This window comes from Nyctereutes procyonoides, unplaced genomic scaffold, assembly GCF_905146905.1.
Source record: "Nyctereutes procyonoides isolate TBG_1078 unplaced genomic scaffold, NYPRO_anot_genome, whole genome shotgun sequence".
NCBI lineage: Eukaryota > Metazoa > Chordata > Mammalia > Carnivora > Canidae > Nyctereutes > Nyctereutes procyonoides.
In genome coordinates this window covers 39,384,991-39,673,348 of record NW_026575125.1, presented here as the reverse complement: position 1 = coordinate 39,673,348, position 288,358 = coordinate 39,384,991, and the positions used below count along the sequence as shown (strand labels likewise).

Below are 288,358 nucleotides of genomic sequence, written 5' to 3'. Positions count from 1 at the left end.
ACAAGTATTACTCTTCTTCCTAAGTCTTACAGACCTATTTGCCTCTTAAACTGTACACATTCCCCCACTACTTTTAGAAAACTATAATTAAGCTATAAATAAGAAAAATAGCTAAAACCTAATAAGAAATTGAATTTAAATTAAGATAATGGAAGAAAAAAGTAAACAATTTATAAAACTTAAGAATTCATAAGACTATCTCAGCAAATGATTTAAAATATTTCCAATTCCCTTCTATAAAATGAACTCACTTATTCAAATCTGGATCTTCTGAACTGTTCCTTTACTTATCCTTTTTATTCTATTTTTAATTGTATACTTTTACTCTGTTTTTTGAGAGTTTTTCTCAACTTATCTTCCTAATCTTTTATTGAATTTTTATTTCCAATAGTTCTTCCACTCTTTGTGTATTCTAAATGTTCTTTTTTCATATCAACTTGTTCTTGTTTCGTGGATGTAATGTTCTGTCTCTCTGAGGATATAAATAATTTTAAAAACAGTTTTTTTTTCTCTCTGAAAAGTTTGTTTCTTCCTATTTTCTGTTTGGTTGGTTTTTTTTCAGTTTGTTTCATTTTTTTCTAATATCTGGTGACCCTTGAACATCTGAGTGATTATAAACCTTTGGACACATGAGTAGATTTTTCAATTGTGGGAAGCACTATAAGGTGGTCCGCCTCACCTATTTCATTAGGAAATGCCCAGTGTTAATATGTTTTTCTTCTGAACCAGTCAGATTCCCAAGAGAGGACCCTTACTGTCTTTGGCCAGCATTGGAAAAGCTGATTGGGAAAAGAAAGCTGGCCGAGTCAACATTTAGTACATAAAACTTCCCTTATTCTCCTTATGTTTATTTTATTTTTTTATTTTTTTTGACAGAGAGAGAGAGAGAGTACAAGCAGGGGGAGCAGCAGAGGGGGAGGGAGAAGCAGATTCCCTACAGAGTAGGGACCCCGGTGTGGGGCTTGATCCCAGGACCCCGGGATCATGACTTGAACTGAAGACAGATGCTGAACCAACTGAGCCACCCAGGGCTCCCTCCTTAAGTTTATTTTAGTATTTCTACCATCTGCTGTACCTGGTGTCTCCTAGTCAGGAGACTTGCTGTCCTTCTTATTCACTACAATGAATAAAACTTCAGTCTTCTGCTAAAATGAGGTAGAGTCTGTCTCTTGGCTGTCTGGAATAAAGGAGACACTTTAGGACCTAACTTCTTATACATATTTTCAATGAAACCTCCTGTTTTTAGCCTTACCTTAACTGCCATTTCTACAGCTGCTGCCACCAGTCCCTGAACTCTTAGCGGATTCTGAGGTACAAAATGGGTTGTTTCTTGGCTTTTCCACTGCTGGCTTAGAATTCAGCTGACTCGAGCCTCTTAACTCAGTTACCACTTAACCATCTGTTTTCCAGCTTCCAAAATTTTATTGCTGTTGTCTTCTCTCTCTTGTCTTTGTTCTTGTGGCTCTATGGCAGATGTAATGTGTGTGTTCCATTGATCATTATTATCCAGAGTAGTGCCCTCCTTTTAACTTGAATTCATGATAATATTCTTGTGCTTTTCTCATACATTCATTTCTACCCATTGCTCCCACCATCCCTCTCTTCCTTCAATTTAGCCATATGTTCAAATGTTAAATCTCATTTATGATACACACATAAGGATCTGAATGACAGTTGCAGATTTGAGTGCAACTGTTGTAAGAAACCATATGGTGTGAGTGTGCATGAATGTGTACAGACACACACTACACACACTATGATTAGATTAAATGCCTAGTTTATTTAGGGAAGAATATAGAATCATCTTGGAAGCAAGGTGGCCAAACAGAGCAAGGGCAGGTTCAGCAAATCTTGTGAAGTTATCTTTCCAGCCTCCAGCCCAGCATCCCTTGGAAGCTGCAAGTGATACTGAACATGCAAAGTTGGGGTGTTTTGTTTGTTCTCTTTTTTGATCTGGGAAATATTTTTTAACTACACCGCAGTATCACTGAAGAAGAATTTACACAAATAATGTATGTCATCAGAGGGAAATATTTGGAGGTAGCCTAGAACATTAGAGGCAAGCTGGAGAATAGACAGGCAAGTGATTCTTGGCTAAACTTAGCATCAGTAAGACTCCATGCTCATTTAAGGAAAACATAGAGTAAGTGTGCACAGATCCCTGGACATTCTCGGCATCCATCTTCTCAGTGCCCTGGAAAGCCAGTTTCCCTGTGGTCTGTCCATAGTCTTCAATAGAATATCCCTTTTGCTGGAATGGTTCTGATCCTATGTTTGGTCAAAAGATCATATGGTGTTAAATTCTAAAACAATCTCCCAAATGTTTGACTTTAGTGTTGATGGAATATGGCAATGTTGATGTTCAGTCTTTAAAGGTTTTTTTTAAAGATTTTATTTATTTATTCATGAGAATACACAGAGAGGAGAGAGAGAAGCAGAGACACAGGCAGAGGGAGAAGCAGGCTCCATGCAGGGAGCCTGATGCGGGACTCAATCCCAGGTCTCCAGGATCACACCCTGGGCTGCCCGATGTCCAGAGTCTTATGATAGAAGCCACTTATTACTCTTGCAACCACTAATATTATTTTTGACATCATACTTTTTTAGTTCTAAGTAATTACTGACATATGCAAGTGATACAGAAGGCTTGCAAATTTAAAAATAAATTTTTATTTCACCTCACTTTGCATGTGGTCTCTCACCCAGTAATACTTTTTTTTTTTGTAATGGAACACAGTAGGACTCTGTTTAGTATGGATTGGTTTAGTTATAGAAGCTTCAAAGAGTGGTATAAGGTGCTCAAGACCTTCATATGGCCTTATGGTGGGTGCTACAAGGAATATAGTGTTTGGTGGTGCAAGTCTATTCGCAGAGAGTACTTCTCTAGATAATAGCAAACATAAATGAGTTCAAAAAAGACCAATAATTGGAAACAGAGTGAGAGTGTGTCACCAAGGTATAAATAGCTAAATAATTCACTGTCATTCATAAAAGAAAAGAACATAACATATGACCAAAAGAAGTAAGTTGAATATTCTCCATTTTGAAAAAAATTGCCACTCCAATTGTTGTTTAAACAAAGACTTCTTTTTGGTACAGAGATGATAAGACTAGAAACTTTAACCCCAGCAGAGCTTGGTGAGGTGTAGCCATTGAGAAAGCAGCCACCGAGGAGGATTTCACCCATAGGCCAAGGAAGGCTGAGCTCACATGCCCCAAATTTTGTTCCTTGCCCTGATATTTCCTTTAGCAAGTTTAAGTGTCCTGCGTGTCTGGTGGTTTAGTCAAAGTTAATAATCAGCAGTGTTATGAGTTCTTGAGGTATTTAATCCTTCTGGCAAATTGGGTTTTTCTCATTTGAATTCAGCTCAGATGCAAGCAGTGTTCCGTCTAAGATCGAGCTTTCATACTGAGGAATAAGCAAAGTTTATTCCCATTTTGTCCTTTCCTACAGGACGGCTGTTTTTAAGTTAATACAATTCGCTAGCAACTAGTATTATATGTTTTAGAACTCTGAATCAGAAATGTAAGAAAATACCCTTAAGTCCACAGTTTTCAGGTTTTTAAAAGAGAATGCAGACTCAAATTGCAAGATTTGACATTTTTGGAAAAAACTGCACAAACTACATTTTCTGTTACTTTGCAGTGTAAGAGGATTTTTAGGGGCAACTTCTTATGTCTGTTTTGTGGCTTAAATGGACTCTGGTAAAAATGGAATGGACTTACCATTCCGGTTTACATTTGATCTCTTTTGTAGAACTGTCCTTCTCTCCTTTTTCAGGGACTGGATCTACACACAGCCCATGGTTCATCAGTATTCACATTTTAATGAGTTCCAAGACTAAACATAGAATTGAAGAAAATTTTTCACCTGTAATATATATATATCTCAGTTGATGGTATGCATTTCCAAAGTTGTACATCACATTAAGGAAAACATTTGAATGAAAGGGCAAATATGGATTATTTCTGAATCCAAATCCTGATGCCATTTGCTGGAAGATTAAAAAAATTCCCTCTACAGAAATTTGACTATCAGCTTGCCCTCTGTTTTGCATTGTGTATGCTTAAGATATGTTTAAAGTCTTTGGGCTACTTTCTTTTTTTTTTTTTGTATATTTTTTATTGGAGTTCGATTTGCCACCATATAGTATAACACCCAGTGCTCATCCCATCAAGTGCCCCCCTCAGTGCCCATCACCCAGTCACCGCATCCCCCCACCGACCTCCCCTTCCTCTACCCCTTGTTCGTTTCCCAGAGTTAGGAGTCTCTCATGTTTTGTTACCCTCACTGATATTTCCCACTCATTTTCTCTCCTTTTCCCTTTAACCCCTTTCACTATTTTTTATATTCCCAATATGAGTGAGACCATATAACGTTTGTCCTCCTCTTATCGACTTACTTCACTCAGCATAATACCCTCCAGTTCCATCGACGTCAAAGCAAATGGTGGGTATTTGTCGTTTCTAATGGCTGAGTAATATTCCATTGTGTACATAGACCACAGCTCCTTAATCCATTCATCTGTCGATGGACAACAAGGCTCCTTCCACAGTTTGGCTATTGTGGACATTGCTGCTATAAACATTGGGGTGCAGGTGTCTTGGTTTTTCACTGCATCCATATCTTTGGGGTAAATCCCCAGCAGTGCAATTGCTGGGTCATATGGTAGCTCTATTTTTAACTCTTTGAGGAACCTCCACACAGTTTTCCAGAGTGGCTGCACCAGTTCACATTCCCACCAACAGGGCAAGAGGGTTCCCCTTTCTCCACATCCTCTCCAACATTTGTTATTTCCCGTCTTGTTAATGTTCCCCATTCTCACTGGTGTGAGGTGGTATCTCACTGTGGTTTTGATTTGTATTTCCCTGATGGCCAGTGATGCGGAGCATTTTCTCCTGTGCTTGTTGGCCATGTCTATGTCTTCGTCTGTGAGATTTCTGTTCATGTCTTTTGCCCATTTCATGATTGGATTGTTTGTTTCTTGGGTGTTGAGTTTAATAAGTTCTTTATAGATCTTGGATACTGGTCCTTTATCTGATATGTCATTTGCAAATATCTTCTCCCATTCTGTAGTTTGTCTTTTAGTTTTGTTGACTGTTTTTTTTGCTGTGTAGAAGTTTTTTATCTTGATTAAGCCCCAATAGTTCATTTTTGTTTTTGTTTCCCTTGCCTTCATAGATGTATCTTGTAAGAAGTTGCTGTGGCCAAGTTCAAAAAAGGTGTTGCTGTGTTCTCCTTTAGGATTTTGATGGATTCTTGTCTCACATTTAGATCTTTCATCATTTTGAGTTTATCTTTGTGTATGGTGCAAGAGAGTGGTCTAGTTTCATTCTTTTGCACGTGGCTGTCCAATTATCCCAGCACTATTTATTGAAGAGATTTGTCCTTTTTTCAGTGGATAGTCTTTCCTGCTTTGTTGAATATTAGTTGACTATAGAGTTGAGGGGCCATTTCTAGGTTCTCTATTCTGTTCCATTGATCTATGTGTCTGTTTTTGTGACAGTAGACCAATATCCCTGATGAACACAGATGCAAAAATTCTCAACAAGATCCTAGCTAATAGGATCCAACAGTACATTAAGAAGATTATTCACCATGACCAAGTGGGATTTATCCCCGGGATGCAAGGTTGGTTTAACACGCGTAAAACAATCAATGTGATAGATCACATCAACAAGAGAAAAAAACAAGAACTATATGATCCTCTCAATAGATGCAGAGAAAGCATTTGACAAAATTCAGCATCCATTCCTGATCAAAACTCTTCGGAGTGTAGGGATAGAGGAAATATTCCTCAGCATCTTAAAAGCCATCTATGAAAAGCCCACAGCAAATATCATTCTCAATGGGGAAACACTGAGAGCCTTTCCCCTAAGATCAGGAACACGACAGGGATGTCCACTCTCATGACTGCTATTCAACATAGTACTAGAAGTCCTAGCCTCAGCAATCAGACAACAAAAAGAAATAAAAGGCATTCAAATGGGCAAAGAAGAAGTCAAACTCTCCCTCTTCGCAGATGACATGATCCTGTACATAGAAAACCCAAAAGACTCCACCCCAGGATTGCTAGAACTCATACAGCAATTTGGCAGTGTGGCAGGATACAAAATCAATGCCCAGACATCAGTGGCATTTCTATACACTAACAATGAGGCTGAAGAAAGAGAAATTAAGGAGTTAATCCCATTTACAATTGCACCACAAAGCATCAGATACCTAAGAATAAACCTAACCAAAGATGTAAAGGATCTATACCCTAAAAACTACAGAACACTTCTGAAAGAAATTGAGGAAGACACAAAGAGATGGAAAAATATTCCATGCTCCTGGATTGGAAGAATTAATATTGTGAAAATGTCAATGTTACCCAGGGCAATTTACACATTTAATGCAATCCCTATCAAAATACCATGGACTTTCTTCAGAGAGTGGGAACAAATAGTCTTAAGATTTGTGTGGAATTAGAAAAGACCCCGAATAGCCAGGGGAATATTGAAAAAGAAAACCAGAGCCGGGGGCATCACAATGCCAGATTTCAAGTTGTACTACAAAGCTGTGGTCATCAAGACAGTGTGACGGGCACAAAAACAGACACATAGATCCATGGAACAGAATAGAGAATCCAGAAATAGGTCCTCAACTCTATGATCAACTAATATTCGAGACAGCAAATACTTGGCAGTGGAGGGTAGCAAAGGAAGTGACACCTTAAGACAATAGAAGGCTGAGCAAATTTGGGGAAAGGGGGTGCAGGAAGACCTGGATTTAGCCAGACAAGCTTTGCTTGTTTAACTGGATTATGTGAATAAGCTTTGTTCATGTGATGTTGAGTTTTACCCATTCTAGTAATCAAAACAAGTCCAAGATCAGTCCATATTCAAGAGGAAGGGAAAGAAGTATCATCTCTTGAAGGGAAAAATGGCAAAGTCACAATGTAAAGAGGATGGTCACAGGTAGGCATGATTTTTTAATAACACCCTACCAGCAGGATCCCAGCAACCCAGCCCACTCTCTGTTCTGGAAGCCGTTTTGTGACTCTGGCTCTCTGGCTGGCAGCCCTAGGGTGCACTTTAATAAATTTGCCTGGTGCCTGCAAGACATGGGGAGAACCCAAAATTCTCCAGCTTATATCTGCCACCCCAGTCTAGGTCTCTGCTTAAACTTTGTTTTGTGTTCCAGCCACTTGTCTACCGGTCATTTCATCTTCAGTAGGCTACTGACTTCTCGAAAGCAAGGTCTAGGACTTCCCCTTCTGTCTATCTCCAACAGTGCCAAGCACAACTTTGCACATACCAGGCTTCAATAAGTGTTGATTCAAAGCGACCATCCCAATTTTGATCAACCTTTTTTGAATGATCTGCCTTGATAGGGAATTATTTCTGATTATCATTCTAATCAGCTTTCAAGCAAAGAAAGCAAGTTAAACAATACTGAGGTCTCCTAGAGAATTTCTAAAAAATGTTTCTAGCCACACTGTTTCTCCCAAGCAAATATTTGGGAGAAATACTTCATGTGGTATTTATGCCTGTGAGCAGCCTTCCAGGAGCATCCCAAGGAAAGGTAAATACTTAGTGGATATTGGATGGTACAACAGGAAAAAAGAGAATCCAAATGTTCCACAACTGGTTTCTCAAAGAACACAAAGGAATGGAACCTCAATATCATAAAGGCTATGAGCCCTGTGTGGGAAAACATACAAAAACAATGAAAGAAAAAATAACTTGCATAGCATTGCCCAACTACACACATACCCCTGTCCCCCTACCCAGCCTGAAGTGACTGTAGATTATGGTGAAGCCATTAGGAAAATGGTATAATTCCAATTATGCCCTTCTTGATTCCAGGGCTGCTTCATGACACTGTCAGCCTAAAGACGTGTGTGAATATACTCACTGCTAATTCTGCTGCGGTCTTGTCCTTTCAATGTGTTCGTAAATACTCTCTCCACTCTGGCAAGCACCTGCTATTCCAAGACACAGCAGTTTCAAATGGGTTGAAGTACTTCACCTAGCAAATTAAGTTGAATATTCATGGATGCCTCAGTGGCTCAGTGGTTGAGCATTTGCCTTTGGCTCAGGTCGTGATCTTGGAGTCCTGGGATCGAGTCCCACATGGGGCTCCCCCACAGGGAACCTACTTGTCCCTCTGCCTATGTGTCTGTGTCTCTCATGAATAAATACATAAAATTTTTCTTAAGAAATGAATATTCAGAAAGGGAGACAGAACATGAGAGACTCCTAACTCTGGGAAATGAACTAGGGGTGGTGGAAGGGGAGGTGGCCAGGGGGTGGGGGTGACTGGGTGACGGGCACTGAGGGGGGCACTTGATGGGATGAGCACTGGGTGTTATTCTATATGTTGGCAAATTGAACACCAATAAAAAATAAATTTATAAAAAAAAATAAATGGTGATGAGTTAAGGAGGGCACTTGTAGTGATGACCCCTGGGTGCCATATGTAAGTGATAAATTACTAAATTTTACACCTGAAACTAATATTAAATTGTATGTTAGCTAATTTGAATTTAAATAAAAACGTAACAAAAAATGAATATTCATTTGGTTTGAAATTCTCCTTTTTTTCAACCCTACTTGTGAGTTGGGGAATTAGGCTTCTCAATGTGCTTGTCAATAAAGTGGGGCTATCCATTTATATGAAGCCCCTATGAAATGGGCTAATCCATTCAGAGATTACCCAGCTTGAGTCAGATTTGGGGCCTTGCCCACTCCTGTGAGCTGAGAGATACTCATGGAGGGGTCACTCCCTCTATCCCAAGGTTCCCTCTGGGACAGAAGCAGCTCACTTTCTATCCTCCTCCCAGCTTATTTTTGTCTCACTGCCTATGTTTTACCTTGCATGTAATTTTCTTTTTTCTTCCTAGCAGTTGGTTGTTTAGGGTTTTTTTTTTTAATGTAGTGATTTAATTAAGTTAAAAACCTTTAAAATCAAGGACTGCATGGCCATTTATGTGAACTTTTTATCATATATCATTGATTCAAAGAAGAACAAAAAGAATTATCTTTAGAAACTCCATACATCTATCATATAATTGCTATATTTTTAATAGCTTTATTGAGGTATAATTCACATTAAATATGCTGCACATATTTAAAGTATACAATCTGATATGTTTCTCCAGTGTATATACATGTGAAACCATCTTCACAATGAAGATAATGCACATATCCATCACCTCCAAAAGTTTCCTCATGACCTTTTATAATCTGTCCCTTCCATTTCTTAGAGCCCTGCCTCCCCACATCCATCTCCAGACTGTTAGGAACAGGCGCTATTCACTATTCCTGGCTCTGTGTGAACACTGGACACTGTTTTTTTTCTAACTCTTTCAGGCAATTTTTTCCTCAGCTGAGTTTCATGTAGTTTCCTCAAATGCATGTGCTGAATACTCACTGGGGACACTCTGGAGCCCTGATGAATTTTTTCGCTATACAGCTTTCTTTTCTATACACTGTAAACTCCAGTTGCCTTGATGTCCCCAGATTCTCAACTCCTTTACTTCAATGCAAAGAGTCTTCTTTCCCCCTCCCTGAACTCCTCCTTCTTGCGATGTGACCTGGCCACCTTCTTCAGGTGGTAAGCAGGGGCAGTCATAGGACTCACCTTCTTGTTTCTTGTCCTTTAGGGATTATTATCTTTATTTGTCTGCTATCCAATGCCTCTATAGCCATTGTTTTAAAAATTGTGTCCAATTCCTTAGTTGTTTAAGATAGGAGGATAAATCTTCTACCTGTTATTCCATCTTGACTAGAAGAAGAAGTTGCTCATAGTACCTTTGTTTGCTGCGAAATTTTTCCAGATCAATAAAATTTCTACTAATAAACTGTAGAAAAATGTTTTTCATGGATTTAGTAAGCAGGGTTGGAAAGTAAATTTAATCTCCCAACTTCTTAAATTGTATTTGAGGACATGGGACTATTAAGAAGATTGATATTCCTTATAACTGTGTTTGGAGGAAAAAGGATGAGTTGAATAAAAGATTAGAAGTGTATGAATGAGGAGGCATGATTTCTAATTTCCTTTCCCTCTTCTCCATTTTCTTACTGTACCTTCTCTCCAATGTCTGCCCACACGCCGACGTTCAAACTTTCTTAAGTCAACTCATCCATATACCCACTAATCCATTTATCAGATGCTACTGAGTACCAAAGATAAAATGGATTACAAGACAGGGAACCTCTTGAAAGGCACTCACATATAGTGGGTGAGAGTTCAATTATTGTTAAGTAAATAAAATGCTGGGAGAGTGGGGTCATTAACTTTGGGTGGGCCTGGGGAACAGATCAAGGAAGGCCTCTCCTGGGAGGATACATTTGAAATGGGTACTGAAGAATGAGTAGCATTTGGCTAGGCCAAGATGGGAGGGAGGTAGCATTTGAGAGAGAGGGAATCAGCCAAGCCAAGGTAAGGGTGGAAAATGGGTTAGTCCTATTTTTAGAGTGGTAAAAAGCTGATCGTGGCTAAAGTCTAGGGGATGGTGGGGTGTGTGTGTGACTTGGCAGGAAATTAGGCTGCAGAGGTGGTTGGGGCCAGGCTAAGAAGAACTGTGAGTACTAAGCCAAAGAGCCTGAATTTTAATCTTCCAACAGCCTGAAGTTTCAGAGCAAGGAAGTGACACAATGAGATGTGGGTCCTGGACTCTAGGAGAGAAGGTAGCAAAAGGGCTCTGCAGGAAGCTGTCCAAGAAAGGATATGAGTCTCTGAACACAGACAGGGAGGATGTAGACTAATCCGAGAGACATTCCTGCAAGAGAATCTGCAGTGTACAGTGACCAATTGCACACTAAGAATGAATAAGAGGGAGACATGAGGATAAATGCCTTTCCAATTTAAGAGAATTGACAGTTATTGTGTCATTAACTAAGATGGAGACAGAAGGCAGAATAGGTTTGAATTATCTTTTAGTCTCATTGAGTGTGGGGTTTCTATGAATCATTCAAGTAGAAAATTATAGCAGCCAATTTTGGACCTTAAGAGAGGCTCAAGACTCAATGGCATAATGTTATAGCTAGAATGATCAAAATTGGTTTGCTCATAGTACATAAAGTGACTAGAAAATAATATGACATTCTTGTCTGAAAAACTTTAATGAAGAGTTTTGTACTTCAAATATCAATCAAAAATATTCATGCAGGCCAATTTCTAAGTATTTCAGTGCAGGAGTATTTGGTATAGTCACATGATACAAAGTTAACATACAGAAAACAATTGCATTCCTATACACTAAAAACAGGCTATCAGAGAGATTAAGAAAACAATCCCATTTACAATTACATTGAAAAGAATAAAATACCTAGGAATAAATTTAATCAAATGGGTGAAAGATTTGTACTCTGAAAATGGTAAGACATTGATGAAAGAAATTGAGGACAACACAAATAAATGGAAACATATACTGTGCAAATAATGGGTTGGAAGAATTAATATTGTTAAAATGTTCATACTAAAGCAATCTACAGATTCATTACAATCCCCATCAAAATACCAACAGAATTCTTCACAGAACTCGAACAAAGCATCCTAAAATCTGTGTGGATCCACAAAGACCCTAAATAGCCAAACCAATCCTGAGAAAGAAGAACAGAGCTAGCTTAAAACTGTACTACAAAGTTATAGTAATCAAAGCAGTATGGAACTGGTATAAAAACAGATACACAGATCAATGGAATAGAATAGAGAGCCTAGAAATAAACCTACATATTTATGGCCAATTAATCTAAAAGGAGGCAATGGGGAAAAGAACCTCTTCAATAAATGGTCAAGAAAACTGGAAAGCTACATGCAAAAGAATGAAACTGGACCTCTATCTTAAACCATATACAAAACTTAATTCAAAATGGGCTAAAGACTTGAATCTAAGACATGAAACCATAATACTCCTAGAAAAAAAACATGGGCAATAAGCCCTTTGACATAAGCAATGTTTTTTTGGACCAGTCTCCTCAGGCAAGGACAACAGAAGCTAAAATAAATAAATTGGATTAACGCCAAGCTCAAAATCTTTTGCACGGTGAAGGAAACCATCAACAAAACAAAAAGGCAACCTACTGAATGGGAGAAGATACTTGTAAATCACACATCTGATAAGGGGTTAATATCCAAAATTTATAAAGGGCTTACACAAACTTAATATAAAAAATAAACAATCTGATTAAAAAATGGGCAGAGGACTTGAATATACATTTTTCCAAAGAAGACACAGATGACCAACAGGTACATGAAAAGATGCTCAACATCACTAATCATCAGGGAAATGCAAATCAAACCGCAGTGAAATACCACTTACGAATCTGTCAGATTGGCTAATATAAAAAAAGACAAAAAAAACCCCACAAACCCCTCACCCCAGGTATTGGTGAGGGTGTGGAGAAAAGGGAATCCTTGTACGCTGTTGGTAAGAATATAAATTTGTGCAACCATAATGGAAAACAGCATACAGGTTCCTCAAAAAATTAAAAGTAGAACTAACATATGATCTAGCAGTTCCACCTCTGGGTATTTAACTCAAGAAAATAAAAACGCCAATTCAAAAAGATATATTCCCCACTATGTTCATTGCATCATTATTTACAATAGCCAAGACATGGAAACAACCTAAGTGTCCATCAATAGATGAATGGATAAAGAAAATGTGATATATGTGTGTGTGTGTGTATATATATATATATATATATATATATATATATATATATATAATGAAATCTTGCCATTTGCTACAACATGGATGGACCTAGAGAATATTATGCTAAGTGGAATAAATCAGAGAGAGACAAACACCATATGATTTCACTTACATGTGGAATCTAAAAAATACAATCAATGAACAAACAAAACAGAAACAGACTCATAGATACAGGAAACAAACTGTTAGTTACCAGAGGAGGAAGGGGTTAGAGGATGGGCAAAATAGGTAAAAGGCATTGAGGTACAAACTTCCACTTACAAAGTAAATAAGACATGGGGATACACAGCATAAGAAATATATCAACAATATTGTAATAACTTTGTATGATGACAGATGGTAACTAGGCTTATCATGGAAGTAATTTTGTAATGCATAAAAATATGAAATCACCATGATGTATAGCTAGAACTAATAGGACATTGTATATCAATTATACCTCAATAAAATATTTTTTCTTTCCTTTTTTTTTTTAAAGTAAGCTCTATACCCAATATGGGGCTTGAACTCATGATGGTGAGATCAAGAGTCCCATGCTCTGAAATACAAATAAAAACCACAATGAGATACCACGTCACACCAGTGAGAGTGGCGAAAATTAACAAGACAGGAAACAATAAATGTTGGAGAAGATGTGGAGAAAGGGGAACCCTCTTGCACTGTTGGTGGGAATACAAACTGGTGCAGCCACTCTGGAAAACAGTGTGGAGATTCCTCAAAAAATTAAAAATAGAGCTACCCTATGACCCAGCAATTTAAGTACTGGGTATTTACCCCAAAGATACAGATGTAGGGAAACTCTGGGACACTTGCACCCCAATATTCATAGCAGCAATGTCCACAATAGCCAAACTGTAGAAGGAGCCATGATGTCCTTCGACTGATGAATGGATAAAAAAGATGTAGTCTCTGTATATAATGGAGTATTAGCCATCAGAAAGGACGAAGTCTCACCATTTGCTTCGACATGGATGGAACTGGAGGGTATCATGCTGAGTGAAGTAAGTCAATCGGAGAAGGACAATCATCATATGGTTTCACTCATATGGGGAACATAAGAAATAGTAAAAGGGATTATAAAGGAAAGGAGGGGAACTGAGTGGGAAAAATTTATGAGAGAGGGAGAGAAACCATGAGAGACTTCTAACTCTGGGAAAGGAATAAAGGGTTGCAGAAGAGGAGATGGGTGGGGGGTTGGGGTAACTGGGTGATGGGCAACGAGGAGGGCACTTGATGGGATGAGGACTGGGTGTTATATGTTGGCAAATCAAACTTCAATAAAAACAAATGAAAAAAAAAAGAGTCCCATGCTCTATTGACTGAGCCAACCAGGTGAGCCTCAATAAAATAATTTTTTAAAAATAAAATACTTCAACTGAGATAAAAAGTCTGCCATAATATTGTCTCAGTGAGCAAAAGGACTTAAAGTATTCTCATTAGCCCTCTTGAATTTTAGAATTTTATGTGGCATAATGAGGCTCATCAGTGAAAATGAAAATATCAGACACAAGGGATATATCATCATAGGCTTTCTAAGTAGTGATCACTGGAATAGAAAAGTAAGAGGGGAGGCTACAGGAGGTTCTCAGGAGTCAGTACTGAACTCTTTTTCAAAGAGTTGCTATTTTAAGGTCAGCTCTGATTTAAATATTTCTGGTACTGAATAAACAGGGGAACTTGGGTAAGCCTGAGTCAGCTTCACACCCTCAACTGACTTCATCAACCAAGACACACTCTAACTCGGCCATTTTATGAGGCTGTGAAAGTGAGATCTATTTGAGGAAGAAGTGATTTGGTTTGACCTTCAAGCAGTGGAAAAGAAAACACTTGTCGCTTCAGGAGCACTTCCTCAGAGGAAGCTCTGCCTCAGACAGTCAAAAGCCACTGGCATTTCCCAGGCTCCTGAAATGTCAGAAATATTGGCTCTAGTATATGTATTCATGAGGACTACATGTTTGAGCATTATTGGTGGGCAACTTTGTTAGTGCCAGTTAGTCTGAAGCTTTTACCAAATTCTTTGTTTCCTTAGCTCCCATGGTCCAAGATGAGCAGTCAGTGTCATGTATTGTGAGAAGGCTTCTGGAAACTCCCTTCTCCAAAGCTACAAGATATGGGTGGAGGGAATGAAGAACCACGTTCTTCATTCTCATTCAGGTTCTCCAGTTCTTAGGAACCAGAATTCCTAAATTTCAATCCAGTCCCCTAGACGTGGTGTGGTCTTATTACTCTATTTCAGAGGCAGATATCCCATAGCATGATCACTCAGTTTTCAAGCTGAGACAAGATTTGGTGTTTTTTGTGTCTTTCAGGGAAGTAGACAACATCAAGAAACTTCTTGTTCTAGTGCTACCTGGTAGGAAGATTCTTAAATACACCATGAATTACAAAATGGTCAAGATTTGCAAAAACACATTGTAAAATGAGTTTTCTTCTTTATATTACTGGAAGTAATGTCAGCAGATATAAAATATGCAATAGTAAAGTCCCTTCAGGAAACTCTAGGCTTGCAAACACAATCCTGAAAAGAGATAGTGTTGTCACCCATTCCAGAATAATTGGAAGAGATTTGATACAGTAGAAGTTGATCTTCAAAGAGCTTAAAAATCTTTGGTAAGTGAAACTTGTTCTGGAATCCATGGCTTTCTGGATTCAGGGAAGAGTGCTTAAAAACATGATGGATAGGCAGCTGTAAGCTACACCTATAGATGTCCAGCGCACACCTTCCACAGTGAACTCTTTGGTTGAAATGTGCAAAATGTCCAATGGAGTAAAAGCCCTGAGTCATTTATCCGAAGAATAAAAAATCCTTTACCCAAAATAAACTCTGGGTAATGACAAGTCACCTTAAGGTCATGATGTGAAAGGTTAGGGACAAGGAGTTTAGACTCAAGAGATCATCACCCTTGTCCCAAACTGCTACTGATCCTGAATCTTCTACCACCAGTTACTTCTCGTCTCCCCTTCTGTTGGGGTTTATGGAGGAAAAACAGGTGCTACCACCCCACCAGGATGTGAATTAATTAACTAAACTTGTTTCCTACTTAGTATCAGGGCCACTGGTCTCCTCTATGGTTTTGCTTACTTATTATTTTGTTATTTTAGGGATCCATGAGGAGTGATTACCCTAGAAGCGAGAATTATTTTTATTTTTTAAAGATTTTATTTATTCATGAGAGACACAAAGGGAGAGACACAGGCAGAGAGAGAATCAGGCTCCCTGTAGAATCAATCCCAGGTCCCTGGGACCTCAATCTCAGGACCTGAGCCAAAGGCAGACACTCAACCACTGAGCCACCCAGGTGCCCTGAGAATACCTTTTAATACACTACCTTTTGTGGTCATTTTCTTAGGTATTTACTATGTGCCAGGTTTTGTGCTAAGCATTTAATCATCCTGAGAAGTGGTTGTGCCTACTTTACAGATAAAGAAACTAAGAGTCCCTGAGGTTAAGGAACTTAACCAAGGTTACCCACTCAAACCTAGGTCTGTGTAACTCCACTGTCCTCTTCTGCCTACACTTCATTATATCTTTAGTTATAATAATGTTTTTCTCCATACTTAAGGATAAAACTATGACTCCTCCTCAAGTAACTTTTAAGTGGTTTTCCACTAGTGTTTAGGGATTCACACTCATTCATTCATCACTGTTGAAGTCAGTTTCTGTTGGGGCCAACTTTTGCCCTTGTTCACCTGGACATGCCTTTTGCTCCAGCCAAACTATAATATTTCATGTTCTCACATACTGCCCCCCCACTTTCCAGTGTGCATTCTTTCCTAAGAGCGGAAAGATGGGGATGGTGGGTAGAAAGAGCTGCATGGTGTCCATCTTCTGCCCAGTGTTGGGACACATAGAAGCTAAAGGCGTTGTTTTAAGGATGCTGTGTCAGACATGAGACATGTGATATAACTTCATGTCTATGTATGACCCTGGAGGGCAAAGGCCATTCTCCCCATTTCTCCATTGAATTAATAAATCTTCAATCCCAGGAGTCAGAAGGGCCATGATGGCATCATCATGGTCTCCACCGTAGTGGCTTTGGGTGCGCTGGAAATGAAAACCTGAGCAGATACACCATACTCACAGAGGGGGTAGTGGCTCCGCAGAGGGAGAATGCCTGGGGTGCTTTCTCTTTCAAAACACTAGATAAAGAACAGAATGGAAGAAGAGAGGACAGTACATTAGCACATGTAAAACATCCCTTAAGGTCCTAGAAGTGGCTACAATGACTTGGAAGGGAGACAGTTCTGGGGCTGAGGCCCAACATTTTTCAGAGTTATAAAAAAAATATAGGTGATCACCATTCCGTGATCTCAACCTGATTTGTACCATCCAGCTGGTGGGATTTGGACAAGGTTGAAGTATAGTTCATTCATTTGGGAAACATGTATCAAATACCTAATATGTGCCAGACATTGTACAAAGCTCTGAGGATCCAAAACAAATAAGACCCAGTCCCTGCCCTCTGAAGACTTACATCGTGATAGCAAGTCTACTCCTTATCTCCACGAGAGGTTTTGTACTGGATATGTCTTAGATTTTTGACCTAGGGTTGCCACCCTGGCCATACAGATTGTGTTCTGCACAGAGAATATGATGTTAATGTCAGCTCCCTGAGTTGTGTATTGCACAGTCTCACATGGCAGCCGTGTTTGCCCCACATATTCTTCATCTAAAATACCTTCCCTTGCAACTTTGCCTTCCAACTCCTTCCAGATGCATCTCTGATCTGAATTCTCTCCATCCTTACATCCTCTCTTGACCGCAACCCCCAAGGCGCAACCCCCAAGGCGTTCCTCAGTCCTTGGGCCTCCTTTGCATATTCTTTCAGCAGTGGAACCTGAAAATTAAAGAGGACCTCCCTGGTCCCTTTCTCATTCAATATTTTCTTATACTATTATTTTAGCCCTGTGTTCTTATTTAGTTTTTGGCGAGCCTGCATCTTATCTCTTTGCTTGTTTTTCAGCTGTAAGGGTAGGAAATGTGTCATGTCCATCTTTGTGTCTCCCTACAGGACTTGCACATAATTGAAATTCAATAGGAGAAAAGAAGAAAGTGCTATTTAAAATGAGAGACCTTTTAAAGAGTGAAAGATGCCAGCTGAAATGAAGTGTCTGTGACAAAAATCTTCAGTCAATACGTTTTTCAAATTCTTTCAGTTGTTGACTCTCAAATATTTATGCTAATGACAACCAGGAAAAGCACAGATTTTGGAAACATACCAAACCCAAGATTAATTCTAGCCAACTAATTCTTTTCACTAAACTTTCTGCAAGAACATCTAACCAGAAGAGGCTCAGGTACCACTGACCCCTTGCAATTCTCCCTTGAGGAGTCAAGCTTGGTTTTTCTCAGGTTCAGACCATTAGTGGGAGGTCCAAGGTATGGTGACCCAAGGGTACAGGAGATGGAAAGGAAAAAAAAAAAAACAAAGGATCTGAAAATTAAAGAAAGCATACTTAATTGTTGATGTAGAGTTTGGATTTGGAAATTTATATAAGATCAGCTAAGTTTATTTCCAATTGATTAATTTGATTCTTATAAAGAACAGCTGTTTTATCAACAGAAGAAAGGAAGGGAGAGAGGGGGAAGGAAAGGAGAAGGAGAAGGGGAGAGAGAGAGAGAGAGAAGAGGGAGAGCAAGAGTGAGAGAGCAGGAGAGAGCACGAAGCAGTAAGGAGAAAGGAAGAATCTCCAAACAGCACTGTTTGCCTTCTGGTATTTTATTGAAGCACAATATGCTTTAATTGACAGAAGAGTCTGGAATGCTCTGAAACTCTGACTAAGGGGCTGGCCTCCCTGGGTAATTTAAACTTCCTTTCCCATTCATAACCTCAACCACAAGGTTAAACTGGCACCCTGCTCTTTTTTCATTTCATGAGTAAAAAATGCACCAAAAACCATTGCCCTGGCCAGAATGAGTGATATTTCCTCCAGATCTACTTTCTGACAAATAGTACATCCTAAACCAGGTAGCTGACTAAGTCCTTAGTCACAGAAACAGAAGTTTTTCATCTGAAGTCGGCCTCTCACTCTCTGAGTCGGCCAGGCTGCCCCATCTGCTCTGGGACACTGGAACCCCATGAGTAAATTAGAAACCTAACTTCAGGGGAGTGGGATACTCAGAGAAAAACCCCAGCATCCTGTACACTCTGAATGTAGCATCACACCAGGACATTTAAGAAAGAAAATGCAAATAGTTTGACATAAACTAAGAACAAGTAGCCTCTGTGGTCTGATATGAGGGAGTCTGGGAAGACCCTAATGTCACCTTCTCCCACAGGGCTGTGGCCTTCTGAGGTAAGGCTCTAATCCTTCCTCAAAGGTCAAGTGATTAAGGCCCCTACGATGTTGTTAGTCACATCTTCGTGTGAATGTATGGCCTAAAAGAAGGCTTGGAGAGACAGGGAGGGAGAGAACAGTAAGACCAGTGGATACATGGAATATCCTACAGCAGAATCTTGGAGAGCTGGGTGCCTTTGGGAAAGTTGTTTTGCTTCTCCAAGTACCAAATATATGCACATGGCTGTTGATCCTACTCAGTGATTTTACCTCCCTCTGCCCTTCCCATCTCCCTTTCTTCCATTCTCTTTTCTTCTTCTTCTTTTTAAAAAAGATCTATTTATTTATTTGAGAGAGAGAGGGAGAGGGAGAGAGGGAGAGGGAGAGAGAGAGAGAGTAGGGGACAGGGAGGAGCAGAGGGAGGAGAGAGAGAATCCCAAGCAGGCTCCATGCCTGGCTCAGAGCTGACATGGGGTTTTGTCTCATGACCCTGAGATCCTGACCTGAGCCAAAATCAAGAGTCAAATGCTTAACTGACTGAACCACCCAGGCACCCCTCCTTTCCTTCTTTTCTACAAACATTTGTTGAGCCCCTACTATGGCTTTGTTCTAGGCATTGGGACTATAACCGTGAACAAAATAGGCGAAGTCTCCATTCTGTGTAAGTTACATTTTAGTGGGGGAAAACTAGCAAGTAAATAAATGCATACATATACAGACAGTCCTCACTTTGCATTGTTCTAAGATACATGAATTTTAGTCACCACCGTTTGGTTAACAGCAGTCCCCCCAACAACGCAGTTCAGATTTCAGTCACCACCATATATTAATTATGAGTAATTTCATAAAGTAAAAATTTCACTCTAGCTCTCTCGTCCACCAATTGGTATGATCCACAAATGACAAGTGCATGTTATGGTCAGTGACCAATCACATCTTTTGTTTTCAGAGACAAAGGTGACTGTTGTTCAGATCCCACAAGGACAGTAAAGCAAGTAGTTGTGCTGGCTTCTCATTTAACAGTGGTAGAAAGATACTACAGGCAAAGTAATTTAACTTTTTTTTTAAATTTAACTTTTAAAGCACTACTGCTGAGGTCCCTGGGTGGCTCAGTTAGTTAAGCATTCGACTTTTGATTTTGGCTCAGGTCATGATCTGGAAGTCCTGGGAGTGAGCCCCATGATAGGCTCTATGCTCAGTAGGGAGTCTGCTTGAAGATTCTTTCACTCTCTGCCCCTCCCCCTGCTCACTCTCTCACTCACTCTAAAACAAATAAAAGATTTTTTTAAAGTACTAATACAGTTGGATAATGCTCTAGGTCACCCTGATTCTCTTGAATGAAAATGTGAGAATTTGCTTTTTTTAAAAAAATATTTTATTTATTATTATTTATGAGAGAGAGAGAGAGAGAGAGAGAGAGAGAGGCAGAGACACAGGCAGAGGGAGAAGCAGGCTCCAGCAGGAAGCCTGATGTAGAACTCGATCCCGGGTCTCCAGGATCAGGCCCTGGGCCAAAAGCTGAACCACTGAGCCACCCGGGGAGCCCAGAATTTGCTTTTTATCACCAAACAAAACTTCATTAATCCATTCAGTGGATTGTGGAGTTATTTCAACTTTTAAACCATATTAGATGGTCTTTTAGACAGGTTATTGATACTACAGCTGGGGGGAGAGAGCCAGCCATTTGCAAAGGCCAATTTATGAGCATAAATAAATCAAGTGATTGTAACTTGTGATGAAAAACAGGAGACCAGTGTGGGTTAGTGGATATGTGGAAGATCCTGAAGCAGAATCTTGGAGGGCTGGGTGTCTTTGGGAAAGTTGTTTTGCTTCACCAAGCACCAAATATATACACATGGCAGTTGATCCAGCTCAATGATTTTACCTCCCTCTGCCCTACCCATCTCCCTTTCTTCCATTCTCTCTTTTCTTCTTCGTCTTCTTTTTTAAAAAATATTTATTTATTTATTTATTTATTTATTTATTTATTTATTTGAGAGAGAGAGAGACAGAGAGAGACAGAGAGAGACAGAGAGTAGGGGACAGGGAGGAGCAGAGGGGAGAGGGAGAGAGAGCGAATCCCAAGCAGGCTCCATGCCCGGCTCAGAGCCAGAGGAAGGCACACCAGCAAAAAAAGTTCACATTAAAGGAAATTTTAATGATTTTTCATGATATTGAAAATGCAAAGGGCAAAATGTCAGAAGCTGGTCCAGACTTAGAAAGGAGTATGACTGTTCACCAAGGAATATTAATAAGGTTGCCTCTATGTCCTAAGTTTTACCATGGGAAGAAGGCAAGCACAGCTCAAACTACTTTTTATAAGTTTTTAAATTGTGGTAAAACCTAAATACCATGAGATTTATCATTTTAATCATTTTAAGTGTACAGTTACATGGCATTAAGTATATTCACATTGTTGTGTACCATCAGCACTCTCTATCGCAGGAACTTTTTCATCATCCCAAACTGAAACTATGTACCCATTAAACACTAACTTCCCATTTCTTCCTCCCCATCCTGCCCCTGGTAGCCTCTATTCTTTCTTTTGTCTCTATGAATTTGACTATTCTAGGTAATTCATGTAAATGGGATTATACAGTATTTGTCCTCTTGCATCTGACTTATTTCACATGGCATAATGTCTTTAAGATTCATGTGTGGTAAGTATGCATCAGAACTTCTGTTTTAAGGCTGAATAATATTCCATTGTGTGTATACACTGCATTTTGTTTATCCCATTTGGGTTGTTTCCACCTTTTGGCTAGTAAGAATAATGGTATTATGAATATTGGTGTGCAAATACCTGTTCAGGTCTCTGCTTTTAATTCTCTTTGGTATATGCATAGAAGTGGAGGTGGAATTGTTGGATTATAGGATAATTCTATGTTTAATTTTTGGAGGAACTACTATACTGTCCTCCACAGCGACTGTACCATTTTACATCTCACCAGCAATGCATGAGAGTTCCAATTTCTCCACATCCTCTCCAACACTTGTTATTTTCAATTTGTTTTCTTTTTTTTCCTTTGACAACAGCCATCCCAATGGATTGAGGTGGTATCTCATTATAGTTTGATTTGTATTTCCACAATAGTTAGTGATATTAGGCATCTTTTCATGTGACTTTTGACAATCTGTATATCTTCTTATGAGAAATAGCCATTCGACTGATTAGGTTTTCTACAAAGCAATATATCATTTTAAAAACAGATATTATTTATTTATTCATGAGAGGCACAGAGAGAAGCAGAGACATAGGCAGAGGGAGGAAAAGCAGGCTCCATGCAGGAACCCGATGCCGGACTCTATCCTGGAACTCCAGGATCATGACCTGATCCAAAGGCAGACGCTCAACAGCTTGAGCTACCCAGGTGTCCCAACCATATATCATTTTTAAAATGTATTTTAAAAGAGTCACAGAGAGTGAGATCAGGGGGAGGGGTAGAGCTAGAGGGAGAGAATCTCAAGCAGACTGCACTGAACGCAGCAGAGCCCAATGTGGGGCTTGATATCACAACCCGGAGATCACAACCTGAGTTGAAACCAAGAGTCAGATGCTCAACTGACTGAGCTAGCCAGGCACTCCAAGAATAAAACATGTTAATTCTCAATATTCTTAATGTCTTAAATTACAGTGTAATGAATAAATATTTATCTTACAAGTTTTTTTAAAAAAATTTCCTGTATGTTTATAACCAACAATAGGAGAGTTTTCAATGTTCTTTTTTTTTTTTAAGAAGATTTTATTTATTTATTCCTGAGAGACACACAGAGAGAGGCAGAGACATAGGCAGAGAGAGAAGCAGGCTCCCTGCAGGGAGCCCGACGTGGGACTTGATCCTGGGACTCTAGGATCATGCCCTGAGCCGAAGGCAGACGCTCAACCACTGAGCCACCCAGGTGTCTCAAGTTTTCCATGTTCGGACAAAAAAATTTTAATGGTCACTTACGGAGCAATCATAATTTTCACCATTTATTACCAAGAATGCTTTGCATGATTTCAGCTTATGCAGCTACTTTTGTGGTCCCCCACTATTATGCAAAGTGAGGATTTCCTTTAGAGTGTTAGATTAGTGATAAGAAATATGAAAATGAAGCAGGATGAGGGGCTAGAGAGAGATGCACTGTGATGGGAGAATGAGCTGTTTATGCTGGTCATCAGGAAATGCCTCTCTGGGAAAGTGAAGTATGAGTAGAGTCCTAAATAGAAGGAGGAAACCCACCATATCCCCTGCCTATGTGAGGAGCTTTCCAGGCTTGGGGAATGACAGGGCTGAAGGCCCTCAGATGGGAGCCTGTTTGGACTGATTGAGAAATAGTGTCAGTGTGGCTAGAGCACAGTGATGGAGAGGGAGAGTGGTAGCAGATAAAGATAAAAAAAGGTAGACAGGGGCCAGATCATGTAGGGCCTTGCTGGCCATGGTATGGACTTTGGATTTTACTCTAAAGACCTGAGAAGCCATGGGAGGGGCTGAGCACAGGTCATGTTAGTGCACAGGGCATCTGATTGGTTAGGGCTGAGTTCCTCTCAGGGGAGAAAAAGCGATTGAGGATATTAGAGATTCACTTCACCTGCTTCATAATTTGTCTAATGGCCAGTCTTGGCTTGAAAATGAAGAGCAATAAAAGACTTCTGGAGATTAGGACCTTCTCATAGTTTTATTGAGCATTCCCTATGTACCGAGGAGGTCTCTCAACTCCTCCAGTCTCACTAAGAGCCTCCTTCAATTTTCCCAAGAGGTTTTCAGGACAAGACACATCTCACCCAGGATGTGGAAGGCAGAGGGATCCTAGTAAGCAGAACCATCATGGACATGAGTGTTCCCCAATTTCCAGAGAAGCATTAGTCAGACTTCTCCACACACCAAGCTGGTTTCACAACCCCACAAGTCCATGGGTCAGGCAGGTAGTACAAATCAGTGAAGCTAGCCCAGGGAGACTGGTAAGATGGTGAGCGCATGCTCTGCTTGAGGCCACCGGAAGTGGGAAGCCAGAAGCAGTTCCCACTAACTACCATGAGGAAATGTCCTTCGGGACCAGATCTACAAGAGGAGCTTGTAGAGGAGTACAAGAGGAGTTATAATCCAGATTATAACTGTTTTTTGAGTAGTGGCAGGTAATTTTAAACGTATAACACACCATGTAGGCTATATATAAGCATGCCTCTGGCCCTTATGCTGTTATTTCAGATCTTGAAGGGCCTTGTCATTTACCTTCCACCATTCCCTAAGAATATTCATGCGAAGAATCAAACTTTTCTCTTTCTCCCACCCACATGTCTTCCAGAAGGGAATTACACTTACACGAAAATCTCAGTGTCTTGGAAACTTTTAGTGACCTTTCAATTTCATGTTTAATCTATCTCGACCAATTAAAAAAAAACTTAAAAAAACAGTTTCCTGGATTTCACAGAATACTCTGGATTGGGCAGACATTGCTATTTAGCATGTGGGTATCCATTGTTTTCTCAATACACCACAAACTCTTGAAATTAGGGTATCTAAAAAAATACATAAAAATTTGAAAAGATAGAGTAGCTTTATTAAGCAACTTGATACAAAAAGTATCACTATGAAATATCATTTTTGTCATTGGTTTACAAGGCAGGACTTCCTTAAAAAAAACCTCATGTTTGCTGCATTCTGATTGTAGAGAACCCAGAAGAGCAAAGCGAATAGAGAGTGCACTTTGATTAAGGGTTAATGTAGATTTTCTTTGGGTCAAACTTTCCAGATCTACTGAAATACTTGTAATACTTAGAAATTGTACACAGACAGGCTTTCTTGCACTCCTAGAAAAGCTCCATATTTATAGCAGTGTTTTAGTTTCACTTTCCTGCTTCTCATTTGTTTCAAAGAAAAGAGAAGTTTCAATGGGATTTTGTAATTCGAGGTTATGTTATGAGAGAAGGGAAAATTATGTCAATCTTCCAGGGTCGTCCTTTTAAAGGATTTTGTTTTTTTTAACTTAGGAAGGCAATTTAGTCCATTATCTTACATGAAAACAAAGTTTCCTATCTTAAAAATTCCCCATGTTTGTTGCTCTACTGAACTCAAAAAAACCTGAAGAAGCACTTATAAAATCTCAAACCACAGTGTCTGTTATGCAGTGTTTGGTTAGAAGAAAATTTGCCACGTGTATTTCTCCCAGAATCTTCATTTGATACAGATAATAACTCTCAAATTATTTAATTATCTCTTCTAAGAATATGAACATCTCATCTACTTGGTTGGCTTCTGTGGTAACAGTAGCTTTGGAGCTTCAATAAATGTTGGCATAGCTCAAGCTAATGGGAAATGGAACACATGCCCAGCTTCAGAAGTTGGACAACCCAGCCTCTCTTACAGAAATAGACCAAGAGGCCTATTGCTCACTTCTTCGGAGTAGTACCAAGAAAAGACCTATGTTTATTTTAGGGACATGTGAGAATTTACAGGGACTCAGACAGGATTCAATTTAATTTAGCCAAGGGATGATCCCCACCATAGCCCATTTCTGAGATGTCTGCTCTAATGATAGGTGGAATGAAGTGATCTTTAAGATCGCTTTCAAAGCTCGGAGGCTACAACGTTATCTTTGGAGCTCTCACAGCTCTCGTGGTATGTAGTCAATGAAAGAGTGCTGTGAGATCTGTCAGTACACATGGCACATAGCTTGGGAATCCAAAGAATATTTTGTGCTTTCACAGAATTCCATTCATCGGGTAAAGAGAAAAGTGGCCATCTTGTGCCACACCCCTCCCAAAAGAGATATGGTGCTAGTACATTTCTTTAAAAGAAAACTCAAATACCTTTGCATACAGTTGGCTTTGGTTTTTGATTTTGTTATTTTTTAAAAAAGATTTTGCTTATTTATTCATGAGAGACCGCAGAGAGAGAGGCAGATGGAGAAGCAGGCTCCCTTCAGGGAGCCTGATGCGGGACTTGATCCCAGAACCCCGGGATCACGCCCTGAGCCCAAGGCAGAAACTCAACGACTGAGCCACCCAGGTGTCCCGATTTTGTTATGTTTTTTCCTTTGCAGAACAGTGTCCTATGAAATAAGGGACAAATACCAACCTGATATTGTAGAAGAAATCAAAATAAGAGGAGTGAGTAGGAGAAAAAGATTCTCTTACAATGTCTGAATGAATTGATGCAGAACACTGCTCACAAATTTAAGGAACCAGGTCATGAGGCACAAACTGGAAATTCTCCTTAGAATTTTTGCTATGAGACCTAAGGATGAAGAGTTAGCACTAGGATGTGTTGTCAAAGGTCAGGCAAAGTATATGAATTTCCTATTGCCACAAATTACCACAAACTTAGTGGCTCCAAACAATATTAATTTATTGGGGCATCTGGGTGGTGCAGTCTGTTGAGTGACCTACTCTTGGTTTCAGCTCAGGTCATGACCTCGGGGTCTTGAGATCAAGCCCCACCTAGGGCTCCGTGCTCAGTGCGGAGTCTGCTTAAGATTCTCTCTGCCCTCTCCTCGCTGTGCTCTCTCTGTCTCTCTCTTTCAAGTGAAATAAACAAACAAACAAACAAATAAATAAATAAATCTCTAAAAAAATACTAATTTATTATCTTACAGTTCTGGAGGTCAAAAGTCCAAAATCAGTCTAACTGGACTAAAGTGGAGGTGTCGGTAGGGATAGTTCTTTTTGGAGGCTCTGAAGGCAAAATTCATTCCCTTGCCATTTCTGGTGATTCTAGAGGGTGCCTGAATTCCTAGGCTCATGGCCCCTTCCTCCATCTTCAGACCCAGCAATGGTGGGTTGAGTCCTATTCATATCAAATCACTTGGGCACTAACTCTCCTGCTTCTGTCTTATAAGGATGCTTGTGACTACATTGGACCCACCTGGAAAATCCAGAATAATCTCCCCATATCAAGATATTTAATTTAATAGCATCTGCAGAGCCTCTTTTGCCATGTAAGATACCATACTCATGGGTTCCCAGGATCAGGATATGGACATCTTGGGGGCCATTACACTGCCTACCAAACCAACCACACTACAAATTTCAATGGGCTCTAGGGGATGACAGTTTAGCAAGTAAATATGATTTCTTTTAAGGTATCAAGTTTAGGGGTGCCTGCCTGGCTCAGTTGGTGGAGCATGCAACTCTTGATCTCTGGGTTGTGAGTTCGAGCCCCACATTGGGTATAGAGGTTGCTTAAAAAATAAAATATTAAAAAAATAAAGTATTAAGTTTATGGCACCTTCTGGGGACTCCTGAGTCACCTCTGCCTACTTTTATGTTTCCCCATGTAGGGCCAATCTTGTTTTACATACAAGGAAACAGAAGCCCAAAGAGTGAAATGATTATCTTCAACAACCCTCCGGTGTGAGCAAGGCAGGGATAGGTTTGGAACATGGGCTCTTGATGCTCTGCTAGCATATTTCTCACCTTTCTCCAGTGCCTCTCTCAGAAAATATGTCCTAAAAAAGATATTGGAGTGAGTTCGGCACCATACTGTGTGGCATTGGGCAGGGTGGGAGTTGAGGGTATATAAAGGAAGGGAAATGACATTCTTTTCCATAGGAAGTGGACAAAGCAGCCACACAGCAACTGTATTCCCAGGCTCTGTTCTCCACTCTTACTTAGACAGTTATTATTTATTTATTTTAAAAATATTTAATTTATTTATTAGAGAGAGAGAGAGAGCATAAGCGGTGGGTGAGGGGCAGAGGGAGAGGGAGAAGCAGACTCCCTGCTAAGCAGGGGGCCCAACTCGGGGCTCGACCTGGGGCTCGAACCCTGGACCCTGAGATCATGAACTGGGCCGAAAGCAGCCCCTTAACCAAAAGCCACCCAGGAACCCCTCTTACTTAGACTTTTAAAGAGTGTCCCTTTCATAGTGACTTCTCGACTTTAAGTTGGATGGTGATACTTGGCTGCTTCACTTTATCTGTGTATAACAAAGTATTGGAGGCCACCTATTTCCTTGGTATAGCAATGGAGTAAAACTGGAACCAGTTTGGGGGGTCAGACCCTGGGAAACTCATGGCCCAGCTCTAGCACAAAGCATTGGCTATGTGACCACTGGAAATAGCACCAACCTCATGAACTAGATGTGATAAGAAGCTAATCCACAGAAAATTGTTAGTATGGTGCAAGGGTGCAATAAATACTTACAGAATAATAATAATATATTATTATTATATAATAGTTGTATCTAGTTATAACTACATTAACTATATCCTAGCCATTATTATAGTTAATATATATAGTTATAACTATAGTTATAACTATAACAGTTATTATATAACTGTTATTATTTCAGGACGGCAGTTGGTCCTGCATGAGCTGGCCCCTGCCACCTCCCCAGCCTCATCTACCATTGTCTCCCCTTGTCCACCGTGTTCTGATCACACCAGCTTTTCTTCTGACCTTTCAGCTGACTGTGAGAGTCTTTGCATTTGTTGTTCTTTTAACTTGGAACTCTTTCCCTAAATAATTACAAAGCTACATGTATCTCATCATTCAGGACTTAGCTCAAATACTGCATCCTAGAAAATTCTTCTCGGACGACCCCAATGACAGTAGCCACTTCCACCCCCCCACCCCAGTCACACCCTGTACTACCATTTTCTCTTATTCCCTTCCTTCTTGGTCATCATTAAGCTCTGAAATTACCTTCCTTTTCCCTTCCCGCCTTTCTCGTTCTCCAGAGATTTTAAGCTCCTTTCATTCTGCAGTGTAATCATGTTCATTGATATATCTCCAGCACCTAGAATAGTGCTTGGGACATGACAGGGATTCAGTGTTAGTCAGCTAGCCTACCAACTGAGAACAGACTACAATCAGAATACAGATTTAGTTTAATGAATTAATTTGAAATTTTTGCTTTCTATAAGCATTGATCTCTTAGGATCCATGCCCCTGCCCCTTGTTAATTACACCTGTCTCTCTCTAATGTTTCTTTGTTCCTTCTCAGCTCTTCCGCTTCTTTATCTCATTCCTTCAGGGCCATAAGTAAGCTTCTCCCTTCTTCCAAGTACTTTAAAAAATTATAATAGACCACTCTCAAAGTCCAAGAAACTAGTAAAACAAAAACTGAAACATTACAAGTGAAACTTCAGAGGCCATTGGTGGTTGATAAGGAACTATTTTTGAACGAAAGCACAATTGCACAGTTGCTCATAGGCTCATGTAGGTCAGGGGCTTGCCCAAGTCTCTCTTATTCCCAGTGTTTGACACAGTGATTTAAGCATACAAAAAGCACTCACTAATGTATGTGTGACATGAATGGGATTTTCTCCTATCCCTATTCATAAAATCATTTGGAAGAAATGCAAATCAATAATGATCAGGAAAGAATATAATAATGTTGTCTTAGAAACATGAGAGACACCTAACTCTGGGAAATAAACAAGGGGTAGTGGAAGGGGAGGTGGGCGGGGGTTGGGGTGACTGGGTGATGGGGATTGAGGGGGGCACTTGGCGGGATGAGCACTGGGTGTTATGCTATATGTTCGCAAATTGAACTCCAATAAAAAAAAATAAAATAAAAAAGAATCTTGTCTTAGGTCCTGGCAGACCTCTTCATCCCTCTCAGAATCTGGCCAGCGACCAGCTGATCTGCAAGTGGAGAGGGGGTCCAGAATGGGTGGGGTGGGTGAGTGCCCTATTCTTAAGCTCTATCTCCTAGGCTTTGGGGCTTGGTAGAGCTATTGGGGTCTCCGGGTCACAGTGAAGAACTGTCAATAAGGACAGGCAATACATCTTGGTGTCTCCTCTGAAAAGATGAAGAGGAATCCCATAGCTGGAGTAAAAAAAAACTTGGGACTATAGAATTTCAAAATTGGAAGGGTCTTCAGAAGTCATCTAATCCATTCTCCCATTTTCAATTAAAGTACTAGCTTACAAAAACCCAGTAGTGGAGCTAGGAATATAACTCAGGATTGACACCCATTATCTTATTGTGAGGAATGAAAAAAGAGGTGGAATGTGTAGGGCAATTTTCTCTTTCTCCATAATGCATGAAAAATCTCAGATAACTAATATAAGGCTATGTAAATAGATCTACATGCCATTCTTTATTTCATACACTATATATGTCTTTATTTCATATATTATATATACATTCTTTATTTCATACACTATATATATGCACATATATATGCCTCTAAAGCATTCATAAAAATTTCAGCTTAACACAGCTAGAAAATAGAAAAATATGTTTACCTTTCAGATCTCAAAATTCTTACCCTCAAAATAAATCCTTATTGACCATATGGTAAATGTTGTTTTTTAAAGTTTAAATTCAATTAGCCAACATATAGTACATCACTAGTTTCAGATGTAGAGTTCAATAATTCAGTTGTGTATGACACCCAGTGCTCATCACATCATGGGCCTCCTGAATGCCCATTACCCAGTTATACCATTCCCCCACCCACCTCCTCTCCAGCAACCGTGAGTTTGTTTCCTATTTTTAAGAGTCTCTCAGGGGGTCCCTGGGTGGCTTGGCGGTTTAGCGCCTGCCTTTGGCCCAGGGCGCAGTCCTGGAGTCCCGGCATCGAGTCCCGCGTCGGGCTCCGGCATGGAGCCTGCTTCTCCCTCTGCCTGTTTCTCTCTCTCTCTCTCTCTCTCTCTCTCTCTCTCTGTCTCTCTCTCTCTCTATCATAAATAAATAAAAATACATCTTAAAAAAAAGAGTCTCTCAAGGTTTGTCTCCCTCTTTGATGACTTACCATTCAGTTTATACCAAGTTAATATTCTGGGTGCCTTTTCATTTTAGTAAACAGTATTCTTTAATGAGTGCTGGGTTATACATTGTAGTATGCAAATTGGTACAATTTATACTTGGGGCTGCTATGGGACAGCCTAGAGCACCTTTCAGAAAGACAAAATATTATTGGCAATTATATCCTTTCTTCCTCTTCCTCCTTCCCTCTCCTCTCTTCTTTTCTGCCCTCAATTTTCTCTTCCTACAAGCATCTCTCTAGAGACACAGGGAATGCAGTCTCCCTGGGCAATATATCAATGCTGCTCAGCACTAATTTTTAGCTACCTACAACAAAATCTAAGCTCTTTAAGACCCCCTTGAGTAATAGAACGTTAATAGATTTGCAACGTTGAAATAAGTTTCCTTCCTTAGAAAACCGAACATTTAAAAAAAGGTTTTGAGACATAAATGTTTAAAAAGTCAGTCCCTTCTTCTTAAATCATATCTTTATTTTCCAGGGGTATGGAGGGTGGGGGTGGGATGGTATGGATTCTCTGGCTGGTATTAATTTTCAGAATTTTTCAGTGTGTCATTCTGTGTGTGTGTGTGTGTGTGTGTGTGTATTTGTGTTTCTCCCGTTGGAAAAACAAAAGATGGGTTTCCTTGCCCATCATGGAAAAAATGTAACATACAACTAAATCCCTTCCTGAGAGTACAGACAACCAAAAGCAGGCAGCTTAGATCAGGGTGGTGAGGAAGTTTTGTCATTTCCAGAAGGAAGCATGAGTCATAGTGTACGACATTTGGGGAGGCCTGAATCAGAGCTGTCGAGGAAGTCAGTTCTCAGTTTAACTTAGAACCACAATGTAATTTAATATAACATCTTCAATATCTTGTCTACAGCCAAGATGGCTGTAGACATAGATGTTCTGATTATTTCTCTTCAGAAACGTGAGTAATTTAACAGCTGAAGAATAACACTAATCTACTTCTGTGGCAACAAGGTCTGAAAATTATAATAAATATATACTTTTTAGAAAGGAGAAAAGAGAGTAGGTAAGAGAGGGAGAGAGGACACTGCTCTAACATCTATTACTAAATGAAGAATGGTCAAGTTTAAATGATATTGTTGGAAAAAAATAAATTATTATGAGTAACTAGGCATTTTAACAAACATCCTTTTCCTCTTTGAGGCCAAAATGTACTTGAGAAAAAAAAAATCGTTCCACATATTCAAATTTCACATGCTATAAGATTCTGACCTATTTCGCAAAGGCTTAATACTCAGAAAGGTTCCAGAATTCTGAGGAACACCCTATATAACCATTCAGAAGATGATCATGAGTTGGGTTTAGGATGAGAAGAGATGCTGCTCTTTGGGGCTGGGAGAAGAATGGTCCTGTGTTAAGGGTGGGAGCAAGCAGGGGGAGAAATGCAGGGAGAGAAAAATGGGATGCCTCTCCAAGATTGGTTTGGAGCCATTAGTAAGAGGTTTGGGGGTAAGATAAACAGAAATGTTTTAAATTAGAGGTGAGAGCACAGAGAAATCTTGTTATGTTAGGGTTTCAGAGTCCTGATGATTCAGAGGCCCAATAATATTAACTATAACATGCTTTGATAATCAACATAGATTTGGAATGAATTCAGATAGATAATTTTAGGTTGTGCCCTGCTCCCAATCTCCACCATTATCTCCTTGAGGCCTGAGAGCTGAGAAGGGTGTAACTTTAGTATGATCATTTCCTGTGGTTGGTTTCACTCTCAGCTAACCACTTAGGGGGAGCCAGCTGCTGTTAGGCCTGGGAAAATTTGCTTGGGGGCAGTTATGGCTTTTAGCAACCCTAGGAACATGTGTATAGATAGGAAAAGAAGAAAGAGGAATATATGTTGCACAATCTAGTAATTTAGAAGATAAACACACACACACACACACACACAACACACACACACACTCCTACATACACAACATAAAGCACGAGGCCCTGAGATCCATTTGGGATATCAAAGGATGGCAAGAACTCAGCTTGATAGTAGAAGAAACCCCATCCTCCTTATATTCTATATGTAGGTTGTAAAGAGATATTATTAACATCAGGACTTAAAAGACCTTTATAAAAGTTTCCCTCTGAGTCAGGCTTAAACTGGGTTAGAGGACCTGCCCTCAGGGTTTGGGGGATGGCCTTTGCCCCATCAACTTCCTAGAATTCAGCAGGTCATCTGATTTTTGCCTCTTTCAGGATAATTTGGTACTGTCACAGAAAGAATGGTGGGATGGGGGCACAATGGAAAATCACAGGATATATGGTCAGAAGGCCTAGTTTCAACTTGCCAGTTTGTCCTTGCAAGCTGGGAACCTCTAAGTGTGGGCTTCAAGGTCCTGATTCCTAGAAGTGAGGATCTGGACACTTGGACCCTGGATAGGGTTGCAATAAGGACCCAATAAGTCCTGAGCAGTGGTAAAGCCATAGACCTTGAGCATTGCCACATAATGGTGTGGTAGCTGTGCACAGTGAGGGAACCCTTCTCCTTCTAGACCATTCTTCTTTTCTTCTTCCTGGTCCATAAAATAAGTATTTCTCAAGTCTGTCCCCTACCCTCCCACCCTCCCACTACTGCCATGGTTCAGACATTTTTTTCCTTTGCACCTGAACTATTTTCAGGAGGCTTCTCCTTGACAACTCCCACCTTGATCCTTTGCTCTTGCTGTTTCCATTTCTTGGCATACTCTTCTCCCAGATACCCACATGGCTTGCTGCTCCCCCAAGTACATTTTGGCTAGCATCTCCTGATTTCCTCCACATCCTGGTCCCTAGTAGCCACAATTCTTTCTGTTTCTATGAGTTTGCTGTTTTTCTCCCCACATATAAATGATACCACACAGTATTTGTCTATCTCTGTCTGGCTTATTTCACTTAACATAATATCCTCTAAGTCCATCCATATTGTCACAAATGGCAGGATTTCCTTTTTTCTCATGACTGAATAATATTCATGTGTGTGTGTGTGTGTGTGTGTGTGTGTGTGTGTGTGTCTTCTTTATCCATTCATCCACCAATGGATACAATTTGACTTCTTCCTTTTTGATTTGGATGCCATTTATTTCTTTTTCTTGCCTATTTGCTCTGGCTAGGATATCCAGTACCATGTTGAATAGCAATGTTGAGAGTGGACATGTCTTGTCTTGTTCCCAATCTTAGAGGAAAAGCTTTAAGCTTTTCATTAGTGAGTATGATGTTAACTCTGCACAGTCCTGTCATATATGGCTTTTATTATATTGAGGTACATCATTCCTTCTATAACTAATTTGTCAAGACCTTTTATTATGGAAGGATGTTGAATTGGGTCAAATGTTTTTTCTGCATCTATTGAGATAATCATAAGATTTTTATCCTTCATTCTATTAATGTGGCATATCACATTGAATGATTTACATATGTTGAAATGTTAAAACTTTTTTGCATCCCAGGGATAAATTTCACTTGATTATAGTGTATGATCCTTTTAATGTGCTATTGAATTCACTTTGCTAATATTTTTGCTGAGGATTTTTGCACCTATACTCATCAAGAATATTGGCCTGTAGCTTTCTTTTCTTGTAGTGTCCTTATTTGGTTTGCCTATCAGGGTAATGCTGGCCTAAAAAATGACTTTGGGAATGCTCCTTACTTTTCAATTTTTTGGGGAAGACTTTGAGAAGGATTCATATTAATTCTTCCTTAAATGTTTGGTAAAATTTACCAGTAAATCTACCTAGTGTGGGCTTTACCTTTTTAGGAGGTTTTGATTCCTGACTTAATCTCCTTACTCATTATTGGTCTGTTTTTCATGATTCAGTCTTGGTAAATTGTATGTTTCTAGGAATTTTTCTATTTCTTTTAGATTATCCAATTAGCTGACATACATAGCATGATGTAGTCTTTCATGATACTTTGTATTTATGGGGTATCAGTTAAGTGTCACCATTTTCATTTTTTTTCTAAAGAGTTTGTTTGTTTGAAAGAGAGAGAGAGAAAGAGAAAGAGAGTGAGCTCATGAGGAGAAGGTGGAAGAGCTGAGGGAGAAGGAGAGGGAAAGAATCTCAAGCAGACTCCATGATGAATGTGGAGCCCAATGTGGGGCTTGATCTCATGATCCTGAGATCATGACCTGAGCTGAAACCAAGAGTCAAATGCTTAGCTGACTGAGCCGCCCAGATGCCCCACCTTTTTCATTTCTGATTTTATGTGTTTGACTCTTCTTTTATTTTTTTTTAAGTCTGACTGAACCAGAGCTAGTAACTTTGCTGATATCTTCCATGACAATCTTTACCAGGCAAAATGGCCAGAATCAGGACCAGTAGCTGACCCTAAAGATTCTGAGAGTGTGTGCTCCTTCAGTGAGCCAAGGACTTATAAGCACACTTTGTCTTCACTACCTTCCTCTTGTATCACTCTTAGGCATAGATAACTTGTACCCTGTTTCATAGAAAGATTTGCTTTGGCCTTTCTCTAGCCCAGCCTCTCCCTATGTGATGATGATTCCATGAATCCAAGGAGATGTGCCCATCCCGAGGCTGAGATCCTTCTTTTAGACAATGCTCTGGGTAGCTGGGACCCTGAGATTCCCTGCTCAGATGACCCCCAAGCTGGCTTCTAGAACTATAGTCCTCTTCCCTTGGTCTTTCTTCCCAAGGACAAGAGTGATTCTCCTGACAGTAGTGCTATGGATGAAGATAGGACATGAAATTTGGGATGTCTTGTGCCTACATAGGTGTGTGTATGGTCCCTCACAGTGTATAGTTGCCTTAGACATGAGAAGAGAGGGACTGGCCACAGGCCTAATACCTCACTGGTCCTTTTGTCCCCAACTCCACAAAAGTTAGAGATGGATCTACTTTTTTCCATCTAAAGCTAAAAGTTGGGTTCATTGGAATTTCAGTTCATTCATAAGAATCTGATCTAAATATCTGGTTTTGCTTCTTTCTGATCATAAATCAACAGGTAAGGTCATAGGGTTGTTCACTGCCCATGGCTGGGCCAAGATACTAGGAAGGGTGCATGAGCTCTTGACCAAGAGGGATATGGCCCTATCAAGAGACCTCAGGAAGGCCAAATGCAATTTTGAGCTACATTGACTGAAGTAAGCCATAGCCAAGTCACCTTGGTGGAAATTGCTTTTGTGAGCATAAGGATGCTCTCAAACACCTTTCTTCTAAGTTCTCAAGGGCAAAGGCTGTGTCTTAGTCTATATGGGATCCCTATCCTTTAGCATCAGGTCTGGTTCTCAGTAAATACACAATAAATGCTCATTGAACCCTACTGACTCTGCCTAGAGACTACTAAGTAGGACATTATCATGCTCACCTTAGCAGAAAAGAGCAAGTTTCCCAGCTCTTCAGTAAAATAAAACAGAAGCTGTGGCCCCATTAAAAGAACCAGAGATGTTATTCCTAGAGCAATTGTCAAACACAAGAGGAATTTGACAGACTATAGGGAGGGAAAAATCAATCTTTAGTCCAACATTAACAGATTTTTGTGATGGCTAGAACTATAGCAATACATTTAAGGAAGATTGTACGAAGTTTGTTCATTAAGCCATGGTTCTCAAATTTTAGGGCTCATCAGAATAACCTGGAGGGCTTTTTAAAAATGTATATTCCTGGACCTCTCTCCTAAAGTATCTAATTCGGTACCCTAGTGTGGGATCTGAAAATTTACATTTCTAACAAGTTCCCAGGTGATGCTGATGGTGCTGATCTGGACATCACACTTTGGGAACCATTCCTTTAAAGACCTTAACAAAAACCAATGTGAGCTATAGAATAGTTCGATAGATGACCCAAACAAGGATCATGAAAGTGAAAGAGAATCTAGGTTTGAACAAATATGAGACTTAAACAAGGCTCAGGAGCCAACTTTAAAGAGGCTCCCACTGGCAAAAGACTGGACAATTTGAGCTTCAAGAGGGATAATAATTGGGGATGCCTGGGTGGCTCAGTGGTTTAGCGCCTGCCTTCGGCCCAGGGCCTGATCCTGGAGTCCCAGTATTGAGTCCCACATCAGGCTCCCTGCGTGGAGCCTGCTTCTGCCTCTGCCTGTGTCTCTGCCTCTCTCTCTCTCTCTCTCTCTCTCTCTGTGTGTCTCTCATGAATAAATAAATAAAATCTTTTAACAAAGAAGGGATAATAATTGCAATTGCAATCCATTAAATACATTTAAATCCATTTGTTCTTAATATTTAAAAAAGTTAATTGGTCACCACCAGGGGATAATAAAGAGAAAATAAGCAATCACTTACCCTGCTTTTCCTACATGGACTCTTCTCACAGAGTAACAATTACAAATGACAGGTAATGTCTCCTTATAAGCTATTATGTGAAAGTAACAAAAATAAGAAATAATGGAATTAGAAAATCACCATTTTACAGCCTCCAGTGAATTAGTGGATTCGGGCATTGAACGTTGACAAATGCTAATATCATAATAAGAGAGACCATCAGATGTTATGTAATCTTACCAAGGAAAGAACAGCACAACACCTATATATATTGTCTTGCCAAAGAGATTAAATATGATTCTGATTAAGCCTCTGGATTCAAATGCCAATTTGCAGGAAGTCCTGAGGACAGAGGAATATGCTGATATACTACAACTGCACATGCAACCAACAAAATCCAAACTGTGGGAAATGCTATAGGTCAAGTGCTCCCAGTTCCTTAATAGGTAACTAAGAAAAAGAAAAAGATGGAGAAGGAAATTGTTAATTCAGACTTCAATTTTTTTTAATGGGCAAGATTAAACTAAAGTAAGTATAAATGTACCCTTGGGTGACAAAACTCTAAAGAAAGACAAATCAAAATAGTGATTGTTTTTTGGGGAGGAAGGGGTTGGGATTGAGGGTAGTGAATTGAGAAGCTTCTAGGATGGCTGGCAAAGTTTTCTTTCTTGACCTGAGTGGTGATTACAAAGGTCTAACTCCACTGTGTGGTGGGATTTTTTTTTTTGTATCCCTGTTTTGTTTTACAATAAAAAGTATTTTTTAAAAGTCAATCACCCATTATTGTAGACAAAATAAAAGAGTGAACTATTCACATGTTCCATGTGAAAATGCTTACTTTATAGAGATGAAGATACCTAAGTATATATTTTTGCAGGCCTAGATCTGCCTTGTCCTATGAGGTAGGTGGGAGAAAATAACCTTGCAAGTGGTGGAGAGGGTAAATCGTAACCATCAGGCCAAGCAGAAGCTTTCCTTCAGTTTAGTGGACTGTGGAATCTACTGACAACATTACAGTGAAATATCCAAACTTAATCTTTTATACTTACAAGAAAATAAGAAATAAATAAGACTTCAGAGGACCCAATATACAGAATTATAAAGGCAAAACAAACTCTCTCGGAGAAGGACAAACAGTGTATGTTCTCATTCATTTGGGGAATATGAATAATAGTGAAAGGGAATATAAGGGAAGGGAGAAGAAATGAGTGGGAAATATCAGAAAGGGAGACAGAACATAAAGACTCCTAACTCTGGGAAATGAACTAGGGGTGGTGGAGGGGGAGGAGTGCGGGGGGTGGGGGTGAATGGGTGACGGGCACTGAGGGGGACACTTGACGGGATGAGCACTGGGTGTTATTCTGTATGTTGGTAAATTGAACACCAATAAAAATTAATTTATTAAAAAAAGGAAAAAAATAAATAAACGGAAGATAACCCATGGGGAAAAAAAAAAGAAAACAAACTCTCAGGCTTGTTTTCCCAATTTGAGAAGGATGATGTTGAATATTGGTTCTACTTGCCATATTGTTAGCTAGGGATATATAGTCTTTGTTAAGCCCCACTCAACACCTGCTTTGGGACCACTGATTTGCCTCCATGGCATTGAAGTTCTGGAAGTTTATCTGACTTTTTGTGCTGCCCAACAAGTTCAAGACAAAGGGATCAGTCACTTGGTCTGATGGCAAATTTGTGATTTTCAAGGAAAGGGAGAGACCCTTCCACCTTGCTATACCCACAGTGCTTAGTGTAGTCCAGATACATCACAGAAGCTAAGAGTCTGTCAGAAATAATTGTGCTTCACACTGGCCTCGTTTCTACTTTTCTTTTCTTTTTTTTTTAAAGATTTTATTTATTTATTCATGAGAATACACAGAGAGGAGAGAGAGAGAGGCAGAGACACAGGCAGAGGGAGAAGCAGGCTCCATGCAGGGAGCCTGACGTGGGACTCGATCCCGGGTCTCCAGGATCACGCCCTGAGCTGTAGGCGGCGCTAAACCGCTGAGCCACCGGGGCTGCCCATCGTTTCTACTTTTCATAGAAGTTGACTCTTTTGGAAATATCATCAAAACTAAGCTTACAGAATTATACTGCATAATTCATGTCCTAAAATCATCTTGGTTTATAACAAAAGGGTAAAAACTCAGTATTTAACAGTATAAATTAAAGAAAAACTTAAATCCCCAGCATAAAATATCATGCACACTCCTAAGTCTTCTTTTCTGAAAGTGTAAGCATAAATGCCCTAATAATTATAGCTAATACTTATTAGAGGGCCAATATGTGGCCAGGTAATTCCTAGGATATTTTACATATATTAACCCATTTAACCCTCATCACAACCCTATGAGGAAGGGACTATTAATTATCACATTTTGTAGGTGAGGAAACAGACACAGAGAGGATGCCTACGCTGTCTGACATCACACATACTCCCTTGGCCTCTTCAGGCTCTTCACCCTTTGGCAGCCAGAGTGATTTTTCTAAAAATAGAACACAGATTATTGATGCCTTCCCACTACTTTTTTTATTAACTCATTTTATTTAAATTCAATTAGTTAACATATAGCGTGTCACTAGTTTCAGATGTAGAGGTCAGTAATTCATCACTTGCATATAACATCCAGTGCTCGTTGCATCACGTGCCCTCCTTAATGCCCATCACCCATTTACTCCATCCCCCCACCACCTCCCAGCCAGTAACCCTCAGTTTGTTTCTTACAGTTAAGTCTTATATGGTTTGTCTCCCTCTCCGATTTCATTTTGTTTTATTTTTCCCTCTCTTCCCCTATGATCCTCTGTTTTGTTTCTTAAATTTCACATATGAGTGAAACCCTATAATTGTATTTCTCTGATTGACTTATTTTGTTCAGCATAATACCCTCTAGTTCTATCCATGTTGATGTGAATGACAAGATTTCATCCTTTTTTGATGGCTGAGTAATATTCCATTGTGTGTGTGTGTATGTGTGTGTGTATATACTACATCTTCTTTATCCATTCATCTGTTGATCAACATCTGGGCTCTTTCCATAGTTTGGCTATTGTGGACATTGCTGCTATGAACATTGGGGTGCAGGTGCCCCTTTGGATCACTACATTTGCATCCTTTAGGTAAATACCTAGTAGTGCAATTGCTGGGTCGTAGCGTAGTTCTATTTTTAACTTCTTGTGGAACTTCCATACTGTTTTCCAGAGTGGCTGCACCAGCTTGTATTCCCACCAACAGTGTAAGAGGGTTCCCCTTTCTCTGCATCCTCACCAATATTTGTTTCTTCCCATTACTTTTAAGGGCAAAGTCTAAACCAAAGCCATAAAATAGCTGCAAACATATCACTGAAGGTAGACTTCTGCCTATCTCTCAGCTGCATTTTTCAGCCATCCCTGCCTCATCACTCTCTTTCCTTGAGCAACTTCATTCACTTCCTTCAATGTGTCAATCCCTCCTGCATCTCCATGTTTTCTCACTTGCTGATCCCTTTCCCTGAAATCCTTTTTCTCCATTTCTTCACCTAATATTTACTTTTTGTGGATATTTTCACTGCCTCACTGCAAATACAAAGTAGGTTAGGACCCTGTAGTGTGAACTCCCCTTACATATACGATGGCCCTCAGTTCGTGTGGCTTTCTTGGTTCTTTATGTGTGTTTCCTGCTAGATTGTAAATTCTGTGAGGTCAGGGATCTGGATTAACTTATTTATTGCTGTCCCTCCAATAAAGACCCCCATGTTCTGGTAAGTAGCAGGCACTTAACAAATATCTGTTGGATTCTTCTTATTGTTATCAATGGGTTTTTGAGACCTAGGCCAGAAATATTAAGTTTGTAACACAACCCTATTAACACGAGTTTAATGTCAAGCATACACTGCATATTTGTTTCTGTCCAGATTCTACATTTAAGGTCAGGATAGACTAGCTTGGGAATCGTGGGAAGTGGTGGTAAGAGCTACGGTAGGGTTATAAATAAGAAAATACAGCATAAGACAGAATAAAATAATCACTATAATTTTCTTCTGTGTGTGTATGGAGGGACTGGGAAATCATGTACATCAGAAGATTGACATAAAAACTAATTCAATTTCTTTGTTGGTTATCAGTATATTAAAGTTATCTATTTCTTCCTGTTTCAGTTTTGGTAGTTTACGTTTCTAGGAATTTATTCATTTCTTCTAAATTGTCCAATTTGTTGTCATATAGTTTTTCATAATATTCTTTTATAATTGTTTGTAAAATAGTGACATAAAAACTGAGCACAAGGGGATCCCTGGGTGGCTCAGCAGTTTGGCGCCTGCCTTTGGCCCAGGGCATGATCCTGGAGTCCTGAGATTGAGTCCCGCATCGGGCTTCCCACATGGAGCCTGCTTCTCCCTCTGCCTGTGTCTCTACCTTTCTCTCTCTCTCTCTCTCTCTCTCTCTCTCTCTCCTCTCTCTCTGTGTGTCTCTCATGAATAAATAAATAAAATCTTAAAAAAAACTGAGCACAAAAGAATGGGGAAGATTTTGATAAGAAGATGGAAATAGCAATCTGAAAGAAGGAATAGCATAAATTAAGGCTTGTTCAGGGATGAACATTTTACTTAGCATCTCAGCACAAGACAATGATCAAAGATGCAGATGAAGTGTTGATTAATGTGGAGATGTATTTGTAGATGCCAACTCTAGATGACCTGTATCAAGTGGATTCTGGTGTTCTCAAAAACCAGTCCTGATTTCACCAGGAAAAAGCTTGTATCAGCATTTCTAGTGTCCATCACCATAAGAGAGACAACCTGATTAAAGGCACTTGAGCAATCAGTTTGGTGGAGCAGATTTCTTTAGTCTGAGGGATGCATGAACTTCAGACAACCTTAGCCCAATACCATGCAACCCTGGACTCGTGTCGTGGCTAGGAATGCTAACCCTAGGGCTAGTAGCCCGGCTCCACCATTATGGTAGTAACTTCCCCATGTCTCAGTTTTCTCATCCATAAAATGGGGATAATGACAGAACCTACTACATAGGATTGTTATGGGGTTAAATAAGTTACTAAAAATAAAACCCTTAAAAGAGTGTCTGGCACACAGGAAGTGTTCAATAGTGTAAGATATCTGTATTGCTCAGTCAGCAGAAAGACAGTCCAATTAATAACATCTTCTGTAATTCCCAGAGCCATTCTTTAAGGTATATGGTATATGACTATGAATATCTGTGTTACTCATGAAGTTTTCTCAACCCAAGATATACAAAACCAAGGCTCACAGCAAGCAAAGAACAGTTATCACCCAATTGTCCCAGAGGATAATTTCACTTAAAGATTTAAGGCAAAAATAAACACTTTGATATTAATAGAAATATATATTGCATATGGAGTGAAATGCAAATTTTGCATAAATGTTTACCATAAAACATAAAACTTTTAAGAAATTTCTTGTTTGTAGCATACCAATTCTAGGACTTCCTTCCAGAGTCGTGGGGCTGTGAATTTGGTTTCCTCTCCCATTGAGAGAATTTGGTTCTGAGAAGGCAATTTTATTTTTAAGCCTTTTGGAACTGTCTCACTGTAGTCCCCATGTCAGATAAGACAAGATAATTAAATATGAACCTGTTGCTTGCTCAGGAAATACTTCTGTACATTAACAAAATTAAAATGGCATTAATGAAAATAGGAAGATGGCTAGCTTGCTGAAAAGTTCATAGTGGCCCCATCTATATAGTATTATTAGCTGTTAGGATAAATACTTTAAACAGTCAGGCCCTTGCCTTTTTGGAATTAACAAGGTAAAATAGGAGGACATCTACACATAAGCATAATTATTGGAGTCAAGAAAGATGGGGGGCGAGGAAAGACATATAACTACCGGGCAGAAATAGGAGTCATCTAGCTCAAAACAACATGTGTAGAATTGATCCATGTTCTTTCTCTGAATGATGCCATCTGCTTTGAGTGTCAAGGATGGAGGAGGTGAGTAAGACTGGAATAACTAAGTGATGGCAACAGGAAGCCTGGCCACCCCCAGCATCTTATTTGTGTTCTATCCATTTTTTTCCCTCAGTGGCCTTTCTTTTTCCTCCTGGACAATCAGTGTCCTCAAGCCTTCTCTCCCCTGCTCAGTTTACCAGAACTCTTTCTCAGTGGTGGAACTTAAAACCGCATCCACATTAAAGAATATATAGCTAATAAGCCTCCCATGGCAGCTTTGACAAAAAGCTTGTCTTTAAAAAAGTAATAATTTGTTTTTGTATTTTGATAATTTCCAATTTGCAGAAAAGTTGCAACAATATATCCTTTACTTGGATTCACCAGTTGTTTACATTTTTCCATCTTCGTCGTTGTCGTCTTCTTCTTCTTCTTTTCCCCGCCCCCATTTGAGCATAAGTTGGTGACATTAAGCTCCTTTTCCAAATACTTGAGTGTGCATTTCTTAAGAACACAGACATTTTCTCACATATCTACAACATAGCAATCAGAATCAGGGAATTTCACACTGATACCATGCTATTATCTAATCCACACTCCACATTCAACTCTCACAATTGTCCCAATGTGCTTTATAGCTATTTTTTTTTCCTAACCCAGAATTTGATTCAGGATCATGTATTGCATTTGGTTGTCATGTAACCTTAATCTCTCTTAAACTGGAACACTCTGTCAGCATTTCCTTGTCTTTTTTGGCTTTAATATTTTTGCAGAGTACAGACTAGTTATTTTGTAGAATGTCCTTCAATTTGGATCTGTTTGATGTTTCCACATAATCAGATCCCCTGATAGGACCACCACAGAAGTGCGGTTGTGCTTTCCCAGTGCATCATATCAGAAGGCACGTAACATCAGTTTGTCACAATATTGGTGCTGTTAAATTTGATCCCTTTGTTTAAAAGGGTGTCTGCTGGGTTTCTCCATTGTACAATTATTATTTTCCCATGATAATTAATAAGTGATGTGGGGAGAGTCTTTGAAACTATGTAAATATGTTCTTCATCCAATTTCTACTCATGAGATCTAGCATCTGTTGATGATTTTCTAACTCCATTTTTTCTTCTACATTTATTAGTTGACATTCTACTCTAAGGAAAGCTTTCCCCTTTCTCCCATTTATTCATATCAGTATAGACTAATAGGTTTTTATTATACTCATTGGGATATAATCTATTATTGTAATTACTTATTCCAAATCTCAAATTATCCAAGATTTCACCAGTGGAAGTGCCTCCATGCTAGGTTCTGTGTCCTTTTGATAGGTCCCTAAATTCTTTGAGCACTTCCTTATTTTTTGGCACAAGATGTTTCAGAATCATATACTTTCTATGCCCCAGCCCTGGAATCACACATTTCCCCAAGGAACCCTGGTTTCTTTTAATGGAGAATAGTGTTTAGAAAACAAGATATGTGGGACACCTGGATGGCTCAGGGGTTGAGCATTTGCGTTTGGCCCAGGGTGTGAACCCGGGATCTGGGATCGAGTCCCACATCAGGATCCTTGTGGGGAGCCTGCTTCTCCCTCGGCCTGTGTCTCTGCCTCTCTCTGTGTGTCTCTCATGAATAAATAAATAAAATCTTTAAAAAAAGGAAATAAGATATGGCACTAGACATTCATTGTTACTTATGTGTCAGTGTTTCTAGGTACTCTCAGGGATTAGAGCTAGGAAATATAAGCATGTACATGGACACACACATTGAGAGGCACGTATGTACACATATATACATGTACATAAAAGGTTGCATTTTTAGCTTAAGCCAAAAGAATTAAGCATTAACTCAAATTTTGTTCTCTAACAAAGTGAATGGAAGATGGCATTTTAAAGAGCAAGATATATGTCTCTTGGTGACTCTGCAATCTCATTATGGTGATGAAGTTCTATGCCTGTGAATTGACCTGGGAGTGAACTTTAAAGCTTTGTTCCCAGTCACTTGTTTTTGTTGTTGTTCTTGTTGTTCATGTGGTTTCTTTGTTTTTATTCCTAGTTTTTTATTTAAATTCTAGTTAGTTAACATTATTGGTAAAATTGATTTCAGGTGGTGTCGCCTAGATGGCTCCAGTCAGCTGAGTGTCCCACTCTTGATTTTGACTGGGGTCATGATCTCAGGGTCATGGGATCGAGCCCCACCCTCATCGGGCTCTATGCTCAGTGTGGAGTCTTCTTGTCCTTCTCCCTCTGCTTCTTCCCCCACTTCTTCCCCTGCTCTCTAGCTCTCTCTAGCTCCCTCTCTCTCTCAAAAATAAATAAAATCAATGAAATCTTTAAAAAATTGATTTCAGGAGTAGAATTTAGTGATTCATCACTTACATACAATACCCAGTGCTCATTACAACAAATGCCTTCTTTGGTACCTATAACCCATTTAGTTCATCTCCTGCTCACCTCCCTCCACTAGGAGGGAGGTTTGTTTTCTATAATTAAGTTTGTTCTCTATAATTAAGAGTCTCTTATGGTTTGCTTCCTTTTCTCTCTTTTCCCCCCACCCCTATGTTCATCTGTTTTGTTTCTTAAATTCCACATATGAGTGAAATTGCATGGTATTTGTTTTTTTCTGACTGACTTATTTCATTTAGCATAATACACTCTAGCTCCATCTACGTTGTTGCCAGTGACAAGATTTTTTTTAAATTTTTTTAATTTTTTTTTATTTATTCATGATAGTCACAGAGAGAGAGGGAGAGGCAGAGACACAGGCAGAGGGAGAAGCAGGCTCCATGCACCGGGAGCCCGATGTGGGATTCGATCCTGGGTCTCCAGGATCGCGCCCTGGGCCAAAGGCAGGCGCCACCCAGGGATCCCCAGTGACAAGATTTTATTCTTTTTGAGGGCTAAGTAATATTCCATGGTGTATATGTGTGCACGCACGTGTGTGCATGTGCGCACACAGACGCACACCCCATATCTTCTTTATCCATTCATCAGTTGATGGACATTTGGGCTCTTCCCATAGTTTGGCTATTGTGGACATTGCTGCTATAAACATTGGGGTGCAGGTGCTCCTTCAGATCACTATGTTTGTATCCTTTGGGTAAATACCTAGTAGTGAAATTGTTGGGTTGTAGGGTGCTACTGTTTTTAACTTTTTGAGGAACCTCCATACTGTTTTCCAGAATGGCTGCACCAGTTTGCAGATGACATGATACTCTATGTAGAAAACCTGAAAGACTTCACAAAAAAAAAAATTTTACTAGACCTGATACATGAATTCAGCAAAGTCACAGGGTATAAAATAAATGTACAGAAATCCATTGCCTTTCTATGTTCCTATTCTCTTATACTCAATCATCAAAACACTCTGCCAAAGGAGAGAGGGTGGTCAGAGGGTTTGAAGGAGAGAGGAGTTACCCATGAAGCAGGATAGGTCTTTTGCACTTGGGAACAAGTTGTAGGTGAGCCTGAAAAATGGAGTTTCTCTTGGGAAGTAGAAAGAAGAGAAGGTTGGGAGCCTATAAAACTCACAAAGTCTAAAGTTAGAAATATGATCTCAAAAGACAAAGAAAATGGTGAGATACAGCATGGGAATGTTTTAGAAATAAGGCTGTACCTATATTAGAGCAAAACTGCTCATGTGTTTAGGAAGCCACCTGTTATTTCAGGTGAATGATCCATCCGGCTTCACTCTGCACAAGTGAGATCACATATCTCATGAGATGTGAAATCACATATCTTAGTATGTGTTTATTATTAGTTACTTTGACTACCTGAGGACAAGCTATGTCTTACTCAACCCTGTGCCACTACAGCACTTATTACCTTATAGTTGTTCAAGAAATGTCTGCTAGAAGTTTCTTTCTTTGATTTTTTGGAATGTTTAAAATGTCCTTAACTGGCGCTCATCACTCTTGAGGCAATAATTGTAATTTAATTTTATTATAAACCTTTAGTTTGGTTAATGACAATATATTTAGCAAAAAGAATGAGTGTTTATCACATCTTAGACAAATGAGCTGCCTTTGGAGAAAGAAATGCACTGAGTGAGATAAATATTAAGTTCTATGCTCAAAACACCTTCCCACTTAAAAATAGTCCAGCTGCAGAGGGAAGCTGCCATGCTATGATAGTGACAGCTGCACAGTGAAAGCTGGTGTCCTCTGCCCAGTAGCTCATAACTGCATGATCTTAAATAGATTCCGCAACCTCTGTAACTCATTTTCCTTTTTTGTAAAATGGGAGTAATAATATCTGACTACTATAGCCTGAATGTGGTCTCCCTAAAATTCATATACTAAGATCCTAATGCCCTAATTGATGGTATAGGAGGTGGGATCTTTGGAAGATGTATAGACCATGAAAGTGGGGCTCTCATGAATGAGACTAGTGCCTTGTAAAGATTTTATTTTTAAGTAATCTCTACACTCAATATGGGGCTCAAACTTACAACCCTGAGATCAACAGTCACATGCTCTACTGATTGAGCCAGCCAGGTGCCCTGAGAGTAGTGCCTTATGGAAGAGACTCCAAAGAGATCCCTAGCCCCTTCCATGTAAAGACACAGCAAAAAGGAGTTTGCTGTGAAATAGGAAGAAAGATCTCATCAGAATGTGACTGTGCTAGAGGCTTGAATTTGGACTTCCCAGTCTCTAGAACTGTGAGGAATAAATCTCCATTGTTTATTTTTTAAAAGATTTTATTTATTTATTTATTCCCGAGAGATACACACACACACACACACACACACACACACACACACACACACACCTGATACATGAATTCAGCAAAGTCACAGGGAGAGAGAGAGAGAGGCAGAGACACGGGCAGAGGGAGAAGCAGGCTCCATGCAGGGAGCCTGATGTGGAACTCGATCCCGGGTCTCCAGGATCACGCCCTGGGCCGAAGGCACTAAACCGCTGAGTCACCCAGGAATCTTCAATCTTCATTGTTTATAAGCTACTCAGTCAGTACTGTTTTGTCATAGCAACTTGGCAGATTATAGTCACTGAATAATAGAATAGTTATGGAAATTAAGTGGGCTAATATGTGCTGAAGGTACTGCATGTCTCTTTTAAGTCTCCCAGGTTCAGTTGGAAAGGATGCTGAAGGCTACAGAAGAAAAAGGTAGGGGATAGATTCTTAGGATGGGTTTGGCCATTGCAAAGGAAACTTTCCTGACTATATAGATGTCCCTAAAAATGTTGTAGTCTGCATTTTTCATGTTAAGAGGGCATGAGTTTTCTAGTGCTGCCATTATAAAGTACCACCAACTAGGTTGCTCAGAATAAAACAAATTTATTGTCTCACAGTTTTGGAATCCAGAAGTCCAAAATCAAGTTATTGGCAGGGCGATGATCCCTCTAAATGCTCTAGAGAAGGATCTGTTCTAAGTTTTTCTCCTAGCTTTTGGTCATCTCAGGCATTCCTTGGCTTGTAGAATGGCTATCTGCTCCCTTTGTCTCTTCACATTGTCTTTCTTCTGTGCATGTTTGTCCTGTTTATAAGGAAACTAGTCATATTGGATTAGGATCCACCCTTGACTTAACATCTGCAAAGACCCAATCTTCAAATAAGGTTATATTCTGAGGTACTAGGGGCTAGAACTTCAACAAATCTTTATTGGAGGCCACAATTCAACCCATAACAGAGTGGAAATGGTGAAGTCAGATCTGATCTAGGTGGCTGGATATCGCAGACATTTGGAGGTCTGCTCTACATAAGACAAAGGGTGAATGAAAGGAGGCACACACAGCAATTAGAAGCTTTCTACCGAGAAGATTCCTGCTGTCAATCAAATGTGCTGGATTAAAAATGGCCACAAATTCGTTGACAGTTTTTTTCATTGAAAGGTGAGAGCTGGGCAGCCCGGGTGGCTCAGTGGTTTAGCACCACCTTCAGCCCAGGGTGTGATCCTGGAGACCTGGGATCGAGTCCCATGTCAGGCTCCCTGCATGGAACCTGTTTCTCCCTCTGCCTGTGTCTCTGCCTCTCTCTCTCTCTCTCTCTCTCTCTCTCTCTCTCTCTGTGTCTCTCATGAATAAATAAATAAAACTAAAATAAAGAAAGGTGAGGTCTACGGTCCCTCTGCTGAATTGTGGCTGAATTGTGATGGCTTCGACTAATAGAATATGGCAGAAGTGATTCTCTGTCACTTCAAGATCTAGCCTTTAAGAGGCATTTTTTTATTCCCTCAAGGGTGCCATGCTGTGAGGAAGCCCAAGCTAGCCCCATGGAGACTCCATGTGAGAGGGAGACAGAGACAGGGAGGAGACAGGGAGAGAGGGATAGAGAAGGAGAGAGAGAGAGAGAGAGAGAGAGAGAGAGAGAGAGAGACCCAGATAGTCTCTGGCCATTTTGCCCACCAGATGTATAGTTTATCCAAATTGAGGGTCCAGACTTTGTAGAGCAATAATGAGCTTCCCCTCTGTGTGCCCTGTCTGGATACTTGACCCAGTATGAGATATCATAATAAAGACACATTTTGTTTTTGTTTGTTTATTTTATTTTATTTTTTTAAAAAAGACACATTTATTCAGCGTCATGATCAGACTATTACATTTAGCAATCAACAGCATGGGTGCAAAAAAAATCTACATTAAAACCCTTTGTTGGAATGCTTTACACTTTCCACAGAACAGAAACTAAAATAACGTGTTATAAAATTAGTCACAAATACAGTCCTCGAGTTTTTTGCCCATACACATGAGTATTGTCTAAAACATGTCTCCTTTGTAGCAGCTAGGCCCTGCCACCACTGTGCTTGGCTGAGTTCACAAATCTGTTGTAACCTGTAGCTTCCCTGTCACTTCTCTGGCTCTCCTCTCCTGCTAAGCTTTGTTTCCTGGCAGTAATTAAAACCTTCTGTCACTGCCATAGCTGCTGCTGCTGCTGCTGCTGGAACCGCCATAGCCACCTTGGTTTTGTGGTTTGGCAAAGTATTGGCCTCCACCACCATAGGGGTCAGAGCTTCTGCCCCCAAAATTTCCTCCTTTCATGGGTCCAAAATTTGAGGATTGATTGTTGTAATTGCCAAAATCGTTATAGCTTCCACCACCTCCAAAGTTGCTTCCGTCATTACCAAATCCGTTAGAGCCATCCCCACTGCCACTGTATCCACCACCACCTGGACTGCCACCGAAGCCACCTCGACCACTGAAGTTCCCTCCACGACCAAAGTTGTCATTCCCACCAAAACCACCTCCACGACCACCACCAAAGTTTCCAGAACCACTTCGGCCTCTTTGGCTGGATGAAGCACTAGCCATCTCTTGCTTCGATAGGGCTTTCCTTACTTCACAGTTGTGGCCATTCACAGTATGGTATTTTTGAATGACAATCTTGTCTACAGAGTCGTGGTCATCAAAGGTCACAAAAGCAAAACCTCTCTTTTTGCCACTGCCTCGGTCAGTCATGATCTCAATCACTTCAATTATCCCATAGTTTTCAAAAATAATCTCTTAGATGATGTTCTTCTGTGTCTTCTTTAATGCCACCGACAAAAATCTTTTTCACAGTTAAGTGGCACCGGGTCTTTGAGAATCTTCTCAGCAGACAGACCTCTTTGGTTCCACGACTCTTCCGTCCACCTTGTGCCGCCGAGCGTTCATGGCTGTGTCCACCTCCTCCACGGTGGCACCTGACGAACCCAAAGCCTCTGGAGCGCTTGGTGTTGGGGTCTCTCATTACCACACAGTCCGGAAGCGTCCCCCATTGCTCAAAATGGCTCCTCAGACTCTCATCGGTTGTTTCGAAGCTCAAACCTCTGATGAAGAGCTTCCGCAGCTGCTCGGGCTCTTTGGGAGACTCTGACTTAGACATGACAGCGGTGGCAGGGGAGACTTTAACGATGCTTACTCTAAATGGTTGTTTAAAGCCACTTAGTCTGGAGTAGTTTTTTAAGTTGCAGTAGATACCTGGATCTCAGAAATGGAGATGGTCAATGGATGTGAAGGTAGAGATAGACGGTCTGGATGTTGTTTTTTGAGGAAAGGATCCTTGCCTTGTGAGCAAGTGGGTGGGGTTTGCAGTTGGTTTCAGTACTAGCAGAGACTCAGAAAGCACACCAGCAGAAGCCAGATCACAAAGGCCAAGCAACTACACTGTGGAGTTGAGGGGAAGTCTGCTGACTTTGGGAATGGAGGTGGAGGATGGAGTTGGGGGTGACATGGACATCCATAGGCTCTCCCTGGTCCTGCTGGGGAGTTTACTGGTAGCAATAACAGATTCCAGCTACTAGTGGCAGGCTTGTTTCTCAATGGCTCATGGACTGGAAGGCAAGTCTTCGCTGCCCAAACCTGGAAGCATGTGCGTAGATGGATGGAGGGATGTCTACTAGGGTGGGAAACAGAAGGGATGTGGTTTTCTGGGACAGGTGAGGACTGCAGACATTACTCTTGAACTTAAGGGAGAATAGAAGAAAGGAGTCACCGTCAGATCTAATGGTGCCCAGGACAGCATTGCAGAGGAATGGTTCTGTCGCCTGTCATTCAAGCTGTCTTTAATCTGCCACGCATCTACTTTTCCTACATTGTTCTCCAGGGCTTGTCTTCATGCATGCCCTGTTCTTTGTCTCTGATACCCACTTCCTTACTTTGATGCTTTTACTCAAAATGGAATGTTTTTTCCCCCCAGCATCACATATCTGGACCCTGGATTCTACAAGAGGCCCTTGGAATGTCACATGAAGATTGTCTCTGATCCCTTAGTGTGGAGGTAAGCCTATACTCTCTGAACTCCTAAGATGTGTTGTCCATACACTGCACAGCTATGAAAGTCTTACCTTGTCCTTCGTTATAGTTCAAGGACTTGCAAACAGACCCCATTTTACTTCTGAGACTGCCCAAATGCTATGACCCCAAAGCAGTTCAATGTCAAATAAACCTTCAACATATTTTATTGAGTTGGTGGTTGGAAGTAAATCCTAATATTTACAAAGGCCCTGATATTTTAAAAATGGAAATATTTTAGAACTCCAACAACTCACCCATTGTCCATACAGCTAGAGAGAATAATTCTAGGATCCAAATCCAGGGAATGGGGCTCCTGAGCCAGGACTCTGAAACTCTACCTCGTGCTATACAGTGAAAGCTTAATGACTATATAGAAAATATCTTATTTTGATTGCAGATGATTAAATTAGTTGAGCAAATTAAAAGCAATCATGCCAATTATAAGCTATATCCAGTTAAACTTAACTTTCATTTAGTTGTAAACTATGTACAAGATGGGTGAAATGTCTCTGCCCTCAAAGATACTATACTTATATGTGCTTGTAGAGTCTCATGCTGAATTGTAATTCTAATTTCTGGCGTGAAAAAAACTTCATCTGATTCAACCTGTCTTACTGCAGCTGTTAACAACTTGTCAGTCTCCGAAAATAGGCTGTGTCAGTTTTTCCTCTTTGGAGACCCTCTCTACTAACAGGTTTGAGATGCTTGGATCTATCTCGAGTCTCTCTGCGTTATTACTGAGGAGTATATATGGCTGGAAGCAAACAAGAGACCAGGTAGTGGCTTTCATCTTGCCACAATATCCACCTAGGATAGGAGCTCCAAGTCCAGGAGGAAAAGAGGAAGGGGAAATAGAGGTAGACAGGAACAAGTGCAGGTGAGAAGGCCAAAAAATAGCAGCAAAGGGTGTAAAAAATGATTGAAGAAGGGAACTAAAAGTAAGAGAAGGATTAAAGATGGAGAAAAATGGAAATAGAAGAGGTGGATAAGAGAGAAAGTGATTTGGAAGCTAAATGAGATGCCCAAAAGTAAACCAACAGGCAACAACAACAACATTTAGAATCAACTGTGGTTTTACTTATAGCTGTGTTGCCCAAATGTAACTGTCAACTTATTCACTATCTTGACTTCATTAGATAATGTGCTTGCATTATCCCAAAATATTTCCTTTCGAATGAAAAGATCCATATTTCCATGTCTCTGGATTTGACTACTCTAGATACTTCCTATAGGTGGAATCATATAGTATTTGTATTTTTTGTGTTTAATTTATTCATTTAGGATGATATTGTTAAGGTTCACCCATATTTTAACATGTATCACAATTTTATTCTTTTCTAAGCCTGCATGATATTTCTTTGTATGTATATACCACATTTTGTTTATCTATTCATCCGTTCATGTACATTCGAGTTGTTTCACTCTTTGGTATTGTCAGTAATGCTGCTATGAACATTGGAATACAAGATGGCGTTTTGTTCTAGTGAAGTGATAACTTTTAAACTTAGGAAAGTTATGCAAAGTGGGCTTTTAGGAAGCTTTGGTTCTAGAACATTGAAACCAATTTCACTTGGGTAAATGAGCCATCTGTGGAATCCAGCCTGTTTTCAGAGCTTCCTCCACATTTGAGTTTGGAGAAAAAAATCCTAGTTAGTAATCAAGTTTTTACTTCATTTCATTTTGCAGACATTTTGTTTCTATCTTTTGAGGTCCCTAAAAGGATGACAGACAGGTGAGTTGAGACAATATTCTTGAATCTCTAGCCCAACACCATCATAATATCATTCCTTTGTCGTATCCCATTATATCCCCAACTACAGGGTTTTTCTAGAGCAAATTACTGCCTTTCTAGAGAAAAAAAGAAGATTTTAACATCTACTGTAATATGCATACACACTCCATACATCTACCACATCTTTTAGGGCCTGCATCAATTCATTAGCACAGATTTTGTAGAAAATAATGGATCAAACCTGGGCCCACCAAATTTGAATTGTGTTTCTGCCAGATTTGACCATTGTTGTGGCAAAATGTTCTTTATTGTGTGTGGTGTGGACATCTGACTCTCATCTAATCAGAGCCATCAGGAGTGCCCAATGCTCAGGATTCTCAAACATGAGCTTGTATTAATATATTTATTGGAAAACTCTAAGCCTGTGCCTTCTTTTTAAAATTTTATTTTACTATTCTGTGTGGCAAAGTGAGACATATGCATAAAATACTTCTGCTGCACACTAACCTGTGATAGTTGTCTCAAGAAAAAGTATTTGTACAGTTGAGTTGTGAGCTGAACTAGCTGCTTTTTTCATGGAAGACCATTTTTATTTGAACAAATAACTGACAGACCAATCATGGTTATTTGGACTTGGTTATTTGGCAGATATTTTTTTGACAATGAACAAAGTGAGTCTGTTATTTCAAGGAAAACAACTGACAGTATTTGTTGCCAAAGATAAAATTCCAACTTTCAAGAGAAAATTAAAATTTTGGAAAGCGTATATCCATCACCATGTACTTGCCAGCTTCCCAATACTTACAGACGTTTTCTGGGAGATTAGTGTTGATATTAACAAATATGATTTTTAAAATTTTGTGTAATGAAGTATGTCAACATTTGGAATATTTGCAAAACTTGGTGAACCAATATTTTCTAAATGACCAATTCATAGTTTTATAAAATTATGCATGAGTAAAAAATGTATTCTAAGTGCAAGACATACCAACGAATTTTAATGTAATAGAGAATGAAAGGCTCACTGGATGGTCTCAGAGTCTGTGGTGCAACTAGCCTTTAAGGAACTACAATTTCTTGCATTTTGGTGTAGTATCAAAGAATATCCATAATGATCTAAAACAGCCTTTTCCAACTACATGTCTGTGTAAGGTGGATTTTGTTCATATATATATATATATATATATATATATATATATATATATATATATATTCTTCTATCAAAACAACATATTGCAATAGCTAGAATGCAGAAGCAAATATGAGGAGCCATCTGTCTTCTATTAAGCCAGATAATAAAGAGATTTGAAAATGCAAAATAATGTCGCTCTTCTCATTAATTTTCTTGGTTTGGGGAAAAAAGTTATTTTTCATGAAAATATTTTACTTACGTTAGATTGTAATAAGTTTATTGTTGTTATTTCAAAAGTGACTTATAAATAAATATTTAAAACCATCTAATTTTTAATATGGTGTGAGTCAATAGATTTAACTCACATAAGCCAAAGCTCATTGGGGTCCTCAATATTTTTTGACAATGTAAAGGGTTTCTGGGCTCCAAAAATGTAATGCCACCTGTTAGCAGAGGTGACACAGAGCAATCGTTCTCAAAGTAGGGTCAGGGAACTCTTTGTATCAGAACCATCTGGGTAGCTTGTAATAAAATGCAGATTCCTAGGGCTTGTCCCACACCTAATTGGGTTTTTTAAAGGGCCACCTGTATTTGTTTTCATATATTGACATTTTCACACAAAACAAAACTTGAGTTTTGTAATAAGGTTATAGGTTATTTTAGTCCCTCACTGGTGTGGCCAGTTTTTCCAAGATCCTAGACAATCAAACTGAACACAATACCTGTTCTACTAGAGATCCAAACGTCAGGAATTATGGCCACCCTTGTGCAAATGCAGTGATGAGAATTCTTTAGACAATATTTTCTGCAGAAATAACTTCGATATGGAAGGGAGTTGACATATGGCAGTGGAATGCATTTGACACATTTTCTCCAGATTGTTGTGGAGCGGAATATGTAGTCTCAAGGCTTTTCCTTCTTTCTGTTCCAATATTAAAGCCAACCACTGTGGTGGCCATTTGAGATTAGGCAGGGGAAGGGTGGGGGTGTGTGATGAGGGCTGAGTTGAGCACAGAAGAGTGGATCTTGGCAACCAAGACATACAGAAGCCAAGCTAAGGAATGTGTTTTTCTGAAAAGCCACATCTGGACCCCTGGTAACATCCTGACTAATCTTTGGCCTCAGACAAGAGGCCAACCACAAAAAACACACAGAGAGTATGGAGATTTGTCCACTTCTTTGATTTGTTAACTATAGTAACATGAATCCAAAGCACTTTGGCCATGTGCATGAATAAGTGTGTGCATGTGCACTCACATTGGTGTGTATAGAGGTGTTGGAAATTTCAATATTCAACTGGGAAACGTGTCTTCCTGTGATCTTTCTGGATAAAACCCAATCTCTTCCTTTATGATCTCTCAAAACGGGCAACCCTGCAGGCCTTTGTAGTTGGAATACTAAGCAATGGCATGGGCTAGGAACGAGGGTCTGAAAGTCTGTTTTTCGTACATGGTACAGGATTTCTCTCTTTTTTAAAAAAAATGACATTTGTGTTATTACACTGGGACAGTTTTTACAAAGCCAAGCCGCTGATATGTGATTCTGTAACACTCATTCACTTGTCGTTTTCCTTTGTCATATTGATGGAGGTTTATGTTTATCTCCCATTCCTTCCTCAACCCTACACTCCTGTCTCTACCGTACACATCTAAAGCTGGTTTCGTTCTGGTTAAAATTTCTTCTCTAAAATTTCTTCTGAGTTCTGCAGAGCATAAAACACAAGAGGTTTTGTTGTTTTTATTTTTTCCACCAAGCAAAAAAAATTGGCTGACAATGCACTTATGTGTTATAGAAGTAAGAAATGCAGGCATGGAACATTGATTTGAGCAAAGAAGTCAAAGAAACAGTATCCAGACAACTAAGTCCATAGTGGCCAAAGATATTGGAAAGATGAATTAGACTTGTGTAAGCTTAGAATACAAGTCAGTATAACAGGCTGCAGTTGTGGGTTATTATCATAGTGCCTGTTTCTCCCTTAATAGATTATCCCCTTATACTAGTGGGATTGCTGGCCAGAAAATGATATGCTCTGATTGCTTATGGCTCCCTCCTGCCTTCCCACCCTTTTTACCCCTCTTCTGAGAGGTCCTGTGTGGCTACCTCCCTACTTCAGAACTGCTCCTGAGCTCCAGAACATCTTTCCTTCTTCCCTCCAGATTAAATTTTTATTTAAGGACAGTCTGCTCTTGGCCATTTTGTATGTCTTATTCTACTTCATTCTCACCACAGTCCCATGAAGTAGCATTTATTAGCCCCCTTTCACAAACAAGGAAAAGTGAGGTTATGACAACTAGTGAGTACCAAAGCAAAGAATTCCGGGTGTTCGTTCCACTGGACTGTCCTATCCCTACCTGCCTGTACAGCTTCCCCTTTCCTTGTTCCCTAAATGGATACAGTGAACTGGCATCATCTAGTGAGTGAGCTAGTGACTGATGGGTTCTCCGTGTGCTCCCTACAAGGGTGACTTTGCATCTTGAAGGGAGGTCTTAGAACTGGGAAAGCCTCTGCTGGACTTTCAGTGGAGTGACATAGGTAAGGGACATGTTTAGGTCAGAAGGAACCTCTCCAGGAACCTGAAATCGCACCATATAGATGAGAATCCTGGTCTGGTAATACTTGAGCCATGGCTGGCAAATATTTTGTTTAACCCACATGGTGTTTTTAAAAAGTAGGAGATTCAACAAAAAAAGCTAGATTTGTAGGGCACCTGGGTGGCTCTGTGGTTGAGCATCTGCCTTCGGCTCAGGTTGTGATCCCAAGGTCCTGGGATCGAGTCCCACATCAGGCTCCCTGCAGGGAGCCTGCGTCTCCCTCTGCCTGTGTCTCTGCCTCTGTGTCTCATGAATAAATAAATAAAATCTTTTTTGAAAGCTAGATCTGTAGTTTCTTTTGAAAGATTGGAGGATCTACCATCACTGCACCCATTTCTTAGGTGAGAACAATCTCCTGGAGCTGCTGTCTGGAAAGACCCAAGCTCTTCTGTTCCTCCCAAGCCCTGCAGGGCTTCTGGCCTATTTCACTTATTTCTGGCCTGTTGTAGGCATCTGAGTCCGAGGCCTCTGAAGTACGTGAAGGTCTTTTCTGCCCACAAGAGAGGCACCATCCCTGAAGGTCGAGGCTATAAAGAGACCTGAAGGCTGAAGTTCTGTTTCTTTTTTCTTCCATTTTCCTTCAAGAAAGGAGAACAATAAGGCCATCAGCCCTCATAGTCCACGTCTGGGAAACTTCCGACAAAAATAAGTTCCCCATGAAATAAAAAGTGCCCCAGACTTGTGGGCAGGGCTCTGCAGTCTGATGAGGCTGTGTTCTCATTAAGAGTCAGACCTTTGTCTCAATCATAATTAAGGTGCTGAGGCCAAGGAGAGCTGGCAGCCAACTACATTCACTGCTACAATTTAGCCGAGAGGGTTGAAAAGTATCCAGGCCCACAAAAAATGGCAACAGGCCCATAAAACTCACAGGACCTTACCCACTTTTATAGGCATTCCCCTTCCTCTAGCTTGGTCCTCTCAGTATCCACTCGTAGGGAAACTGACTCCCTCTGCTGATCCTTAATGAATCATAATGAATTTCCAATTGGGGGGCAACATACGAAAAATCACCAAAATTAATGTTACATTGTAATAATAATAACTGCAGTCATAGCTAATACTCATTGAAACTTTATAACCAGGCATTGTGCTAAACACTTCTAATACCTATCCCATTTAATCCTTACAACAATCTGGAATTAGTTATCGTTCTCATTCCCTTTCTACAGATGAACAGACTGAGACCAAAGAGTTTAAGCACTTTGCCAAAGGTCACACAGCTCAAAAGTCTTGGAGTCAGAATTCAGGACCAGATATCAGAGATGGGTACCCTTCCCATGGGCAGGGGCACCTGGGTGTCTCAGTGGTTGAGCCTCTGCCTTTGGCTCAGGGTCTGATCCCAGGGGTCCTTGGATCGAGTCCCACATCAGGCTCCCCACAGGGAGCCTGCTTCTCCCTCTGCCTAGGTCTCTGCCTCTCTCTGTGTCCCTCATGAAAAAAATAAATAAAATCTTAAAAAATTAAACCCATAGGCAAAGAAACTCGTCATCTACACTCTATTAATTTTGAAAATCTTTAATTAAAAATCCACAGTAATTACATAAGACATGAAATCAGGCTAATTTTGTCTGTTTCCTTTTGACAGCCAGTGCATGATGCTTCTCCCCTATTTTCCTTTGCACATGGTCAGTAATAGAGCCACTAGAGTCCTAATCATATCTTGAAATTTATTTGAGTACTTTTTGACTGAAGATCTCAAATGCTGTTCTCATTCTTTTGCTTATTACCACTTGTGCTCAATTTGTCTCAGTGCTCGATCTCAGTGATCAAAGACCTCAACCCACTGCAAGTACATTTTGTTTTGTATGCACCACATTAGGAAGCCTTTTCAATCAGAGTTTGATATGTGCTGAGAATTTAGTAGTGAGTGGGAAAACTTGAGCAGATCTCCTGAAGTTCAGACAGTACCAATGATTTCCCCCTTTAATTGCAAATGACTTAAAGTTTATATCCATAGAATATGGTTCTTGCATGTGAGTGGATAATTTTTTGTCTTACAGAGACATAAATATGGTTATTATTCTAACAGCTATCATTCATCTGTTTTATTTGAGACTTCATGCAAGGGAGCACCTCTACTCCCTTGTTCTCAGAAGGTTGTTTTTTTCCCAAAAGAAAAATATGATGTGTGCTGAGTTTTGTTTAGGTGGTAGCAAAAAACAAAGATGCAAATGAAAGTTTTTAAAATTTTGAAGTTGAGTGGGTAGCTCTAAAATGTCATAGAAATCAACTCAATTAGATCTTTGGCTGGAAAACATCAAAATGGATTAACACTGCTTAGGCTGGCTTCATATAGCCTGGAACAATGTGGCACAAAAAGTGTATTCAAAGGCATTGGTTGTAGGAAAATTGCTGCCCAAAGCAGGGCTTGGGCAGGGTGAGTTGGGGGGATGGAGGAAAAAGAACCTTTTTGTATATGGGCCAGAAGTTAAAAGGGAGATAGTGATAAAACCAAGACAGTACTTTTCTGTATCAAAGCACAGACTTTACCTCTGAATTATCAAGCAGGTGCCCTGAGCAGGTGGCCTGTACATCCACTACCATTCTCTATTGAGATCTGCAAGGCATGAGGGGAGTATGAACAGTGCCAGAAGGGCCAAGTCCCAGAGTGAGTTAAGGCATGCGGAAAGCACAAAGAACACAAAAAGGACTCATTTAGTCATACACAAAAGAAGAAGTGCAAGGAAGGGGGCTGCTCACCAAATGTGAGCAGGTCACAGGATAAAAGCAAAATGCCTCAACTTTTTTTGCCTTCACAATTGACAAGAGGGATCTTCAACCTCCCAAATATATAGCCAGCAATATATGGAGAGACAAAAGCTCAAGAGAATTAGAGAGATATTAAGAGCACTTACCCAATAAAATGAATTTAAATTCTACCCTGGACACTGAAAGAGGACTTTTGAAGGGGGTGAGAGGCTCCTGAAGAATAATGGTACAGCAAGTCCAGTTTCCTGGGAAACAGACTCTGAGACAAAGCCTTACATTAGGGTATGCCTTCAGGACCAACACTGATGAAGGAATAAGGGTATCAGAACAGGACAGAGGGAGAAATTAAATAGAAATTCAGTTACAACAAAGATCTGGGTTTATCCCATGGTAGGCTCTGATGTTGGGAGGGACTTGCAGACTTGTCTTACCTTGAGGGAAGAGAACATGGTTTTTATGAATCCACTTCCACCAGTTGAAGAATGTGGGCTTATCCCCCTCAACCCCCAGGAGTGGGAGGTTTCCTTAGGAGAGGTGACTGTCTTTAGCAGAGGACAATTCCCAGAAAAGGACTTAGCTATAAGGTGTCAATAGCCTAACTCCCAGCAGTTGGAGAAATGAGTTCCTTGGTCTTAAAGGGAACTTATAGACTTATAAGACTTAAAGGGTCTCATAGTTCCAGTTGTGAACTATCATAGTATTGTAATTAACAAAAGGAAGAGAAATTTAGTTTCCAGAAACTATATACCAGTAACCTTGACACTGCACTGCAACCAAATTTTAGCATGATTATCAATTAGATGGTTTTAGAGCCTTTAGAAAAGGAAGTGGTGACTACCAAAAACCTACCTAAAGGGATCATTGGGAACCGTGTTACATGAATTTATTAGTGTCCATCATGATGACAGCCCTCCAGACTCCACTTTGCCATTTTTAACATTTTAAGTCAAATATCTGGCTGAATACATATAAGACACATTTATCAAATTTGCAGATGACCTAGAGTTTGGAGGATAGCCAAATCTAGAAAACATATAAAATGTTTTTTAAACCCTGTCCAAAAAATCAACACAATGAAATTAGTAAGAAAAAATGTAAAGTAACTCACTGAGATACAAAAGCACATGAAGCAACAGATTTGACTTAACAGTAGTTCATAATGAAAGATGATGTAGATGGATTAGTTTGCTTTAATATAATCTAAATCAGCAGTGTGACATGATTGCCAAGAAGGCTAATTCAGTATTGGGATTCACCAAGAGAAATATTGTGTCCAAAACAATTGAAATAAATCCCAATTTATCAGAAGTTTTATTAAAGAGAGTGCTCTATGAGAAATTAAGCATGTGAGGTTCTTCTTGTCTTTAGAGAGAGAACTTATAAGATCATCACAGTGTAGGCAGAGGCAAGAAACCTGCCTCAGAAGTGGTGGCCTTGGAATCTCTGAGTGAACTTTCTTATCATGGTAGAACTGAATACCTTAGAAGGGGTGTCAGATAGACTTTAAGGGGGTCCCTATGATCCCGACCTTTCAGAATTCAAATGTTTCTATAACCCCCTCTCCTTGAATGTAGACAGAACCCATGGCTTGCCTCTAACTAATAGAACATGACAAGCTGATGGAATGCAATTTCCGTGATTATATTTGATTATGTAAAATTCCATCTTGCTAGTGGACTCACTCTCTTCCTCCATTTCTGATTTTGGAGAAGCAAGTTACCATGGTGTTAGTATGCCTAGGGAGGAAGCCACGTGGCCAGAAACTGTGGGTGCCAAGGGTAGCCTTCATCTGACTGCCAGCAAGAACTGAGGCCTTCAGTTCTACAACCAAAAGGGAATGAATTCTGACAACAACTTGAGTGAGCTTGAAAGCAGATCTACTCACAGTTGAGCCCCTGGATAATAACTGAGCCCTGACCACTACCCCGATCCCAACTTGACAGAGGACTCAGCTAAGTCATGCTCAGACTCTTGACTGACCTACATAAACGGTGTTACTTTAAGCTGCTAAATTTGTGGCAATTTGTTACTCAGCAATCACTGAATAATACAGAAGGGAATGTATGGTAAGGGGAAGCCCCTACTACCTGTGAGAAAAAAGAAGTCACTTCTGGGGGATGGGTGGCCATACCCGATCCAATCACTGTGTCCACAGAAGGTGACACTCTGATCGATCTGGCCTATGTCATGTAACTACCCTGGACATGGAGTCTCAGGGGGCAAGTAGCAGACCCTGTTAATGCCTTTTCCCTCATCTCACCTCTAGTTCACTGGTAACTACAGAAGAACTTCCAGCATGCTGTTTTTCAACCTCAAATTCCTAAGCCTCTTTGCTTGTTGGCCTGAGGGCTTGTTGAGCCCTCCAGTAGGGCAAACTAGAAATGCTAGATATGTCATACCACCTGGGGTGATCTCCAACTGGTGAGGGAGGGAAATCAACAGATAAATACTTCGGCTTCCCTCACCCTTCTTGGAACAACCATGAGGCATGTTTGACATCATGCCTCCAAAGTCACAGTGGGATTGAGCAAAGTGCCCATTAAGCATACCCTTTACTGACTTTCCTCTCTTCCTATCTCATGTGTGCTTCTGGGATCCTCTCCCAAATTAACCACCTACACCCAAATCCTTGTTTCACAGCCTGTGGCTGGAGAAGCCCCAAGTAAGACAGGATCAAACCCACTTGTGTCACCTAAGTTGATGGGAGGTGGTGTTAAGTAGAAACAGAGGAAATGCATTCAGAATCAGCATGACTACCAGATTTCTTTTTTTTAAAGATTTTATTTATTTATGAGAGGGACAGAGAGAGAGAGAGAGAGAGAGAGAGAGAGAGAGAGAGAGAAAGAATGAGATGGAGCCTGATGCAGGACTCGATCCCAGGACTCCAGGATCACACCCTGGGCTGAAGGCAGGTGCTAAACCACTGAGCTACCCAGGGATCCCCATGACTAACAGATTTCAAGGCAGGATGGATTTCAGGAATTTTGCCAACTTCATTGTTCTTATTTCACAGGGAATTTCAGCATCAGTCTCCTGTACTTCTAACCCTAGCCATTGCCCTTACTATAGAAGGCCACTGACAACTAGAGAGGCCAAGCTAGAGTGTGGGGTGGATCAAAGAAAGCCCATTCCTTCCTCTAAAAGAAAAAAAAAACGTCAAAATACAAGTTTAGTAGAGAGTAGCTCAATGGCATCATTTCTTTACCCCTAAAGGTAAACTTTATAAACAGGCAGCTTTCTTTTTTTTAATAATAAATTTATTTTTTATTGGTGTTCAATTTGCCAACATACAGAATAATAGCCAGTGCTCATCCTGTCAAGTGCCCACCTCAGTGCCCGCCACCCAGTCACCCCCACCCCTAGTTCGTTTCCCAGAGTTAGGAGTCTTTATGTTCTGTCTCCCTTTCTGATATTTCCCACTTATTTTTCCTCCTTTCCCCTTTATTCCCTTTCATTATTATTTATATTCCCCAAATGAATGAGACCATATAATGTTTGTCCTTCTCCGATTGACTTACTTCACTCAGCATAATACCCTCCAGTTCCATCCACGTCAAAGCAAATGTGGGTATTTGTCGTTTCTAATGGCTGAGGAATATTCCATTGTATACATAAACCACATCTTCTTTATCCATTCATCTTTCGATGGACACCGAGGCTCCTTCCACAGTTTGGCTATTGTGGACATGGCTGCTAGAAACATCGGGGTGCAGGTGTCCTGGCGTTTCACTGCATCTGTATCTTTGGGGTAAATCCCCAACAGTGCAATTGCTGGGTCGTAGGGCAGATCTATTTTTAACTCTTTGAGGAACCTCCACACAGTTTTCCAGAGTGGCTGCACCAGTTCACATTCCCACCAACAGGGCAAGAGGGTCCCCCTTTCTCCACATCCTCTCCAACATTTGTGGTTTCCTGCCTTGTTAATTTTCCCCATTCTCACTGGGGTGAGGTGGTATCTCATTGTGGTTTTGATTTGTATTTCCCTGATGGCAAGTGATGCAGAATATTTTCTCATGTGCGTGTTGGCCACGTCTATGTCTTCCTCTGTGAGATTTCTGTTCATGTCCTTTGCCCATTTCATGATTGGATTGTTTGTTTCTTTGGTGTTGAGTTTAATAAGTTCTTTATAAATCTTGGAAACTAGCCCTTTATCTGATATGTCATTTGCAAATATCTTCTCCCATTCTGTAGGTTGTCTTTGAGTTTTGTTGACAGTATCCTTTGCTGTGCAAAAGCTTCTTATCTTGATGAAGTCTCAATAGTTAATTTTTGCTTTTGTTTCTTTTGCCTTCGTGGATGTATCTTGCAAGAAGTTGCTGTGGCCAAGTTCAAAAAGGGTGTTGCCTGTGTTCTCCTCTAGGATTTTGATGGATTCTTGTCTCACATTTAGATCTTTCATCCATTTTGAGCTTATCTTTGTGTATGGTGCAAGAGAGTGGTCTAGTTTCATTCTTCTGCACGTGGTTGTCCAGTTTTCCCAGCACCATTTATTGAAGAGACTGTCTTTCTTCCAGTGGATAGTCTTTCCTCCTTTGTCGAATATTAGTTGACCATAAAGTTGAGGGTCCACTTCTGGATTCTCTATTCTGTTCCATTGATCTATGTATCTGTTTTTGTGAAAAGGCAGCTTTCTGTTGTTGAGGGAAAATTGAACAAAATTTGTGTGAAGGGAATGCTATTTTGCATACATACAAAATATCTTATTTTTGTGCTAATAATGAAATTTAGACAACATGTTCATATTTCTTTGCTTTTATAAAATAGTCCAGTGAGATTTATAATTCAATACTCAGAAGACTGTATTATTGATTACTAAGCATATTATGGCAGAGATAATATCCATCCTTGCCTTCTTACCAATCAGAACCCTGTATTAATGGAAACACAATTGCTCAGGCTAAAATCTACCATCTCTTCCAGATAGGTGCAGCCAATAAGATGTAAGTAGAACTGTTGTGTGGTACTCTATGGAAAGCCCCATAAAAGGTGCTGATTTAATTGGGAAGTGTGTCTTTTTTCCCCCTCTTCTTCTTTCCTAACTTAAAAAAATATTTTATTTATTGATTTGACAGGGAGAGAGAGTGAGCGAACGCACATCAGGGGGAGAAGCAGGAAGAGGGAGAGGAAGAAGCAGACTCCCCACGGAGCAGGAAGCCCAGTGCAGGGAGGGGCTCCATCCCAGGACCCCGGGATAATGACCTGAGCTGAAGGCAGACACTTAACCGATTGAGCCACCCAGGCATCCCCTTTCCTAACTTTCTAATGCTTAGATTGTTGGAACTCTAGAACCATCTTAGATGGTGAGAGAATCTTAAAAAGGGGAGCCATGTGTTAGGATGGAGGAGCAGAGAGAGTAACGGGACTTCAGTCTCTGACATTTGTAGACCTATTATATCAGTACTAAAGAGCTTATCATCACACTTTTTTACCTAGTAAAGAAAGTTTTATTGTGTTTAAGACATCATTATTTGGCTCCTATGATTCATTCAACCAAACTTGATCCTAACTGATACATATACCAACATAAAATCAGAAGATAACAGTTGAGAGTCTTGCTTAAAATTATCAAGAGGGAAGATGGTTAACTAATCAGTGATGTGTATGCTTGCACAATGCAAGAATAGTTCTGTAGTAAAAATAAGTAGGATATGCACAAATATATCCATAAACATAATCAAGTTTCATAACATTGGTATTTGGTATTATGGTATAATTCAACAGCAGAATATTCAGAAAGGGAAACTGTTATGGACTGAATGTTTGTGTCCCCTCCAAATTCATATATTGAAGCCCTAATCCCCAATGTGATGGTGAGGTGAGGACTTTGGGAAGTAATTAGGTTTAATTGAGGTCCTGAGTGAGGGTGGGGCCCTCATAATGGGATTCATGCCTTTATAAGAAGAGACCAGAGAGCTAGTTCTTTCTATCTCCCCCAAGGAAGGACACAGCAACAAGGAGCTAGCAGCAAGCCAGGAAAGGGCTTTCATAGGAATCAATCTGCTAGCACCTTGGTCTTGGACTTTCCATCTTCCAGAATTGTGAGAAAATAAATGTCTGGGGTTTTTTTGGTGTTTTTTTTTTTTTAGATTTATTTATTTTATTTTAGAGAAGAGAGAGATAGCACATGAGTAGGGAGGAGTGGCAGAGGGAAAGGGAGAGGGAATGAAGCAGACTCCCTGCTGAGCGTGGAGCCCAGCAACCAAGGACTGGTTGTGTGTGGGAAGGAAGGCCCTCAATCCCACACCCTGAGATCATGATGTGATCCAAAATCAAGAGTCAGATGCTCAACCAACTGAGTCACCCAGGCAGCTCTGTTATTTAAGCACCCATTCTGTGGTCAGAGATGGCAACTTGAGTTTTAAGACAAAAGCATATTCGTTTTCAATTTTTTCCTTCCCCTTGAGCATCCTAGACTCATAGATATTATATAGTTTGAAGTAAACTTATTGCGCATCTATTTTAATTCCCTCACTTTAGAAATGAGAAAACCAAATTTGTTCCCTACGGTCACTCAGTTACCAAATTCTGCAAATCTTTCTTGAAGTACAGCAGATTTATCTTCTTTTTTTTTTTTATGTCTACTCCTAACATATCAGACCAGCTTTCATCGCTTCACTTGTGAGTTTCAATTACTTCCTCACTGAATTTCTCTGTCTACAGTCTCCCCTTCCTGCAGTTAATTCTATACCTTTCTACTGTGAGAATAATCCTCACAAATCCCTACTTTTGCCCAGCAACTTCCCTTTTAGAGCACCTCCAATGGTCTTCAATGGTCTAATCAATCAACCATAGTCAGTCATACTTTTTCTTAGCTCTAAATTTTATTCTTTCACGTTTGACTGTGCCCAGAGAAAGCATTTACATCAATTTTTACTACTTCAATGGACTCATTCATCAGTCTCAATAATGGATCCATCAGATTTAGCTGCCCTGTTGTACACTCAGGCATTGTTTTGATTTGGTAGTGCCAAACTACTAGCTAGTTCTAAAAAAGGATCACAATTGTTGGGAAGCTTTGTTTAATAGAGGGTCAGGTACTTGAGCTGGCTCTGGATGACTGGAACTGGGTGGTGGAAGAGCACAGCTGCCAGACAGAGCTTTGTTTAGCCATGAAGGGACAAACAAGCAGGGGCAGGTTGAGACAGAAAAAAAGGACAAAGAACAGAAGCAATGTATGCAAGGACTGCCAATTCCAGAGGGAAGTGAGATTCACTTGCCTTTGATCATACTTTGCCTACCGGGTACTTGTTTCTTCTCTCTGACAGTTCAAATTCTGTGACATCCATCCACTAAGATGAGTCAAGTTCCACTCTGCTCTCTATGAAAATTGCTTCGGTTCCTTAGCTCTTCTATTTCCTGCCTCTCCACAGTATCTTTTGGCTGTTGGAGGCATTTGACTCGGGATTTTATTTTATTTTTCATTTTATTATATAGCCTTGTTTGGCAGTATTATTGTTCGAGATATACAAGGTCCAGCTCTTCCAAATAATCTTTCCAAAGAATGAAGACTAGTGGTGTGTTGTCATATATATATATATATATATATATATATATATATATATATATGTTTTTTGTATCTCAACAGGGCTTGGCATATAGAAAGTACCAAAAAAGTTGACTGAGATTATCTGAATGTAGACAAGATTTATTTAACATATATATAAATATATACAGCTGAGAATATTCTCTTCAATATAACAAATATTCTCTTCAATATAATAACAATAAACTTGATGTGTAATATTTCACCAAAAATTGATTATTCTGTGGGCATTAAAAATACAAATACCCCAATTCTTTAAATAGGCAGAATTTATATTTGACATTTTTTTCACTGTTGATTGGTAAGGACTTAGAGACTTCTGATCACACAAGATTTCTCTTTCGTTTTATTTTATTTTATTTTTTATTTTATTTATTCATGAGAGACACACAGAAAGATAGAGAAGCAGAGGGAGAGCAAGAAGCAGAGGGAGAAGCAGGCCCCATGCATGGAGCCCGATGTGGGATTCAATCCTGGGACTCCAAGATCAGGCCCTGAGCCGAAGGCAGGTGCTAAACCGCTGAGCCACCCAGGGATCCCCAAGATTTCTCTTTCATGAAAATTTACCGTATATACATCAGCAGAGCAATTTCAACCTGGATGATTAATCAGATCATGAAAATAGCCTTGTTATGTAATCATGACTGTTCAGTGGTACTCATTAAAATCAGATTCTGCCTATAATATTACATTTTGTAACATCAACAATAGTACATTTTCTTTGCAGTATTTAATACAACGTCTGTGAAAGTGTATCCCATGGACTGATGTTAGTGGGTCTTATATTAAAAAAGAAGTTCCTTAGTCAAACAAGTTTGGGAAAGTTAAACAGATGCTTCAGTGCCTTTTATATATTAATGTGTATTTTGAGTCTCCAAAAAGAAGTATGTTACACAATGTTTCCCAAAATACTTCAAACCATGGTTTGTTGAACCAGAGCTTTTGAGGAACAAATATGGGGAAACACTAATTGATAGATTGCATAAAGTCTATGAGATAAAGTGGAAGGAGTTTTAAACTTGCCTGAGTCTGACAAGCCTAGATTACTATGCCGCGAGGAAGTGTAAGCTAGCCATGGGGAGAAGCTGCATGTGGATATAAACCTAGACAAATCTAGCTGTGCCAGCTATCCAAGAACAGCCACCAGATATGTAAGTAATGAAGTCATCTTAGACATTCTAGCTCTTAGCAAATGCCATGTGAAAAGAATCAAAGGACTCAACCATGACAACTTTCTCCAGCCATTCAATCTACTCTAGCTAAGACCTTAGTCATTGTGGAGCATAGATGAGACAGTCCCACTGCACCCTTTCTGAATTCCTGGCCCCAAAGTTTGTGAGATGAATACAGTTGCTGTTTTGTGACACGAACGAACGAAGGTGTAGGATAATTTGGTATGCTGCAATAGATCATTAGATAGGTTTGGTGAGGTAAATAAAAGTATGAAGTTTAGCTAGATATTTGACATAAAATGGGTACTCATTAACATTAGTTTCTTTCCTTTTTTCCCTCTCAAGGACTTCTGTCATGTGGCATACAGGCCCAGGATTGATTCTATTCTTATGTAGATACCATTGTTGAAAGAAATAAAGGTGATGACAGGAAAAAAGTCAAGATTCCAGATATCTAAAACACTGAAAATGTGTATATTTGTGGGGTGAATATCTGGGTGAAAGAAGGTCTGTTTTAAGATTGACCAACACTTATAATCCTTCTAAATAAGGATTATAAATTGTACTCCACTTTCTGGTATTTTTAAGTATGTCTGCAAATTTTTTGACTCTTACCACATTGAGAGGTGGAATCTATATCTATATACCCACCCATTTTCAAGGGATGGGATTTTGTGACTGAGTTGACCAAGAGTATGATAGAGTTAATGTTATGTGACTTTCAAGGCTAGGTCATAAAATGTGATTCAGCTTCTACCTTGTGAGTTAGAATATTTGCCCTTAAAGCTTTCAGCAACCATTCAGCAGTCTGATAGTTACAAAGAAGATGGAACTAGCCCATGTAGAAAGACTACATGGAAAGGCCCAGAGACTCCATGAAGAATGAAAGATACCTGAACAGTCACTAGCTTTAATGCCTTGCTTTTCCAAATTCAGTCATTGTCTGACTGCAACCACCTAAGAAATCCAGTCCTAAACTTTCAAGCTAGCTCTTCCCCAATCCTTCTCTAAATTCCCAGCAGGCAGGAACCATAAGCAATAATAAAACAATTTTTTTTTAAGCCACTAACTTTTTGGTGATATGTCCAAATTTTGACATTTGGAGAGAAATATACAGCCTTAAATGCTTAAGCTAAAAAAGAAGAAAAGAAAAAAATTAAAAAGATAAGCATCCAACATAATAGAGGGTTCACGAAACCAATAGTAAATTCTTTGAAAAGATGAAATAATAGCTAATTGAAACTATATTCATTCAAATACATTAGTGAAAAAACCCACAAATACATTAGTGAAGTGTTAGATAAATTATGATCACCAGGTGGTGCCCATTTTCTTTTTTGTGTATATGATTCTATTAAATTTGGTACTTTTTTAATGGGCAAATGATACATTTACTCATGAGCATAAAGCCTCCACTTGTTAAGCTAACTCAAATTGCAGAAACAGTTCTCACCTATGAAATAAAAAGTTAAAGTGCCTAATTTCTTTTTAAATTTTCAAACACTCCAACCATCATTACATCTTCTAGCGGGTGCATCCTTTCCTGGGTATTAAGACTTCTGGCCAAGCAGAATCCAGAGTTTGTGGAAACAAGAAAAAAATTAAAGATGGTGCTACTCACACTTCTTTTCCTTGATTCTAATTCAGGAGAACATGAATAAAAGTACTAATTTTACTGTTCTCTGTGCCTTCTATTATCAGTCTACTCTGTATGGCTAGTGAGACATGAATATTTTAAAGTGGAAGAAATTTCAAGGAAGGGTGAACAAGCACTTAAGGGCTAATCTAACATAGGTCTCCTCTCATACTATTACATTGAAAACTGCATAGTTTCTCCATAACACTAATCACTGTTTGGTTAATTTGGCATGAGCCCCAAGTCCACAGCCTTTTATAAGCTTGGATTTTTAATTGCTCCTGAGCTTTACTTCCAAATGTTTCTCTCTGCTTTCCACATGATTGAAAGTGAAAAGGTTGGTTTGGTTCCTCACCTGTTTTCACAGAAAATCGTCTCACAACTGATTACCAAGAGTTCAGCAACTTTGCTGTAGATCTTTTTTTTTTTAAAAAGATTTTATTTATTTATTCATGAGAGACAGAGAGAGAGAGAGAGGCAGAGACATAGGCAGAGGGAGAAATAGGCTCCCCGCAGGGAAGCCCGATGTGGGACTCGATCCCAGGACCCTGGGATCACGACCTAAGCCGAAGGCAGATGCTCAGCCACTGAGCCACTCAGGTGCTCCTTTGCTGTAGACCTTAAAGGTCATGAAGGGTTGTTAAATCATAGAGAAAAATGTCTTCTTTCACACACCTGGCCCTCACTCTCTTTCTCTTTATGTCTCTTCATATTCTTTCCTTTTCATATACTGATTTCTTACAATTCTCAGCCAAGAATTCTTTTGGATTTTAATTTTGAAGAGTACATTTTAAAAGGTATGAACTAAAAATTTTGACATTTGGAGAGAAATATACAGCCTTAAATGCTTAAGCTAAAAAAGAAGAAAAGAAAAAAATTAAAAAGATAAGCATCCAACATAATATAGGGTTCACGAAACCAATAGTAAATTCTTTGAAAAGATGAATATGTGTACAAACTTGTGGCAAGATTGATCAAGAAAAAAAGCAAAAACGCAAAAATACCAAGAATGACAAAGGATACAGATATTAAGAACTTTGTCCATACATTAAAAATTTTAGATAAATATTCAAATTCCTAGAAAAATATAAAATTGCCTTAAGAGGAAGTAAAATGCCTAAAATAGTAGTTTAAAAACTCCTTTCACAAAAGGGACACAAATACAACACAGTTTTACAGGTTATTTCTATAAACATACAAAGAACAAATGCGTTTATATAACCAATTCCAGAGGGAAATATTCCAACTCTTCATGAGACCAGTATAAGCTAGATATCAGAACCCAACTTTGACAGCATGAGAAAGGAGAATTATAGAGCTATCTCATTGATTAAAGTAGATGCAAAATCCTAACTAAACTACTATTAAATTTGGACGCCTGGGTGGCTCAGAGGTTGGGCACCTGGGTCGTGATCCTGGGATCCGGGATTGAGTTCCGCATCGGGCTCCCTGCATGGAGCCTGCTTCTCCCTCTGCCTGTGTCTCTGCCTCTCTCTCACAGTCTGTGTCTCTCATGAATGAATAAATAAATCTTTGAAAACATATTATTAAATAGAACACTGTGATGTATAATACAGGTAATAATACATCATGACAATATTGGGTTTATCCCAGCAATGGAAATTTGGATTAAATAGGGAATCTAATAAATATTTTACATTGACAGATTAAATTAAAAATGTTATAATCATCTGAATATAGTCAAAGATGGAACAAAAAAATTCTGATTAAAAGATTATCAAACTAAGAATATTAAGGAGTTCAAGATGCCTGGGTGGCTCAGTTGGCTGGGCATCTGACCCTTGATCTCAGCTCAGGTCTTCATCTCAGAGTCAGGAGTTCAAGCCCTCTATTAGGCTCCATGCTTTTTTTTTTTTTTTTTTTTAAAAAAAGGAGTATTAAGAAGCTCTGTTAGTTGAGTAAAGGGCATCTAAAAATTTTAGAGCAAAATTCATACTTAATGTAAGAATGATAAAAGCATATCCTTAAAGAGCAGGAACAAGACAATGGACTCCATTGTCAGAAGTTCTATATTTAGATTTACTATAACCAGCACAGTAAGAAAAGAAATTAAAGATATAAGGACTCAAAACCAAGAAATAGTACACTGTTATTTTTCAAAAAGGAGATTCTTGTCTCTATAGAAAACCAAATTTATTAGAATTTATAAAAAGTTTAGCAAGATGCCAGAAAAAGATTAGTATTCAAGAACAAGTTGGCCTCTACAATAATTTGTTAATGGGTAAGCAATATAAAAAGATGTGAATTGTGACATCAAAAACATAAAAGGGGGGAGAGTAAAAGAGCAGGGTGATCCAAGTCAAGTTGTTATCAGTTTCAAATAAACCGTTACCTCTATAAAATGTGTTATGTAAGCTGCACAGGAACCAAAAAGAAAAAAGCCTACAGTAGATATACAAAAGATAAAGAGAAGGGAACTAAAGTATATCACTACAAAAAATCAATTCACAAAAGAAGACACGAAGAGAGGAAGAAAAGAAAAAGGGAACTAAAGAGCAGCCAGAGAACAATTAGTAAAATGGTATTAATAAATCCTTACCTATCAATGATTACTTTAAATGAATGTAAATGGATTAAATTCTCCAAACAAAAGACAAAACCCAACTATATACCGCCTGCCAGAGATTCGCTTCAGCTTTAAGGACATATTTATTAACGTATCTGAAAGGAGAAACAGACAGTAATACAATAATAGTATAGGACTTCAATACACTGTTTTCAACAGTGGTTAGATCATCCAGAGAGAAAAGCAATACAAAAATGTAGGACTTGAACTATATTTTAAACCAAAATGGCCTAGCAGACATACAGAATGTTTCATCCAAAAGCAACAAATACACGTTCTTCTCAAGCACACAGGAAATATTCTCCAGGCTAGAGCATGTTATGCCACAAAACAAGTCTTAACAAATTTAAGAAGATTACAATCATACCAAGTGTTTTTTCTGACCACAATAATATAAAACTAGAAATAAACAGCAAGAGGGAAAACTAGACAATTCACAAAGATGTGGAAATTAAACAACACACTCCTAAACAACCAATGGATCAGAGAAGAAATCAAAAGGGGAATAAAAAAATCATCTTGAAAGAAATGAACATGGAAACAGAACATACCAAAATTTATGGGATGTAGCAAAAGCAATTCTAAGAAGGGTGACAGTGATAAACACCTACATTAAGAAAAAAAGGAAGATCTCAAATCAATAACTTAACTTTATACCTCAAGAAACTAGAAAAAGAAGAACAAACTAAGCCCAAAGTTAGCAGAAGGGAGGAAGTTACAAAGAAAAATCAAGGCAGAAATAAATGAAATAGAGGCCAGAAGGAAAATAAAAGTAACAAAATGAAGTGCTGTTTCTTAAAAAAGGTAAAAAAAAAATTGACAAAGCTTTAGCTAGGCTAAGAAATAAAGGGAGAGGACTCCAATATATAAAATCATAAATGAAAGAGGAAGCATTACAACTAAAACACTTGTGTATTTGTAATTAACCAAATCAAGTGTTTCCAGGCCATTAATTGGTTGTTATAAATTTGTATTAGATTAAGAATCATTTTTGAAATGGAGCAGAGGCAATGAAGCAAGAAGTCAGCTCTTGTCAAGTCAGTTGGGATCTCCAGATGAGCTGAGGACCAAGAAAAGGACAATCCTCCCTGTGAAAAGGAATCTTCTCATTCCTTAATCAATCCCCTAGGATATCCCCAGGACATTCCCAGAAATGGCTACCCAAACCTAGGCCTAATCCTTGCATGTCTTGTCAACAAATCTTAGATGGATCTATACCAAAACCTACAACTCTAAATCCCATTTGAGGACAACCCATTCTGTTGAACCTGCAATTGTACACCTTGGAATTCTTGCCACTGGCCACTCTCTTGATCAATAATACTACTTTTATCTCCAGCAGCAGGCCAAGCTTGCTTAAAGTTTCTACCTTGTAGATTTCCTTATTCAGGTACTTCTTTTAATTCTGACACTATTAAATTTTACCTAATTCTGGACACTCTTTCTTCCTGACATCATGTCCCCATGGTTTTTCTCTTACTTCTATGTAGGAAGTGCATTGTCCTCTATAGGCCCATTGTTAAATTTTTCTCAAGACTCAGTTTGTTTGAAGCCTCTTCCTTCTCTCTCTATAACTCATCCTATGAAGCAAACTCATCCATATCCACATATGATTATTAAAAATGGTATAACCCCATTTCAAATCTCTCCTCTGAGATTAAGACCGGCTCATACAATGTCCTACTTAACATCTTCCCTTTCAAGTTTCAGAGACACCTTAGTTTAACAGGTCCAAGTCTGACTTTATGCTTTCTCTCCAATATCAGGCCCTTTTTTGGTGTTCCTTTCTTTAGTCAGTAGCTTCACCAAACTGGACATGAGAGAAATCTAAGACTCATCTTTGGCATTTCCATCTCTCTTACTCTTTATAGCCAATCCATCAAGCAAGTTTCTGTTGATTTTCCCTCCTATACCCACCAATCCCATCCATCTCTTCTGGCAGCAACCTGGTCCAAGTTACAATCATTTCCAGCTTAGATGACTAGAATAGTCTCCTGAAAGGCCTCTTTGAACCCAGTCCATCTGCCTCCAATACATTCACCACAATCCATACAAAGTAATCACAAAATGAGAATCTGTGTAGATAGTGCCTCTCTAAATAACCTGCCTTGGCTACTCATTGTTCTGAGCCTAAAGATAGAGACATAAAAATGACATGGCTTTCAAGGGGGGATTTTAGCTGTGTTCTCAAGCGCTCTCCCACCCACTCCTTGTAGTTTAGCCACACTAACCCTATTTCTGTGCCTTGAGTGTGTCGTAATATCTTTGACAAAGGGCCTTCCCACAGCCCAGTCCGAAACCGTCTGAAACATTGTTTTCTTCTTCTGCATACTTCAAAGCTCAGGTCAAACTTCATTTCCTGAGGGAAGCCAGGTAGAAATGCCTTTCTACCCACATCAGAGTACAAGCCAAAGGAGGGCTCCAGGGCAGAAAAGGAAAGCATTTGCAGAGCCTTGTTTTCTCATTCTTCCCTCCATCTGTTTTATATATTGGCAACTTGGTAGCTCTATTTTCCAAAACCCACTGTATCCCCTCCTATCCCCACAGGTTACAACTGCATACCTGGGAAACACAGGTCTATGGTTCTGTTACATGGCCAAATTCTGGTTGACTGCTGACTCAACTTTGAGATATAAAGGACAAAAAAAAATCCATCCTTTCCTTGTCCCCATTGATGTTGAGGTCAAGGATCTGTTATTCTTATAGGCACTAAGGAGGAGAAACCAAGAAGTTTCCTTTCTCAGCCCATGTGGACACAGACCTCCAACAGTTCAAGATTGGTTCTAAATTTAGAATTGTTAAAGTTGGAGTGTTTGCTTAGTCTGACAAATACACTATTCTCCTGAGTCTCATATTTAGAGTCTACATATTTTTTCCCACTCAAGAATTGCTACAGGCTATGACTGCTATTCAGCTTGGGAATTCTAATAGTAACTCTTAACAACTCTCAAGTCATTCTGACTTTGACCCTCTTTACCCGAAGACAGAACCAATCTTTTTACTTTAGTAAGACTTACCATTTCCCCCATGCCATTCTGTCTTACATGGCTCCTGGTTTCGCCCCAGAATTTAGTAGTGAAACTGCCATTTATGGGAACACATTTTGCTAATTGTGCCCCAATTTGGATGAGTCACAGGAGCCACATTGCTAAGTCATGACTACACATTTGGCTGTTGCTGAACTGCCCCAAACAGGAAAATATAAATTGTAACAATCTACTCCAGAAATGGGAGAATGGGCTAACTCCTTAGATTTGAATAGATGTTAGCTTTTAATCATTTGGGGTCTCCCTCCAGCAATTTTTCCAACTTTATGGAGACATAATTGACATATAACATTGTGTAACTTTAAGGTGTGCAATGTAGTGATTTTATATATATACACACTGCAAAATGATTACCACGATAAGGTTAGTTAACACAGCCATCACCTCACATATTTACATTTTTTTCGCGTGTGGTGAGAACTTTTTAATTCTGCTTCATTAGCAATTTTCAGATAGTACAGTATTGTTAACTACAGTTATCATGCTCCATCATATCCCCAGAGGTTAATCACTCCTACAACTAGAAGTTTGTAACATTTGACTCCCTTCACCCATTTCCCCCACACCCCATTCCGTGCATCTGGCAACCACCAATCTGTTCTCTGGTTCCATGAGCTGGACTGTTTTTAGGTTTCACATATGTGAGATCATGCGGGATTTGTCTTTTTCTGCCTGATATATTTCACTTAGCATTATGCCCTCCAGTTTCATCCATGTTGTTGCAAATGGCGATATTTCATTATCTTTTATGACTGAATATAAATATATAAATATATTCTTTATCCATCCACTGGTGGACACTTAGGTTGTTTTCATGTCTTAGCTACTGTAAATCATGCTTCTATGAACATGAGGTTGCAGATAGCTTTTTGGTATAGTGATTTCATTTCCTTTGAATATACACCCAGAAGTGGATCATATGGTAGTTCGATTTTTAATTTTTTGAGCATCTTCCATACTGTTTTCCATAGTGATTGTATCAATGCCCATTCCCACCAACAGTGCACAAGGGTTCCCTTTTCTCTACACCCTCACAAGTGCTTGTTATGCCTTTTTGATACTAGCCATTCTAATAGGTGTGAGGTGACAACTCCTTGTGGTTTTGATTTGTATTTCCTTAATGATTAGTGATGTTAAGCACATTTTCATGTACTTGCTGCCCATTTGAATATCTTCTTGGTTGTGACAGTTTCTATTGCTTTTTTCAGTTAAGTCATTATTCCTCAGCTCTTGAATTTCTGTTTGATTTTTTGTGGTTTCTATCTCTTTGTTGAACTTCTTATTTGGTTCATGGATTGTTCTCCTAATTTTGGTGTCTGTGTATTCTTGTAGCTCCCTGAACTTCTTTAAAAGGGTTATTCTGAATACCGTGGCAGTTTATGATCTCTATTTCTCTAGGGTCAGTTATGGGAGCTTGTTAGTGTCTTTGGTGATGTCACGTTTACCTCATTTTTAATGATCCTTGATTCTTTGCATTGGTATCTATGCATCTGAATAAGCGGTCTCCTCCTCTAAACATTACAGATTCACTTGGGCAGGGACGGTTCTTCACCAGTCAGCTCAGCTTGGAGTTCTGGATGGATCAGCCAGTAACATCCTTGGGAAGGTGGAGCTTGCTTTTGAGGTCTCTATTTGGGCAAGGCCACTACCTGTATTCTGAGGGCAGGGGAGTGCTGCTGAGTGGGTTCTGCAGTTAGATGGGCTCCACATTTTAGCAGGATCACTGGGCTTCCTGATCAGGTAGGGCTGCTGGCTGTGCTGCATGGTCAGGAAATGTCACTAGGGACTCTGCAGTCACCTCTTGTCAGGTGAGATCACCTGCTGTGTTTTGGGCAAGGTGGGTCCCCTGGTTGGACTCCTTAATTGGCCGTGGCTACAGACCTCACTCCTCAATGTCTCCCTTTGGGGTGGAGTTTCAGGCTGTAATCCTCAACTATATGGTGCTGCTGGCTGGACTCTTTCGGCAGGGCCGCATGCAGGGCTTTGTAGTCAGGAAGGGACTTAGATTTTGCTCTGTGACTAGGCAGGGATGCAGGCTGTGCCGTGAAGTCAGGCTGGGCTGTAGGCTGGGCTTTGTGATCATGTGGGCCACCGGTTGTGCTCTGTTGCTGATCGAGTTCAGTGGCTGGACTTTTTGGTCAGGAGGGGCCTCTGGTTGTATCTTGCAGTTGGATGGGGGCTAGAGACTTCACTCCATGGTTAGGTGGGGTCAACTTCCAGGCTTTTGTGTCAGGAGGGGCTGCAGAGAGTGCTTCACGATTGGACTGCATCACTGGCTAAGCTGTGGTTGGGTGGTACTGTAGGCTGGGTTGTACTGTCAGCTGGGTTCTGAGGCTGTCCACAATCACTATTAAGGCTTCCTGGTCATGCAGAGCCAGCGGTTATACTTCATTGTTGGACAGGACTGCTGGGCTTAATTTCCTGCCCAGGCATGGCTATAGAATGGGCTCTATAGCCACCCAGATTCTCTGGTCAGGTGAGGCTACACTCAGCAGTTGCGCTGCCTGTGTGGGTCTGAGCCAGGCAGAACTGCCCACTGTGCTCCCTGGTCATCCAGGGCCACCAGCTCGGTTCTGTAGGTGGGCAGATTTGCTGGCTGGAATCCCTGCTCGAGCACAACTGGGAAGAGAAATATGGTCTGCCAAGATCTGAGTACTGATTCCTGTAAGCCCTGATCCCCTTCTCCATTTCTGTCTAATGATCCTCAGTGGCCAAGCCCTGCAGATTTCCCTACTTGAGCCTCCTGGGAAGCACTCCATAAAGCTGGGGGAGTTGGATGTCTGCCTTGGGCTCTTTTACCCACTACAGAAACTGTAGGCCCAGGAGGCCCTCTTGGTGTGGCACTGTGCTGGTCTGGAGGAGAGGCAATGTGGTCAGAGTGTAGCTACTTCCCTTACTCTTTTAATGCTATCCTTCTCAGTTTCTGTGGTCCAAAGTGATGCCTCAGCCTCACCCCCAGGTTCTGGAATTTTCACAAAGGTGTCCTGTCTATGGATAGTTGCCTGTTGGTTGCCTTGTGAGGGGGATAAAAGTTGGGATCAACCTATTTTGCTGCTCTGATAACATCACTCCCTTTTTCTTCTGTTTTTTTTTTAAAGATTTATTTATTTATTTTGAAAGAGACGAGAGAGAGGACAGAGAGAGAGAACGCACAGGTGGGAGGGGCAGAGGGAGAGGAAGAATCTTAAGCAGGCTCCATGCTCAGTGCAGAGCTTGCTCAGGGCTCTATCTCACAACCCTGAGATCATGACCTGAGCCAAACCCAAGAGTCCAATGCTCAATCAACTGAGCCACCCAGGTGCCCCTCCCTTTTTCCTTCTTAATGAGAATATTCTGTTAACAAGAATTTAACCATCCCAAGAATTTTGGCAAAGTTTGAATGGAATGAAAGTCTTAGTGTCCACTCAATGTAGCCTCTCATAATCTATGGATCATTCTACATGTGGTGGTACATTAGTTGCTTGGGTCACTGCTTCTGTAGTGCCTAAAGCACAATTCCAAATTAAATATATTTCTATTGTACGAGTGAAGTTATATCTTTTTGTTACATACCCCTTCATTCTCTTTCTTTTGAAGCAATTGATAGATCTAATATATATGGGTATCTATAGTACAAATACATTGTGTGAAAGATAAAATGTAGTGGTTTCAAGAAGTAAAACTTTCTGGGGACAGTTGATGATTGAGACTCATTATGACCCTTGGACTTTATTGAGGTCACGGTGCATGTGTCATCCTGTGATGGGAGGGCTAGACTGGGGTAAACTGCAGTCTATAGATGCTGAAGTACTTAGGTCAGATTTTCTCACAAGCCTACATAGGTATTCCTACAACATGGTCCTACAAAATACACTGTCTTGTGCACGAAAGGGGATTGATTATCTGCTTCTTTTGACTGATGGCAGTTATTTTAGGGAGGGACCTATAGTCTAGGGCTTGAATCCATGGGCCATACTCAAACTCCACCTGAAAAGACATTAGTGAATTGGAGAAAAGAACCTCTCCTAATTAAAATGTTAAAATCCCAAGAGCTTGGCATAAGAGAAGAAGGAATTATGGATGGCTTATTCTCAAGACTGTCTTTTCTGCTTGCCAGGTAATCATACACAGGTAAGGATAATATAAATATGTTGTTCCTGAAAGGTAAGCTACAGTTACCAATGCCAAGGTAGAAAACAAGACTGGGATTGCTGTGACAAATAAAGAAATATAGGTAATAACAGCACCACTAAAACTAGAGATCATGCCAAGCTTCAGGTTATAGGCATGACTTTACATAAGGCCGGAAAGGGTGTACTATTACTTTAGATTCAAGTTCTGAGCACAGTTTTTCAAAACTAGAAATAACATCCTTTGCAGAATTAAATTTCAACTCGGCAGCGAAGTCACTTTGTTTTCCTGCTGATTCACCCAGAACATGCCAAAGAAAGTACCAGTAAAAATGTTCATGAAATTTTTGATAAAGCAGAAGACATAGTGATTGCTCTTTGAGGTTTTTCTGCATGATTTCTCTAACTTCTTGAATTTGAAAGATGAATCTGCACTCCTTCAGGCTCTGAAGGTCAGGATGGACCAGTTACGACTTTTCCAGGAAATGAGTAATAGTAGGACCAGGGGACTCATTTCTAGAAGCCAGGAGTAACGTTTCATCCAGAACCTGTAGGTGGGGTTTTCCCTCACAAAAGTCTTCAGGGAGTTCCAGAGGCGTGTGCAAACTTGAAATGGGAATAGCTAACCTAACACAAGCTTGCCCTGGAGATACTGCCAATTCTCTTAGCTCTTGCCTTGGTTTTCCCCACCCAGCATGGCTGGTCCTTTCCTTTTCTTCTCATTCTTCTCTTCTTTTCAGCTCGTTGTCCAATGTTCCTCCTTGCAAACTCCAAATCTTAATACCCATGCAAGAACCTGAGTATTCTTGAATAAGCATCATTTAGAATTCTCTCTTCCTGGAAGACAAGAAAGGAGACTACTGCCAAGTGCTGTTTGTAAGACTCCCACCCAAGCTACAGCCATGGAGAGCTCATAGGAATCATTGCTGGGCGAGGGATGCATTCAAAATTCTTTTGAAATTTGTGTTCTGTATATAGAGAAATCACTAGTTTTAGTGTTAAAATGCAGTTAAGTGGCTTCATTTGCTTCCTTCACCAAAAATGTATCATCTGCCTACTGTACATCAGCATTGTGTTGGGAAAACTTGTGATAGAAGACACAGTCACTGCACACAAAGATTTTTATGGCGTCGTGAAGAAGGTAAGAAACACAATAATGACAATATAGTCCTGAAAAGACTATGAGAGATCTATATTCAGTCAGTGCGCCGTGAGTAGCTAGGGAGGGTTACCAGGAGCTGGAGATCCAATTCCTGGAGTCCTAATGATGACTAGTAGTGAGGAGATGGTGTGTGTGTGTGTGTGTGTGTGTGTGTGTGTGTGCATATGCCCACACATGCACCTCCATATACTATTCCTATAGCATCCTGAACTTCTTTAGAGCTCTCCTTCCAGTTGTTCAATGTTCCTCTTTCTCATTGTGTTGTGATATACAATAGTGACTACATCATTTCCAAGCAAGGTCTTGGGCTCAGGGGTCTCCATACAACTGTAGAGCAAACTGATAAATCACGCTCTCCCCAGAAAAGGGTGATGAGACAGCAGTGAGATTGCAAGGAGAGGAGTCACTGGGATTTTCAAACTTGAGGAATTGCTGGTGTTGCTTAGTTTTATAAAGGTTCAAGTTATCACCAAAAGCCTCTTTCTAAGGCTTATTACACAGCCATAGGATTCTATAGACAGAAGAATGAAGCAGGCCAAGCTTCCCTTAGCATATCCTTTCCTCTCTATGGTATCCTCAGTTTTCCTTCTCCTTTATCTGCTTTCTTCCCAATGTTCAGGAAAGAATCAGTAGGTTCAGTTCTTCTTTGTGTTATGTTTTATTGCTTACCCCTCACAGGGACATCTGCATTTCAGTATATGTCAGTATCTTCATTCAAAAGTCTAAATCTGGGGACGCCTGGGTGGCTCAGTTCGTTGAGCGTCTGACTGTTGGTTTCAGCTCAGGTCATGATCTCAGGGTTGTGAGATTGGGCCCTGTGTTGGGCTCTGTGCTGGGCATGGAGCCTGCTTAAGTTCCTCTCTCTCCCTCTCCCTGTGCCCGTCTCCCCTGCTCAGACTCTGTCTCTGCCTCTGTCTCTCTCTCTCAACAAAAAGTCTAAATCTGTAATGGAATGTATTTGGAAATTTGGGGGTAGTTGGGAGGGAACCCCCTGATATCTTAAGGCTCACCCTAGTAGGCAAGCACTTCTGCCCAACTTACCCACTTCTTGAAGGAATGATCCTGATGCTTCATGACACTATGGTATGAAGCAGAAACCTACACCATGCATCTTCAACTCTAGGTTAGATTCCATTAAGGTGAATTCCAATGGCTACCCACCTTCTTTAGCTCTATTGGAATTTAGTTGCATTTAGTGTTAGGCAAACTGGGTAAACTTAGCAGTACTTTAGTAATAGTTGATATAATGGGACAGATGACGTCAAAAGTCTCCAACTCAAAAGTGCTGTGAATTCTGTGACTTCTACCCCTATTAACCTCTACCTGTGACCTGGGGATAAGATTAATAAAATAAAATAAAAAACTTAGGTTTGTCCTTTTTCAACTAATTTTCTATGGTGAAGTAATATATGATAATGTTTTAAAGTCTACTATATAATGAATATCTAAAACGTGAACTGAATCTCCCTGCCACCTTGGTTTCTCTACCCAGAGTCAAACATCGGTAATATTCTCTTGTAGATCTGCTCAGATATTTTTTATGCCTACACAGAATCTTAATCTTTTTAAGATAAGAATTTTTCCATTTTGCAGTATTGCTAGAAACAGCCACAAAGAACAATATATTTAATATTGTGATATATTTAATTTGTTAGTCTTCACACTGTTTCTCCTGTTAAAATTCATTTTCTTAAAATACACATACATATAAGAAGCACAATACTCTTGTATCATTTACATAAAATGGAGAATTTTTGGAACATTTGATTTTTATTGGGACTTGAGTTCTTTTCACGACACACGTTAACCTGAGCTATATTACACTAAATTAAAAGTGAACAAATTCATTACAACTTGTGTCTTTACTCTCAGTTCAGAAAGGATCACACATATCAGTTGTATTCAGTGCTGATGTTTCATTAATGGATCCTTATGACTTTATAAAACATATAGTTTCGAAAATTCTATCAGTGTGCTTGGTGTGTCTTCTTGAAATTGTGAGTATTTGACATATTAGTAACTTCCTGGATGATGCTTTTTTGAAGGAACCACCCTAGCTCTATTCTATGTCTTATGAATGACATATTAGATAACATTAGGAAAACATTATAGTTAATCGCAATTATCATAAGATCTGTGTGATTTTTGTTTTGTTGATTTCTAAAGAGAGGAATCCCAGGGAAGAGATTGTTTAGCTTCCTGAAATGCCTTTTAACAAGATTTTTTTGAACTTTGTGGAAAGCCTAGACTCCAAGCTCTTTATCATTGCTAAATGCTAAACTCTACCTCAGCCAGACCTCTTGCTGCCTAAATCAATCCCATTAACCAGATAGATGCTAGGTTTCCACTTCAACCTGAAATGACTCACCCAGAGACCAGAATGGGGCATTTTGAAATGAAAAACCCAACCCTTATGTCAAGTTTTTATATCAGCAACAGGGTATGTCCCTGAAGATAGTGTGAAATAGCTTGTTCTAATGAACAGTGGTTTGTTGCTTTGCCTTTTAAAATGCATGTAGATGACAAGGGACAAAGTGGGTGCAATTGCGCCAATGCACATGGGTCTGTTGGCTAGGGAGATGGGGGTTTCCTGAACCTACACATCCTCTAGATGGCTCCAGATGGATAGAAAATTAAGAACTTCTCTTTTCAGCATAAAGAGGCAGATGATCAGCATTGCTGGAACACGTGACACAGGAACAGTACTTGAACATTATGTGAAGAGAGTTGCCTTTGTTTTGTTCCCGGTAGGATGTAGAAGGAAAGTGCCATAAAAGATCAAGATTAGACCTGTGTAAACACTGAGCAGCTAGAGCAGAAAATCTTATATAAATGTTTCTCAGGGATATACAATAGGAGAAAAGAGGTAAGGTAAGAGTGTGGACTAAGGACTAAGGAAAGGTAGTGAAATTTTTGTGGGGTGGCGAATAGTACTTAAAATTTCAAGTGATTGAAAATTTAGCATATTAAAGTATATCGGCTCCAGGAAGATTGGGCCAAGTCAACAGGAAAAACTACAACAAAAGTAAAAGTGGAAAATTTGTTTACAGCTTCTTTTTTTTTTAAAGACAAAGGAGTTCCATCTATAGTGGCTTCCATAAGCATGCCATGTGAACGAAACAGTAGTGTGTTAAGAAGCAAAATGACAAAATGGAAAAGATCATGGAAAGAAATCTAGGAAACTGGGGTATGATGATTCTGAAGAAAATCTGGAATCGTGGTGGGGTAGACTGTTCCATTGATGGCTTCCAGTGAAACACACCTCACAGAATTCATGCCCTTGTGTAGTCTTCTTCCAAACTGACTCAAGTATGGCTCTCTGTCTGGCTTTGGCCAATGGGATATCAGCAAGCAAGATGACATAGAGGCTTGATAAACTGTTTACATTGGAACTTGTCCTTTTGGAATACTCCTTCTTGGAAACATTGTTGTAAAGATACTTGGGCTATACAATGGAATGAACAGAGGACACAAAGAGAGAGACTGCAGATGGTGAGAGGCCACTTTACATGTTACCACCCCAGCCAAACTCCCAGCAGAATGCAGCTCCTTGATTGACCTCAGCTATACTACATAGAGCAAAAGAACCTTCCAGTTGCTACCAGTCGACCCACAGAACTATGAGAATAATGAATTGCTGTTTTAGGACTCTAAGTTTTGGTAGTTTATTGTGCAGCACTAGATATCTGAAACAAGTAGGCATGTAAAAGCCCTCATTTATCAAAGAGGAAGCTGAGACAGGAAATGGCCAAGGGATTTGCCCAAAGTCTTACAACTAGTTAGTGAAAGAATGGGGACTAAGACTCATTGGATCTCTTGATAACCAAACAAGTGCTTTTTCCTCCATATCACCCAAAATGCTACTATTAGTATCTAACATTTAGTGAAGAATTTCTGTATGACAGGCACTATGGAAAGCATTTCATATTCACTGAAGCAGGTACTACCATTATCTCAATTTTATAATCCAGGAAACCAAAGGTTAGAGAATAATTTGCCTGAAGTCACACAGCAGGTAAATTATAGAGCTGTGCTTCTGATCCTGGGCTCCGACTGCATGAACTTGTCTGAAGCACTGTATTATAAGAATGATGAATTATAGGTTAAGTATGAATAAAACAAACAGCCTATACAACAACTGATTTAATCCATATCTGTCTCATTCGTCACTCATTTGAATTAAAAAAGAATTGATCCCCACTGACTACCATTGTTGAGAATTACATCAGCTGGCCCTTGATCCAGTTCAGAAGGTATGCCTAGATATGGTCTGCCACTTTGGGGATTTGGAAACCAACATTAACACCTTGTCACTATTTAAATGTTTGGCAAAATTCTTTTGTTCCGTAGGTTCATATACAACTTAAACCCATGGATTTTTTTTTTGCAATAAAAGTATCCATATGGTATTTTCACAGTTACATTTGAATGATTGATATGTTATTTAGCAAGAACTGTTTGCTTCATAAGGAGCCTTAAAAATGCATATCTTTATGTCTGAAAAAAAATGTTGTTGGCAACTGAAGTAAGTCATTTAAGTATACCTCTTCTGCAAAGCCTTTCTTGGCAAATCCTGGTCCTTAATGGCTCACGCCTTTATTTATTCTCTTTATTCAATATATATTAAAGCATTCTAATGTGAATATACTAGACACAAATTAACAAAATAGAGCTCTACTTTAAGAAGTTCAGAATAATAGCAGTACAAGTTGATATGTGTTATAACAAAGGTATAGGTTAAGCCCTCTTCATTATTCATTAAGCTAATTTTGGTTAAGTGCTGACATTATGTCATATAGAGAGCTGGGTGCCAGGTGAACCAATCAACATAGCTCCATCTTCAAGATCCCACAGGCCAGGAGGGGAGGCAGTCATAATAGGGTAAGCACATTGAGAAAAGTGATGGAAACAAAATGAGGAGGCTGCTGTCATACAAGAATGGTCTGGGGTTAGAGAGCTGGGGAGGAAGTATTTGCTAAGAGAAGGAGGTCAGGGAAGATCTTTGACATGGTAACATTTAATCAGCCAGACATATGAAGGTGGGGAAGGAGAGAAGATGCATCACAGAGGCAACTGAAAGTGCAAAGGTGCTGGGGCCAGGGTAGAGCTTGATACATACTGGGAATTAACAGCAGGCTCATGTAACTGGAGCATGGTGAGCTCAGGTACTGGGCAGTGGTAGAGGATAAGGAGAGCAGGGACCAGATCATGTAGGCCTTGAAAACCATGGTAAGAATTTTACTCTCACTGGGAGGAACAACTGTTGAGAAGGGGATAGTGTAATGCTGAGATCAAGGCCTCTGGAGCCATGTTGTCTAGGTTCATTTCTCAACCCAACCACTTAGTGAATGTGTTCTCTTGGATAAGCACTTCAATCTTTCTGTGCCTCATCTTGCTCATCTATAAAATGAAAATAATAATAATACTTATTGTTGTGAAGTTGTAATGCATAAATAGACGTAAGGGCTTAGAAATGTACTTGACATTAAGCATTCAATCTGTGTTAGAAGTTGAGCAAGGAAGAGACACGATCCAATTCATATTTTTTAAAGATCATTCTTTCCACAGTGTGAGGTTAAAAAGAGGAGGCTGGGAGAGAACGAGGAGAGACCAAGCTTTGCTATTTATCTAAATTGGGGATTGTGGGCTTGTACTCTTAACTGCTATATTTTTGTGTTAGACCATATTGCCTCTCCAGCCATATGAGGTCACTTGACAGGCAGAAATGGACCTTCGTTTAAGTAGAACAAGCAAGACTCATATCCACTAGGACAGTTGATAAAAACAGAAAGATCTCTGAGGTGGTAAAGCATCTAGGTAGACAGGAATGGTATCGAGAATCAGAGTGATCCAACATGAGACTGAGTTCCCCACACACAAACTGAGGGAATTTTGTAGAAACCAATTTAATTCACCAAGAATTTCTGAATGTCTACTGTATGTATGCCACAGTTGGACAGACAGTTGGCACAATGGGGTGTGGCATTCCCCTGATGTTCAGGAGAATCATCTTCCAGGTAGGTAACAGGAGTTTATCCCTAGGGCACTGACATCTCGGGTGAGAAGTCAAGACAGAAGCTCAACTCAAAACAACCGGCAATGATAATTTTACTCATGCTGAAGTGTGACTCTCCTAAGAGTTGGGAAAAGATCATATTCATGTTTAAAAAATAGCTTTATTGAAATATAATTAATATACCACAAAGTTCAATATTTTAAAGTGTAAAAATATAGCTTTATTGAAATATAATTCATATACCACAAAGTTCAATATTATAAAGTATTTTAAATTTTAAAGTATAAAATTCAGTGTTTTTTATGATTGTATGGAATCAAACAAAATGTGTGGCATTTTGAGTCTGGCTTCTTTCACCTAGCATAACGTTTTCAGGATTCACTCATGTTGTAGCATGTATCAGCACTTTATTCTCTTCTATGGCTAAATAATATTACATTGCATGATTGTGCCACATTTTGTTGATCCATTCTTCAGTTTATGGACATTCAGGTTTTTTCCATTTTGGACTTTGTGAATAATGCTGCTATGAACATTCATATACAAGTTTTTGTGAGGACATATGCTTTCTCTTCTCTTGAGGATATACCTCAGAGTAGAATTTCTGGGTCATATGGTAACTGCACATTTAATTATTTAAAGAACAACTAAACTATTTCCCAAAGGGCTTGCATCATTTTACTTTCCCTCTACTAGTGTATAAAAATTCTAATTTCTTCACATCCTCGTCAACACTTATTCTTGTCCATCTTTTTCATTATAGCAATCCTAGTGAATGTGAGGTAGTATTTCACTGTGGTTTTTTTTCCTAAAAACCTTCACATCATTTTATTTCAACTTTTATCCGAAAATGTAAAAAGTATTAAAACTGTGTAGTCCTGAGCTTCAGATGTTGACCTCCGATCTCATAGGCAAGTGGGGGAAAGAGGGTCAGGATAGAAGTTCAGAATCCCTCCCATTCCAAGGAGATTAGGCAGGCAGGATGGGGCACAACTCAGCTTCTTCCACCTCCCTTCTTCACTCTCTTCTTTTTTTTTTAAGATTTTATTTATTTATTCATGAGAGACACAGGGAGAGGCAGAGACACAGGCAGAGGGAGAAGCAGGCTCCATGCAGGGAGCCCGACGCGGGACTCAATCCCAGGACCCCGGGATCATGACCTGAGCCAAAGGCAGATGTTCAACCACTGAGCTACCCAGGTATCTCTTCACTCTCTTCTTCCTCAGAAACATCATTGCTTATAGTAACAATCTGGTGCTGCCCAGCAATTTACATGGGGCCAGAACCTGATTTCAGACAGAAGGTTACAGGTGGTTGGAGCTGGAGGTCTTCCAAACTAAACATGAATTGGCAGGACAACTTGAGGTTGGCCACAGGGACAGCAATCTCTTGGTGATAATGGTTCCTGGCCATGACTTCTACCACATTACATTCCTCTTCAGCCCTCTTGGTGAGGCAGAGCATGGCCAAAGCCAGCAAGTGCTCCACCTCATCCTCTTCCTCTACCTTCAAGGTGAAAGAGCGGGTGTGGCTAGAGAGCTAACAGCCAAAGGAAAAACTGTCTATAGTGACCACATCCAGGACTCACAGACTAGCCCCCACCCTCCCCAGGCATGGGCTCAGCTCTCCTGATTCAGGAATGCTAAGGCAGCAGCAGCTTTGGTGGCCATGCTGCAAGCTCACTGTGTTTTTTTTTTTTTTTATGATAGTCACACACACACACACACACACACAGAGAGAGAGAGAGAGAGAGAGAGAGAGAGAGAGAGAGGCAGAGACACAGGCAGAGGGAGAAGCAGGCCCCATGCACCGGGAGCCCGATGTGGGACTCGATCCCGGGTCTCCAGGATCACGCCCTGGGCCAAAGGCAGGCGCCAAACCGCTGCGCCACCCAGGGATCCCTGCTCACTGTGGTTTTAATTTATATTTCCCTGATGACTAATGATATTAAGCATGTGCTTGTTGGCCATATGTATATCTTCTCTGGAGAAATGTCTATTCAATCCTTTGCCTCTGTTTTAATTCATTTAATTGGGTTTTTTTTTTAATTTTTAAATTGTAAGTGTTCTTTATTTACTCTGGGCACAAGTCCCTATCAGATATATGATTTGCAAATATTTTTCCCCTTATGTGAGTTGTCTTTTCATTTCCTTAATAGCAAGGGTTGCAGCACAGAGTTTTTAATTTTGACGAAGTCTAATTATTTTTTCTTTATTTTATTTTATTTTTTTAAAGATTTATATTTATTTATTTATGATAGTCAGAGAAAGAGAGAGAGAGAGAGAGAGAGAGAGAGAGAGAGAGAGAGGCAGAGACACAGGAGGAGGGAGAAGCAGGCTCCATGCCGGGAGCCCGACGCAGGACTCGATATCGGGACTCCAGGATCGCGCCCTGGGCCAAAGGCAGGCGCTAAACCGCTGAGCCACCCAGGAATCCCCTAATTATTTTTTGTTTAATTGCTTATGCTTTTGGTGTGATATATAAGAAGACTTTGCCTTACTCAATGTCATGAGGTTTTACTCCTTTGTTTTCTTCCAACAGTTTTACAGTTTTTGCTCTTACATTTAGGCCTATGATCCCTTTTGAATTAATTTTTGTATTTGGTGTGACATAGGGGTCTGACTGCGATTTTTTTTTTTTTGCATGTGGATGCCTAGTTGTCTCAGCACCATTTCTTGAGACACCATTCTGTCTCTCATTGAATTATCTTGGCACTCTTGTCAAAATTAATTAACCATAAAATCATACTCATCTGTGATTTCTACAATTTAGAGCCCTGAACTTTGAAATTTCCTAGTTTGAATTCATCATATTTAACCTGGCTTGATCTTTTAAGTCTGCCACTAGTGTCCTATCCTGATCCTTTATACCATGAAGCTCTGTGACTTCCCCACATTTACTCCTCTCCATTCTCAAAGTTCTGTGTCTCTCTCTGGTGTATATGTGGACAAAAGGAGCAGAGAGGGATGAACTCTGGTGGGGTATTAAGGTTTAACTATGGTTTTCAAGTATAGCAAATGGGTAGAGGGCTAAGCAGGAAATATTTATAGAATTAAAATAAAAATATGTACACCATGAATGATAATAGTTAAAGACTCCATTAACCCATGTTTAATAATGGCTTAAAAAATTAGAAGATCAACAAGGAAGTAGAAGATATGAACAACACTATAAACCAACTAGAAAAGACTTCTTTAGATCACTCCACGGAACAATAGAATGCACATTCTTTTGATGTGCATACGGAACACTCTCCGGTATAGACTATGTGCAGAGCCATCTAACAAGACTCAGTAAATTTAAAAGGACTGAAGTCATAGCAAATGTGTTCTCTGACCACAAAGGGATGAAATTAGAAACCAATAACAAAACTTAGTTGTGAAACTCACAAATATGTGGAAATCAAGTAACACACTTCTAAATAACAAATGGATCAAAGAAGAAATCACAACAGAAATTGGAAAATATTTTGAGATGAATGGAATTAGGATACAATATACCAAAACTTACAAGAGGTAGGGAAAGCACTGACTAAAAATAAATTCATATCTCTGAACACCTATAAAAAAAATCTCAGATGAGTAACCTATTTAGGGAACTAGAAAAAAAGGCAAACTAAACCCAAATAAAGCAGAAGGAAGGAAATAATAAAGATTAGAGACAACATTAATGAAGTAGAAAATGCAAAACAAATAGAGGAAATCAACCAGACCAAAAGTTGGTTGTTAAAAAAAAGATCAACAAAATGGACAGCTTTTAACCAGACTGACCAAGGGAAAAAGAGAGAAGACTCAAATTATTAAACCAGGTATGAAGGAGGGAATGCTACTTCCAACCTTCCAGAAATAAAAAAAATTATGAACAAATATTATGAACAACTAAATGTCAACAAATTAGATAGCATAGGTGAAATGGAAGACACAAACTACCAACTACCAACTCTGATTCAAGAAGAAATGGAAAATCTGAATAGAAGTGTCACAAGATGTTGAATTAGTAGTTTTAAAATTTCACACAAAGAAAAGCCCATTCCCAGATAATTTACTATTGTATATCACCAAACATTGAAAGAAGAGTTAATCCTATTTCTTCACAAACTCTCCCAAAAAGTAGAAGAGGATGAGAGCATTGTCCAACTTATTTTATTAGGTCAATAATAACCCAACACCAAAACCAAAGATATGACAATAAAACTAACAAGCCACTATCTCTTATGAATATAGACACAAAGTTCCTCAATAAAATACCAGCAAACTGGACCTATCAACATATAAAAAGGATTAGATACCATGATCAAGCTGGACTTATCCCAAGAACACAAGGTTGCTTTAACATCAATCAATGTAATGTAATATACTGATAGAATAATAAACAAAAACCACATGATCATTTCAATAAATGCAGAAAAACCATTTGATAAAATACACCTCTTTGTGATAACAAGTCTCAACAAACTAGAAGTAGAAAAGAATTTCTTCTTTCTGATAAAGGGCATCCACAAAAAATTCATAGCTAACATCATACTTAATACTCCCTAAGATCAGAAACAAAATAAGGATATCTACTCCACTTACTTCCTTTCAACATTGTCCTGGAGGATCTAGTCATGGCAATTAGATAAGAAAAAAAAAAGAAAAAAAAAGCATGTAGATTAGAAAGGAAGAAGTAAAACCATTTCCATTTTTACATGACTGACCTCATATATATAAAATACATACACAAAAAAACTATTAAAGAAGTTTAGTAAGGTTGCCAGGTATAAGATCAATATACATAAAATAATTGTATTTTTATATGTTAACAATGAACCAAAAGAATATCAAAAAAGACGGTGTCTGGGTGGCTAAGTCAGTTAAGTGTCTGCCTTTGGCTCAGGTCATGATCCCAGGGTCCTGGGATTGAGCCTCGTGTGGGCTCCCTGCTCAGCAAGGAGTCTGCTTCTCCTTCTCCCTCTGCCATCTTCCCTGTTTGTGCTCTTTCCCTCTCTCTCCCTCTCAAATAAATAAATAGATAAATAAATAAATAAAATCTTTAAAAAACAATATCAAAAAGAGTAAAATACTTCGGAATAAATTTTTTAAAACGTGCAAAATTTATACTCTGAAAGGTGCAAAACAGTGTTGAAAGAATGGAAAGAAAATGTAAATAAATGGAAACTCATCCTTTGTTCATGAATCAAAAGGCTTAATATTGTTTTTTTTTAATAAGTTTATTTTTTATTGGTGTTCAATCTACCGACATACAGAATAACACCCAGTGCTCATCCCGCCAAGTGCCCCCCTCAGTGCCCGTCACCCATTCATCCCCACCCCCCGCCCTCCTCCCCTTCCACCACCCCTAGTTCGTTTCCCAGAGTTAGGAGTCTTTATGTTCTGTCTCCCTTTCTGATATTTCTCACACATTTCTTCTCCCTTCCCTTATATTCCCTTTCACTATTATTTATATTCCCCAAACGAATGAAAAAATATGTTTGTCCTTCTCCGATTGACTTACTTCACTCAGCATAATACCCTCCAGTCCCATCCACGTTGAAGAAGATGGTGGGTATTTGTCGTTTCTAATGGCTGAGTAATATTCCATTGTATACATAAACCACATCTTCTTTATCCATTCATCTTTCGATGGGCACCAAGGCTCCTTCCACAGTTTGGCTACTGTGGACATTGCTGCTATAAACACTGGGGTGCAGGTGTCCCGGCATTTCATTGCATCTGTATCTTTGGGGTAAATCCCCAACAGTGCAATTGCTGGGTCGTAGGGCAGGTCTATTTTTAACTCTTTGAGGAACCTCCACACAGTTTTCCAGAGTGGCTGCACCAGTTCACATTCCCACCAATAGGGCAAGAGGGTTCCCTTTCTCTGCATCCTCTCCAACATTTTATTTCCTGCCTTGTTAATTTTCCCCATTCTCACTGGTGTGAGGTGGTATCTCATTGTGGTTTTGATTTGTATTTCCCTGATGGCAAGTGATGCAGAGCATTTTCTCATGTGCATGTTGGCCATGTCTATGTCTTCCTCTGTGAGATTTCTCTTCATGTCTTTTGCCCATTTCATGATTGGATTGTTTGTTTCTTTGGTGTTGAGTTTAATAAGTTCTTTATAGATCTTGGAAACTAGCCCTTTATGTGATACGTCATTTGCAAATATCTTCTCCCATTCTGTAGGTTGTCTTTGAGTTTTGTTGACTGTATCCTCTGCTGTGCAAAAGCTTCTTATCTTGATGAAGTTCCAACAGTTCATTTTTGCTTTTGTTTCCCTTGCCTTCCTAGATGTATCTTGCAAGAAGTTGCTGTGGCCAAGTTCGAAAAGGGTGTTGCCTGTGTTCTCCCCTAGGATTTTGATGGAATCTTGTCTCACATTTAGATCTTTCAGCCATTTTGAGTTTATCTTTGTGTATGGTGCAAGAGAGTGGTCTAGTTTCATTCTTCTGCATGTGGATGACCAATTTTCCCAGCACCATTTATTGAAGAGACTGTCTTTCTTCCAGTGGATAGTCTTTCCTCCTTTATCGAATATTAGTTGACCATAAAGTTCAGGGTCCACTTCTGGATTCTCTATTTTGTTCCATTGATCTATGTGTCTGTTTTTGTGCCAGTACCACACGGTCTTGATGAACACAGCTTTGTAGTACAACCTGAAATCTGGCATTGAGATGCCCCCTTCTATGGTTTTCTTTTTAAAAATTCCCCTGGCTATTCGGGGTCTTTTCTGATTCCACACAAATCTTAAAATAATTTGTTCTAACTCTCTGACCAAAGTCCATGGTATTTTGATAGGGATTGCATTAAACGTGTAGATTGCCCTGGGTAGCATTGACATTTTCACAATATTAATTCTGCCAATCCATGAGCATGGAATATTTTTCCATCTCTTTGTGTCTTCCTCAATTTCTTTCAGAAGTGTTCTATAGTTTTTAGGGTATAGATCTTTTACCTCTTTGGTTAGGTTTATTCCTAGGTATCTTATGCTTTTGGGTGCAATTGTAAATGGGATTGACTCCTTAATTTCTCTTTCTTCAGTCTCATTGTTAGTGTATAGAAATGCCATTGATTTCTGGGCATTGATTTTGTATCCTGCCACGCTACCAAACTGCTGTATGAGTTCTAGCAATCTTGGGGTGGAGGCTTTTGGGTTTTCTATGTACAGTATCATGTCATCTGCGAAGAGGGAGAGTTTGACTTCTTCTTTGCCAATTTGAATGCCTTTTATGTCTTTTTGTTGCCTGACTGCTGAGGCTAGGACTTCCAGTACTATGTTGAATAGCAGTGGTGAGAGTGGACATCCCTGTCTTGTTCCTGATCTTAGGGGAAAGGCTCCCAGTGCTTCCCCATTGAGAATGATATTTGCTGTGGGCTTTTCGTAGATGGCTTTTAAGATGTTGAGGAATGTTCCCTCTATTCCTACACTCTGAATTGTTTTGATCAGGAATGGATGCTGTATTTGGTCAAATGCTTTCTCTGCATCTAATGAGAGGATCATATGGTTCTTGGTTTTTCTCTTGCTGATATGATGAATCACATTGATTGTTTTACGAGTGTTGAACCAGGCTTGTGTCCCTGGGATAAATCCTACTTGGTCATGGTGAATAATTTTCTTAATGTATTGTTGGATCCTATTGGCTAGTATCTTGTTGAGAATTTTTGCATCCATTTTCATCAGGGATATTGGTCTGTAATTCTCCTTTTTGGTGGGGTCTTTGTCTGGTTTTGGAATTAAGGTGATGCTGGCCTCATAGAACGAATTTGGAAGTACTCCATCTCTTTCTATCTTTCCAAACAGCTTTAGTAGAATAGGTATGGTTTCTTCTTTAAACGTTTGATAGAATTCCCCTGGAAAGCCATCTGGCCCTGGACTCTTGTGTCTTGGGAGGTTTTTGATGACTGCTTCAATTTCCTCCCTTTCCTGGTATTGGCTTGTTCAGATTTTCTATTTCTTCCTGTTCCAGTTTTGGTAGTTTGTGGCTTTCCATGAATGCGCCCATTTCTTCTAGATTGCCTAATTTATTGGCGTATAGCTGTTCAGAATATGTTTTTAAAATCGTTTGTATTTCCTTGGTGTTGGTAGTGATCTCTCTCCTTTCTCATTCATGATTTTATTAATTTGAGTCTTCTCTCTCTTCTTTTTAATAAGGTTGGCTAATGGTTTATCTATCTTATTAATTCTTTCAAAGAACCAACTCTTGGTTCTATTGATCTGTTCCACAGTTCTTCTGGTCTCAATTTCATTGAGTTTTGCTCAAATCTTTATTAACTCTCTTCTTCTTCTGGGTGTAGGATCTATTTGCTGTTTTTTTCTCTAGCTCCTTTATGTGTAAGGTTAGCTTTTGTATTTGAGTTCTTTCCAGTTTTTGAATGGATGCTTGTATTGCGATGTATTTCCCCTTAGGACTGGTTTTGCTGCATCCCAAAGATTTTGGATGGTTGTATCTTCATTCTCATTAGTTTCCATAATCTTTTTAATTCTTCCTTAATTTCCTGGTTGACCCTTTCATCTTTTAGCAGGATGGTCCTTAACCTCCACGTGTTTGAGGTCCTTCCAAACTTCTTGTTGTGATTTAGTTCTAATTTCAAGGCATTATGGTCTGAGAATATGCAGGGGACGATCCCAATCTTTTGGTATTGGTTCAGACCTGATTTGTGACCCAGTATGTGGTCTATTCTGGAGAAAGTTCCATGTGCACTTGAGAAGAATGTGTATTCAGTTGAGTTTGGCTGTAAAGTTCTGTAGATATCTATGAAATCCATCTGGTCCAGTGTATCACTTAAAGCTCTCGTTTCTTTGGAGATGTTGTGCTTAGAAGACCTATCAAGTATAGAAAAAGCTAGATTGAGGTCACCAAGTATATTATTATCTAAGTATGTCTTAACTTTGGTTATTAATTGATTTATATATTTGGCAGCTCCCACATTCGTGGCATATATATTGAGGATTGTTAAGTCCTCTTGTTGGATAGATCCTTTAAGTATGATATAGTGTCCCTCTTCATCTCTCACTACAGTCTTCGGGGTAAATTTTAGTTTATCTGATATAAGGATGGCTACCCCTGCTTTCTTTTGAGAACCATTTGAATGGTAAATGGTTCTCCAACCTTTTATTTTCAGGTTGTAGGTGTCCTTCTGTCTAAAATGAGTCTCTTGTAGACAGCAAATAGATGGGTCCTGCTTTTTTATCCAGTCTGAAACCCTGCGCCTTTTGATGGGATCATTAAGCCCATTCACGTTCAGAGTTACTATTGGAAGGTATGAGTTTAGTGTCATCATGGTATCTATTCAGCCCTTGTTTTTGTGGATTGTTCCACTGAACTTCTTCTTAAAGGGGAATTTTAAGAGTCCCCCTTAAAATTTCTTGCAGAGCTGGTTTGGAGGTCACATATTCTTTCAGTTCCTGCCTGTCTTGGAAGCTCTTTATCTCTCCTTCCATTTTGAATGAGAGCCTTGCTGGATAAAGTATTCTTGGTTGCATGTTCTTCTCATTTAGGACCCTGAATATATCCTGCCAGCCCTTTCTGGCCTGCCAGGTCTCTGTGGAGAGGTCTGCTGTTACCCTAATATTCCTCCCCATGAAAGTCAGGGACTTCTTGTCTCTTGCTGCTTTAAGGATCTTCTCTTTATCTTCGGAATTTGCAAGCGTAACTATTAAATGTCGAGTTGTTGAACGGTTTTTATTGATTTTAGGGGGGGATCTCTCTATTTCCTGGATCTGAATGCCTGTTTCCCTTCCCAGATTAGTAAAGTTTTCAGCTAGGATTTGTTCAAATACATATTCTGGCCCTCTGTCCCTTTCGGCGCCCTCGGGAACCCCAATTAAACGTAGGTTTTTCTTCCTCAGGCTGTCGTTTATTTCCCTTAATCTATCTTCATGGTCTTTTAATTGTCTGTCTCTTTTTTCCTCAGTTTCCCTCTTTGCCATCAACTTGTCTTCTACGTCACTCACTCGTTCTTCCACCTCGTTAACCCTCGTCGTTAGGACTTCTAGTTTGGATTGCATCTCATTCAATTGATTTTTAATTTCTGCCTGATTGGATCTAAATTCTGCAGTCATGAAGTCTCGTGAGTCCTTAATGCTTTTTTCTAGAGCCACCAGTAGCTGTATAATAGTGCTTCTGAATTGGCTTTCTGACATTGAATTGTAATCCAGATTTTGTAACTTTGTGGGAGAGAGGACTGTTTCTGATTCTTTCTTTTGAGGTGAGGTTTTCCTTCTAGTCATTTTGCTCAGTGCAGAGTGGCCAAAAACAAGTTGTATTGGGAAAAGGAGAGAAAGAGAGAGAAGGAAAGAAAAGAGAAAAAGAAAAAAGAAAAAGAAGGAAAAAAGAAAAAAGAGAAGAAAAAGAGAAAGAAAAAGAAAGGTGAAAAAAAAGGGGGGTGGAGGAAGCAATCAGAAATCAAAAAGAAAAGAAAAAAGAAAAAAACAAAAAACACGGGGGAGTATCTTCTGATACTCTATACTTTAAGTCCCTTGACTTCCCCTGGAACTGGTCCGTCCAGCTGGTCTTCTGGGGGAGGGGCCTGTTGTGCTGATTTTCAGGTGTTAGCACTTGGGGGAGCTGCTCTGCCCCTGCCTGGTGCAGGGCTCAGCGGGGGTTGTTTACCCCGTGAGGCCCCAGGAGGAACAGCCGCAGTGGCTATGGCAGCTCTGGAAGCCTGGATTCAGCCTCCGCAGGAACTACGGGGCTCTCCGTCCGCAGGGCCTGGATGCTCCGGGGCGGGGCCTCTGATCTGCTCAGCTCGGGGCAGGAGCGTCCTTGCTGTCCTGGGCCCTCCCGGCCTCTGCCTGTCCCGGGGGAGGCCGGATCCTGGGCTGTGTCCCGGTGCCCGGTGCCCCGGGGCCTGCGCTGTGGGATTCGCGCTCCCGCCCCGCAGCCCCCTCCGCGGAGCCGCCGCCCGAGCCCCTCCGAGCTGCTCCGGGTCCCGCCGTGCGCGCTGCAGCCCTTAGGGAGCTCGGCGCACTCTCCGGGGCGCAGGTGTCTGTTAGTGTCCCCGGGAGCCCGAGGGCATCCCCGCCCTCCTGGGTCCTGCTCCAACTCCCTGCAGGCCCCTTTCCGCCCAGGAAGGTTGGTGCAGCTCCTGCTTCTCCGGGACGGGGCTCTCCTGTCCTGGGGACCCTCGCCCCGGCCTCAGCCCGGCTCCTCGCGGGGCCCCTACCCCTCGGAGGCCTTTTGTTTCTTTATTTCTTTTTCTCCGTCTTCCCACCTTGATAGAAGCGCGAACTCTTCTCACTGTAGCTTTCCAGCTGGTCTCTCTTTAAATCTCAGGTCGAATTCGTAGATTTTCAGGATAATTTGCATGTTATCTAGGTAATTTGGTGGGGGCAGGTGATTTGGGGACCCTACTCTTTCGCCATTTTGCCCCTCATCAAGGCTTAATATTGTTATATAGAGATATGAGATATGGAGATTTTCATATATAACATATGAAAATTCTAGCTGTCTGCAGAAATTTATAAGCTAATCCTAAAGTTCATATGGAAATTCAAGGTTCTCATAATAGTTGAAACAATATTTAAAAAGAACAAAGTTGAAGGACTCATTCTTTCTGATTTCAAAAGTTACCACAAAGATACAGTAATCAAACCAGTGTGATACTGGCATGAAGATAGACATATAGATCAATGGGATAGAATTGGAGTCCACAAACAAAGCCTCCCATTTATAGTTAATTGATTTTCAAGAAAGGTGCCAAGTTAATTCCATAGGGAAAGAATACTCTTCAACAAATGGTGCTGAAACAACTGGATATCCACCTGAAAAATAAAAAAAAGAATTAGACTACTACCTCATACCAGACACAAAAATTAATTTAAAATGTATCATTAATTTAAATATAAGAACTAAAATTATAAGACACTTAGAAGAAAATACAGGAGTAAGTTATCAGGACCTTGGGTTAGGCAAAGACTTCTTAGATATGAAACCTAAAGCATGAGAGCAACAACAAAAATGGATTAATTAGACTTCTTCAAAAGTAAAAATTTTTGTGCTTCAAAGGACATGATCAAGGAAGTGAAAAGACACCTCAGTGAATTGGAGAAAATATTTGCAAATCATATTCTGATAAGGGACTTGCACCTAGAATATATAAAGAACTCTTACAATTCAATAATAAAAAGACAACCCAGTTAAAATGTGCACAAGGATCGGAGTACATATTTCTTCAAGAAGATATTTCTGATACACATTTCTCATACATATTTCTGATACATATTTCTCCAGGAAGATATTTCATGCATAAGGATCTGAGTACACATTTCTCCAAGAATGGCCAATCAACATGAAAAATGCTTACCATCATTTGACTTCAGGGCCAGTCAAAAGCATAATGAGAAACCAATTCACATCCACCGGGTTGGCTATAATTAAACAGATGGACAAGAAGTGTTGGTGAAGATGTGGAGAAATTGGACCTCTCCTGCACTGCTGGTAGGAATGTAAAATATTTCAATGGCTTTGGAAAATGTCTTTCAGTTTCTCAAATTTTTTTTTCAAAAGGTTGAACATAGAATTACCACAGGCCCTGGCAATTCCACTCCATTTTTATGTATTTACTTTCTTTAATAAATATATAATGAATATCAGATCAATAAGTACTTTATATATATATTGCCATTTTCCACAACAATCTTTTAAGTTGGATATTATCATTATCCTTATATCACATAGGAGAAAATTGAGATTGAAGGTTAAGTAACTTGTCTAAAGTCACACAACTGGTAAGTCATGAGGCTAGAATTTGAACCAAGATGTCTAACTCCAGAGTCCATACTTTTAACCATAAACTTTATTGTATCCATATAAAAATAAATATTTGAAATATTTGTGTAATATAAAAATCCCCATATATGACACAGTCTTCTTGAAAGACTTCTTGAAAGATTGTCCCTTGTACATTCATAAACCACTGTTAAAAAACTAGTCATTTAATTGTATCTTAAAGAAAAACAAAGCTAATGTTAATATAGTGCTATGTGTCAGACACCGAAAATTTGTTTAAATTTTACATGAACACTTCGAGGTAGATTCTGTTATTGTCCCATTTTGTGGAGATCCAGAGGAGTTAAACAATTTGCCCAAGATCACACAGCTAGTGTCAGAGATGGGATATAAACAGTGTCCATTTGAAGCACTATGAAATATGTCTCTTGATAAAATATGTTGGGCTTAGAGGGGTCTCAATAATTTACCTCCTTCTCTCCCATCTGAGCTTGCAGGACTCAAACGATGAGATAAAAATATCAGGTTTGTTATTGCTAAAGCTGTTTAGAGAATGAAGCTTAGGTGGGTTATCGGCCTGTCACAGGCCTCTCCCATGGAAACTCAAACCTCTCTTGGAATACCTGGTTGGATCAGTAGGTTAAGCATTTGCCTTCAGCTCAGGTCATGATCCCGACCTTGGTATAGAGCCCTGCATTCGGCTCCTTTCTTTGCGGGGAGGCTGCTTCTCCCTCTGCCTGCTGCTACCCCTGCTTGTGCTGCTCGCTCGCTCTCTGTCAAATAAATGAAATCTTAAAAAAAAAAAAAAGAAACTCAAAGCTCTCTGCAGGTAGATACTAGGGGAAGGAAGGAACAGAGTTGCATCTTTCCAATTTTTTCTCCCAGTCTCACCCACCAGGTAAATCTGAGTATAAGCTAGACAGAGGCTAGGAGTGTGACCACAGGCAATCAAGAGAGATGGGAAATAAATATCCTGCAATCGGTCAAACTGTAGACAATTTGTTCCTATGCATGGGGGAATCCCTGGGTGGCTCAGCGGTTTAGCACCTGCCTTTGGCCCAGGAGTGATCCTGGAGTCCCGGGATTGAGTCCCACATCAGGCTCCCTGCATGGAGCCCGCTTCTCCCTCTGCCTGTGTCTCTGCCTCTCTCTCTCTCTCTCTCTCTCTCTCTCTCTCTCTCTTTCTCTCTCTCTCTCTCTCATGCATAAATAAATAATATCTTAAAAATAATAAAAATAAAAAAATAAAAATAGTGAGGCATGGCATTTGGAAATCTTTCTTTTTTTAAAAAAGATTTTATTTATTTTTTCATGAGAGATGCAGAGAGAGGCAGAGACATAAGCAGAGATATAGGCAGAGGGAGAAGCAGGTTCCCTGTGGGGAGCCTGATGCAGAACTCTATCCCAGGACCCCAGGATCACAATCTGAGCTGAAAGCAGATGCTCAACCACTGAGCCACCCAGGTGCCCCTGGAAATCTTTCTTTACTTAGAATTGAAGAAATACAGTGAAAAGAACCCTGGCTTAGGTATTAGGAGACCTGCCTGGTGGCTCAACCCAGCTATCCTATGTGACCATGGGCATTACATTTCATTCCTCTGAGCCACTAATTAATTATTCTACCAAAAATCTGCCAATAAAATCTACTTCATGACAATAGTTCAAAAACAATATAAAGCAAGTTTGCCTGGGTGGCTCAGTCAGTTGAGTGTCTGACTCTTAATTTCAGCTTAAGCCATGATCCTGCGATTGAGCCCTGCATCCCGCCCCCCACTGGGCAAGGAGTCTGCATGAGGTTCTCTCTCTTCCTCTCCCTCTGCCCCTCCTCCCAACTCGCATACACACTCTCTCTCAAATAAATAAATAAATCTTAGAACAAAACCCCCAAAAGCCAAACCAAACCAAACCAAACCAAAACTTAAACAAAACAAAAAAATTAAGAAAATTCTTCTTTAAGTGATTTCCTTCATCTGGATTTATTTATCTAGGCTTACCAATCTGTGCCATTAATTTCTATCCTCATATATTTTAAATGGAATGCATGGGGTCTTGAGTGTTTTTTCTTTCCTACTCCACTTCCTTTTTTACACTCTGTTATTCTTCTTCCCATGTTTTCTACTTGAGGAAACTGTTCATGTTGTCTCTTAGGTTTACCTCATATTTATATATTCCAACCTCCTTCAATCTATACATTCCCTAATAAAGCAACAAGGGGAGGAGGAGGGAGGAAAAAAGGAAGGAAGGAAGGAGGGAAAGAAAAAAAGGAAAAAGTTAAAACCACTTTGCTTTCCTTTTTTAAAAAAAGATTTTATTTATTTATTCATGAGAAACACACACACACACACAGAGAGAGAGAGAGAGAGAGGCAGAGACACAGGCAGAGGGAGAAACAGGCTCCATGCAGGGAACCCAACGTGGGACTCAATCCTGGATCTCCAGGATTACTAAACTGCTGAGCCACCCGGGCTGCCTTGCTTTCCTTTTTTAAAAATGCTTTTTCTTCATTTTTTGAAGTATAAAGTAAATTGCACTCATTGTATGTATTTATTTATTTGTCTAATTATTTATTCAAAGCCCCTCTCTTGTCATCTAAGCTATAAATTCCATGAGGGCAAAAATCACAATGGTTTGTTCAGTTTTGCATACCTATACATTGCCTGGTACTGTGTATAGAAGTGACTAGTTAAAAAAAGTTCAATAATCATTTTAAAGAAACCCAAATGGTATGTATTTCTCATAAAAAAGTGATGATCTTGGAGTGTCTGAGTGGCTCAGTTGGTTAAGTGACCAACTCTTGGTTTCAGCTTAGGTCATGATCTAATGAGTCATGGGATTGAGTTCCACATCAGGTTCTGCCCTTGATGGAGAGTCTGCTTGAGATTCTCTGCCTATGCCTCTCCCCCACTTGAATGCATACAAGCTTTCTCCCTCTCTCAAAGAAATAAATAGATTTTAAAAAAAGAATTGGTGTATCAAAAAAAGTGATGATTGTCATCAATTGTTAGAATATGATAATTTTTCTCACATTTTCTTCAGGTGAGCATGCAATCTCTTCCCTCTGATTTAATCAATTCAGTAAAATATCCAACCAGTTCAACTAAAAAATACAAAACCGTTGTTTAAATGCATTGATCATTAAATTGACTAGAATACTACCTCAGTTCATCAATAGTGCCATGGAATACAGCACAGGGCTTAACGAAAATGCTTTACCCAAGCCCAGTGACACAATCAGGTCTAGTTACACATTGCCAGTGAATCTGTCTATTCAGAGGCATCCATAGACATTTGAAGCAGAAGGAGCTATTTGGGTCATCTTAACCTGACAAAGATGAAAAAGATGCATCTTGCTGGTGTTCAGTTTTTTCTTTTTTTTTGTTTGTTCAGCTTTTTCAAGCCTTAGAGTTTATTCCTCTGAGATGTTCAGCATTTATTATACTTGAGAACATTACAAAAGGTAATAGAAAAGCTAAACCCTGTCATTGCCTCCTTTTTCTCTATATATGTGTGTAAACTTCCCAAGAAGCTCTTGCATCAAAGAAGGTTTGATACACATTTAGGCAATTGACAACAGGTAAGGGAAACTTCCCCTCTTAACCCTTATTTTTGCTGGGAGCAAAAGGAGTAGTTCCTTCTGGAACTTCCCCTCTGGAAGTTCCCTAAGAATGGCAATTGTTATGGTCTGGGATTTTCAGTCCTGGCAGTATTTCCACATTTGTTCTATTTATAGGGCTGTTATTTTTTTTGTTCTTGGTATTTAGGAGAGAAGTTAAGTCTCTAACAAAGAAAAATTTTCCCCCAAACTAAGCAAACCCTTTGGATCATTTCTTCCCTTGCTGATCCTTCTTTCTGAAGTGCAAACAATGCCTTACATAATACTGCAAACATTGGTTCAAGCTGAGAAACCCTTGGTTAATGTCACATTTCCGTACCTGTGAGGATATTTCATACCAAACCAATGCATCTTAAAGACTTCTGTAAGCATCAATAAACCCCTTTTCCAGTATTTCACCAACAGGGAGGAAGGAGGTGATGATAACCATGGTGGAAAGAAGAGGCAGTGTGCGTGTGTGTGTGTGTGTGTGTACATGCTTGTATAGTTGGATAGTAGGTACTCAATAGGAATCTGTTCTTTTTCTTCTTCTTACTACTATCCTCATTATTATTATTTTATTAGTCACATGGAAACAATGTCTTCTTTCTAAAAGGATGCAGTAAAGCTGAAAGCCTTGCATCATATGACCCTTGGCTAGAGTGATTGATAGGTTAACTCCTTAATCCACCTCTTTTTTTTTCCTATGTCAATAACTAAGTATCTAATATAACGAGGAAAATATGCAAGCAAAAATGATAAGTATTCCTCATGACAGCTGAGGACATCTGGGTGCTCCATCAAAATTCGACCTCAAACTCTTAGAGTTTGACCTGAAAACAGAAAAATGCAAAGTTTAGATTAGATGAATAATTGTATACTTGTTTCTAAAAAGTCCCAGGCTTAACAAACAATTGTTGCAAACATAGTCTAATCACCGGATTCTGTTTTATTTGTTCCTCATACAAGAGAAAGATGCCTTAAGCACTAGTTTTTAAAAATGTTTTCTTATCAAAAAAGAAAGCCCAGAAATGGCTTATTTATTAGTTTTCAACCTACGGTGAAGTCACAACGAGGGAAGGAAAAAAGGCTAACTTTCTCCTCCATTAAAATGAGATAAAAAATAGTTAAATGAATACTAAATTTATTTTTTACTTTTTCTCTTCTATTTTTATAACTGACTCATGCTAGTTTATTCCTATTTTAATCCCTAATTAAATGAAATAAGATAATTTTTCAGTCATAATGTAAATAGGCAAAGCAAGAAAATAGGTAATTCATCTTTCCATTATCAACTCTGTTACCAGATTAGAGTGGATTTAAAAATTAGTGTATTAACAATTGAATAATAATAATAATAGGAAATGTAATCCCTTCTATAGTGTTAATTATAATGGAGACCAAACTGGATTTCACATATTCTAGTCCTCCACATTGCACACAGCAGCTGTGGTGGTTCTTTAAAAATTTATAGTAATAAAATTCCACCCTCAAGTTAGTTGATCTTGCCCTGCATTTCATGACTGCTCTTGGATATGTAAAGAAGTGTGCTATTAAATACAGAATCCAGCATTGATATAAAAATTATATTCTCAAATTTCCATTTATTTTGAGGGCCTTGATTGTGCAGGACTGGGCTACACTAGATTACAACAAAATGTTTTCATTTAACTGTCTTCCTTCATTTACTTTTTAAAGAGGCATTATCTGCAAATATGTTGAGATTAAACAACATATGTCTAAATCACACATGGGTCAAATAAATCTCAAGAGAAATTTTAAAATATTTTGAACTAAATAAAAATGAAAACACAACTTATCAAAATTTATGGGGTGTGGCAAAAGCAGTACTTATTTTTAATATATGCATTTAATATATACGCATATATTTTTTAAAAAATCCCAATCAGTAATCTATGTTTTCCACCTTAGGAAACTAGAAAAAAGGAGAGCAAATTAAATCCAAAGTAAGCAGAAGAAAAGAAATAATAGAAATCAGAGCAGAAATTAATGAAAATGAAAACAAGAAATCAACAGAAAAAAATCAGTGAAATCCAAAATTTCTTCTTGAAAAGGTAAATAAAAATAGTAAGCCTCTAACAAGGATAACTAAAAAAAAAGGACACAATTACTAACATCAGAAATGAAAATGCAGACATCACTAGAGTCTATGGACATAATAAAGATGGTAAAGAAATGTCAGAACTACTCTATGCCCTCAAATGTGATAACCTAGAAGACATGGACCAATTCTTTGAAAGACACAATTTGCCAAAACTCACACAAGAAGAAATAAATTGTCTGAATAGGCCTATTAAAGAAATTGAATCAGTAATTAATAACCATCCAAATCAGAAAACAATAAGCTTAGATGGATTCACTGGTGAATTTTATCAAACATTTAAGGAAGAAATTATATCAATTCTCCATAATCTCTTTCAGAATATATAAGCAAAAGGATATTTCCTAATTCATTCTATGAGGCCAACATTGTCCTATACCAAAACCAGAAAAAGATATTACAAGAAAAGAAAACTACAGACCAATACCTCTCATGAACATAGATGCAAAAATCCTCAATAAAATATTAGCCAATCAAATCCAACAATGTATAAATAAAAACAATTATACACCAGGACCAAGTGGGGTTTTTGCCAGGTTTGCAAAGTTGGTTAAAAAATTTTAAATTAATTAATATAATCCATCACATGAATAGACTAAAAAAGAAAAATTAAGTGATCATATAAATAGTTGCAGAAAAATATTTGACAAAATTCAACATCCATTCATGATAAAAAAAAACTCATAGTAAACTATGACTAGAGGGTAAATTCCTCAACTTGATAAAGAATATCTACAAAAAGCCTACAGTTAGCATCATACTTAATGGTGAGAAACTAGTGGCATTCCCACTAGGATCAATTACAAAGCAAGGATGTACCCTCCTACTAGTCCTTTCCAATATTATACTGGAATTTCTACTTAATGTAATAAGACAAAAGGGAAATAAATGATATGCAGATTGGGAAGAGAAATAAAACTCTCTTTGTTCACAGATGTCATGATTGTCTATGTAGAAAATATTAATCAACAAAAAACTCTTAGAACTAATAAATGATAAAAGCAAGGTTGCAGGATAAAAAGTTAATATACAAAAGCTAGTCACTTTCTTGTATGCCAACAATGAACAAGTGAAATTTGAAATTAAAAACACAATAGCACTTATCACCCCTCAAAATTAAATATTTAGGTATAAATCTAACAAAATATGTATAAGATCTATATGATGAAAACTACAAAACTTTGATAAATGAAATCAAAGGACTAAATGAATGAAGAGATAATCCATATTGATGGATAGGAAAACTCAATATTATCAAAATGTCAGTTCTTCCCAACTTGATCTATACAGCCAACACAATCCCAATAAAATTCCCAGCAAGTTATTTTGTGACTATCAACAAACTGATTTTGAAAGTTTATATAAAGAATCAAAAGACCTAAAGCACTTAACACAATGTTGAAGAACAAAGCTGGAGGACTGACACTACTCAACTTCAAAACTTACTATAAAACTACAGTCAACAAGACAGTGTGGCATTGGTGAGAGAATATACAAACAGATCTATGGAACAGAATAGAGAGCCCAGGAATAGGTACATATAAATATGGTCAACTGATATTTGACAAAGGAGCCAAGGCAATACAATGGAGCAAAGATAGTCTTCAGCAAATGGTACTAGCACTGCACATCTACATGTAAAACAATGAATCTAGACATAGCCCTTACATAATTCACAGCAATTAACTCAAAATGCATGTAAAATGCCAAACTATAAAACTCCTAGAAGATAACATTAGAGAAGACCTAGATGACTTTGGGTATGTTGATGATTTTTTAAATATAACACTAAAGACATGATCCATGACAGAAATAGTTGATAAGATAAACTTTATTAAAAAAATTAAGCTAGGGGACCTGGGTGGCTCAGTTGGTTAAGCATCTGACTCTTGGTTTCAGCTCAGGTCGTGATCTCAGGGTAGTGAGATCAAGCTCCACATTGGGTTCTGTGCTCAGTGAGGAGTCTGCTTAAGATTCTCTCTCTCCCTCTCCTGTCCCTCTACCCTAATCACTCTCTCCCAAATAAATAAATCTTTTAAAAAATAAGCTAAACATTAAAATTAAAAATTTCTGTGTGATATCACTAAGAAGGTGACATAGGTTGTTCTTGACTTTTGTTCCTGTCATGAAAAAAGCAACTAACAACTTTTTAAAAATAAGACACCAATAGGGAATTATAGTGCATGGGGGTGAGGCTTAAGCCCCTGCCTGTATCACAGAAACCAAGACAGATTGCATTAGAAGGTAAAAGAAGTGGCTACACATTGACCACATTGCCCTTCCGTCAGACCAGTGCAGCACCATGCAGAGAAGTCCCCCTAAGCCTTCAGTTTCTGTAGGAAAAGAGAAGCCAGTGGGACAACCAGCTCTGCCCCCAGCATTGTGGGTTACTTAGCAGTAGCCCCTACTCTAATCTTTTTTTAAAAAGATTTTATCTATTTATTCATGAGAGACACACACACACAGACAGGCAGAGACACAGGCAGAGGAGGAGGCAGGCTCCATGCCGGGAACCCAACATGGGACTCAATCCCGGGTCTCCAGGGTCATGCCCTGGGCCGAAGGTGGTGCTAAACCGCTGAGCCACCTGGGCTGCCCCCCTACTCTGATCTTGCACCATAGGGATTACAAGAAAATGTATAGGGCTCAACCACTGAACATCTGACTGTGACAGAGAAGGGGGAAGGGGCTCACAGCAACCAGCACATGGATCTTGGTAGACCAGGTTCATATGTGCAGTGCCCAAAGTAGTAATCCCAACCAGTGGCATTGCTTTTCTGCAGGACCAAGTCAGAGACATGCTCTGACCAGAAACTTGGTAGGTTGCAGATCTGCCTGATTTGGATCTTGAAATGAAGAGTTTTTGCCAACTCTAGAGCTTGATTCACCCAAATACAAGAAAGAAGCTGAATCACAGTCTCACCCTCTGTGGAGAGTGTCTTCTGGTCCTTCTGACCAGAAAGCCTGGTGACAATTCCTGGAAGCTGTGCAACCCAGAGTCACTCAAGCCAAGAAGTGGGCAAGAAGAGCTGATAATTTGTAGAGGAAAGCCAGGGACCTTGTTCAATCAGGAAACTTGAAGTATGGATCAGCTTGAGCTGTGACAACAAAATAAAAACTTTACCAGCCTTTGAATGACTTCTCCCACTGCACCTGGGCAGGGAATCTAATTTATAGCCTTGCTCATCACTGAATAGAGCCTTTATTTAGCCTGCCTGACCAAGGAACCTAACCAGATCATACGGGAAACTGTATAGTATGTTCAACAGACCTATCAACAGTGATACTTAAACAGAGAGCACAGCCAATGGCTTCCTCTACCTGTAGAGCAAAACTGGTAGCCTCATGTAACCAGGGAATATAATGCACACTCTGGCTTGATTTGGGTCTCGGAACAATGAGCTGTGTAGGTCCTGCATCGTGTTCTACTGCCCTGCCAGTGCAAGGAAGCTAATTCATAGACCCATCTATTATTGAATTGAATACAGACGCCTGGGTGGCTCAGTGGTTGAGCGTCTGTCTTTGGCTCAGGGTGTGATCCCAAGGTCCTGGGATGGAGTCCCACATCAGGCTCCCTGCAGGGAGCCTGCTTCTCCCTCTGCCTATGTCTCTGCCTGTCTCTGTGTGTTTTTCATAAATACATAAAAAATAAAATATTTAGAATATAGTACCCAGTTCCAGTCATCTAGTAAGTTTTACTTGGAAATCCAGGCAACTCTGGAGCTAATCTTACATCCTCACTTAGTTACAGAACCAAGCAAGAGTCCTATCTAACTGTTCTCAGCTAGTGCCACACTTCTATTTCTGTCTTCAGAGCTCAAACACTTGTTTTGAGCTATTTGTCCCAAATAGGCTACAATAGCAATCTCAACCTGCCAAAGGACATTACCAGAAGACACACCCAGAAATACAAACTGAGTTAACTGATGAATTGTCTCTGCCAAAGGAAACCTGTAAAGTCTGGAAGAGGAGCCTGATTACTCAAGTGCACAAATATCAATGTAAGGAATCAAGGATTATGAAAAATCAGGTAAATATGACACTGCCAAAGGAAACAATAAAGCTCTAATAACTGTTGCTAAAGAAATGGAGATCTATGAACTCTCAGAGAATTCAGAAGAGTTCTCTTAAGGAAGTTTAGTGAACTACAAGAAAAAACAAACATAACTAAGCAAAATTAGGAAAGCAATACATGAATAAAATGAAGAGTCCAATAAGGAAATAAATAGCAAACCATCAAAAAAGTTAAAAAGTATAATAACTGAACTGAAAAACTCAATAGAAAGTTTCAAGTGTAGATTTCATCATGCAGAAGAGTCAGTGACCTGGAAGATAAGGCATTGGGACTTACCTAGTCAGAGGAGCAAAAAGAAAAAGAATGAAAAATAATGAAAATAGCCTATGAGAATTATGGATCAATATGAAAAGAAACAATATTTGCATTATGGGAATTTCAGAAGGAGAAGAGAAAAAGGAAGGGACAGAAAGTATATTTAAAGCAATAATGACTGAAAACATCTCAATTCTCAGGAGAAAAATGGATATCCAGATCCAGGAGGCTCAAAAGACCCTAAATAGGTTGAACCTGAATAGGGCTGAACCAGGACACATAAAAATTAAATTATCAAAAGACAAATACAAAGAAAGAATTTTAAGAGCAGCAAGAAAAAGAGAAGTTACATACAAGGGAAACCTCATGAGACTATTGGTGGATTTCTCAACAGAAACTCTTCAGGCCATTTCTCAACAGAAAGCCTTCAAGTGAGGACAGAATGCAATGACATATTCAAAATATTCAAGGAAAATATCTGTCAACAAAGAATTCAATACCTGGTAAAGATGTCCTTCAGAAACCAAGAAAGGATAAAGACTTTCCCAAACAAAAGCTAAGAGAGTTCATTACCACCAGACCTTCTTTACAAGGAAAAATAAAGGGAATTTTCTGAGTGGAAGTAAAAGCATGCTAATTAACAACATAAGAACATTAAAAGATAGGGGTAATCTTACTGGTAATGGTAGACATATAGTCATAGTCAGATTTTGCAATATGATCTTAGTGGTACATAGTTCACTTGCAACTCTAGTTTGAAGGTTACAAAAATGAATGTAGAATGTAGTAAAAATAACCATTTCCAAAATAATCTATCACCACTGTTATTCAGTATAAGACTAGAAGTCATAGTTAGAACAATTAGGCAAGAGAAAGAAATAAAAGGTATTAGAATTAGAAAAGAAGAAGTAAAATTGTCTTTTTACAGATGATGTGATTTGACATATAGAAAATCCTATTAGAAAACTATTAGATCTCATCAATGAATTCAATAAATTTGCAGGATACAAAATCAACATACAAAAATCAGTAGCATTTCTATACATTACCAACATTTATCTGAAAAAGAAATGAAGAAATCAGCCTCATTTATAGTTAGCATCAAAAACAATAAAATAGATCGCCTGGGTGGCTCAGTCGATTAAGTGTCTGCCTTCGGCTCAGGTCACGATCCTGGAGTCATGCAATCAAGCTTAGCATCAGGCTCCCTGCTCAGCAGACAGTCTGCTTCTCCTTCTGCTCCTCACCCTACTCATGCTCTCTTTCTCTCAAATAAATAAATAAAATCTTTTTTTAAAACTTGTTAAAAAAACAACAAATATTATTGTTTTATACTTACGAATAAATTTAACTAAGGAGGTGGAAGATCTCTACTCTGAAAAATACAAGACACTGATGAAAGAAATTGAAGACACAAATAAATGGGAAAATATCCTGTATTCATGAATTGGAAGAATTAGTATTGTTAAAACGTCAATACTACCAATAGCCATCTCTAGATTCAATGCAATCTCTATCAAGATTCCAATGGCATTTTTTACAGAAGAAAAAAAAATCCTAAAATTTATATGGAATCACAAAAGATCCTGAATATTCAAAGAAATACTGAGAAAGAACCAAACAGTAGACACCACACTTTCTGATTCCAGTTATACTGTAAAGCTATAATCAAAATAGTATGGTACTGGCACAAAAACAGACAAATGGACACATGGAACAGAATCGAGAGCCCAGAAATAAGCCCAAGAATATACAGTCAACTAATATCTGACAAGAGAGCCAAGAATAGTCAATGAAGAAAAGATATTCTTTTCAACAAAAGGTACTCAGATAATTGGATATCACATGTAAAAGAATGAAACTGGACCCATATCTGACACCACTCACAAAAATAACACAAAATTGATTAAGTACTTAAATGTAAGACCCCAAACCATGAGACTTTTAGAAGAAAACATAAGAAAAGAGTTCTTTGACATGGGTTTTAGTAATGATATTTTGGATATGACACCTAAAGCACAAGCAACATAAGTAAAAATAAATAAGTGGTCATCTCATCTCATCAAGTGAATTTAAATAAAATAAAATAAAAATTAAAAATAAAAGACAAAAACAAAGAAATAATAAAAACAAAAAATATTTAAAATAAAAATTAAAAAAATAAATCAGTGGGACTACTTCAAATTAAAAACTTCTACACAGCAAAAGAAACCATCAGCAAAATGAAAGTACAACCTACAAAATGGGAAAAGTATTTGCAAACCATATATCTGATAAGGGGTTAATAAATAAAATATTTAAGAATTCCAAGTCATTGTGGTTTTGACTTGTATTGCCCTGATGGTTAGTGATTGAGTATCCTTTCATGTGTCTGTTAGCCATCTGTGTGTCTTCTTTGGAAAAATGTCTATTCAAGTCCTCTGCCCATTTTTAATTGGATTATTTGTTTTTCTGATGTTGAGTTGCATAAGTTCTTTATATATTTTGGATATTAACCCCGTATCAGATACATCATTTGCAAACATTGTTTTCCATTCAGTAGGTTGTCTTTTTCGTTTTGTTGATGATTTCCTTTGCTGCACAAAAGTTTTTTATTTTGATGTAGTTCCAATTACTTACTTTGGCTTTTGTTTCCCTTGCTTTAAGAGACATATCTAGAAAGAGGTTGCCATAGCTGATGCTGAAGATATTATTGCCTGTGCTCTCCCCTAGGAGATTTATGGTTTCAGGTCTCACATTTAGATCTCTAACCCATTTTGAGTTTATTTTTGTGCATAGTGTAAGAAAGTGGTTCAGAGGATGCTTGGGTGGCTCAGTGATTGAGCTCTGCCATTGGCTCAGGGCATGATCCTGGAGTTGGAGGATCGAGTCCCACATCAGGCTCCTTGCGAGGAACCTGCTTCTCCCTCTGCATGTGTCTCTGCCTCTTTCTCTGTGTCTCTCATGGATAAATAAATAAAATCTTTTTCTTTTTTTAAAAGAAAGTGGTTCAGTATCATTCTTTTGATTGTAGCTCTCCAGTTTTCCTAACACCATTTATTGAAAGGACTCACCATTTACAGATTCATTGACCTTATATGCATGGGTTTATCCCTGGCTCTCTATTCTGTTCCATTGATTTGTGTGTCTATTTTATACAATCAAATATTACTCAGCCATTTAAAAAAAGATAAGATCTTGCCATTTGCAACAACCTGGATGGACCCAGAAGCTAAGTGAAATATGTACAGATAGAAAAAGACAAACACAATACAGTTTCACTTATATGTAGAATGTAAGAAACAACAAATAAACAAACAAACAAAAAGCTGAATTAGAGCTATAGATACAGAAAACAAACTGGTGATTCCAACAGGGGAGGGAGAGGAGAGATAGGAAAATGAGTGAAGGGGGAGTGGGAGACACAGGCTTCTAGTTATGGAATAAATAAGTGATGGGAACAAAATGTACAGCATAGGGAATATTACAATGGTATTGTAATAGTGTTGCATGCTGACAGATGGTAGCTACACTTGTGGTGAACATAGCATAATGTATAGAGTTGTGGAAACATTATGTTGTGTACTTGAAACTAGTGTAACATTGTATGTCAACTCAAATTTTAAAAATGTAAAAAAACTAAAAAAAATAAATAAAAACAAAAATAAAAAATGTAAAAAAAAAGAACTCAACCTGATAGCAAATAAGATAACAACAACAGCAACAGCAACAAAAACCCACTTTAAAAATACGGGCAAATTACCCTGAATGGACATTTCTCTAAAGAAGATATATAAAAGACCAATAGGTATATATGAAAAGATGCTCAACATCACTAGTCATTAGGGAAATGTAAATTAAAACCACAATGAGAAATCATCTCATGCCAGTTAGAATGGTCATCATCTATCTTATCATCAGATAAGAGATAACAAATGCTGGTATGGATGTGGAGGAAAGGGAACCCTTTTGAACTGTTGATGGGAATGCAAATTGGTGCAGCCACTGTGGAAAAGAGTACAATCAAAAAATTAAAAATAGAACTACCATATGATTCAGCAATTCTACTTCTGGAAATATATCCAAAGGAAATAAAAACACTAACTCAATAAAGGTATCTGCACCCTCTTGTTCATTGCAGCATTATTTACAGTAGCCAAGACATAGAAACAATCTAAGCATCCATGAATGCATAAAGGGATAAAGAAATTGTGGTATATATATATATATATATATATATATATATATATAGTGGAATATTATTCCATATATTATATATATATAGTGGAATATTATTCAGCCATAACAATGAGAAACATCCTACCATGTGCAACAACATGGATAGACTTTGAAGGCATTATGCCAAGTGAAAGAGAAAGACAAATACTGTATGATATCACTTATGTGTGGAAAAAACAAAAACCCAAACTCATAGAAAAAAAGACCACAATTATAGTTACCAGAGGTAGAAGGTGGGGGAAAATGGAGAAGCTAGTCAAAAGGTACAAACCTCCAGTTACAAGATAAATAAGTAGTAGGGATGTAGCATACAACATAATGACTTAGCTAACCCTACTGTGTGATATATAGGACAGTTGTTATGAGAGTAAATCTTAAGAGTTCTCAACACAAGGAGAAAATATTTTCCTTTTTTTTCTTTTCATTGTATCTATATTAGAAGATGGATGTTAGCTGAAGTTATTATGGTAATCATTTCACAATATATGTAAATCAAACCATCATGCTGTGTGTCTTAAATTTACACGATAACGTATGCCAATTCTTCTCAATAAAACTGGAAAGGAAGATACTTGTAATAAAATATTTATAACAAGCTACTTGCAAACTTCAGAAGTGTTATATCAGTGAATGGAAGAGATATACATTCCGTAATGCATGTAGAGAAGCGTCTAAAAACGCTTGTAAAAGAGATGTTTCCAAAAGGTACTTAAAAGCTGCCTTCAGAACAGTGTTATTTCAAAGAATGGAACTCATACCCATTCTTTAATATATATAGTGAAGTGCAAAAAACTATTTTATTGAAGGTTTTTAAATGAACATATTTTTAAACTGTGTTCAGCATAGTGTTATTTCAGTGAATAGAAGTGATCCTCAGTAATGCGTGTAGTGAAGTGTTAAAGAACACTTCGAATAAAGATGTTTTTAACAAGCTAAAACCAACATAAATAAATAAATAAATATTAAATAAAAATAAATAAAATAAATCCTGCTCAGCAAGTCAATGCCAAGAAAATGAAAAGACAAGCCATAGAGTAGGAGAAAATATTTTTAAAAAGACACTTCTGATAAAGGACTGTTATCCAAAATATACAATGGTCTCTTAAAACTCAATAAAAAAACAATTAAAAATGGGTAAAAGATTTTTATAGACACTACCAAAAGAATATGCAGATGGCAAACAAGCATATGATTTGGGTTTTTTGTTTCTTTTTAGATTTATTTATTTATTCATGAGGGACATAGAGAGAGAGAGGCAGAGATATAGGCAGAGGGAAAAGCAGGCCCCCCATGGGGAGTCCCATGCAGGACTCGATTCCAGGACCCTGAGATCACACCCTGAGCCAAAGGCAGACGCTCAACCGCTGAGCCACCCAGGCGTCCTGCAAACAAGCATATGAAAATATATTCTGCATCATACATCATCAGGGAAATGTAAATTAAAGCAACAGCAGAGATACTACTACATACCTTTAAGAATATAAAAATGAGGAACACTAATAATACTAAATGCTGGTGAGGATGTGGAGCAGCAGGAACACTTACTCATTGTTCACAAGAATGCAAAGTGGTATAACCACTTTGGAAGACAGTTCGGTAGTTTCTTATAAAACCAAATATTCTCTTAACTATACAATCCAGCAACTGCACTCCTTGGTACTTACCCAAAGGAGTCAAAAACCTATGTTTTCATGAAAACCTGCACATAGATGTTTATAGCAGCTTTATTCATAATTGCCAAAATTTGGCAGCAACCAAGATGTCCTTCAGTAGGTGAATGGATAAATAATCTGTGGTCCATCCAGACAATGGAATATGATTCAGTGCTAAAAAGAAATGAGCTATCAAGCCATGAAAAGATATGGAGGAAACTTAAATGCCTGTTAATAAGTGAAAGAAGCCAGTCTGAAAAGGCTACCTACTGTCTGATTCTAACTATATGCCATTCTGGAAAAGGCAAAACTATGGAGACAGTATTAAGATCAGTGGTTGCCAGACTTTAGGGGTGAGAGAGAAATAAATAAACTCTGTGTGATACTATAACAATGGATAGATGTCATTATGTATTTGTCCAAACCCATACAATGTACAACACCAAGAGTGAATCATAAGGTAAACTATAGACCTTGAGTGATTGTGATGTGTCAATGTAGGTTCATTAGTTGTAACAAATATATCACCTTGGTGGGGGCTGTTGATAATGGGGGAGGCTATGCATGTGTAGGGGCAGGGCAGAGGGTACATGGAAAATGTCCAACTTCACCTCAATTTTTCTGTGGACCTAAACCTGTTTTAAAAGTGATTTAAAGAAGGTTTAGGGACGCCTGGGTGGCTCAGCAGTTGGGCGCCTGCCTTTGGCCCAAGACGTGATCCTGGGGTCCGGGATCGAGTCCCACATCGGGCTCTCTGCATGGAGCCTGCTTCTCCCTCTGCCTATGTCTCTCCCTCTCTCTCTCTGTGTCCCTCATGAATAAATAAATAAAATATTTAAAAAAATAAAATAAAATAAAAAAGATTTAAACTTCTTTTTGTGTGTAAGTCATTATGCTTATTCACCTAGTGATGATGCTGCATCAGGCCGCACCCACCTCCTGACTCTCCCAGACCTAACCACCAACTCTCCCCAACCCCAATCATATCCTTTTGCACCATTTCTCTCTTGTTGTGTGTTCATGTGTGCGTGTGTGTGTGCACAGCTTGTGTAATGGAAGTAGAGGATTGTTGGCTATTAGGAGCACCTTTCCTTTTCCCCTGTTACTTAAACACCCGGCATAGCCACAGATATGGACCAGATCCCCTGTAAATCCTCCAGTGCCCTTGCAGTCAGGCCAAGGTCGGAAGCAACAGAAAGTTGAATTCCATTTCAGAAAAACTAAGGGATTGTTGACTTAACCACTCAGGTGTTCCCCAAACTGTTGGCCTCACCAATCTGTACCCAGATCACCTGGCACTCTGGTTTAAATGACAAAAGTACCAGATCTGGAACCCAGGAATCTATTTTAACTAGATCCTCAGGAGACTTTAATGCACATGAACACTTGAAAATTGATATTTCAAAGATTGGTAAGTTGCTCATATTCATTTATCAACAGTACGTTTTGCCCAAAGGAGTATATCCGTAGTATTTCAAACTTAGTATATGGTGATGTTATTCCTTGAGGTCTAACCATATGCTTTAGAAAAGGTAATGAGGGGCAGCCCTGGTGGCGCAGCAGTTTAGCGCCGCCTGAAGCCCGGGGTGTGATCCTGGAGACCCGGGATCGAGTCCCATGTCAGGCTACCTGCATGGAGCCTGCTTCTCCCTATGCCTGTGTCTCTGCCTCTCTCTCGCTCTCTCTGAATAAATAAATAAACCTATAAATAAATAAATAAATAAATAAATACTTTAAAAAAAAGAAAAGGTAATGAGCTAATATATTTAGTCTTTTACACAAACTCAATGCAAAATTATGTAAGTTAATAGTCTTTTAAACAAACAATATAAAATGCATTACATCTTGCTATGGACTGAATTGCGTACCCCAAATTCCTGTGTTGAAGCCCTCCACCCTCAGTGTGATGGTATTGGATGTAGAGACTTTGGAAAGTAATTAGGTTTCTTGATTATGAGATCATAAGGGTGGGCCCCCATGATGGGATTAGTGCCCTTATAAGAAGAAACATCAGAGAGTTTGTTTGCCCTCTCTCCACCGTGTGAAGATAAGCCAGCAGACCAAGCAAGAAGGCAGTCGTCTAGAAGCCTGGTGAAGGGCTCTCACTAGCACCTGAGCACACTGTCACCTTGATCTTAAACTCTCAACCTCCAGAACTGTGAGAAAACATGTTTTTGTTCTTTAAGCCACACCATCAATTGTATTGTGTTATGGCAGCCTGAGTACACTAAAACTCACCATTGACAACAGATTGGACTCAACTTGACTTCTGAGTTTCTCAATGCATTTTCCACCTCCTGAACCCTTTACTTAAGGAGATTGCAGTACACTACACACCCTAGGTCACTTCCTGGTTGTCTGGGACTATTTGCCATACTCTGAAGTTCTAACAAACCCAGATTTATTTTATTTCATCCATTCATCCTGTTATTCATTCATTTTAGACAATTTATTGAGGGCTTGCTATGGGCTGGGCCCCAAGTTAAGTGGTGGTAAACAGAGGTGAGCCAAATTTATGTGCTTCCTGCCTTTATGGAGCTCTCAGCCCCATCAGGAGGCAGTAAATTAATAAACAGATATGTAATCATAAATCATGAAATAGGAAGAAGGAAACCAGGAAGGCCTCAATGTGGCACTGATAATTTAGCTCATCTCTGAAGGATGAGGATGAATCATCTATGCAAACAACCAGAGGAAAGCATAACAGCTAGATGGACAAGTGCATGAAGTTTTCTAAAGGGAAAATGACCTAGAAACGAAAGAGTTTGGCAGAACACAGTCATGTATCACCTAGATCTTTCTTCACTGAATGGCTTACTGTCCCAGCTGCTGGGAATGCTAAGGGCAGAAGACTTTCAGTGTCAGGAACTTCAGGTGCAATGGCACTAAGGTCACACCCTTTCCAGGGATCAGTTCATGTGGGAAGTATAAGGCTTGGCCATGTTACTGCAAATGGGGGACAAATCTGAAAGGCCATTCCTAGCCCCAGAGCTTTATGTAGGATCAGTTAAGTGAGTCACTGTGCCAGCACTGCAGCTCAATTTCCCCATTTGCCTACTACCCTTTCTCCCATTCCCTCCATAAGGGTTAGTCCCCAGGGCTCTGCCTAATAAACATCCCTTGCAGTGAACTCCATCTCACAGTGTGCTTCCTGGGCAATTCAAACTACAGTACCCACTGTGGCTAGGCCAAAGTGATTTAAGGTAAATCGAGAGCAAAAATGAAGAGCCAGATTTGGTTCGTGATATTTGATTTTATTTGTTGTGTACTGGAGACCTCTGAAAATCTTTAAATTAGGCATACCAAAATGCCTCACTCCAATCATTAAGAGACATCAGAAAAACCTAAACCAGGGGACATTAGACAAAATCACTGATTAATACTCTTCAAATGTGTCGAGGTCATTAAAAGGTAAGGAAAGAGTGAGGAACTTTTATAGATGGGAAGAGATTAAGCAGGACCAACAACTAAATGCTATGTGAGATCCTACATAGGATCCTGAAAGAGAAAAGGACAGTAGGAAAATTGCTAAAATGAGAATAAGGCATGTAGTTCAGTTAATAATATTGTACCAACGTGAATTTCCTGGTTTTAATAAGTGTACCATGGTTATGTAAGATGCTAACATCAGGGAAACCTGAGTAAGGGATATAAGGGAACTCTCTTGTACTATTTTTAAAAAAAGATTTCATTTATTTATTCATGAGAGACACAAATAGAGAGAGGCAGAGACACAGGCAGAGGGAGAAGCAGGCACCCTGCGGGGAGCCTGATGTGGGACTTGATCCCAGGACCTCAGGCTCACGACCTGAGTCAAAGGCAGATGCTCAACCACTGAGCCACTCAGGCTTCCCTCTCTTGTACTATTTACACAACTTTTCTATAAGCCTAAATAAATTAAACTAAAAAAAATAAAACAAATGTTATTCAGGCTGCTGTGTCGAGAATGGGTTGTAGGGAAAAGCAAAAGTGAGAAAAGATAGAACAGTTAATAGAATATCATAATAGTAGTAGTGGTGATGAATCATGGTGGTAGCTTTGACTACAGCAGCTGGTGGAGGGGAATTTAAGGGGAGAAAAAGAAGTCAACCACGTCAACCACACTTCTTTTACTTTTAGTCTGAATCAGGTATAAAGTGAGAGAGAAATATAGTTTAGTGCCAAATCAAGTTTGGGGTTTTGATTCAAACTAGACTGAACAATCCAATTTCTGAATCTAGACTCCCCAATAAAGTATCTTGAGGTCTGTCCAGTCGTGGTTAAGAGTCTTGGACTGCTGGAGTTTTCAGGCTTAGAAAGTAGGGACAAGGCTGTCAAGGCAATTACACAAAAGTTTTAAATGGAATGTATTATACATATAAAGAATATATTTAATGTACATATATAGCTAAATGATAATTACAAAGTCAATTTCTGGTTACACACTACCTAGCTTAAGAAAACCTTGGTTCTCAAAACTTACTGTCTATCAGAGTCAACTGGAGGGCTAATTAATAGAGGAGAAAGAGGTTCAAATTCATGAAAGTAGAATAAGACTCAGACTTCCAGCGAGTTTTTTTCCTGATTTTGACACAGATCAAAGTTTAAGCTGGACATTACTGATATTTTTGAAGGCTTCTGTATACCTCTCCCTAGTCACACCCCACTCACTCAAGAACGATCCTCATTATTCATTACAGTTTTTCATTTGCACCCATTCAGGTAACCCTAAAAAATCTTGCTTAGTTTTGCCTGTTTTCAAGCTTTATATAATTATTAACATGGTGTGTGTTTTCTTTTGTGAGTTGCTTTTTATTTGCCACATTACATTCTTGAAGTTCATCCATCTTTATACATGATACCACTCATTTATGGCCATTAGTGCATAGCATTCCATTCTATAAATATTTCACAATTACTTATCCTCTGTACTGGTGTTGAGTATTTAAGTTGTGTTAAGTAACTACATATTGAGAATTTCACTGGTTGCTTGGGAAGTGGTAGGACACAATACTGAAGGATAGATAGCATCTCTATCATCCATTACCCCCTTGCTGTCCTCTCCTCATGTACAATTTTGGCCCCCAACTGCCAAGAAGGAATGACTAAAAGCCCCTTTCATCAAAGTGCTAATAGAAGTTGAGTGGAGAACCTGAACTATCATACCCACCCAAAAGTAATGAGGTGACTCACTCACTGGAATGATACCAAAAAATACATGTCTATTCTCATTTGAGCACTTCCCACTGATACTTACTTATGTATTTATCCTTTTTACCTGTTTCCACACTAGAATGTAAGCTCTATGAAGGTTAAGAACTTTATATTGTTTATTGCTCAATTCTTAGATCTTACCACTTGCCTGGCAAAAGTAATCCTGCATCCATATTTATTGAATGAATGAATATGATAATATTTAATTTTTATTGAGTGTCTATAAGCCACTCATTATGCATAGAATATTATTTAAGAGGTCTTTATTTTTTTAATTTTTAAGAGGTCTTTAAATGCAAATGTAAGTTTTCCAAGTTATGGAATTGCCCAGATTTGGTACAATACAAACAGGAAACAGCTTTCCTCTATTTTACTCTTTATTCTACTCCCACGGAGGCTCCTCTAAAGAAGGAATGGAGAAAAGAGAGCTTGGAGTGGTGCTGTTTATGTTTCTTTTGACTGCTGAATACCCTTTTATCTTGGTAGGCATCCAAACCCTAAGTCTTCTGTGAAGTGCATTGGCAGAAGCTGCCTCACTATACTTTTCTTCAGATGTGGGCAATAAGCTTTCCGGCAGACCTCTCTTAATAATACCCCTTCATCTCCTGCTTCTAGGGGACTTCCCATAATCTCTGTTCTTGTGGGGTCTTTTTTGTCCCAACAGGTAGCCTTTTTGGGTGGAGTCCTTTTCAAGGATCCCCTTCATGGCAAAGACTTGACCTTGCTCACCAAGAGGTGGCAGGATGGTTTGAACCAATACTGACCCTTCTCTCCATGCCATCCCATCGTGAGCTACTCTACCAGCACCAATACTCCTGTGTGCCCTAAACTGCAGAGGACATATATGGACTGTGTCAGTTATCTATTGTTCCATACAAATTTAGCAAGCTAAAACACTCCAAAACTTAGCAGATTAAAACAACAACCACTTTGTTTGCTCAAAATTCTGTGGGTCAGTAATTTGGGATGGGCTCAGATGGATGGTTTTTTTGCTGGTCTGCCTTGTGGTGACACATATAGCTATGATCATCTGGTGGCTTGGTCAGGGCTGGCTGGTCTAAGGTAACCTCACTCACATGTCTTGCAGTTTGTGTTGGGTGTTGGCTGGGCTACATTTCTCTGAGTGATCTTTCAGTCTCCAGCAGGCTATCCCAGGTTTCCTTATATGATGAAGCATTCCAAGAGGGAAAGCCCCAAAGCATAAGCATGTTCTAAGCCTCTGCTTCTGTTATACTTGCTTGATTTCCCATGGCTGAAAGCAAGTCAGATGATTGAACTCCAAGTTAATGTGGGAGGTGTCTACAAAACACATTTGGGGGCTGTTATTGTAGTAATGTGGGGTTTACCTAAAATTGGTGATGTTCTGAAGCTGACATTTGTACACATTTCTTCACAACTTTACATCAGTAACCTCAAGCTTGATGGGAATATTTACACCACAGAAATCAGCAAATGCTACAAATCAGGGCTTCCTCCACCTTCACTCCCTTTTCAGAGAGCAGGTTGTTAAACACTTATTAGTGTGTCACTGACTAAAACACTCAAGAAACAGCTTTAGGCATATCTGTAAGAATCTTGGGCTATTCTTTTCTTTTAGGAAGCAATCCCTCATCAAGTGCTTTAAGATTCCAAATTTGACTGGATGGGAGAAAACCCCCATCCTTCCCTAGAGGAGGAGGAAAATGCCACATCCTTTTTTTCTGTGAATTTCCTTCAAAGATCATATTAGTGACTATCTAGCCTCCTCATATATATTCTGAAGATTGGTGATAGGGTGAGTAATTGGAGGATGAGTTAGTCTACATCTTAGCAAATCTCAGGGGACTGTGCCTACTGGAGGATTTGTGCTCAGCTTTGGACAAAATCGTTCCATATCCTTTTATGTATCCTATTACACAAACTTCCTAAGCTGGGTACATATATATGATTTATCGCTATATAAATAATCCATACTGAAGGATATGCAGTCTTTCCATCCTAGAGATCCTAAATCTTATCCTTGAGACAAGCTAGAGCATCAGAGAGTCATAAATCTACATTTTGGCACGATGCCACTGACCTACACAGATGCATACGTTATTAAAAAAAATAAAACTAAGAGTTAACCATTCTATTTCCTCTCGGAACACATTGAAGAATGTTGCTCACTGCTTCACCTGGGGCCTCTTGCCTGGTTACCCACAGGAAATGAAGCCCCTGGTGCTCAGTGCCACTTGCTTCTGCTGAGCACTGGGAAGGTTTTATCTCACAAACACTGTTAAGATTTGTAACAGGTCAAGTTTCTCATTTTGCTCTGAACAGTAAAAAGCACAGAAATGCTTTCCCTTCTCTAGCAATTGTTCAGAGCATGATGGTTTGCATTTCCTACATCAACTGATCCTTCCAGACTGCTTTCTTCCTTTCCTACTCCCCTCACCTTAACCTTAATTTCTTCACTTATTTTTTATCTTGTTTTATCACTCTGGCTTAATAAATGGTAACATTTTTTTGCAGCAAAGAAGATGTAAATAAATAAATCATGAGAAGACTATTCTCCTCAGAGTGTGGTCCATGGATCGTCAGCATCAGCATCACCTGGGAGTGTGTTAGAAATGCAGACTCTCAGGCCTAACTCCAGTTCTACTGAATTAAAATATACATTTAACAAAATGCCCTGGTGATTCATATACACATTAAAGTTTGAAAAGCAGTGTGCTAGTGGGCTCCTTCTATTTGGTACTTTGTAATCCTCAATAATAAACTACAGTATCCTCACATCTATAGGTGCATATCTCATACCCATAAATTTCTGTTTGCTTTTTCATTCTCAGGGCTTTCTATCTTCACAGTGTAAAGGCCCCTGCTAAGTCCTTAGGACCACATTTCTGGGGTGCCTTGGTGGCTCAGTTGGTTAAGCACCTTGGGTTGGGCTCAGGTCATGATCTCATGGGTTACGGGATTGAGCCCCATGCCTAGTGGGGAGTTTGCTTAAAGATTCTCTCCCTCTGCTCCTTCCTTCACTCTCTCTCAAATAAATAAATAAATTTTTTTTAAAGACCACATTCCTAGGAGTTCTGAACAGAATTCTGGGAATGTTGTACAATCAGTTGGGTACGTAGCGCAGGTTGCTTTGCTACCAAGAATGTGATGCTTTGGCCATAAAACTTTTTGCTAACAACTTTCAAATAGACTATCCCTCAAGCCACACAGATTTAAAATGGTAAATAATAATAGAGGACAAGAGAAATTACAAAGTGCAGCCCCAGAACAAAAGATTAATTTTAAAATAGGAAGCAATGAGGTAGAAAGGTGCAGGAAAACTATTTCAAATAAGAAAGACTATAAAATAGAAAGTTCTCACAGTAGGAACTTGATGTGAATTGCCACCAAATTTATTCCTGAATCCTCACTCCATGAATTACAATTTCTAAGTGATGTGTCTGAATGATGTGATGCTGTTTTTGATGGTAAGCGGTGGGAATATCAATCCTATAACTTTTGTAAGATCCAGGTTTGGGAGGGATAGGAAAGAATAGTAAATTTCTTAATACCAATCTCCATTATTTTCATAGTATGTAAAGCAATTCCACTTCTAAAAAATGCAGGCCCACTGTTAATTTCAATGTCCTCTTTCTTTGAGCCTCTGTTCCTGTCTTATGGGGGTACATTACTTTTTCTCATCTTTGGAACTATATCAAATACCTATAGAACTGAAGAATGAATAAAAACCTCCTCCCCTCTTCTAAATTTTAGGCAGAGATCTCTGGTAGACCCTTCTTCTGTGAAGCACACTTCTGGCCAAACCCCTGGAAGAATGCCCCTGAGACTCAGAATTTTGTCCCTGTGAGCAGTATCTTAGTGCACCTATGTTGAAGGGATCACACATTCATGAAGCCAACAAATAATTCTAAAATATAAAATTAAGGAGGGAGGAGGGGCAAGATGGCAGAAGAGTAGGGTCCATGAGGGAAATAATTAAGAGTCTGCCAGGATGTAAAAATTAGAGGCATGCGTTAGAAATGACAAATACCCACCATCTGCCTCGACGTGGATGGTACTGGAGGGTATTATGCTGAGTGAAATAAGTCAACCGGAGAAGGACAAACATTATATGGTCTCATTCATTTGGGGAATATAAAGAATAGTGAAAGGGAATAAAGGGGAAAGGAGAAGAAATGGGTAGGAAATATCAGAAAGGGAGACAGATCATAAAGACTCCTAACTCTGGGAAACGAACTAGGGGTGGTGGAAGGGGAGGAGGGCAGGGGGTGGGGGTGAATGGGTGACGGGAACTGAGGGGAGCACTTGACGGGATGAGCACTGGGTGTTATTTTGTATGTTGATAGATTGAACACCTATAAAAATAAATTTATTAAAAAATAAAGGAAAAAAATATAAAATTAAAAACTGGGCTCAGCTCCCAGGTTTAAATTCACCTCGTCTTTCTTGTCTTCCATAAATATTTGTTAAGTGTGTACTATGGGCCAGGCACTACACTAAGTGCCAGAGATGGAGGGACAAATAAAATAGTGCCTTGCCAAATACTCGTATTCTCAACTGCTATTTTAGGAGATTTTTATAATGAAGAACAAAAGACCAATTATGTTTTCTGGGAGTGAATGAGTTTTTTAAGAAAATCCTTCATTTCAAATAGGATCTAATTTTTCTCCAGTGCTTTGAGGAGGATTCCAAAGCTAAAGGAAAGGGTCTTTGTCACCATGCTGACATGCTCAGTTAGCAGGTCATCCATGCCTGCCTAACCCGATGGAAACCTAACAGTGAGAACACCAATCTCTTCAAAAAGGATGTGGAATAGTGTCTAGAGTAAGAGAACAGTCTTGAAGACACACAGTAAGAGAATATTACAGGCAAATAGTATTGATTTTAGCAACCCCTTACATATGGAAAGCCCTTATCCTAAGGTTCTTATTTAAGAAGCCTGACATACAGGCCCATTACATTGACCTAAACTACAGTTAGCAGAGACAAAGGTGTCATAGAGTCCTGTATTATGAGTTCATATGAAACTGGAAGGTGAATTGTGATGTCATTATGTGTCTTATCCTTCCAGAAGAAACTGTAGAAATGTAGGGAGCTGGAGGCTAGCCTGATGACAGTTCAATAAAGATTTTCACCTGAGGCCACAAGGGGCTCCATGGAAGAATGGACTAGAGAGCCAGAGCCATGCAGAGTTACAGAGATTCAAAATGTCAAGAGGGATGTATAGGGCTGGCACAATTATAAGAGGCCAGAGACAAATCATGGGGATTGGAGTACAGCACTAGGAATCTAAAGCAGCAGTGTGGGGGCTGAGGATAAGGATCTAGGATGATGATTAGAAATAGCTGCTGGAGGTTATGGCTGGCTTTGACGATGTTCAGGAATCTGAAATTACAGGGTCAGAAACATAATTGGGCTGGATGCTTCTTGGGCAATGTGACCCTGCTATGGATGAATTGTGTTCCCCACAAATGCATGTTGCAGCTCCAAGCCCCAGTGTGACTGTATTTCAAGTAAAGGAAGTAATTAAGGTTATGTAAGGTCATAAGGGTGGGGCCCAGATCTAGTGGGATTAGTGTTCTTGTAAGAAGAGACACTGAAGAGCTCACTCTTTTCTCTTTGCCATATGAAAACACAGCAAGATAGCAGCCATCTGCAAGTCAGAAAGAGCACCCTTACTATGAACTGGGTCAAATGCCATCTTGATCTTGGACTTCTGGCCCCATGAGAAATACACAACTGTTGTTTAAGCCACCCAGGTTATGGTTTTTTTTTTTGTCATGGCACCCTGAGCTAATATAAGACCCCATTACAAATACAATCAAAATGCCTATTTATAACCAACAAAAATATAAAGAGCATAGTAGTAGAGGAAAATCAGAGATGGAATAGAATGGAACATCCGGAAATAGATTTGATCATAGATAATGTAAAAGAGGCATCCCAAATACTGCAGTTCAGATAAGTGGTTAGCAATTTAGAAAAATAATAACTTAGAAGTGCATTTCACAGAATTCGCCCAAATACATTATAAACATATTGGCAAGTTAGGTAGAAGTATAGATTTGAATATTTTTCAGGTTTCGGGAGAAGAGTTAACCTTGAAACCTTTAAAGCATAGAAGGAAGTATAAAAGGAAAGATAGATTTGATCATATAAACATGAAGACCATCATTTTGGAAAAACAAAATTAAACATTAAGTCACATACTGAGAAGAACATTTCAGGTAATGACTTTCAGGGACATTGGTTTTAAAACAAAAAATTAGAAATTGGCCAAAATACAAAACATGTAGATTTGGACAGAAAATTGGGAAAAAGAAAATTCACACAAAAATTCACTACTTTAGGGGCACCTGATTGGTTCAGAGGATTAAGCATCTCTCTCTTGATTTTGGCTCAGGTCACAAACTCAGGGTTGTTATACTGAGCCCCATGTCAGGCTCTGTGCTGGGTAAGACTGCTTGAGATTCTCTGTCTCCCTCTTTCTCATCTCTAAAAACAAACAAACAAACAAACAAATTCTTTTGGAAATTCACTACCTTCAAAAATACAAATAAGATGACATGTTCAAACTTGGTTACAATGAAAGATATGCAAATATAATTCAAGTAGAATATTTACACAAAAACCTGCACACGATATTTACGGCAGCTTCATTCATAACTGCCAAAACATGAAAGCAATCAAAATGTCGTTCGGTAGGTGAATGCATAAAATACGCCATGGTGTTCCAGACAATGGACTATTATTCAGAGCTAAAAAGAAATCAGCAGTTGAGCCATGAAAAGACATGGAGGAATCTTAAATACATGTCATTAATGAAAGAAACCAGTCTGAAAAGTGTGCAGAGAATATGATTCAAACTCTATGACATTCTGGAAAAGGCAAAGCTATGGAGACAGTAAAAGATCAGTGGCTTCCAGGGATTGGAGAGGGGAATGGATGAATAGACAGAGTTCAGAGGATTTTTAGGATAATGAAACTACTTTTTATGATTCTCTAATAGTGGATATATGTCATTATACATGTGTCCAAATCCATAGAATGTACAATATCAAGAGTGACCCCCTAATGTAAACTATGGACTCTGGGCAATAACGACATGTCCATGTAGATTCATCAACTGTAACAAATGTACCACTCTGCTGTGGGATGTTGATAGTAGGGGGAAGCTTTGCATGGTGTGGGCATTGGATATATAGAAAATTGTCCTCTTCACTTTGCAGTTAACCTACAACTGCTCTAAAAAAATTAAAGCCTTAAAATTTTTTTAAATCAAATAAGAGATGCCATAGAATACTAAATGACACCATGTTTTATCTACTAGCTGGGCCAAAAGCATTATGATTCAAATAATCAAGTACTGAAGGAGGGCTGAGGAGAATGTGGTAGCTCTGGAATGTACTTGAAGCTGGAGGTTTGTCATTTGATTACAGTACTTTCAGAAAGCAATTTGAGAAGATGGGTCAATTGCCATAAAAGTGCTCATATTCTGTTAGGAAGTTATCCTAAGGAAATGGTTGAAAAAGAAAGTCAGTGCTATATAGGTGAAGAAATTTTTGACACAATTTGCCTAATGTTGGAAAATAGGGAGCAATCTAGCGGTTTAAAGGTAGAGACACACTTAAGGAAATTATGGTATAGTGGTTTTATTGAATATTATTTAGCACTAAGAATTATAATAGTGAAAAATAGATATTTGCATGACAGGATATGTAGAAGATGAGTAAAAGGTCCCCACTTGCGCATACACTTTTATTGCAACTGTGTAAAAACATAACACTATCAACAGAGACTGGAAATGAATATACAGAATTGAAAAGCATTATTGTTGTAGCGTGGTGAGGTTTTAATGTTTTTTCTTCCTCATTTTGCCAAATTTTCTGCAATGTTTTTATATTGTCTTTAAGTGAAAAGGAGAAAATAAGACACAATCTGCCTCACTGATACAATATTGTAAGTCTTCTATTCTATAAAAAGAAGAAACCACCGGGAAATGAAGAAAGGAAAAATAGTTGCAGTAAGAAATTCTTATTGACAAAGACAACCTAAGGGGACATAAACATTTAGATACCGCAGACTACACATGAAAACATAGTTCAATGTATAGGTCCGAATTTGTATCCACAGAACAAAATGGTGCTAATGTTATCCCTTCCTAATAAAAAAGAATGTTTTCTGTCTTTTACTTCTGAGTTTGGAATGAGCTAGATTCTGGATTAAATGAAACAGTGCAATGCTTAGCTCATAGTAGGCAGCCAATAAATGTCAGTTTCCTTCCTTCCTATGAGTATAAGATACTCTGAAACAAAAGTAGGTTTATAGCTCTAAAGAAACAACAGTTCAGGAATCAAAGCCAACTTAATCTCACATTCACTATTAGGGTAAACTCTTTTAGTTTTACTATTTCAAAAAGAAAAAAAAACCCACCCATACTCTAATAACAGAAATGGTTTTCTTGCATTTTAGTCCTTAGAGAATGAAACATACTACAATTTTTAAGAGACTGTCAGGTATTTTAGTGATGATCCTGAAAGACTGCGTATCCAATCCAATGTTATACCTTCTCTCCACTGGATACATCATTTAAGAGAGAACAAGCATAATTTAGTGTTACTATTTTATTTCTTTTAGTGGAAATAGTGGGGACTGGACATTGCTGCTAGAATATCCGGAATTTTTAATAGACATTACAGGAAACCTAGGGTTTTCTGGGCAGCATTTATGAATTTTAAGGGGACAGAAATAATCCATTTTTCTGAGAAACACTCACTTAGGTAGAATGGACTCTTCTTAATGATGTGTTAATGAGGTGGCTGCAAAGGCCTGATTCTGAAGGCCCAAGTGAGAGGGGCTGTGGCCTCCTGGTGCTCCCCCCACTTTGCCTTTTATTCAGGAAAGCATTTCTGCCTGTTGCCATCCTTATACTTTCTCTCCTCCTTCTCCATTTGGGGCCTGACCTCGTGCACGTACATACACACACAGCCTGACATATACACCAGATTCTTCCCTGTTCCAGGGACCTATCAAGCCAAGCTGGGCTGTGGCCTCTTACCTGGTCTTAGCATCAGTTATTCCGCATCTAAAACTCCATCCATTTGTTTTTGGCAATTAAAGTCCTTGTGATCTCTAATGACAAAAACTAGAGACATTTTGCTTTTGTGAGCTATGTGTTCTCAGTTATTAGAGGATTAATTTGGTTACTGGGAACTGGTCCTACTCCCTGTTTTCTAATAAGCCTGCATCCTGCACCAGGGTTAACATTTGAGCATGGAGAACAGCCCTTCCGTCTGCTCTGCTCTCAAATGTTGCACATGCTGAGAAGGTAGCATTTTTGGAGTAACTTCATTTACTAACTTTTTACTTAGAAATAATTTCAAATTCCAAGCATAGTGTAAGGATCTCTCCTATATTCTTTACTCAGATTCACCAATTGTTTACATTTTGCTCCATTTGTTTTACTTCCTTTTCCTATGTGCATATGCATGTATTTTTTTCTGAACTGAGTACTCTCAAATGAAATGACAACATCAAGCCGCTTTACCAAATACTTCAGTGCACATTTCCCAAGATCAAGGACATTCTTTTAAACAACTACAGTACCACAGTTAAAATCCTCCTTCTCCTCCTCTTCCTCCTTCTCCTCCTACCTCTTCTCTCCACCCCACCTTCTCTTTGGGTGTCATTATGGGCTCATAATTTTTTATTTATTTCCTGTTACAATAAAATACAGCAATTTTCATATTTGTGCTCAAATTGCTTGATCCCACAATATACTTAAACCAAACCAATAGTACTGACAATAAACCTACTGGGTAAAATTTAAGATTATTTTACAGCTCTTTTCATCTTCAGAATATATGCTACTAAATATACAGAGTGTTGGAGTCAGAGAACCATGTTTCAAAGTTGCTTAAGATAATTTATAATTCTTTTTTTCTCACTGTGAATATATTATCATTTTGATATGTAGCAAGATTCATCTGTCTCTGCTTATGGTCAATATTAGGATTTTCTTTTTTTGCTTCTTTTGATGTAATTTTACTTTTGAATATGTAAAATATTAATATATTTCAAAAATGTGAATCCTTGGAGAAGTCTCAGTTCCACCTTGATACCTTTCTCTCCATTCATATCTCCATAGTAGTTATTCTTACGTTCTGATTGTCCTTCCTATGTTTCTTTTTTCTTTTGCAGATATTAAGCATGTGTATATGTAACTATATGCATGTAGTTATATGTTGTTACATATATATATATATATACACACACACAATATATATACAATGTAAATAATGGGTAGGTGTGTAGACACACACATTGTTGTATATATGTGCATGGGAGATGGTTATTCTCCCCTTTTTAAAGATTTATTGATTTATTTGAGAGAGAGAGAGAGAGAGAGAGAGAGAGAGAGAGAGAGAAACCCAACCAGACTCCTTGCTGAGCATGGAGCCTGATGTAGGGCTCTATCGCACAACCCTGAGATCAGACCTGAGCTGAAACCACAAATCCAGCACTTAACCAATTGTGCCACCCAGGTGCCCCTTTCCCTTCTTTCATACACAAAATGTAGTGGATCAGGGATCCCTGGGTGGCTCAGTGGTTTAGCGCCTGCCTTTGGCCCAGGGCGCAATCCTGGAGTCCCGGCAGGGAGCCTGCTTCTCCCTCCTCCCGTGTCTCTGCCTCTCTCTCTCTCTCTCTCTCTCTCTCTCTCTCATAAATAAATAAATCTTTAAAAAAATGTAGTGGATCATAGACTGTTCTATACCTTGATTTTTTTTTACTTACTACATCTTGGAAAGTACTCAATTTCAATTCAGAGAGTTTGTCCTCATTCTTTCTTTATGGCTGTATAGTACTCCATCACGTGGCTAGTTTATTCAACCAGTCTATGTTAACAGAGATGCATTCTTTTCAGACTATTGTTGTTTTAAATAATACATGACTAATAAACTTATGTGTATATTGTTTTAGTCTTGTGGAGGCATATCTTCAGTACTGCTGAGTAAAAGAATATGGGCATATTTAATTCCACGAGATATTGCCAAAATCCCACCTAAGTGTGCCATTTTGTACTTCCTGCCATCAAGTGATGAGTGCATATGTTTCTGCACAGTCTTGCAACAGAGTGTTTTGTCAATCATTTCATTTTTGCCAATTTAATAAGCATAAACTATCTTTGAGTAGTAGTAATTTCTATTTGAGTTATTTTAGGCATATTTTCATATGTTTAAGGGCCAGTTTACTTTTCTCTCTGCAATTACTCTTTCTCATTCTTCAGTTGGGCTTTGGTATTTTTCCTCTGAATTTTTAAAGCCGTTTATATATTCATTTATTTTCCTATTTTTATTTTATTGTGGTAATAACATTTAACATGAGGTCCCACCTCCTAACAAAATTTTAAGTGTAGAAATATTGGTGACTATAGGTATGATGTTGTACAGCAGATCATTAGTGCTTATTCATCTTGCTTAACTGAAATTTTATACTCATTACTAACTCCTTATTTTCCCCTTTCCCAGCCTGTGGCAACTACCATTTTATTCTTTGACTTTATAAATTTGACTATCTTAGATACCTTAGATAAGTGGAATCAGGCAGGCTTTCTGTGACTGGCTTACTTCACTTAGCATAGTATCTTCAAGATTCATCCATATTGTCACATATCATGGAATTTCCTTCTTTTTAAAGGCCGAATAATATTCTATTACATATATATATATATATATATATATATATATATATATACTGTATTTTTTATCCATTTATCTGTTGTTTGATGTTTAGGTTGTTTCCACATCTTGGTTATTGTAAACAATGTTTTAATGAAGAGAGGAGTGCTAATATCTCTTTGAGGTCCTGATGTCTTTTCTTTTGGATAAACCTCGAGAAATGGGATTGCTGGATCAAATGGTAGCTCTATTTTTAATGTTTTAAGGAAACTTCATACTATTTTCCAAAAAGGCCGTGCTATTTTGCATTTCCACCAACAGCATGCAAGGATTTTAATTTCTCTACATACTCGACAACATTGTTGCCTTTGAGAATTTTCTTTTAATAATAACCATCCCGATAGCTGTGAGATAATAACGTATTGTGGTTTTGATTTACATTCCCCTAATAATTAGTGATTTGAGCATTTTTTTCATATTCTTGTTGGCCCTTTGTATGTCTTCTTCAGAAGAATATCTATTCAAGTCCCATTTCTATTTTTTTACAATCAAGTTGAAGGAGTTCCTTAACATTTTAGTTATTATCTCCTTATCAGATGCTTGGTTTTCAAATATTTTCTTCCATTTTGTAAGTTCCCTGATTATCACTCTGTTGATTATTTTCTTTGCTGTGAAGAAGGTTTTTAGTTTGATGGAGTTTTTGTTTGGTTGCTTTTTTTTTTTTTTTTGCCTGTGATTTTGGTGTTGTATTCATGAAATCATTGCCAAGACCAATGTTATGAGACTTTTCACCCATGTTTTCTTCTAGGAGTTATACAGTTTTGGGGTCTTTGAGTCTATAATCTAGTTGAGCCTATTTTTGTGTATAGTGTAAGATAAAGGCTTAATTTCATTATTTTGCATGTGGATATCTCACTTTCCCAGCACCATTTGTTAAAGAGACTATTTTTCCTTCATTGTGTATTCTTGGCTCTCTTGTCAAAGATGTATTGACTGTGTATGTGCGTTCCTTATTTCTAGGCTCCTTATTCTGTTGCATTAGTTGATATATCTGTCTTTATGCCAGTCTCATACATACTGTTTTGATTATTAAAGCTTCATAATATATTTTGAAATCAGGAAGCGTGATGCCTCCATCTTTGTTCTTTCTTCTCAAGATTGATTCAGCTATTCCTGGCCTTGCTATTCCATATAAATTCAAGAAATGTTTTCTATTTCTGCAAAAAAACAATACCAGTAGAATTTTGATAGGGGTTACATTAAATATGAGATCACTTTGAGTGATATGGAAATTTTAACAATATTATTTCATTCCATGAACATGGAATGTCATTTCATTTGTTTTTGTATTGTTTAATTGCTCTCATTAATGTTTGTAGTTTTTAGTATATAAGTGTTTGATCTCCTTAGCTAAGTTTATTTCTAAGTACTTTATGCTTTTTTGTGTTATCATAAATGGATTGTTTCCTAATTTCTTTTCCAGAGAAGTCATTGTTGGTGTGTAGAAATGCAACTGATTTTTGAATGTTGATTTTGTATCCTGAAGCTTCACTAGAATTTATTTGCTAGATATAACAGCTTTTTTTTAATGGAGTATTTAGGGTTTTCTATAAATAAGATCATGCCATCTGCCAACAGGGGCAATTTTGTTTCTTCCTTTCTGATTTGGATGCCTTTTACTTCTTTTTCTTGCCTAATTGCTCTGGCTGGGACTTCCAGTACTTGTTGAATAGAAATGAAGAGAATGTGCATCCCTGCTGTCCTCTAAATTTTTAACAGCTCTTTATGTAGGAAGGAGATTAGCCCTTCACCAATGATAAGACTGCAAGATGCAAATATTTATTTCATTTTGTCATTTTCTTTACTTATGTTTTTAAAGAAAATTTTAATTTTTACGTAGCAGAATTTATCAATCTTTTCTTTACATTGCTTCTTGACTTTAAGTCATAAGTCAAAAAACTTTCTCCACTTCTGTATTATGAAGGAATTCACCCATACTTCATTTTAGTACTTAATTTGTTCATGTGTTTTTGTTTAAAAAATACATTTTCAATTTTATCCTCAAAATTTCTATCTAAATGAATATTCCTTTAATAGTTATCTGATTTCTTGTTTGAGTTCCCCAGGAGCAGACCCTAAGTTGAGGATTCATGTACATGTGATTTGTGTAAAAAGTGCTCCCAGAAGAAACTAGGAAGGAAGTGGGGGAAGAAGCCAAGACAGAGTGCAATTTCAGGCCAGGTTCCAAGGATGGTAGGTCCAACCTGATCCCTCAAGGGAACTCTGTAGTAAGTTATGCCTCCAAGGTGTCCTAACCTGAGGCAAGGAAACTGAGCTTTTATATTGCCACATCCGTCCATTGCCTGGCTTAAAGTTCTTCCAGGCAAACAGAGCAGTCATCAGAAGAGTCTCAGATGTAGCCTTTGGAAGCAAAGGCTTCCAAAACGTACCAAAACCATAAGAGGGTGTGTAGAAACAGAGAAATCTGAAAGTATATGAGCGAGTACTAGCAATGCTGGCAAAACCTTAAAAGTAGAAGGTTGTGGGAGGGGCATGGCTGGTGGTGAGAGGGAAGAATCACGTCTTGTTTCAGCAATTCTGTTATCGTTACATTTTCAGAGCCTTCTCCAAGAGCCTGTATGCATATTCCTCCACTCACTGACCATCTGGAAATCTGACAGCAGATTGCTGACCCTAACTGGCAGCCCCAGTCAGAGGACCCTATGAATACACATCTACATTTTCAGTTAAATGGAACCATGAAATCTCCTATACAATCATTGGAGGCCCTCCAGCACCCTCTTTCTCCTCTTAGATCCTGTCATTCCAATCCTTTTTAGTGGTTAAGAGACCAAGCTGGGAAGTCAAATCTTGGAAAACCAACTCAGCATCTTATTAGATACATAACTTTAAACAAGTTTCTACGTGCTTTCAATGTCAGTTTATTCATATGAAAAAGAGAGATAACACCTACATTGCAGAGTTAATGTAATAATTACATGAAATAAACATATAAAACCCTTATTATGGTATCTGACACAAGTTATTATTATCATTCATTACTCTCATTCTACCTGAATATTTCTCACATTGTTAACTTCCCTCCAATCCTTTCCTCAAAGACCCTCATTCCACTGTAAATAACCTCCCTTATATCCTCAACTACTTCACAGAGCACTATCTCCTGGCTCTTCAGAGCACATGTCTCCTGAAACTCCCAAGCTTCTTCTTTGGAAAAGTCTGATTCTTCTACTCCCACTTATTGCATGCTGTCACTTGATCATATCTCCTAGCATTCCAATACAACTGGAAGATTATTACTCTTCCATCCTGGGGCAAGAAAGCCTCCTTCATTAAGATTTATGCCAACTGTATATACTTCTTTTTATCCCTCTCCTCTTTGTTTTATCTTTGAAACTCTCACCTGTTCCTCTGTATTCATTAAAAGCCTGGATATTCCCTGTTTTCTTCTCCTCCTCATGTCCTGTCTTCATGCTAAGCAGCTTCTCTACCCATGAGAAGCCATTCAGCATACTGGCTTCTTGGGTGTTTTTAAAACATCTTCAACACCAACAGTCTTCACCTGTCATGACCCCAGTGACCCACTTTGATTGTCATATCCTAGACCTGATATCACTGGAGCAGCTCTGTCTCCAAACTCATATTCTACTGTACTGTTATGGATCTTATCATCTTATCCCTCAGCCTTTTCTTCCCCTTCAGCTTTTTAACCTCACACACACAGAGACGTCAAAGCTATTTTATTTCTAGCCTATCAACCCTATTTGGCTTTACTTTCTCATCTATCCAAACCTGACTCCACTCCACTCAACAATTGTATCCTTGAACTCAGCACCAAGCCTATCAACTTTCTGGCACATCTCTCCTATAATTTTCAACTCTAGATCAACCTTGCCATCTTCCCTTGCTGCTCCCACATCTGGGCTGCTGAATGCTATTGCAGAAAAATCACATCCTTGAATGAATTAAGGCAACCAGTCCCTCCTTGACTCTCAGCATCCTTTATTAGTTTGTTACCTTATTTCTGACCACGTTGTCCTCCTATTTCTCTGACTAGTTGCTCCATTGACCTCAAGTACTCCATCACTTCAGTGCAGATGACCTTACCTCCAATTTCACCCAGAATATGAAGGCTATCACATATTGAACTTCTGTAATTTCCCCCCTTACTTATGGGTCATTTTTGTCTGCACCGACTTTCAGGTTTCATCATTCATACTAAAGAAGGAAAAAGTAGGCTGCAGAGGCTGTCCTTTTTCCTAATAAAGGCAATTCCCTCCACATTCCCCTCATCTCTAACAGATTCAAGGCATTATTCTGCTCATTACTCCCTCTTTCTCCTCTATTTTCAACTTATCTCCTTCCTGAGGTATTTCTCTGTGGCTTCCAAATCTTCCAATATCATTATACCCTCCTTTTGTGCTAATCTTATCTTTCCCTTCTTTTCATAGCCAAGATGCTCCAAAATAATATGCTTTACTTCTGCTGCCCCTACTTTCTCACTTCCTGTATATGCTCCAACCTGCCCTAGCCAGGTTTTAGCCTTCACATTTTGTACAGAGTGATCTTCCCAAGGTCACCAGTGCCAAATCCATTGATTGTTTTTAAAAATTATGTCATGAACTCTGCAACATTAAACACTACTTGTACTAAATCTCTCTCTTCCCTTGGCTTTTACTGTATCACTCTTGTTCACTTAGCTTCAGTATTATCCTTCCTTTATTAAATTATTTTCTCAGGCTCTCCTTTCCTTACACTTTCTTAATATTGGTGAAGCCAAGGATTTTCCTCTCATTTCTCTCTACATGCTTTTCCCAAAAGATCTCATCACAGCTAGGGCTTCAACTACTATCTTCATGTATACTCATATCCCAAATATGCATCTCCATTCAAGCCTCTTTTCTAAGCTCTAGAACATATATCTAATTCCTTATAGATGATCACCCTAAACTCATCATGCTCAAAATAAAACTCATGCTTTATCTTACAATCTGCTTTTTTATAAATTCAATGCAATCCCTAACAAAATTCCAGTGTCTTTTCTTTGTAGAAATGGAAAAGTTAATATTCAAATATATATGATGTTCCAGGAGACTCAAAATAGCCAAAACAAGAAAATGAACAAAGTTGGAAGACTCATATTTCCCAATTTCAAAAATTACTATAAAGTTATAATAATCAAAACAATGTGATACATATAAATCAATGGAATAGAATTGAGAATACAGAAATAAACCCATACATCTATGGCCAATTGTTTTTCTACAAGGGTTTCAAGATCATTCAATGGAAAAATAATGGTCACTTCAACAGATAGTTCTGGGACAACTGGATATCTACATGTAAAAGAACGAAATTGGACTCCTACCTCTCACCATATACAAAAGTAAACTCAAAATAAACTGAAAACCTAAACGTGACATTAAAACCATAAAACTCCTATAAGAAAGTACAGGAGTAAATCTTTATGACTTTGGATTTGCACAGTGGATTCCTAGATATGACATCGAAAGCATGAGTGACAACAGAAGAAAAAAACAGATAAATTGGACTTCTTCAAAATTAAAAACTTTTGTCCATCAAAGCATACTATCAAGAGGGTGAAAAGACAACCCATAGAATAGGAGAAAGTATTACAAATCATATATATATATATAACCTATATATATATATATATATAACCTATATATATATGGTTAGGGTCTAGTATTTAGAATATGTAAGGAATTTAAACTCAAGACTATAGGACAGACATCCCAATTAAAAAATAGGCAAAGGACTTAAATAGACATTTCTCCAAAGAAGATATACAACTTGCTAATAAGCACATGAAAAAGATGCTAAATACCACAGCCATTAGAGAAATGCAAATCAAAACCACAATAAGACATCAGCTCACACCGTTAGGATGACTATAATAAAAAAAGGAAAACAACAAATGTTAGTGATGATATAGAGAAATTAGAACTCTAACATGTTGCTCATAGGAATGTAAAATGATAGTCACTGTGGAAAACATTTCAGTAGTTCTTTCAAATGTTAAGCAGAGTTATTAAATGACTCAGCGATTCTTCTCCTAGGTGTATACCCAAAAGAACTGACAACAGGTACATGAAAATACATGTGCACACAAAGTCATAGTATCACTATTCACAATAGCCCAAAGATGGAAACAAAGGTCCATCAAAGAAGGAATTGATAACCAAATTGTGGTATATACATGCAATGGAATATTAGCCATTAAAATGAATGAAATACTTATACATGCTACAGTGTGGACAAATCTCAAAAATATTATGTTAAGGGAGAAAAGCCAGACAAGTTCACATACTGTATGATTTCATTTATATGAAATATCCAAAACAGGTAAATGTGACAAAACACAGATTGGTGGTTTCCAGGGGCTGGGGGAAGAGGAAATGGAGATAAACTACTTAAAGGGCATAAGATTTCAGTTTGGAGTGATGGAAATGTTTTGGTTCAGATAGAGGTAGTGGTTGCATAGTGTTGTAAATGTATAAAAATACTACTGAATTGTTCACTTTAAAATGGTTAATTTTGTGTTGTGTGCATTTCACCTCAGTAAATTTTTTAAAATATGCCTTTCCTCCTATACTTCTCCCCTTAAGCTTAATTCACCCATTCATCCAAGTCAGAAATCTGGAAGTAATTCTGAATATTACATTTTCCTCATTGCGAATGGATTCTTATCATCATTCTATTAATGATGCAGCCCATTTGGCTCTATATTCATTGAATTTCTTGAATTTTTTTCCTATACTCCCATCTACTAGTAGTACCTTAGTTTAGGCCATATACTAGTGTAATAGTGTCCCAACTGGATTCATTTTCTTCAAACTTCCACCCTTTAAATCCCACTCCCCATCACACGCCAGCAAGAATGATGTAGAATAGTTATTCTCAAATCTTCCAGTGCATCATAATTATGTAGAGAGTCTAAAACATAGATTGCTGGGCCCTATGCTTAGAGTTTCTGCTTTGGTAGGTCTGATTCAGTGTAGCCCTAGAATGTGTGTTTCTAGTAAGTGTTTATGTGATGCTTATATTTCTGGCCCAAAGGACTACACTTTGAGAACCACTATTATATGACTTTACTGACTGATTACTTTCCAGTTTAAAATCCTCTTGTCCTTATCCTAAGACACTCCAGTGTCTGGCCCCTGTGCATCTCTCCAACTTCAATTTTATCTATGGCTCATCTGTACCATACTTATGTTAATAGACAACTTTAGCACCTTCTCTTCCATGAATCTATATCATTTAGGGCTCTTTGTATGCAACTGCAACTGACTTAGTTTTTTTTAGGAAAAAAAGGACATTTATTAGAAGTGCATCATAGATATAATAGGAAGGTTGGAGTACCAGGTTCAGAAATAGACATCAGGATATATCAGGGAACTAGGGAGTAGGAATTAGAATATGACCATCTGGCCCAGGAGGTAGTTTTGGGATGAGTGAACTATATCTGTTTTTTCATCCTTGAATTTCTCAAGAGGCAAAATCCATGGAGAAAAACCTGTGTTCCACCTTGGGTTATATACAAGTCTCTTGGTCAAGGAGGGCAGTCACTTAGACTCTTAGTCACACTGACATAGTACACAGCAGAGAAAGGTAATTCTCCAGAAGGAAATCAGGCTGTTAACAGATTAGGGTGAAAGAAAACTCAGGAAACACAAAACCAAAATATTCCCTACTATTTCCTTCTTTGTGCCTTATGGTACATTGTGTAAACCTCCATATTACTTAGGACTTCTAGTATTTTTTGTGTATAAGTCTTTTCATCCTACTAGACAATGAGTTCCTTGGCAACAGGGACCACTTTTCTCTTTTATTTCTAGAATTAGCATAGCATGTGGCATTACACAGGTGACCAACAAATGTTTGTTGAAGGCATGAAAAAATGAACAAAGAAATGAAATCGAATGGATCCAGGACACAGCTGAATTAAAAGATGAGAGAGGAAACCAACTACCAAAATGAGAGGAAGAGAGAAGAGTATAGCAACTTGGGTGGTTCATCAGAAGCTGGAAACACACAGACAAAGGAGAAAAGTCTCCCTGAGCAAGAGGAAATTTGCTGTTTCCTCCCAGGACCCAAGATGTTCAGCAAGAAAAAGAAGAATAGAATTTTTTTTAACAGCTTAATTGAAGCATAACTGACTTACAATGAACTTCACATATTTAAAGTATACAATCAATTTCATGTTTTAACAGACATACAAGCCTGTGAAACAATCACCACAATGAAGATAATTGGCTGTTCATCACTCTGGAAGGTTGCTTTATGCTCCTTTATAACCCCTCCATCACATCCCTTCCAGTACATCCCATCGAGAGTATTTTCTGTCACTATTGATTACTTTACATTGTCTAGTGATTTATATACAACTAGTCATAGAGTATTATTCTTTTTTGTCTCACTTCTTTTACTCAGTGTAATTATTTTGAGATTCATTTATGCTTTGTCCATATTAACAGTTCACTCTGTTTTATTGTTGAGTAGTATTCCAATGTACTGATATATTATAATTCATATACCTATTCACTTGCTGATGAACGTTTGAATTATTTCCAGTTGGGAGCCATTACAAAGTTGTTGGGAGCACTCATGTACAAGTCTTTGTATAGACATATGCATTCTTTTCTCTTAAGTAAACAACCAAGCATGGAATGGCCAAATCATCTTGTGGGTATATATTTACTTAAAAAACACCTCTAGAATTTTGTTTCTGCCACGACAACATCAAAGGCTTTGTGGATATGTTTCCCAGTTAAGCTGGTGAAAATTATTTTGAAAATAAACATTTAAAGTCTCTGAAAATTGTTCTCAGGACATACAACAAATGAAGAAATATTGTTCAAGAAAAACTACAAAAACTCAGGAAGAACTGCAAGAATCTGTGGTATTTGAACCAAAATCTATGCTCTTTCCCGCCCCCCCTCAGCTCAGTGAGGTGAAAACTATGCTCTAGACTTGCACAGATATGGATATCTCTCTCTCTAACTCTTAGTTAGAGGAATGTTTTCCCAACAGGAACAGGATGTCAACATTTCTCATTCTGCCTCAAGTTACCTTGTTGCTGAGGTAAAGGTTGAAAAAATATATCATGAAAACAACATCTAAGAAGGTGAAGTAGCAATACTAGTATCAGACAAAAAAAGACTTTAAAACAACAACAAAAACCTTACAGGTAAAAAGGGACATTTTATAGTGATAAAAGGATCAATCTAGCTGGAGGATATAAGAATTATAAATATATGTGCACCTAACAACAGAATCCCAAAACACCTGAAGCAAAAATTGACAGAATTAAAGGGAGACTTCAATAAACTACTTTCAACAATGGATGGAAAAACTAGGCAGAAAATAAACAAGGAAATAGATAGTTTGAGCAACACCATAATTACTACAGCTTCATAATATAATTTGAAGTCTGGAATTTTGATACCTCCAGCTTTGCTTTTCCCTTTCAAAATTGCTTTGGCAGTTCAGGATCTTTTGTGGTACCCTACAGATTTTAGGATTTTTTTGTTCTAGTTCTGTGAAAAAATGAACTGTTGGCATTTTGATAGGGATTGCGTTAAATCTGTAGATGGCTTTGGGTAGTATAGACATTTTAACAAAATTGGCACACACACACACACACACATACACACACAGAGGAATATTATTTAGCCACAAAAGAATGAAATCTTGCCATTTGCAATAACATAGATGAAACCAGAGAGTATAATGCTAAGTGAAACAAGTTAGAAAAAGACAAATATCATATGATTTTACTCATATGTGGAATTTAAGAAACAAAACAAATGAGCAAAGGGGAAAAAAAGAAAGAGGCAAACCAAGACACAGACTTTTAACTCTAGAGAACAAACTAATAGTTACCAGAGAGGAGATGGGTGGGATTTGGGTGAAATAGGTGATGGGGATTAAGGAGGGCACTTGTGATGAACTCTGAGTGTTGTATGGAATTGTTGAATTACTATATTGTACACCTGAAACTAATATAACACTGTATGTTAATTATACTGTAATGTAAAATTTTAAAAAAGAACAATATAAACTGACTATACCTAACAGACATTTGTAGAAAACTCCATATCAAAACAGAATATACATTCTTCTCATGTGTACATGAAGTATTTCCCAGGATAGACTATTAAAAAACCCTAATTCCATTTAAAAGGATAGGAATAATACAAAGTATGTTCTCAAACCACAAAATAAAATTAAAAACCAATAAAAGAAAAGGAAACTTGCAAAAATGTGGAAATTAAGCAACGCACACATAAATCACACAGAAAGTTAGAAAATAATTTAACATAAGTGAAAATTAATAACTTTCCACCTTAAGAACTGGAAAGAAAAGAACAAACTAAATCTAAAGTGAGCAGAAGGAAGGAAATAATTATTAGAGCAGAAATTAGTGAAATAGACCCATGTGGAATTTAAGAAACAATACAGATGAACATATAGGAGGGGGAAAAGAAAATAGAGAGAAAGAAAGGGAAACCAAACATAAGAGACTCTTAAAGATAGAAAACAAATGGAGGGTTGGTGGAGGGAGGAGGTTGGGGGGATGGCCTAGATGAATGATGGGGATTAAGGAGGGCACTTGTTCTGATGAGCACTGGTTGTTGTATGTAAGTGATGAATTGCTGAATTCTACTCTCAAAACCAGTATTGCACTATATGCTAATTAACTAGAATTTAAATAAAAATTTGAAGAAAAAAAGAATTAGTGAAACAGAAACTACAAAAAATAAAGAAAATCAATGAAACCAAAGGCTGGTTTTTTGGAAAGAACACATTTTAATAAAGTTAATAAAATGAACAGATTTTAGAAGATTGACCACAAAAAAAGAAAGAAGACTCAAGTTACTAGAATTGAAAATGAAAAATGGGACATTCCTACTGACTTTACAGGCATAAAAATGATAAAAAGGATTGTAAATACAAAGGACAGTCATATGAAAATAAATTAGACAACACAACTTAAATGAACTGGATAAAGACCCCCCCCCAATCATAAACTACCAAATGTAACTCAAGAAAAAACAGACCATCTGAGTAGAGTTACAACAATTAAAAGATTGAATTAGTCATCAAAGAACTACCTACAAAGAAAAGGCCAAGCCCAGATGGCTTTAGTGGCAAATTCTACTAAACAGTTAAAGCAAATTAATAACAACTCTTCATAAGTCTTCCAAAAAATAAAAAGAAGAAGAAGGAGGAGGAGGAGCAGAGGAAGATCACTTCCCAACTCATTCTGAGGCCAGTATTACCTTGGTGCTAAAACTGGAAGAAAATATCCCAAGGAAACTGCAGACAAATATGTCTTATGAATATAGATGCAAAAATCCACAACAAAATAGCAGCAAACCAACCCCAGCTACATATAGGAAGGATTATGCACTATAACCAAATGGTATACCAAAGTTCAGAGTTGGTTTAAAATACAAAAAATCAACTAATCATATGCCATACCAATAGAATAACAAAGAACAAATTATCATTTCAATAGAACCAGAAAAAGCATTTGATAAAATTCTACACCCATTAGAGATAGAAGGGAACTACTCTGATAAAGTGCACCTATGAAAAAAAAGAAAAACTGATGAGATCAATGAGATACCACTTCACATCCACTCAAATGACTGTTATCAAAAAGCCAAAAAAGCTCTTATTAATAGGTACATCAAAACAGTTGCTCTTTCAAAATACAATGAGGAAAGAAACTGCCAACCTTTTTTTTTTTAAATGGATGTACCATTTTATACTCCTACCCACAATGTCTGAGAGTTTTGTAGTCACTTGACAACCTCAACAACACTTGGTATGGTCAGTTCTTTTCATTACTGTTAATTTTAGTGGTATCTTATTGGTTTAAAGTTTCATTTTCCTAATGACTACAGATATTTGAGAGTTCTTTATATATTCTGTACTCAAGTACTTTTTCAGATTTGTAGTATTTTTCTCCCAGTCCTTGGATTGTCTTTTCATTTTCTTAGTGTTGTCTATAGAAGTGTAGAAAAAATTTTTAATTTGACAGAGTCCAGATTTATCAAAAATTTTAATGAATAGTGCTTTTGATGTTGTATCTAAGACATCTTTGTCTAACTCAAGGTCATGAAAATCTCATTTTTTAGGGGTTCCATAGTTTTATGTTTAGGTCTATGATCCACTTTGAGGATGATTTGAAAGTTATCTAGGTAAGTTGGTGGGGACAGGTGACTTGGGGACCCTACTCTTCCGCCATCTTGCCCCGCCTCTCCTATGATCCACTTTGAAATGATTTTCGTATATACTGGAAGTTACGGATATAAGTTCCCTTTTTAAAAATACGAATATTCACTACTTGTTGAGAAGGCTATCCTTTGTCTATTGTGTGGATTTTATATCTTTATAAAAGACAGTTGTCCATATAAGTGTGGGCGTCTTTCTAGACTTGGTATTTTGTTCTATTGATCTACTTGTATACTTTTTATACCGATATCACACTGTATTGTTTACTGTAGCTTTATAATACATATTGAATTAAAGTAGTGTATATTTTTAAACTTTGCTTTTCCTTTTCAAAATTGTTTTTAGCTATTCTAGATCCTTTATATAGACATATGAATTTTTAAAGCATTTATTTAAATTCCAGTTTGTTAACATACAGTATTAGTCTCAGATGTATAATACAGTGATTTCATACTTCCATATCACACCTGGTACTCATCACAGCAAGTGCCCTCCTTAATCTCCATCACCTATTTCACCCATTTCCCCACCCCACCCCTCTGGTAGTCATCTATTCTCTATAGTTAAGGGTCTGTTTCTTAGTTTCTCTCTCTTTTTCCACTTTGCTGATTTTTTTTGTTTCTTAAATTCCATATATGAGTGAAAGCATGTGGTATATGTCTTTCTCTGACTTACTTCACTTAGCATAATCCTATCTAGTGTCATCCATGTTGTTGCAAACAGCAAGATGTCATTCTCTTTTATGGCTGAATGATATTCCATTGTATATACACACATACCACTGTTCTTTATCCATTCATCAGTTGAAGGACACTTGGGCTGTTTCCCTAATTTGGTTCTTGTAGATAATGCTGCCATGAACATCAAGGTGCATTTATCCTTTCAAATAAGTATTTTTGTATCCTTTGGGTAAATACCTAGCAGTGCAATTGTGAGACCATAGTGGGTAATTCTATATCTAGCTTTCTGAGGAACCTCCATACTGTTTTCCACAGTGGCTGTACCAGTTTGCATTCCCACCAACAGTGCAAGAGGGTTCCCCTTTCTCCACACCCTCACCAACATCTGTTTTCTCTTGTGTTGTTGATTTTACCCATTTTGACAGGTGTTGGGTGATATCTCATTGCAGTTTGATCTCTATTTCCCTCATGATGAGTGATGCTGAGTATCTCTTCATGTGTCTGTTAGCCAACTGGATGTCTTCTTTGGAAAAATGTCATTCATGTCTTCTGTCCAGTTTTACTTGAATTATTCATTTTTGGGGTGTTGAGTTTTATGAGTCCTTTATATATGTTTATCAGATATGTTACTTGCAAATATCTTCTTCCATTTCATAGTTGCATTTTAGTTTTGCTGATTGTTTCCTTTGCTGTGCAGAAGGTTTTTATTTTCATGAAGTTCCAATAGTTTACTTTTGCTTTTGTTTCCCTTGTGCCAAGAGACATATCTAGAAAAATGTTGCTATGGCTGATGTCAAAGAGGTTACTGCCCATGTATCCTCCATGACTTTTATGGTTTCAGATGTCACATATAGGTCTTTCATCTATTTTGAATTTATTTTTGTGTGTGGTGTAAGCAAGTGGTCCAATTTCATTCTTTTGCATGTTGCCCTCCAGTTTTCCCAGCATCGTTTGTTAAAGAGACTGTCTTGTTCCCATTGGATATTCTTTCCTGCTTTGTTGAAGATTAATTGGCCATATAGTTGTGGGTTCATTTTTGGGCTATTGATCTATGTGTCTATTTTTGCACCAGTACCATAATGTTTTGATCACTACAGCTTTGTAATATAATCTGAAGTCTGGAATTGTCATACCTCTAGCTTTGCTTTTCTTTTTCAATGTTGCTTTGGCTATTCAGGGTCTTTTGTGAGTCCAAAGAAATTTTAGGATTGTTCTAGCACTGTGAAGAATGTTGGTAGTTTGATAGGGATCACATTAAATGTGTAGATTTCTTTGGCTAGTATAGACATTTTAACAGTATTTGTTCTTCTAATCCATGAGTGTGGAATGTATTTCCATTTCTTTGTGTCATCTTCAATTTCTTTCATCAGTATATTATAGTTTTCAGAGTATAGGTCTTTCACCTCTCTGGTTAGGTTTATTCCTAGGTATCTTCTTTTTTTTGTGCAATTGTAAATGGGATTGATTCCTTTATTTCTCTTTCTGCTGCTTCATTATTGGTGTATAGAAATAAAATGGATTTCTGTATGTTGATTATGTATCCTGTGACTTTACTGAATTCACGTATCTGGTCTAGCAGCTCTTTGGTGGAGTCTTTCATGTTTTCTATATATAGCATCACGTCATCTGCAAATCATGAAAGTTTTACTTCTTCCTTGCTAATTTGGATGCTTTTTATTTCTTTTTGTTGTCTGATTGCTGTAGCTAGGACTTCCAGTACAATGATACATAACAGTGGTGAGAGTGGACATCCCTGTCTTGTTCTTGACCATAAAGGAAAAGCTCTAGGTTTCACCATTGAGGATGATATTAGATGTGAGTTTTTCATATATGGCCTTTATTATACTGAGGTATGTTCTCTCTAAATCCAGTTTGTTGAGGTGGGTTTTTTTTAATCATGAATTATGTTGTACTTTGTTAAATGTTTTTTTTTGGCATCTGCTGAAATGATCATATGGTTCTATCCTTTTTTTTGTTAATGTGGTGTATCACATGGATTGATTTGTGAATATTGAGCCACCCTTGTAACCCAGGGATAAGTCTCTGATCATGGTGAATAATATTTTTAATGTATTGTTGGATTCAGGTTGCTAGGATTTTATTGAGAATTTTTGCATCCATATTCATCAGAGATATTGGCCTGTAGGTCTCTTTTTTAGTTGGGTGTTTATCTGGCTTTGGTATCAGGGTAATGCTGGCCTCATAGAATGAATTTGGAATTTTCCTTCCTTTTTTGTAATTTGAGGAGAATAGGTACTAATTCTTCTTTAAGTGTTTGGTAGAATTTCTCTGTGAAAGCTTTGGATCCTAAACTTTTGTTTGTTGGAGTTTTTTGATTACTGATTCAATTTTTTTGCTACTCATCAGTCTGTTAAAGTTTTCCATTTCTTCTTGTTTCAGTTTTGGTAATTTATATGATTCTAGGAATTTATCTATTTCTTCTAGGTTGTCTAATTTGTTGGCATATGGTTTTTCATAGTATTCTCTTTTTTAAAAAGGATTTTATTTATTTGTTTGAAAGAGCACAAACAGGGGGTGGGTGGGGCAGAAGGAGAAGCAGTCTTCCTGCTGAGCAGGAAGCTCCAATGCATGTCTCTATCCCTGGACCCTGGGATCATGACTTTAGCTGAAGACAGACACTTAACAGACTGAGCCACCCAGGTGCCCCTGTGGTTTTATCTATTTGGGTCCTTTCTCTTTTCTTTTTGATAAGTCTGGCTAAAGGCTTATCAATTTTATTAAGTTTTTCAAAGAACCAGCTCCTAGTTTCAATGACATGTTCTATTATTTTTTTTTACTTTCTATATAATTTATTTCTTCTCTAACCTTTATTATTTCCTTTCTTCTGGCAGCTTTATGTTTCGTTTATTGTTCTTTCTCTAGCTCCCTTAGGTGTAAGGTTAGGTTGTTTGAGATTTTTCTTGCTTCTTGAGGTTGACCTGTATGACTATACACATCCCTCCTAGGACCACTTCTGCTACATCCCAAAGGTTATGGACCATTGCATTTTCATTTGTTTCCATGTATTTTTTATTTCTTCTTTGATTTCTGGTTCACTTTAGTAGCATGTTGTTTAACCTCTGTGTGTTTGTGGTCTTTCCAGATTTTTTCTTGTGGTTGATTTCTAGTTTCACAGTGTTGTGGTCAGAAAAGGTGTATGGCATAACTTTAATCTTTTTGTATTTGTTGAGGCCTGTTTTATGACCGAGTGTGGTGATTTATTCTCAAGAATGCCCCAGGTGCACTTGAAAAGAATGTATATTCTGCCGTTTTAGGATTGAATGTTCTGAATGTTCGTTAAGTCCATCTGGTCCAGTGTGTCAAAGCCAATGTTTCCTTGTTGATTTTCTGTTTAGATTATCTGTCCATTGATGTAAGTGGGATTTTAAAGTCCCCTACTATTACTGTATTATTAACAATTAGTTCATGTTTGTTATTAATTGTTCTATATATTTGGGTGCTCACATATTGAGTGCATAAATATTTATAATTGTTAGATCCTGTTGGATTGTCTCCTTTATGATGACATAGTGCCCTCTTTTGTTTCTTGTTGCAGTTTTAGGTTTTTATGTTGTTTGTTTGTTTGTTTTTAAGGATTTTATTTTTTAAGTAACCTCTACATCCACTGTGGGGCTTGAACTCAGAACTCCAAGATCAAGAGTTACATGCTTCACCGACTGAGCCAGGGTGGCACCCCCAGTTTTAGTTTTAATGACTAGTTTGTCCAATACTAGTACTGTTACTCTGGATTTCTTTCGACATCCATTGCCATTTTATTACTTGTTTTATTGATGCTTCTGAAGATTTTTTCTGATTCTTTCTTGTCTTTGTGGCTTTTGGTCTCTCCTATGCACCCAGAGTCCCCTTTAATATTTCTTTCAGAGCTGGTTTAAATGTCACAAACTCCTTTAGATTTTGTTTGGACACAAAGAGATGGAAAAATATTGCATGCTCATGGATTGGCAGAATTAATATTATGAAAATGTCAATGTTACCCAGGGTAATTTACACGTTTAATGCAATCCCTATCAAAATACCATGGACTTTGGTCAGAGAGTTAGAACAAATTATTTTAAGACTTGTGTGGAATCAGAAAAGACCCCGAATAGCCAGGGGAATTTTAAAAAAGAAAACCATAGCTGGGGGCATCACAATGCCAGATTTCAGGTTGTACTACAAAGCTGTGGTCATCAAGACAGTGTGGTACTGGCACAAAAGCAGACACATAGATCAATGGAACAGAATAGAGAATCCAGAAGTGGACCCTCAACTTTATGGTCAACTAATATTCGACAAAGGAGGAAAGACTATCCACTGGAAGAAAGACAGTCTCTTCAATAAATGGTGCTGGGAAAATTGGACAACCACGTGCAGAAGAATGAAACTAGACCAGTCTCTCTTGCACCATACACAAAGATAAACTCAAAATGGATGAAAGATCTAAATGTGAGACAAGATTCCATCAAAATCCTAGAGGAGAACACAGGCAACACCCTTTTTGAACTTGGCCACAGCAACTTCTTGCAAGATACATCCACGAAGGCAAAAGAAACAAAAGTAAAAATGAACTATTGGGACTTCATCAAGATAAGAAGCTTTTGCACAGCAAAGGATACAGTCAACAAAACTAAAAGACAACCTACAGAATGGGAGAAGATATTTGCAAATGACGTATCACATAAAGGGCTAGTATCTAAGATCTATAAAGAACTTATTAAACTCAACACCAAAGAAACAAACAATCCAATCATGAAATGGGCAAAAGACATGAAGAGAAATCTCACAGAGGAAGACATAGACATGGCCAACATCCACATGAGAAAATGCTCTGCATCACTTGCCATCAGGGAAATACAAATCCAAACCACAATGAGATACCACCTCACACCAGTGAGAATGGGGAAAATTAACAAGGCAGGAAACCACAAATGTTGGAGAGGATGCAGAGAAAGGGGAACCCTCTTACACTGTTGGTGGGAATGTGAACTGGTGCAGCCACTCTGGAAAACTGTGTGAAGGTTCCTCAAAGAGTTAAAAATAGACCTGCCCTACGACCCAGCAATTGCACTGTTGGGGATTTACCCCAAAGATACAGATGCAGTGAAACGCCGGAAAACCTGCACCCCGATGTTTCTAGCAGCCATGTCCACAGTAGCCAAACTGTGGAAGGAGCCTCGGTGTCCATCGAAAGATGAATGGATAAAGAAGATGTGGTTTATGTATACAATGGGATATTACTCAGCCATTAGAAACGACAAATACCCACCATTTGCTTCAAGGTGGATGGAACTGGAGGGTATTATGCTGAGTGAAGTAAGTCAATTGGAGAAGGACAAACAGTGTATGTTCTCATTCATTTGGGGAATATGAATAATAGTGAAAGGGAATATAAGGGAAGGGAGAAGAAATGTGTGGGAAATATCAGAAAGGGAGACAGAACATAAAGACTCCTAACTCTGGGAAACGAACTAGGGGTGATGGAAGGGGAGGAGAGAGGGGGTGGGGGTGAATGGGTGACGGGCACTGAGGGGGGCACGTGACAGGATGAGCACTGGGTGTTATTCTGTATGTTGGTAAATTGAACACCAATAAAAAATAAGTTTATTATTAAAAAAAATAAAAACAAAATGAAACAGAAAAAAAAAAAGATTTTGTTTGTCTGGAAACACTATCTCTTCTTCTATTCTGAATGATAGCCTTGATGTATAGAGCATTCTTGGCTACAGGTTTTTCTCATTCAGCACTTTGAATATATCATGCTACTCCTTTCTGACTTGCCAAGTTTCTGTTGAGAAATCTCCAGCAATCTCCTTATGGTTCTTCCCTTGTAAGTTAAGGACCTCTTTGTTTTGCTATTGAGATTTTTTCTTTATTGTCATATATTGCAAATTTAATTATAATATGTCTTGGTATTGGCCTACTTTTGTTGACTTTGATAGGATTTCTCTATGCCTCCTGGATCTGGATGTCTGTTTTCTTTCCCAGATTAGGGAAGGTGTTGGCCATTATTTCTTCAAATAAACCTCCTGCCCCCTTTTCTCTCTCTTCTTCTTGGACTCCTGTAAAATGAATGTTATTACATTTGATGGAGTCACTGAGTTCCCTAAGTTTATTATCACGTTGCATAATCATTGTTTCTATCTTTTTTTCAGCTTCATTATTTTCCATTACTTTGTCTTCTAGGTCACCAATTAATTCCCCTGCTTCTTCCAGCCTGCTGTTTATTGTAACAAGCCTGTTTCCAACCTTATTTATTGCATCCTTCATCTCTGATTGATTCTTTTTTAACTCTTTTATCTCTGTGGTAAGGGTCTCACTGATCTTCTGTTCTTTTCTCAAGTCCAGTGTGTATCTTTGTGACTGTTGCTTTCAATTCTCCATCAGGCATGTTACTTATATCTGTTTTCCTTGGATCTCTGGCCATGCCTTATCTTGTTCTTTCATTTGGAGTGAATTCCTCTGTCTTCACATTTTGTATAAATCTCTGCCTTCTCTGTGTTAGAAAAGTCAGCTATGTCTCCTGCTTTTGAAAGTAATATCCTTATGAAGAAGAGGTCATGCAGTGCCCACAGCCTGGTGCTTCAGGGAGTGTCTCTGGTGTGTGCTGTTTGCTCTCTGCTGTTGTGTTTTGGCTGCTCTATCCTTCAGGTCAGTCATCTGCAGAGGCCCTCCTCATTTGCTATGGGCAGTGTTTGGTCCCTGGCCTGAACGTGGTGAGTTTTAACTAGATGTGTTCTCTCTGGTCTGCTTGTGAATGGAGACCTGATAGTACCTCCGCCAGAAGTCAAGCTGTGCAGAACTCTCTGGTCAGGAGACATGGTATGGACAGGAGTTTGTGCTGGTCTTCTGGGAGAGGGGCCTGCAGTACTAGGACTAAGGCCAACATGACTAAGGGCAGTCCCACCAGAGCACAGTGGTTGAGGCTCAGTGTAAGCAAGTTTGGCAGCTAGTGTTGGCCCTGTGTTGCTTCCCATAGGTGGCTCTGTGTTTATGTTGAGGAGTGGAGAAGGGAAATGGCACCAGTGAGCTCTTTTGTACCGAGAGAGGGGTCTCCATGAATGCTGTCTCTCAGGGATGCACTCCAAGAAAAGCAAATAATCTCTCCACTGTGGGCCCCAGGCACTCTTCAATTGATGTTTCCATGCTGTTGGGCCCAGGTTGTTTGTCTGCCTTTTCTCCAAGAAATACAGTGCCCTCTGGGCTCCACCCCAGCCATGCCCACTGACTTTTAAAACTCCAGGGTTTAAGTCCCAGTGGTTCCAAGAATTCATGAAATTCAGCCCCTCTCATTCTCCAGATGAATGTCTTTGGGGAAACATTCTCCTTGTGCATTTCCTTGTGTGCTCCTCTCTCTCCTACTTTTCTCTGAGACTGCAGCTTCTTCCTCTCCACAGCACTTTTGATCCATTACTCCCCTAAGCCTCATCTCCACACTTGCTACCTTCTTTGATATGGCTTCTTCTCTACCTTTAGTTGTGCAGTTTGTTCTGTTATCTTTACGTCTATTTCTGGGGTATTTAGGATGATTTGATAGTTATCTAGTTGTGTTCATGGGATGAGGTGAGTTTAGTAGGGTCCTCTTTCTCTGCTTCCAATTTCTTAATCCCATATGAATTTTATTTTATTTTATTATTTTTAAAAAAGATTTTATTTATTTATTCATGAGAGACACACAGAGAGAGGCAGAGACAGAAACAGAGGGAGAAGCAGGCTCCATGAAGGGAGCCCAAAGTGGGACTCAATCCCAGGACTGCGGGATCATGCCCTGAGCTAAAGGCAGATGCTGAACCGCTGAGCCACCCAGGCCCTCCCCCTCATATGAATTTTAGAATGAGCTTGGCAATTTCTACAAAATTGCCTTCTGAGATTTTGAATGTGATTGCATTGAATCTATACGTAAATTAGAGGAGAACTCTCATTGTAATAATATTGAGTCTTCTGATCCATGAATACAGTATGTCCTTTGATTTGTTAAGGCTTGTCTAATTTCTCTTGGTAATGTTTTTATATCTCAGTGTACAAGTCTTGTGTCTATTTTGTCATTTTTATCCTTAAGTATTTTCTATATCCTATTGTAAAAGCTATTGTTCCTAAGTTTCAACTTCTTTTCTTAAAGATTTTATTTAGTTACTTATTTTAGAAAGAGAGTGCATGTGTGAGTGGGGGGAGGGGCAGTGGGAGAGGGGGAGAGAGAGAGAGAGAGACTTCAAGCAGACTCTGTGCTGAGAGCCTGACATGGGGCCCAGTCCCATGACACTGAGATCATGACTTGAGCTGAAATCAAGATCAGAAACTTAACCAACTGAGCTACTCAGAGGCCCCTTAAGTTTCAATTTCTGATTTTTGTTGCTATATGTAGAATGAAATTGGGTTTTGTATTTTAATATTAAATCCTTCCACCTTGATAAAATTACTTATTCATCCTTACAGCTTTTTTACTTCATAGGATCTTATTTTATTCACAGATGATCATATTGTTTACAAATATAGTTTAATATGGATGCTCTGTTTTAAAGTGAATACATGTTTATTTTTTTACTTCATTTTTATTTATTTATTTATTTATTTATTTATCTGTTTATTTATTTTTAGTAATAAATTTATTTTTTATTGGTGTTCAATTTGCCAACATACAGAATAACACCCAGTGCTCATCCCATCAAGTGCTCCCCTCAGTGCCTGCCAACCATTCACCCCCCACCACCCACCCTCCTCCCCTTCCACCACCCCTAGTTCATTTCCCAGAGTTAGGAGTCTTCCATGTTCTGTCTCCCTTTCTGATATTTCCTACCCATTTCTTCTCCCTTCCCCTCTATTCCCTTTCACTATTATTTATATTCCCCAAATGAATGAGACCATATAATGTTTGTCCTTCTCCAATTGACTTACTTCACTCAGCCTAATACCCTCCAGTTCCATCCATATCGAAGCAAATGGTGGGTATTTGTCGTTTCTAATGGCTGAGTAATATTCCATTGTATACATAAGCCACATCTTCTTTGTCCATCGAAAGATGGATGAGTGAATACATGTTTAGAGTTGTTGTGTTCTCTTGATGAATTGACACACTTATCATTATGAGCTTACTGTATTTATGCCTGGTAATATTATTTTCTCTGAAATCTACTTTGATATTAATATATTCACTTTAGCTTCATTCTGATTAGTGTTACCATGGTATATCCTTTTACATTAAACATTTTTTAAGCTATTTGTAGGCAGAACATAGTTGGATCTTGATTTTATAAAATTTGAATCTGACCATTTTTGATTTTTTAAATTGGGGTATTTAGGTAATTAATATATTTCATTTGATTATTGATATGTTGTGTTCAGTCAAACATCTTGCTACTTGCTTTATCCTATCTGTTCTTTGTTCATTTTGCTTTTTTGCCTTCTTTTGGGCTGAGTATTTTTATGATTGTGTTTTATCTCCTTTGTTGAGTTTTTGACTATAATGTTTTGTTGTTTTAGTGGCTACTGTAGGTTTTAAATGTACATCCTTGTGTTATACTAATCTATCTTCAAGTGATATTATAATAATTCATATGTAGTATAACAATATTTCTGTTACATTCGTTACGTTTCTTTATCAATTCCAGTCTTTGTGCTCTTTTTGCCATCCATTTTATTTTTACATATGTTATAAGCCCTACAACACATTATCATTATTTTTGCTTTAAACAAAGTTTTGGTAAACCACAGCGATGAGCCAAGTCCAGCTTACCATCTGTTTTTGGAAATAAAGTTTTATTGGAAAATAGTTACATTTACTCATTTTCATATTGTTTATGGCTGCTTTCATGCAACAACAGCAAAATTGAATAGTTATGACAGAGATCATATAACCTACAAAGTGTAAAATACTTTGGACCTAGCTCTTTACAGAAAAGGTTTTCCATTTCCTGCTTTAGACAATCAATAATGTCTTAAATGGATTTAAGTATGAGGACTTATTTTTAATATTCATTCATGTAGTTATTATTTTAGCTGATCATTACTTTGTGTAGATATAGATTTACATCTCATATCTTTTTCATTTTTCTTGAAGGAATTTAACACTTTTTAGAGGACAAGTCTTTTAGTGACGAATCCTTTGGCTTTTGTGTCGAAAATGCCTTTATTTTGCATTTAGTTTGAAATATATTTTCACTGGGAAAGAATTCTGTGTGGACAGTTGCTTTCTTTCAATACTTCGAATATGTTGAGCAACCTGGTGTCATCTTTGTCTTTGTTCCTCTAGACCTAATGTATCTTTTTTCTCTGCGTACTTTGTAGACTTTTTCTTTATCAATTTTTAAAAGCAATTTAATTACAATGTGTCTTGATGTAGTTTTCTCCTTATTATTTGTGGTCAAGATTTGTTGAACTTTTAAAATATGTTCAATTACAGTTTGCGTCAAATTCTTTTGCTATGATTTCTTCAGGCATTTTTTTCTCCTCCTTTCCCCCAAATCCTGTTCTTTGATGACTCCAATTTCATATACATTAGGCTTCTACAAGTTGTTGCACAACTCATTAATGTTCTATTACTTTTTCCCATCTTCTCGGATGGTTTTTATTGCTGTGTGTTCCACTTCAAAAATATTTTCTTCCACAATGTCTAATCTGCCATTAATTCTATATAGTGCACATTTCACTTCAGAAATTGTAGTCTTTTCAATCTCTAGAAGTCCAATTTATTTCTTTGTTTTATCTTCCATTTCAACATGTTCAATCTGTCATCTAGCTGCTTGAACATATGTTAACAAGTTCAATGTCTTTGTCTACTAATCTATATAATTTCTGGACTTCTCTTGATTGATTGGCTTTTTTTCTCACTGCAAGTGGTATTTTCCCATTTCTTTGCATACCTGATAATATTTGATTGGAGTAAGGATTCTGGCAGGTGCCCACAACCATGATGGCTGGAAAGAGGGTAGTGTATCTATTAGCTATGCCACAATAATGTGTAACAGATACCCCATACTTGGTGCTTAAAATAGACAGCCTTTATTTTCATGTATCTCTGGATCAGTTAAGTTGACTTTGCTGTTGAAGGCTGGGCTCCACTTAGTGGTTCTCCTTCATGTTCTCATGGTTAGGGCAGCTCTACTTCTAACTGCAGATCTGTAGGTCAACTGAGGTGGCTCTACTCCATATGTGTTCAATCTGGGACCCAGGCTAAAGGGGCAGCAGCTACTAGGGAAATCACTTCTCATGGTAATGACAGTGGTACAATATTCAGTACTTTATACTCTTAATCTTTCCTTCTTTCTTTCTTCCACCTCCAGATCCATAAATAGAAAGAGATTTTAGTTTGGGGCTCCCGTAACAGTGAGACAATTCCTCCCATCCAATGATATTTCTGGCCTTTGCCTGGTGTTCTTTCACAGTGGAAAACGGAACATTTGGGCAACTAACACTTTCTTCTGTTTGGTCTCTTGCTTATAATTTATAATATTATTGTAAGTGATTAAATGCTTGACTGTTATTTCATGTAGGCTTATTATCTTAACTGGCTACCTGGAGGCTTAGATTTTTCTAGTTCGACTCTGCTCTTGACAGAAACATGCAAAGCCTCTTAAGGTCTGGCCTCAGAATTGACCCAGCATCGCCTCTGCCCACAATGGCCAAAGCAAGACATGACTGAATATAGAATTAAAGGCCATGAAGGAGGCACCTGGGTGGCTCAGTGGTTGAGCGTCTGCCTTCGGCTCTGGATGAGATCCCAGAGTCCTGGGATTGAGTCCCACATCGGGCTCCCTGCGGGGACCCTGCTTCTCCCTCTGCCTATGTCTCTGCCTCTCTGTGTCTCTCATGAATAAATAAATAAATCTTTTTTTAAAAAAAAAAGGCCATGGAAAGGGTAAGGATAGGAAAGGCAAAGAATTGATGCCAATGATTCAGTCTACCATAGGTGGGATGGGGGCAAATTCTCTGCCCACAGGGGTTAGATAACCTCTTGGCTCAGCCCAACATCCTCAATTCAGATGGCTATTGATGCTTCTGGGCCATATGTACAGATGAGTTGTTGTTCTGGAGAGCTGCCCATGAGTGGCAGAGCCCTGATCACTGAGCCTATATTAGGTCACTTAACTAAACATTTGACAAGTATTTTTTGAGCAGCTACTTTGTGCCAGAAACTCACTGGCAATGACACATAAACCATGAAAAACATATTTCCTACCCTGATAGAACTTAAACCAAACTTAAATGTAAGAAAATAGACCTACAATAATTTTGTGGGCTATAAAGGTAACAATGTGCTGAATCAAAGACTGAATGAAAAGCTTCATTAGGTAAGATGGTTGAGAACGGCATAATCTACATGAGTTGTTTTACGCACAGCCAGAACTCCTCCACGGAGGCTGATGAGGGAACACACTGCATGCATATAGTTGCTTTTTGCAAATTCTAGGATGGACATCAAGAACAGATTATCCATCATGGGAAAAAGCAGACCTTTGAGCAGGATGCAGGGCTTCACTTTGTTTTAAGGGAAAACTTCACCACTTCTTATTTTTAGTAGTTACATTAGAACTGCTTATGCTGAGGTGCCTGGGTGGCTCAGTCAGTTAAGCACCCACCTTAAGTGGAACCTCAGGTCATGATCTCAGGGTCCTGGAATCCAGCCCTGCATCAGGCTGCCTGCTCAGTGGGGAGTTTGATTCTCCCTCTGCACCTCCCCTCCCCTCTGTTCATGTTTTCTCTTTCAAATAAATAAATAAATAAAATATTTTTTTAAAAGAATCACTTATCCTAATATATGCAGGAAGTCTCTCTTCTCTAGGAGAAGTCTCTAGGGGGAACCAAACAATGAATTATGTTTCTAGAGAAGAATGTTCCTTGTCTTTGAGTAAGGGGGATCCAACTTTTTTAAAAATAATGGAAATTTGGGCTTCATAAGTAAATATGAAGGCATTCAAAGCACCTCTCAATAGCTGTCAAGGGCAACCATAACGAGAAGAAGAGAGTAGGGGACATGGGGGACATGGGGAGAGATAAAGGTTGTGTGGGTGGGAAGTAAACAAGTCTGGGAGGAGGCTGAGAAGAAGATCCTGGGCAAGGAAAGAAGTTAGAGAGTGGAGCCATTGCCTGGGAGATGCAGAGAAAGAGCTGGCTGAAAGGATGACATCTCAGGGTCCATTTTGGATCTGAGACTTTGCTATCTAACTGCCTAGATTTGGGTAAAGAAAATATGTACAACAACTTTTGGACTTTCCAGATTTGTAGCTGACACAATGGTGCCATGTAAATATTATACCTGGCACAGGTCAGGTGAAGAAATCACAAATTCAGAGTCATTTACTAATCTATAAATATCCTTTGAGAATCTAGATCAATGGCCTCAATCCTGCTGAAAATATCTTGATTCACTTTCTGCTATATGGCAAGTAACAGAGCACTGTACTATAGTAAATCACGTGGATATTTGGTTGTCTGCCTCACAAAATTCTAGGATTTTTTAAAAAATCACTTCTTTTGCAAAAATTCACTGGGCCTTCATTTCCTCATGTGTATAATGAATGGGGCAGAACAGGTATATGTGGAGGGTTGTACTATCTGTATGTGGAGAGTTATATTATCTGTACTTTGAGGGGGATGGGCAGAAGGACTATCAAACCCAATATTCTTATATTCTAGCTAGTTTGCTCCAGATCAGATGGAAGCAAGTTGTGTAGCTTTCATTTCCGTCATGATTAGTCTGAATAAAACTAAATATTTTTATGAATGATATTATGGTGCTTTCTTCCCCTTTAAGCACAAGGTATAATTTTTAAAACCCAAGTCAATGATAAAGTGTTCTCAGTTCTTTTTCTATCTATGCCCAGCTCCATTAGTACAGGCTGTCCCAGTCTCAGCTCAGCTGAATGATTACCTCTTATTTTCTGTTCTCCATACCCTTTGTCTGTGATCAAATGAGGGATCCTTCCATTCTACAGCCTGATCCTTGCTGCTGTTTTTCATATTACATGCTCATTATTTCAACAGTATTTTCAATGCTCTCTCATTACCCCTCCTATGTGTCCACCCACATCTCCACCTACAGTGTCTATAATGTGCTTTCTATCTACTGTAGCTTAATAAAAGGGAAATTATGCTAATTTTATTCAAACTTTAGAAAAGTAAAACCTGTACCATTATTATTCTGCCCCTTTTCCCCTTTTATTTATTCATTTCAAAAGAAAAAGTGTCTAATCATCTGAGAAAATTGTACTTGCACAATGTTAACCACTTTCCTATTTAATTAAGTAGATTTTTCCAATGGAGTTCGGATGGATTAAGAAAGCCAGTCTTCTGAGTAGCCAGGTTCTGATGCAATTAGGGGCTAGGTCCAAGACAACTTCAGTGTCAGCTAATAATTTTGGTGCCTGGGAGGTAGCCTGGAAGGTCTGCTGAATGTGCTGTATGGGGGGTGAGGGGCACAATTTCTAGAGACAAAAGTCCAAGGCTTTATACATAATCAAGATCTTGGAGTCAAGCAGGCTGCTTCGACATTAAATACACCCTTCCATAGGCAAGGGATCTTTGCTTGCAAATACTTATAGGTAGGAAAGTTTATCTTAATGTCTAGAAGAAGAATTTCTTTGTAAGCCCAGACCAACTTTGTTGAAAAGATCTTTGGATAAGGATACAGAGAAGGATTAAATTTCCAAGGCCCAGAGTCCTCCAAGGAGAAGCTAACTAAGCACTGTTTGGGCAAAGTTTGGGGAAGGAGATATAGTCAGTGGCTGAAATCTCAAAAAAGAGACTTAGAGCAGAGATAGTTCTGTCTGGGAGTATTCACGTGAAATACTTACTGTATGCTGTACAACCTGGTTCTTCCCTGTGGCTCCAAAATCTTCCATAAAACCTAGGATATATTTGGTATGATTGGTTTTCTTGCAGAGATTGGGTAAGGGGTCAAGACTGCATCAAGTTCAGCTTGGGAGGAAAAACCATAGTCAAGACTCCTACGTGAAAGTTGCATCTGGCATCTGGATTTTACAATGATTTATTTTTCCTTCCCAAGAAATGTGTTTTTATCATTGTCAAGGAACGTTAAGGGTCTTGAGGTGTGGATAATGTTATGTTGGGGGGCTGCATAATTGAGTCAAATTGACATAGATTGTGTCTACATGTTGCCAGGACAAACATGGAGTGGATTGTGTTCCACTCTCAGAAAAAGCTAATCACATCAGCTACATAACTTATCACATAATTGAAAATACACACATATTTAATTGAAATTTTTACATTTTAACAAATTACATAAAATTTTAATGTTCCACTCCATTGATCACTTTTGTTTTTCTAAATGCATTTAGATTTAAGACTATCTAATCCAAATCTTTCATTTTCTAGATGAAAAAAATAAAGGTTGAGGGATTTGCCCAAAAGCAAGCAGTTTATCTTTTGGTGAAGCAGGGTTAGACTTTGAGGTCCTTTGACTCAGATATCCTCTTAATTTGTGTAAATATATGCAGTCAGCATTGGGTAGAAAACAAATTTACAAATGGGATTTAAATGAACTGAATTTTACAAGCCAGGCAAAGAAAGGGGGGGTGGGTGGTAGGAGGAAGAAAGAATTTTAAAGATTTTGCATGTTTTTAAAGATTTTAAAGATTTTGCATGTTTCTACCCCCATTCCAGACAGAGAGTAAGCTATGGAATGAACGTAAAATGCAAGATTAGAAATTGTTTTCTCTTTGCCTGTCTCAGATGCTGCTTACATCTCATGATGGAAGCATCTTAGACCACTGAGTGTCATCATATCTTTAAAGATATATGTTTTTATAAATAACAGGATCACTAAAATCACAGCAGCACTTCATTTGACTTTAAAATGTAAAAACAATGACAAACTCTAATTGTTGGAGGAAAAGCTGTCTGCTTTATTGAATTTGGTGAGTCAGTCCCATTGCAGCTCCTTTCTAGAAAGTGAATGAAGGAACGAATTACTTTTTTTTAGAGATACAAACTATCAAAACTCAGAAGAGTTTAGAAAATAATATACATCCAAACACCTGCCACTCAGAACTCAGATTTAACAAATATTTTGTCATTTTGGCTACAGAATATTTTTTGAAGATAAGGTTAAAGTGACTATTAGAATTCCATCACTAAACCTTTCTTCCAATTTTCCCCCGCCCCCCACACTCCGGAGGTAATTACCTATCCTTGAATTGGTAGCCTGATGTTTCAGGCTTTCACTACCTACCTACATATCCATAAACTAGAGTTGATGTATATATTTGAAACATATGGTTATGGATTGATTTATGTTCCCTCAAAATTCATATGTTGAAGTCCCTTGTAACGTGACCTTATTTGGAAATAATGTTGTTGAATATGTAATTGGTTAAGATGAGGTCATATTGAAGTAAGATAAGTCCCTAATCCAGTAGTATTGGCATCCTTCCAAAAAGTAGAAATTTGGAAACAGACACGTGCTTTCCAGCTTTATTGAAATACAATTAACACATAATATTGTGTAAGTTTAAGATGTGCAATGTGAATATTTCATATTCCTAATATAATGCAAAATGTTTATCACAATAAAGATAGTTAATACATCCTTTCCTCACATAATTACCATTTTGTTGTTGTTATGACGAGAACATTTGAGTTTCATTCTCTTAGCAACTTTCTTTCTTTCTTTCTTTCTTTCTTTCTTTCTTTCTTTCTTTCTTTCTTTCTTTCTTTCTTTCTTTCTTTTTGTTTCAGGAGTAGAATTTAATGATTCATCACTTACATACAATACCCAGTGCTCATCCCAGTAAGGGCCCTCCTTAATGCTCATCACCCACTTAGCCCATCCCCTCCAGCAATGCTCAGTTTATTCTCTATAGTTAAGAGTTTTTTATGATTTGCCTCCTTCTCCGTTTTATCTTATTTTTCCTGCCTTTCCCTTGTGTTCATCTGTTTTGTTTCTTAAATTCCACATGAGTGAAATCATATGATATTTGTCTTTATTTCACTTAGCATAATACACTCTAGTTCCATCCACATTGTTGCAAAGGCAAGATTTCATTCTTTTTAATCACCAAGTAGTATTCCATTGTATATATATACCACATCTTTTTTACCAATCCATCAGCCGATGGACATATGAGCTCTTTCCATAATTTGGCTATTGTTGATAATGCTGCCATTGAGGTGGCATGTGCCCCTTTAAATAAGCATTTTTGTATCCTTTGGATAAATATGTAGCAGTGTAATTGCTGAGTTTTTAACTTTTTTGAGGAACCTTCATACTGTTTTCCAGAGTGGCTGCACCAGTTTGCATTCCCACCAACAGCGCAAAAGGGTTCCCCTTTCTCTGCATCCTCACCAACACCTGTTGTTTCCTAAGTTGTTAATTTTAGCCGTTCTGACAGGTGTGAGGTGGTATCTCATTGTGGTTTTAATCTGAATTTCCCAGATGATGAGTGATGTTGAGCATTTTTTCATGTGTCTGTTGGCCACCTGGTTATCTTCTTTGGAAAAGTATCTATCCATGTCCTCTGGCCATTTCTTAACTGTATTGTTTTTTTTTGGGGGGGGGTGTTGAGGTTGATTAGTTCTTTATAGATTTTGGATACTAGCCCTTTATCCAATATGTCATTTTCAAATATCTCCCATTCTGAAGGTTAACTTTCAGTTTTGTTGATTGTTTCCTTCACTGTGGAAAGTTTTTATCTTGATGACATCCCAATAGTTTGTTTTTGCTGTTGGTTCCCTTGCCTCTAGAGATGTGTCTAGTAAGAATTTACTGCCTGTTTTCTCCTCTAGGATTTTGATGGTTTCCTGTCTTACATTTAGGCTTTTCATCCATTTTGAATTTATTTTTTGTATGGTGTAAAAAAGTGGTCCAGTTTTATTCTGTCCAGTCACTGTCTAGTTTTCCCAACACCATTTGTTGAAGAGACTATCTTTTTCCTATTGGATATTCTTTCCTACTTTATTAAAGATTAGTTGACCATACAGTTGTGGGTCCATTTCTGGGTTCTCTATTTGAGTGGATATCCCTCTCATGATCCTGACATTAGGGAAGAAGATCTCAGTTTTTCCCCATTGGGGATGATATTGGTTGTGGGTCTTTTATATACGGTTTTTATATTGTTGAGGTATGTTCTTTCTTTTTTTTAATAATAATAAATTTACTTTTTATTGGTGTTCAATTTGCCAACATACAGAATAACACCCAGTGCTCATCCCGTCAAGTGCCCCCCTCAGTGCCCGTCACCCATTCACCCCTACCCCCCGCCCTCCTCCCCCTCCACCACCCCTAGTTCGTTTCCCAGAGTTAGAAGTCTTTATGTTCTGTCTCCCTTTCTGATATTTCCTACCCATTTCTTCTCCCTTCCCTTCTATTCCCTTTCGCTATTATTCATATTCCCCAAATGAATGAGAACATACACTGTTTGTCCTTCTCCGATTGACTTACTTCACTCAGCATAATACCCTCCAGTTCCATCCACCTTGAAGCAAATGGTGGGTATTTGTCGTTTCTAATGGCTGAGTAATATTCCATTGTATACATAAACCACATCTTCTTTATCCATTCATCTTTCGATGGACACCGAGGCTCCTTCCACAGTTTGGCTACTGTGGACATGGCTGCTAGAAACATCGGGGTGCAGGTGTCCCGGCGTTTCACTGCATCTGTATCTTTGGGGTAAATCCCCAACAGTGCAATTGCTGGGTCATAAGGCAGGTCTATTTTTAAATCTTTGAGGAACCTCCACACAGTTTTCCAGAGTGGCTGCACCAGTTCACATTCCCACCAACAGTGTAAGAGGGTTCCCTTTTCTCCACATCCTCTCCAACATTTGTTGTTTCCTGCCTTATTAATTTTCCCCATTCTCACTGGTGTGAGGTGGTATCTCATTGTGGTTTGGATTTGTATTTCCCTGATGGCAAGTGATGCGGAGCATTTTCTCATGTGCGTGTTGGCCATGTCTATGTCTTCCTCTGTGAGATTTCTCTTCATGTCTTTTGCCCATTTCATGATTGGATTGTTTGTTTCTTTGGTGTTGAGTTTAATAAGTTCTTTATAGATCTTGGAAACTAGCCCTTTATGTGATACGTCATTTGCAAATATCTTCTCCCATTCTGTAGGTTGTCTTTGAGTTTTGTTGACTGTATCCTCTGCTGTGCAAAAGCTTCTTATCTTGATGAAGTCCCAATAGTTCATTTTTACTTTTGTTTCTTTTGCCTTCATGGATGTATCTTGCAAGAAGTTGCTGTGGCCAAGTTCAAAAAGGGTGTTGCCTGTGTTCTCCCCTAGGATTTTGATGGAATCTTGTCTCACATTTAGATCTTTCATCCATTTTGAGTTTATTTCTGTGTGTTCAGTATGTTCTTTCTATCCCTACTTTCTTAAGGATTTTTATCAAGAAAGGATGCTATGTTTGTCAAATGCTTTTTCTGCATCTACTGAGAGGATCATACGGCTTTTATCCTTTCTTTTACTAATATAGTATATCACGTTGATTGGTTTGTGAATATTTAACCACATCTGCAGCCGTGGAATAAATCCCACTTGATCACAGTGAATAATCATTTTAATGTAGTGTTGGATTCGATTAGCTAGTATCTTGTTGAGAATTTTTGCATCCATGTCCATTATGAATATTGGTCTGTAATTCTTTTTAGTGGGGTATTAGTCTAGTTTTGGAATTAAGGTAATGGTGGGCTCATAGAATGAGTTTGCAAGTTTTCCTTCCATTTCTATTTTTTGGAAGTTTCAGAAGAAAAGGTATTAATTCTTGGTTAAATGTTTGGTAGAATTCTGCTGGGAAGACATTTAGCCCTGGACTCTTGTTTGTTGGGAAATTTTTTTATTACTGATTCAATTTCTTTGCTGGTTATGTATCTGTTCAAATTTTCTATTTCTTCCTATTTCAGCTTTGGTAATTTATATGTTTCTAGGAATTTCTTCCAGATTGCCCAATTTGTTGGTATACAATTGCTTATAATATTCTTTTCTAATTATTTGTATTTCTATGATGTTGGTTATGATCTATCTTTCATTCATGATATTATTTATTTGGGTCCTTTTTTCTTTTTGATAAGTCTGGCTAAGGGTTTATTAATTTTGTTAATTCTTTAAAAGAACCAACTCCTATTTTCATTGATCTGTTCTGTTTTTATTTCTATATCATTTATTTTTGTTTTAATTTTAATTATTTCCCTTATTCTACTAGTTTTAGGTGTTATTTGCTGTTCTTTTTTTAGTTCCTTTAGATGTAAGGTTAGGTTGTATATTTGAGACTTTTCTTGCTACCTGAGGAAAGTCTGTATTGCTATGTACTTTTCTTTTATGACTGCCTTTGCTGCATCCCAAAGGTTTTGCACTGTCATGTTTTCATTTTCATTCTTAAATTTCTTCTTTAATTTCCTGGTCAACCCAACTCATTCTTTAGTAGGATGTTCTTTAACCTCCAAGTATTTGTGGTCTTTCCAAATTTTTCTGTGGTTGACTTCAAGTTTCATAGCATTGTGGTCTGAAAATATGCATGGTATGATCTCAGTCTTTTTGTACTTCTTGAGGCCTGATTTGTGATCCAGTATGTGATCTTTTCTGGAGAATGTTTCATGTGCACTTGAAAAGAGTGTGTATTCTGCTGCTTTAGGATGAAATGTTTTGAATATATCTGTTACGTCCATCTGGTCCAGTCTAAAGCCATTGTTTCCTTGCTGATCTTCTGCTTAGATAATCTGTCCATTGCTATGGGTGGGATATTAAAGTCCCTTACTATTATTGTATTATTATCAATGAGTTTCTTTATGTTTGTTATTGATTTATATATTTGGATGCTCCCAAATTAGGGGCATAAATACTTAAAATTGTTAGGTCTTGTTGGATAAGCCATTTTATTATGATATAGTGGCCTTCTTCATCTCTTATTACAGCCTTTTGTTTCAAATCTAGTTTGTATGACATAAGCATGGCTACTCCAGCTTTCTTTTCCTTTCCATTAGCATAATAGAAATATTATGGGGTTTTCCCCCCTGTCACTTTCAATCTCCAGGTGTCTTTAGGTATAAAATGAATCTCTTTTAAGCAGTATATCAATGGGTCTTGTATTTTTATCCATTCTGATACCCTATATATTTTGATTAGAGCATTTAGTCCATTTACATTCAGAGTAATTATTGGTAGATATGAATTTAGTGCCTTTATATTACCTGTAAAGTCACTGTTTTTGTGTATTGTCTCTGTTTTTTTTTTTTGTTTGTTTGTTTGTTTGGTCTTTCTTTCCCAAAGGGCCCCCTTTAATATTTCTTGCACAGCTGGTTTAATGTTCACAAACTCCTTTAGTTTTGCTTGTCTTGGAAACTCTTTATCTCTCCTTCCATTCTGATTGACAGCCCTGTTGGATATAGTATTCTTGGCTGCATGTTTTTCACATTCAGCACATTGAATATATCATGCCACTCTCTTCTGGCCTGCCACATTTCCATGGATAAGTCTGCTGTTACCTTATGTTTTTATGCTTGGAGGTTAAGGACCTTTTGTCCCTGGCTACTTTTAGAATTCTCTCTTTATCTTTGTGTAAGTTTCACTATGGTATGTCTTGGTGTTGACTTGTTTTGTTGATTTTCAAGGGAGTTCTCTGTGCCTCTTGGACTAGGATGCCTCTTTCCTTCCCAAGATTAGGGAAGTTCTCAACTATAATTTGCTCAAATAATCCTTCTACCCTTTTTTCTCATTCTCTTCTTCTTCTGGGACTCTTATGATATGGATATTATTGTGCCTTGTGGAATCACACTGAGTTCCCTAAGCCTATATTCATGACCTAATAGTTTTCTTTCCCTCTTCTTTTCAGTTTCATTGTTTTCAATAATTTTATCTTCTATATCACCTATTTGTTCCTTTACTTCTTCCATCCTCATTATGATTACATCCAGTTGATTTTGCATCTCAGTTATAGCATTTTTTATTTTGGCCTGACTAGATTTTAGGTCTTTTGTCTCTGCAGCCAGGGTTCCTCTGGTGTCTTCTATACTTCTTTCAAGCCAAGGTAGTATTCTTATGACTGTTGTTTTAAATGGTTGTTCAGATCTATTACTTATATCTGTTTTGAACAAATTCCTGGCTGTGATTTCTTCTTGAGCTTTCTTTTGGAGAGAATTCCTCCATTTTGTCATTATGTCTAGGTTTCTGTCTTTAGTGTGTTATGAAAAGTTGTTATGTTTCCTACTTTTGAGAGTAATACTACATTAAGAAGTGGTCAGACACTGTCCAGTGCTTGGCACTTCAAGAAGTGTTTCTGGTCTAAGCTGTGTACACTCTGCTAGTGTGTTTTGGCTGCTTTTTCCCACAGGCCATTGTTCTGCAGAGTTCCTGCTTGCTTGTGGTGGCAAGTGTTTGGCCCTTTAACTAGGTATGCTTTGATTTGTTTGTTAAGCCTGTAAAAAAAAAAAAAAAAAAAAAAACCTGGTCAGAGAAAAAGAAAATGGACAAAAAAGCAAACAAACAACTATAAGCCTGATTCCAAATTAAAAATATATATACATATAAGATTAAAAAATTCTTTAAAATAAATAAATAAATAAATAAATAAATAAATAAATAAATAATAAATAGTCTGGTCCTGTTTTCCCCAGAACTGAAGCTGATGTTTTAGAGCACTGCTCTATGATCAGTAGACTTGGTACATATGAGGGGCCTGTGTTGGTCTTCTGAGGGAGAGGCCCCCTGTGCTGGCTCACAGTCAGGTCTGCCCCAGTAAAGATGTCTTTGCTGGGCAGAGAGGGGCAGGGTTTGTTGTGACTCCAGCCTCCACTGGAGGCTCTGTATTTTTCTTTGAAGTCCCATCATGCTGGTGGGCAAAGTGGTGGAAGATGGTGTCACCACACCCTTGTCCCCAGGGAGGGGAACTCAAGGCTGCTGCTGTTCAGGAAGCCCTCAAATAAAGGTAAACAATCTCTCCTGTATCCCAGGGTTTTGTCAGATGTCTGCCCTTAACCTCTCTGTGCCCAACTGTGGGCATGCCCAAGGCCACAGTTCCCCTGTGTTTTATCTCTGGTCAGTGGCTGGGATTCAAAACTCCAAATCTTAAGGGACCCAGCAAGGCACAGACCCCCCACTCCTCCCATGAAGGAGAGCCTTGTAGGGCTGCTTCCAGCACCATTCTCCCCCCAAAATCATTACATGCCTGTGTAGGTGCCTGGAGTCTATGCTGAAGCACAGTAAAAAGCTGTGACCAGGTTATCTGCCCTCTGTGGCACCTCTGTCCCCTGCTGTTGAACAGCTGCTCAGTGGTGCCCGGTGGGCCTTTTGTCCTTGAAAAGGCAAAATATCCTCTTTCAAATTTACTCCAGGAAGGAGTGATCTCCCATTGTGACCCAGGGCATCCCCATACCACAGCATGAATCCTACGTCCTTCTCTCTCTCTCTCTCTCTCTCTCTCTCTCTCTCTCTCCCTGACTTTGCTCTGCAAAAAGGGCTCCCTCCCCTTTGCAGCACCACAGCTTTTCTCTCCCCCACATCACAGCTCTGAACATCTGTCACATTCTCTCCCTCCAATTGTGTAGATTGTTTTCTTCATCCTCAAATCAAATTCCTAGTTGTTCAAAAAGATTTGGTGTTAATATAGCTGTGTTTGAGGGACAAGGCAATCTCAGGGTCCCCCTACAACTCTGTCATCTTAACTCTTCCCCAAGAACCTCTTAGCAACTTTCAAGTATACAATACAGTTTTGTTAACTGTTAACTGTATAACCATGCCTATAGTACATCCCCAGAACTTACTCTTCTTGTAACTGGAAGTTTATACCCTTTGATGAACATCTCTTCATTCTCCCATTCTGCCTCCCTCCAGCTTCTGGCAAACACTGTTTTACTTTCTGGTTCTATGAGTTTGGCTTTATTAGATTCCACATATAAGTGAAATCTTACAGCACTTGTCTTTCTCAGTCTGACTTACTTCACTTAGCATAATATTCTCATGGTTCACTCATGTTGAAAATGATGGGATTTCCTTTCTTATGGCTGGATAATATTCCATTAAATGTATTTTTATATGTGTAATATGTATTTTTAATCCATTCATCTGTTGATGGACACTTAGCTTATTTTTATATCTTGGCTAATGTGAATAATGTTGCAATGGACATAGGAGTGCAGATAGATATATCTCTGACATACAGATTTCATTTTCTTTGGATATATAACCAGAGAGGGAATTTTTGCATTATTCCAGAAATATAACTAATTATAGTTCTATGATTAATTTTAAGGAAACTCCATACTGTTTAACTTAATGGCTGCACAGATTTACATTTCCACAAACAGTGTAGAAGGGTTTCCTGTTTTCCACATCCTTGCCAATGCTTATTATATCTTGTCGTTTTTTATAATAGTCATCCTGACAAGTATGAGGTGATATCTCATTGTGAATTTGACATGTATTTCCCTGATGATTAGTAATGTTGAGCAACTTTTCATACATCTGTTGGGTATTTGTATATCTACTTTGGGAAAATGTCTATGTAAGCCCTTAGCCCACTTTTAAATGGAATTATCTGTTTTTATAAAATTAATTTATTTTTTATTGGTGTTCAATTTGCCAACGTACAGAATAACACACAGTGCTCATCCCGTCAAGTGCCCCCCTCAGTACCTGCCACCCAGTCACCTCCACCCCCCACCCTCCTCCCCTTCCACCACCCCTAGTTCGTTTCCCAGAGTTAGGAGTCTTCCATGTTCTCTCTCCCTTTCTGATATTTCCCACTTATTTTTTCTCTTTTCCCCTTTATTCCCTTTCACTATTCTTTATATTCCCCAAATGAATGAGAACATAATGTTTGTCCTTCTCCGATTGACTTATTTCACTCAGCATAATACCCTCCAGTTCCATCCACATCAAAGCAAATGGTGGGTATTTGTCATTTCTAATGGCTGAGGAATATTCCATTGTATACATAAACCACATCTTTTTTATCCATTCATCTTTCAATGGACACCGAGGCTCCTTCCACAGTTTGGCTATTGTGGACATGGCTGCTAGAAACATTGGGGTGCAGGTGTCCCAGCGTTTCATTGCATCTGTATCTTTGGGGTAAATCCCCAACAGTGCAATTGCTGGGTCATAGGGCAGGTCTATTTTTAACTTTTTGAGGAACCTCCACACAGTTTTCCAGAGTGGCTGCATCAGTTCACATTCCCACCAACAAGGCAAGAGGGTTCCCCTTTCTCCACATCCTCTCCAACATTTGTAGTTTCCTGCCTTGTTAATTTTCCCCATTCTCACTGGTGTGAGGTGGTATCTCATTGTGGTTTTGATTTGTATTTCCCTGATGGCAAGTGATGCAGAGCATTTTCTCATGTGCGTGTTGGCCATGTCTATGTCTTCGTCTGTGAGATTTCTGTTCATGTCTTTTGCTCATTTCATGATTGGATTGTTTGTTTCTTTGGTGTTGAGTTTAATAAGTTCTTTATAGATCTTAGATACTAGCCCTTTATGTGATACGTCATTTGCAAATATCTTCTCCCATTCTGTAGGTTGTCTTTTAGTTTTGTTGACTGTATCCTCTGCTGTGCAAAAGCTTCTTATCTTGATGAAGTCCCAATAGTTCATTTTTACTTTTGTTTCTTTTGCCTTCGTGGATGTATCTTGCAAGAAGTTACTGTGGCCAAGTTCAAAAAGGGTGTTGCCTGTGTTCTCCCCTAGGATTTTGATGGAATCTTGTCTCACATTTAGATCTTTCATCCATTTTGAGTTTATCTTTGTGTATGGTGCAAGAGAGACTGGTCTAGTTTCATTCTTCTGCACATGGTTGTCCAGTTTTCCCAGCACCATTTATTGAAGAGACTTTCTTCCAGTGGATAGTCTTTCCTCCTTTGTCGAATATTAGTTGACCATAAAGTTGAGGGTCCACTTCTGGGTTCTCTATTCTGTTCCATTGATCTATGTTTCTGTTTTTGTGTCAGTACCACACTGTCTTGATGACCACAGCTTTGTAGTACAATCTGAAATCTGGCATTGTGATGCCCCCAGCATTGGTTTTCTTTTTTAAAATTCCCCTGGCTATTCGGGGTCTTTTCTGATTCCACACAAATCTTAAAATAATTTGTTCTAACTCTCTGACGAAAGTCCATGGTATTTTGATAAGGGATTGCATTAAACGTGTAAATTGCCCTGGGTAACATTGACATTTTCACAATATTAATTCTGCCAATCCAGGAGCATGGAATATTTTTCCATCTCTTTGTGTCTTCCTCAGTTTCTTTCAGAAGTGTTCTGTAGTTTTTAGGGTATAGATCCTTTACCTCTTTGGTTAGGTTTATTCCTAGGTATCTTATGCTTTTGGGTGCAATTGTAAATGGGATTGACTCCTTGATTTCTCTTTCTTCAGCCTCATTGTTAGTGTATAGAAATGCCACTGACTTCTGGGCATTGATTTTGTATGTTGCCACGCTGCCAAATTGCTGTATGAGTTCTAGCAATCTTGGGGTGGAGTCTTTTGGGTTTTCTATGTACAGTATCATGTCATTGGCGAAGAGGGAGAGTTTGACTTCTTCTTTGCCAATTTGAATGCCTTTTATGTCTTTTTGTTGCCTGACTGCTGAGGCTAGGACTTCCAGTACTATGTTGAATAGCAGTGGTGAGAGTGGACATCCCTGTCTTGTTCCTGATCTTAGGGGAAAGGCTCCCAGTGCTTCCCCATTGAGAATGATATTTGCTGTGGGCTTTTCATAGATGGCTTTTAAGATGTTGAGGAATGTTCCCTCTATTCCTACACTCTGAAGAGTTTTGATCAGGAATGGATGCTGTATTTGGTCAAATGCTTTCTCTGCATCTATTGAAGGGATCATATGGTTCTTGTTTTTTTAAATGGAATTATCTGTTATTGTTTGTTTTTGCTCTTGACTTTTGTGACTTCCATATATATTTTGGATATTAAGTCCTTTCACGTATATAGTTTCCAAATTTTTCTCCTATTCTAGAGGTTGTCTTTTCACTATTGTTTATTTCTTTTTTTTTGTGCAGAAGATTTTTAGTTTGGTATCTTCCTACTTTTTTGTTTTTGCTTTTGTTTCTTGTACTTTTGATGTCACTCAAAAACCAATGTCAAGGGGCCTTTTCCATATGTTTTCTGAAGGAGTTTTACAGTTTTAGGTCCTATGTTTAAGTCTTCAATCCATTTAAGGTGGATTTTGTGTTTGGTGTAAAATAAAGGTCCAATCTCATTCTTCTATATGTGAATATCCAATTTTCCCAACACCATTTATTGAATAGACTATTCCTTCTTCACTATGTATTTAGTACCCTTGTGCAGTGCCTTGAAAAGCTGGGAGAGATGATCATTCATACCACTCTTTTCCCTGTGAAGGAAACTTGCTAACTGGGAATTCCCTCTTGGCACTGAGCAGTGCTGGGGGCCTGTGGTACGGGATGCTGCAAGCAAAATAAAGCTGTCCTCCTTCCCTTTTTGTGTGGTTATTCTCAAGTTTTTTGTTCTACTCTGTTGCTGAAGTTTCTTAAGTAGTCTCCAGAGCACTCGCAGAACTGTTTTGTTCATAGACAGCTAATTGTTGATCTTTGTGGGGAGATGAGGACTGGAGTCTTCTACTCCATCATTACTTAATTTTTTTGCTGTTAACTTTACTAGTTTTTCTTCTACTTTGGGTTATTCTGATATTTTTTCAAGTTATTAATTTGGATGTAATTATTTTCTTTTAAAAAGATACTTTGTTATTTTAAAATTATTAAAACTTTTAATTTTTTAACTGCTGTGAAATATAATGCACATACAGAAAAATACATAAAAGTGCATACAATTTGAAAAATAACTGTAAATCGCCATCTATGTCAAGAAATAGACTATTGCGGGGAGTCCAGGTGGCTCAGCGGTTTAGCGCTGGCTTCAGTCCAGGGCCTGATCCTGGAGACCTGGGAGCGAGTCCCACATCAGGCTCCCTGCATGGAGCCTGCTTATCCCTCTGCCTGTGTCTCTGCCTCTCTCTCTGTGTGCTTTCTCATAAATAAATAAATAAAATATTAAAAAAAGAAATAGACTATTGCAGTGTTTTAGAAACACCCTAAGTTGTGCTTCTCAATCAAAACTTCCTCCTATTTCCAAACATTAGCCATTTCCTTGACTTTTGTCATAATTTGATTTCTTTATACTTTTACCACCTATGTATGCATCTATAAACAATATAGTTTGTGTTTGCCTGTTTTGGATGTCATATAAAAGGAATTATGGTGTGTGAATTCTTCTGTGTCATGTTTCTTTCTCTCAGCTTTATGTTTGTAAGATGAAGCATGTAATTTTGTAGAGCTGTAGTTTGTTGATTTTTTTAATTGCTTAACAGGATTCCATTATATGGATATACTACAAAAATCTTTTAGATTAATGAAGCACATTTTTTTCAAGTTGTGATATTCCAAAAATTGCAATGAATACTCTTGAACATACAGCCTGGTGTACAAGTGCCTGAGATTCAGGTATAGATTTTCAACTTTATTAGACAGTATGAAACACTTTTGTGGAGTAATACAAATTTATATTCCCATCAGCAGTGTATGAAATTTCCTGTTTTACCACAACCTTGCCAGTGCTTGTTACTGTCAAACTTCATAGTTTTTGCAACAATAGAGTTTCTATATTGGTATTCCATTATGTTTTACCCTGATTACTAATGATGTTGTGCTCCTTTCCCTATGCTCTCTGGCCCTTTGTATTTGCTTTTTTTTGTGTGAAAAAAATTTTCTTGGTGGTTTGATTTTTATTTATTTGCAGAAGTATTTTTTAAGATTTATTTATTTATTTGAGAGAGAGAGAGCATGAGTGGGAGGGAGAGGGAGAGAGAATCTCAAGCAGACTCTGTTAAGCATGGAGTCTGCCTCAGGGCTGATCGCAGGACCCTAAGATCATGACTTGAGACAAAACTAAGAGTCAGACGCTTAACCAACTGTGCCACCAGGCACCCCTGCAGGGATTATTTGTATGTTGTGGCTATGAAACCTCCTAATTATATCTTTTTCTTGCCTTACTATATTAGCTAGGACTTTCAATACACTGTCAAATAAATGTCAATGGTGAGAATGGGAACCCTTATCTTATTCCTGATCTTAGGGATGTATTATTTGGTCTTCAACTATTTAGGAAGAAGTGACTTGTAGGTGTTTTCTTTTTTTTTTCAGCCGTATTTTATTTTATTTATTTTTTTCCATTGGTCTGTTAAATTGCCATCAATCGTTTTTTTTAATAAATTAATTTTTTATTGGTGTTCAATTTACCAACATACAGAATAACACCCAGTGCTCATCCCATCAAGTGTCCCCCTCAGTGCCTGTCACCCACTCACCCCCACCCCCCACCCTCCTCCCCTTCCACCACCCCTAGTTCGTTTCTCAGAGTTAGGAGTCTTTATGTTCTGTCTCCCTTTCTGATATTTCCCACACATTTTTGTAGGTGTTTTCTAGGTGCTTTTTGTAAAAATCAACTTGAGGATGTTCCTCCCTATTCTTAGTTTGCTAAGTGCTATGGTCTGAATGTTTGTGTCTCTCAAAATTCATATACTGAAATCCTAATCCCCAAAGATGATGATATTAAGATGTAGACCTTTGAGAGGTGCTTAAGTCAATGAGGTAGAACCCTCATGAATGGTAATAGAGCCTTATAAAAGAAACCCCACAGAGATTCCTTGACCCTTTCACCATGTGAGGACATAATGAGGAGGTACCAGCTATAAGCCAGGATAAAGGCTCTCCTCCACCCATGCTGGTGACTTGATCTTGGGCTTCCCCTTCCAGAAATGTGAGAAATAAATTCCTGTTAAGCCACCCAGTCTGTGGCATTTTGTTGCAGCAGCTATAACATATTAAGACATTAAGTTTTTTAAAAAATCATAAATGGATTAAAAAATCATGAATGGATAATAAATGTCCAATATTCTTTCTGTATCAATTGATACAATTATGTGATTTTTTTCTTTAGTCTGTTGGTATAGTGGATTACATTGATTGCCATATTTGGAATAAACCCTACTTGAGAGCTGAAGTAGGCAAAATAATGGACCCTAAAGATGTTCACATCCTGGTCCCTAGGAACTCTAACTCTGGTTACTTACATGGCAAAAGGGATTTTGTAGATGTAATTAAAGCTAAGGACCTTGAGATGAGAAGATTATCTTTGATAATTAATGTGGGCCCAATTTAATCTCCTGAATCCTTAAAAGCAGAGAACTTTTCCCAGCTGTGGTCAAAAGAAGAGTGATTACCAAGAACAGTTAGAGAGATGCAGTATTGTTGACTCTGAAGATGAGGGAAGAGACCATGATCCAAAGAATATGGGTAGCCTCTGGAAGCTGAAAAAGACAATGAAACAGATTCTACCCTAATGCTTCTAGAAAGTAACATCAACATCAACACCTTGATTTTAGTCCAGTGAGACTCATGTTGGAATTTTAACCTACAGAACTATAAAATAATATGTACTGTTTTAAGCCACTAAGCTTGTGGTTATTTGTTGCAGCAGCAATAGAAAACTAATAGAGTTATTATGTACAGTCTTTTTAGACATTGCTAGTTTCAATTTGAAAGTATTTCCTGGAGGATTTTTGTGTCCAAGTTCATAAGAGATACTGGTCTGTAACGTTTTTAAAGGTTTATTTATTTATTTTAGAGAGAGAAAGTGAGAGAGTGGTGAGTTGAGGTAGGGGCAGAGGGGGAGGGAGATAAGCAGACTCCTCACTGAGCCTGGAGCTGGATGTAGGGCTTGATCTAATGACACTGAGGTCATGACCTGAGCCAAAATCAAGAGTTGGATGCTCAACTGACTGAGCCACCCAGGCGCCCCTGTAGTTTACTTTTTGTAATGTATTTGTCTGGTTTTAGTACCAGGGTAATACTGGCCACCCCATGAAATGCATGAGGAAATATTCTCTTCTATTTTCTGGAAAAGATTATGTATAATTGGTGTTAATTCTTTTCTTTAAAGTTTTTATTCAAATCCCAGTTAGTTAAAAATACAGTGTAATATTTCTTTCAGGTGTACAATATAGCGATTCACACTTAATCAATCCCCATCACCTGTTTCGCCCATTCCCCACCCCCCTTCCCTCTGATGTTAATTCTTTAAATGTTTGTTAGAATTCTTCAGTGAAAACATTTAAGCCAAGATACTTCCTTTTGGGGGGAGTTTTAAAATTACAAGTTTAATTTATTTAATTATTACAGGACTGTTCAGATGATCTATTTTATGTTGGTTGAGTTTAAATAATTTGTGGCTTTTGAGAAATTGGTCCATTTCATACAAGTTGTTGAATTTGTGTGCATAAAGTTGTTTGTAATACAGGCATACTTTGTTTTATTATGCTTCATTTTACTGTGCTTCACAGATATTGCATTTTTACAAATTGAAGTCTTGTGGCAGTCCTGTGTGGAGCAAGTCTATTGGCAGCATTTGCTTACTTTGTCTTTCTGTGTCACATTTTGATAATTGTTATAATATTTCAAACTTTTTCATTATTATTATATTTGTTATGGTGATATGTGATCAATGATCTATGACATTACTGTTGTAATTGTTTTGGGATGCCATGAACCACACACATATAAAATGGCAAATTTAATAAATAAATATGTGTGTTCTGACTACTCCACTGACCAGCCATTCTCTCTCTCTCTCTCTCTCTCTCTCTCTTTCTCTCTCTCTCTCTCTCTCTCCCTTCAGACTTCCCTATTCTTTGAAACACAATTATATTGAAATCAGGCCAGTTAATAACCCTACAATGGCCTCTAAGTGTTCAAGTGAAAGGAAGAGTTGCATGTCCCACTTCAAATGAAAAGCTAGAAATGATTCAGTTAAATGAGGAAGACATGTTGAAACCTGAGGTAGGCCAACTGCTGGTCTCTTGTGCCAAATAGCCAAGTTGTGAATGCAAAAGAAATGTTCTTGAAGGAAATTAAAAGTGCTCTTTCCATTGAACACACAAATGATAAGAAAGTGAAACAGTCTTCTTGCTGATACAGAGAAAGTTTTAGTGATCTGGATAGAAGATCAAATAGCCCGTCTGTCAAACCCAAACCTAATTCAGAGCAAGGTCCTAACTGTCTTCAACTCCATGAAAGCTAAAATAGGTGAGGAAGTTGCAGAAGAAAAGTTTGAAGCTAGCAAAGGTTGCTTCATGAGATTTAAGGAAAGAAGCCATCTCTATAACATAAAACTGCAAGAAGAAGCCACAAGTGCTGATAAAGAAGCTGCAGGAAGGTGTACAGAAGATCTAGCTAAGATAATTAATGAAAGTGACTACACTAAATAACAGGTTTTCAATGTAGATGAAACAGCCTTGCATTGGAAGAATATGTCATCTAGGACTTTCATAGGTACAGAAGAGTCAGTGCCGGCTTCAAAGCTTCAAAGGATAGGCTGACTCTCTTGTTAGGGTCTAGTGCAGTAGATAACTTTAAGTTGAAGCCAATGCTCATTTACCATTCCAAAAATCTTAGGGCCCTTAAGAATTATGCTAAATGTTGGTAAATTGAACACCAATAAAAATTAATTTATTAAATTAAAGAAAAGAATTATGCTAAATCTACTCTGCCGATGCTCTATAAATGGAACAACAAAGTCTGGATGACAGCACATCTGTTTACAGCGAGGTTTACTGAATATTTTAAGCTCACTTTTGGGACCTGCTCAGAAAAAACGATCCCTTTAAAAATATTACTGTTCATTGACAATGCACCTGGTTACCCCAGAGCTCATATGGAGATAGATAACAAGATTAATGTTGCTTTCATGAATGCTAACACAAAATCCATTCAGCAGCCCATGGATCAAGGAGTAATTTAAATTTCAAATCTTATTATTTAAGAAATACATTGCATAAGGCTATAGCTGCTATGGATAGTGATTCTTCTGGGCAAAGTAAATTGAAAAGCTTCTGGAAAGGACTCACCATTCTAGATGTCATTAAAGAATATTTGTGATTTATGGGAAGTGGTGAAAATATCAACATGAACAGGAGTTTGAAAGAAGTTGATTCCAATCCTCGTGGATGAGTTGGAAGGGCTCAAGACTTCAGCCAAGGAAGACACTGCAGATGTGGTGGAAACAGCAAGAGAACTAGAATTAGAAATGAAGCCTGAAGATGGGACTGAATTGCTGCCATGTCATGATAAAACTTTTAACAGATGAGGAGTTGCTTCTTATGGATGAGCAAAGAAAGTGGTTTCTTAAGATGGAAACTACTTCTAGTGAAGATGCTATGAAGAATGTTAAAATGACAACAAAGGACTTAGAAAATCATGTAAACTTAGTTGATAAAGCAGCATCAGGGTTTGAGAGGATCAACTCCAATTTTCAAAGAAGTTCTACTTTGGGTAAAATACTACCAAACACCATTGCACACTACAGAGAAATTGTCTGTGAGAGGAAGAGTCAATTGATGTGGCAAACTTTATTATTGTCTTATTTTAAGAAACTGCCACGGCCACCTCAACCTTCAGCAACCATCACCCTGATGAGTCAGCAACCATCCACACTGAGGCAAGACCCTCCACCAAACACAAAAGATTATGACTCATTGAAAGCTCAGATGATGGTTGGCATTTTTTAAGCAGTAAAGTATTTCTAAATTAAGATATGTACATTTTGGGGATCCCTGGGTGGTGCAGCGGTTTGGCGCCTGTCTTTGGCCCAGGGAGCGATCCTGGAGACCCGGGATCGAATCCCACATCGGGCTCCCGGTGCATGGAGCCTGCTTCTCTCTCTGCCTATGTCTCTGCCTCTCTCTCTCTCTCTGTGACTATCATAAATAAATAAAAAAATTTTAAAAAAGATATGTACATTTTTTAAAAAATGTAATGCTATTGCCCACTTAGTAGACCTCGGTATAATGTCAACATAGGCTATAGGCACTAGGAAACCAAAAATTTATTTGACTTGCTTTATTTTTGTATTTACTTTAATGTGGGGGTTTGGAACCCGCAGTATCTGAGGTGTGCCTGTATTACCTTATTATCCTTAATAATGGCTGCAGGTAATACCCAGTTTTATTCATGTTTTTGGTGATTGGGTGTTCTCTCTTTATATTTGTAACTCTTGCTAGAGATTTGCCAACTTTATTGATCTTTCAAATAAACAGCCTTTTGTTTCATTGATTCTTTTCTCTTTTGTTTTGCTCTCAATTTCATTGGGTTCTGCTATCTGCTATTATTTATTATCTCCTTCCTCCCTTCTTGTTTTGCTTTATTTTTGTTCTTCTTGTTTCTAGTTTCTTGAAGTAGGAATTTTCATTATCGATTTGAGACCTTACCTCCTTTCTAATGTAAGCACTTAGTGCTATAAATTTCTCAACACTGCTTTAGTTGCCTCATACATATCTTGATATGTTGTATTTTCATTTAATTCTACACAGTTTTATTTTTAATTTATCATTTTTAAAAGATTTTATTTATTTATTCATGAGAGACACACACACACAGAGAGAGAGAGAGAGAGGCAGAGACATAGACAGAGGGAGAAGTAGGCTCCCTGCAGGGAGCCCAAAGTGGGACTCCATCCCAGGACCCTGGGACCATGACCTGAGCCAAACGCAGACACTCAACGACTGAGCCACCCAGGTGCCCCATTTCTACACGTTTTTAAATTTCCTTTGAGATTTCCTCTTTAACCCATGGATTATTAGAAAGTGTTTTGTTTAATTTCCAAGAATTTAGAGATTTTCTTTCTGTTATTGGTGTGATTCCATTATGGTCAAAGAACATATATTGTACAATTTCAATTTTAAAAATTCAAGGTTTGTTTGGTAACTCAGAATATGGTTTATATTATTAAGTATTTTATAGGCACTTGAAAAGAAATGTGTGTTCTACTGTTGAGGGATGAAGTATTCTATAAATGTGAATTAGATCCTGTTGGTTGATGGTAGCGTTGAGTTCTATATTGTTGCTTGGTTTCATCCAGCTGTTTTATCAGTTGTTAAGAAAGGGCTTTTAATGTTTCTAGCTATAATTGTGATTTTTTGTACTTATTCATTCAGTTCTACCAATAATTATCTCATATATTGTAGAAAATATTCTTTGCTTATTTCTGGTATTGATTATTCTTTTCTTCTTTAATTTCTGTACAGTGTCGTCAGAGGTCAGTAAATTTTGTTTTTCAAAGGACCATCTTTTGGTTTTGTTGATCTTTATATTTTTTCTATTTCATTATTTTTCTTATTTTTCTCTTTTTTTAAAATTTATTTTTGTTTATTTTACTGAGATAAATCTTCAGACTTCAAAAAAATTTAAAAAATTAAAAAATCTTCAGACTTCTTTTTTTTAATATATGAATTCACAGATCTAAAATTTACTCTACTGTTTCACTTTGGTTTTTGTTTGTTTGTTTTTGTGTTGTTGGGGGTTTGGGTAGCAGCTTTATGGAGATATAATTCACAAACTTACCATTCACACATTTTAAACGTACAAGTCAATGTTTTATAATATAGTCACAGAGATACGCAACCATCACTACCATCAACTTTAGAATGTTTTTATGATATCATAAAGAAACTCTGTACTCTTTAGCGCTCACCTCTACTCCGTGGTTTCCAGCCCTAGGCAATCACTAATCTACTTTCTGTTTCATTAAATTTGTCTGTTTAGAAAGTTTCATATAAATGAAGTATATGTGGTCTTTTGTGACTGCCTTCTTTTATTTAGCATGTTTTCAAGGTTCATCCACAGTGTAGCATGTATCAGTACGTTTTTATGGCCTAATAATATTCCATTATATGGGTATACTATATTGTGTTTGTCTATTAGTCATCTATGTGGGTTGTTTCTACTTTTTGACTCTTATGAACAATGCTACTATGAACATTCATATATGTTTTCATGTGGAAATGTATTTTTATTTCTTGTGAGTACATACCTAAGAATGGAATTGCTGAGTAAAATAGTAATTAACTTTTTGAGGAACTTCCAGACTGTTTTCTGAAGTAGCTGTACCATTTTACACTACCACCAGCAGTGTATGCAAGGTCCAATTTTTCCACATCCTCACTAACATTTGTTATTTTTCATGTGAAAATATTATACCTATCCTAATGAGTGTGAAGTTGTATCTCATTGTGGTTTTGATTTGGATTATCCTGAAGATTAGTGATATTGACCATGTGTTTGTTAGCCATTTCTATATCTTCTTTGGAAGAACATCTATTCAGATCTTTTGCCCATTTTTAAATTCAATTATTTTGTTTTTTTATTGTTTAATTGTAAATCTTCCTTATATGTTGTAGATACAAGTCCCTTATGAGATATATTATTTACAAATATTTCATGGTTTGTCTTTTCCTTGATGGTGTCCTTTGAAGCAAAAAAGAAACCCTTTTTAATTTTTATGAAGTCCAGTTTACCTATTTTTCCCCCTGGTTTCTTGTGTTTTTGATGTCAGATCTAAGAAGGCTTTGCTAAATTCAAGGTCAGGAAGATTTACCCTTACATTTTTTTCTAAGAGGTTCATGGTTTTAGGTCCCAAATTTGCAGCATGATCCATTTTGAATTAATATTTAAATAAGGTATAAAAAAAGAGATCCAAATTCATTCTTTTGCATGTGGTTACTCATTTGTCCCCCACCATCTATTGAAAAGATTATTCTTTCCTGAATAGTCTTGGCACACGAATCAAAATAAACTGATTATAGATATATTGGTTCATTTCTGGACTTTAAATTCTATTCCATTGTTCTTTATGTCCATCCTTATGTTAGTACCACTGTCTTGATTACTGCAGCTTTCTGATAACTTTTGAAATTGGCAAATGTGAGTCTTTCAACTTTGTTCTTTGTCAAGAGTGTTTTGGCTATTTTTGGTCTCTTGAGTTTCCATATCAATTTTCAGATCAGCTTCTCAATTTGTACAAAGAAGTCTATTGAGATTCAACAGAAATTGAATTTAATTTATAGATAAATCTGGAGAGTATTGCCATCTTGACAATATTAAGAATTTTAATCAATGAAAATAGGACATCTTTCTGTTTATTCAGAACTTTAAAAAACTTCTTTCAACCATATTTTGTAGTTTTCAGGCATAACTTTTACACTTAACTTATTGCTTAAGTTATTCTTTTTGATGCTACTACAAATGAAGTTGTATTCTTAATTTTATGTTTGGATTTTCCACTACAAATATATAGAAACACTATTAATTTTGTATAGTGATCTTGTATCCTGCAATATGTTGAACTTGTTATTAGCTTTAATAATTTTTTTAGTGAATTGCTTAGCATTTTCTATTTATAAAAGCATGTCATCTGTGATTAAAGAGACTTTTACTTCTTCCTTTCCAATCTGGATGTCTATTGTCATTTTACTGATTAAATGTCCTGACTAGAATCCTCAGTACAAAGTTGTTTGTAGATGCACTTTATCAGATTAAGGAAGTCTCCTTCTATTCCTGGGTCACTGAGGTGTTTTTATTGTGAAAGAGTATTATAATTTATCAACTGCTTTTTCCTCAGTCTATTCAGATAATCATATGATTTTGGCTTTTATTCTATCGATATGGTTTATTATGTTAATTGATTTCAAATAGTAAGCCAACTATGTATTCCTGGGATAAGTCTCACTTGATCATGGTGTATACTTCTTTCATATATTGATAGTCTGTTAATATTTTGCTGAGGGGGACGCCTGGGTGGCTCAGCGGTTGGGTGGCTGCCTTTGGCTCAGGTCGTGATCCCGGGATCCGGGATGGAGTCCTGTGTAGGGCTCCTGTGAAGAGCCTGCTTCTCGCTCTGCCTAAGTTTCTGCTTCTTTCTCTGTGTGTGTCTTTCATCAGTAAATAAATCTTTAAAAAAATATTTTGTTGAGGATTTTTTACATTCATATTCATAATAAATATTGGTCTGTAGTTCTCTCTCTCCTTTTTAAAGATTTTATTTATTTATACATGATAGACACAGACAGAGAGGCAGAGACACAAGCAGAGAGAGAAGCAGGCTCAATGCAGGGAGCCCGATGTGGGACTCGATCCCGGGACCGCAGGATCACTCCCTGGGCCGAAGGCAGACACTTAACCACTGAGCCACCCAGGCGTCCCTCTCTCTCTCTCTTTTTAAAAATATTATCTCAGTCTAGTTTCTGTATCAGGGTAAATACTGGCCTAATAGAATGAGTTAGGAAGAGTTTATAAAGAAATGATATTAATTGATTTAAGCTACTGCTCCTTAGGGTTTTTTGTCACTCATAACTAAACTGAGTCCCAATGTGTGTTTATTTACCTTCAGAAGTATCTGTAACTTCATTCTAAAATGCCCAATGTTAGAAACAAGACCCAGGAAACTTTTTTAGGTCTTCACCTTCCTTCAATAGAACCCTCAGTGGCAGGACTTTGGAGCACCCTCATTCATTCTATTCATTGGATAAAGGGTTAGTTAGCAGAAAAAACTGTCTATAACCAAAAATTTGAAATAATGTCTCCAAAGAGGTATGAATAATGCCAGATTATCTTGCTATTCTCCCTTTCCCCTGAGTCTTCACTTTCTTTTTTTCTTGACTAGATCCTGATTTAATTCAGGCCAGTCCTGGGATGTATCCAGAATGCTGATAATTTAAGACCAAGGTTTTATCAGGCCCAGTTGAAGCATAAAGTGATGGACTCAGGGTTCAAGGTTCAACATCTGGCTCTGTCACTTGCAAGCTGGATAATCCTGAGCGAGTTCTTTAAACTGTCTAAGCCTGTTTTCTCATCTGTTAAAGAAAATAGTTGGCAATAATACATCATAGAGTTGCTGTGAGAATTAAATTATAAGTAAATATAAGCTTGCACCTGTCACATAGTGGGTGCTCAATAAATTATAATCAATAATAGCAGTAATTGAAATAATAGCACTTGGATCTGCCCCAATTTTGACTAATTTTAGCTTGATAAAGGTAGCAGGATTCATCAGAGGGCAGCTTATTTCTTCCAACTGTTGTCTCTTTGACAGTAATGACCATAAAGACAATAATTTCTATCTCCAGGGATACTGAGTCATGTTATCTACCTGGCTTTGCAGCACTTAGTACTTAAAGCAAAGCAGACTTATTTTAGGTGAATATTAATTGCCATATCACTCAACTTCCAAAACTGAGCTTCCAAAAGGAAAGGGTAACTTATAAAGAAAGTGGGAGGTAAAGAACTGCTTGAACATCAAATACTTTTTACAACACCATATTTTTATTAATTAAGTGCAAATGGATCAAAAAATACCACACGGATTGATTTCCTGTTAATACATAGAGGTTTAATAATTAAAGGACAGTCTTTGTAAAATCCGTTTGTTGTGCTGCCAAAACCTAAACATTTGCAAAGTGGTATGCAGTGTCTGGATTTTCTAAAACACATGATTCTCATCCAATATTAATCTAGCCCTTTAGAAAGTGCTATATCTTTGTGACTGTTCCCTCAAATGTGTAAAGGAAAAATTACCAAAACACAAAAGGAAATAAGTTTATTTGATAAGGTGCTTTGAAATTCCAATTCAAAAAGTAAATTTCCTAATAATATCTCACACTAGGACTATTAAGCACTTTCCAAGTGGCAGCTCTCACGCTAAACAATTTAAATGTGTATTTCAATTAATCCTTACAACATCCTTGAGAAACAAGTACTATGATTATCTCTACTTTCAAGATGTGGAAATTGAGGCTTAGAGAGATTAGGCAAAATTGTAAAAGTGAGGTCTTGAACTGAGGTCAGCAAAGCCTCAGCTCTTAATCACTATAGCCTTTCCTAAATGTGATTGTTTCAATTTGATAGTGAAATTAGTTTGTACCAGGTTTCATGTAGAAAGGCCAAATGATACTAATTCTGTGTCTGTTATCTGTCTATGAAAATTCCCTTGGCTGCAGGCTGGTGTTATCAATTAAGTCATGCAGTTAGGGAAGTCTGCCTTGGTGTCTCCCACATGTCCCTAGCTTCTCTACCCCCATCCCCTATCCCCTGCATTATTTAGGTCAAGTCAATAAATGAGAATTTGCCAAATTTACAAATTATTTGAAAACCTGATTGATTTAACCATTTACATTTATAGCAATTCAAATTGGCTGGGGTGATTGTAGCAGCTTTTGGAGATTTATGTGCAGTTTAGGTTACTGGCACACAGATTTGAGTCTAGTTTTAGTTTTTCTGTAGCTATTTTGCCATTGCCTTTCATCATAAATAAAATTTAACGTATTATAGGTTTTTCAATACTGTGGGTATATATGACCTTTCAAATTGAGAATTATTTGTATATTTCAAATTACAAGTGTTGTACATGTCTCAAATATCAAGGATTTCAGAACCAAGGTAGAGGGATTTGCTTATCTGACATATTTTAAATTCATCTCCTAGTATTTTGTGTTTAATTCATAGATTTTTTTTAACTGACTTCATAAAATGAATATTTTGCTTGAGAAACAGGGTTTCTTAGTTCATGTCAAGAACTGAGAAGTGTCTGGGATTTCACTCTCGTAATCTAACAATTTAGTCTGATACAGTTTCATGGATGCCAGTAGAAGACACAAGACTTCTAGGTCAGAAGTGAAGGACAATTTATTACTCAAAGAAATAGCAGCAGTTAAGATATCAGCATTTTTATGCAGGTTTCCTGACCCATTTCCTACAAGGTAATGGGTAGAGGGGCCAAGTGATACCCACACACACAGTGGGTTGCATTACAGAAGAATACTGAGCTTAGGGAACCCAAATCTTCTTCTTTTTTTTTTTTTTTTTGGAACCCAAATCTTCTTAAATGGAAAGTAAACATTCCTGCCCTTTGCTTAGGAGGGAGATACCATTCACTAAACAAATATCCTTGAAAGGATAGTCCAGAACAAAGGACAGTCTCATCTTGCTTACTAAATGCTATCTAGCTTACAAGATGTGCAGAAACATGAGAGATCCATGGAAAATTATCTCCTAATAGGCAATTGAAAAGTGCTCATTTTCTGACATGTGAATAACACAAGAAAATGAGGTTCAATGAATCAAACTGGCAATCTACTGCAAAATGGCTATGGTAAAATGGCTACAGCAAACTAAAAGTAAAACTTAAGCTAAACTACATTAACTAAAATAAAACTTAAAAAAATCTTCAGTGTCTGGTGAACTGTCTTATTCAACATAAATTTCTACAAATTTTATACTAATAAACAGAGACAATTTTTTGGTGAAGCAATAATACTGCAATTGGCAATTTTGTCATGTTGGCCACTGTGCAAGTTGCATTGATTTTTGGCAAATAAATCTAAGTTTGAATTGGCCTGTTTCCTAGGTCCACCTTCAAGTCTATTCCCTATCAGATCCAATCACAACTAGCTATGAGCTAAGGTGCTAACAAAAAAGAATATAGGTTATTCCTTTTCTAAGAATGTCTGCATTGTAATAGAAAACTTGACAAATTGGTAAGTTTGACAAAATCACTCTGGCAATTCCCAGGGTAACTAATCTATATTGTCAAATTGTCTAACTTTTGATATATGCAGAAGTAGATATTTGAGCACATCATAACACACAGGTTACAGTTCAACCTGACTGGAGTCTCTAATTTATTGACTTTTCCATCTCAATCCAGAGGCCCCATTCTGTTACTTTTTTTACCCCTTGTCCAATTTAGCTCCCTGCATTCATTATTGTATACATTCTCTTATCTCCTTTGCTTCTCTGTCATTACTCCAAATAGTCAGCACTGAAAATCCCAAACATTTGCTGGCTTTGTGCCATGTCCATGCAGCTGAATTTTGCAAGAGAATTACACCATCAGACAAATTGGTTTGTCTATAAATTGATGAATACCAACCCCAAATGGGCACTTAATAACATCTGGCAGGCTTACCAAAAATCATACATTTCTCTCCTAAATGGCTTTTCCACTGCCTATACGGATATTTCACACTTTATCCACTCTTCAAATTTCCTATGCCTCCTTCTTCTCCCTAAAAGGACTGTATTATGATTTTTGTGAACCCTAGACACTTTTGCTTTCATGGATCCCTTCCTTTATTAAAAAAGAATAAACCAAAAAATTATGTTTTACCACTGAGCTGGTATAAAGACAAATATAATCCAAGCTGATTCGTTAGAATATATTCATTTTTACTATTATCATTTTTTTCTTCTGATTTCAAGACAAATTACAATTAAAACATTTTAGTGGGCCCTTAAAAGTATTGTGGGTCCTAGGCAGGCACTGGGACTACCATGTCTAATGGCTACATCAGCCTTGCTCCCCAGTATTTCTTCATTTGATGATGTTGCTATTTACTTTATTTTCCTTTACTTTATATAGAAAATAGGTCAAAGATTCCTCATCTTGCCATGCAAATCTTGGAAGTGAAACCTCGGCAGGATATGTGGAATTTAAGTTGTCCCTATATAGCAGGGCTACTTAACCTTGACACTAGTGAGAATTTGGGGTGGATGATTCTTTGTGGTGAGACTGTCCTGTGCATTGTAGGATATAAAACAGCATCCCTGGTCTCTACACTCTACATACCAGTAGAATCTCCCCAGTTATGGCAACCAAATGTCTTCAGATATTGCCAAATATACCCTAAGAGGCAAAATAGCCCCTTGTTGAGAACCACTGCAATACATGTATAGGTTGAAAGCATGGCAGTTGATGAATTATCCTTGGGGAAGTGTTTAGAATAATAAAGAAAATAATAGTGAATTCCAACATGGAAGGGACTAGAAAATGAAAAGAAACCACTAGAAAATACTGCCCTGCTTGTAACTCAAGGTGGACCTAGAGGATTTAGTTAGAAAGATTCAAATGTCTACAACCTCTTAGTGTCCTAGCCATGCAAAGGATTCATATGACCACCTACCAGGGCTATCTCAAAAATGTCAAATTCTACACCAATAGGATGATTTGATTCATCCCCATCTTAAGATGAAGAGTTGATGTGGATAGGCTCAGAACTTGCATAAGTCTCTGAGGTTTTGAGATAGTCCTCATCATTATAAACAAGGATACTATAAAGATACTACAAAGCCATAGGACTTCTTGATTTTTAAATTGAAGGTCAGATTCTGTAACCTCTGTGGGTCACATGGAGTTATGCCAGATGCAACCTTCCTTGACAAATTCTGTTTCCTCATAGGTTTACTCCCCAGTTACTACCCCCCTCACACAAACACAATTTTATTTCAGCATCTACTTCTTAGAGAATTCAATTAACACAGGAATATAGTTTAATTCTTCTTTCCACAATATAGAAAATACATAAAGTTAATATTATCCTCAATTCCCACACCAGTTTGGGTCTATAATCTTGTTTCTATACATAAACACATACTAAAGATAAGGTCTACAGAATACAGAATTTTTAAGACCTGCAGCACAAGTATGCTTTCAAAAGGAGGAACTGTAGCCTTTAATTTCCATTTACTATCTACCATGTTATTTTTTTCCCCACATAAAGAACGTTTAACCTTATTTTGGTTTAATTCTCCTCTTGAGATGACTAAACCCACTGCTGATATTCAAAGAAGACTGTGCTTGTAGTGGCTGAACCAGACTCTGTGGTCTTTCTAGGGTCACAATGCCCTTTCACTTGAGAAGGGATAATTTATCAGTGGGACCACAAACAGGATTGTCTGTGCTTGTGGTACTCAGGTATGCCCCTATACACTGTGGACAGGGTGGATTCACGAAGCCCATCTATGGCTGGAACTGAAAACTGGCCAGGGCCACAACAGTGCAGTGTACTCTGCTATGTTTTGCATAGCCAAGAGAATCTTTCAACATGTTTCCTGTAAATCCTTGAAATACTTCAGAATCTTGTGGTTATTAATATTATAGTTATAAATACCAAAAACCATGTTAATCAAAGGGTGCTCTGTATGGTAAACTGTCTTGATTTTCATTGACAATTGTCAAAATACTGTTTCAGTTGTGTAGTAGATAGAATTCTAAGATGGCCTCCATGTTCACCTCATATAATCCCCTCCCCTTGAGTGCAAGCAGAACTTGCTTCTAACCAGCAAAATATGGCAAATATTATGAGATCTCTCTTCCATAATTACATTGCAATTTATATATAAGCTTCTGAACAGACTTGCTTTCCATTCTCCTGATGACCTTGAAAAAGAAAGCTGCCATGAGTCCTATAGCCACAAGGAAATGAATCCTTCCAACAACCTAGCATAACCTTCCCTAGTCAGGCCTCTGATGAGAACATAGTCTGGCTGACACCATGATTGTAGCCTTGTCAGACCCTGAGCAGAAGACCCAGATAAATGGTGACCAGACTCCTGACTTATGGAAGCTATAAGATAATAAATGCATATCGTTTTAAGCTTCTAAATTTGTGGTAATTTGTTCCACAGCAATAGAAAACTAGTAAAAACTTCATTTCAAATGTTTCTTGCTTTTTTCTTTCTTACCTCTGTCAGTGTTTATTTGAGGTTACAAATATTGTTTTTTGTTTCAGAGTAAGCCTTTAACATTTTAATGGAAAAGCATACTATTTTAATACATTTTTTAAGCTAGCAATGAAGACTGCAAAATATTCAAACTCTTAACTGTTATGAAATTGGGTTTTAGTCAAGTCCAGAAGTTGATTAATCAGAATAAAGTTGGCCTTATTCATATTTCACACTGACATTCAGTTTGGCTTCCATCTCCTAAATGTTTCATTTGCATTCAATGATGATAAACAAAATGAAAAGAACTCACCCTCTTAAAAAGAATCTGAGCAGTATAAAACAGACTCTGGCAAATGGCTGATTGTAATCCCAGGCATCAAACATTTGGGTAGTATATTTTCACTGAATTGACTATTAAATGATGTTTCCTAAAGGAAGAAAGGACAATTGAAATCTTTCAAACATTTAAAATGACTGTACTAGTGATTATTATGTAAGTAACTGAGTTTGGTATTTCAGTACTACAGAGAAGAATAAGCAATTGCGAGAGAAATGTTTTTGTGCTGGTTTCATTGTTTGTGTCCCTCAAGGGATGGCTAGCATAAGTTATTTTATATACAGAATCATTTTCTGTATATAACCCAGATAAATGGTGACCAGACTCCTGACTTATGGAAGCTATAAGATAATAAATGCATATCGTTTTAAGCTTCTAAATTTGCGGTAATTTGTTCCACAGCAATAGAAAACTAGTAAAAACTTTACTAAAGTAACCTTTTTGTATGTTTATTTTATTATTCTAGGTAATGTGTAATGAACACATTTCAATATTTCTTTACATAATATAAAGCCCTCTTTTTCTGTTGTTTGAAAGGAAAATTATCCAAATTTCATTTGAAAGAGCAAGGATGATCTTTCAGTAAGTAGCAGAAAGGGACATGATGGATCGTGCAGGTCAAACTAAAGAGGTTTGATATGAATTATAAATGTCCTGCAATATCTTTATAAGTCTAGATGAGTGAATGTCTTATCTCCTTAGTCTGCCTTTTTTTCCTTCCTTTTTTTAATAGTAGATGGCTCACTATATTCACTTATAAAAAGTATCTCAACATGCCTATAATTGTAAAATTCTTGGGGAGTGAGTTTGTGTGCATCAGTTTACATCACCTTTTTATAGTACTTGAGATGTATCCTTCCTTATCAAGGAAAGCATATAAGCTTTAGAAAACTTTTTCAAAGAGAAAATTTCAGAGCAAGGAAACTATTGCACCAAAGAATGGCTTAGAATGCAAACTATTTTAGAAACACTCTAAGGTGGAAGGATGGGGAAAACCAAGAAAAAAAGGAAATGCTGCTACATGGTGAAGACCTTTAAATTGATAGAGCGGTTTGAAGATTCTAGAGATAATCCAGAAGAGAGAAGAGAGTAAAGCAGAAGAAAGTGGTATATATGATTTTTTAAGCTAAAAAAGTTGTGTTTTTGTTTTAAACTGGAGAAGAAATCAACAAATTATTCATAGCACGTAGGCAAAAAATATCAGCTATATCCTCCTTTACCAACCATTTTAGATTTAAGGATACTTTAATAAACACACGTCCCAACTTGTGACTGTCCAGAACTTTTGAACACTTAAATTTGGGGAATGGCCCCCTTATAGGTCCTGTTTTTCCAACATAGAAGCACGAAATTCACTCTCCCAGCCTTTCCTGAAGCTAGGCTGTAAACACCTCTCTCGGACAGCTAATGAATGCACCATATGAGATTTCAGTTTAAAGGAGACAAACATAAGGGGTAGAAATGGTGGAAACAATTCTCTGAAAAAGATAATGGCAGAGGCATGGCTCTCAGAGACAATGACAGCAGCAGTTCAGCATCCATTGCCCCCGATCAAAGGGGCAATCTGCAGTGTTTGTGCCCAGTGGCAACAACAGTTGGAGGCCTTTCTGAAGACATCTTGAAGTGCCATTTGACTATTGTTCCTACGCATTTATCTTCAAGCCTGGGTCCTCTCAGAGGGCTATTGAAACACCTCATATCTGTTAGATGTAAGTTTGTTGCATAACCATCTATGGTGAATTCTCATGTTTACAATCAAGAAATCTGACTGATATGGACCTTTTCCAAACAGAACAGCTATGAAATGCTAGGTACAAGTGACTGCATCCAGAGAACATTTCTAAAATTTTTGTTGCAATTTTACTGCATCCAGAATCAGAAGAAATAGTGCCCTGGGGAAGTTCTTAGCAACTTAGTAATTCACTTAAAAATTGGGAAATTAAAACACCTACAAATGAGCATACTAGGATGAGATAAATGGAATGATAAGTTTTGTTAGATGTAGAAAAATCTATTTTTAAAAATAATCATATATAATCTAGTGGAAAAAGAAATGCCAGAGGTATAAATGAAACTAGAGTTATAGAATGTTGATAATTGCTGAACTTGGTTGATGAGTATTTCATTTACTTTATGTGTTAGAAATTTTTCTTGGGGTGCCTGGGTGGCTCAGTTGGTTAAGCATCCAACTTTCGATTTCAGCTCAGGTCATGATCTCAGGGTCATGAGATCAAGCCCCAAATCAGGCTCCATTTTGGGCATGGAGCCTGCTTAAGAGTCTCTCATTCTCTCCCTCCTAAAAAAAAAAAACAACCCAACAACAACAAAAAACAACCAGTACACACACAAATTTTTCTTAATGAAAAGTTTAAAATAAAAAGTCCTAAATTAATAAGTTAACATTTGTTGGGGAAAATATATGCATCTATATTTATCTTTAAAATAAAAAAGAGAGGCAAAACTACACACTGTTTAGAGATTTGGATATCAGTGTTTGTTTCAATAGAACTGAGAAATTTTTGTAAAAATAAGAGATAAGGGGATCCCTGGGTGGCGCAGCGGTTTGGCGCCTGCCTTTGGCCCAGGGCGCGATCCTGGAGACCCGGGATCGAATCCCACATCGGGCTCCCAGTGCATGGAGCCTGCTTCTCCCTATGCCTCTGCCTCTCTCTCTTTCTCTCTCTGTGACTATCATAAATAAATAAAAATTAAAAAAATTTTGAAAAAAAAATTAAAAAAAAAATAAGAGATAAGGATAGAGTTACAGTTGCTGTATCTACTTTTTAGGCCATTCTGACTTAGGTTTTTCAGGAATAGCACATTCAGTCAGTCTACAAATATTTTTTCTCAGTTCTATTGAGAAATAATTGACATACATCACTGTGTAAGTTTAAGGTATACAGCATTATGGTTTGATTTATATATATTGTAAAATGATCACCACAGTAGATTCAACTAACATACATATTCTTATATAGATACAATAAAAAGAAAAGAAAGGAAAAAATGGTCCTTGTGATAAGAACCCTTAGGATTTATTCCTGTAACAACTGTCTTATATATCACACAGCAATGTTAGTTATAGTCATCATGCTGTACATTACATCCCTTGTACTTATTTATCTTATAACTGGAAGTTTGTACCTTTTGACCCCCTTCCTCCAATTTCCTCACTCCCCACCCTTACTTCTGCTAACCACAATCACAAGTCTGATCTCTTTTTCTATGAGTTTTCTTTTTGGATTTCACATATAAGTGAGCTCATATAGTCTTTGTCTTTTTCTGTCTGACTTATCTCACTTAGCAGAATGCTTTCAAGTTCCATCCATGTTGTTGCAAATAGTAGGATTTCCTCATGTTTTTTTGGCTGAATAATATTCTACTGTATGTCACAAATATTTTTATTAGTGCCTGCCACATGTTGGCATTGTTCTAGATACTTGGGATACATAAAGAAATAAAACAAAAAAGCCTTGCCCTTAACTAAACTTTTTCTATATTTTATTACATAAAATCTCAAAGTTTGTTTCACACATCTTCAGTCCATAAGCCTAATTTATAAATTTTAAAATCATCGCCTGTTTTTATGGTTTAGAACTGTAAGATTTCATAGTTGAAAAGCAGCTTAGATTTCATAAAATACTCCTCCTCCTTTTATTATAGCTGATAGAATATTTTGGCTTTGTAGAGTCTTTTATAAGTTACAGCATACCTTCCTGAGACCCAGAGAGGATAAATGAATTGCCAAATTTATACTGCCTATTAGTAGCTGAACAAAGACCTCAACAATTTGCATATTGGTATTCTTTCTGCTATGCCAAACTTTGCTTGCTTAAATGCAGTGGTTGTGGTTAACTGAAAGGACTTTAATCTAAAGATCCTATTACTTATACATCGTGAACCTGTCTCTTTCTCTTGAGTCCACTGTTCGTCCCCTTTTTTGTTCCTCTCTCATTGGCTCTAAACCAATCCTACAATGACTAAGATATACCTCTCTCTTTGTCACTGACATCCTCATAAGCTGCCATTCCCTAACCATTGTTTAGATAGGCTTTCCTAATTCAGAGCCTTTAATCTTCTCTGATAACATCCTCTCTTCATTATTCTGAATAATTTGCCAGGACATTGTAGTCCATCTTTCATTTATCTGTACATTTCAGATGTCTAGATACCCAATAACGAATAAAGAATAGGGCCCTCAAGGCTAACAATTCTACTCTTGTATTAAATGACTTCCAAGTTCTCTCCTTCTTCTTAGCTCCACAGAATATGTCACCATCTCATGCAACCCTAAAGGGCATTCTGTTTCTCTTTTCACTGTATTATACATACTCATGAGTATATGTTCATCACATCACTAGTGTCTTAAATCCCTTAGAAAATACTGGAGGCTCAGACTATATCACAAGTGCCTCCAACAGTTGATTTTTAACAATCTACCTATTCAGTTACTGCTAGCCACCTGATATCTCTCTCCCTCCCCCCTCTCATCCTTTCTCCCCCCCCCCATATGAAGTATTCAGGTTATCTATTGCTGTGCAAAAAACACAAAAAAACATAGTAGCTTGAAACAATTTCTTGTTATCTCTCATGGCCCTGTGGGTTGACTGAGCTCAGCTAGGTGATTTTGAATTATCTCAGACCATTGAAGTCAGATGGTGCCCGGAGTCATCAGAAAGCCCAACTGGGCTGGATGTCCAAGATGGCTTATTTAGTCACATGTCTAGCTTATCAGCTGGGATGCCTGAAACAGCTAGGGGCTTGCCAGGCATTTCTCTTTCCAGATAGCCTTTTCATGTGGACATGCAAAGCTTTGTGGCATTGAGGTAGGCTGACTTCTTACATGGCAGCTGGCATCCTTCATAGTGAGTGCTCCAAGAGACCCAAGGGGAAGCTGTGAGACTTCCTGTGACTTCAAAAGGAAGGGACTACACAAAGTTGTGAATACCAGGAGGTGCATTTCATCGCAGTGGGGGCATCTCTGGTGACTAGCCACCACAGAAGGGGAAGTGGAATCTAGAGCTAAAAGTCAAGTTAGCGGTCGGTCCACCTGGCTGGCAGGACTATATTTTTAAACAAATATAATTGCCTAAAATACAGCCCTCATTTTTTGGTTAAGCATAGTAGATCCAGAGTTCCTTTTAATTAAACAAAAGAGAAAAAAGAAAAACTTTGAACTTAGATGACTTGCACCTCTTTAAACTCTATTTAATCTTCCATTTATTGGAGCATGTGATAATAACTCAGACTTTGTTCTGTCAGTGGCTGGAGGCAGACTTGCCACCATTCTAGAGCTGACAAGCCAAAACAGGTGAGCCCATCTTTCATGATTCACTTTAGTAGGAGTGATTACTGCTGAGCTCTGGGCTTGCAAACTACCTGTTCCCTTTCACACACACAGGCTCACCCACAGCCTGAAGCATACCCTGTATCCTTTCAGAAATGGTGTATTGAACACGTGCAAAGAGACATCCAAACGCTTTGCTTTCCAATGAGAGACATTTTGTGAAGTCTTTGCCAGCATGCTGGCTGGCAGAGTCATCTGGCTGGCACACTCCTGCATCGAGTCATGGCACTGCCACCTCTACTCTGGAGAGTTTCGAAATTTCAATTTGCACACCCTGTGAGATGTGAGTCATTCAGCTCGCAAAGGAGGAGGAGGAGGAGGCGGCCATCTGCTAGTCATGAGCAGATGACAAATACCCTGCACTGCGAATTTCCATCCTCATTTCACAATATTTAAGTAAACACATTTTGTAACCATTTTTTTTCAGAGTTCCTTAGTGCTTAAAATGGAATTTTTTTTTGGTAAACAATATATAAAAGCCACCTTCTCTCCTCTAAACAGTTATATTACTAAAGTGACACTGAAGGCAACCACAGCAAAGTGCTGTCTGTTGAATGACCAGAGCAAAAAGAATACACATGTGAATTGAATGGTTAAGCCCCATGCTATTTCAGGCCCACTGGGCTAAGTTTCCAGGTCCACGAGCAGCCATTTCATCATGCACAGCTCCACGCTGACCTCTACTGTCTGCCTGCGAGAATCCTCAAAATATCTCCCACGTAGACAAAGAGTTTCCAAACAGCACCTATTTAACATTTCTCTATGCTTTGTTATGGGACGGAAGGAAATTGAAGAAAGAAAAGATAGATGCTTTACCCTTAAATTATGAGAGACAGCTGACATCTATAAAATAACTGGGAACTAATGCAAGATCTAATTTTGTGTTAGTTTCAAGCTGTGCAGCACACCTCAAAGTGGAATTTATTCATTTCTTCCCCAACTTTATCTAAAGAAGCTGACAATATCAACAGCAACAGAAATAGTAAAACAGAAATAGAAAATTGAGATTAGGGAGAAAAGTGCATGCAAATGTGCTAACTGTAAAAGTCAGTGTTCGAAGGTGTTTCAAATTTGGCCCTGGGCATCCTAAAAGCCAAAAGAAGAAATAAAGAAGTAGGCTGGATTGCCTAGACCTTGCTATTATGAAGAAGAGAGATTATCATTCCTCAAGGGGAATCTTTATTCTTGGGGTTAAATTCTAAATGAAATTTCCATGGTTCTTTTGTGGCATTTCCCAGGCGCTAGAAGGGCTAACACGCTCCTTAGAATTTGTGCTGTTGCTGAAGGAACAGACTTAGTAGGGCTGCTTCAACTTTTATGAGAAAAAAATAGGGTGTGCCATTGAGAAGATGAAAGACATCCTGCTGACAAGCAGGGAAAGTGAGAAACGGACCTGCTGGCAGCCAGACCATGATGTTCTCAACTAACATAAACAATGCTGAGACAAGGCCACTCCATGATCATATTTGGAACAAGATTAAGATAAAGCCACTCAGCAATCACAAAAATGACTAAACATCCTCCTTCTCTGACTAACATGAGTGACTGTTGTTCCTTTACCAATGACAACTGCTGCCTTGTTTGTTCTATATGAAAACTATCAAGGTACCAAAACACTGAATCCCCTCTGTTTCTTGAAAGCATCCAATCCAGAATGGACCCTGCTGCCCTAATCCTTCCTGAGAATTACTCAAAGTAAACTCACTCCCAATAAGGGGCCTCAGCCCACTCCCCCTTTCCAAGACGTGCCAGGATTCATCTTACATGGTATCTCTTGCTGCAATTAGCCCGCCAGTGAGGAGTGTGTTCCTGGAGGTCTTTGGTTGGTGGGACTTAAGAGCATTGGGCACTACACAGTGAAGGTGATTCTAGGAAGGCCTGAGCTTAGTATTTTTGTTAGGATTTTCATTCTTTTTCCTGTTCAAGGATAGAGTACACAGTATGTAACAGAGGAGAAGAATGGCCCTCCCCATAGACAACCTCCTCTAAATGTTCCTTTGCTTGTCCGGGCTTTCAGTATGAGGTCACTTGCAGATAGTTGAAGATCATACTCTTTCTGAAAGTCTGGGAGAATGAGCTGGTATTCTGTTCCTGGTTGAGAGCAAATCAGTGTAATCCCTTTGGGTAATCCCTTACGAATCTCTGGCCTACACGAATATTTTCCCACTGTAGCAGACACTGTCATTTTTCTGCTCGGGGCACTCTTATTCTTTCAAGTTTTTCTATGAATTCCTCTCCCAGGAAAGACAAAGAGTTTCCAAACAGTCCCTATTTAACATTTCTGTATGCTATGTTATGAGACGGAAGGAAATTGAAGAAAGAAAAGATAGATGCTTTACCCTTAAATTATGAGAGACAGCTGACATCTATAAAATAACTGGGAATTAATGCAAGATCTAATTTTGTGTTAGTTTCAAGCTGTGCAGCACACCTCAAAGTGGAATTTATTCATTTCTTCCCCAACTTTATCTAAAGAAGCTGACAATATCAACAGCAACAGAAATAGTAAAACAGTGTCCTTTGGCTTCTAACAGCCCATACCAAACCTGGACACAGAGAAGTAGAAATACCTGGGAGTTTATGTTAGCCACCACCCTTTACCCCGAGGCCCTTGGCCAATGGCTAGAACAGGAAAGCTCAACTTTCTTCAAGTTATGTCAATTCTCAGGTATACTCTCCAGAGTTCCCTGAAGGATCAACTTGAGGCTGGGACTTTGGCTTGCTTAGCTTCTTTCCCATCTCTGTGTTGTGTTCCACTGTCTCCCGTAGGGACACTTCCTTAATAAATCATTTGCACAGAATCCTTATCTCAAGCTTTGCTTCTGCAGAACCCAACCCAAGACATTCATCTAACCCTCACTCTACCCCTGCAAAGTAGAAATTATATTATAATTTTTCAGATGAAGAAAGAAAGGCACAGAGATGTTATAAGACCAGTTCAAAGGGGATGCCTGGATGGCTCAGAGGTTAAGCTCTGCTTTCATGATCAGGGCGTGATTCTGGAGTTCTCCTGAGGGGAGCCTGCTTCTCCCTCTGCCTGTGTCTCCGCATCTCTCTCATTTATCATGAATAAATAAATAAAATCTTTTTTAAAAAAAGACCAGCTCAAGGTCACACAGCTGGTTAGCAGTGGGCTAGACCTAAATTCTTCATCTTTGTAACCTACAAGGTTAAGGTGCCCCTTTTTACCTTCTTTGAGGCCCTGTATTGGGCCTTACCTCCCATCTCTGGGCATACAGAGGGAAGGTTCTAATGTATGGGGCAGAAAGCAAAGACTTGAATGTCCTCTGTCAAGAATCTGATGTTTAATAGAATGTTAATGCTGCCATCTGGGGCATAGTTTTTTGGTCCAAAGTATGTGGACATTCCTCCTTTGACCTCTAGACAGATCACCACATAGTGTTTATGGTAGATAACCATCCCTCCCCCATACTACCACCTCTTCTAGCCTTCAAGAGATAAACATCAAAGTCACAGCCCTAGGAGAATGCGTGACTTCTGTCCCCTTCGTCATAGAGAAGGGTCACTACTGAGTCCTTGGTGGCCTTTCCTACCTGTCACCTCAAAAGAACAGGAGTCACCCTTAAGAACACTCCCCCAGGGACCCCTGGGTGGCTCAGTGGTTGAGCATCTGCCTTTGGCTCAGCAGGGTGTGATCCCACGGTCCTAGGATCGAGTCCCACATTGGGCTCCCTGCATGGAACCTGCTTTTCCCTCTGCCTCTGTCTCTGCCTCTCTCTCTCTCTCTGTCTTTCATGAATACATTTTTTAAAAAAAGAACACTCCTCGACACAGTGATTTTCATTGTGAGGCTACCTTTTCAAATCAGGGTTTACTTGTGGAAGGAATACTACTACTTCAAAACCTCTTACTGCTGAAGTCACTCTTGGTCTTGGACTTCCTCTCACCTCTTACAGACACTACTGAAGGGAAGGGGGGAGGGATGGCAGCATGTGCCTCCCACATTCCATTGCCAGCATCACCCAGGAGGGTTAGTTGTTGGCAGAAGTTGGAGGTGGGAAAGTTCACAGAATCTCAGAGCTAGAGGGAGTTTTAATTTGGACTGATGCAGGAGTAGGCATCCTCTCAATGGTAGACCAGCCATGTGGCTGTGTTGCTATGACCAAATACGTTCACTGGCAAAGAAGCTTGCCAGTGGGCTTCACAGGGAGATTTTCCTCTCCCTGTGCCAAGAAGTCCCCCTCACTGAGCACTGGGTGAAGTCTGAGTAAACAGGAAAGTTACAGACCACAGAACACAATGAATGTGTGTGCGCGCGCACATGTGTGCTCACACACACCAGGATAGAACAGGTTGGAAAACATAAATAAAAGTATGATGCATTTCCACTTCCCAGAGCCTTACTCTTAACCACCACACTACTTTACTACCTCTCCAGGATTTTCATCAAAAGAGCTTGTGTCTCTCTTTACAGAAAGATTCAGGGTTGGTCCTATTATGGGGGCAGAAGACTAAGCATAGTGTAATTTGAAAGGCACCAAGGTCTGCACCAGTGCCAGAAACTTCATCCTTAGCTTCAATCTTTCAGGTTAAAGTTCTACTTCCAGAAAGCTCTGATTAACATGAGGAGGGCAACATACAAACCCATAGTCATCAACACCTCAGAGCCTTATGAGAATTCCTTTACCAGGTTAGCAAACACAAAGCCAGATCCAGAGAAATAATAATATTTATGGTTGGGGATTAGAAGAAGGTTTGTATTTTGGGGAGGGTCCTGGTCAGAAAGTGGGGGAGGGCAGCATGAGAAGCCAAGGATTAGATGAAGGGCAGAGAGCAACGCCATCAGACTTGCTACATGGCAGGGTCCTTATGGCACCTCCTCTCTAGGCAGCACCTCTCTAGTCATGAAAAATGTCCTGTGGCTAAAACTATGTAACCTGACCTGGAATCATATGTGAAGGAGACCAAACTGCCCTCCTAGAAGCAACAGAAACACCTCTGCTCCCAGACCCCCAAGTCTCCAGGAGTCCTTGGTTGGATCTTACAGCCAAACCACCGGTGGAGCTTTCTGTGCAGCACAAGGCCAAGGCCATCAAGGCACTCTTCAACCAGCCTTCTCCAAATTCATTAGCCCTCATGCCTCTGCTGTTTATCTCCAAAAGTAAAAGACCAACCCAAAGTATTTTAGCCCAAATTTATTGCACAAAAAATTAGATGTGGAGTCTATGGTTTAGGCTCAGCCTTGACAAAGATTCATGGATAAAGCAGTCTCTAGTCCTACTTATTACCTTTATCACTCTCTGAAAATATAAAATAGAAGATGATTCAGCTCTCATCCCTGGAAAGCAAGACTTGGTGAGTCCCCAAAGCATTAAACCATTAAATCTGCATGGGAGAGGGAAGAGGGAAGAGCAGTCTACAGAAACCTACTTCTGCATCACCCTAAGAAGCAAGTACAGAAAACGACTGAAGGGACTGAAGAATTTGGGTTAGATGATACAGAATTAAGGAGCCCAAAAGAAAGCATGTGTGTGTGAGCACACGTGCACACATGTGCACTATGCTATTAGAGAACTGCAATCAATATTAGTCAGGAAATCTACCATGACTGTGTAGACTTGATCTACTCACTTCTTCTCTCTGGCCTAAGTTTCCATATTCTTAACAGGGAGATAATACCTGTCCTATCAACTTCAAAGTTAAATGGCATAATTCCCCTCAAGGCTTGAAACATACTGGTAAATAAATATGAGGCAACATTACCAGGAAGTCTCTGGGAATAAGAGTCTAATTGGCTAAAGGAAAAGAAACTCCAAAGAATTGAAAGCAATTTAATTCAATTGCAACAGGTACTAATGTGAACAACAAATATTTACTGGGTACTTACTTTGTACTGGGCATTTCATTGAGAGCTATATAAACATTACCTTATTTAATATTCACAAATCAATGAGGTAAAGACTGTTACCATCTCCAGTTTATAAATTCAGAAACTGAGGCATAGAGAAATTAAGTAACATGTCCAATTATTGCCACAGCTAATGAGTAATAGAACCAGGGTTTAAACTGATGCTTCTAGTCAGGAATTATTTCTTCACAGTTCCTTAAGCCATCTGCAGGTATCTCTAGGAGTAAGAACACTAGTTAATAACAACAACAAAAACAATTATTATTCTTACATGATATTATATAGTGCTAGGTTCTTCATTCATTATCTCATTAACATGCTAACAAAAATGTAAGCATAGCAAGGTACACAATTCTGGGGGAGGGTTGTATCTGGCTCTGCCACTTACTAAGAATGTGGCCTTGGGCAACTTAATTAACCTCTGCCTTGGTTTCCTCATCTGCAAAATGAAGATAAAAATGGTACCTACTTCCTATGATTATAGTGAATGAAATGAGTTTGTATATGCCAAGCCCTTAGGATAGTGCCTGGAATGTTAATGTTACGTGTGTTTGTGGGGTAACTAAACTAAACTAATATATAAATAAATAATTCTCAATTCATAATTGGTCAGCTTACATACATGTGTTGCTTGTAGAAAGAATGTAGAATTCTCTAAGAAGGAAGAGTGCATGCAGAGCTGATTATAGACAGCTCTGCATATCATGTGTTGGCTAGAAGTTCAGCCTCATTGTCTCCTCACCTTCCTTTCTTGTGGACCCAGCAATGGCCTCTGCTCATTGGTCCCCTCCAGGGCCATGTACCAGGGAAGGCTGTTCTCCTCTCCCCTGTTCTCCAGACTATACAAAATCAGCCACTGTTGGCTCAATCTTCATCACAGTTGCTATCTATTTCCTGCCAATGTCCACCTCAGTTCTGAATAGGGAGCTGGAACAAATCCCATGTATAGGTCCCATCAGAGAAGAGCCTATGGCAGGCTGAAAAGGCAGCAGAGAGGGTGTGTTGGAAATGACCGATGCAGCATCTTCAATCAGAGCCCAGGTAAGAGAAAAGGAAAATAAATCACAAAGGTTGCCACCACATACAGAGACAACTGAGGGATGGTCAGGGAAATGAGAAACCAAGCGAGACAGAAGGTACCACCAAAGGGATAATGGACCAGAGGAAAACCACTCCCAAATGTTTCTCAAATCCCTTTCTGCATGTACATATGCATCAGTCTTTCATATAGAGGTCCCTGTTAAGTTGCTAAATCCCCCAAATAGAAGGAACACCCAGATTCCCTGGAGAATCACTAGCTGAAGACCACATCCACACTCAGGACTTGCTAAGACCATTGCTGCAAAATGCACCCTCTCAAAAGCCTCTTCTAGTACAAGGTTCCCCAACATACCCACTGTAATGGAAGGGAATGTAAAGACTCTGACAAAATATTATTTAAAAGTTTACCTACCTACCTACACACACACACACACACACACACACCCTATCACCACCAAAAGTCAACTGAAAGCCAGATGGGAGCCTATAAAAAGATGCTTCTCCAACTGCCCAGCCTCCCTGCTGCTCTCCTCAAGAGGAGTTCTGGTGAATTTATGATGAGCCTCCTCATCGAGCTTTATACTTGAGTGCTCAGAGGGAGCCTGCTTGCTGCCCAGGGATTGCCCTCCACCTTGGAACTGCTTTCCCTGAACTGTTCCTGCTCCAGAATTTTCTATCACACCCAGTCTTGGTGAGGTGCCCTGGTGTATCATACAGCTCCCATTCTCTCTTAGCCAGGCCCTTCCTGTCCCCAAAGATGAAGGCTAATTACTAAATGAAACAACTTAGGGAAAATCCAACATGGCCTGTTGGGTTTGCCTTCTAGAGGCTCTGATTTGAAAGCTGAGACCTCTGGAAATGCCATCAACTTTATCTCAAGGGATATGTCAAGGGATAAATGGGACAGATTGTGCAATCCCTAGCATGTAGCTGCTGCCCAAGCTTCAGACCCTGTTCATTCTCTGAGGACAGGGACTAGGTCTAGCTTTGGTATCTTTTGTGATTTGTTTTCTTTTGGTTTCTCCTAAGGCTAGGATCCCAGAGGGTATCTTCTTTCCTGATACTCTAGGGCCTAGTGAATAGCATAAATTGGATTGTTTGGTGTTTGTCTTTCATATAAGGATAGAAGCTGCATTTCATAGATCCAGAGAATGAACTGCATATTCTTTTCATTCCAACTATTGAACTGATTCTAATAGCAGTTCTTCCATCCTTCTCAGCTTTGAATCTTGTCTTGAACACTAAATACCTCCATAAACTTCACATCCATAAACTTCACGTCCATAAACTTCAGTTTCCTCAGCTATTAAATGGGAATTTAAAATATCCACATTACTGAATAAGTGAAGATTTAATCAGTACTTGCTATGCAGTAGGTATTCAATAGATAATTGTCATATTCTCAACCTTTAATGTCATGCCTGGACCCTTGTTGGCATTCCATAATGCTTGACACAGAAGGAACCTAGAGATGGCTATAAAGGTTTGTTGGACCCTTACCAGAGTCATGCCAGATGGGCAGTATGACAACCTGTTTCTAATGGAGAATGTGTCTACATTGCCGTCAAGGATGTGGCTACTTTTCTGTTCCCCAATGAGGCCATTGTCCAGAGCCAGAGACAGGAACTAGAGTATTCCTCTGCTCTAATTTCCAGGAAAGGTGAGCAACATCAGGAGTAATTAGCAGAAGCCCAGGAAGAAGTATTTGGGATCCACCTGCAGAAAATTCATCTTGAAAAAGAAAGACCTGTTTCCATAATAGCCTCTGCTTTACAAACGCCTTTTCAAATGACTTCCATTTGACTGAGGAAAACCTTTCAGCTTTCAGTTTTTTTCTTCAGGCTTCTGACCTCTCACCTACTTTGAATGATTCACTCAGGCTATTCATTGCCCTGGAATGTTGGCTTTGGCAAAGGACTGCAAGTCTCTTAAAATAAACATGACTGGGCTTTCATCTCGCAGTGATCACTGCTGGCTGCATATTTCACACACTGTATGGCAGGATATGTTAAATTAAAATCATAATCTCCCAAGTGCAATCCAGGGCCTGGTTAAGCTACGCGAGACTTACTCATGCATTTACTTCCAATGAAGTGTCTGAGTAAGATCTTCAGCCATTAAATCTCCCAGGTAATAGTCTCATTCCCTCCCAATTATCCTAATCCACAGTAAATTAAACCCATCCAGAAGAATGCCATTTGGAAAGAAGTCAAGGCCAACACCCCGTGGCATATGTAAGTCCTAGAGGTGAGTTTGAACTACTTTGTCAGTTTTTTCAGATTTTAACTTAAATCTTGCTAAGTCAATATACCCAATGCGTATGGATTAACAATATGTTTGGCATTATGTTAAATATTCTGAGTAGTTCAAAGAAGTATATGACACCAAGCCTTCAGGCGCTTGAAGTCTTGTGGATGATCACTAAGATTAACATGCAAAAAAAAAAAAGAGTAACAAAGGCCAGGTGCAAGGTAGTAGTAATGTGGAGGAAGCCTTTCTCCAAGTGGAGTCTGGGGCCTGACTTGCCCCAGTTGTGTGATTGCAGAATAAATCTTTGATTGATGGAATATTTTGGTTTCCATGCCTGTACAATGGAGGGTACACTAAACCTCACAGTGGTTGTCATGATTCGCTAAGATAAAGAAGATAAAACTGTAATGTATAATGTCACCTATTATGGGCTATGATAAAACAAGTTGAAACAACTTAAGAAATAAGTCCAGGGGCACCTGGGTGACTCAGTCAGTTAAGCATAAGACTCTTGATTAGAGCTCAGGTCATGATCTCAGGGTCGTGAGATAGATCCCTGTGATAGCTCCATGCTGGGCATGGACTCTGCTTGGAATTCTCTCTCCTCTGCCCATCCGCCTCCACACTAAAAAGAAAGAAATCCAATAAAGGTTATTCATTATCTGGGATTGCCTTTATTTTAATTAGTTTATTTATTATCTAGGGTTGCCTTTATTATTTATTTATTTATATTTTGGGGAGAGAGAGCTTGCATGAGTGGGTGGAGGGAGGAGCAGAGGGAGATCAAGAATCTTATGCAGGCTCCATACCCAGCACACAGCCCGATGCAGGGCTCGATCTCATAACAGTGAGATCTGAGCTGAAATCAAGACTTGGTCACTTAACTGATGAGCCACCGAGGCACCCTATCTGCGGTTGCCTTTAAATGGTAGTGAACAGCTAAGCTCCCAGGCTGTAAACTTCTTGAGGATCAAGACCATTTTTTTTTTATTTTAAATGTAGCTCATACCTTGCTTAGTGTCTGGTACCTAGTAAGTACTTAATATATTTTTGTTCAATTAAGGAATGCATTCTGAAGTACAGTTAGATTAAATTTGTTTTCAATACAGTAACAAGAGAGGCCCTACCTTTCAGGCCTCCCAAAGTTTCTTTCTCTTTTATATTATTTAGAGAATTTAAAAGAGGTAAAACTCTGATGCCTTTAAGAGAGCCTTTGCCCTGTCAGTTCTCTTGAGTTATTGCTAATAGCATATCCCTGGGCACCATTAAAATGGGCTTTTCTGGCCCTGGCCAGAACAAAGTCACAGAAAAGAGTTTTCCTTAGCCCCAAAAACCCCCAATGGGAAGAGATTATGAAAGGCCCTTTGTGCTTCCGTTTAGCATAGTGGCTAAAACAAGACTGAAAATGCATCTGGCTTCAAGTGGCTTAAGATATTCATCCCACAGTGTATAGACTAGATGAATAGTAGTCTCAGCCTACAAAGATGCCCATTGCTCTTAGCTCATGGGCACATGCCCAGGCAAGCTATAGAGAGAGGGACATTTGCCCATCATGCATGCGATTCACTATCTTGCTTAAGAAAACAACAACATCAAAATATTTATAGGGTTAAAACTGCTATTTTTTCTTCTCTTAAATGGAATGTGCTTCTATTTCCTCTGGGCCATTATAAAGGGAAACAGATACATGCTGTTTAGGAAATGACAGACTTTAGAGAAACAGGAAAACATAAAATACCTTAGAATGGGATGATTTTCCATAAAGAAGCATTACCTTCACCAAGCGAAACACAAAGCAGCAAGACCTTTCCCCAGAGACTGGCAAGCAAAAATGTAGGTCCCTCTGGGGTGACATCATGTTATAATCATCTTGCAGATGAGGGAGCTCACAGCCCAAGCAGACATTTGCAAGGCACACTCTGGTAGGAACAGAGATTCAGAGAAGCATGTTTATCTCCCCCACTTTGCTACTTATGTGCATCTTACACCTGTCTCTGAACATATGGGGTTGATATTACTCTTGTTTATTGGGTTTGGGGACTTATGTGTTGTTTGTCTCATTTCTGTAATGAGACTGTAAGATCAGATGTTTTGTTCTTCTTCCTTTAAATTTCCGCAGTACTCTCCTACACCTAGTACTGTTCACAAAAGTGCTGTAAGAATGACCTAGGGGAACCGTCATATCAGTCGGGATCCCAACAGGAAACAAAATCCAACTCATAAGATTCAAATGAAGAGACTTTAATGAAGGGACCACCTACTGCCCTATGAGAACAAATAAGGATATTGAGGCACCCAGAGATTAACACAGCAGGAAGCCTTTACCATCTGTAGGCCTGAAGAGAATATGGGAAAGAAATAGAACCCTGTGGGGCTGGCACATGGAGAAGGGAGGGGACATCCAGTGGGAGCTGTGGTCATGGAAGATCTCAGCTCCGCTGTCAGAGAAGGGAGAGAGCATGAGTCATACCTCCATGTGTTCTAATTCTGTCCTCCTATCTCAACCTGTGCCTTCCATCGACCAAACCCAACCAGAGCTTGAGGTAAGAGCATGTAGGGATGTAGTCCATGGGGGAGCCGCCTCCCAGATCAAAGAGCATGGTAGAAAAGGGTAAAGAATGGAATGGGTGCTGGAAGGGAGGGGTGGTAACGGAGACTTCAGTGCTTCCTCTGCTCAGCCACACTCACCACAGTGTTCTGAGTATAGTAGGGCTCAAAACCTATTCTAGGGCAGCCATCAACGATAAGCAAGAAAAAGAGTCCACAGAATACTGGTGTCTGGGTAGCTCTTTGTCGTTGTTTTTAATCTTCTGTGCCAGTCTTTGTTTTTCTAACTCTTCCTTCCTTGACCAGAACTGTTTTTTGATATTTGTCCCAATCCTTGCACCACCCCCCTGCACCCCCGCCCCACTGAGAATGGGCCTAGACTGTGGACAGATTGGTCAAACTTCTGGACTTCACCTTTGTCTCTAACAGTGTGAAGCATGGACCAGATGCCCCCGGGTTTTTTTCCAGCTATAAAATAAAGCAAAAAATAAAGATCTATCAGTCCCTGCTTGCTAAGGTTGTTAGAGGAAGGAGAAGGGGAAAATAGGGGGGGAGAGATGAAAATAAATGATGTTGAAAGGGAAGGAAGAATAAACAGGGACAGCTGAAGTAATTGTTTGGAAATTGTGTATTTTTATGGAGCTTTTATATCTCTGATAACAGTCAGTGAAACTCTTCAGGGTGTGTATGTGGGAGTGGGGAGGGGGAGGGAATACTCATTAAGCAAATTGAAGCCATTACATTTCAACTCTATTTTTCTAAGCAATCCAGAATTTCTTTTAAAGCAGTTAAACCTTCAAAATTGCACGAGATCAGTTATGGTTTAGTGAAGATTTTGTATTCTTTACTGATCATATCAGCCATTGGCCAAAGAAGTAAGGCAGCCTTTATGTTTCTGAGAACATGGATATCTATTTATTTCACAAGCAATAAAGTGAAAGGGAGCCAGTCCAGCAATTCCTCTCTAATGGTCAAATATAGAATAATTGGGGAAGGGGGATATTTAAGCATAATTATCTTAAGTACCTTTAAATCACTTCACTATTTGCAGAACAGCCTGAAGACATATCTAAGCTCGTTCGTATGATGCTGCTAGAATATTACTGTTCTCTCCTGTGAATCCCTGAAATCCTTCAACATCCCATTGCCAGGGGAACTCTGGGCATTTATAAGGAGTCATCTTGTATAATTGCCATACTCATCCTCCTTCACTCCTGCTATATTACATTAGGAGACACTTGCTAAGAGCCTCCAGAGTATCCAATACTTTCCCAGTAACATTCCTTTCACTGTATGATGATCTTTTGCTCAACCCACTGACATCTCCATCACAGGGCAGGGCTATGTCTGTCTTGCTCACCATTGTGCATAATGTCTAACACATAACATGATAAGTGCTCAAAATATTCTATGAATAAATGGAATAAATGAATATTTTTGCCTTCTCTCCTAGGGCTTAAGTCTCTTGAGGTCAAGAATCCAGCCACTCTAACCAAGTTTCCTTTATTCATCTCAGGTCACTAGCTCAAACCTGTTAATGAAGAACCAAGTATTTTTGTACAGATAACAGAGAGGTGCTCACATATCCATCTATTTGTTTCACGACTATTTATGGAACACCTACTATGGGCCAGATTTGTGCTAGGTGCTAGAATAGAATAGTAAGCAAAACTAGACAAGATCACTGCCCTCATGGAGCATGCATAGAGTTTTATGAGACAGATATTAACAAGATAATCAAACAAATAAAAAATCAGATATGTGAAATAAACTATTAAACTGGCAAAATTTAGACAATGAAATAATTCCGAGTGGTATGTGGATGTAAAGATCTAGGAATCCTTATGCTCTAATGGTGAAACTGCAGCCTGGTACATTCTGAAGAGACATAGAAGTATATGATCAAACTAACTGTCCCTATGCCACGTGGTCCAGCAATTCCCAAATAAATTGTTGATATGGGGCCAAAGGATATGAATACACAGACAGATACATATTTATTTCAATATTCCTTGTGGTAGTGAAGAGTTAGATGCAAACTAGTCTCTAAGTAGAAGGAAGAATAGGAAAAGTGTAATAGATATATTCCATGGAGATGCCCAATAGTTGAAAACAAAGAACTAGATCAGGGGTCAACAAGTTATATGGCTCATGTACCAAACATAGCCCACCTCCTGTTTATTTGGGATTTTTTTGTAAATAAAATTTTATTGAAACATGACCATGTCCATTTTGTTTATGCCTCGTCTATGGCTATTTTCATACTACAGCAGCAGAGTTGGGCTACAACAGAGAATAAATGGCCTGCAAAGTTGAAAATATTTAATATCTAACCCTTTACAAAAAAAGTTTGCTGATCTCTGGACTGGATACACATGCAGAGATATGAACAGATCTTAAAAATATATTGCTGGGTTTATAAACTGAAAAAAGGGATGCTATATATCACTTGTTTTCACACTTGGTTGCATATTGGGATCATCTGGGGTAATTTTTTAAAAATAGGCTCCATACCCAGTGTGGAGCCCAATACAGGGCTTGAACTCATGAACCTAATATCAAGAGTCAAACACTTAATTGACTGAGCCCCCCAGGCACCCCTCTGGGATAATTTAAAATTTGTGATGCCTGGATCTTAACCCCAGCAGAATCTGATTTTTCTATATGGGCTACAAATTAGGTGTCATATTAAAATAACACTGGTTATTGCAAAGTACAGCCAAGTTCAAGAGCCCCTCAGGGGTGTGTGTGTGTGTGTGTGTGTGTGTGTGTGTGACACAATATTTTTTGATTATACACAAAACATGAACACAAAACAAATACACATTTTGGGAGAACACCTAATGAACTAAAAGACATATATTAAACACATCAGAATAATTTCCTATGGAGGGAGAGGAAGAATGAAAATTATATATATATATATACATATACATATACACACATACATATACACATGCATGAACCAATGCAATGGACTAAGAAATATGATAAATCAATCCTCCTCAACAGAAGTCCAAAAATAAATAAATAACAATAAATAAATGCTAACAATTGTATTTATTAAATAGTGTGTGTGTATATTTAACTGTTTGCTGAATATTTCCTCAAGGCAAATTTGATTCAATTAACCCAAAATTGACCTCATTGCCTTTCCCCTCAAATCTGCACCTCAGGAAGCACTTCTGAAATGATGGAGTAAAGACCTTCAGAAATCTAGTCCTCCTTAAAAGCAATGACAATATTGGAAAAAATGTCAAAATCAATTACTTCAGAACTCTGAAAATTAATCCAAAGCTTGTAACAATTCAAAGACAATTTACTTCAGATAAATGGCTGAATCTCAGAAAGAACAGTGAGCTTCATGGCATTTTAATTTGACTTATGCACATCATTTCCCCAGCTTTTCAATAGTCTTTGAAAACTAGTAGCCTCAAAATCATACTGGCTGTGAAAACCATCAGCCTAGCAGCAACTGGAAGGGGCAACACAGATGTGGAGCTACCCTAAAAGATCCATCCCCGGGGAGTTATCACTATTTGACTTGGCTGGAAGCACCCTAAAAACCTTCCATCCATTGGGTTTGTTTTTATTTGACCTGACTCCACTCAGCAAGGAACACCACATTTCCAAAAAGTTTGTCAAAAACAATCAAGGGGCAATTATTTAATAGCACAGTTGCCTGAGGCAGTGATACCAATTGGGGCTATCATCAAGGGTATAGCCAATAACTTATAAGGAAGATCTAGGAAATTAGATGTCTACAGGGGGCCTTGAAAATCTCTGACATATTTCCAGGAATCTAGAAAGCCCATGTATACACATGGTTGCATACATGCTCAGGAAAGACTTGAGAAGACCCTAATGTCTTACCTCTTTCTGACCTTGAAGCTCTATAAAAGCAGGAAGTAAAGGCTCAGACAGAGTTTTAAATTGCTAGAACATTGAAGTTGTGCCTCAACACCCACACACAGCACTTTGGCCAAGGGTGGAAGACTTACGGGTTCAGATATTTAAGGAAATCTCTGTCCAAACATTAGCTAACTACTAAGCTAACTGAGCAAAGATTTCAGTCATAGTACACAACAAAGAATACAGACTTTATATAATTGGTTCAGGAGAGTCATTAAACAAACAAACAACAAAAACAATACACTCTGGGGAAGGAAGGATTTGATTTCCAGAGTTTCCACATTATATTTATTTAAAATATCCAATTTTAGGGAAAAAAACATAACACATAAAGAAACAGGAAATCATAGCTCATGCACAGAGGAAAAAAGCAGTCAGTCAATAGAAACTGTCATTGAGGGAATTCATATATTGACCTACTACACAAAGACTTTAAATCAGCTATTATATATATATATATTCGAGGCTAAAGGAAGCCATACCTAAAGAGCAAAAGGTAAGTATGAGAATAATGTCTTGCCATAGACATGGCCAATAAGCACATGAGAAAATGCTCCGCATCACTTGCCATCAGGGAAATACAAATCAAAACCACAATGAGATACCACCTCACACCACTGAGAATGGTGAAAATTAACAAGGGAGGAAACAACAAATGTTGGAGAGGATGTGGAGAAAGGGGAACCCTCTTGCACTGTTGGTGGGAATGTGAGCTGGTGCAGCCACTCTGGAAAACTGTGTGGAGGTTCCTCAAAGAGTTAAAAATAGATCTGCCCTACGACCCAGCAATTGCACTGTTGGGGATTTACCTCAAAGACACAGATGTAGTGAAACGCCGAGACACCTGCACCCCAAAGTTTATAGGAGCAATGTCCACAATAGCTAAACTGTGGAAGGAGCCTCGGTGTCCATCGAAAGATGAATGGATAAAGAAGATGCGGTCTATGTATACAATGGAATATTACTCAGCCGTTAGAAACGACAAGTACCCACCATTTGCTTTGACGTGGGTGGAACTGGAGGGTATTATGCTGAGTGAAATAAGTCAATTGGAGAAGGACAAACATTATATGGTCTCATTCATTTGGGGAATATAAAAATTAATCAAAGGGAATGAAGGGAAAGGAGAGAAAATGAGTGAAAATATCAGTGAGGGTGACAAAACATGACAGACACCTAACTGGGAAACAAACAAGGGGTAGTGGAAAGGGAGGTGGGTGGGGGTTGGGGCGACTGGGTGATGGGCACTGAGGGGGGCACTTGATGGGATGAGCACTGGGTGTTATGCTATATGTTGGCAAATTGAACTCCAATAAAAAAATAAAATAAATAAAATAAAAAAGAAAGAAGCTTGAATGCTGAGGCTCCCAGCCAAAAGTGGAGGTGAAAAAAAAAGAGAATAATGTCTTGCTAAATAGAGAATATGAATAAAAGGGGCAGAGATTACAACAAAAGAACCAAACAGAAATTTCGGAGTTCAAAACTATTACTGAAAATGAATTATTTACTAGAGTGTCTCAACAGCAGATTTGTGTAAGCAGCAGGAAAAAAAAATGAGTGAACTTGAAGATAGGTCTTTGAGATTATCCAGTCTGAGGAACAGAAAAAAAAAAGAATGAAGAAAAATGAACAGCATCTCAGGGACCTGTGAAACATCATCAAATACACCAAAGTACACATAATGGGAGTCCCAGAAAAAGAGAGAGAAAAGCATAAAGCATATTTGAAGAAACAATGGTCAAAAACTTTCTAATTTGATGAAAAAAAAACCCACATTAATCTACACATCTATAAAGCTCAACCAACTTCAAGTAAGATAAACTCAAAGGGATCCATACCTAGATACATTGTAATCAAACAGTTAAAGGACAAAGGAAAAATAATATCTTGAAAGCAGCAAAAAAGATACAAAAGATGTAATTTGTATTATAGGAGGGAGCCTCCATGAGATTAATAGCAATTTTCTCATCAGAAACCCTAGAAGCCAGAAGGCAGTAGGATAACATATTCAAAGTACTCAAAGAAAAAGACTGTCAACTAAGAATTCTAATTCCAGCAAAAATTTATTTAACAATGAAGGAGAAAGGAAGGCATTTGCAATTAAGAAAATGTTGCCACCAGACTTGCCTTACTAGATATAATACAAAGAGTTCTTCAGGCTGAAATAAAAAGACATTAGACAGCAGCTTAAGTTGACAAGATGAAATAAAGAGAACTGGAAAGGGTGACTGCACAGATAAATATAAAATATTAATAATACACTTGCAACTATTTTTTTTCTTATATGGGACTTAAAAGACAATTGCATAAAGCAATAATTATGGAAATGTGTTGATGGGATCATAATATATAAAGATATAATTTGTATGACAATAATAGTACAAAGAAGGGAGAAGAAATGGAGGTATATTGGAACAATTTTTTTTGTATATTATTGAAATTAAGTTGGCATTATTCCAAACAAGATTTTTAAAGCGTTAATTATAATCTCCAGGGCAAGCACTAAGGAAATAACTCAAAAATATATAAGTAAATAAAACAAGGTAATTGAAATGATACACAAAAAAATATTGATTTAACATTAGAAAGCAGTAATAGAGGAATACAGGAACATAAAATGCACATGACATATTAAAAACCAAATAAAAACAAGGCAAAGATGTCTCCTCTAAGCACTCCTTTTCAACATCATACTGGAAGTTCTAGCTAATGCAATAAGACAAGAAAAGGAAATTAAAGGTTTACAAAGTGGGAAGGAAGAATTAATACTGTCTTTTTTGTTTACCGATGACATGATTTGCTTATGTAGAAAATCCCAAAGAATCACATGCTCAAAAAAAAATTCCTGGAACTAATAAGAGATTATAGAAGGTAGCAGGATACAAATGTAATATATAGAAGTCATCTGACTTTTCTATATGCCAGCAATGAGCAATTAGAATTTGAAATTAAAAAAAAAACACGATTTACATTAGCACCAAAAAAAAAAAAAAGAGAAAGAAATAATTAGCTATAAATCTAACAAAATATGTGCAAGATCTATATGGGAAAGACTACAAAACCCTGACAAACAAAATCAAAGAAGTACCATATAAATGCAGAGGTATTCCATATTCATGGGTAGAAAGACTCAATATTGTCAAGATATCAGTTCTTTCCAATTTAATATGTAGCTTTAATGAAACCTCAAAATCCTAACAAGTTATTTTGTGGATATATACAAACTGATTCTAAAGTTTATGTGGAAAGGAAAAAGACCCAAAATAGCCAACACAATATTAAAGAACAAAATTGAAGGACTGATACTACCTAACTTCAAGATTTACATAAAGGCATAGTAATCAAATCAGTATAGTATGGTGAAAGAATATTCAAATAAATCAGTTGAAGAGATAGAGAGCCCAGAAATAGACTCACATAAATATAGTCAATTTATCTTTGTCAAAGGAGTGAAGATAGTCTTTTCCACAAATAGGGAACTGGACATCCACATGCAAAAAAAAAAAAAAGTACCTAGACATAGAGCTTATACTCTTCGCAAAATTAACTCAAAATGGATCACAGGCCTAAATGTAAAACACAAAACTATAAAACTTCTAGAGAATAGCATAAAAGAAATTCTAGATGACCTTGGGTTTGGTGATGACTTTTTAGATATAACACAAAGGGCACTATTAATGAAAGAAATAATTGATAAACTGGACTTCATTATAATTAAAAACTTCTGCTCTGTGAAAGATACCATAAAGAGAATGAGAAGACAAGCCAAAGACTGGGAGGAGATATTTGCAAAAGATACATCTGATAAAGTACTATTACCTAAAGTACACAAAGAACACTTAAAATTCAACAATGAAACAACAAAAACCTGATTTAAAAATGGACAAGATATCTGAACAGACACTTCACCAAAGAAGATTCACCTATGGCAAATAAGCATATGAAAAGATACTCCACATCACATGTCATTAGAGAATTGCAAATTAAAACAATGAGATACTACTGCATACCCATTAGAATGGCAGACACCAAAACACTGACAACACTAAATGATGGTGAAGATGTGGAATACAAGGCCTGAGGGAGACAGGGGACATGTGGGAACTCTGTATTCTCCACTCAATTTTGTGATGAAAATAAAATTCTAGAGACAAAGAAGGACATTTTATAAAGGTAAAACAGTGAATATATTAGCAAGACAGACATAACAATTACAAACATGCATGCAACGAACAACATAGACCAAAATACACATACCAAAAACTAACAGCATTGAAGGGGAAATAAAAATTCAACAGTTATAGTTGGAGACTCTAATACCCCATTTTAATAATAGATAAAATACTAGATATAAGATCAATAAGAAGATAGAAGACTTGAACTATGTTCTAAACCAACTAGATCCAACAGACACCTATACAACACCCTGACCAACAACAGCAAAATATATATTCTTTTCAAATTTTCATGGAACATTTTCTAGGATAGACCCCTGTTAGGCTGACAAATAAGGCTTTTATTTTAAATAAATGTAAAAGGATTAAAATAATGTAAAGTATGTTCTCCAGCCACAATGGAATGAAATTAGAAATGAATAATGGAAGGGAATTTGGGAAATGGAAAAATATGTGAAAATTAAACATCACACTCCTAAATATCCAATGGGCCAAGAAGAAATCATGAGGGAAATAAGAAAACACTTTGATATGAAGGAAAAATGAAAACATGACGTACAAATACTTAAGATACACAGCTAAACAGTGCTTAGAAAGAAATTTATGGTTGTAAATATCTATTTTAAAAAACAAGAAAGACATTGCTGCTATAAACATTGGCATAGAGGTGTCCTGGCATTTCACTGTATCTGTATTTTTGGGGTAAATACCCAGTAGTGCAATTAATTGCTGGGTCATAGGGTAGCTCTATTTTTAACTCTTTGAGAAAACTCCACACAGTTTTCCAGAGTGGCTGCACCAGTTCACATTCCCACCAACAGTGCAAGAGGGTTCCCCTTTCTCCACATTCTCTCCAACATTTGTTGTTTCCTGTCTTGTTAATTTTCACCATTCTGGATGGTGTGAGGTGGGATCTCATGGTGGTTTTGATTTGTATTTCCCTGATGGCAAGTGATGCGGAACATTTTCTCATGTACTTATTGACCATGAGTATGTCTTCTTTGGTGAAATTTCTGTTCATGTCTTTTGCCCATTTCATGATTGGATTGTTTGTTTCTTTGCTGTTGAGTTTAATAAGTTCTTTATAGATCTTGGATACTAGTCCTTTATCTGATACGTCATTTGCAAATATCTTCTCCCATTCTGTAGGTTGTCTTTTAGTTTTGTTGACTGTATCCTTTGCTGTGCAAACGCTTTTTATCTTAAGTCTCAACTATTCATTTTTGCTTTTGTTTCCCTTGCTTTCATATATGTATCTTTCAAGAGGTTGCTGTGGCCAAGTTCTCCTCTAGAATTTTGATGGATTCTTGTCTCACATTTAGATCTTTCCATTTTGAGTTTATCTTTGTGTATGGTGTAAGAGAATGGTCTAGCTTCATTCTTCTGCACATGGCTGTCCAATTTTCCCAGCACCATTTATTGAAGAGACTGTCCTTTTTTCCAGTGGATATTCTTTCCTGCTTTGTTGAGTATTAGTTGACCATAGAGTTGAGGGCCCATTTCTGGGTTCTCTATTCCGTTCCATTGGTCTATGTGTCTGTTTTTGTGCCAGTACTATACTGTCTTGATGATCACAGCTTTGCAGTACAACCTGAAATCCGGCATTGTGATGCCCCCGGCTTTGGTTTTCTTTTTCAATATTCCCTTAGCTATTCAGGGTCTTTTCTGATTCCACATGAATCTTAAGATTATTTGTTCCAACTCTATGAAGAAAATCCATGGTATTTTGATAGGGGTTGCATTGAACGTGTAAATTGCCCTGGGTAACATAGACATTTTCACAATATTAATTCTTTCAATCCGTGAGCATGGAATATTTTTCCATCTCTTTGTGTCTTCCTCAGTTTCTTTCAGAAGTATTCTCTGGTTTTTAAGGTATAGATCCTTTACCTCTTTGGTTAGGTTTATTCCTAGGTATCTTATGCTTTTGGGTGCAATTTTAAATGGGATTGACTCCTTAATTTCTCTTTTCTTCGGTCTCATTGTTAGTGTATAGAAATGCCACTAATTTCTGGGTATTAATTTTGTATCCTGCCACATTGCCAAATTTCTGTATGAGTTCTAGCAATCTTGGGGTGGAGTCTTTTGGATTTTCTATGTACAGTATCATGTCATCTGTGAAGAGGGAGAGTTTGGTTTCTTCTTTGCCCATTTGAATGCCTTTTATTTCTTTTTGTTGTCTGATTGCTGAGGCTAGGACTTCTAGTACTATGTTGAATACAGTGGTGAGAGGAAGGAGCCTCAATGTCCATTGACAAATGAATGGATAAAGAAGATGTGGTGTATATACACCATGGAATATTACTCAGCCATTAGAAGTGACGAATACCCACCATTTGCTTCGACGTGGATGGAACTGGAGGGTATTATGCTGAGTGAAGTAAGTCAATTGGAGAAGGACAATCATTATATGATTTCACTCATATGAGGAATATAAGAAATAGTGAATGGGATTATAGGGGAAAAGAGAGAAAATGAGTGGGAAAAATTAGAGAGGGATACAAGACATGAAAGACTCCTAATTCTGGGAAATGAACAAGGGGTAGTGGAAGAGGAGGCAGGTGGGGGATGGAGTGACTGAGTGACGGGCACTGAGAAGGGTACTTGATGGGATGAGCACTGGGTGTTATACTATATGTTGGCAAATTGAACTTCAATAAAAAAATATAATAAAACAAGAAAGACTTCAAATAGATAACCTAAACTTGCACTATATTAAGCTAGAAAAAGAAATAAATAAACTAGAAAGAGAGTGAACTAAGCACAAATCAAGCAGAAGAAAGGAACTGGTAAAGATTAGGCCAGACATAAATAAAACAAAGAACACAAAAACAGCAGAGAGGTCCGAGCAGACAAATGGAATTGTAGAAAGGTGAAAACGAGGTATATCCCACACCAAAGCATTGAAGATCACTAATTTACACTAAAATCTGAAATATCATTTTTACAAGCCAAGAGAAGATGAAATTGTTTTTTGAAGCAACTATGTATACACAAGTTTTCTATTATAAAGTGTGCATTCTTCTTATCACATACTATATAGTTAGCTTATAGAGTGATTCCCCCCTCCAGTTTCTTTTTTTCTTAAAGATTTTATTTATTTATTCATGAGAGACACAGAGAGAGAGCCAGAGACACAGGCAGAGGGAGAAGCAGACGCCCTGTAGGGAGCCCAATGTGGGACTCGATCCTGGGACTCCAGGATCACGGCCTGGGCCGAAGCCAGGTGCCTAACCACTGAGACACCCAGGCATCCCACTCCCCACCCCACCCCCCACCACCAGTTTCTTGAACATGGTAACTCCACATCTTGAACTCGGTCAGTTGTGCTGTTAAATATTAAACACTAAAACTCTGGCAGTTCTTGCAACAACAACAGCAAAAAAAAAAATTAAAATCAAAAGTTGGTTCCTTAAAATATCAACAAAAAGAATCTCTAGCTAGAATAATCAAGAATGAAAGAAGACTCAAATTACTAAAATCAGGAAAGAAGGAACACTATTACCAACTTTACATAAGAAAAAAAATCAAATGTGGGGGCACCTAGGTGGCTCAGTCAGTTGAGTGACAGACTCTTGGTTACAGCTCTGCTTCCAGCTCTGCAGTTGTGAGAGACATCTGCTTGAGGTTCTTTCCCCTTCTACCTCCCCTTCTGCTCCTCCCTCTCTGCTTGGACTCTCACAAGCACCCTCTCTCTTTCTCTCTTAAATAAATAAATAAATAAATAAATAAATAAATAAATAAGTAAGTAAGTAAATAAATAAATAAATATATATATTTTTAAAAAGGCTCAAAAGTGAATACTATGAGCAACTGTGTGCCAACAAATTAAATAGTAGAGGTGAAGGTGAAATGAACAAATTCCTAGAAAGATACCAACTACTGATACTGATGCAGGAAGAAATATAAAATCTGAATAGACCTATAATAAGGAAAATATTAAATTAGTAACTTTAAAACTTCCCACCAAGAAAAGCCCAAGCCCAGATGGCTTCACTGCTGAATTCTACCAAACATTTAAAGAATACAAACCAGGGATCCCTGGGTGGCGCAGCGGTTTAGCACCTGCCTTTGGCCCAGGGCGCGATTCTGGAGACCCGGGATCGAATCCCACGTCGGGCTCCCGGTGCATGGAGCCTGCTTCTCCCTCTGCCTGTGTCTCTGCCTCTCTCTCTCTCTCTGTGTGTGTGTGACTGTCATAAATAAATAAAAATTAAAAAAAAATACAAACCATACACAAAGTCTACCAAAACGTAGAAGAGGAGGGAATGCTTTCCAATTCATTCTATGAGGTTAGTATTACTCTGAAAACAAAATGAAACAAAGACATTACAAGGAAAGAAAACTACAGACCAATATCTCTTATGATCATGAGTGGAAACATTTTCAACAAAATATTGGCAAATTGAAACCAACAATACATTAAAAACTTTTACACACCATGACCCAGTGTGATTTATCATAACAATGCAATTGGTTCTGGGACAATTGAATGTCCACATGCAAAAGAATAAAGGTGGACCTCTTCCTCATACTATAAACAAAAATTAACATCAAATGAATCATAGACCTAAATAGAAAAACTATTGCTATAAAATGCTTAGCTAAAAATATAGGAGCCTTCTTAAATATGACACCAAAAGCACAAGCAGCCAAATGAAAAATAGGTAAATTGAACTTCATCAAAATGAAAAACTTTTGTGCTTCAAAGGACACCATCAACAAAGTAAAAAAGATACACAAATCTGAGAAGGGACTTATATTCAGGATAAATAAAGAATTCTCACAACTCAGCAATATAAAGACAGCCCAATTTCAAATAATAAGCAAAGGAATTGAACAGACATTTCTCCAAAGAAGACATACAAATGACCAATAAACACACGAAAAGATCCGTGATATTTTTAGTCACTAGGAAAATGAAAATCAAAACTACAATGAGATAACACTTCATACCCAGTATGATGATTACAATTTTTAATTTTTTTTAGACAGGCCATACAAGTATTGACAAGGATGTGGAGAAACTGGAACCCTCAGTCATTGTTTGTGGAACTGTAAAATGGTGCAGGAGCTTTGGAAACAGTTGTACTGTGCTTCAAAATATTAAACATAAAATTACCGTACGACTCAGCAATTCCACTCCCAGGTTTATACCCTAAGGAAATGAAAATATATTTCCACACAAAACTTTGTATACTAACATTTATAGCAGCATTATCCATTGTAACCAAAAGGTGAAAATAACTCAAATGTCCATCAACTGATGGGTAAATAAAATAGACTATATCCAGTTCATGGAATGTTACTCAACCACAGAAAGGAATGGGATATTGATAACATGGTATTACATGGATGAACATCGAAAATGTTAGGCTAAGTGAAGAAAGCCAGTCACAAAAGATCACATATTGTATGATTCCATTTATATGATGTGTCCAGAATAGGCAAATTCATAGAGATGGAAAGTAGATTGGTAGATGCTGGGACTGGGAGATGGCACAATGGTGAGTGATAGAGTCTCTTTTTCAGATGGTGAAAAGATTCTCAAATTTAGATAGTGGCAATGGTTGAGCATGTCTATAAATATACTATATATAACTGAATTGCATACTCTAAGGGGTGAATTTTATGGAATGCAAATTATATCTCAATAAAGCTGCCATTAAAAAAATTCTCCACCCAGATTCCCTATTCTAGTGATTGCCAGAATGTTTCATCCATTTATGCAAGCCAGATACCTTCCTTGACAAATCCTGTCCCTACTCTCATTTTCAGTCTATAACCTATTCCCACCAATTTCTTCTCTTACCCATTTTTCTAGGCTGTTCAGGCCTCCATTTTTCTTTCATCACCATCCAAGCTCAATCCTCCATTATCTCTTGCCTGAAATATTTACTAGCGAATTAATTGGCCATCTTGCATCCATTCTTATCTGTTCCCTAATCTACTCTTCACCAAACAGCCAGAGTAATCCTTCCAAAATGAAAACAAATTTTAATTTAATAGACTTTTTTTCTTAATGCAAAATTTGCACAAAAGTGTACAGATTCAAAGTGTCTAGCTTTGCAAATAATCAAAGTGAACATATCCATGGAAACCACCCAGATCAGAAAATAAAACATTACCAGCATCCCAGAAGCTCCTCCGCCTTATATCCCCTTTCATTCAGCATCCCTTTTCCTCAACTCATCCTAACTTCTTCTTTTTAAGATTTTATTTATTTATTCATGACAGACACACACAGAGAGAGAGAGAGGCAGAGACACAGGCAGAGGGAGAAGCAGTCTTCATGCAGGGAGCCTGACGTGGGGCTCACTCCGGGTCTCCAGGATCACGTTCTGGGCTGAAGGCAGGCGCTAAACTGCTGAGCCACCGGGGCTGCCCACTCATCCTAACTTCTACCACTTTATATTGATTTTACCTATTTTTGAAGTATATATATACATATATATGTAAGAAATCATACAAAAATACTCTTTATGCATCTGAATTCTTTCACTCAACATAATCTTTGCTAATGTAACAGTCCATTTCTACATTATTAAAAATAAAGCTGCTATTAAAATGTATGCATCTCTTTTAAGTATATACATTGATTTGGAATTTCTGGGCCATATATGTATATTGAGCTTTAGTAGATACTGCCAAATAGCTTTCTAAAGTGGTTTTACAATCCCACCATCAATGTATAAGAGTTCCAATTGCTCCACATTCTTACCAACACTTGTAATTGTCAGTTTTTTAAAATTTGGTCATTCTGATGGGTATGTGATGGTATCTTATGATGGTATTAATTAGCATTTCCCCAAGTACAAATGAGTTTAATACCATGTAATAAGCTAATGACCATTTCATTATCTGCTTTTATGAAATTCCTATTCAAATATTTTGCTCATTTTTCCATTGGTGTATCTGTCCTTTCCTTATAATATTCTGTATCTATGTTTCTGTGGCTTGCCCATTCTCTCTTATTGGTGTCTTTTGATGAAAATAAAGTATTTAAATAGTCTAATTTATTTATCAATGTGGTCTAATTTATCTGTTTTCTTTTTTATGGTTGGTGCTTTTTGTGTCTGATTTCAAAATCTTTTCCAAGGTAATGAAGCTCTTTTATGCTATCTTCTAGAAGATTTATTGTTCTATCTTTCACACTGTGGTCTACAACTTACCTGAAATTAATTTTTGGTCATTGTATTAAGTAGGGGTTAAGATGTGGCTTTTTTCCATAGGTTTTTCCAATTGACCCCAAATGGTATATTGAATATCCCTTTTTAAAAATCAAAATGAAAATTGAATGTTGCTGGAATGGAGAGGAGGATAGAATCTTGGTGTGGGATTTAAAATTATTTCTGATGGGAAGATTTTACCTTGAAACTGAGGGGTTATTGCTTAAGTCCAGCAAGAAAGCCCTTGTTACCTAAGACTGGTAATGAACCCTCTCATCTGGAGGAAGAATGGAGAAGCAACTGTAAAAAGGTAACCATTACCAAGCTGAATCCTACAAATGACTTGAATAGTTATGAATAAAGTACTGGTGATGATTACATGCCCAAATCTCCCCGAGCTGAAGAAAATTATATTTACTCTTAGACAACTGAGTATTTGCTGTGTAGATGACCCTCTGAGGAGAAGGGTACTGGTAAATATTTGGGGAGAAAGTGGTGTAGTTTCCTTGAGTTATACGGATATATGTCAACTGGAATATTTTTTCTCAAGATTGCAAAGCCAAATAGAATTAACTTTTCTTTTACCTATGGCTTTGAATTTCTGCACTGACAATCAGAGTTTTGGCCAGGGGTTCCTTATATATGATCTGAAAATTACATGAATCACATGGGTCAGTTGTTCCTGATGTCTTATCCCTGTTCCTCTTGGGAGGCTGGAGGACCATCACATAATTGACCTTCTACTCACTCCCCCTACACTATTGCCATACAGTGTTGTCCCCCCTCAGACTAATTCCTTTTCCTATGTTTGCTTAAAGCTATATTGGACAACTTCAGATACTGTCCAAACTTTTGAGCAAGTTTACCTCACCTGACATCAGCTTTCCTGCTGGCTTCCCTCAGCCCAATTCCTTACTACTCCCTTTTTTGCTATTTATGCTTGGTACAGTTCCCAGTACTCACCATGCTGATTCATGCCTCTGTACCTTTAGTCATGATGTTCTCCTTGCCTGGACCACTCTTCCTATTTTCATCTCCCCACTGGATGTGAAATCCAGAAACATTAAAAAATCTATTAGTCACCAGAAAGCTTTTCTATGACTCAGGTGAACTGAATACCCCACACCTACTTCTATAACCACACACACTACATGATATTGGAAGAGTCTGCTTATGCACCCATTTTTTCCCATGTTGCTTCCACATCTTGTTTATCTTTGATTCTCATCCATATTGAGTGCATTTGAACTGCAGTAGTTCAACTAACTTGCTCAGACGTCCTCACAAATGGGGCTAAGAACCAAGTGGATTGAAGTATTATACATAAGGCTGAGTCTGCCAGCCCTGGTGGAGAAATCCATGTCAACCCAAACAACTACTCACACCAGAGTCATAGAGGAGACTTATAGCTCAAAAGTTTGGGACTTGCGCACAGGCTCTCAGCTTATGAAATCAAAGCACCCTTTGTCAAGCACTTATTTCTAAAATTGAATAAGTAAGTTCAAAAAGGCAACTGAATGTCCTCCATCTCATGTTTTCTTAAGCCAGGAGCAGACGTATGACACATCCTTCAAATAACTGTGGTATTCTGAGGAAGTGTTTTTAAAAACACAGCCTGCCAACAAGAGCACTCAGGACTCTTGTTTGTTTCTGAACATTAAAAGTAGTTAAAACTGGAGTGGTCAGTGAGTGTAGGCTCATACCACACCAGTACATTGGCCCTTTTAAAACAGAGATTTGCATCTCACAGACTGCATTAGAAAAAGTTTTATGCTAGAAGCCATTAAAACTTTCAAAAATCCAACATAATTTTAGGAACATCATTCCAAATATTTTAGTTTGTGTTTAAGGTTTTATAAAATTGCTGTGGATAATAAAGAAAAACAGAAAAATGGCAGCTTAGCTCAATTATTAGTCTTACTACAGTTGTAACCTGCAATAGTTAAATAATTACCTAACATAGAAGTGAGGATCCAGAAAGGGGCAAAGGATTTTTCTTTATCTACACCCCATCATATATATTATATGCCCCTTTCTGCCCTGCTCTGTGTCCCAGGGGGTCATGTGGACTATATTACCCAAGCCTCCTTGCCAGCTGATTTCTGCTTAGGCTATTTCTATGGAAGCTTTCATGGGGGATTGAAAAGTACCAGGAAAGAGAGGTTGGGGTATTTCTTCCCCTGATTTCTCCATTCATGAGTGCCACATTTCTGGCATGGTCATGTCCCTATGAGACTACAGCTTCTGCTGGGAATCATCCCTTTCTGCCTTATTTCATAGCTCTGGGAACATATTTTTTATTGCCATTGCCCCTAGTGGTTTTCTAAGAATACTAGTCTCTGAATGCCTTAACATCCTTTGTTGGATTTCTTAACCAAGTCCATACCTCTGTAATTAGTCCCTTCATTAGTATCTGTTATGTGATCCAGTTTGTTGAATACGATTACCTTTCAAGAACCCAGATGACATAGGCTAAATTTAGTGTATGAGTAGAGTCCAATATATATCACAGTTGAGGTAAGGCCCCCATTCCCTATGGAAAGCATTTTGACCTAAAGGAAAACAGCAAAACCATTGTTTGTGATCCATTAACAGAAATTTATAATTCATCAAGGGGTTACCAGTGAAGCACAAGGATAGGAAATACCATTTTGAAGGCATTTTAAGACCTCACTCCACTATAAGAGATCCATGAATACAAAGGGGTGAAATAGTGTGGAAGTTTTAAGTCAAGGGATACATTCACAAGTAGAAAAGCCCCATATTAACAAGCAGAAGAAAAATAAATGACATCCAATGTTTACATAAAACATGTAGTCCTGATGCTATCACTTGGTTAGGCTACAATAACTACTCATCCCCTCCCACTCCTATTATTGATTGAACAAAGTTCAAATTATGGCTTTTTTGAGGAGCCACAAACATGCTACAAGACTGAACATTGTAATTCTTCCTTTTCCATTAGTTTCTAAGGTGAGTGGATGTAAACAAGAGTCAAGAGGTAGATGTAGGGGAGCTGAAAAAAGATTGGAAACTAAAAATGAAGAACATTTATATTCTTGGTAGAGTCCTAGTAAATATAAAACTAGATATAAATGTATTAGAAAGAATGGTCAGAATTTAGAATAGGTCCAGACTGGACAGAGGTTCTGAGTAATGGGTACCATAATCCAAGCAAGAAATCCAGAAGGTAACATTAAGAAGGCACTTGATACCAAACCTTTTCTTCATTCCACCAGGTTTTATATGCTTCCCTTATAATGATAAAAGCAAACCCCATTGAAGCTGGCCCAAAGACCCTGGCTGTGGTAGGATTAAAAAATGTTAAGAGAAAGGCAGTTTCTGTTAAGTGTAGAAGAGATCATTTGTAATCCAAAAAGTGTATTGTAGATAGACCCATTTAATAGACAATTGAATTATGCTTTTAGATTTTTTTTAAATTTATTTTTCAACACAATGCTACAGTGGATCAAGGTTTAGAGGTTCTAGGATAGACACAAACTCAATGTGTTTCCTTTAAAAGATACATGAAAAATTCTTTGGAATTACAGGAAAAAATTGTTTAGAAAACTCACTTCTCTATACTTCTGCTTCCAGTTAACATTCAGTAAAAGGGCTAGATTAATTTCTCACTTCAAATAACCATGTAGTGGACAAAATATATGAATCAGTAATTCTTAAGACAATGGTTATCAGGCAATGTGAGACAGTAAGGCTTGAAAAAAGGGAAACAAATTAGATGAGTCTTATGATGGCCCCTACTTAGTGCCTTAAGAGATTTCAGGCCACAGGGTCAGGGAACCTTAGTAGAGTGTAGCAAACTACTTGAATTCAGGAGACAGAGATGAGAGTTTAGGGAGACCAAAGCACCTATAGTTAACCAAACTAAGTACCAGAAAAAAGAGTGTTGCACACAGAGAAAAATCTGGAGATTTGCCTACAAGGACCCATTCAAGTATTCAGCTAGGTATCGATCAGTGAAGGCACTTAAAGAAACTGCCCACAGCTGGCAAACAATCATCTAAAAGGATTACAAGGAATAATACCTGGTGTTCATGCTGAGCTAGGAATTTTGCTTGTTACTACCAGCCAGACTGGAAAATCTCATGATTTACAAGGCATTGGGTACAGTACACAAAAGCGTCTTGCGTCAGTGATGGGGAATAATTAGCCTAAAACTGAATACAACTTTGCTCCTGTCTAAAATGTCTTCAAAGCAAGACTTAAAAAAATCAAACTATTTTCAATTAATTTTACTGAATCTTAGAAAAAAGTTTCAGTCATATTTATAGAAATAAAAAATATCTGAGACGCCTGGGTAGCTCAGCGGTTGAGCATCTGACTTTGGCTCCCTGCATGGAGGCTGCTTCTCCCTCTGTCTCTGCATCTCTCTCTCTCTCATGAATAAATAAATAAAATCTTTAAAAAATTGCTAGTCTAAAAAACATTGTTGGGGTGTACCCTTTAAATGGGTGAATTGAATAGTGTGTTAATTATATCTCAATGAAGTTGTGAAAGTATTACAAAGCTGGAAAATAAGACCTATGATGAAGAGAGAAATCAATCAGTTAAAACCAATTCAGAACTGGCACAGATGTTAGAATTAAGAGACAAGGACATTTCAAAAGTTATAACAATATTTCATATGTTTAAAAAAGTTAAATGGAAACATGGAGGATACAAGCTTCTACATATGACAACTACAATGCCTGAAATGAAAAATAGACTGAATAAGAATAATATCAAATTAGATCTCACTTGACATAGCAATAGAAAGTAATCCAAAGTGAAACAGTCAAAGAAAGGGGGGAAAATGAACTCAGAATCAATGATATGAGGAACAACATAAAGTAACTTAACATATGTGCTATTAGAATCTTATAAGGAGAGAGGAGTGTGGGAAAATGTTTGAAGAACTAATAGCCAACAATTTTAGAAATTTGATAAAAATTATGAACTCAGATCCAAGAATCTCAAAGAATTCCAACACCACCAGTGTGAAGAAAGCAATACCAAGGCACTTTATAAAATACTTTCTCAAAAGTAGTAATAAAGAGAAATTTTGAAAAGCAACAAGAGAAAAAAGACACATTACATACAAAGGAACAAAGGTAAAGATGACAACAGATCAACAGATTTCTTGTAAACAATGCAAACAAGGACAATGGGGCAATATTTTTAAAGTACTGAAAGAAAAAATGAAGCTATTAGCCTACAATTCTATAACTATTAAAAATATCTTTGAAAAACTTTTTGGGGACACCTGGGTGGCTTAGAGGTTGAGTGCCTGCCTTCCGCCCAGGGCATGATCTTGGAGTCCCGGGATTGAGTCCCACATTGGGCTCTCTGCATGGAGGCTGCTTCTCCCCCTTCCTGTGTCTCTGCTTCTCTCTGTCTCTCTCTGAGTCTCTCATGAATAAATAAATAAAATCTTTAAAAAAAAAGAAAAACTTTTTGGAATAAAGACATTTTATAAATGCTGAAGGAATTCATTACCAGGAGACCTACTCTACAAGAAATGTTAAAGTCCGTAAAGCAAAAATAAAATAATAATACACAGTGGAATAAAGAACACAGGAAATGATAACATGGAAAATACATGATACTATTTAAATTTCCTTAAAAGACAATTGATTATTTAAACAAAAATAATAAAACAGTGTGCTTATAATATATGTATAAGTGAAATGCATGGAGACAATATCACAAAGACCAGGAGGGGAGAAATGAAAATACATTATTGTAAGGTTTTTTTTAATATGTATGAAGTGTATAATATCATTTGAAAGTAGACTATAAAAGTTAAAGTTAAATAAATCCTAAACTATTAAAATAGGTAATCATTTGACAATGGAAATAAAATGGAATAATTTAAAAAATTAATCAAAAAGAAGGTAAAGAAAAAGGAAGAAGAAAAAAGCTCAGATGGGACATTAGAAAACAAATAACAAGATGGTAGATTCAAATCTAACCATATTAATAATTAAATGACATATAAAAGTGTGAATTCCTCAATAGAAAGGCAGAGGTTGTCAAGCTGAATTAAAAAAACAATATCTAACTATAGTCTTCCTATAAAGATGCGAGTAAGTTAAAGGTAAAGGAGAGAAAAAGATACTATGCTAACAGTAACCAAAAGAAAGCTAGAGTGGCTATATTAATACTAGACAAAGTAGACTTCCAAACAGAGTATATGACCAGGGATAAAGAAGGCCATTTCATCATGATTAAGAAATCAATTCATCAAGAGAACTTTACCATCTTAAAAAATTTGTGCACCTAATAACAAGCTTTAAAATACATGAAGTAAGACTAATGAAATGGCAAAAAAGGAAAAGGTAAATTCACAATCATAGTTAGAGATTTAAATTTCCCCTCTCCAAATCACTGATAGAATAAGTAGCTAGAAAAATCATCAAGGATATAGATTTAAACAACATTTTCAGCCATCTTGACCTAATTGACATTTACAGAGCACTCCACCCAACAATAGCAAAATACACATTCTTTTCAAGTGCACACAGAATATTTACCAAGATAGACCATATTCTGGGCCATAAAACAAGCTTCAATAAATTTTAAAGGATCTAAGTCATAAAAAGTATGTCCTCTGACCACAGTGGAATTTCCTTTAGAATCAATAATGAAAAGATTTCTGGAAAATCCCTAAAATTTTGGAAACTGAATAACACACATCTGGATAACCCATGGGTCAAAGAAGAAATTAAAAGAGAAAGTAGAAAGTATTTTGTACTGAATAAAAATAAAAGCACAGCATATCAAAATTTGTGAGATGTCAATTCAGCAGTAATTAGGGGAGGAGTTTATAGCACTAAATACCAGCATTAGAAAAGAAGAAAGGTCTGAAATCAATGACCTCTCTTCCACCTTAAACCACTAGAAAAAAGAACAAATTAAACCAAAATTAAACTGGAGAAAGTAAATAATAGATACCAGAAAGGAAATCAATGAAACAGAGAAAAAAAACAGAAAATGAAAGAAAAAAGGTCAATGAAACCAAAAGTTAATTATTTGAATAGATCAATAAAATTGACTAAACTCTAGTCATACTGATCAGGAAAAAAAGAGAGAAGACACAATTACCAATATTACAATTACTAGAATGAAATAGTAGACATCAATAGAAAATTCTATAAATATTAAAAGGATAATAAGGGAACTTATAAACAATTTTATTCCATGATATTCAACAATCTAGATACAACTGAAGAATTGCTTGAAAGTTCATTAAAGAAGAAATAGATAATGTGGATTTCCTGTATCTCTCTTTTTTTTTTTTTTTTTTTTTTTTTTTTTTTTTTTAGATTTCCTGTATCTCTTAAAGGAATTGAATTTGTAGTTAAAAACCTTCTCACACAAGAAAGTTTGGGCCCAGTTAGCTTCACTGGTGGATTTTACCAAATATTTAATGAAGAAATAATTCTAATTTCGCAAAAACACTTTCCTAAAATTGAAAACAGTGAACTATGTCTCAGTTCATCCTGTGAGGCCACAATTGTCCTGATAACAAAACCAGACATTACAAAAAAAGAGAAAACCACAAAACAATATTCTTCATGCACACAGGTGCAAAAATAAATTCAAAACAAAATTTTAAAAAATAAAATCCCACAAAATGTACTATATATAATGACCAAATGAGACTTGTCAAAGTGAAGCAAAGTTGGCCTAACATTTAAAAAAGCAATGAACTCTGTTCATCATATAACCAAACTAAAAAGAAAAAAATATGTGATCACCTGAATTGTCCTAGAAAAATGTTTGACAAAATCTAACACGCATTCTTAAATTTAAAATAGTAAAAAAAAAAAAACCAAATCAGCAATTTAGGAATAGAAGGAAAATTCTTCAACCTGACAAAGGGCATCTACAAAAACCCTATGGCCCAAATCATACTAAATAGTAAAAAATGGAATGCTTTTTATGATTAGGAATAAGACAGGGATGTCCATTTATACTACATCTATTCCACTTGTAATAGAAGTTCTAGACACAGCAATAAGGCAAGGTAAAGAAATAAAAGCATCCAGATTAGAAAGGAAGAGGTAAAACTATCTTTACCTGAAACATGATCATATATGTAGAAAATCTGATGGGATCTACAAAATAAATCTATTAGAACTAATAGGTGAATTTAGCAAAGTTGTAGAATAAAAGGTCAGCATACAAAAATGAAAGCATTTTTGATATGCAGTACTAGGAATCATCAAAAATTGAAATAAAAAACAATACCACTTTACAATAGCCTCAAAAATATTAAATACTTAGGGAAAAATATAACAAAAGATGTGAAAGGCCTACATATAAAAAACTACAAAGTATCTCTAAGAGAAATTGAAGAAGATGTAAATAAATGGAACAATCTACTGTGTTTATGGATTGGGAATTTAAATATTGTTAAGAAATCAATTCTCCCCTAGTTGGACTATAGATTTAATACAATCTCATTGCAAATTTCTGGAGACTTTGTGTAAAAATTGACAATTTGATTTAAAAATTCATATGTATATGCAAAGAATTTCAAATAGCCAAAAAAAGTTTAAAAGAGAACAAAAAGCATGGAAGATTTACACTATTTTACTTCAAGACTTATTATAAAGCTAGAGTTATCAGTACAGAATGGCATTTGCGTAAAGACATGCAAATAGAAACAGAATAGAGAGGTTAAAAATAGATCAACACATATATGGTCAATTTTTTTCTAAGTGCTAAAGCAATTCCGTGGAGAAATGATCATCTTTTCAACAAATAACGTTGGAATAATTGGATATCTATATTGGATATTCATATGCAAAAAACCCCTTCAACCTATATCTCATATCATATACTAAAATTAATTCAAAATAAGTCATAGGCCTAAATGTAAGACTTTTATTAAAAATATAAAATTTTTAGAAAACAAATTTAGGAAACAGCCTTCATGACCTTGAATTGGGCAAAGATATCTTAGATGCGACACTAAATGAATGATCAATAAAAGAAAAAAATTGATATATGGAACATTATCAAGGTTAAAATTTCTACTCTTATTAAGATACTGTTGAAGAGGATGAAAAGACAAGATGCATACTGAGAAAAAAATCATATATGTGATGTCATATGTATGCTATATATGTATACACACACAAGAATTTGTATACAGAATGTGCAAAGAACTATCAATGCTCTTTATATATTTTGGATACTAACCTTTTTATCAAATATGTCATTTACAAATATCTTCTCCCATTCTGTAGGTTGCCTTTTAGTTTTGGTGATTATTTCCTTCGCTGTGCAGAAGCTTTTTACTTTGATGCAATCCCAATAGTTTATTTTTGCTTTTGTTTCCCTTGCCTCAGGAGACATAACAAGAAAGGCATTGTTATGGCTGATGTCAGAGAAATTACTGCCTGTGCTCTCTTCTAGGATTTTCATGGTTTCAGATCTTACATTTAGGTCCTTGATCCATTTTGAGTTTATTTTTGTGCATGGTGTAAGAAAGTGGCCCAGTTTCATTATTTTGCATTGTAGCTGTCCAGTTTTCCCGACACCATTTGTTGAAGTAGTCATTGTGGAAGACAGTATGGAAGTTCCTCAAAAAATTAAAAATAGAACTACCATATGAGCCAGTAATCACACTACTGGGTATTTACCCAAAGAATATGAAAACACTAATTTAAATTCAAAAAGATATATGCACCCCTATGTTTATTGCAGCATTATTTACAATAGCCAAATTATAGAAGCGGCCCAGGTGTCCATCAACAGATGAATGGATAAAAAAGATACAGTATATAGAGACAATGGAATATTATTTCACCACAAAAAAGAATGAAATCTTGCCATTTGCAACAACATGGGTGGATCTAGAGAGTATTATGCTAAGCAAAATAAACCAGAAAGAAATATGCGATATGATTTCACTAAAATGTGGAATTTAAGAAACAAACCAAATAAACAAAGGGGAAAAAAAAGAGACAAATAAAAAAATGGACTCAACTATAGCAAACAAACAAACGGCTACCAGAGGAAAGGTGGGTGGGGGAATGGGTGAAATCGGTGAGGGGAGTTAAGTACATTTATCTTCATGAGAACTAGGAAATATATGGAACTGTTGAATCACGATACTGTACACTTTAATATAACACTGTATGTTATCTACACTGGAATTCATTTTTAAAAAAAATTTTATTTATTTATTCATGAGAGACATAGAGAGAGAGGCAGAGACATAGACAGAGGGAGAAGCAGGCTCCCTACAAGCAGCCAGATGCAGGACTCATTCCCAAGACCCTGCCGGGATCACGACCTGAGCCAAAGGCAGACAACCACTGAGCCACCCAGATGCCCCTGGAGTTCAAATTTAAAAAATAAAATAAAATAAATTTCAAAAGAAACTTTAAAAAAGAACTCTCAACACTCAGTAATTTTTTTTAAAAGACCCAATAAAAAATTAGGCAAAATATTTGAACACACACTTCAGGAAGATATACAGATAGCAAATAAGCACGTAAAAAGATGCTCAACATTATTAATGATTAGGGAAATACAAATTAAAACCACAATGAGATACCGCTATACATCTATTGAAATGAATTACATTAAAAAGACTCACCACAGCATGTGTTCAGTGAGGATGTGGAACAACTGGAATTCCTATACACTGTAGTGGAAACACAAAACCACTTTGGAAGAGTGTGGCAGTTTCTTAAAAAGTTCAACATACACCTACCATGTGATGCAGCTGTCAACCTTTAGGTATTTACCAAAGCAGAATGAAAGCATATATCCCCACAAAGACTAGTACATAAATGTTTACAGCAGCTTTATTTATAAAAGTCAAGAACTGGAAACAGCTCAAATGTCTCTCAACAGGTAAATGGATAAGTAAACAGTGATATAGCCATACAATGGAATATTACTCAGAAATAAAGAAAAATGAAATATTGATACACCCTACAACATGAATGAATTTCAAAATAATCCTGCCAAATGAAAAAAAGCCAGATAAAGAATGAGTACACAATCATTTATGAGTCTACTTATATAAAATTCTAGAAAATGAAAAACTAATCTATGTTAACAAAATACAGATCAGTGGTAGCATGAGGATAGGTTTTTGTGAGCCGAGGGTTTGACAGGAAGGAGAGATTACAAAGTGATGTGGAAAAATTGTTGGGGGTGATAGATATGTTTGTTATCTTGATGTGGCTAGATGTTGATGGTGTCATGGGTATATACATATGTCAGAACCTATCAAATTATACATTTTAAATATGTGCACTCTATTGGCATACCAATAACCCCTCAATAAAGCTGTTAAAAAAGAAAAGGAGAAACAAAACTCACTGCTCTAGGGATACCTACATTGCTCTGTGGTTGAGCATCTGCCTTTGGCTCAGATCATGATCCCGGGGTCCTGGGAGAGAGCTCCCACAGGGAGCCTGCTTCTCCCTCTGCCTGTGTCTCTCATGAATAAATAAATAAAATCTTTTTAAAAAATACCTCACTGCTCTATAGCTTCTCTCTTCTAATACAACGGATGTTGTGTGTGCTAATATATATTTCTCCAATGGTAACTCTATGAGGTTGTAAGCTCCTTGAGGGTAGGGATAGTGTTTCATCAAGATGTAGGGATCTCATACAAGGCCTTATGAGAAACAGGTTACAGTGAAGTGCTTTTACCACCCCTAGTCCTGAGAGGGTGAGCAGAAGATGTGCTTACCAGAGCCTGGACTCAGAGAGCACTACGTGAAGAGGGCTGTGACCTCTACGGGGATATGGTCAGCCTCAACAAGCCTACAGTAGGAGAGCTAGCTTCAGTTAGCTGAAGTCATCATTCCAATATGCTGCTGACGCTTCCTGGTGGACGAACCCAGCTGGAAATAGAGCACAAGAAAGACCATATGGTCTATACAGGTCAGTTTCTTGAGACAGCAGGGCACAGAAGAGTGGAGATAAAAATGGAGATACACAGGGTAGCTAGAACCATGTTGAACTTGTGCTCACTTTGCAAATTCTTGTCTGATTGATGAAATGTTGATTTAAAAAAACTTGACAAAACCTCATATTCTTCTTTAGAAGAATGACTGTGCCTTGGCATTTGAAAGCACTTCTGTTTTCAGACTGTCTTCAAATTCAGTTGGCAGTTCTTTTCTCACTCTTGCCTCCTCTGCCCTTCGAGTTCCATTAAAATTATGACAAATAAGAATCTTCCAAAATTATTCCTTGATTTGTTTCCTAAACTCTTCTTCAGAGCACAGATGTTTAGGTGAAAGTAACCTTTGGTTAGAGCTCTAATTTTTTAAAGTGTCTTTCTAAAGATGTTTCCATATGCAAAAAAAAAATATTTGGGAAGCTCTGAATTAAGCAAAACTAAGTCAATTTATGCTGAAATTTCTTAGTGCTCTTAAGATAAGACTGTACTTGATGACTCTCCTAGAATAGGTAAAAGATTAACAAAGCTTATCTGACCAGAATTTTTTTTAATTTTGAAAAAATTATGCTCCATGGAACTCACTGTGAGAAACACAAGAAACACATGAACAAAGAGGTCAATGGTGATCCAAGGACCAATCCATTCCTAGATAAACAAAAGAGGATAGCAATTGCCAGGGTTCTGGTAAGGTGAACTCTGGATGAGGATGTAGGGCAGGGTCTTGAGTGGGTAAAGGCAGGTCCCTGGATAGGTGCTGCATCAGCTGTCAGTAAAATAAATTCACAACTCCAACATGAAACTTCATGTTCCAGGCTTAATCAAGAGTGAAGCTAGTTTGGGGGTTTTTTTGGCTAATCCTTGGAAAAGGAAGCAGGAGATACACCTTTGACAATAGTGGTCAGAAGACAGCAAAAGCAAGGAGATAATTATTTTATTTCCTATGAAAGGTAGGTCCCAAATTACCAAAATCTAGAATATTTCCTTGGCAGTCTCTCCATCTGTTCTACCAGACATCCATAACTACATGAAATACTTATTAGACAATGCTTAGTATTCTATTAATTGATATGAATTAACTGAAGTAAAAAAAAAGTAAAAAAAAATTAAAAAAAAATGAATTAACTGAAGTGTTTTTAAGCAGTCTATTCTGTAGCAACTATGGAGACAAAGAAAACACTCCCCACCCCTGACAACACACACACAATCTCTACAGGTAGGATGCTCTAGGTATATTTTGAAAGATAAGACTCGATTGAATGAGACTGCATGTGAAAGAAGACAATATTAAATCAAAAATTTTGATTGAGGTATAATTGACAAATAACATTATATTAGTTCCAGGTGTACAACACAATGATTTGATATTTTTTATATAATGCAAAATAATCAGTACAATAAGCCTAGTTAACATCTATCATCGTATACGGTTATACGTTTTTTTCTTGTGATGAGAATTTTGCAGATTTACTCTCTCAGCAACTTTCATATATGCAATACAATATTATTAACATAATCATCATGCTGTATATTACATCTCCATGACTTCCTTATTTTATAACTGGAAGTTTGTACCTTCGACCCTCCCTTAATATATTAAATCAAATATGTTAATGTTCTACACCAATACAATAAATTATGAGTTACACATTATAGGCAATTGGTATGAAAGACATTTTGGAAAGGAGAAAGCAACATGAACTATTGTCATCAAGGAAAGCTTCCTGCAGGAGATGTGTGGAAAGGAGACTAACCACCTGACCACTCCCAGCACACACACAGCTCTCTTCAAGTTGCCTGGCAATGAGGAAGATGGGCTTGGTGGCTCCCCCTCCCTCCATCTGATGGAGCTGCTTGGGGTCTCAGTAAACCACTAAGTCTCCCAGTGGTATCAGTGAGGACATGCAACCCCCTGAAAAGCTGATGCCCAAGCTCATACTCTCTATGATCTCCCAACCTCTGAATGGCTGCTCTCATACTTGACCTATAGAGAGGTGACATGGGAGGGACCCATGAGTACCTTTCTTGAACCATAAGCTCGATGTGTCTCAGCATGCCAGGTGCAAGCATTCCTCTCTGTGGGACGCTGAGAGAGTTTAAGGCCTGTTGATATTGACCTGTGAGATCCAGCTTGCACCAAGTTGATTCCTGCCTGTTTTCCTGAGACCTTCACTCAAGAAATTCCCTTTTTCATCTTTATTCCTCACTTAAAATAATATTTTTTATTTATTTACATAGTACAGATCATATTTTTTAAAAAAGGGCAGCATAATGGAAGTTTAAGGAGAAAGAACTACTGTACTGCCTACCACCTAAGTTAACATGACCTAGTGGTGTTAAAGACCAATTAGTGTGGACTGGATGCTGCTGCTGGATTACAATCATGTCCTGTGAGCCTGATTTCTAAGTGGCACAGACTTTTAGTGGCACACTGCCCCCTAGCTCAATCCCTTCCCAGTTCTGGCTCCTTTAAGCTAAACTTTTCTCCTCAGAGTCATGAAATCATGGAATATTAGACTGGGAAGGAACGTTAAAAAATACCCAGCCTGAGAGGGAGGGGCAAGATGGCGGAAGAGCAGGGTCCCCAAATCACCTGTCCCCACCAAATTACCTAGATAACCTTCAAACCATCCTGAAAATTTACGAATTCGGCCTGAGATGTAAAGAGAGACCAGCTGGAATGCTACAGTGAAAAAAGTCCGCGCTTCTATCAAGGTAGGAAGACGGGGGAAAAGAAATAAAGGAACAAAAGGCCTCCAAGGGGGAGGGGCCCCGCGAGGAGCCGGGCTGAGGCCGGGGCGAGTGTCCCCAGGACAGGAGAGCCCCGTCCCGGAGGAGCAGGAGCTGCACCAACCTTCCCGGGCGGGCGGAAAGGGGCTCGCAGGGAGGTGGAGCAGGACCCAGGAGGGCGGGGATGCCCTCGGGCTCCTGGGGACACTAACAGACACCTGCGCCCCCGGAGAGTGCGCCGAGCTCCCTAAGGGCTGCAGCGCGCACGGCGGGACCGGAGCAGCTCGGAGGGGCTCGGGCGGCGGCTCCGCGGAGGGGGCTGCGGGGCGGGAGCGCGAATCCACCAGCGCAGGCCCCGGAGCACAGGGCGCCGGGACACAGCCCAGGATCCGGCCTCCCCCGGGACAGGCAGAGGCCGGGAGGGCCCAGGGCAGCAAGGACGCTCCTGCCCCGAGCTGAGCAGATCAGCGGAGAACCGAGAGCCCCGAGCCGTAGTTCCTGCGGAGGCTGAATCCAGGCTTCCAGAGTTGCCATAGCAACTGCTGCTGTTCCTCCTGGGGCCCCACGGGGTAAACAACCCCCGCTGAGCCCAGCAGGCAGGGGCAGAGCAGCTCCCCCAAGTGCTAACACCTGAAAATCAGCACAGCAGGCCCCTCCCCCAGAAGACCAGCTGGACGGACCAGTGATACTCCCCCGTGTTCCAATACAACTTGTTTCTGGCCACTCTGCACTGAGCAAAATGACTAGAAGGAAAACCTCACCTCAAAAGAAAGAATCAGAAACAGCCCTCTCTCCCACAGAGTTACAAAATCTGGATTACACTTCAATGTCAGAAAGCCAATTCAGAAGCACCATTATACAGCTACTGGTGGCTCTAGAAAAAAGCATTAAGGACTCACGAGACTTCATGACTGCAGAATTTAGATCCAATCAGGCAGAAATTAAAAATCAATTGAATGAGATGCAATCCAAACTAGAAGTCCTAACGACGAGGGTTAACGAGGTGGAAGAACGAGTGAGTGACATAGAAGACAAGTTAATGGCAAAGAGGGAAACTGAGGAAAAAAGAGACAATCAATTAAGGGACCATGAAGACAGATTAAGGCAAATAAATGACACTCTAAGGAAGAAAAACCTACGTTTAATTGGGGTTCCCGAGGGCGCCGAAAGGGACAGAGGGCCAGAATATGTATTTGAACAAATCCTAGCTGAAAACTTTCCCAATCTGGGAAGGGAAACAGGCATTCAGATCCAGGAAATAGAGAGATCCCCCCCTAAAATCAATAAAAACCGTTCAACACCTCGGCATCTAATAGTGAAGCTTGCAAATTCCAAAGATAAAGAGAAGATCCTTAAAGCAGCAAGAGACAAGAAGTCCCTGACTTTCATGGGGAGGAATATTAGGGTAACAGCAGACCTCTCCACAGAGACCTGGCAGGCCAGAAAGGGCTGGCAGGATATATTCAGGGTCCTAAATGAGAAGAACATGCAACCAAGAATACTTTATCCAGCAAGGCTCTCATTCAAAATGGAAGGAGAGATAAAGAGCTTCCAAGACAGGCAGGAACTGAAAGAATATGTGACCTCCAAACCAGCTCTGCAAGAAATTTTAAGGGGGACTCTTAAAACTCCCCTTTAAGAAGAAGTTCAAGTAACTCTGAACGTGAATGGACTTAATGACCCCATCAAAAGGCGCAGAGTTTCAGACTGGATAAAAAAACAGGACCCATCTATTTGCTGTCTACAAGAGACTCATTTTAGACAGAAGGACACCTACAACCTGAAAATAAAAGGTTGGAGAACCATTTACCATTCAAATGGTTCTCAAAATATACCCTAAAAACTACAGAACACTTCTGAAAGAAATTGAGGAAGACACAAAGAGATGGAAAAATATTCCATGCTCATGGATTGGCAGAATTAATATTGTGAAAATGTCAATGTTACCCAGGGCAATTTACACGTATAATGCAATCCCTATCAAAATACCATGGACTTTCTTCAGAGACTTAGAACAAATTATTTTAAGATTTGTGTGGAATCAGAAAAGACCCCAAACAGCCAGGGGAATTTTAAAAAAAGAAAACCATATCTGGGGGCATCACAATGCCAGATTTCAGGTTGTACTACAAAGCTGTGTTCATCAAGACAGTGTGGTACTGGCACAAAAACAGACACATAGATCAATGGAAAGAACAGAGAACCCAGAAGTGGACCCTGAACTTTATGCTCAACTAATATACGATAAAGGAGGAAAGACGATCCACTGGAAGAAAGACAGTCTCTTCAATAAATGGTGCTGGGAAAATTGGACATCCACATGCAGAAGAATGAAACTGGACCACTCTTGCACCATACACAAAGATAAACTCAAAATAGATGAAAGATCTAAATGTGAGACAAGATTCCATCAAAATCCCAGAGGAGAACTCAGGCAACACCCTTTTTGAACTTGGCCACAGTAACCGGAGAAGGACAAACAGTGTATGTTCTCATTCATTTGGGGAATATGAATAATAGCGAAAGGAAATATAAGGGAAGGGAGAATAAATGTGTGAGAAATATCAGAAAGGGAGACAGAACATAAAGACTTCTAACTCTGGGAAATGAACTAGGGGTGGTGGAGGGGGAGGAGGGTGGGGGGTGGGGGTGAATGGGTGATGGGCACTGAGGGGTACACTTGACGGGATGAGCACTGGGTGTTATTCTGTATGTTGGTAAATTGAACACCAATAAAAATTAATTTATAAAAAAAAAAAAAGCCCAGCCTAAGACCCTCATTTGGAAGACAGGAAACTCAGTTTTAGAGAAATTAAGTGACCTAAATAAGGAAAAATGGGTTCCCCTGACTCCCAATCCAGTTCTTTCTCCATTGGGCCACACAGTGACTTGAACTCAGAGTAACAGATGTAAGCAGAGAAGAATTCAATGCATGATCATGAAATGGTAACTTGAAAATCACCTATGAAATGTAAAAAACAAAAAAAAATAAACAAGCAAACAGAAATAGACTCATAATCCAGAGAGCAAACTGATGGTTGCCAGAGGGAAGGTAGGTGGGGAGGGAAGGAGCAAAATAGTGAAGAGGATTAAGAGGTACAAATTTCCAGTTACAAAATAAATAAGTCACAGGGATGAAAAGTACAACATAGGGAATAATACTGTAATAACCTTCATATGGTGACAGATGGTCACCACACTTACTGTGGTGAGCACGGAGTTATGTATATAGTTGCCAAATCACTATGTCATACATCTGAAACTAATATAATATTGTGTATCAACTGGGATGCCTAGGTGGCTTGGTGGTTGAGTGTCTACCTTTGGGTCAGGGTGTGATCCCGGAGTCCCAGGATGGAGTCCCACATCAGGCTTTCTGCATGGAGCCTGCTTCTCCTCCCTCTTGCTATGTCTCTGCCTCTCTCGTGTGTCTCTCATGAATAAATAAATAAAATCTAAAAAAAAAACATTGTGTGTCAACTATACTTCAATAAAAAAAGAAAAGTTATCCTACCCAGGATCATAAAATATAAAAAAGAAAAAAAGAAAAGAAAATCACCTAGTTGTATGTAGAGGTACATGGTTTTGTCAACTCTTTTATATTCCTGCGAGTTTCTAAGAACATCCTAATGAAGATATCTTCGAAACAGGAATGGTAACCACAAGAAAAGTAAAATCAATCAATCAATCAACCAATCTCTTTTCTTTTCTTGATTTAAAGAATACCGGGGTTTTCAGGATAGCAATTCCTATCTCCCAGAGAATGCATTGTTCCATAATCCTAGAAAGACTTCCTATCAACCTCACCTTTAAGGGAAAGATATGGACAGATCACCGAAAGAAACATTGCCTTCTCCATGACATCAGGACACACTTGAACAATCTGTGTGTGTAATGGAGGGGACAGCAATAGGTTTGGGCCCTGCTCTATAGTACTGACAGGGAACAAAAATTCAGTGTTCTAAATCCTGGGTCACATATAGAAAGGAAAGAAGTTAAGATGAATAGTAAATGGCCTTCTTCCCTGATTGTATATCCTATATCCTACTTCTCTGGATTCAGTCTCTGTTCTCTTTGTTTCTGTCTCTGTCTCTGTCTCTCTGTATTCACACGTGCACGTACTGTACTCCTCTGTCCCCAACAAAGGCTTGGCCTGTCTACAACCAATCACACCAATCTGAAGAGGACACAGTGTCAAAGCACCTAGTTTTCAAACACAGTATGGTTGACAGCAGTATTTCTTTCAGGATCTTCTAAGCCCTCTCAGCTTTAACAGTGATCAGAGCCATACAACCACACCCAGTGGTTGCAGAAGTCTGAAAAGACATGTGAATGGAGTTACTTTCTACCTCATCCATGTCTCCTAGCACCTATGCCTTTGGCTAACAAGGGCTTAAAAAGGAAGTACAGACTTCACAATGTCATGGCGCATTCATTCTGTCATGTGATTCTCCCAAGCACTATATAAGATGGGGCAGGGAATAGCCCTAAGTCAAAACAGAGAGAGTAAGACCTAGAGAAGATAAAGTGACCAACCTAAGGTCATCTAGCTGGTTAGCAGCTAGTTAGCTAAGCTGAATACAAGGCCCCATAGTTCTTCCAAGTGCCTAATTGCAGGATCTTAAAAATAAGGTATTGACCAAGGTCAAGACCTCAGAATCTGCGGATTTGTTCCAAAGCCAGATGTGACTTATGTGGCTGTTGGGATGGAAGTGAAGGAAGATCTCATAGTCATTTTACCCATGCTATCCCTGCCAGTTCTATAACTACAGAAGAATATCCTGGGAGACTTATTCTAAAGCTACTCTACAAACTGGCTCTTGGCACTTCTAGAAAGAATTGTTCACCAAAGAAAACTTCTGCTATTATCATTTATAACTGAGGAAGGAATAGAGATTCTGATCACCCGATCACGTGGCCTGTTCACAGCTTGTGTAGGGGCCTTTGGGAAAAGCATATCCACTGAGCCTTGACAGAGCAATAAACAGAAGGCCCAAACTGTGCTCCACAATCTCTCTGAGGGATATGACCTGTAATCTTCGTTAAAGAAGCAAACATTGTGGGGGGTTTTTCCCCTGCTTTTCAATAGGTAATTTGCTCTTAGTCATGGAGATTGTGGATAAAAATGTCCTGTGCTTTTTGAAATTCACAGTTTGCTGGACAATAGTCTCGCGGTGCTATGAACACGAGAGTGAGAACAAGCAGTTCTTGGACCTCTCTCCCCTGCACTCTTCTCTTTTTAGCTCCTCTCCCCAACACCTCCCTGTTTCTTCCACCTCCCTCCCTTCCAGCCTCCCCGCCCCCAGGCTGCTTTTGCATGAACTCTCATTGCCTTCACAAAGTAACCCTCTGTCATTTACAGAGATCAGTGTCACAAGTGAAATCTCAGCCACCTTGATCCGCTGAACTCCTACTTCAAAGATGTAGCCATTAAAAAAAAAAGTTCTCCTGTCTGCTGATGTTCTGTCAAGAGAATAAGATGTAAAAGCATGTTCTTTTTCATGAAAATGTTACTAGTCTGTGGGTGTCAACAGAGGAAGTCTGCTGCATCCCACAGTGACTGGAAAGAAAACCATCCTCCTCATCAGCAAAGAACAAGCTGCCGGGAAACTCCTCACCCACCAGAATGGCACAGTCACCTCCCCTGTTTGTTTGGTAGGCTTCTTAGATTAGGAACATTTGTTCTGGAGCCATGGATAAAAGGGAACCAGTTGGGTTTACTACCCTCTTTCACAATAGAGTAAACTTGACTCAAAGAAATTACCTAAAGTGGTCTCAACCCTTCTAACACAAAAGCCAGCCTTCCTTAGAATTCAGCTACTTGGTACCTATAAATAGGCCCCCTCCCCACTCCTTCCTCTTAGAGAATAAACAGCATATGCTGTCAGACATTGGCTCTTCCCACCTCAACAAGGAAAGCCAAATGTCCCAATGCTTTAGCTCCTTCAGGTTGGCTCAATAGTGACTGGAGGTACCTAACAAAGAGGGTCTCTCAAAGAAAGTATTTCATTTTACTCTTGAAGAAACCAAGTATTTTCTTTAAAAAAAAAGATTTTATTTATTTATTCATGAGAGACACAGGGAGAGAGGCAGAGACACAGGCAGAGGGAAAAGCAGGCTTCCTGCAGGGGGCCTGATGCAGGACTTGATCCCAGGACCCCAGGATCATGACCTGAGCCAAAGGCAGATATTCAACCCCTGAGCCACCCAGGCGTCCCCAAACCAAGTATTTCCAAACCAAAATTCAAACTCCATGATTGAGGGATGTGATTTATTCTCTTACTAAATTAGGTAGTGGTGTGCAAGACAAAAATCCATGAGACAAATTACACCTTTCCCTGGGCACCTGGGTAATGTCACCAGGTAAGGGCTGTGTTTGTACAAGGCACCATTTCTCAAAAGGTCTTTCTTCCATCTGCTCAGGAACACCAGGAGCAACTATTAAAGTATGTCAAACGCGGACCTTCCAGATTGTTACATCTGCATTTAAACAAGTGTTCCAGGTAATTCTCATGCCCACTCAAGTCTGAGAACCACTAGTCTAGATGAGGGAGAGATAGGCACGGATCCAGGGATTCCATCTATGTCTGACTAAGCTATTTTTAGGCATGAATCACAGAGGAAAGAAGAATTTTAAAAGCATAGCCAATTCTGTATGCTTTCTACATATATTTTTTAAATTTAAAACATCACATATTAAATCAACATTGCTAAAAATAAAAATTCGACTGGGTAAATTTTAAAGATCTTATTGGCCTTATTCAATGATTTATGAATTGGGCCCCATCCAATCTAGCAGACAAAAAGGAGCTCTAAGGAGCTATACTCAATGATTTTTACAGGCAGAGGGGAATGGGAACAAGGAAGTTATACTAGACAAAAAAAGCAGGTTTTTTGTTACAAGGTCACTTTCCTTTAGGGGTGGCAGGGGATCTATCAGGCAGATTACCTAACTAGTTCTGGTCAGGTGATTCTTGATTGGCTGGCTTAATCAAGTCCTTTCCAGGAGACCCAAAACTGTAATTAAATTAAGTCTCAGTTTGGTGACGCGAGGTTGAGCATAAATGACCCCATTCTGGGCCTGTTGTCTTGGTTTTTAAAAATGAATGGCTACTTACATGCAAAAGATATGTAAGACAAAGAAAAATGCTCAGGTGTTACTTGGACATATTTGCTATCAAACAGAATCACTTTAAATTTCTGCCTACATACTCATACAATCTTATCTCACCCATAGGCAATCTTTGGGCTTGTTCCCAGATCTGATTTCTGTGATTGGGCTTTGACCTTATCCCAGCTGCCTGCTTTTGGGACTCAGATCCACTCTTCTTCTCTCATCAGTTTTTATCCTTATAGAGCAGCAGTTCTCAAAGGGTAATCTACGGGACTTTAGGGGTCCCTGAAGCCCTTTCAGAAGATCCATGAGGTCAAAACCATTTTTATAACAAACCTAAGATGTTATTTGCCTTTTCCTCTCTTATTCCCTCTTGATTGTACAATGGCATTTTCTGGAGGATACATGATGAGTGATGATGCCACCACTCTGATGACTAATGGAATGAATTTAAGTGTATTCTTATATTTCCGATTTTTGTTTTAATCTCTAATATGGCAAACATCAACAGATATAACACACACATACAAAGGCTCTTTGGAGTTCTGCTTTTATCAGTGCAAATGATTTGGGAATACAACCAAATAATTTGAGAACTACTGCTATAGAAAATGGAGTCACATTTCTATCAAGATATGCCACGCTTAGTACATTCAGAATTCTTGGTCTTTCCACTCAACTGCCATCTTCCTGATGATCAATCAGTAAGTAATCAGTTTCTGAGTGCCTACCATGTGCCAGGCACTTTACATGCAGAAGTGTACAGAAAGAGGGAAGGAAAAAAGAATGGAAAGAGAGGAAGAAAGACAAAGAAACAAAGGTCAAAGAATCAATTCCTTCATGAAGTTTATAGCCTTGTATTCTATCTATGGGTAGTGTCACAATCATCTGTGAATAATTTAAACTTAAATATGGGTTGTGGTCAGTTACTTGTATTTCCAAAAGCTCCCCAGGTGATTCTAATGCATAACTTTAGTTGAGAATAACATCTAAAATAATTGCCTCCAATAATGGCCTCTTTCTCATATGACTACTTACTGGAGTTTACAGTGCCTGTAAATAGCCAGCTGGAGGCCATAGGAAGAAGCTTGACCAAGTGAGTACAGGAAGCGTTGTGGGATTCAGTCAGTAAATGGGAGAACAAGGCAGGAAAGAAACACTGAGTATTCAAAAGGAAGGGCTTGAGTTCCCAAGAACAAGGGGAATCAAATAAGACTTCAGTGCAGGAACCAGAGCTCAGCTCTGGAACTTGAACAAAAAGAGATGTCAGTTAGGCAGGAGGCCAGGTATTAAAGCCAGGCACACAAAGAAGGCAGAGCTCACATACTGAGCCTTTTAAATTTACTCTAGATGAAAATTTGGTTCTAGCAGATGGGAAATGGAGTTGGGAGTGGGATAGCAGGCATGAAGATTTTCAGGGACCCTACAGATGAGTGTGGAAGGCATAAAAAGAGGAAGCAGGCAAATCACCAAACTTTTAGAAGTAAGTGTTGATCATTCAAGAACACTTGAAATAAGAGAAGAAGCATGTCGTGAGAAACCATGGTAGTATGTCTAGTTCAGGGAGAATGAGTAAGAAACCTGATTACCTGGGAATCACATCTTGGTTTACTTTTGTTGTCCTGATTCTAAATATTCAAAGCACTTTCTGATCTAATCTGGGTTTCATATACAAAATCAGTTTCTCATAAAACTTATTTATTTTCTTAAGCTAATCCCTTGGTCCTAGCTTTATTTTTTCATTTGACTTTTCCACCTAAGTTTAATTTGTATATATTTAATTTGTATTATATAATAATAATTTATATATATTTAGTTTGTGTTATTATCAAGATCCACTCCATTAATATCTTATTATATTTACATTTATTCTCAGTTGAAATTCATATACCAGTTGAAATTCATATACCATTTTATATTCATATAAAATTTCATTCAGGGGGCACCTGGGTGGCTCAGTTGCCTAAGGGATAGACTCTTGATTTTGGCTCAGGTCATGATCTCAGGGTCGTGGGATTGAGCCTTGCATTGGGCTCCATGCCGGGCTTGGAGTCTGTTTAAGATTCTCTCTTTCTCTCTCCCTCTGCCCCTCCCACCAGGTCATGCACACACACACACACTCTCTCTCTCTCTCTCTAAAATGAAAAACAAAGTTTCATTCAGAATACCGCATAATGTTTTCTCTTCAAAATAGTATACATTTAGGACAAACAGTGTATGTTCTCATTCATTTGGGGAATATGAATAATAGTGAAGGGGAATATAAGGAAAGGGAGAAGAAATGTGTGGGAGATATCAGAAAGGGACACAGAACATAAAGACTTCTAACTCTGGGAAATGAACTAGGGGTGGTGGAAGGGGAGGAGGGCGGGGTGTGGGGGTGAATGGGTGATGGGCACGGAGGGGGACACTTGACGGGATGGGCACTGGGTGTTATTCTGTATGTTGGTAAATTGAACATCAATAAAAATTAATTTATAAAAAAAATAAAAATAAAATAAAAATAAAAAAAACAAAATAGTATACATTTAAATAATTAGTTGGCAGAAAGGTTTTCAGAATTATATGACTTTGGACAGAGTGTGGAGTAGCACACTTTTAGGGATATTTCATGTTTACTTCACAGAGCACCTGGCCCTACCAGAACCATTTTCTGATGAACTGGATGGCTGATTTAATCAAACCAAGATGATACTGTCTGAGTAACTCTGTGGATGCAGTGTTTACACTCTAAGTATATCCTTAATTTTTAAATTCTGTGCCCAAATGCATCATGAATAATATTGCTGATCCTGCATAAATAGCAGCCAACTATGTGGGTTGGAAACACATGACCTTATTAGTACAGTAATAGATATCTAACTTATAAAATTACCATTGAATGAATGAAACTTTTCATCCTAATGCCTCATACACAGCTATTTATTAAACTCAGATTTTTTTTACTAGATAAAGCTAGATGGATCCTCCAATACATCAGATCATGCCAATGAGTCCACTTTGGGAAATACATGTTTAAAACCCAAAGTTTTCCCTCTAATCACTGAATATACTCTTCTACCCTTTCTTTCTTATTTTTTGGCCACCTTTTACATTTTAGTTCAAATCCTTCCTCTTCTTTTTCTAATTTCTCTCCTAATGTTAATAATCTAGAATTCTTTTATTCTCCACCACCCAAAGTAGATTTCTCTGTTGAAGCCACAGCCAAACACTTCAAACACTCTCATTCCTCCATTCATTCAATCAATCATTAAATATTTATAGCACACTTTGAATGTACCAGGCTTTAGTTACTATCTGTGGCTTCTCTTTAAGACCTCCTCTTCCCTTTTCCTACCATTTTCTCATGTTCCACTCCTACCCCACCCACACAAATATATACTCATATATTCATGGTGAGGATTCTATAATTAGAATTGAATACATCTCATTGAGATCAGCTACCTTTTTCTATTATATAGCATATGTAAGTATTCCTTTGGCTCCTGCATGTCACCATTCCTTTGCGACCCTTTATCCCATGGCTAAAGGATTTCAATCTTTTTCTCTATTTGAGCAGAGTACTGGGTCCTTAATACTTTGACCAAATACTTTGAGGCCAGTTTACATTCTGGGCCTCTTAGGTAGGTTTACTGTAATTTGAGGGGTGCACATAAGGTGCTTTTTAAAAATGTAATAAATATTTCTTGAACACTTCTTATGGGCCAAGCCCTGTGCAAGCCACTGGGAGAACAAGTCAGACATGAGTTCTTTTCTCAAGAAGTGCACAAACTAGTGAGTCAGACACATAAACATTGACTGTAATATATCAAACTGAACATTAAGTTAGAGGAACACATATGACCAAGCTATTATTCATCCCTGTGATAGGAGTAGAAGATAAAGGTAAAGAGTCAAAGATACAACAGAGAAAAAGTGATGTTTGAATTGATGCTTAAAAGATGAGCAGGGATTTTCCAGGAGTAAAAAGAGTGAGAAAGAAGAGGAAACAGACTGTAAAACTGCCTTTGAAATGGCTTGTTGTATTCAGAAGCTAGGAGAATAGAGGAGGTACATTACTTGATGAGGTCAACAGTGACATTTCCACACATCAGAACATTAGCTGCTTTTCTCTTCCCCACTTTTCTTTGTTTTGCTCACTACTCCATTTCAGTGAATCACCTCTAAGCAAACTGACACACAAAGACTGCTCTCTGTAATGGACTTTAAGGATTTTAGCTGCCCCTTTCCAATGTAGAACTCTTACTGTCAGAGAATCTACACTATGTGACCTTTTGAACGTATCCTATTTCATAAGTTTGTGAAAGTAACACTTATCAAATTTGAAGAATATGGTAGATGGGGTTAGCAAATGTATCAGGATGACAGATTTCGGGTCCAAGACAAATTCAGGCTAGAACTGTGACACAGATTCAATGAGAAGAAAGATAATAAAGAATATCTAAAGTTCCTAAACATGACCTCAAAAGGCCAACTTACAAGATGAGAATAGAGGATGAATAGTGTGGAATGTAGAATGATGTAGATGTTTCCATTATCTCTAAGCTCGGTATACAGCAATAAGGAGACTCTTCCTGAAATACCTAACAAATGTGGATATATCAGAATTCTGTACCATTCTGGACTGGAATGCTCCTGGAGCCTGGTGCCCCCTTCTGGATAGCACTCTAAAGATGCTGACGAGGGATGCTTAGGTGGCTCAGTGGTTAAAAAAGAAACAAAAGAAAAGGAGAAACAAACCTTATTGTTCTAGGGGCACCTGGGTGGCTCAGTGGTCGAGTATCTGCCTTTAGCTTAGGTCGTGATCCTGGGGTCCTGGGATTGAGTCCTGCATCAGGCTCCCCACAGGGAGTCTGTTTCTCCCTCTGCTTATGTCTCTGCCTCTCTCTGTGTGTCTCTCATGAATAAATAAACAAAAACTTTACCCAAAAAAAGATGCTGATGAAATGGAGTGGGCCCAAAAGAGAAGTCATGGGGTGATAGAGGGTGGAGAAATCACATCACAAGAGGTCCAGAGTAACTAGAATTAAGAGGGACCAGTAATCATCTTCAACTATGTAAAGTGTGTGTGTCTGTCTGTCTGCATCTGAGTCTGCATATTTCAGATTTCTCTATGATAAAACCAAGAGTAAATGGCGGACATTTCAGGAGATTGTTTTGGAAAAGTATATGATATAAACTATTATATTTCCATATACGTTAAGATCTCTTTTTGTCTTCTTTAGGCTGCCTACAAATTTATTTGTTTAGCCCTGTATCATTACCACACTTTTTCATTATTTAAATATCTTTATCATTCTACTTTATCTCCTCTTTTAGCTTTGTACTTATACCTATTAACATCAGTATTTTGGTGATTATCTTAGAAATTACAAATTTTTAACTTATTACATCTATCTTAAATCAATACTTTTACCAGGTTCTTAATACAAGAACTTTACAACAGTTTGACTCTGTTTACCCCCCTCCTTCATTAGTTTTTCTGAAGCTACATATTTTACTTCTGCATATTTTGTCAAATCCACAAAACATTGTTATTATTGTTGCTTAAAAAGATAACAGTATGTTATATGTATCCACTTATTTACCTCTTTTGAGTGTTATTCATTCATTCTTTTTTTAAAAAAAGATTTTATTTATTCATGAGAGACACAGAGAGAGAGGCAGTGACATAGGCAGAGGGAGAAGGAAGCTCCCTGCGGGGAGCCGGATGCGGACCCAATCCCAGGGCCCCGGGATCATGCCCTGGGCCAAAGGCAGACTAGACGATCAACCACTGAGCCACCCAGGCATCCCTTATTCATCTTTTCTTGTACTTCTGTGCTTCTATCCGGGATCATTTTCCTTTGTACTGAATAACCCTTAATGTTTCCTGTAGTGTGAGTCTATTGATGATAAAATCTCTCAGATTTGTTTGTCTGAAAACATTGTTACTTTGCCTTCATTTTTCGAAGGATGTTATCTCTCTGAATAAAGTTGTAGTTTGACAGTTTGGTGTTTTCCTTTCAATACTTCAAAAATGCAATTCCATTATCTTCTGGCTTCCATAGTTTTTCCTTTTTTCTTTTTTTAAATTGAAGTATATAGTTGACATACAATATTATATTAGTTTCAGGTACATAAGAGAGAGATTGGACATTTATATGCATTACAAAATGATCATCATGGTTAAGTGTAGTTACCATCTGTCACCATACAAAGTTATTACAATATTGTTGACTATATTCCCTATGCTGTGCTTTTCATTCCCATGACTTATTTATTTTATAACTGGAAATTTGTATCTCTTAATCCCCTTCAGTATTTTGCCTATCCCCCTGCCTTCCCTCTGGCAACCACCAGTTTGTTCCCTGTGTTTATGAGTCTGTTTCTGTTTTTTTTTTGTTTGTTTGTTCATTTGTTTTGTTTTTTGGATTCCACATATAAGCAAAATCAAGCCATATTTGTCTTTCTGTGTCTGACCTATTTCACTTAGCATAACACCTTCTAGGTCCATCCATGTTTCAATTAAGAAGTCCTGTATAACTCTTACTGTTGTTCTGAAAGTAATAAATCTTTCTCTCCTTTGGACAGCTTTTAGAATTTTCTAAAATTTACACTTTTGGTTTTCAATGGTTTGACTATTATGCGCCTGGATATGGCTTTATTATTATTTATCCTGCTTCTTGGACATATGGGTTTGTATCTCTCTGCAGATTTGGAAACTTCTCATTCTTTATGTCTTCAAATACTGTTTCTGTTACATTATCTCTCTCCTCTCATTTCAGCAGTTCATTTACATATGTGTTAGATTTTTTTTATCATGTCCCAATCACTCTTATGCTTATTTCTGGTTGTTTTAAAAATTGTTTTTCATTCTTTTTCTCTTTGTTCTTCAGTTGGAATATTTTCTGTGGGCCTGTCTTTGAGTCCATCAATCCTGTTTTCTGTTGTGTCCAGCCTATTGCTAAAGTCATGTGATATCTTATTTTTAGATACTGTATTTTGCAATGCTAGGATGTCCACCTGTCCTTTTATCAATATTTTATAGTTTTCAGAATACAGGTCTTTCACCTCCTTATTAAGTTTAATCCTGGGTATTTTATTATTTTTGGTGTGACTGTAAATGGAATTGTTTTCTTAATTTCTCTTTGTGCTGCTTTATTATTAGTGTATAGAAATACAATGGATTTATGTATATTGGTTTTGTATCCTGTGATCTTACCAAATCCATTTATCAGTTCCAGTAACTTTTTGGTGGAGTCTTTAGGGTTTTCTACATATAATATCATGTCATCTGAAAATAGTGACAATTCTACTTCTTCCTTACCAATTTGAGTGCCTTTTATTTCTTTTTATTATCTGATTATTGTGGCTGGGACTCCAATACTATGGAATAAAAATGGTGAGAGTGGACATTCTTGTCTTGTTCCTGATCTTAGGAGGAAAGCTCTCACTTTTCACCATTGAGTAAAATGTTAACTGCGGGTTTTTCATAGATGGCCTTTATTATATTCAGGTATCTTCCTTCTAAACCTACTTTGTTGATGGTTTTTCTCATGAATGGATATTGTATTTTGTTAAATGTTTTTTCCTTCATTTATTGAAATGCTCATAAGGTTTTTATCCTTTCTCTTGTTGATGTAATGTATCACATTGATTGATTTACAAATATTGGACCACCCTTGTATCCCAGGAATAAATCTCGCTTGATCGTGGTGAAAGATTTTTTTAAATGTATCATTGGATTCAGATTGTCAATATTTTGTGGAGGGCTTTTTGCATCTACGTTCATCAGAGATACAGCCCTATAGTTCTCTCTCCCTGTCTCTCTCTCTCTTTCTGTATCTTTTTGGTAGTGTCTTTAGCTGGTTTTGGTACTGAGATAATGCTGCCCTCATAGAATGGATTTGGAAGTTTTCTCTCCTCTTTTTTGGAATAGTTTGAGAAGAATGGATATTAACTCTTCTTTAAATGTTTGATAGAATTCACCTGTGAAGCCCATCTGGCCCTGGACTTTTGTTGGTTGGGAGTTTCTTGGTTCTGATTCAATTTCATTGCTGGTAATTGGTCTGTTCAAATTTTCTATTTCTTCCTGATTCGGTTTTGGGAGGTTAAATGTTCCTAAGAATTTATCCATTTCTTCTAGTTTGCCAAGTTTGTTTGCATATAATTTTGCATAGTATCCTCTTATAATCCTTTGTATTTCTGTAGTGTTGGTTTTTATTTCTCGTCTTTAGTTTCTGATTCTGTTTGAGTCCTCTCTATCTCTCTGATGAGTCTGGCTAAAGGTTTATCAATTTTGTTGATCTTTTCAAAGAACTAGCTCCTGGGTTCATTGATCTGCTCAGTTTTTCAGTTTCTATTTCATTTATTTCTGCTAAAATCTTTATTATTTCCTTCTTTCTACTGGATCCGGGTTTTGTTTGTTCTTTTTCTAGCTACTTTAGGTATAAAGTTAGGATGTTTATTTGAGCTTTTTCTTGCTTCTTGAAATAGGCCTGTATTGCCTTAAACTTCCTTCTTAGAACAGATTTGCTGTATCCCAAAGATTTGGATTGTTGTGTTTTCGTTTTCATTTGCCTCCATGTTTTTTTTTAATTTCCTCTTTGATTTTTTTGATTGACTCATTCATTGTTTAGTAGCATGCTATTTAACCTCCATATATTTGTTTTCTTCCCAGATTTTTCTGGTGGTTAATTTCTAGTTTCACAGTGTTATGGTTGGAAAAGATGCATGGTATGACTTCAATCTTTTTTTAATTTATTAAGGCCTGTTTTTTGTGACCTAATATGTGATCTATTCTGGAGGATGTTCCATGTGCACTTGAAAATAATGTGTAGTCTGCTCTGTTAGAATGAATGGTCTGAATATGTCTCTTAGATCCATTTGGCCAAATGTGTCATTCAAAGACACTGTTTCCTTGTTGATTTTCTGTTTGGATATCTGTCCATCGATGTAAGTGGATGTTAAAATCCCCTACTATTATTATATTACTATTGATTACTTTCTTTTTTAAAAAAGATTTTATTTATTTATTTGAGAGAGAGAGAGAGAGGGAATGTGTGTGTGTGTGTGTGTGTGTGTGTGTGTGTATGTCAGTGAGGGAGAGGGAGGAGAGAGGGAAAGGGACAAGCAGACTCCATGCTGAGCACAGAGCACAATGTGGGGCTCAATCCCAAAACTCTGGGACCATGAGCTGAGCCGAAACCAAGAGTCAGACACTTAACCAACTGAGCCACCCAGGTGCCCCTTGATTACTTTATGTTCATTAGATGCTGCTTTATGTATTTGGGTGCTCCCATGTTGGATGAGTATATATTTACAATTGGTATATCTTCTTGTTTGATTTTTCCCTCTATAATTATATAGTGTACTTCTTTGTCTCTTGTTCTAGTCTTTGTTTTAAATTCTATTTTATCCAATGTAAGTATTATTACCCTGGCTTTCTTTTCACTTCCATTTGCATGATAAATGCTTTTCCATCCCTTTACTTTCAATTGGTAGATGTCTTTAAGTTTGAAGTGAGTTTCTTGTAGGCAGTGTATAGATGGGTCTTTTTTTTTTAAATCCATTCTATCACCCTATGTCTTTTGATTGGAGCATTTGGTCCATTCACATTCAAAATAATTATTGATAAGTATGTACATATTGCCATTTTTTTTACATATTTTATGGTTGTTTTTGTAGTTCTCTGTATTTTGTCCTGTCTTGCTGTCTTCTCTCATGGTTTGCTGACTTTCTTTAGTGATATACTTGAATTCCTTCTCTTTATTTTTTGCATATCTATTACCAAATTTTGATTTATGGTTACCATTAGATTTATACATGCATCTATATCGCAAAGCATAGTAGCATATGCATATAGCAACCTATATTAAGTTGATGGTTGCTTAAGGTTGAACCTATTCTAAAAGCACTAAATATTATCCCCCCCGCCATTTTAGGTATATGGTGTCATGCTTCACATCCTTTTAATTTGTGAATATGTTGGCTGATTTTTTATAATTAATTTACTGCCTTTGTGCTTCCTACTTTTCACACTTGTATTTATGGTCCTTTCTTTCTACTCAAAAAGTCCCCTTTAACATTTCTTGTAGGACTGGTTTAGTGGTCATGAATTCCTTTAACTTTTGTTTGATAAGCACTTTATCTCTCTTTTGCTGGATAGAGTGTTCTTGGTTGCAGGTTTTTTTCTTTCAGCACTTGGAATATATCATGCCATTCCCTTCTGACCTGCAAAGTTACTGCTAAGAAATCCACTGATAGCCTTATGGAGTTTCCATTGTATGTACCTGTTTTCTTTTCTCTTGCTGCTTTTACAATTCTTTCTTTATGATTACTTTTTGCCATTTTAATTACTATGTCTTGGTGTACGCCTCCTTGGGTTGATTTTGTTGGAGGATCTCTGTGCCTCCTGGATCTGGATTTCTGTTTCTTTCCCCAAATTAAGGGGGAAAGCTTATTTCTTCAGATATTATTTCTTCAGATAAATTTTCTGCCCCCTTTGCTCTCTCTTCTCCTGGGATCCCTGTAATGTGAATGTTATTACACTTGATGGTGTTGCTGAGTTTCCTAAGTCTATTTTCATTTTGTATTATTATTTTTTCACTCTGATGTTCAGTTTGATTGCTTTCCATTTCTCTGTCCTCCAGGCCACTTATCTGTTCTTCTGCTTCCTCGAATCAACTCTTCATTCCACCTCTCATATGTTTTTTTAAAGATTTTATTTACTTATTTATGACAGACAGAGAGGCAGAGACATAGGCAGAGCGAGAAGCAGGCTCCATGCAAGGAGCCCGACGTGGGACTCAATCCCACGGGTCTCCAGGGTCACACCCTGGGCCAGAGACAGTACTAAACCACTGAGCCACCCGGGGCCACCCCTCACCTCTTATATTTTTAAATCAGTCATTGAGTTCTTCATCTCTAGTTGGTTTTTTATGTTTATTATCTCTTAGTTGCATGTCTCACTGAGATCCTCCATTCTTCTTAAGTCCATGAGTATCTTTATGACCATTACTTTAAATCTCTATCAGGCATGTTACTTATTTCCATTTCATTTAGTTCTCTTGCTGTGATTTTGTTTTGTTCAATCATTTGAAACATACTCCTCTGTCTCTTCATTTTGTCTATCTCTCTCTGTGTGTCTGTTTCTGTGTGTTAGGAAAGTCAGCTATGTCTCCTGCTCTTGAAAGTAGTTGCCTTTTGAAGAAGAGGTCCTGTAGTATCCCTGCAGGGCAATGTCCTCTGTTCACCAGAACCTGGTGCTTGAGGGGTGTCTCCTGTGTGTTTTGCATACACCCTACTGTTGTGATAAGCCACTTTTTCCTTCAGTCCAGTCACAAGCCATGGCTCTCTTTGCCTGTTATGGGTAGGGTTTGTGCCTGTAGTATTAGTGAGCCAGTCTGGGGCCTCCCTAGACTTGAGATGTGTCCACCGGGTGTTTGCCAGAGATGCAGCATCACTGAACTGCAGGGCACTTTCCCTGTGTTGTCCCCAGAGAAGCTTTCATTGGTGGGTGGGGCCTGCAGTCAGACTGGTGTATGTGTCCATCTAACTCCTCTACCCAGGGAAAGAGTCCCTTGGAGTGGTACCTGCCTCTGCCTTGGAGTGGTACTTGCCCCTGCTTGCTGACCCCTGTCAGGGATGCTTGCACAGTCCATGCTTGTGGCACCCCTTTGGATGGGCTCTGGCCAAGAGCATATTGGAAGGGGCAAGTCCACAGGAGAATGTGGAGGTGGGGTGCACTGGTCTGCTGTGGGAAGGGACCAACAACCACCTGGGAAAACTTCTGCTGAGAGCAGCCAGGTTGGAGGGGGAAAATCCATAGAAGCACAGCAGGGAGGAGTGCACCATTAGCAAGCTACATGGAGAGTGTCTGTGCTATGCTGGTTCCCATAGTTATCTATTTATGGCGGGGGAGGGGTTGGGAAGAAGAGGGAAATAGCACCCACCAGCTTTTTGTTCTTGGAGAAGTCTTCCAAAGGTCCATGCCCCTCCAGCACATGCCCTGAGATTAGTCAATAAATCTTCCGGTATACTCCAGGCATTTTTCAAATTGCTGCTTCTATGCTGTATCTCAGCAGGCCTGTTTATTGTGCAGTCTTTTTAAGGGTGGGACTCAGTTTCTTCTCACCCTCTGACTCTTCCAGAGCCATGCTGCTGATTTTTAAAGTTCTAGGTGTGAAGCCCCACTGATTGTAAGAACTTACAAAGTTAGGTCTTTCTGGTTTTCAAAGCAAATGTTATGGGAATTTTTCTTCCCAGTGTGAGTCCCCTGTGCCTAGGGTATGTGGGGTGAGGGTCTGCTCCTCCTTCCTCTCCTCTACATGCCCACCACATCCCTCCCTACTTTTTTTTTTAAGATTTAATTTATTTATTCATGAGAGAGACGGAGACATAGGCAGAGGGAGAAGCAGGCTCCATGCAGGGAGCCTGATGTGGGACTCAATCCTGGGACTCCAGGATCAAGCCCTGGGCCAGAGGCAGGTGCTAAATTGCTGAGCCACCGAGGCGACTCCACATCCCTCCTTCCTGCACACAGTTCAACTGGTTGGTTTTGCTTCCAGAAGCATCTCTACCCTTCTTACTCTCTTTGATATGTCCTCTTCTCTAACATTTAGCTATGGAGAGTTTGTTCTGCCTGTCTTTGGGTTGGTTTCTGGGTTATTTACACTGATGTATATCTGTCTTATCTAATTGTAGCTGTGGGATGAGATGAGTCTAGGATCCTCCTACTCCGCCATCTTCTTATAGGTATATTTTTAATCCTTTGTTCTTTAACCTTTATACTAGTGGTAAGTAATTAACACACCACCATATTATAGTATTAGCATATTCTGAATTTGTCTATACTTACTGTACCAGTATGTTGTATATTTTCATATGTTTTCATGTTACTAATTAGTATTCACTCATTTCAGCTTGAAGAATTCCTTTCAGTGTTTCTTGTAATGTGGGTCCAGTGGTGATATAGAGCCCCAGTTTTGTTTGTCTGGGAAAGTCTTTGTCTCTCCCTTTCCAAAGGACAGCTTTGGTGGAAAGAATATTTTTTGGTTAGCATTCTCTTCCAGCACTTTGAATGTATCAGCTTGCTCTCTCCTGGCCTGTAAGATTTCTGCTGAGAAATCTACCAATGGCCTTATGGGGGATCCCTGGTAAGTTATAAGCTTTTTAAAATATTTTTACATTTACATTTTACATTTAATATTTTTCCTTTGTCTTTATGTTTTGACAGTTTTATTTTAATGTCTCTTGAAGAGAATCTCTTTAAGTTGAGTTTGTTTGGTGACACATGAGGTTCATGAACTTGAATATCCAAATCAGCTTTCTGTCCCTTTCTCCCTCTCTTCTTCTGGAATTCTAATAATCCATAAATTGATGCGTTTGATAGTATTCCACAGACTATGAAATCATTCCTTCACTCTTTTTCATTTTTTTCCTTCTTTCTGCTCTGGATAATTTCAAAGTTCCTGTCCTCTAATTCACAGATTCTTTCTTTGGCTTCATTAATTATGTTATTGATGCTCTCTATTGCATTTTTGTTTTCATTTCATTTATTATATTATTCAGCTCCATAATTCTTATTTGGCTCTTTTTCATGATCCCACACAGCTGGGGGAGCCCCAGGCTCTTACTCACAGGCTCTCACTTTCTCCCATGGGAAAAATTATGAGCCAAGAAGGTCTTGCCTGGCACTGAGCTGCACCATGTTGGGGGAAGCGTGATGCAGGTAAAGTTGAATTATTTCTCTTACCCTCTCCACTGCATCCAAACTCATATTTCTTTTGTTTCAACAGTGTGCTCCAGCTTCTCTGCCAGAAACCTGGCCTTCTACAAAAGTTCTTTGTCCACAGGTGATTGTCTAAGACAGTGTTCTCCTGAGGTTCCCAGACCATGACCAAGAGGTGCCGGAGCCATTTCATGAGCCACTTTAAGATCCAAAGCTGAGACTGAGGTCGGTATGCCTATTTCCCAATGCATGAATGAGCAGCACTACTCCCAGGTCCCCTGGCATATGGTGCCAGATCCCACAGCTCCCACGATGGCACCTTTGTCCATGGATAGATGCCAAATTGTTATCGAGGAGGGCATACAATGATGGATGTCTTCTTCAGCTGTGTGGCAGATGTCACTTCTGCCTTGGATATTTAAATGAATATAGATAGGACCCACTATTAGCAAATCTTCTGAAATCGAAGAAAAAGAGCTGAATTTTTACATTTCCCAGATTTTCTGCAGGAGCATAAACTAATCTGAAAAATAATGAGTCAATAACAACAACAACAAAAAATCAACCTCAAACAGAAATTCTTATGGATACTTTTTGTTTTCCCTTCCCAGTCTTTAAAGATAATCTTACCCTTAAATAACAATTAATTGCTGCTCATTGTTCTTTACTTGACTGGATTCAAAACCTCAATTAATTTGCTTGAAATAAGTGAAATGAAAGCCTATAATTCATGAGAATGACAGAACCAGAGAAACTTAAGAAAATGTCTGTGATGTAATAGAAAAGCCAGTTGCTACTGGTGGCATCAAATTTGGGCTCTCACTCTCCCAACCCCCCCCAATCGTCGAGTATGTAGCTATGAGGTTCAGCTGCCCCATCTGGAAGAGTGAGAAAATAGGCAATATAGTGTGAATAAGCACTTGGACTCTGTAAACAAAATGCTTGGATTTTATTCCTGGCTTTACCTCCTGCCACTGTGACTTTGAGCAAATTATTTAACCATTCCAGGCCTCAGCTTCCTGAGGTAATTTTATTTACTTCATAGGCTTATTATAAGGGTTAAATTTGGTAGTATATATTAAGTTGTTGGCCAGTGATGAGTACTCAATAAATGTTAGTTCTTATAGATGTTATATTATTATTACTATTACTACTAACTACTAACTACTACTACTACTACTACAATTACATATAATTCAACATGTTTTGAGCATCTATACATTAAATATTAGCTTTGTGTTTGGGGTAAGGGGCAGGGGTCGCCAAAAATTGTTAGTGATTCTCCTTTTCTGACTAAACCTATGAGTATCACAATTTTTTCTGAGCCTAAAAGAACAATTATTGAGGGGAACCCAACCTGGCTACCATGTGTTTGGGAGGAGATTGGCAATAAGCTTTCTCTCTGGCTCCCATATTTTTCATAGTGGTGACCTTTCAAGAGGTATATCTCATCCACTTGCCTGATTTTCCACCTAGCCAGAATCGTGCTTTCACTGCAGGAAGGGAATATATAACTTGGGCATTGCAGAGTTCTCACTGGTGAGGAAAGAACCTCAGGATTTTGAAAGACATTTTATAAATTAGCAAATATAGACATACTATGCCTTCCCACCAGGGACTACGGATTTGTAAGTTTCAAGGAGGCTGGTGGAACTGCTATAAGTGCCTTCTTTTCTTTTCTTTTTTTTTTTTGAATGTGATATGTCTGGTATGAAAAAACCCCAAATCCATTGAAAACCTTAAAGAATGTATTAGGCAAAGATTTGGAATCAAATCTTTGGTTTGACTTAAAATTATCCCATAACCCATATTCATAATTGGCCTCAAGTAACCTAGATACAGCACAGGGACATTTCCCCCTAACTTGTGTCTCAGCAGGGACTCAGGATCCTTGTATATAGAGCTTGGGGTTGATCCTGCAGCAAGATGACAGTTACTAGGAATAAACCTTCCCAAGCTAGCTTAAAGAAAAAGGATGAACATGTTGTAGGGAGGCAAAAGCATCTTCAAGTCTTTGGGCGGAAGGTACACAGCCATGCTTTAGACAGGATTGAACCCAGGAGCTGGAAATGCTTCAGGGGCTGCTTTCTTTATATATGGCTCTCTTCATCTCTGGACATATTTTTCTCTGCTGCACTTACCTAGAAGCCGAATTTGTTTGCCCCAATCATGACTTTATATCATTTCCTCCCTTTGAGCCTACAACAAAGACTCCATTCAATCTCTGTGTTCTAAATATAACTTTAGAGAAACCTGATTTGCCCAGCTTAGATCATGTACCAACCCCTGGTTGACCAGAGGGAAGACTCTTATGGCCTGTTACCCACTCAGCAGGAGCTGGGAGAGCACAGAGAAGAGGCGTGGGCCACCAGAAAAATGGATTGCCATGCCATGATTGTGCCTTCTCCTTCTTCCTAGCTCCAGGTCATCAGCCTCCAAGGGACAAGTGGATTAAATCAAATCAGAATGAAACATGTTGAATATGATCAAAAGCCTAAACTTCAGAAATAACACTAACCAGAAGGATGAAACTGGGCAGGAAGGGACGCTTGGGAAGAAGAGAGAAAAGATGTTACCCACATGTTATCTGGGTCTGGCAGGTGATGTGAAAAAAGAGGAATAAAAAGCACTATTGACCAGTTTTAACCACAAAATTGTCACCACTGCCCCCTGCCTTCCTTGTTAAAGGAAAAGGAAAAGATGGTTCACCAGCAGTACTTGGAGCTTCTGGTCAATTTAAGTACAAGTTAAAACTTCCTCCTTATAACTGCCTCACCCAACAATTGTTCCCCAGAGTCTCTAAGTATCTCTAACTTTTATTTCCATTTGAAGCACAGAGCTCCTCAAAGGGTGGCTGCTGGAGCCATCATTCCAATAGGTGACCCTGAGAATCGCTTCACCCAGGAGTGCATTTGTTGGGCCCCATTTGTTGGCAGAAATCAAACCCTCTTCCTTTCCCCTAAAACTCTATGCAGTCACTCTTGCCTTCCCAACCATGATCTTAAGGATTTTTGTTACCTCTGGGCAGAAGGAGCCCGGAGCTGCAGACCTGCAGTGCCTTCTCTCCTGGCTTCATGGGAGTTTTCAACCTGAATTGGCGCGAGAGTTACATAGTGGGCTGGGCCTGCGCCTGGCCAGAACTGTGAAGGAGGATGGTGTTTGTCTTCCAGGACTTTGTCCCCCTAGGTCATCCTCCAGCTCATTTAATCTTCACTCGAGGAAGAAGTTCTGCTGGACACGTCACATCTAAATCTGCACTGAGGCTTTCATGCAGGCATGAACAAGGTCAAAAAGAGCATTAGCTAAGTGGTCCTCAAAGTGCAGTCTCGGACCAGCAGTAGCAGCATCACCTGGGCACTAGTTAGAGATGCAAAGTCTTTAGTCCAATCTTAAACCTACTGAATCAGAAACTCTAGGGGTGGGGACCAGTCATTTCCGTTTTATTAAGACCTCTAGCTGACTTCTTATGGACACCAAAGTGTGAGAAACTCTGCTCCAGAGTGGAATAATGGCCATCCTAAATAATAGATGAAGTCAGATTTTAACATCTCCCCACCCAAGTACCACTTATTATAGGTTTATTTGTACCTTCCAGCTACCAAGGCTACCCACACAATTTCCAGGCCCAGGACAAAGTGAAAATGTAGGACTCTTGTTCAAAAAGCAGGAAAATAGGGACGCCTGGGTGGCTCAGTGGTTAAGCACCCATCTTTGGCTCAGGTCATGATCTCGGGTCCTTGGATCGAGTCCCGCATCAGGCTCCCCAGAGGGAGCCTACTTCTTGCTCTGTCTGTGTTTCTGCCTCTCTCTATCTCTCATGAATAAATAAATAAATAAATATTTATTTATTTATTAAATAATTAAATGAAATTATTAGATTTATTTAATAATTAAATAATTATTTAATTATTATTTATTTAATAATTAAATAATTAAAGAAAATAAATTTATTTATTTATTCATGAGAGACACACAGAGAGAGAGGCAGAGACACAGGCAGAGGGAGAAGCAGGCTCCTGCGGGAAGCCCGACATGGGACTCGATCCTGGGACTCCAGGATCACACCCTGGGCCAAAGGCAGACACTCAACTGCTGAGCCACCCAGGCGTCCCAATAAAATCATTTTTTAAAAAAGCAGGAAAATAGTGTCAGTAAAGGTACACATAGGTTTTTTTTTTCTTTCTTTCCCATCTCTTGAATTGTCATGGTATTTTTTATTTGTACTTTAAAATCATTCTAATTAATGAAAAATTAAACCCTTAAATCGTTAGCATAAGTTGTCTTTCTATTGTGCAAATAAATAAACATAATAATAAATAAATGCAATATTAGAGCATTTATCCTATATGTAGAATCACCAAAATTTCACAATTTGTATTTCGTGGCTCATCCCTGAAAGGTGTCTCAAGAGGCCAGAAGAGATGGACACAAGCCAGGTTCAAGAAGGTGGGAAGGAAGTGAAGAACTTCCCCATGCACAGAATTAGCTGAGAGAGCTCTTCTGTGATATTGACCAGACAAGTGCAGACCCACCCAGGCACCCAAGCACCCAAGCCTCTCTCCTTGGCGGGGCACACTCGCAGGCTTGACCTTCAACAGGTTCCCCGCCCATCAGCTGCTAGACCACGCCCCCTGTCCCGCCTCCATCCCCCCACCGGGAGGCAGGGCCTGGGGAAGTTCAGCCACCATTTTCCTTTTCTAGGGCCTGCCATCCTAACCTATGGCAGACAGATGACGCTGAAGGATCTTTAAAACTCTGCCAGGATGCATCAGTCCCTGGAACAGGATAGAAAAGAGGCGTGCGTGGCCCCCTTGAGGCACAGCTGTCCCCAAACATCCCATAGTACTACCAGCCTGGGGTAGGAACAGGGCCACTCTTCCTGCCCAGGGATGTTGCGGGGGGCACATACCCGACCCCGTCCTCCCCATACTCATACACAGGCCCTTGCCAGGGACAGAGGATATCAGCTGTCAGGGCTGAGGTGGGGAGAGGGGACCCAGTGGGGCCTGGGGTGTCAGGAAGCAGGCAGCTGAGAATCCATCCCAGGGAGGTGGAGAAGGTAAGACCTCAATCTGAGCTAAGGCACCAAGGTCCTTGCACATGCTGCATTGTCCCTGCAGATGTCATTTACAAAACACAAATTCAAAAATGAAAGTATTAAGAATTTGAAGACAGTGACCACATAGCTTTAATCCCTAAGCCTGGGGCCCTTCTGAACAAGGGCCCTGTGCCACTGTACTGGCCCCATGCCCCTGAAGCCAGCTCTGCCGGCTACCCCTGAAATGAGTAGGGTGAAGACTGACCAGCTCAATGGCATACCTATCCAGCCTCCACACTGCTTTAGGAATGGAATGGGTCTCCTCGACTGGTCTCACAAGAACCTTCAGAATCAGAACCTTCAGAATCAGAAGCTGGACTATTTCTCCAATTTCAACTTTCCTGCCTCAACTATAGCTTATAGCCAAACGGAACTACTACCAGCTGCTCTTATGCAAGCACCTTTTGCCTCTGCCTCTGCCTGAAATGCTCTCCACTTTTCATTACCATCTTCTGCACCCTTCCCTGCGTCATCCCCCCTCACTAACTGTCTTTCAGGTGGATACTCTAAATGCATCAGGCATCCTACGTGGCCGCATATCATACCGTGTCTGTCTCATTTGTCGGAATTAAAAGTGCCTGTTTCCTGTCTGTCCCCACAGTAGTTAGAAACTCCAGGAAGGGGGATCCCTGGGTGGCTCAGGGGTTTAGTGCCTGCCTTCGGCCCAGGGCGTGGTCCTGGAGACCCGGGCTTGAGTCCCACATCAGGCTCCCTGCGTGGAGCCTGCTTCTCTTCTCACTCTGCCTGTGTCTCTGCCTCTCTCTGTGTCTCTTATGAATATATAAATAAAATCTTAAAAGAAAAAAGAGAAACCCCAGGAAGGCGAGGATGGCATCTTGTGCACTACTCTCTCTTTGGTGTTTGGCAGAGTATTAGCAAGAGTGGGAATTAGAGATGCTGATGAAATGGGTGACCAGTCCAAGCTCGAAGACTCACAGTATGCTGTCACTGAGAGAAACCGCCTGTCCAAGCATCTTATGACTTAAATGCTGTAATCTTGTATTCTCTGAGTCAGACACGACACCACTTCCTTTTTTGAGACTGTTTTTCTAACTGTCAGATAATTTTAAGTGGCTGAAGTTTACAGAGCCGTATTCGGATGAGATGAATGTTTTGCTTTCACCACTTCAGTTAAATTCCTCCCATTGAATTTATATCTTAAAGTGACAAAAGACAATCCTCCTTCTCATCCTTCACTTTTTTTTGGCTTAGAACCCCTTTAAATATAAAAATAAATAAGATGAACATCAGCTATATCTGCTCCTGCTGAGTGCTCAGACATCAAATCCTTTCATTTTCTGAGAACCCTGAAGAGACAACACGGAATTCACCTGAATCATTTGTCATTGGCTCCTAAGAGATAGATTTAAAATTTTTTTTAAATGAGGCAATTGTGCAGCACGTGGAGGGAAGGAGATTCAGATGTCTTTGCTTCAGGTCTGGGAGTAGGGAGGGCTCTGCTTTGTGTTCCGAGGTCAGAACCAGAGCCCCAGCAAGAGCCAAAACATGCAGCAGCCCTCTGAGCTTTCAGCCATCCAGCATTCACATTGTTGCCTTTGAGGCTAACAATGGAAGGCTAGAGTTAGATCTTTCAAACTGTGCCTTGTATAAATTTGCTTGGTGTCTGAAGGCTGTTTTGAAAGTATATTTAGGCTTCTGATGTTCTTGTGAAATAACAGCGTTGAAAAACATTTAGCTTGTTTGGTGAGTGTAACTTCTGAAATAATTCCCTTCTTCTCTTCTAAGTAACACTGATTTTTACCTGGTAGCAATGTGTCTGTATTAAAGTAGATGCTGTCTATAAGGAAATGTAAACCATGATCATATAGTTCCCTGGAGGCAGAAAACTTATCATAATCATTTGCCTTGACCCAAATGAACATAACCACAAAGACAGAGAAACATCTTTTAACTTCTATAGCTTGCTTGTTACTTTGTTTCTCTAACATGTTTATTATTTATGTTTTTCAGTATCTCTTTCTACCTACAACATTGATTACTAATCACAAACCATATGCATGTTTCTTCTATAGCTTTAGAACAAAGTGGTTAAGAGCACACACACACACACACACACACACACACACACACACACACAGCTTCTGAAGCCAGACTGTCTGGATTCAGATCTAGACTCCAACTGGCTCACTGGCTATGGATCCTTGGGCCTCTCCGAGCCTCAGTTTCCCCATCTGTAAAAAGGGGATAATAATAGTGCCTGTCTCACAGAGTTTCTGTGAGGTGCTGTGCCATGCGTTAATACGTTTGTAAGGTATGTAGAGAAGTACCTCACATATATTTGGCACTCTAGAGGTATTAGATATAGAAGTCATTATCTCTTTTTTTAATTTTTAAAAAGATTTACTTATTTATTAGAGAGAGAGAGAGAGAGAGAGCACGAGCAGGGGGAGGGGCAGAGGGAGAGAAGCAGTTTCCCCACTGAGCTAGGAGCCCCAAGCAGCACTGATCCCAGGACTCTGAGGTCATGACCTGCGCCCAAATCAAGAGCCTGATGCCAAACTGACTGAGCCACCCATGGGCCCCAAAGTCATTATCTTTTCATGTGTTGGTGGAATGTTAACATCTGGTCAAGATTCTACAATTTAAAACATATACACATGTGAGGGAGGCATATATATTCTAATTCCTCTTCCATGGGAATCTAGCTCTGCACATGTGGTGAGCATCTGTTTGCTTCTGTCACTAAAGAAGAAAAATCCCTATGCTCTGATGGGACACGTTCTAGTAGAAATAATAATTCTTTTCCAATTTAAGTAAAATTAACATTTCAGAAAGATCATCCTTTTCCTCACTGGTGCATCATTGCCACCCCACCCTCAGGATGAAATCACTTCTGCTTGAGGGGGCCTTGGACTCACTAAAGGAGGGTCCTAGATTCACATTAGTATTTTATAGAAGTGTCTCCTAATCATTTGGGCAAATAAAAATTCTTGGGACCTTTGATGTCTTTTTCTGTCTTTTACTGATGCCACTCCTTCAGACCTGAGAGGTCTTTGTTGCTTGTGTGGACCAGGTAGATGCTAGGTGACTCCATAAGATTTAAGGTTGCTTTACCACTATCATCATTTCATACAACTGACCCTGTCGGAATAGCTCTTGATCACCAAGAATATATCTACCTCTGACACTGGATATGGTTGTTTACACACTATTTTCCAGAGCCAATCCCCAGCCCAACTCCAATCATGCCACCTTTTTACTGCCAGCATATGGTGGCTTGGAGTTCAAAGATTGCCTCTGTACTGGGCCTGCCCTAGAGGCAGGTATCCTCTCCATCAGTGACCAGATCACAAGGCAAGCTGTTGAGGTTGTTCAGTCATGGCACTGGGTTCTGCACTGCCCACCCCCTGCTAGGCTCAACTCATGGGGACTCTTGCCATATGAAGAGTTTCACTGTTAAGGACATTTTGTTCCTCAAAGTTCTCAAAAAGAAAACACTGAGGTAAGGGCAGCCCAGCTGGCTCAGTGGTTTAGTGCCACCTTCCACCCAGGGTGTGATCCTGGAGACCCAGGATCGAGTCCCACATTGGGCTCCCTGCATGGAGCCTGCTTCTCCCTCTGCCTGTGTCTCTGCCTCTCTCTCTCTGTGTGTGTGTCTCTATGAATAAATAAATAAATCTTTAAAAAATTTTAAAAAAAGAAAACACTGAGGCACAAGTTCATATTTTCTAAGATCTGATTACATTAATAAAGCTTCATGTGCCCATGTTTCCCCAGACAACTTAACTGATATGCTTTAGAATATTTCTTTTCCAACAAGATTTAAGTAATTAGCCAGTATTCAAGAAATAGTTCTTTGCCTCATCTTTCAGAAAAGAACTGATTGCTAATTCTCTGACTTCTGACCATTGAGCCATTTGCTCACGGTTGTCAGCTGAGCGAATGTGGAAAATGTTCCATTTGGCGAGTTCAAAGTTAAAACAGAATTTAGTCTCAGATTTACTTGGTTCTAGAATTATCTGCTCCCATCTCTCCTAACTCCTGCCAGAAGAAGAAAAAAAGTGATAGTGTTTCGTCGTAGTTATATTCAGAAGGGAGAGTTAAGAATTTATCCAATGTAGCCGACACCAAGCAGATAATTGGCCAGAACAATACCTAGCTCACAGTAGGCGTTTAGTAAGTATTTGAGATTGAAACGACTTACTCAAATGACACCAAATTTGGTGACAGACCTGGCATCGGGACACCCCACCCCAGAGTATGCCGTCTGCTGCTTAGGCACTCTGTTCTCACACATTGGTTTATTTTTACATGAACACATTTTTAAAAAATGTTTTCATCTATAATTTTAATATCCGGCCAACTGTGCATAATGTTTAATGACATCTTATTAGAAGAAACACTTTTAGAAGAACCACAAGGAAGTAGCAATTGTTGCTTTTCTCCTCAGCCCCTGATATAAGGTTTCTTGGCAGGGGGCAAACTGGATGACAACTCTTGCTCAATCCCAATGCCCCAAGACTGAGTTTCAGGAGGCAAATATCTCTTGCTATAGTCTGATCCTCAAAACAATAGTTGGGCTGGCTTTAAGTGTGGTGGAAGCAAGGCATTAGCATGGGTGATTTGAATGGACATGACAGACCTTGCTCAGCTTAAACCCATCTCTACCTCTGATTGGCTGCTCATGGCCTGAAGACACCCTCTCAGGAGCTTCTCCATTGTGTTAAGCAATGTTCTCTCTCCTAGAACCAGTTTAAACTTTTCCTGAGATGGAAAAACTCACGGTCAGTAATACCCAACCATAATGTGCCAACTCTAATCACTCATCTCAAATAGCAACATGGAGGAGGAATAGCTTAAGAGCAATAGAAGGAAGTCTTGGAGTATGGAGATGCCCCTGAAGGAGGAGTAGGCCGAGTGGTAAGCATGAAGGCCATGGTGCTGTTTTTAATTTGTTATCAATAAAATTTTAGAAGGTTAAGGTTGAAAAAGACAAGTTTTGCAGCAGATAGTCATGGGCTTAATTCCCAGCTCCTTTACTTACAAGCTGTGTGAACATATGCAAGTCATTTAACCTTTCCAATCCGGTTTCCTCATCTGTAAGATGGTGGCAAACAATCATACCTGTATTAGTTTCCTGGGGCTGCTGTAACAAAATGACCACAAATTCGGTGATTTAAAATAACAGAAATGTACTGCCTCATTGTTCTGGAGGCCTGAAGTCTGAAACCAAGGTATTGGTGGGGTTGGTTGCTTCTAGAGGCTAGGAGAAAGAATCCATTCCACTCCTCTCTCCCAACTTCTGATGACTGCCAGCAATCCTTGGCATTCTCTGGCCTGTGGCTTCATTATTCCAATCTCTGCCTCTGCATTCACATGGCCTTCTTCTCTGCATCTCAAATCTCCCTTTAGAAGGATACCAGATTTAGGGCCTGCCACAATACAGCATGATCTCATCTTGAAATCCTCCACTTAATTTTTTTAAGACTTTATTTATTTGAAAGAGAGAGAGAGCGAGCACAAGTAGGGGGAAGGACAGAGGGAGAGGGAACATCAGACTCCCCACTGAGCAGAGAGCCCCATGTGGGGCTCGATCTTGGAACTCCAGAATCATGACCTGAGCTGAAGACAGATGCTTAACTGACTGAACCACCCGGGCACCCCCTTCCACTTAATTATATCTGTAAATTACACATCTTTTTCCAATAAGGTCATATTCACCAACACTGAGGGTTAGGACTTGAACTATCATTTGGTGGGGGGACACCATTCAACCAACTACATTATCATATGGTTATTGTCAAGAGTTAGTGAGATAATATACTAAAGGCCTTTAGCATATTGCCTGGGGACTATAAGAGTTCAATAAACGGTCATTATGATTACAAATATGTGAGTCTTCTTTACTTAAAAGTCTACATAAGAACAAAGAAAGTCCTGTTCTATAACAAAAGCATGATTACTGTGTTTTTAGTGCTTACATGCCAGGATTTTGGTCTCTATTTTCACAGTATTTGTTAGACGCTTGCATATTTACTGACCTTGCTCTTGGTTGTAATGTTTTATAAATATTATTAACTCTCTAATATCTGATAAGTGCAAAAGCAGTGATAAAGGCAAAGTGATAGTAAAGAAACTTGTCAGATTGCTAGGAATGCTAAAATAGAGATTATATAGGAATAAGAAAAATGAGACTTCTGCTCTGGACAAGATGGTGTAGACTCATCTCTTTTGCTCTTTTCTGCATACAACTGTGAGCCCTGAAAATAACTCATAAGACTCCCAAAGAAAAGCTCTGAAAGGTGGAAGACAGACCACAGGACTAGAGGAACACCACAGTGTCAAGACAGCTTACAAACCACCATGCAACAGAAGAACACTCAGAACTAGTATTTTCCAAACCCACAACCTATTAAGAAAAAGGGTAGCCCTGATAGGCTCACTCCTTCCTCAGATGAAACGGGAGCCCCACCAACAATATTATATATGCCTGGAAGAACCAGCAAGGGGAATCTATTGGATGCCACACTGACAATAAGTGATCAGGGTATCTTTACTCTGTTTGAGACTCCTCTCCCCCCCGTCCAGAGACACCACACAGCTAAAGGGTACTGGCAAAGGGGATCCCAATGCAAGTGCCAGTTGGGAAGCATTCTGCTTCCCTATTGGGCCCAAGGCTCTCCTCCCCCACTCAGAGACACCATACATGCAGTGGGAGGGAACGGATAAATGGAATCATGCCACAGTAAGTGTGTAGACTGGGATGCACTTTACACCACCCCCCAAGCCGTGGGGAGACTGCCAGGAGGGCTATTTGTCCCTCCAGGCCTAAGACTCTCCCTACCCGCCCCCCCCCAGAGACATTCCAAGGAACCTTCACAAGCACTCCACTAGGGAGGCACTCTCCATCCCCCACAGATGGGAGGAGCCTGCTATTGGGAGGAGCCTGGAATAACAAGCACCCTGGAAGGGATGCCTGGGTGGCTCAGCGATTGAGCATCTGCCTTCAACTCAGGGTGTGATCTCAGAGGTTTGGGATTGAGTCCCACATCGGGCTCCCTGCAGGGAGCCTGCTTCTCCCTCTGCCTACATCTCTGCCTCTCTCTCTGTGTCTCTCATGAATAAATAAATAAATAATCTTAAAAAAAAAAGCACCTGGGAGCTCCATTCATCCCTAAAGCGGGAAAACTCCTTTCCCCACGTACAGGTTTTCACCAGCCTAGCCTAGAGCAAGCTTACTTCTTTTAGCTCCCTCCAATAGCATTAACAAAAGATCAGTGAAAACTCTGGTGGCTTGAGGTAAGTCAAGTAGACAAAAAATAGCACCCCCAAAACTCTGGTAATTATATTGGAATCACAGTTCAATAATTAGACCAAGACTTGGGCACCTGGGTGGCTCAGTGGTTGAGTATCTGCCTTTGGCTCAGGTCATGATCCGCAGGTCCTAAGATGGAGTCCCGCTTCAGGGTCCCCATGAGGAGCCTGCTTCTCCCTCTGCCTATGTCTCTGCCTCTCTCTCTGTGTGTCTCATGAATAAATACATAAAATCTTTTTAAAAAATTAAACAAGGACCTGCATAGTAAATCTAAACAAAATGACTCCCCATTAAAATTAAGAAGTTAATGGGACCCACAGTCTCCTAATGTAATAGCCAAAATGTCCAGATATAATTGAAAATCACTCTACATCAGAAACCAGGAAAACCACAACTTGAAGGAAAAAAAGAAAATGTTTAACTGCTGCCATCACAGAGATGAACTGGATGTTGGAATTACCTGATAAAGATTTTAAAGTAACCATCATACAAATGATTGAACAAGCAATTACAAATTATATTGAAACAAATGAAAGATAATTTAAAATGTCAGGAAAGAAGCAGAAGTTATAAAAAGGACTAAATGGAAATTAAAAACTGAAAATTATAACAAGAGAAATAAAAACTCCCTGGCTGGGGGCTCAGTGGTAGAATGGAGATGATAGAAGATACAATCCATGAACTTAAGGACAGATCAATAGAACTTGCTCAGATATTTTCAAACCACATATCTGACAAGGATCTTGAATCTAAAACAAAGCAAGAACACTCAAAATTCAGCAGTAAAGAAACAACAAATTCAATAAGAAAATGAGCAAAGGATATAAACAGGAATTTCCCCAAAGATGACATACAGATGATAAACACATGAAAAATGTTCAACGTCATTAGTCATTAGGGAAATGCAAATTAGAACCACGATGAGATATCCCTACACACCCCTCAGAAGAGCTAAAATAAAAAATAGTGATAACACCAAATGCTGACAAGGATGTGGAGAAACTGGATCTCTCATACATTGCTGGTAGGAATGTAAAATGGTAGAACAATCCTGTAGAACAGTTTGGCAGTCTCTTAAGTAAACATAAAATTACCACATGACCCAGAAAATTGCACACATAACATGAAAGCTTAAATTCTGTGCACATAAAAACCTGTGCACAAATGTAATAGTCCCAAACTGGAAAATTACCCAGATGTCCTTCAATGGTTGAATGGTTAAACAAATGGTGGTATATTCATATCGTTGAATGCTGCTCAGCAGTAATAAGGGGTGACCTATGGATACATGTAATGATTTTGATGAACTTCTAGGGAATTATGCCAGGTAAAAAAAATAATAAGCCAATTCCAAATGGTTATGTACTATGGGATTCTAATTATATAATATTTTGAAAAGATAAAATTTTGGAAATGGAGAACAAATTTGTGGTTTCCAGGGGGTAGGGGCAGGTGAAGGGAGATAGAGTGGTGGATGCAACCATAAAAGGCAACAAGGGGGGTCCCTGTGGAGATGCAATGATTCTTTTTCTGCACTGCATCCATGTCAATATCCTGGTTGTGATACTGTACTACAGTTTTGCAAGATGCCACTTTTGGGGGAAACTGGGTAAATGGCACATAGGATCTCTCTGTACCATTTCTTACAACTGCATGTAAATCTACAAGTATCTCAAAAAAAAAGTTCAAATTTAAAAAAGATGCAAGATGGTCACCACCAAGCATGCAAATAGAATGAATTATATGAACATTTTTGCAAGGCAAAGAGCAAATCTCGTGACAGTATGAAAAGTGCTTTGCTTGTGTAGTCGACAGTAAACTACAAGGGAAGAAGGAACAAAATTGACCAAATATAGGAAGGCTTGCTCACATGGTTGGCCTTCATTGTTGTAGGCATGTGGTGTGGCCTTGACAGTAGTTATGGAGAAAGCCAGGGTTCAGCTTTGGAACTTATGGACTCACCTGAAGGAACCTTTTTCTCCAGCCTCGAGTAGTTCCATAGAGTCAGGATCTGTTTCAGTCTGCACAGTATCAAGGGGACCGGTGGGGGTAGTGTGAGTGTGGACTCATGGATTTCCATGTGGATGCTAAGAATCTCCATACACCTCGGTTCTTACTTGGCCCGAGAATGAGGTTACCGACTTCAGTGAGTGCTCCATATCAATGGAACACAGGGAATGGCTGCCTGAGAAAATACCCTTCAGTAGGTAGGCAAAAGGTGGCCAAATTCCAAGGTTGGAAGAAATACCTCACAATCCCATTGGTGGAAATACTTCCAGGAACCTCAAACATAAACCTATGCAATTTCCTCACTTTGGACAAACACACAACTGACCATAGGAACAGTCTCCCAGGTCTTTGCTCACCCGTAAGGAAAGCAGTTTCTCTACTTCATAGATTTAAAGACATGAGCCCCTATAAGGTTTGCTTCTAAATTGAAGGAAACCACAAGCTGTCAATCTTTACAATCCTCACATTCTTCAACTTTAGTTTAGGACTCAAGGGAGTCAGTTGGTTGTGGAGAGGGAAAGTGAGAGCCTTACTGGGGGATAAAAGGCCCCAAATGACAAAAGAGCTTTCCAGAATGAGAAACCATAATTGGAACATGGGTTTGGGCTCAATCCAGGCCTCTGCTGATGTGGGGCTGTAGAAACAGAACCAAGAATTCCTGACATGGCAACTACTTTTGCTCCGAAACCACTAGTGAGTGCTCTCCAATTCTGTGGAAGAGTTATCCCAGACACACTGAAAAAGGAGAAATCTACAAACATTTTGCTGCACTGAAAAAGAAAGATTTCTGGCATTGGGAGACTTGGCTCCAGCACGAAAAACTGCATTGGATATTTCTCTGTCATTTCACACGAACTCTCAGGGGAATTTGGAGTCTCACTTGGTGTTAGGAGATAAAAAGGAGACAAACTGTCCCCCACCCTACATCTGGTGATGGAGGCCTCCTCAATGCCAATTGACAACAAAAGATCTCTTCCTTGTCTTTAAAAATAAGCTGCTACCACTGAGATGAGAGTCAGTGTGTGCCCTTAGGTAACTTATATTTCTTTTGGAGATGGTGGGAATGGCCATGATGTCACTGGTAATAACTATGTAAAGCAGTGTTTTCTAGAGACACTTGGAGTAAAAAGTGTCCGGTGTCAAATAAGTTGGTAAAATGCTGCATCATCTACTTTTTAAATAGCAAATTAAAGGCTGCGAGAGGTGCATTGTTAAGAATCCTGCGTAAATTTCCTTAACTTGACTTGTCAAAACTTATTTGATCACACAGCCCTGTCAGGGTATAATTTTCAAAAAGTTAAAAATCATGACTATCATACTAACATAGTGAGCATATGTCAGAAATTTATTTAACACAAAGGTTTATTTAACTTGTTAATGAGAGTGTGCATCAGTGGGATGGTAAAGCTGGTTCAAAGAAGGTTCCGAGAAACCAGTATACAGTCAACTGAAAGAGAGAAAATGCTGAAATAAGATTGCTAAACTGCTGAAACCTTAAAGTTTTATAGGGCAGTAAAACTAACCATTGGGGTTATCTTTTTCATTGGGCAGATTATTTGCATTTCCACTGTACAAAAGTCCTTGGCAACTTCTACAAATTTACCTGTCACTCAGCAGAATCTCTGCCTTGATAAATAGCGGTAAATAGTAAGTCAAACGATGTTACGTTCCTCTAGACCCAAGAGTTCTTGAAGTGTGCTCCCAAGACCAGCATCACCTGGAATCTTGTTAGAAATGCCATTTCTTGAGCCCCACTCAAGATCTACTGCATCAGAAAGTCTAGGATAGGGCTTAGACCTCTGTGTTTTAACAAGCCCTTTAGGGGATTCTGAGGCATATGAAAGTTTGAGAACCACTGATCTAGAGAATGAACATGTCGCCATTACTCTGGTATGACTTTGCAAAGATATGTAGGCTTCCTTTTGCCTATTTCTAAGCTTTAAATAAATTTTCTTAGCCTATTTTTCAGTATCACACTTTAGAAATGTCAACTTACAGTGAATAAAAACCATCCAGAGTTTTAGAAAAAGGAAAGACTTTATTTCTATCTCTTCCTACTTCAAGTAACAGTTCAAATCACATCTTCTCCAAGAAAATATTCTAACCCTTTTAGTCCTCGGCAATCTCATTCCCCCTTGGCCTTCTGGAGACTCTTAAACTGCAGTTTAACCATTCATTTAACACAGTGTTGCTAGTTGTATTCATGTTAACCACACTATAAAGTGCATGTAGGCAGCAATTGTGACTTAAGCCCCTCCTTTCAATTCAAACTTCAGTGTAGTTAGGGAATCATAGATCCTCAAGATTAGAAGGTATTTTGAACATCAATTTGTTTAGCTGAGTGCTAAAGTATCCATTAGCATCCCCTTATGGTTAGCAGCCAGAATTCTAACATGGTCTCCAAGATCACCTCCCACCACCACCACCACATGCATATCTTGCATAATGCCTGGACACTGAATGTGATGAATTTTACTCCCATACTTTGATTATGTTATATGGCACCATTGACCTTAAGACAGGGAGACCATCCAGGTGGCCTGACCGAATCACATGAGCCTTTAATTTTTTAAAAAATATTTTATTTATTTATTTATTTATTTATTTATTTATTTGAGATAGAGGGAGAGAGAGCACAAGCAGAGGGCAGAGGGAGAGGGAGAAGCAGAATCCCCACTGATCAGGGAGCCAGGCGCTGGGCTCAATCCCAGGACTCCAGGATCATGACCTGAGCCGAAGGCAGATGCTTAACCGACTGAGCCACCCAGGCACCCCTCACATGAGCCTTTTAAAAGCAGTTTCTTCCAGCTGGTCACAGACAGGAAATGAGACACTCAAAACACATTAAGACACATTGCTGACTTGAAGATGGAAGAAGACAGGACAAGGAAGGTGAGTAGCCTCTAGGAGCTGACAGCAGCCTCTGGCTCACAGCCAACAAGGAAACAGGGACCTCACTCTATTAAAGAATAAAATTCAACTGAGCACATTTGAAGATCTAATTGGCTTTATTAAGTGATTCATGAATTGGGCAGCATCCCATCTAGCAAGTAGAGAGATGCTTGGAGGAGTTGTACAAAATGGAAGGTTTTTATAGGCAGGAGGGTGGGGCAAGGAAGCTATCAGCAAAATAAATGGAAACATTATTTCAGGCCAGGACAGATTCTTTCTTAGGGTGGGGGAGAAAGACCAGCAGAGTTTTGATCATACGTTATGTCCCTCGTGCTGATCCTGAAGTTTCAGATTAGCTGTTGCAAGGTCACACTCCCAGGAGAGGCTGAAATGGTAATCGAGATCTCAGTTTGCTGTCATGGGAAGCAAATAACTCCAGTGGGGGCTTCTTTCTTTTTAATAACCACAAGGAACTGGATTCTGACAACAAGAATGAGCTCCGAAGTGGACTTTTCCCTAGAATCTTCTGATGAGAATTTGGCCTGACCAGCACCTTGATTTCAGCCCTGTGATATGATGAGCAGAGAACCAGCAATGCTGTGCTGGACTTCTGACCTATAAAACTGTAAGCAAATAAATGTATGTTGTTTTAAACCTCTACGTTTATAGGTATCTGTTATGCAGCTATAAAAACTAATATGTTATTTTCCTAAGAGGTAAGTGAACTTCTTCTTGAATACTTGGGGCAACAGGGAACTCATCCTCCATACCCCAGGGCCACCTGCACTCTTCACTGCTGCAAGACAGCCCAGTCCTCCTTTGGACACCTCTGCCTTTTAAAGATTGCTTTATCAGGGCACCTGGGTGGCTCAGTGGTTGAGTGCCTGCCTTTGGCTCAGGTTGTGATTCCAGGGTCCTGAGATCGAGTCCAACATCGGGCTCCCTGCAGGGAGTCTGCTTCTCCCACTGCCTATGTCTCTGCCTCTTTCTATGTGTGTCTCATGAATAAATAAGTATAGATCTTTTTTAAAAATTTAAAAATAAAAATTGATTTATCATATTAAGCATCCCTCAATACTCCCTTTATTCCTATCTTAATCTGTTCAGGCTACCATAACAGAATGCCACAGACAAGGTGGTTTATGAATAACAGATTCCAGGGTCCTGGGACCGAGCCTGCATCGGGATCCCTGCTTGGTAGGGAGTCCGCTTCTCCCTCTCCTTCTGCCATTCCCCCTGCTTGTGCTCTCTGGCTCTCTTTATCTCTCAGTCAGAAAAATAAATAAAATCTTTTTTAAAAAAGGATCTGGGGGGTAAAAGCACAAATGCTCAGTCTGTAGAAATCCCTTACAGCCAGGGAATGCAAATCGGAGATTGCTCCCATTTGCCTCTAGCCTCAGGATAAGGTAGGTTGTGTTAGAGAATGTGTCAGCAGACTTTTTCCATATAGTAAATGATTGTAGCTTTTGAGAGCCATACAATCTTTGTCACAACTACTCTGCCATTAGAGCACAGGGGCACCTGGGTGGCTCAGTGGTTGAGCATCTGCCTTTGGCTCAGGTTGTGATCCCGGGGTCCTGGGATGGAGTCCCACATCGGGCTCCTTGCAGGGAGCCTGCTTCTCCCTTTGCTTCTCTCTGTGTCTCCCATGAATAAATAAATAAAATCTTTTAAAAAAAGCAGCCTTGGACAATATGTAAAGAAATGGGCACATTTGTGTTCCAATAAAACTTTATTTATAAAATAGGCTATAGGCTGGATTTGGCCCAGAGGCAATAGTTAATCACTCCTACTGTAGTTTAGCTCTAAAGGGTGTCACATGAGCAATTAAATTTAAATGTGTAGCTTAGAAGGAGCATAGATCTCTTTAACTCACGAATTCAGTGGCCAGAATTAAGCAGATGGCCCTACCCAGCTACAGAAGCAAGGAAGTGTAATTCTACTATGTTTACTGAAGGAGAGCTGGAAATATCTGGTGAATAATATGAATGACTACCACAGAGGACAAGCATTAAAGTCACATGTTTGCATGCCTGTCCTGTCCACTACAAAGTAACCCCCTCAAGGGCAAAAATCTTACCTTATATACAGACCTAAACAAATGTAGTAGATGTGTTGTCAAAAAACTGATCTCTGTGCTTTGGAGCCAAAATATGACGCAAAGACGGAGTTTGGCATAAAGAGGAATATAACAGCTTTGTTTCTTTGCTGGGCAAAGGAGGCTGCAGCAGGCTATGGCCTTGAAAAACTATAAGCCCACTGAGAGGAAGGAGCTTGGGAAGGGGTGTTTATAGGGAAATACGGTATCTAGCTGGCCTCTTTGTCATCCTCAGGTTGGTACCAGGTTCCTGAAACAAAAGGCTAATGACGGAGGAGGGGAAGTTTGTGGAAGAGAGAAAAAAGGTAACTTTAAAATCAAGGGGCTCCTGGGTGGCTCAGTTAGTTACGCTTCTGCCTTCAGCTCAGGTCATGGATCTCAGGGTCCTGGGATTGAGCCCCGCATCAGGCTCCCTGTTCAGTGGGGAGACCACTCCCTCTGCTCTTCCCTCCCCTCCTCATGCTCTCTCTCTCTTTCTCTCAAATAAATAAATAAATAAATAAATAAATAAATAAATAAATAAAATCTTTTAAAAAAATATGGTCAAGTTTCGCTGAAGCATTAGTGCAGCCATTTCAATATTTGTTCAACTTTATACTTTCAAGCAGTTTCAGATGTGTGTAACTATGTATGATTGGTTGAGAAGGGAACAGAAAGAAGCAGAGAGAAGGGAAAAGACATTATCAAAAGGCCAGTGGACTGGGTGGTGATTGTAGTAGTAATGGGGTAAAGGATTATCAATGTTGGTAGTGGTGATATTTCTGGCAATTATAATGCTAATACCAGTAGTGATGCTCTTAAAAGAGTGATCTATACTCCTATATTCTCGTGCCATTCATTCCTTGACTCATTTCAATTTGGCTTTTCCCCCCAAACCCCAATTCCCTGAAACCACTCTTGCTAAGGTCACAAGTAACCTATTTGCAAAACTTAAATGATGTGTTTCTTTTTTATTATTATTTGCAAGAGAGAGAGGGAGAGAGAGCGCACAAGCAGGGTAGGGGGCTTGGGGGGGGGCAGAGGGAGAGGGAAGAGCAGACTCCCTGCTGAGCAGGAAGCCTGACATGGAATCATGACCGGAGCTAAAGTCTAACACTTAATCTACCGAGCCACCTAGGCACCCCTTAAATGCCATGTTTCTTAATCCTTATTTTATTGAACTCAGTGATATGTGAAACCACCGAATGCACCTCCTTGAAATTTCCATCTCCATGGGCCTCTCCTCCGTGTATCTCCAACCATTCTCTAGACTTCCCCTACTCTTCCAACCCCTTAAATATTAATGTTTCTAAGGACTTTGTCCTCCTCCTTCGGCTACTCTTTTCACTCTGCTACCATCACCTGGATGGTCTCACCTACCCACGTATTTCCTATTACTGTCTATAGTGCTAGCAATCCCCACACTCATGTTCCCCATCCATACTTCCTCCCAAATTCCGAATCAGGTCTCCAACTTTTGGTCTCATGCTTTCACCAGGAGGTCCTCTGCATCTTTCAAATGAAACATGGCAGAAAACACACTCCTGTCACGTCTCAGTGGTTACAATTTTATCTGCACTGTCATCTCAGCTAGACACCCGAGTGATAGTGTACGTGCTTCCTCCCTACTCCCATTTTCCTGTCTAGACTAAATATTTCTTTCTTTTACTTCCATTCCAGACTACTGTCCTGGACCATATCCCTATTGACTTTCACCTAGATTACCATACAGCTTTCTAACTTATTTCTCTAATTCTTTTGGTTTTATCATGAAATATTTCATACAGAAAACTGTAGCAATAAATATAAGGTATACTCAGTTTTAGCAAATCTTAATTTGTTATAACATTTGCATCTGATTTTTAAGGGGAAATAATGATAGATCTAGATGAAGCTTCAGTTTTATCACCCTTGGCTCATTTTCCTTCCTCTCTCCGCAAGGTAATCAGCATCGTGAATTTAGAATTTATCATTAGCACGCAAGCTTTAGCTAAATTATTACATTTGTATACATCCATAGAACATACAGAATATTACTTTGGGGGTTTTGAACTTTATGTAAAGGGGACCAAACCACATGAATCTTTGTGAAATTTGCTTTTGTCACTCAGTATTATGTTATAAAACACAATGTGAAGGCACCCTGAGGACTTTATTTGGGCTTCTAGGTTGATATTTTATCTAGCAAACTTGATGAATCTTTATCTGTTTTAATAATTTATCTGTAGCTCCTCTTGAATTTTCTATGTAGACTATCACACAATCTTCAAACAAAGACAGGTTGTCTCTTCCTAATCCAATTTAGATATGCTTTGTTTTTATTCACTTTTTGCATTGGATAGGACCTCCAGCATAATGTTGGACAGAAGCACTTAGCGATGTTTATGGAGACTGACTTTATGAGGGTGTGTCAAAAGTGTCACAATTAAATATGTTTGCTCTAGGTTTTGCATGGATATATTTGTTTGAGTTTTATCAACTACTTTCTCTGCTCCAGTGAAATGATCATATGACTATGTTCCTTAGTAGTGTGATATATGACAGGAGTAGATTTTTTGATAATCAATTATCATTTCATTTGGTCGACGTCTTGAAATGTTCCTGAGATCTGTTTGGTAATCAGGTATGGTAAAATGACAGACATGAGACCACTGCTTTTGAAATAAGAGTTTATTACAATTGTTCCTAAGAGTAGAGGGTTTTGTCGCATCTTGCAGGGCCACAGAGGGAAGTACCAGTGTCAATCAGGAGGCAGAAGGAGTGAAGAGGAAATATGGGTGCCAGCCTTTATTGTGGTTTTCATGGGAAGGAATGGGCAAGGCAAGGTAAATATTTTAGGATTGGTGAGTTTGAATAATTTTAGCAGGTTACAGAGATGGTCCCGTCATCCTGTACCTGACCCTGGGATGATTTAGGGCAGGGGGAATATTGGCTTGATGTGTGAGAGGGTAAAAGAGGTGATTGGTCTGTGAATTTGTTGGTTTGCATACGAAAGACTTGCTGGCAGGCAAATTGTTTACTATTTCTAGAAATTAGCTAGCCCTGGAAGAGGAAGTCTCTCTAAGATTAGCAAGGTTCCAAGATGTCAAAACATATAAATACAGAAAAAATTTTAAATATGACTAATACAGTTGAGATGTTTTTAATTTTGTTTCATTTTTAGTACTGTTGAATTTGATATGAGAACATTTGCATCATGAGATAGGTCTAGGATTTTCTTCTCTTATATTTTCCTTCATAAATTGTGTGTGTGTGCACGTTTGATTGAGGCTTTACCGGGGATCAGGCAGGACTGGGACAAGGACCATGTTAGGGGAGCAGGGCCTGCATACCAGGCCAATACTGGTCCTTAGGGAAATGTTGGGGAGCTTAGGCTTGAGCTCGACAGGTGAGGAGTCCAGTTGGGCACCTCAAAGTAGAGGCAACCATAAAAGGAAGAATGGTCTAGTTGACATTAGTGCAAGAGCGATAATGTCAATGGGGACAGACTTTGCCGAAGAGAAGTTGAGTGTTGTAGAGCTTTAAAAGGCCTACATGAACAAGTATTTGGGGGAGTAATAGGGGCCTAAGAGGGCTTGAATTGAGGAAGAAGGGAAAGAGAAGAAGGAGAAATTAACAAGAAGGGTGATTCTGGAGTGCCGGGAGGTTCACCTTTTCTCCAGAGCCCCAGTGGAGCAGTATTGGTGCAGTACTAGCTTCTTGCTCCTCTTTCCTGATTTTTTGTAAAGATTTTATTTATTTATTCATGAGAGATACACAGAGAGAGGCAGAGACATAAGCAGAGGGAGAAGCAGGCTCGCTGCGGGGAGCCCGATATGGGACTCAATCCCAGGACCCCAGGATCACGCCCTGAGTTGAAGGCAGATGCTCAACCACTGAGCTACCTGGGCATCCCTCTTCTCTCCTCTCTCCTGGTCTTAACAGGGTCCTACTTGTTGCCCATGGCAGTCCTGAACATAGGCCTGGGAGGAGGCAGCTGGGCTTTATGTAGGCAGAGATCTTCTTCAGGCCAGAGGTTGATGAAGTCTTTCATGTTTCTTGCATTCAGGCACTTGGGCTCAAATATATGGTGCAGGTCAAGGATGCCATAAGCAAGGAGATCTGCAAAGGTGATCTTGTCCCCCGCAAATGGTGACCTCTTCCCTAGAAACTGTCTGTGAGACCTTCATCTTTTTAGGGATCCCTCCAAGGACTCGTGCTTCGTTTTCCGAAGTCAGGGCTGTAGCAAACACTGGCCAGCTGATTGGAGGTGTCTGTAACCTAGTTCTTCAAATTGTCGACACGAATCTTCTCTCCTGTTTCTCCTCATAGATTGTGCTTGTGAGCAATGCAGTGAAGGGTGGCATTGCTCTGGGTGATCTTGTGAACTTAATTAACAAAGTAGGGAAGACTGAGAAAGTCGAGGCTCAACTTGAATGTTTCATTCAGCCACTGGTTTCTGTCATACTTGGAGTATCCCCATCACATATTTCTTCTCCTCATAGCTTTGAGTCTGTGTGGTCCAGAAGCAGGTGATGGTATAAGCCAGCCCATGGATGCCCCAGTGAGCCAAGGTCATGGCCATCGTTCAGCTTTCTGTGGGCTCAGGGTGTAACCTCAGAGGAGCTGGGCTGGAACTTTATCCTTCCGATTTTTCTTTAAGTTAGAAATTACATCCAAATAAAAAGTTTAGGATGGAAGGAATCCCAAGAGTCAAAAATTAAAGGGAAACCTACTAACTATATAGGCACTAGTGCTTTGGCTACCCTAAAAGCATTACTACATTAGTAAATGAAAGACTTGCATATTTTAACCACTTGGAGAGGCACCAAGATTTAAGGCCCTTGTGAGGCAAAGAGATGGAATTAAGATCCCTGAATAAAACATAGGCTGTCAAAACTGTGTACTCTGTTCAGAAGTATAGACAGGATATAAATCCTCCAGCAAAGGTTAATGTCTGGATTTGGGATTTGGGTGAAAAGAAGGTCTCCCTTGAGAATTGAAAACTGCAGGCTACCCTCACAGGGTACAAATTTACCTGCCTGTGTGGTAGACATTACTTATGCTCTCCAATACATAGTTTTCCTTTCCTTCCTAGGCACCTAAAAGACTGTACTTCTTCATCCCCCTGCAGCTCTGTGGTGCCACATGACTACCTTTTGCCCACGGTCACTTCTGGGCTGAGGAAGTCAAAAGCCCGTTCACCATCTTTGAGCTTTCTTCTCCTGCTGTAGAGACCCAGGAGCCATAACAACATCATAAAATAGAAACAGCCTGGATCCGCCTGAATCTCTGCTTGGGGAGAGCTGCTCTTGAGGAGATACCCAGCTTGAAGCAGATTTTGTATGAGCAAGAAACAAACATTTGTTGTCTTAAGCAACAGAAATTTCAAGATTAAATTAATTGCTCGCCTGCTTTCTCTCTTTCTACACACACACACACACACACACACACGCACACACACAATCTATGAAGGAAAATATAAGAAAAAGAAATCCTAAATATCTCATGAAGTAAAATCCAGCAGTGTACTTAAGACAAAACAAAACAAAAATTAAAACATCTAGGATTTATCCAAGAAATGCAACCAAGTAGGCTTTATCCTAGAAATGCAATGATAATTCATTATCAGAAAATATATTAATGTGATGTTAGATTTATAATAAGAAATATATATTTGGTCTTCATCCTGGGCTCTGGCACAGAGCTCCTAAAACACTTGGAATTTCCGGTGGTAAGAGCAATAAAGATGTCTTTTGTTATGTTAATGAGGTGACTTTTGGACCACACTTAATGGTAGAGCTGGTCACCCGTAGAACCAGCCATGTGATTAGAGATTAGAAGTTTCAATCCTATCTCCTTCATTTCTGGGGTGGGGAGAGGGTCTGAAGATTGAGTTCAATCACCAATGGACAATGATTTAATCAACCATACCTGGTTAATAAAGCCTCCATACAGACCCCAAAAGACAGGATTTGGAAAGCTTCCAGATTGGCAAACACATGCAGATGTGGGGAGAGTGGTGGGCCCAGAGAGGGCATGGAAGCTCTGCACCCTTTCCCATAGTTTGCCCTGGGCATCTCTTCTATCCATCTGTTCCTGAGTTATAGTTATGTCCTTTTATAATAAACCATTAATCTAGTGAATAAATGGGTTTCCAGAGTTCTGTGAACCACTCAAGAAAATTTATCAAACCCAAGGAGGGAGCTGTGGGAATCTCCTGATTTAGAACCAATTGGTAAGAAGCACAGGTGACAATCTGGACTTGTGACTGACATCTGAAGTGTGGGGGTGGGGGGCAGGGGGATAGTCTTGTGGGACTAAACTCTTAACCTGTGAGATCTGATGCTATCTCCAGGTAGACAGTGTCAGAACTGAGTGGTAGGACACCCAGCTAGTGTCTGGAGAATTGCTTCATGCTGTGGAGAAACCTATGCACACATACATTGGAAATCTGGTGATCAAGTCCCATTTAGTGATATACCACACTAATAAATGAGATACTCTAACTTATCCTGACTAGCACGCTGAGTGATCCAAGAAAGTCCTGAGAAACCAGTATAAGAGTGGAAAAATGTGATGCCTGGATGGCTCAGTGGTTGAGCATCTGCCTTCCGCTCAGGGCATGATCCTGGGGTCCTGGAATCGAGTCCTGCATTCAGCTCCCTGTGAGGAGCCTGCTTCTCTCTTTGCCTGTGTTTCTGCCTTTCTCTCTGTGTCTCTCATGAATAAATAAAATAAAATATTTTTTAAAAAGTGGAAAAATGACCTCAAATTGATTATATTTCAAGAGGCCTAGAAGAGAAAATTCAAGATCCCATAGAAGGGACCCATTCTCAAAATGGGCCACCTAGGATTTCCACACATAAATATTCCCTCCCCTTCCACTAAGCATGATCTTAACAATAAAAAAAGTGTATATGCAATCAATACATAAAACCAGCCACCATGAATGAAAATTAACATAAAAGAAAACATGAATACTATTCTCTTGAACTTCATATAATGGAATTATATTTGAACTAAAAATATTAAGTTGGCTTAAGAAATAAAATAACAAATTGCAAATCATGAGGAGGAAAATGCTATTAACAAGAAAACAAAGATTTGAAAATAAAATCTTCAGAAACAATGAAATACCATTTTTGAAATCTCCAACTCAATGTACATGCTAAAACACACTACACATAGCTGAACTAGAAGAGTGGTTTAGAACAATTACCAAAATGGTGTGCAAATGGAAAGAAAATAAAATATACAAGAGCACAGTTAAGAGACCTTGAAACTAGAAGAAACACATTTACTACAGTTGTAATAGAAGTTTAAGGAGAAAATACAAAGCATAGAAGGGAAATAATATTTGAAAAGATAATGACAGTGAGGATCATACTAAATCTCAAGCTGGAGAAATACAAATAAATCCAAAAAACACATCCAGACACATCATAGTGAAACTGCTGTAAAAAATTCATGAGAGGCACACAGAGAGGCAGAGACATAGGCTCCCTGCAGGGATCCCGATGTGAGGCTCAATCCCAGGACCCCGGGATCATGACCTGAGCTGAAGGCAGATGCTCAAGCACTGAGCCACCCAGGTGCTCCATACCTTCATTTCAATCTCCATGTAACCTCCAGAATAATCTCACTCTGTGCTTCTCAAACTACCTATGGTATGTATGTATGTATGTATGTATGTATGTATGTATGTAATCACACCTGAAGGATCGGTGTGATTAGTTTTCCCCTAAATCAATGGCCTACCAATACTTTGTCAAAGTCAACTGAACACTCATTTGGATGTGGCAGGACTCTCAAATTGCTATAAAAGCTTTCAAATACTTAATCTCAATTTATGTATTTACTGCAGACTGATAACAAATAGTTCTTGAACCAGCAACCATAGGTGGACCACAATTTGAGTAGTACTGATCTAGTTAAAATTCAATTCTGAAAATTCCACTTAAAATTATGTAATTGGTCTCCATGACCTACAAGAAAACTTCCAAATTCCAAGTAATATGGTATACAAGGTCATTTGTGATCTGTCTCTCCAGTATTATCTCCTATCTTTGTCTACTATAAACTTTATACCCAGGGCTTGCAGTTTCTTAATCAGTAAGAATCACTGAAAAAGGTGAAGAAACACACTCTTAGCTGAGATTCCTAGAGCAAATCCCAAAGCCAGACTGCAGAAAGGAAAGTCACCAAGTAAGCTACTATTTCCTCTACATCAGGAAGCTTCTAGCTCCAGAACCATATAGCCACTGATATAATTTTAAAAAGCTGCTACAATCAGAACAATCATCATTATCAGTGCCCCCACAGAACTACACCATACCTGCTAGGATCTACACTATGAAAACTGACATCCCACACCCTGCCTCTCAACACCCATGATGCTAGTTACTTGACATTGGGACCTCTGTTAATGCTGCTGTAGAAATACTGTCTTCCGTTTCTTACGTGAATGCACCTACCTGATTTGTTTAACCTTCTATAATGTGCATAACCAGTTGCAGGGGAGTCTCTGGAATGTAGATTTAAATTTTCTAATCCCCACACCAGAAGACACTGAATCCATGTTTTTCATAATCCATTAATGGTTTATAAAATTGATGTAAGGTGTCATGACTCATTTTTTTTAATGAAATGGAATGGGTTGGGATAGACTAGAAAATATCATAGTACACATTCAGGGTTACTAACATTTCATGAAAATTTTGCTTTAGTTATATAAGTCTAGAGAATGTAATATGGAAATGCACTGGGATACTATATAAAATGCATTTATTACTGTAAGTTCCAGTCCAAAAAGTTTTATTTATTATTTTATTTTATTTTATTTTTTGAGAGAGAGAGAGAGAGAGAGAGAGAAGTACGGTTTGGGGCAGAGGGAGAGGGAGAGAGAATCCTCAAGCAGACTCTCCACAGAGCACAGAGCCTGATATGGGGCTTGATCTCACGATCCTGAGATCATGACCTGAGCCAAAACAAGAGTCAGATGCTCAGCCAACTAAGCCACCCAAGTGCCTTTAAAAAGCTTCAAATGCATTATACTAGTGCCATAATTCTCAAACTTTAGCCTGCATCAGAATCCCCAGGTGGATTTATTAAAGCACAAAGGTTGGGTCCCATCCCAAATTTCTGATTCACATCTGGTGTGAGGCCTGAGAATTTACATTTCAAACAAGTTTTCAGGTGATGTTGATACTGTTGGTCCAAAGGACATTCTTTGAGAACTGCTCTAGAACAGTGGTTCTTAACATTGGCCACACGTTAGAATCATCTGTGCAGCTTTTAGAAGTCCTGATGCCAGGCCACACTCCAGATCAATTACATGAGGTTCTCTGGGGTGAGACTGGGTCATCAGTTTTTTAAAGCTCCACCCATGATCTCAATGTGAAGCCAAGAACAAGAACCACTGCTCTAGAAGAATGATGGAATAGATGTTGAGCATCTATCTACAATTTTTTTTTACCTTATTTATCTAAATCCATCATTCTTTAAGTTATCACCTTCAGGAACTGTTTTAGAACCTCTTGATCTCTAGACTCATGCTCCTTTCACTGGCAAATAGCTTCATACACTGAAACAAATGGTGGATTTAAAATCAGAAAACTACCCTTTGAGAGGTGACTCTCTTTCTTACCAGGTATGTGACCTTGGGCCAGATCATTAGGCTCTGTTTCTTCACCCACATAATGCGGGAGATAGTAAAACATCTTGTCAACCTCACAGGATGGGCACGATAATATAATATAGGCAAAAAAACAACTTTATGAATGATGAAGCCAGTGTGCCTAAAGTTCAGGGTGCATGTAGGGTGGAGAATCAAGACATGAAGGAAGATATTTTTATTGGTGTTCGATGTTTAAGGCTTCTTTGTGTTTGAATATTATCCTGAAGTTTGGACAATAAGCTGTGCAGTGGAAATTTTTCAAAAAGGAATTGATATGAATCATTTGTGCTATTTTTCAAACAATAACTCTGGTGACCAAGTTTCTTTAATGGGAAACAGAAAGAAAGCCCAGAAAGCCATTCTGAGGCTGTCATACAAGAGCAATTAAGAGAGGAAGAGGGTCTGAACTGCAGCGTTGGAAAATCAGACAGAAATTGTGGCTCTACTTTAAGACATCTCTTGGCAGAATAAATGGACTTAGGTGAAGCAATTAATAGAGAAGAAAATTCACTTGAATTGTGCTCGCATGTGATACTAAAATATTCAGACTTTTAAAATAGAATTTCACCCATGAGCTATATATATAGCTACCTCATTACTTGGTTAGATATTCAAATAAGGTACTGGATATTTTGGTATTATTTCATTTTTTAAAGTTTTTATTTAAATTCCAGTTAGTTAACAGGGTGCCTGGGTGGCTCGGTCAGTTAAGTGTCTACCTTTGACCTGGGCCAAAGGGTCCAGATGATCCCAGGGTCCTGGGATTGAGTCCCACATTGGGCTCCCTGCTCAGCAAGGAGTCTGTTTGTCCCTCTCTCTCTGTCCCTCCCTGCCCCATACTGTCTCTCTCAAATAAATAAAATCTTTTAAAAATAAATAAATAAATAAATTCCAGTTAGTTAACATACAGTGTAATATTAGTTTCAGATGTACAATATGATGATTCACCATTTCCATACAACACCCAGTGCTCATCAGAACAAGTGCACTCCTTAAATCCCCATATTTTGGTATTATTTTAGATTTATTATAGATCAATTTAAGTAAGTTAATTCATACTTTCAGTCTGGTCAGAATTTGAGTAATTGCCGTATACAGTTTCACTTCTTTCACGAAAATAAAGTAATGCTGCTCTTTACTTATGATGAAGAAAGACATACTGGTAACTTGATGTTAGCAAAACATCACAAACATAAAAGGAGCCAAATCTGGTATTTTTACCACAAGTCTGAGTACAATGAGGCACACAAACTGATCACAAAATAAGACTAACAAACCTCTTCCAAGAACCAGAGCCTGGGGAATACTGCATACTGTGTGCCTCTTGGATAGTTATCATACATATTAGCATGTTAAAGGCTCCAGGAAGTCACACACAAAGAAACACGTTCTGTTCTGCTTAAAGCAGCATTTCCTATCCTTATAAGACTATGAAAGATTTTATTATTTGTATTTATTCATAACATCTATTACATTCTGTAAAAACAGGGAAAGGTATAGTATACTTTGGGTTATGTA

The 288,358-nt window shown here is 38.6% G+C and overlaps 2 pseudogenes; both read right to left on the bottom strand.

Annotated features, from left to right (window-relative positions):
• Positions 1-49,343: 49,343 nt before the first annotated feature.
• On the bottom strand, positions 49,344-50,608 carry LOC129518715 (heterogeneous nuclear ribonucleoprotein A1-like; annotated as a pseudogene).
• Positions 50,609-88,224: 37,616 nt separating this feature from the next.
• On the bottom strand, positions 88,225-281,746 carry LOC129517898 (glutathione S-transferase Mu 1-like; annotated as a pseudogene).
• Between the last annotated feature and the right edge of the window lie 6,612 nt (positions 281,747-288,358).